This window comes from Lynx canadensis, chromosome B1 (assembly GCF_007474595.2).
Source record: "Lynx canadensis isolate LIC74 chromosome B1, mLynCan4.pri.v2, whole genome shotgun sequence".
NCBI classification, from domain to species: domain Eukaryota; kingdom Metazoa; phylum Chordata; class Mammalia; order Carnivora; family Felidae; genus Lynx; species Lynx canadensis.
In genome coordinates this window covers 58958612-59246969 of record NC_044306.2, presented here as the reverse complement: position 1 = coordinate 59246969, position 288358 = coordinate 58958612, and the positions used below count along the sequence as shown (strand labels likewise).

General features: G+C 36.5%; 2 protein-coding genes and 1 non-coding gene across 11 annotated transcripts; 1 reads left to right on the top strand and 2 right to left on the bottom strand.

Moving 5' to 3' along the window:
- Positions 1-59788: 59788 nt before the first annotated feature.
- Positions 59789-285461, bottom strand: NEK1 (NIMA related kinase 1). Of its 9 annotated transcripts, XM_030312772.1 has the most exons (36): positions 285355-285461; positions 284918-285041; positions 274652-274801; positions 274125-274221; positions 257711-257808; positions 249646-249729; positions 246693-246760; positions 246490-246576; positions 242884-242938; positions 240101-240301; positions 233582-233642; positions 231155-231306; positions 215512-215571; positions 215200-215259; positions 215058-215105; positions 214817-214891; positions 209328-209491; positions 208580-208711; positions 189383-189485; positions 159950-160033; positions 159438-159521; positions 158895-158972; positions 158227-158322; positions 144152-144283; positions 142120-142185; positions 141812-142040; positions 126101-126253; positions 111155-111331; positions 107764-107884; positions 100681-100769; positions 99528-99775; positions 91446-91597; positions 87781-87989; positions 85705-85835; positions 85295-85427; positions 59789-60957 (listed from the first exon to the last, which is right to left on the bottom strand). In XM_030312772.1, the coding sequence occupies exons 3-36, from the start codon at positions 274766-274768 to the stop codon at positions 60944-60946; spliced, it is 3858 nt and encodes a 1285-aa protein (XP_030168632.1). In that variant the 5' UTR covers positions 274769-274801; positions 284918-285041; positions 285355-285461; the 3' UTR covers positions 59789-60943. The 9 variants fall into 9 exon arrangements, 8 of the variants coding, with proteins under 8 accessions (XP_030168632.1, XP_030168624.1, XP_030168625.1 ...); XM_030312764.1 differs by lacking the exon at positions 208580-208711 and having other exon boundaries at positions 111143-111331; XM_030312765.1 differs by lacking the exon at positions 208580-208711.
- Positions 177189-177273, top strand: TRNAQ-UUG. The gene has a single exon. It is a non-coding gene; the product is annotated as a tRNA-Gln (tRNA).
- On the bottom strand, positions 223892-226551 carry LOC115511666 (cytochrome c oxidase subunit 5A, mitochondrial-like). The gene is given in 4 exon segments (XM_030311974.1): positions 223892-224166; positions 224169-224399; positions 224455-224533; positions 226546-226551. Coding segments are annotated over 4 exon segments (477 nt in total). The 3' UTR covers positions 223892-224005.
- Positions 285462-288358: the final 2897 nt, after the last annotated feature.

Genomic DNA, 288358 nt, shown 5'->3' with positions numbered 1-288358 from the left:
GACTTCTAGCCTCCAGAACTGTGAGAGAATAAATTTCTGTTTTTCTACAGCTCATGATTCTTTGTTATGGCAGGTCTAGGGAACTAATACATTCTCCCAAACCTCCTTCAACCCCATCCGAGGCAACCACTAATCACTTTCTATTTCTATAGATTAATCTACTCTGGACATTTTATATAAATACAATAATACAATATATAATCTTTTGTTGCAGCTGTCTTTCATTGTAATGTGTGTGTGTGTGTTTTAAGATTTTATTTTATTTTTTAAACATTTATCTATTTTGAGAGAGTGCAAGTAGGAGAGGGACAGAGAGAGAGAGGGAGAGAGAGAATCCCAAACAGGTTCCAAACTCAGCATGGAGTCCGACGTGGGGCTCCATCCCACAACCATGTGATGATGACCTGAGCTGAAGTCAAGAGTTGGATGCTTACCTGACTGAGCCACCCAGGCACCCCAAGATTTTTAAGTAATCTCTACAACCAATGTGGGGCTCAAATTCACAACCTCGAGATCAAGAGTCTCATGCTGCACTTTCTGACCAGCCAGGCAGCCCTCATGTTAATGTTTTCAAGGCTTGTCCATATTATACCAAGTATCAGTGCTTCATTTTTATTGGTAAATAATATTCCATTATATGGGTATACCACATGTGGTTTATCCACCCATCAGGTGATGGACATTTGGGTTGTATCCACTTTGGGGTCTTTTGAATAAGGCCACTATGGAGATTCAAGTACAAGCTTTTGTGTGGACATGTTTTAGTTTTTCTTGGGTATAAACCTAGGAGTGGAATTGTTGAATCATATGGTAACTATATGTTTACACTTTTGAGGAAATGCCAAGCTGTTTTCCAAAGTAGCTGTACCATTTTACATTCCCATCAGCCGTGTATGAGCATACCAATTTATCTACATCCCTTCTAACACTTGACATTATCTGTTCTTTTAGTTATAATCATCCTAGTAGATGTGAAGTGGTAACACACCGTGATTATGATTTGCATTTCCTTAATGGCCAGTGAAGTTGAGCATCTTTTCTTTTGCTAATTAGTTGTCTTCTTCTAAGAAATGTCTAATCAGATCTCTTGCTCATTTTTTAATTGGATTGTTTGTCTTTTTGTTGTTGGGTTATAGGTGTTCTTTATATATTCTGGATGATTGGGTTGTCTTTTGATTATTGAGGCTTAAGTGTTATTTTTATATTTTATAGTTTTTAAATATTCCACAGTGCATCTAACAATAGTGAGCACATGATGGGGATTGTGTTTGTATGCTTGTACATTTCTGGTGTTCAAAAAGGATCTTTTGGTTGAATGGGCTGGAATAACATTTTCCAGAGCTGTCCGTTCAAAACCGAGGGTAAGCAAAAGAAACTAATATTTGCTGATGGCACATGATAGGCCAAGCATTGTTACTGGGAGAACCTCACAACAACCTAAGGAAAATCTGTGTTCTTATCCCCTAATAAACTGGTGAGCACAAAGGAATTACTTACCAGACATCTCACAGTTGATAAGCAGTAGAGCTGCTTTTGTCTCTAAAGCCTGTGCTTTTAAACCTCCTGCCCCTCTGTTCCTTCATGATGTGGTAAAACAAAGAGATATCCAAACCAGAGGACTCACTCCTCAGGCCCCTGATGCATGTAAAATGTCACCTTTTGACTTCATGTCTCACCCAAGGAACTATAAACAGTTTATATGGTTTTTCAGCTCATAAATTAATGAAATCCACGCAAATACTTCTCTTGCAGTGAAGTATAGGAATAAAGGAATTGTGCCAATTCTTCTGTTAAAAACTACAGCACAGAAATGAGAATATGCCTAAGTTCACTGAATAGGAAGAAAAAGAACATGTGATTCTAGACTTCAAGCAGAAAGTATCTGAGTCCTACAGAGGTTACCTGTATATGCATGCTTCAACATCCAGCGGCACTTTCCAGGCAGTCCAAAGCGCAAATGGTTTCCACAGCTCATGATTCTGGCTCCAGGCCAGTGACATGCTCACTTGAACTGCAGCCAAACACCCTCGGACTCGCTGCCTGAACATGTGACTGGCCTGCTTACGCTCTACAGAGTGTACTCTCCTGGAGACCCGCTGCCATCTAATTCTCTTGGATCCCATTTCAGTTTTTATAGACAAGTGTCTTTACCCTTCAAACCCTAAAAATAGAGGAGAGATGAAGACATAGTTTGGAGGGTCTTAAAAGCTCTAAATAACGTCCCTAAAACATTTAAAATCCTGAGATTCATCTCTGGGAAATAGTGCATCTGATTATCTTAATTTACAGCCTATCCTGAAAATTTCTCTTCTGGGAAAAAAAAGCCATCTGCAAGCGATTCCTGTTTGTAAATAATTTTTTTTTTTTTATGTCAGAGGAGGACATCAGAAAGTAGAAAAAGAAATTAAAAGTGAAAGAGTTTCTTGACATGACCCAAGTAGATCATGGGCAAGGCAACCTATAAGAATACAATTAATATGGCCATATCAATAGTTGAACTTGACTTATTTTCGCAGGGCTGCCCAAGCAGAGATAGAAAAAGGAATTATAGACGTAGTTAAATCACGCCTGGGAAAGAAAATCCAAAGGAACATTTCTGCTTATGCAGGAAAGATCAGGTCTGTGCTGATCGATTCCCTGGGGGTTTCCTTACATCGCATGTGCCTGTGTGGTTCTGTCCTGTTTATGGACCCGCTTCCTGGTTGAAAGTCCCCACAAGGCAGGCTGCATGAACACCTGCAGGACGCTGTTGCTTGCCAGAATTGTAGGAACAACAGTCAATGGAATTTTGCCTTTCTGGTCTTAGAAAAGGGCAAATCCCCCAAAGGCCAGTAGACTAATATCACATTGTCCCAGAAGACCAGCCCTGGACCTTCCCCACTGCTACAAGTCAACTGGCACCTCCAGGTCCTTGGTTTCCCTCGGTGACTGACTGGTGCAGGGTGAGGCATCCCTGGGCCTTAGTTCAGCCCAGCCCTGGACAGCTGCTGCTATTGACACTTTCTTACCCAAGGGAGGAAGTAGCTTCAGAAGATTCTGAGACCCAGCTCATAGTCTGGATGTTTGAAAGGGTGAAACTTAATTTTAATAGAAGTTTAAAGAAGGAATTTGTATTTATTTATATAACGCATGCTTCTTTTTTATTCTTTATTTCCCGGGCAACAAGTTAATTGAAAGTGTATGTCATCCTAGGTCAGAACGTGATGAAGTTTGATGGATAAATTTTCTTCTGGCTCCTTCCCCCCAGCTTCACTGAGTTTTATCCACCACATTTGAAAACCTAGTATGAACCACAAAATGGGTTGAGAGGATTAATTAGATGAAAGGATGAGGTTTTCCTTCGGATAACAGTCCGTGGGTGCCAAAGATCCAGGGACTTCTTGTGTTGATTGAATAGTTGGCCTTTACTTGGGTTAATCCAGTGAATTTATGAAAGAATTACGTAGAATGGGCACAGAAAATTTTACATTACGTGAAAATACGTAAAACACTATTTTAGATATAAATCCATATTCCTCCTTCACCAAAAAGCTGTCAGATTGATGAACATATGGATTTGTGCTTATTTTCCAAAACATAAAAAATTGCCAGATTAATTACTATAGTACCTCTGGAATAATAGTACAGATTTATTGAGTACCTACTATGTGCCAGTCACTTCATGAATATGATTCCCAATCACTACAAGGTGGATATTCTTACTCCCAATTTACAGATGAGTAAACTAAAGTTCAGAGAGAAATCATTTGTTCAAGGACTGAGCCCCATGGGATCAAATCCCAAGTCCACCAGGATTTAGCAGATCCAGTAGGTCTGAAGTTGCTAAAGTGAAGCACAGTAAAAGACATAGTTATTCAAGATAAATGTAAAATACAGGAGATGCCAGGACAACAGGCAAACCAGGACATACGAATACTTAAACTATAAGGCATCATCTTGAAAATACACGCACTGCTACCTCACTCTTTGCAAATTCTTAATGTACAAGGAGCCGAGAAAGTGAGTATAGAGTGAATATAGCAGAGAGTTATGGGAGTACTTAACAGAAGAATGAAGTTGTGAGGAGATAGAAACAGAGGGTTAATTTCAGGAAAGTTGTTCAAGGCTCAACATGCCAGGAAAGGTTTTTGAACCTTACCTGTAGGCAAGAACCTACACCTGTTCAAACCTACAGTTTGAACCTGTACCTGTAGTACAGATGCCACATAACTGTTGACATCTGTATGGTGTCTGAGAAGTGCTTTCACACACATTATCACGCTTGACAGTGAAAGCGTGATGGGTGGTATTTCTAGAGACATTGGGTGACTTTCCCGAGACTACTAAGCTGGTAAACAGCAGAGGTCCATGTTTCTGCAAAGCTTGGCTTTTCCCACTTTTTTCATATTAATTGCCACCTTCCAAACCAGACAGTCCTTCAGAATTGCAAGCTGCCATCAGAAGTCACCAATAAAAAGCAAAATACTTTATATGGGAGAATGGCACATGGCCAATCCATTATTCTGTCAGCATGTATGATAATAGTTTTCCTAGAAGAGAGCTCAGTCCTAAGGATTAGATGTTAGGTATAAGAACATAGTTATTCATAATCTTCTCTTGATTATGAAAGGAATAAATACTTTCTAAAAAACTTGGAAGTAAAGAATATAAAGAAGAACACAAAAATTATTCACAAGTTGGGGCACCTGGGTAGCTCACTCGGTTAAGCATCCAACTCTTGGTTTTACCTCAGGTCATGATCTCATGGTTCATTAGTTTGAACACCACGTCAGGCTCTGTCCTGACAGCACAGAGACTGCTTGGGATTCTCTCTCTCTCTCTCTCTCTCTCCTCCTCCTCCTCCTCCTCCTCTCTCTCTGCCCACCCCCCCACTCACTCTCTGTCTCTCCCAAAATAAATAAATAAAAACTTTAAAAAAACTATCCATAAGTTTCCATCTAATAGACCATTTGAACATTTGGGTGCATTTGTTTCCTGTCTTTGGTGCACCCTAGCAAGATACTGGAATGTCATTCCTCCCTCACACATTGCATCCAACCAGTCTCCTAGTCCCACGACCCTGTCTTCTGAATATATCCCAAACCTATTCAGTTCCTGTCAGCCTATATCTTGGCATAGGCTACCATCGTCTCTTGCCTAGATTACTGCAATTTCCTCCAAACCAGTCTCCTTAGCTTCAGTCTGGCACCTCCTCTCCCCGTTCATTTGCCACACTGCAGCCAGAGTTGTTTTTCTAAAATGATAACTGCTTGAAATCTTTGGATGGCATCCACTGCCCTTAGGATAATGCTCACACTACTTACCATGGCTTCCAAGGCACTTCATCTGACTGCCCCCACCTTACCTCTGTCTCCCCACATCCAGCTGTGCAGACCTTCTTTACCACCCTCTGCTAGCTACACCTCTGAACAGCACTCTGTCTGGGATGCTCTTCCCAGGCTCTTTTCCTAAGTACTTTCCAGCTTTCATTTCAGTTCCAGCTCATACGTCAGTTCTTTTGGGAGGATTTATTTGACACCCTTCCTCTCTTCACACAGGATTAGAGGCTGTTACAATTCTCCCCCTATCGTAACATTTATTTCATTGTATTATTATCCTTTTTGTTTAACTACCTGTCTCCTTCACTGGTTGTGAGCTGTGAAACCAGGGTCCCTTACCTCTTTCATTCACCACTCCACATGCCACATGTGACACCATTCTGGGCAGGGTGTAGGCATTTGATACCCACTGGACACACATGGGCATACTGATACACGACATAAAACATGTTTAATAAATTTTAATAATGTTTCTATAGATTCTCTTGAATTTTTGATGTAGAAACTAATGTTATCTGTGTATAATGATGGTTTGGCTTCTTCCTCTCTAGGCCTTATCCCTTCTATTGTTTTGCTTGTCTTATTGTGCAGCTAAGATCTCTAACTCGATGCTGAATAGATGTTGATATTTGGCATTTTTGTACCTTGGTTTTCAAAGGAAAGGTTTAGGGGCATGTGGGTGGCTCAGTTGGTTGAGCGTCTGACTTTTGATTTTGGCTCGGGTCATAATCCCAGGGTTGTGGGATCAACCCCTGTGTCAGACTCCGTGCTGAGCATGGAGCCTGCTTGGGATTCTCTCTCTCTCTCTCTCTCTCTCTCTCTCTCTCTCTCGATCTGCCCCTCTCCCCCATTGTGCTCTCTCACTGAAATAAAATTTAAAAAAATAATTTTAAGAAGTTAGTGTTTTCTTGTAATTGTTTGAGATCAAAAGAAGCTGCTTTCCAAGGTTGGCTTCCATTTTTTTGTCATAAATCTTCTTTAAAGTCTGAATTTGCTTTGCATCTTCAGGGCCATGTTCTTCCTACTTTTTTGTTGGTGTTGTTTCAGTTTGTTCATCCTCAAATAAGGAAATTTGGAAAGATCATATATATCTGACTGCTGGAAAATATTGAGATGTCTCTTGGATATCTATTAGCTTGAATAACACTGTTGTGCCTGAAAGGTTATGTATCATTCCAGTATGCATTTTTCACCAAGCCCTTCATGAGAGAGGCTTTTTCCCAATGCTCAGCACTATCTGGTGTAGTCTATATGCAATTTTACTGCTGGAAATTTCACATATGGCCAAGACATAGCCAACACAGGGCATCAGTTAATCGGCTCATGACAGCATGGTACAGGGATAACAAATAGGTCTCATCTCAATTCCAACTCACATACCAACAGTGACTTCCTGGACAACTTTGTTGAAAACTATTCTGAGGTGCTTTCTGGCTCAGCAGGAAAGAGTGCTTTGATTTGTTAGTTATACCTGTTGGAAGTATGGGAGTGGGGAGTGGGGAGTGGCAGAATGAATGCCACTATTTGCTGAGCCATCCTAATGACTGTCCACAGGTGTGGCATAAGATATAGAAAACAATTGTTAGTGAGGCTTAAAGGCACCTGGCCTTCTTTTTTGTTAATTTTTTCAATGTTTATTTATTTTTAAGAGAGAGAGAGAGAGACAGAGTGCGAGTGAGGGAGGGGCAGAGAGAGAGGGAGACACAGAATCTGAAGCAGGCTCCAGGCTCTGAGCTGTCAGTACAGAGCCCGATGTGGGGCTAGAACCCTTGGACCACGAGATCATGACCTGAGCCATGCTTAACTGATTGAACCACCCAGATGCCCCCGGGACCCTGGCCACCTTGAAGCTGATAAGGAACACAGTTCCGCATGACCTGGCATTATCTGACATTGGGTCTGTCTTCTACAGTGCTTTCCTGAGACACTAGTGATCAGAAAGTGGCCCAAACTTCAGAGATTGGCAGACTAAACCCAGGCCAGCTGTGTGAATGATTAAGGGGTGAACTTCCCAAGCCCTCACATGCCTAGATGTAGAAGCACTCAGCTGCTTCACAGCCATATCAGAACTGTGTCTGCATAATCCTTTGGATTATAGAATCCTTTGGAAGTGGGCATCTATTGTTAGATCCAGCTAAGATCTCCACCCCCACCTTTTCACCTTCCCCCTACCCAAAGGAACCGGCCATCCTGGCCACAGGATTAGGCCTTTGGCCCAGTCTCCCCAGTTCAGAATGTGCCCCCAAATGGGTATGTGACCTAAGCTGGAACTGAGAGTCCTTGTCTTAGAGATTATATAGGAGCATTTCAAAGAAACCACTCTTTCCTCCTCTAGAACTGCTGAGCAGGGATGATACTTTCCTTGAAGCAAAAGGCAGAGTGTACCCAACATAGAGGTTTCTTTCTCAACTCAATCCATCAAAGATGTGGTTTCCCAGGTTTGGGCACACAGCTTTCAGTCGACAATGCTGCCTGCCTGGGTCTCCCGGGGCTCTCTGCGAGCAACTGAATTGCAAAGCAAGGAAGGATGAATGGGGTGCTGTTCGTTGGCAATAGGGACAATGTGGAAACTTCTAGACAGGTACGTTTGACGGTGTGTTGGGGACTGGGGGCGGACCAGAGCCTTGGCACGGAGGACGGTGGCCGGAGGCAGCTGGGAGGCAGCCAAAGATCCCAGTGAAGGGCGCTAAACCGAGGAAAGGAGTGGGTGGTAGCAGGGACGAGCTTCAACAGCCTGATGACTTTGCCTCCAGCCTGCCCCGACCAGCTTAGGCTTGTTAACTAAAACATTCTCCCTGTTCCCTTCTCGGCCCAGTTTTGAATGATGACAGGATTGTTGATAGGATGCATTTACAACATTTAGCCACAAATGGCACCAATTAGTCATTTCATAAAGTTCAACATGCAGCGATACAGTTGCTTATCTCCGCTCTCTGGGGCTGGGGGTGGGGGGTGGGGGGAGCCAGGAGTGGAATACGCTGCCTCTTGCCTGAAGAAAAGTTGTCAACAAATCAGCTCTTCATCTAATTTGAGGTGACAAGGACGGATGATACATTCTAACTAAAGCACTCTTGACTCTGTATGACTTTGTAAAGATAATAAAACTGGCTCCTGTTCATCTGTTCGTCAACATCTCCTCTCCTTGACTCAGCAGATTTTTGAAAGCAAAAATTTCCCTCTTCTTCACTCCTCTTTACTAACTGATGAAAATATAAAATGTTATACTAAATCAATCTCTTTAAAGATCATCTGCTTCTTTGACAAATAACGTGCACATAGCACATAGTTTTAGAGAACTGTCGGGGGAGCGGAGAGAATTAAATTAGGCATTTATTGAGGGTGGGGACAGAGCTAATGTGGCACTCACAGCCTAGTTACAGAAGATCTAAGAATAATATCTATCAATAACTGTGAAGATGCTGAGAATTAACCTATACCCAAACTAACAAATTAACCTGCCAGTTTCCTGGATGCTGACAGAACATATGAAACGCCGGGACTGGGGACAGCTGACAATTTATTCCTCACAGTAACAGCAGTAACCAAAGTATCAGCATCTTGCTCCAGCCCCCAGACTCCAACTCCCACAGGTGACGTGAAGCAGCCAGGTGACACCTGAACACACAGTGGATTGCATCACGGGGGAGAAAGCCTGAGTTTAGGAACCCACGTTTTTCTATAAGGGCCAAATCACACCTGCCCTGTGCACTGAAGGGAGACACTAACTCTTTCTTCCAAGGCTATTCCTTAAGAAGAGAATCCAGAACAAAGAGCAGTCAGTGCCTTCCTTGCAAGATATACAGAAAAAAGAGATACTTACAGAAAAGTTTCTTCCAACAATATCCAACCCTCATTTCAACACAGCTGTATTAGTTTCCTGAGAGTACCCTAACAAATTGCCACAAAATGGGTGACTTAAAACAACATAAATGTATTCTCGTGCAGAGGCCAAAATCAAGCTGTTCGCACAGCCAGATTTCCTCCAAAGGCTCAAATCCTTCCTAGCCTCTTCCAGCTTCTGGTGGCCCCAGGTATACCTTAGCTGTAGATGTGTCACTCCAACATTGGCTTCCATCTTTACACAGCCTCCTCCTTTTAATCTCCTGTGTCTCTCCTCTGTGTGTCTCTTTTAAGGACACTTGGCATTGTATTTCGAGCCTGTCTGGACAATCCAGGATGATTTCACCTCAAGATCCTTAACCTAGTTAATCTGCAAAGACCCTTTTTCTAAAAAAGGTCACATCTACAGGTTCTAGGGGTTAAGACATAAAGATACTTTTTGGGGGGCCACAATTCAACCCAATTATCTGAATTTCTGGTACGTTTTTCCATGAATACGCCACTCCGTCAGCTATACTCATCAATCTGACAGAGAATAAGACCAAATCCATTCAAGTTGGCTCATACAACATTTAGTTAAAGTTACTATTAACAGGACTCCAAGCACCAGGATGAGGCCAATTTAAAGTATCAATCTCAAGCACATTCCCCCAAAATCCCAGGCCCAAGTTGAACAAATCCTATAAACCATCAGGGTCTACCTTGGAAACGCAGGTGGCTTGCTCTTTCTGTTTTCCTTTCCACCTGGCTGAAGGCACTACTCCAAGTACAGCAGTATGTATTACCACTTGCAAAAGAGGAAGTCTTGGACAATTCTGTGATCCATAACAATCGTGGCCAGTGAGTTGACATGAACTAAATATCTTCAGGATTTTAGTTTTCTGTAAACACTTGAAGACCTTTCATGACTACTTCTGATGTGCAAGTCAGTATATTTCCAGGAGGGAGACAAGTTAATGCCTGGGTTCCACATAAGAATTACAGTCTTTGGAATTCACATGATGGCCTAGAAAGAATTTATAATTATTGGTGCCACTCAAATGGGATCTACATCAGCTGGGGACCATGGTCGACCATGCCTCAAACACGATCTCCTGGCCGGAGAGGCTTTTCTGGGCAGTAGACTAATTTAATCTAATCCTTTTTTTTTTTTTTTTTTTTGAGGGACTGCCTTATAGCAGCCAGTTCAACCTGTCCTTTTGTCCACACCACCAGTTGAGTGGCAATGTTTGCTCCATGGAATAATTGAGTAACGCCTATGAGTGTGTGAAGACATCCAGAAGTGTTGACCAGTATGTTGCAAGAACTGGGGCTACCCCCTTACTGTTTCTGTTCAACTTTTTGGTAGGGTTAAAAAGGAGTGAGGTCAAATCCTGGTCTGAGTTGTCTGCAAGGGGATAGCAGACCCAGCAGCCAGTTAAAAGAAAGACAGTTAATGTGCTAGGGCACTTTTCTTTTGTGGGGAAGCTTCTGGGTGATTCTGAAAGATAAAGATCGCTAGTGTCCTTCCCTCCTTCATATTTTTACTTTTCAGGGTCTACAGTATTCATTTCCCAGTTTCCACCAACACAAAATCAGTGTATCCATTCTGGTAGTTATAACTTTTTTCTAATCATCTCCTACATGCACCCAGACTTTTTTGCTTAGAAAGGTTGGGTACAAGAGGAACACATGCATTTTTATAAAACTTACAGAGACCCACTATATCCTCTGCTTTGGCCCATGTGAGCTACTGTAGGAAGATTCAATGAGCAGTGTACTTAACTGAGTAGTCATTATCCTGATGATCTAGGTCATGTCCATCCAACAAGAGAACCCAGGTATCTGAACAAGAATTAAGTTGGAATTCCCAAGGCCTCATTTTGGATAGGCTATCACCCAGAGAATGTACAAATCAGGCCAGCCTAGGGTTTCTGTTAGGGGAGAGAAAGATGTACCATACCCAAGAATTGTCAGAGCAGAATCCTGAATTTCCAAAAAAGATCTCTCCACCATTTTTATCATGAAAGCAGCCAAGAGAAGAAGATCACTTTCTGGAGACAGACAATTCAGTTACCAAACTACTTAGACAAGTGTAGGAACTTGGATGAGTTAAGACAGGTTGATGGGGCGCCTGGGTGGCGCAGTCGGTTAAGCGTCCGACTTCAGCCAGGTCACGATCTCGCGGTCCGTGAATTCGAGCCCCGCGTCCGGCTCTGGGCTGATGGCTCGGAGCCTGGAGCCTGTTTCTGATTCTGTGTGTCTCCCTCTCTTTCTGCCCCTCCCCCGTTCATGCTCTGTCTCTCTCTGTCCCAAAAATAAATAAACGTTGAAAAAAAAATTAAAAAAAAAGACAGGTTGAGTCAGAAATCTTTTTGAGTTACGTGTTGAGGAGGCCATTCCAGTGGTCAGTAATATCAGATGCCTGTGGGTTGTAGGGAGCATGGAAGGTCCATTTAATATCTTGACTATTATTACTCTACTGAACAGTTTTTGTGATAGAAAGTGCATTATCATCAGACTTTAATCATCCAGAAAGCCAAATGTTGCCACAGATAAATTCCAAGGGCCACAGTGGTGTGGGCAGAATCAGCTGTTCAGACTATAAGAGCAATACTATTACCTAAAAAAGTGTCAGTAATGCTGAGGCATCACCAATAGCCCTTAGAAGGATCAACAGTTCAACTTCTTCTATCTGCCAGGAGTTTACAGAGGTGATGCAGAGTGGCCTTCCTCAACATAAGATAAATGGATCAACTTAGGGCAGAAATTCCAGGCCTGGCATGTAATGGTGGCCCCTGCATCAGGCACAGAATCCTCTGCTTTGTACCAAATGGTGGATGGGCTGCCATGTCCAATATGATGATGGATCCAGCAGCAATGGTGGCAGTCTGGGGAGTGTAGGCTAACTCAGCAGCTTGATTCCAGCTAGTCTCATCAGAGAATGGGCCCCTAGTGTTAGTACCTATGTGACTGACCCACACAGTTTAGTCAAGAGCCATAATTTGTTTCCACAGTTCACAGCCACAAAGACAGGTGTCTTTAATCTGACAGGCTGTAGTTTTTAAAGCGGTATCCAGCCCAAGAGTCAGTAAAAATATAACTAGCTTCATCAAGATGAGTACTGGCCTAAGTTAGGAAAATGCTCTTGATTTCTGCCCACCTAGTAGAACAACCACATCTGCCTCCGTTTCTGTAAAGCTGATGTGCTAAAATCGAACACACGCAGCAACCCAGTGGACACTATCAGGTATTGGCTTGGCTAAACCATCAGCGAGCCAGGCCCAGGCACTTAAAGGAAACCCTGTGAGTGAAAGACACCACTGAGCCAGCAGCTGGCTTCAGGTGGTAGGATGAGGATAAAGTTTCCCCCAAAGAAATAGCTGCCACTCTTTCATGTAAAGCCAACATGTCATGTGAGCTGGGCCAGCTTGCCTTTGTATGTACCACTGCCACTTGACCACTGAGGCGCATTGGACCCTTCCCACCTTGTTAGACATTGGGTCAAAGTTGATCCAACCCAAAATAGGAATACAGGATGGAGAGTCACAAGGCCTCCATGGGCCAGGCGTTCAGTTTCCAACAAGAACCCAGTAGCAAGCTAAGAGCTATTTTTCAAAATGGGTGTACCTGATCATCACGTCATGCAGATGACAAGTCTAAAACCCCAATGACTGACAGGATAAAGCCTTCTTCCCTTTGCCAGAGGCTGTGATCAGCATAATAACCAGTCGCAGGGACTTATAGCTCAAAGACTTATATCCCAAAGTAGAGAGTGTGTCAGTTTGCTGGGTAGCTTCTAATGCAGTCTGTTCGTTGGGGCCCCCAAAGTATCCTGATACAAAGGAACAAGTTGAGGGACACCTGGGTGGCTCAGTTAGTTAAGTGTTGGACTATTGATTGCAGGTCAGGTTACGATCTCACAGGTTGTGGGATTGAGCCCCACATCCAGCGCTGCACTGACAGCATGGGGCCTGCTTGGGAGTCTGTCTCTCCCTCTCTGTCTCTCTTTCTCTGCCCCTCTCCCACTTGCTCTCTCTCTCTCTCTCTCAATATAAATAAATAAACATTAAATAATCAAATAAATGGAACACTTTGAATTCCCAGTGAAGCACATACTTTCTCCAGTACTTACAGAGTCCATGAAGGATCTGGGCATCTTTCGATGGTGGTGGTGGGAGAGCTGAAGACAGCCGTTTTTCCCTAACTGCCGGGGTGGCTGAGCATTGCAAATCTGCCCACATAGTCTTAAGGCACTTGGTGAGCTGGCTCCTGAATTTTGTCAAGGTTTATCAGCTTCACCTGCTGCCAGAGATATACTAATACCACAGGTAAAGCCATTGCGACTGACGCGTCTTACTTGCCAACCGATAGGACATCATCCATGTAATGAAAACTCTGGACACCCTGGTGGAAACAATTGCACTAAACTCTGACACACCCACTAGTGGAAAGTGGCAGGGAAATTTAGGTACTGCTGAAGGAATACTGCAAATGTATACTGGAGGCCCTGCAATGGGAATGGGAACTATTCTTGATTCGGAGGTGCCAGTGGTATGGCAAAGAAGGCACTAGCAACGTCCAAGACTGTGTGCCAAGTGCCACTGGTCTGTGCAATGGATTCAGTTACAGTCACAATGTTTGGAACAGCTGGGGCTATGGGATCAACAACTGAATTCAGTTGGCAGTAATCTATTGTAAGCCTCCAGCTCCTGATAGTTTTTCTCAGTGGCAGCACTATTACATTGAGATACTGCGTCTTTTATAATCACCGTTGCCTTTAAATTCTTTAATCATGGCTGTTGTCTCCTGGAATTTTACACTCTTTCTGCTGAACTACCCAGGAGGGCCAGGGAGGTGGAGTGAGAAGCAATGTATATGCTCCACTAGTACTTCTGTAAATGTGGCTCTTTTCTATCAGTCGATTCCCCTCTGGACTTGATGAACATGTACAATACGAGTATGTAAAACATCAATAACAGGGATACATCTGGCAGTGGATCCACAGCAGTGCTACGCTGAATCGGCCCCAAGGACCCTAGCACAAGACCACTTTAGCTTCCCTTCCCCACTGCCCAAATTCCATCGGTTGAATTGGAGCCCCCTCCTGGCACAGGACCAGATAGGATATTAACTTGGACACCCATATCCAAGAGCCATAGCAATTTAAGTTCCTCCCTTTCCCCAAATCCCCAAATGGACTGGAGTGCATGGCTTCTTCTTTAATTTTATTAAAATATAGTTGACATACAATATTATATTAGTTTCAGGTGTACAACATAGTGATTCAACAATCTATACTCAGTGCTCATCACGATAAGCTACCATCTGTCACATACAATGTTATTACAATATCATTGACTAAGTTCCCTATGCTGCAGTTATCACCTATGTGACTTATTTCTTTCATAACTAGACGTCTGTACCTCTTTTTTTTTTTAGTTTATTTATTTTGAGAGAGACAGAGAGCGAGTTGGAGGGGGGCAGAGAGAGAATATCAAGCATGTTCTGCACTGCCAGTGCAAAGCCCAATGTGGGCCCGAACCCATGAAGCCATGAGATCGTGATCTGAGGTGAAATCAAGTCAGACGCCTAAGCAACTGAGCCCCCCAGGCACCCCTAGAAGTTTCTACCTCTTGATCCCCTTCACTTATTTTGCCCATCTTCCCCACTTCCCACTTACAACCACCAGTTCATTCTCTGAATTTATGAGTCTGCTTTTGTATTTTTATTCATTCGTTTGTTTTGGTTTTTAGATTCCACATAGAAGTGAAATATTTGTCTTTCTCTGTCTGACTTAATTCACTAAGCGTAATACCCTGTAGGCCCGTCCATGTTGTTATGAATGGCAAGATCTCATTCTTTTTTATGGCTGAGTAATATTCCATTATATGTAAATACAAGTGCCACCTCTAGTTGTTTCTCTTCTTAAGGTGATTGAAGTGAAGGTACAGGAGGAAAAATCAGAGGACATGCAGGTAGAGAGTGGCTATGATAGACTTAATGTTTGTGTCCCACCCACCCTGAAATTCTTAGCCCTAATTTCCAGCGTGAAGATATTTGGAAATAGGGCCTTTGGCAGGTGTTTAGATTTAGATGAAGTCATGAAGGAGGAGCCCCCATGACAGCATTAGTGTCCTGAGAAGAAGAGGAAGAGAAACCAGAGCTCTGTTTCTTTCTCTGCCATGTAAGGACACAGTGAAAAAGCAATCATCTGCAAGTCAAGAAGAGAGCTCTTACCAGGAACCAAATGAGCCTTCACCTTGATCTTGGACTTCCCAGCCTCTGGAATCGTGAGAAATAAAATTTCTGATGTTTAAGCCACCCAGTCTATGGCATTTTGTAATGCCAGCCCGAGCAGACTAATACAGTGGCTCCGTACATTAAACAAGGCTTTTCATTTACTTGTATTTTCAAACAATGTGGCAGTGTCTCATTGCTCAATTCAATGAACTTCATTGCTTTTGGCTTTCACAGTGCTCTATATTAGGTAGCGATACCCTCATGGCTGGTATCATTTATGACAGCCTTGGGAACCCTGGACTCTGTAGCCACAGCCACAACCACATTGCTTTCTGGATCATGGGGTTTGTATCCTCTTATTTTATTTTAATTTTATTTTGAGAAAGAGAGAGAGAGAGAGAGCAGCTGCTCAAGCAGGGGAGAGGAGCAGAGGGAGAGAGAGAAAATCCCAAGCAGACTCCACACTCAGCACAGAGCCTGAGGTAGGGCTTGATCCCATGACCCTGGGATCATGACCTGAGCTGAAATCAAGAGTTGGAGGCTCAAATAATTGAGCCACCCAGGCACTCCTCGTATCCTCTTTTGACTTGAGCATAGCTCAAGGTCACACAACTGTGACCTTCTTTAAGGAGCTCACCTTAATCTGGGACAACCATTACCCCATTACTAAGACCACATCTCATGTTCTCGTTTTGTACTATGCCTCATTGCCTGATTAGCAAGGGAATCCCCCATCTGGAGGAGACTTAGCAACAAACCGGGCACTATTTGGGCAGCTGTCTTTGAACCTCTTATCTATAAGCCCCTTCCCAATTTTCCCTCATTATCAGGAAATAAAGTGGAAGATCACTCATTATTTTGTTAACCATAAAATTTAATCAGCATGCTTCCTGTCAATTCCTATGGGCTTTCTTCAAATCCCATTAACTAGTTACAAGGCCCTTATCATTCTTATTCCAGAAAGTCACATCTCTCAGTATCCCATCCTCATCACCAAAACTGTCAAGAACTCTTAAGGGTCTGAAATTTTAGCCTATTTGCAATCTAACAAGTTAACCTGGTACAGTTTCGTGGGTGCTGGCAGAAGACATGAAACTCTTGGATCAGAGGCAAAGGACAATGTATTACTTAGAGTAACCAAACATCCTGAGTATTAGCATTTTTGCACTAGTTCCCTGAGCCCCAATTCCTACAGAGTGACACCAAGAGGCCCCCATGATACCCACTTACACAGTGGGCTGTGTACTGAGAGGAACTCTGAGCTTAAGGAACCTACATATTTTTTAAGGGGCAATAAGCATGCTTGTCCTTTGCACTGAAGGGAGACATTCTATCTTCCAAGGGTGTTCCCTAAGCAAACTTCCTTGAAGAAATCATCCAGAACAAAAACAATGAGTTCCTTGCTCATAAGGCATGCAGAAACACAAGAGACCCATGGAGAGCTGGCTCTCAATAATACATGTTCTCTTTTGACAGAATATTTTTCCAGTTGTTCACAGTTATTTGAAAATGTATTTCTGTGGCCTAAAGTATTAAAAGACAATGAAACAAAAAATTTTATCATGAAAATCATGAGGAGATAATATTAAATATTCACTTCCAGAATGACTCTGAGAAGGCTAATAATGATGAAGCTTTTTTGCCTTTAATGCATCTAAGATATAGCAGAGTAATACCTTTTAGGGACTTTTTAAAATTAAACTTTTAATTTTGAGATAGTTGTAGACTTACATGCAGCTGTAGCACATAATACAGACAGATCTTACATATCCTTATTCAATTTTCCTAATGATAACATCTTGCAAAACTATTGCTCAATATCACAACCGGGATATTGACATGGATACAGTGAAGACAGAACATTTCCATTATCACAAGATCCCCCATGTTGCCTATTTTATAGCCAGAAGTATCTTTTTACCCTTCTCAGTTTTCTTGAAATATACTTTCTTAAGTAATTAATTCCTTCATTTTATCTGCGAAAAAATAGGATTTTAACTAACCCATCTCCTTGGTTTTAAGGTAAATTAGTGCTTTATCTAATTAGACTGTTTGCCACAGACCAAAGGGATAAGATGGTTTTCACTTAGCAAGAAAATATATGTTTTTAAAATGTTTTCTAACATTTATTTATTTTTGAGAGACAGAGAGAGACAGAGAATGAGGGGGGAGGGGCAGGGAGAGAGAGAGAGAGAGGGAGACACAGAATCAGAAGCAGGCTCCAGGTTCCAAGCTGTCAGCACAGAGCCTGACGAGGGGCTTGAACACATGGACCGTGAGATCATGACCTGAGCTGAAGTCAGAAGTGTAACCAACTGAGTCACCCAGCCGCCCCAACGGGAAAATATTTCATAGTTTATTTTTGTAAATATAAATAAAATAGCTTATCATGGAACATTTAGAAAGCACAGTAACAAAGAAGTGGGAAAAAGTCATTTACTGCCCAGAGACAAAAAAGTGCTTACCAACTCACTGTATTTACTTTCAACCTTTTTTCGTTGTTGAGAGAGGGACAGACAGACACACACACAGTTGAGAGAGAGAGAGAGAGAGAGAGGACTATTGTTTATCTACATATTCATATATCTATGTATAAATACATTTTGTTATATTTGGAAATGAGTTATATCAGTGAAAGAGACAATTCTTATGCCCTTTTACTCTCACCTTTTCTACAGAAAGACAAGGAAGTGGGGCGGCTTCTTATGGGTAGTTTGTCAAATCTCCAAGACTAGGACCCACTACAGTTACCCTACACAGCAGGCCCAGGGACTGTCTATCAGCCAGGGGCTTCTGAAGGGGCTGGAAGAGGAAGAAGAAGCTTACTAGTTTTTGTGTTTGCCCAGAAATTGGAAGGGGACTGGAAAGCTGAGAAAGTGGTTGCCTGCCCAAAGTGGGCAATAATCATTAGGCTTATTTCAACAATCATTAGGCTTATGATTTTAGAAGATGTGAGGACAAATAGTGTGAAATATGTGACTGTCTCCTCCGAGATCAGGACAAGAGTCACCGTGAATTACACAGTCAAGGGTGGCCCTTTTTTGTGCACTCACTGCCCCCATCAACCAAGGGTATTGTTCCTTTGTACCCCTCCCCACTTCGATGAGGGCCCTGGCCAGGATGGAGTGGTGAAAGGGGAATTCTGCCAACAGGATTCCAAATGCCAATGGGCTGATAGGTCAATGCTGACTCAGACAAGCCTTCCCAGTGAAACTATAATTACCTCCCACTCTCAGAACAGGATTTACAAATGCAGTTATTTATGTATGATATTTTTACCCATGATCTCATGCATTTTACTCATGTAATCCAATATTTCCCATTAGATTTATGTGTCTTATGAGATTTTACTATAAGAAAAATCCTCTATGGATGTCATTACAAATAAATTATTGGCATTAAAAAAAAAAACCTTGTTAGCCACACATCATGAGGGTAAAAGTGTTTATCCCTTCATACAATAGTACATTTCTTTTTTTTAATTTTAAGAACGCTTTTTTTTTCACTTAATTCATGAGTGAGGCTGGGAATCAATTAAGTTTTAAGTACTGAGACAAGGGACATCATTTCTAATAATAAAATAAAGTGAATGTACTTTAGAGGTAATTATAATAGGATTTTATTCAAGAGCTCTCATAGAGCCTAATATAACTCTGTGGGCTTATGAACATCTATTTGAACACCAATTTCATCATCTATAAAATGGGGGTAATTCATGCCCACCTCATAGAGATCTTGATCCAATAATGGAGGCTTGTTGTGTGTGTCCTTCCAGGAGCCCCAAGGGCAAGAGACTTCCCAGTGTCCTGACAGTCTCAAGGAGCACTCCTGGTGAAAATCTCAGGCTCTCTCACTGGCTGTGCTTCTTAGTCAGGAACACAGGGCTAAATTGAAGTTGTAAACTAACCATCATAACCGGCTGCTGATGAGCAAGTCTTCAACTCTCCATGTCTCACTTTATCTACAAAATGAACTCAGAGCTGGGGAGTAGTCAGACTACATCAGAGGTTCTTGGCTCCCCCTGGTATATTAGGATCACCTGGGGATATTTTTCAACTCCTAAAGCCCAGGTCACACCTGGGACCAATCACATCAGAATCTGTGGGGTTGAAGAAGCATCAGAGATTTCTGAAGCTCCTCAGGTGATTCCACTATGTAGCCAAGATTGAGAATCACTAGCTAGTTGTCTAAGTCACCATTCAACTCAAAAGTTCAATAATTCTATTTTTTTAATGGTTATTTATGAGAGAGAGAGGGCATGAGCAGGGGAGGGGCAGAGAGAGAGGGAAAGAGAGAATCCCAAGCAGGTTCTGTGCTCTCAGCACAGAGCCTGATGCAGCGCTTAAACCCATGAACCGGGAGATCATGACCCAAGCTGAAACCAAGAGTCATCAAGAGTTGGACACTTAACCAACTGAGCCACCCAGGCATCCCAGAAATTTGATGATTCTAAATGAAATATTTGATAATATTCTGGAAAACAAGATACTATCATTGTTATTGTTGTGGGCCCATAAAATTTTAATCCAAGGACCACAGTATTCTCTATTGGGTGGGGATGCCAAAAATGGGGGCTAGAGCATCTATGAGAGGAAAAAATTCATTGTAGAGGGATTGTGCCTCACATAGTCCTCAAACCCGCTTCAACCATTATCGTCTCTGACAAAGATTTCAACTGGAATCTCTCATAAATTCTGTACATAATGATGTCGAAGGTAGAGTGTGACCTTGGGAAATGAATCTTATCTTATTTGCCCTCATTCTCTTCTGTTACAGGAGTGTGTTCAGATTATGTATCGCTGTGGTTTACTCCAGCTTTCACCTTTAAGGATTCCAGGGCACTGTTTATTCACAGTAAGGAACTGAATATCTGTGACAGTAATAGTGCTCTAGAAGAAGACATAAAAATGTGTCTGGTAATTCTGGTGTTTTAAAAGGAAGTCAGCCCTATGCTAGTCAATTCTGGAGAGAATTTTTAAGAAGAAACTTTACTTTGCATACTTAGAAAGGAACGTTGACTATTTTATTCCAAGTAGGCAGACACCCTGGAGATCGATGTCATATATGTGGCTTTTATACTTTAAGGGGCGCTTGGGTGGCGCAGTCGGTTAAGCGTCTGACTTCAGCCAGGTCACGATCTCGCAGTCCGTGAGTTCGAGCCCCGCGTCAGGCTCTGGGCTGATGGCTCAGAGCCTGGAGCCTGTTTCCGATTCTGTGTCTCCGGCTCTCTCTGCCCCTCCCCCGTTCATGCTCTGTCTCTCTCTGTCCCAAAAATAAATAAACGTTGAAAAAAAAAATTTATACTTTAAGCAGTTATTTATGGGATTTAGCCACAGCTTTTATGCTTCATTTTGAACCCCTGTGATGCTGGAAGTCCTGCTTTTTGAAATCTTGTATGCAAAATAAGCAACTATATAATTAAATCATCTACAAGAATAATGAACTCATAAATCCCAATAAACATAACATTTTAACAACAGCAAACTACAGCTCTGAATTATGTTTCTGTTGGTAAGTTATAACCATATTTGAGTTATTACTCAAATATTAAACAGGAAATGAACAGTTTTGAAGTCTGTTTTTATGTGTGTAAATTTTAACAGAATACAAATATTCTATATTGATTAAAATTTATCCAACTTCCTTGATAGTTTTTCTGTACAAAATGTACAGCAAATAGTACTACCTCTTTTTTTTTTACTAAATAAATATATTTATATTTTGTAGTTAAGTGGAAAGTTTATTTCTCCCTTTTCTACATTGTTTTATATAGTGTGTGCTATTATTAGTGAAACTTAAATAGTTTAGACTATTGGGACAAGGTTGTGCCCAAACTAGAGGAGAATGAAGCTTTTTGTAGCGACTGATAAGGCTTTGGATACATTTTTTTTTCTGTGTCTCTTATTCTTTTCCCAGGATTTAAAACAGCATATAAAAAAATATGTAATATACCAAGATCACATTAATTAAATGTAAGTAAAAATATGTTGCAAGGGAAAAAATTGATAGAGATATAAAATAGGAATGAAGTTAATGCAAGAATATACCCCCATGAATTTCTATATACTTGCTGAATCTAAGCAACAAATTGGATTCTAAGCTTTCTTCTAGCCCACAGAGAGAAATTTGATCAATTGCACAATTCATAGTCAAGAAAAACACAAACTAGTTGCTTGTGAGAAATGTATCTATTTCTAATATTAATACTGAACCAGAAATTTCTCCAAGGGTCTTTAACTAGTAGGGTATATTGTAATGAGCATAAATCTCAACAACAAGTGGCTGTAGGGTATTTTTATTTGATATTTTATTTTTAAGCGTATTTTTAGTACAGTAAGTAGCTATATTTGGAGTGCCTGAGTTAGTGTTCTATTCTGCAACCATGTCACATGCACAATGGGACTATTCAAGACGCAATTTGAAAGGAGAAAAAAGGAAACTTAAATATATTGGGTTCTCACTGTGGGCCAGACACATTTTATAAGTCATTTCTTTTAAACTCAACAAGGTAGAGCACCTGGGTGGCTCAGTTGTTTAAGGGTCTGACATTCAGTTCACATCATGAGCTCGTGGTTCATGGGTTTGAGCCCCGTGTCAGGCTCCGTGCTGACAGCTCAGAGCCTGGAGCCTGCTTCAGATTCTGTGTCTCTCTCTTTCTCTCTGCCCCTACCCGCCCCCCTCTCAAAAATAAATAAACATTACCAAAAAATTATAAACTAAACAAGGGATTTTACATGTTATTTCATTTAACCCCAGTAACACTTCAAGGCAGTCCTATTTTACAGATGTGGAAACTGAGAGGTAACTTGAACTGTGTTACCATGCTAGAAATCACTTCTTTTGGGAGTAAATTTCATCAAGTCTGAGTCACTTCCTCAGAGTATATTACTATTTTGTGTAAAAGTCTGTAACCTAAAAAGGCCTTTATTTGTATGAACTGCCTCAAGAATATTAATAAAACTTCAATTCAACAAATTTCTGAAGCTTCTTGTTGGACGCTCTTAGGCAAACCAGAGGGAACTTAATATAGTCCCTTTTCCAAATATGGAGCTCAACCTTAGTGAGTTATTCCTTGTGACATTTTGATTAGGTGAGTACATATTTCAAATAAATGTGAGAATTCTGTTACAAAGTTCTGTGCCCATAGTTCAAGGCTTTATTCTGTGTTTTATTCCTCACTTTAAAGACTGTATTGTATTGTGTAATAGCCTTTGGCTAAAATCATGAATTAGTTGACCCTTTTTAAATGTTAAATCTCCAAAATTAGAAGTTCTGCATTGTAAATTCCTTCCCAGAAAAAGGAATGCACGAGGAAATAAGATCTAAAATACTTATGCTGTGGGGCACCTGGGTGACTCAGTCGGTTTGGCATTCGACTCTTAGTTTCAGCTCAGATCATGATCTCACGGTCCATGAGTTCAAGCCCCATGTCTGGCTCGGTGCTGACAGTGTAGGGCCTGCTTGGGATTCTTTCTCACCCTCTCTCTCCACCCCTCCCTGCTTGCTCTCTCTCTCTTTCTCAAAATAAATAAATAAAATAATAAAATAAAATACTTATGCTATAATTCAGGGACCCCTTCTGAACAAATATCCCCTCTTCTATGATGCTTCCCTTCTAGTCTGCAGTAGGGCATAAAATCCACACAGAATTTCCTCTTTGAGCAATTTTATTTTTTTATTTTTATTTTTACTTTTTTCAAGTAGGCTCCACGCCCAATGTGGGGCTTGAATTCAGGACCCTGAGATCAAGAGTCAGGTGATCTACCAACTGAGCCAGCCAGGCGCCCCTTCTTTGAGCAATTTTAATCTGAAAAGATTAAAAGGTTGACCATTCAGAGATGTACATAGATATAAGTGACAGATTACAAGCTGACTAAATATTTCCTTGGGAAACAAAGGCATAGTCTCCAGAAATAGAAAACAGGACATGCAAGACCTGTGGATGGAGGGAGCAAGGGCTTGAGCAGGCAAGCAGCAGGGTGAATGTGCTGTCTATTCAGAGAAAAATGTTGAAGAGATGTGAGTCCAGGAGCCTAGAAGACAGATTCCAAGTCTGTGAGAAGAGGCAGTAAGTGATGTATGGAAGAATAGCAGATGTACGGTTGGCCCTTAAACAACATGGGTTTGAACTGTGCAAGTCCACTTACATGTGGATTTAAAAAAAATTTTTTTTCAATGTTTATTTTTTTGAGAGAGAGAGAGAGAGAGAGACAGAGCATGAGCGGGGGAGGGGCGCACACACACACACACACACACACACACACACAGAATGTGAAGCAGGCTCGAAGCTCTGAGCTGTCAGCACAGGGCCAGATGAGGGGCTCGAACCCATGGACTGTGATATCATGACCCGAGCCTAAGTTGGACACTCAAGTGACTGAGCCACCCAGGTGCCCCTTACATGTGGATTGTTAAAAATAAATAGAGGGGCGCCTGGGTGGCTCAGTCGGTTGAGTGGCTGACTTCGGCTCAGGTCATGATCTCGCGGTCCGTGAGTTTGAGCTCCGCGTCGGGCTCTGTGCTGACGGCTCGGAGCCTGGAGCCTGTTTCAGATTCTGTGTCTCCCTCTCTCTGACCCTCCCCTGTTCATGCTCTGTCTCTCCCTGTCTCAAAAATAAATAAAACGTTAAAAAAATTTTTTTTAAAAATAAAGACAGTAGAATACTGTAAGTATGTTTACTCTTGCTTATGATTTTATTAATAACATTCTCTTTTCTCTAGCTTACTTTATTGTGAGAATACAGTATATAATACATATAACATACAAATTATGTGTTAATCAACTGTTTCTGTTATTGGTAAGCTCCTAGTCAACAGCAGACCAGTAGTAGTTAAGTTTTGGGGTAATCAAAAGTTATACATAGATTTTTTAACTAGAGTTGATGTCCCTAACTCCTACGTCGTTCAGGGGTCAACGGTATTGTTGAAGGATGGGAGTTGACGAGGAAGAAGCTTAACTCTGAGAAACAGACATTTTTTTCCATGTCTGATCTGGAGAAAAATCCAAGAGTATTCATCCTATCCAACCAAATTTTTCTGCTCTCCTGAATATCTATAGGTCACCTTTAATCAGATACATTCCATTATAATTGTCCTAAGTTTCAGTGTTCTAAGAAGCATTTTTATGCTGTCAAGAAAAAAAAAATCAACTCGTTTTTTAAAAATCATTGTGATTCCATCAAACTACACTGCTCCGAGTTTGGAAGCAATAATGGCGACCAGCTTAGTCAGCTAATTAGCTGATGACCTCTTCCAGAGTGACGTCAAGGAAGGGCATGACCAGCTACAAATACCGCATTTGGCAGTGCAAGGAGCCGTGACTGCCAAAAGGTGCAATTTGTTGAAGCGTGAAACCAAACCAGGGCAAGATAAAAGAAGCTTAGTCCTTATAGAAATAGTATTGTTTTTCGTTAATGAGCTCTTTTTAATCAAGTGCTCTTAATCAAGAATGCTTTTCTCAACTGAAGTTTTAAGTTTCCATTTTCAGGTAAGAACCTTTCTGCACCAAATGTAAAAGTTATCTGATGAGGCTCAATAACTTTTATTGGCATGCTAGTGGTAGTTTATAATTTTAATTGCTTTTGTCTAATTAATACAAGATACAAACCTTATACTGAGGATAAAATTTATTTTCTAGAGTTTCCACAGGCTATAAAGGATTTCTTTATTCATCCACTCAGCAAACATTTACTGAATACCTACGGTAAGCCAGGCATGGAGCCAGACATTAGAAATGCAAAGACGAGTAAGACATAGTCATTGCTCTAAGAACCTCACAAAGTCTTTAGGGAAGGAATATTAAATCAATAGTTTTTGTGCAATATAGGAAGTGCAAAATTTTCTGGTACTCATAGCGTTGAGGCATTGACAGAGGTAAGGAGAATTAGCATTGTCTTAGGAAAGTAAGAGGGCATGGAAAAAGTCAGAGAAGACTGAAGTGGCCACCACTGAGTGGAAAGTCAACTCCTGAATGTATCATATAAGTGAAAACAGGCAAGCCAGCCTGTGCAACACTGCAGTCATCTTTATGCCGATCTAACAAATTTTAATTTATGTATCATTTATGCCACTATTTACTTGACATTATTCTTGCAAATGACTCACTTTGAAAAATTAAATTCAGAGGTGCCTGGGTGCCTCAGTTGGTTAAGCATCCAACTTCGGCTTACATCATGATCTCGTTATTATTGAGTTCAAGCCCTGCATCGGGCCCAATGCTGACAGTTCAAAGCCTAGAGCCTGCTTTGGATTCTGTGTCTCCCTCTTTCTCTGCCCTTCCCCTGCTTGTGCTCTGTCTCTGTCTCTCTCTCTCAAAAATAAAACAAAACATTTAAAAAAATTAAATTCAGTTTTTGGGGTGCCTGGCTGGCTCAGTCGGTGGAGCATGCAGCTCTTTTTTTTTAACAGAATTTTTTTTTAAATATAATTTATTGTCAAGTTAGCTAACATACAGTGTATACAGTATGCTCCTGCCTTCTGGAGCAGATTCCCATGATTCATTGCTTACATACAACACCCAGTGCTCATCCCAACAAGTGCCTTCCTCGATGCCAATCACCCATTTTACGCTCCTCCCTACCCCCCATCAACCCTCAGTTTGTTCTCTGTATTTAAGAGTCTCTTATGGTTTGACTCCCTCTCTGAAACTATTTTTTCCCCTTCCTTCCCCCACGGTCTTCTGTTAAGTTTCTCAAACTACACATATGAGTAAAAGATATGATATCTGTCTTTCTCTGACTGACTTATTTCACTTAGCATAATACCCTCCAGCACTATCAACAATAGCCAAATTATGGAAAGAGCCCAAATGTCCATCAACTGATGAATGGATAAAGATGTGGTTTATACATACAATGGAATACTATTTGGCAATGAGAAAGAATGAAATTTTGCCATTTGCAACAATGGGGATGGAACTGGAGGGTATTACAGAATTTTTAAAAAATTAGTTAATTTAATTTTTAAATTAAGTTAAAGCACAGAGCTGGACATGGGGCTCAAATCCATGAACTGTGAGATCCAGATCCACTTTTCCCACACGTGCAGAGCCCCACTACCAGGGAATTGCCATCCCAGAGGTGTCATTTAACCAATGCCTGAGAGGTATGGGAGTATGAATGCTCCGTTTCCTTCCCTTAGATCTGGCAGTTTGTCAGAGTTCCCTGGGAGATCAGGTTGAAGCCACCCTTTGCAAAACTGCCTTAAACTATACCCTTGCCTGTCCTAACCCACCTTCCTTAGTACTAGCCTCCCCCAGGGCCACTTCCTTAATAAATCTGTACACAAATCCTTGTCTCAGGATAATGCTTCTGACAAACTTGATTTAAGACAATATGAACTCCCCTTCCCACAAAAGGAAAAGTGTTCATCCTTGTACGTAGAAAACATCTTGTCTACCTATCTCAGTGACATACACACCTCTTGAAACACTAATCTGACACTGTTAACGTGTTAAATTCAGTTAAACAGAAAACTCAGGTAGTTGCATGGCAGCTACTTTATATCCTTCTCCAAGAACAGGCTATTTAATGACCCTGATTCTCTTATTAGAAAAGTCCGGCTTTTTAGCTTTCTAAACTCTATTCATTTGCATATCCTTCAACTACCTGTTTCTGCCTTCTGATAGCCCTCTGTCCAGAGGTCCCGTCTGCTTCAGGCCACATCTTTTTGATTCTCCACACCACACACTGAATCCCATTTGCACATATTGACTGTTCTTTAAATTGGAAAACGAATTCCCTTCTTAAAAATTCCCTTTCTCAAACTTTAATAATTCTTATGAATTATAATTTATTCCTTGTCCTTTTTAATAATATAGGTATCCCAAATCAGTAAAATACATATTTGTATCTGTTTGCTCATTCTCTGTTGCCCTGAGCTCTAAAGGGTGGACTTTGCTAACCTTAATAGTTCTATGTCCCAATACCTAAAACAGGGCCCAGCACTTTTAAAAAGTATTCAAATATTTGGTGAGTAAATCGTGTTGAATTTTTCAATGACATAATTCCAAATTAAATTCTCTGTTCTAAGTCCTTCTGTGTTCAGTGAATACACCAATATATGTCTATCATGTTTGTGTAGGCTCCTGTGACTCTTCCTTTAAATAAAAAATGTGAGGAGGTAGACCACTCCTAATCTATCTTGGTCATCTATGAGGATATAAAATTTTTGGCAAATCAGCATTATACTCAAAATAGTTACTATCAATAATAGATCAGACCGTAGAATCAAGCTTGTCTGTACTACTGGCACAGGTGATTTTTCTTTAGTGCATCGATATGAGTAGTCAGAGAGAGAAATAGAAAGTGCAGAGGATGACCTTACAAAAAAACTGAGTCTAGCTTTGCCTTGGTCTTGTGCACAGCACAGATGCACCGAGCATCACTTTCCTCTTTTATAAAATGAGGATAGTAATAAACTCCTTCAGTCTCATGGAATTGTTATAAACATTAAACCTGAAAATTTATGTAAAAACCAGTAGTGTAACTTGTTAGGTATTATGCAATTATAAATAATTATGGTTTTTCCCCCTAAAATTTCAAATACAACCTACACACAAACTCTCTACTCATAGTTCATACACATCCTTAAACTTCCAAACGTATTTGAAACTGAAACTAAAATTAAAAACTATTTGCAACAGGGACACCTGGGCGGCTCAGTTGGTTAAGCATCCAATTCTTCACTTTGGCTCAAGTGATGATCTCACAGCTTGTGGGTTCGATCCCTGCATCCGGCTCTGTGCTGACAGCCCAGAACTTGGAGCCTGCTTTGGATTCTCTGTCTCCCTTTCTCTCTGCCCCTCCCTGCTCACACTCTGTCTCTCTCTGTCCCTCAAAAATAAGAAACGTTAAAAAAAATTTTTTTTTAACTATTTGCCACCAAGATTTGGCAGGGATATGGATCAATTGGAATACATACAGTGATCTAGGAAATATGAATTGGTACAACCATTTTGGAAAACTGTTTATGCCTGTCTACTAAAACTGAACATATGCATATCTTATGACTCAAAATTTCCATTCCTAGGTATCTAGTCAACAGAAATTCATGTATATTTTACCAAAAGATACGTAGATAGATGGGTACTATAGTTCTATTCTAGTCCATCGCTTTAACCACTCGGCCACGACTATTTTATAGTTCTATTCTAAATATCCAAACAGAAGAACAAATACAAAAAAATGTGGACTATTTTAATAGCAGAATACACCAATGGGAATGAATAAAGTCAACATGTGCAACAACACGGATGAGTTTTACAAACATAATGTTGGGCAAAGGTAAGGCCCAGAAGAGTAGTATATACCATAAGGCTCCATTTATATACAGTTCAAAAACATATTTGTGATGTTGGAAGAAAAGATAGAGGTTACCTGTGAAGGATAATAATAGAATGGAAATTCTGGGGTACTAGAAATGTTCTTTCTTTATCCACATGCAGGCTACAAGAGTAGATTCTATTTTTGAAATGTGACTGGGAACATTTCTATATGTATGTTTATATTTCAATAACAAGTTTACTTAAAGGAGAACAAATTCAATTTTTTAATGTTTAATTATTTATTTTGAGAGAGAGGGAGAGAGAGCACACACACATGTGAGCAGGGGCAGGGCAGAGAGAGAGAGAGAGGGAGAGAGAGAATCCCAAGCAGGCTCTGTGATGTCAGTGCAGAGCCCGACACAGTACTAGAACTCACAAACTGTGAGATCATGACCTGAGCTGAAATCAAGGGTTGGACACTTAAATAACTGAGCCACCCAGGTGCCCCTTAATGGAAGTTTTAAAGAGTAGATTAGACTCAATGGTATACTAAAATACTGGCACATATAATTTGTCATATCTGCCTATTTTATGGTGTAAACACTCTTACCATGTTTGATTTCAGATTATCAATGTTTTAACAACCAGCTTATAAAGGTCCTAAGTATTTAACAATCAGATCTCACAAGTTGGAATAAGCCATTCTAACACACCAAGGAGATCACACTGATGAGAGAATTGACTCTAGGAATGCTTTCTACTTTACAGTTAACTAATGTTCTTTAACTCTAAGCATGCTTTTGCCTTATAAGTCCCCAAAAGAAAATTATTATATTATCATAAAAGATTTGATTTATAAGAATGATATGTGCTGAGAAGATCAAAGTATACAAAGCAAAATTAACAAGACTACAAGAAGAAATGCACAAAACCATCATCATAATAGGATATTTTAACACATCTTTCTCAGAAATTGATAGAAAATCAGTAAAAATCAATAGATAATAACAGATAAGTAAAACTAAATTAACAGTTCACCCACTGGGTATACGGAATGGATCTCACCTCTGCAGAATGCACATTCATTTAGGCAAAAGTACATCTCAACAAATTTCAACTAATTGGCATCATATAGGAAAAAACTCAGTAAACTATGCTCTGTCAGCCAAATCCAGCCCACAACCTGCTTTTGTAAATAAAGTTTTATTGGAACAAGTCATGCTCATTTGTTTATGTCTGGCTGTTTGTGCACTACAGTGTCATAGTTGAATTTTGCCAACTCCTGACAGACCACATATTCTCTGACCATAATACAACAAAATAAAATATGCAAAAAAGTTTAGAAATTTAAAAACACAATTCTAAATAACTCATGGGTCAAAAAATAACTCATAAGTGAAAATAATAGAAGTTGAACAATAGCAACAATAATATAAAAAGCAACTGAAGAAGTACTTGGAAATAAAAATAAAACAGGTTCATGAATGTGAGACAGGAAACCATCAAGACCCTAGAGGAGAAAGCAGGAAAAGACCTCTCTGACCTCAGCCACAGCAATTTCTTACTTGACACATCCCCGAAGGCAAGGGAATTAAAAGCAAAAATAAACTACTGGGACCTTATGAAGATAAAAAGCTTCTGCACAGCAAAGGAAACAACCAACAAAACTAAAAGGCAACCAATGGAATGGGAAAAGATATTTGCAAATGACATATCAGACAAAGGGCTAGTATCCAAAAATCTATAAAGAGCTCACCAAACTCCACACCCGAAAAACAAATAACCCAGTGAAGAAATGGGCAGAAAACATGAATAGACACTTCTCTAAAGAAGACATCCGGATGGCCAACAGGCACATGAAAAGATGCTCAACGTCGCTCCTCATCAGGGAAATACAAATCAAAACCACACTCAGATATCACCTGACGCCAGTCAGAGTGGCCAAAATGAACAAATCAGGAGACTATAGATGCTGGAGAGGATATGGAGAAATGGGAACCCTCTTGCACTGTTGGTGGGGATGCAAATTGGTGCAGCCACTCTGGAAAACAGTGTGGAGGTTCCTCAGAAAATTAAAAATAGACCTACCCTATGACCCAGCAATAGCACTGCTAGGAATTTACCCAAGGGATACAGGAGTACTGATGCATAGGGGCACTTGTACCCCAATGTTTATAGAAGCACTCTCAACAATAGCCAAATTATGGAAAGAGCCTAAATGTCCATCAACTGATGAATGGATAAAGAAATTGTGGTTTATATACACAATGGAGTACTACGTGGCAATGAGAAAGAATGAAATATGGCCCTTTGTAGCAACATGGATGGAACTGGAGAGTGTGATGCTAAGTGAAATAAGCCATACAGAGAAAGACAGATACCATATGTTTTCACTCTTATGTGGATCCTGAGAAACTTAACAGAAACCCATGGGGGAGGGGAAGGAAAAAAAAAAAAAGAGGTTAGAGTGGAAGAGAGCCAAAGCATAAGAGACTCTTAAAAACTGAGAACAAACTGAGGGTTGATGGGGGGTGGGAGGGAAGGGAGGTTGGGTGATGGGTATCGAGGAGGGCACCTTTTGGGATGAGCACTGGGTGTTGTATGGAAACCAATTTGACAGTAAACTTCATATATTGAAAAAAAAATAAAACAGGTTCATTTTATATTTTATGAAAAAGGGATCAAGTTATTAAGAGGATATAACAATCTTTAAATGTTTATGTACCTAACAATAGAACTTCAAGATACATGAAATTAAACCTGGTAAAACAACAGGGATAAACAGATGAATAGACAAATACTCAAATATGGTGTATTACCTTGTTATTGCTGCATAGCAAACTACTACAAATTTAGCAACTTGAAACGAAATCCATTTATTATCTCATAGATCTTCATGTCAGAAGTCTGGCATAGCATATCTGATTTTTCAGGTTAGGGTCTCCCAAGGCTGAAATCAAAGTGTTGGTACAACTGAGCTCCTATCTGGGGCCTCTGGGAAAGAACCCACTTCCAAGTTCATTCAGGTTGTGGGCAGAATTCAATTCTTTGTACTGGAAAGTACTTTGTACTTGTACTTGAGGGAATGAGGTCCCTATTTGCTTGTTGGCTGTCAGTTGGGCACCACTTTCAACTTCTGAAGCCCACCAATATTTCTCTTCACATGGCTCTTTTCATCTTCAAGCACATCAAATCCTTCTCAAGTGGGGCGCCTCAGTGGTTCACTCCTTTAAGGGTCCAACTTCAGCTCAGGTCATGATCTCACAGTTCATGAGTTCAAGCCCCACATCGGGCTCTGTGCTGTCATCTCAGAGCCTGGAGCCTGCTTTGGATTCTGTGTCTCTTTCTCACCATTCCCTGCTTGTTCTCTGTTTCTCTCTCTCAAAAATAAATAAACATTAAGGGTGCCTGGGTGGCTTAGTCAGTTAAGCGTCTGACTTTGGCTCAGGTCATGATCTCATGGTTTGTGGGTTTGGGCCCCACTTCGGGCTCTGTGCTGGCAGCTCAGAGCCTGGAGCCTGCTTCTGATTCTGTGTCTCCCTCTCTCTCTGCCCCTCCCCCGCGCATGTTCTGTCTCTCAAAAGTAAATAAGCATCAAAAAAAATTAAAATAAATAAATATTTAAAAAATCCTTCTCATGCTTTGAATCTCTGTGACTTCCTTTTCTGTGACCAAAGAAAACTGCTTTTAAAAGGCTCATACGATTAGATTAACCCCGCCTGGATAATCTCTCTTTTGCCATATAAGGTAAAATAACCATGAGAGTACTATTTCTTTATAGTCACAAGTTCTACCCATGCTCAAAGGGGAGGGGATTATATAAGGGTGAGATTTGTTCAGGGTCATTTTTAGAAGTCTGCCTACCATAGTCTGGCTCCCGATAATCCACCTCCATCCCACGTGTAAAATACACGAACTCCTATCGCAAGGTCCCCAAAATCCCATCCCATTATAGCAACAGCTCAAAAATCCAGTATCTTATCACCTAAATCATCTAAGTCAGATGTGGACAAAGCTCTGGGTATGTTCTGTTATGTATGATTCTTGGGACATAATTCCTCTCTCTGTGTGTGCACCCATGAAACTGAAGAGACAGGTTATCTGCTCCCAACACTCCCAACATGCAATGGTGTAACAAGCACAGGATATAGTTATAGACTTCCCAGTTTGAAAGGGGGAGATTTCAAGGTTAAAAGGAGTTACAGGTCAAATGTAGTTTTGAAATTCAGGTGGGTAAATTCCCCCTGGTATTCCCTGCTTAGGCTACAAAGACTAGGAATAATCTTCCATGTTGCTCAGCCCTGCCATCTGAGCTCTCAGCTCCCACCTCTGCACTCTTGGTCCCACTTTGAGTCTTTTTTTTATTCGCCAGATGAGTAGTTTTACAAGCCTGCTTTCCACCTGTAGAATTTTCAGGATCTACAGCCTTCTTTCATTTTGTACACATCTGCCTTTTCAGTACAAGCTGAAAGTGTTTCTGCTGATACAAAATCCTTTTTTTATTATTATTATTTTTTAGTCTTTATTTATTGTTGAGAGAGAGAGAGCAAGCAGAGGAGCAACAGAGAGAGAAGGAAACACAGGATCTGAGGCAGGCTCCAGGCTCTGAGCTGTTAGCACAGAGCCCAATGTAGGGCTCGAACTCACCATCCATGAGTTCATGACCTGGGCCGAAGTCAGATGCTCTACCGACTGAGCCACCCAGGCGCCCCTGCTGATACAAAATTCTTAAGAACCCTGTGGATCTTGAGTAGATTCACAACACTGACAGAACTACATTCACAGATTTTTTTTTTGAGATAATGCCTTCTCTGAAATTGGTTTCTATTAAGATGACTGAGAGACAATGCTCTTAAGCTTCCAAGAGGTACTCTGGCTTCACGGAGAAGACCTAGGAAGCACATCCTTAATCTCTTGTGAGTTAGTGCTCTGTACCTTTGATCATAATTTTTGTTGTTGTTGTTGTTGTTGTTATGCCACGCTTTCAGTAGCCATCTCTGAATTTTAGCATCCTTTGCCATCTAGATAGGATGAAAACTTCTTAAGCCAAGTCCTATACCCTTTTTCACTCAATGATTTTTACCTAATTTGGTCTCTTTTTTCTGACATTTTACTCTAAGCAGAAAGAAGAAGCCAGGAAACACCTTCAACACTTTGCTTGGAAATCTTCTCAGCTAAATACCCAAGTTCATTTCTCATGAGTTCTGTTTTTCACATCACTGTAAGACACAATTTTGCCAAATTTCGCTACTATGTTACACGGGCCTTTCTTTATCCAATTTCCAATAATATATACCTGGCCTTTTTGTCTGAACTGACACCAGCAACATTCTTAACGTCCATATTTCTATTGTTTGTTCATGGTGATTTAGGCTCTTTCTCTAAAGCAATTTAGGATTTCTCTGTAAAGCTCCTCATTTCCTTCTGAATTCTCAATAGTAGCATCTTTAACATCAATATTTCCATAAACAGTCTTTTCAAAGCATTGTAGCCTTTGCCACCATGCCCCTCAAAATTCTTTCAGCCTCTGTTCACTGCCTGATTTCAAATCACTCCCACATTTTTAGATATTTATTACGGTAGCACCCAACTTCCAGGTACTAAAATCTATACTAGGATTTCGGATTTTTTGTTTTTTGTTTGTTTGTTTGTTTGTTTTATGATGTAAAACATTACCACAAAATTAGTGGCCCAAAACAACACTCATTTCATATCTCACAGTCATGCAGGTGAGAGATCTGAAATGGACTGGTCAGGGTGGGGGTCACCTAGGTGGCTCAGTAATTTCAGGTCTTGATTTCAGGGTTGTGAGTTCAAGCCCTGAATTAGGTTCCACACTGGACATGAAGCCTACTTAAAAAAAATGGACTAGTAGGTCTGCACATAGGGGCCCTTTTATTGCCTTTTTCAACTTCTGGAAGTTGCCACATTCCTTAGCTTTTGGCTCTGAATTGAATTAGATAATCATCTGGCAAAAAACACCCTACTATAATAGACTTGTATATAGAAATGCAAATAAATATATAATATCTACAATAAAATAAAACAAAATCTTTAAAAAGTAAAATTAAGATAATCATCTGGCTTTTCTTTTCTTTATTGCTTTAAATTTTTTTATGTTTATTTATTTTTGAAAGAGAGAGAGGGAGAGACAGCATGAGCAGGGGAGGGGCAGAGAGAGAGGGAGACACAGAATTAGAAGCAGGCTCCAGGCTCTGAGCTGTCAGCACAGGGCCTGACGGCAGGGCTCAAACTCATGAACTGGGAGATCATAACCTGAGTAGACGTCAGATGCTTAACTGACTGAGCCACCCAGGTGCCCCCCCCCCCTTTTTTTGATTAAGATGGCTTATCATCATTTTTATATATTGCTGGATTTGATTTACAAAATAATATAAAAATAAAGTTTGTATTTCTATGGTGTCAGTTGTTACTTCTCTTTGATTTCTGATCCTGTTTATTTGAATTCTCTCTTTTTTCTTCATGAGGTCAGCTACATGTTTATCAATTTTACCTTTTCAAAGAAATAGCCTTTGGTTTCATTGATCTTTCCTATTGTTTGTCCATCTCTATTTCATTTATTCCCACTCTGTTCTTTCTTATTTCCTACTTTCTGCTAACTTTGGGCTGTTTTTCTTTTCTAGTTCCTTTAAGTGTAAGATTAGATTGTTCATTTGAGATTTTTTTTTGTTTCTTGACACAGGTCTGTATTGCTATAAACTTCCCTCATAGAACTGCTTTTGCTGCATCTCAAAGATTTTGGAGCATTGTGTTTTCATTTTTATTTGTCTCTGTGTATTTTTTATTTTCTCTTTGATTTCTTCATTGACCCATTGGTTGTTTAGGAGCATGTGGTTTTTGTGTTTTTTCCAGTTTTCTTCTTGTAGTTGGTTTCTAGTTTCATATTGTTGCGTTCATAAAAGATGCTTGAGATGATTTCAAGCTTTTTAAATTTTCTGAGACTTCTTTTGTGGCCTATTGTGATCTGTCCTGGAAAATGTTATATGTGTACTTGAAAATATGTGTATTCTACTGTTTTTGGATGGAATGTCTGAATATATTTAAGTCCATCTGGTCTAATGTATTATCCAAAGTCACTGTTTCCTTGGTGATTTTCTGTTGATGCCCTATCCATTGATATAAGTGAACTGTTAAAATCCCGTACTATCATTCTATTACTGTCAATTTTCCTCTTTATGTCTATTAATATTTATGTATGTAGGTGGCCCTATGTTGGTTGCATAGATATTTACAATTGTTACATTCTCTTGTTGGATTGATCCCTTTATTATAATGTAATGCCACTCTTTGTCTCTTGTTACAGTCTTTGTTTTATTCTTTTAAAGTTTTTATTTATTGAGGCGCCTGGGTGGCTCAGTCAGTTAAGCGTCCAACTTCGGTTCAGGTCATGATCTCACAGTTCGTGGGTTCAAGCCCCGCATTGGGCTCTGCTATTGATTCCCTCTAGTTGTATTTTTCATTTATGTTATTGTGTTCTTCAACTATGACTGGTTCTTTTTAAAATTTTCTCTCTTTGTTAAAGTTCTCACCGAGTTCATCTACTCTTCTTGTGAGTATGGTCAGTATCTTTATGCTTTACTCAAACTCTTTATTGTATAGATTGCTTGTGTTTCTTTCATTTAGTTCTTTTATTATTCTTTCATTTAGAGACTATTACTCTGTCTCATTTTATTTCATTTTCTGTGTTTGTTTTTTTGAGTTAGATACAACTGCTATCTGTCCCAGTCTTGGAGACTAGGAAAGTTCCATGTGTTCCATTGCATGTGCCTAACAGCTTTGGTTGGCTTGCTGGAGCTGTGGCAGGCATGAGAGTCCCAGAAAGACAGGAGATGGCAGGGAAAAAAGTGGTAGAAAAAAGAAACAATGGCCAAAAATTTCAGACTGGGTAGACTGACAATAGTAAGTATTGATCATGTGGTGCAATAGGAAGTCATACCACTGGTAAATGTATGAATTCATATGAATACTTTGGAATGCAATGTAAACATTACCTTGTAAGTGTGAATCATTCTGGGAACTCAGTAACTCTATTCCTATGGAACAGGAATTCTTGATACATGTATGTATCAGGAGACATGTATAAAAGCACCATTGCTTGTAATAGAAGGAAAAACTGGAAATATTCCAAATATCCATTGATAGAAAACTGAAAAATAAAATTGATATATTACATTTGGATACTTTTTAGCAGGTAAAATGGATCAACTTCAACCACTTTCATGAACATGGATGAATCTCATGAATACAATGTTAAAATTTAAAAGTAAATTATAGGGTAATATTACAATATGACATTATTTATATAACATTCAAAATAAGCAAAATTATACAATATATATTTTAGGTATTAGCATATAAGCAGCAAATCTGAAAGATGATAACACTCAGGAGGACGGTTATCTCTGGAGGAGAGATAGGCAATGTGAGGAGGGAAGGACAAAGTGGGTTTAATTATAATGACATAATTTGTTTCTGAAGCTGAGTATATAGGTGTTTATTTCATCTTTATGCTTTACAAATTATGTAAATTATATTTAGTCCATATTTTTGAGTTATTTCATAAATTTTTAAAAGTTGAAGAAGGAAGGAAAAAAAGAAATTGAAGGAGGAAAGAGGAGAAAGAAGTCAATCACAAGAAAAGAGAGAAGAAAATTGGGACCAATCAAAACATGAAATTAGGTTAAGAGTTGATCAGAGGAAATATATGTACCCTAGAAATCCCAGAAAGTGCATATTGGATTTCCCACAGTGCTTGGAATGAGGATTCAACCCATTTTTATTTAAGTATGAAAAGACAGGATTTATTGAGTACCTGTATATCTAAGTTCTATTCTCAATGTTAGCCTTTAAAAAAAGTTTTTTTAGGGGAGCCTGGGTGGCTCAGTCGGTTAAGCATCTGACTTCAGCTCAGGTCATGATGTCATGGCTTATGAGTTCAAGCCCCGCATCAGGCTCTGTGCTGACAGCTCAGAGCCTGGAGGCTGGAGACTGGAGGCTGGAGCCTGCTTCTGATTCTATCTCTCTGCTCCTTCCCTGTTCATGATCTGTCTCTCCCTCTCTCTCAGAAATAAACATTAAAAAAAATTAAAAAAAAATTTTTTTAATGTTTATTTGAGAGAGACAGACAGAGTGTGGGTGGGAAGGGGGACAGAAAGAGAGACTGACAGGGAGACACAGAATCTGAAACAGCCTCCAGGCTCTGAGCTGTCAGCACAGAGCCCGAGGGGTGCTGGAACTCAGGAATGGCAAGATCGTGACCTAGGCCAAAGGCGGATGCTTAACTGACTGAGCCACCCAGGTGCCCCTGTTTGCCTTTTTAAATATCAGTTCTACTTCAAAAATTATGTTACTGATTCCTATTAACTTATACATCCCTATTAATCTGTCTCTGATTTCACTTTAAAGACATGGTAATGATGAGAAGAGCAGAAACTTATCCTCTTGAAATACTGTGCCAGTGTGCAAATAGATGATGATACCATTCTGTGTAAAACCATTTTGGAGAGTACAGATTGGTAAAACACCAAATAGGAGAATTAACACCCATGAGAAGGTCCACATGTAACCTTAGAAAACAGGTTGTCCATCTCAGTTCTCTCCTGCCTGACATAAGTAAGAATGATAGGTAGTTTTATATTTACAGTTCACATCTCTTAAATGTGGAGTTCTACAAGTCTAATTTATTTGATATTGGTGTGGAGCCACAGATACCAGATATGTCCATATTAGCAAGAAAATTCAATTATTTATCTGAAAGTAATATTGGTAATGGTTGTGAAATTTGAATGTTTAAAGCCATCTGGAAAATGGAAGATGATCTCCCTTCTAAATGAAATAAACTATTCCATGAGGGTCCTGCATTCCTTTCAAATGAGAAAAAAAATTCTAGTGCTAATTGTGAGGCTTTGATAAATGAAAGACTGTGTTGCTTGCTCTACCTCTGTACATATTCAAGTTTAGAATTTCTACAAGAAACCAAGTGCAAAAGCAAATTTACCTTCAAAGCTAAGATATTCCATAATCTTGCCTAGAGTCATGATTTAGCACACAAAATCAACATTTTTTTGTTAATTCCCTAAAATGATTTCTTTTGAATAATTTACAAAATTACTATAATTATCAGAAAAAGCAACCCCATTATGCTAGATTTCCTTTCTAATTACTGGGGACCCTGATTTAAGTATAATTAAATAATTATAACTGAGTGTTTTTGACCCATTAAATATACATTTCAAAATCTTGATAGAATATCAGACACAATTTTAAGAAACTGTGTTTTGCACTAAATTTATTTTTACCAGGGAAATATAATCTATAATTTTTTCTTCTGGAGATAGAATTGTACATTTTTATTTTTTTTTAATTTTTTTTCAACGTTTATTTATTTTTGGGACAGAGAGAGACAGAGCATGAACGGGGGAGGGGCAGAGAGAGAGGGAGACACAGAATCGGAAACAGGCTCCAGGCTCTGAGCCATCAGCCCAGAGCCTGACGCGGGGCTCGAACTCACGGACCGCGAGATCGTGACCTGGCTGAAGTCGGACGCTTAACCGACTGCGCCACCCAGGTGCCCCAGAATCGTACATTTTTAAAACTCAGCACTTAAAAGGTGCAGTAAATGCTTCAATGTGTATGTCTTAATGTATTCTAACTAATACGTTAACTATTAGTGTCTTAACTAATTTCTAACAGAATGTTTTTTGAAAGACAGTATTCCTCATCGCTCCTGGCTGACGGTAATGTTTCTAAAACTTGGTTTTATACTTAGAAAACAAAAGTTCAAATGGGAACAAAGCAAAGGTCTTTAGTGAATTTAAACATTTTTTTAAATTTTTTAATGTTTATTTTGAGAGAGAGTACGTGCGCGCGCACACACACACACGCAAACACACATGCAAGTGGGGAAGGGGCAGAGAGAGGGAGAGAGAAAATCCCAAGCAGGCTTCACCCTGTCAGCCAGAGTCTGACACAGGGCTGTCTCATGAACTGTGAGATCATGACCCGAGGTGAAATCAAGAGCTGGATGCTTAACTGACTGAGCCACCCAGGCGCCCCTAAACAATTTTTTTTAAGAGAGAGAAATTTGTTTGCTAACATTTTCACTGAGCTATAGCTTATGAAACATTCCACAGTTATTTTCTCTTTTGATAAAATCATCCTGGGACTCATTTGGCAGTTGAGAACTCTGAATCCTAACCACTGGACCACCAGGGAGCATCTCAATTGGCACTTGAATAACAGAGTTAGGTCAACTGAGTTAATCAAGTGGCTGAAACAAGCCTGGGATTCAGGTCTTCTCACTACATGCCCAGCAAGAAAACATAATTAGCATATACAACCATTCATTTTCCATTTTGGTACATTATATTCCCAAGCATAAATATGTATACCCAAATCTGGTAGCCTGAACATGATTAATACTGTTGATTAAAGCAAGTTTTTGGTCCTAATTCTGTAATTTGCTTCTCTAGAGTCAGTTTATGTGATCATACACTTACATGTGGCTGTCCCTGTAATCCTTTGAAAAAACCCAAGACCTAGGCTCACATTCAAGGCAGATTCCTATATATCTAACCACCAATATGACAATTTCACCTGGCTTTTTCAAATTTAATAAGCCAAAAATTGAACTTATGAGCTTGTTTGTTTGGTTTTTTTTTTTTTTTTGAAAACCTGCTTTTACTAAAAATGTCTTTGTGAATCTGCTTTATCTCTTCTCTACTCACCCCTCTCCCCCAACCCTGTAATCCAACTGTCCCTGGCCATTGCCTCTGCAGATTATGTATGGCCATGTTATATTCCATATAATATAGCATTTCCTCATCATAGTTGCTTAGACAGGGATGGACACTATATCTAGGGCCACAGGATAGTATTCAACATCTTATACTTCTAGGCTCAAGGCCAATCTGATTCTTCCTGAGACAGAGTGAGTAGCAGTTGTTTGTGGGAAATAAAACTGAAGATCATGTAAAATTAGTCTAAGACAGCCTTTTTAGGGCCTATGAATTACATTTGATGCCAGGGTCTCAGAAGCACCCAGATCCATCTAGGAAAGTTCTCAATGACATTGGAAGTGAGGTGTTACATATCAGGAGATGCCAAGAGACCACAAGAAGATCACTAGATAAGACTTCTGAGGCCAGATATCTCTGAAATTGGCATGTTTACTTTTCTTGTTTTTCTGACACAAGAATGTGACTTTATTGTTTTTCAAGGGAAATGGGTTGTTACAACAATAGGCCTATGGGCAGAGAGTATGTAACATTTTAATGAAATGGAATTATAAAAATACTGCAAAATGAGGTATTTTTAAACTAGTATAAAATAGGGTCAAAAGTCCTTTTCAGAGTAGAGTTTAGGATATTGCATTGCTTGCAGGAAGTCAATCAAGTTTCCCTACTATTTTGCAAACCAAACTTCTCTACAGGACTCTGGCAGGCCCATGGAAAATATATCTGGCAGGGACTATAGTCCTGGACATGATAAGAAGTGTATAAAACTGCACTAATGTTGATAGGTACTGGCTTTTGTTAACATTCATGTAAACATCAGAATATTTATTTCAAGTTATCTTGAATTCTTTAGATATCTACTTATGTATACTAATTATCTAGGAGGATCATCTCAACAATCTTTATTGGTTAACAGTTTTTACCTTGTTTGGTTAGTGGGATATACTTGGGTCCAAAACATTTTCTAAAGGTCTTTTTATGACTCTCCCACTGTGAATGAATAATATTATAATATAAAATTGAGTAGAATTCTCTTTATAAAACGCTTTCTTCTAAAAAGTGCAGAAAACATATCTGTAAAACCGTATCTAATGGTTTTGAAGGAAATATCTGTCATCACCTCCTAGGCCACTTGCTTAGAACAGTTGAGGCAAGCAGGAGCTATCACTCCATCACCGGCTCTGTGTCTCCTAATTGCAACACCTCTCCCCTTTTATGATAATTTATTTTCTTATTTTTCTCTATGATTTTACCCTTTATGATTGCATCCTTAAGCCTGTTTAAAACTTTATTTTTTCAAGTTTTATTTATTTATTTTGAAAGAAAAAGAGAGAGAGAGAGCATGAGCCAGGGAGTGACAAAGAGAGGGAGAGAGAGAGAAAGAATCCCAAGCAGGCTCTGCACTGTCAGTGCAGAGCCCAATGTGGGGCTCGAACTCATGAACTGTGTGTGAGATCATGACCTGAGCCGAAATCAGTAGTCGGCCAACTGAGCCACCCAGGCACCCCTAAAACTTTAAAGAAATTAAATCCTATTGGGTACATTCTTTGTTACTTTGCTTAATTCACTCACAACTCTTGACATAAGATTCATTCACATTTTTTACTGTTGTGTAATATTGCTTCATATGAACACAGTATAATTAAGCCATCCATTTTAATGTTGATGGATATTTGGGCTGCTTCCAACTTGGGGCTCCTAAGAACAATGATGAAATGAACATCCTTGGGCATGAATCCCAGTAAAAGTGTGCACACATTTCTGTGGTTATATTACCTAGGACTGGAATACTGGTCGTAAGATATGCGTATCTTCAACATTCTTCAAGATAATGTCAAATTGTTTTTCAAAATGATTGTACCAATTTACATTCCTATCACAACATATAAGAATTTATTTTCCCCCCAAAATTGCCAAGAATTGTATTTATCTAATTTTTGCTAATCTTATGGGTGATAGCTTTGCAATGTGGTTAATTTGCATTTCTTTGTTTACCATGAGATTGACCATCTTCATATCTCTATTGGCTATAAAGGAGCTTTTTATGTATTCTAAATACCAGTCAAAAATCATTATGGCTTGTTTTTTCACTTCCATTATGGTATCTTTTGAAAAATAAAAATTCTCAATTTTGATATACTTGAATTTATCAATCTTTTCTTTATGATTAATGGTTTTGCACTTAAGAAATTCTGTACCCTGAGGTCCAGAAGATATTCACTTCTAAAAGCTTTAGTTTTAATCTAAATTAAATTAAGTCTAAATTAAATTAAATCTAAATTCAATTTAAATCTATACCTAAAACTAAAGCAAAATTTTTTAATTAAAAAAATAAAATCTTTATTTTTATTTGTTACATTAATTTTTACCTGGAATTAATCTTTGCATGGAGTCAGTCTAGTGTTTCCTTCCTTCCTTCCCTCTCACTTTTCCTCTTCTTGTCTTTCTTTTGTCTTTATAGATACTCCATTGTCCCAGCACCATTTAAGAGACTGTACTTCTCCACGGTCCAGAAGTGCTACTTCTGAGCCATATCAAGTATCTGTATATAGATTGAATCTGTTTCTGGGCTCTCTGCACTGTTCTATTGGTTGACTCATTTTCCTCTGCACTAATATCTCATATCTTTATCACTATAGTTTTATAATAATTCTTAATATCTGATACAGCAAACCCATCTACCCTTTTATTTCCAAAAGTGTCTTTGCTATATCTGGCCTTTTCTATTTTCATATAAATTTAAGAATGAGCTTAAGATTTAGATTGTGATTGCACTGAATCAATGTATCAATTTGGTAGAAACTGACATTTTTATAATGTTGAATCTTCTAATTCATGAATATGGTACTCCATTAACTTATGGTTTCTTTAATGGCTCAATAATATTTTACAATTTTCCTTTGTAGGTTTGAGTATATTTTGTTCCTTGATATTTTTGATGCTATTATAAATGGGACCATTCATTTTCTATGATCCTTGTTGATATACAAAAATACACTTGTTTATGCACTTGTGATGAGCACCAGGTATTGTATGGAAGTGTTGAATCACTATAAGGTACACCTGAAACTAATATTACACTATATTTTGTTTGTTTGTTTGTTTGTTTGTTTTTAAGTAAGCTTCACACCCAGCATGAAGCCCAACACAGAGCTTGAACTCAAAACCCTGAGATCAAGATCTGAGCTGAGATCAAGAATCGGATCCTCCACCAACTGAGCCACCCAGGTGCTCCTACACTGTATTTTAAATAAGGAATTTGAATAAAAACTTTATATGTAATTTGTTCTTGTATCCAGGAAACTGACTAAAATAATTTATTTATTCTAAAAATATATTTGAGATGTTCTGGGTTTTCTGTGCATAAGATGATTTTATCTGTGAATAATAATGATTTTATTCCTTTTCAAAACATAATTTTCTTACATTATTTCATCAAGACCTCCAGTATGATGTTGAGTAGAAATGAGAATAGTCTTCAGTGACATTTATATATTTGTTTAGGTCTTTTGAAATTTCTTTCAGCAACACTTTTTACTTTTCAGTGTATATTGTTGTTTCATATATCTTGTCAGACGTATCCTAAGTACTTCAAATAATTTATGCAATTTAAGTGGAAATTTGAAAAATTCATTTCTGATTGTTGCTATAATGTAGGAATAGAGTTGATTTTTATATATTACCTTTTATCCTGCAACATTTTTAAATTCATTCATTAATTCTAGGAACTATTCTGTAGATTCTGTCATGTTTTTTACATAAATAATCACGTTATCTTTTTTAAAAAATTTTTAACGTTTATTTATTTTTGAGAGAGAGAGAGAGACAGAGTGCAAGCAGGGGAGGGGCAGAGAGAGAGAGGGAGACAAAGAATCTGAAGCAGGCTCCAGGCTCTGAGCTGTCAGCATGGAGCCTGACATGGGGCTTGAACCCATGAACCACGAGATCATGACCCGAGCTGAAGTCAGACACAACCGGCTGAGCCACCCAGGCACCCTGATAATCATGTTATCTTAAATAAAGACAGTTTTAGTTCTTCCTTCCAAACGAGATGAGTTCTATTTTCTTTCCTTTCTTAACTGTACTAAGTAGAACCTCCAGTACAATGTCAAAAGGGAAGAAATATTGAAATTTTCGTCAAATATGGTATTAGCTGTCGGGTTTTTCATAGATGTCTTTTATCAAGTTGAGAAAATTCCCTTGTATTCTTATTTGCTTAGAGTTTTTATTAGGAATTGGTGATGTGTTTTCTCAAATGCTTTTTCTGTGATTATTCAATCATTTAATGTTTCTTTTTAGATTTTTGCCTTTATATGTGAGGAGCTTTCTTACAGGCAACATATAGTTGTTATTACTTTTTTTATCCAATCTGACAATCTCTGCTTTTAAATGGGGTATTTAGGGGCGCCTGGGTGGCGCAGTCGGTTAAGCGTCCGACTTCAGCCAGGTCACGATCTCGCGGTCCGTGAGTTCGAGCCCCGCGTCAGGCTCTGGGCTGATGGCTCGGAGCCTGGAGCCTGTTTCCGATTCTGTGTCTCCCTCTCTCTCTGCCCCTCCCCCGTTCATGCTCTGTCTCTCTCTGTCCCCAAAATAAATAAACGTTGAAAAAAAAAAAAATTTTAAAAAATAAATGGGGTATTTAGCTAATTTACCTTTAATGTTTTTTTAGTTTATTTATTTATTTATTTTGAGAGACAGAGAGAGAGAGAACAAGCAGGGGAGGTGCAGAGAGAGAGGGAGAGAGAAAATCCCAAGCAGGCTCCATGTGACAGGGCAGAGCCCAACACAGTGCTTGAACTCACAAATTGTGCGATCATGACCTGAACTGAAATCAAGAGTGAGATGCTTAACTGACTGAGTCACCCATGTGCCCCTTTGGTAATTTACATTTACTTTATTATTAGTATAGTTAGATTTAAAAATATCATCTTGTTATTAATTTCTATTTCTCTTATGTGTTCTTTGGTCCTTTTATTCCTTTTAAAAAATTTTTCTAACTTCTTGTGGATTGAATGCTTTTATGATTCCATTTACTGGCTGAGCAGCTAGAAATTACTTTGGTTATTTTAGTGGCTTCTCTAGAGTTTATATGTATATATTTAAATGTTTATTTACTTATTTTGAGAGAGAGAAAGAGAAAGAACAGGGGAGGAGCAGAGAGAGAGGGAGAGAATCCCAAGCAGGCTCCATGCTGTCAGCAAAGAGACAGATGCATGGCTCCATCTCAGCACCCATGAAATCATGGCCTGAGCTGAAATCAAGAATCAGACACCTAACCAACTGAGCCACCCCGGTGTCCCTAGAGTTTATATTACACACCATTAATTTATCATTGTCTACTTCAAGTGATATTCTCCCACTTGACATACAAGACGCTTACAGATCCTTATAATAGTTTACTTCCATTCTTCCCCTTCCAAACCTTTGTGTTATTGTGGGTTTTTTTTTTTTTTTTTGCAGTTTCAAATTTTTATTTAAATTGCAGTTAGTTAACATGCAGTGTAATATTAGTTTCAGACTAGCTTTGAGTGATTCATCACTTACAAACACCTAGTGCTCATCATAAGTGTCCTCCCTAATACCCATTACCCATTTAACTCATTCCCTCACCCTCCTCCCTGCCATCAGCCCTCAGTTTCTTCTCTATAGTTAAGAGTGTGTTTCATGGTTTGCCTCTTTCTTTTTTTTCCCTATGTTCATCTGTTAAATTTCTTAAATTACACATATGAGTAAAATCATAAGGTATTTGTCTTTCTCTGACTTATTTCACTTAGCATAATACTCTCTAGCTCCATCCATGTTGTTGCAAATGGCAAGATTTCATTCTTTTTCATCACTAAGCAATATCACATTGTATAAATATACTTTCTCTTTGTTACCCATTCATCAGTTGATGGACATTTGGGCTCTTTCCATAATTTGGCTATTGTTGATAATGCTGCTTTGATAGCATCAGGGTGCATGTATACTTTTGAATCAGTATTTTTGTACCCTTTGGGTAAATACCTAGTAGTACAATTGCTGGATCACGGGGTTGTTTTATTAACTTTCTAGGGAACCTCCATAATGCTTTCCACAGTGGCTGCACCAATTTGCATTCCCATCACCAGTATATGAGTGTTCCCTTTCTCCACATCCTTGTCAACATCCATTGTTTCCTGTACTGTTAATTTTAGCCATTCTGAAAATTGTGAGGTGATATCTCATTATAATTATGATTTGAATTTCCCTGATGATGAGTGATGTTGAGCATTCATCTGAATGTCTTCTTTGGAAAAACACCTATTCATGTCTTCTGCCCATTTCTTAATTGGATTATTTTGTTTTTTTGGTGTTGAGTTGTATAAAGACTTTTTTTTAAATTTTTTAAAAATGTTTATTTATTTTTGAGAGAGAGATAGAGTGAGCAGAGGAGGGGCATAGAGAGAAGGACACACAGAATCTGAAGGAGGCTTTAGGCTCTGAGCTGTCAGCACAGATCCCTATGTGGGGCTCCAACTCACAAATCGTGAGATCATGACCTGAGCTGAAGTCATATGCTTTACTGACTGAGCCACCCAGGTGCCCCTTTCTTTTCTTTTTGATAAGTCTGACTAGGAGTTTACCAATTTTATTAATTTTTTCAAAGAAACATCTCCTAGTTTCATTGATCTGTTCTACTGCAGGGTTTTTTTCTGTATCATTTATTTCTGCCCTAATTGTTACTATTTCCCTTCTTCTGCTGGCTTTAGCTTCATTGGTTGTTCTTTTTCTAGCTCCTTTAGGTGTAAGGTCAGGTTGCATATTTGAGATTTTTCTTGCTTCTTGAGTAGGCCTGTATTGCTTTATACTTCCTACTTATGATTTCTTTTGCTGCATCTCAAGGGTTTTGGACTGTTGTATTTTCATTTTCATTTGTCTCCATGTATTTTTTATTGCTTCTTTAATTTCTTGGTTGACCCAATCATTCTTTAGAAGGATATTCTTTAACCTCTATGTATTTGTGGTTTTGCCAAATTTTTTCTTGTGGTCGACGTCAAGTTTCATAGTGTTGTGGTCTGAAAATATGCATGGTATGATCTCAATCTTTTTGTACTGGTTGAGGGCTGATTTGTGACCCAGTATGTGATCTATTCTGGAGAATGTCACATGTGCAATTGAGAAGAATGCATACTCTACTGCTTTAGGATGAAACGTTCTGAATGTATCTGTTAAGTCCATCTGGTCCAGTGTGTCATTCAAAGCCATTGTTTCCTTGTTGATTTTCTGCTTAGATGATGTGTCCATTGTTGTAAGTGGGGTGTTAAGTCCTGTACTATTATTGTATTATTATCAATGGGTTCATGTTTGTGATTCATTGTTTTATGTATTTGGATGCTTTCAAGTTGGGGGCATAAATATTTATAATCGTTCGATTTTCTGGTTGGATAAACCCCTTTATTATGATATAGTGTCTTCATCTTTTGTTACAATCTTTGGTTTTAAATCTAGTTTGTCTTGGGTTCCTGGGTGGTTCAATCAGTTAAGCATCTGACTCTTGATTTCAGCTGTGATCCCAGGGTTGTGATCCCAGGGTCATGGAATTGAACTCTCTCTCCCCCTGCTCTTCTCCCCCACTGGCACATGCTCTCTTGCTCTCACTCTCTCTCCTCTCTCTCTAAAAGCAAACAAACAAAAATCAACCAGGCAGATTTTAAAAAATAAAATAAAATCCAGTTTGTCTGATATAAGTATTGCTACTCTGGCTTTCTTTCGATGTCCATTTGCATGAACCCCTCACGTTCAATGCAGGTGTCTTTAGGTCTAAAATGAGTCTCTTGTAGGGAACATATAGATGGGTCTTGATTTTTTAATCCATTCTGACACCTTATGTGTTTGATTGGAGCATTTAGTCCTTTTACATTCAGAGTACTTATTGATAGATATGAATTTAGTGCTATTTTGTTACTTGTCATTGTTTCTCAAGATTTTCTCCATTCCTTTCTAGGAATGTTGCATTTGTTGCTTTTGGTATTTATGTCCCACTCAAAGAATACCCTTTAATATTTCTTGCAAGGCTGGTTTAGTGGTCATGAACTCCTTTAGTTTTTTTTTTTTTTTCCTGGAAAGCTCTATGTCTATTCTAAATGATAGCCTTGCTGGATAGAGTATTCTTAGCTGCAGATTTTTGCCATTCAGCAAGTTGAATATATCTGACCCAGCAAATTTCTGTGGAGTGATTTGCTACTAACCTTATTGGTTTTCCCTTCTAAGTTAGGGACTTCTTTTGTCTTGCTTTTTAGGATTTTTTTTATCTCCATATTTTGCAAATTTAACTACAATATGTCTTAATGTTGGCCTGCTTTGGTTGGTTTTGATGGGAGTTCCCTGTGCTTCCTGGATTTGGATGACTGCTTCCTCCCAAATTAAGGAAGTTTTCAGCTATAATATTCTTGAGTAAACCTTCTGCCCTCTTTGCCCTCTCTTCTTCTTCTGGGACCCCTATGATAGGAAAGTCATTATGCCTTATTGAATAATTGAGTTCCCTAAGTCTACTTTCATGATCTAAGATTTTTCTTTCCCTCTTTTGTTCAGCTTCATTATTTTCCATAATTTTATCTTCTGTATCACTTATTCATTCCTCTGCTTGTTCCATTCTTGTGGTCACTACATCCAGTTAGTTTCAAATCTTGATTATTGCATTTTTCATTTCAGCCTGATTTTTAGCTCTTTTATCTCTATGGTAAGGGACTCCCTCATGTCTTCTATGCTTTTCTCAAGCCCAGCTAGTATCCTTATGAGTTTTACTTTAAATTCTAGATCAGGCATATTACTTATATCTGTTTTGATGAGATGCCTGGTTGTGACGTTTTCTTATTCTTTCTTTTGGGATGAATACCTCTGTCGTGGCATTTTGTCTAGGTCTCTGTCTAACTTCTGTGTGTTAGGAAATCCAGTTATGTTTCCTGCTCCTGAGAGTAACAGCTTTATGCAGAAGAGGTCATATACTGTCCAGGGTTTAGTGCTTCAGGAAGTATCTCTGGCATATGCTGAGTGCACTCTGCTGCTGTGTTATGGCTGCTCTATCCTTCAGATTAGGCCTCTTCAGAGTTTCTCCTTGCCTGTAGTGGAGAGTGTTTGGACTTTGGCCAGAGTGTGGGGAGTTTCAACTAGGTGTGCTCTGGTATGCTTAAGAGACTTGATACTATTTCCACTAGAGCTGAAGTGTTGCAGAACTCTGTGGCCAGAAGTGGCGTGTGCAGGATTTTATGCTGGTCTTCTTGGGGAGGGGCCCACTGCTCTGGTTCTCAGGCCTACTTGCCTGAGAAAAGCAGTACCAGCAAAGCACAGGGTGGTGGGACTTGGTGTAAGCAGTTTAGGTAGCCAGCGTTGGCACTGTGCTCTTTGGAGTTAGATTATGCTGAAGAGTAGGGGAGGAAAATGGTACCAGCCAGCTCCTTTGTGCCTAGAGAGGGGAGTTTGTATCAGTGCTGTCAGGGAAGCCCTCCCAGAAGAGCAAATCATTTCCCCTTGTGTGTCCTAGGTGATTTTCAGATTGCTATTTTCACAGTCTGTGTCTGGGTTGCTTGCTTGGAGCTGTGCAGGGCACTTTAGGTTCTATCCCAGCTAGGTCAGCTGAGTTTTAAAACTCCAAACTTTAGGGACATGGTGTGGCAGGGACCTGCACTGGTCTTCTGGGAAGGGTCTTGCTGCACTGGGATTGAGTCAGGTTTGACCTAGAAAGGCAGTTACACCAGAGTGCAGAAGTATGAGATTTGGGGCAAAGCACACTAAATGGCCAGTGTCTGGGTTAGCCATCCTCAGCAGGTGAATATGTGCCTATGCTGGAGGGGTAGAGGAGGGAAATTGTGCCTACTGGCTCCTTTGTGCCCAGAGAGACAATGCCACCTCTCTCAGATGTGCTCCAAGAAAAGGGAGCCATCTCTCCCAGTGTTTCGCAGGCGATCCACAGATCGCACTGTCTGCCTCTGGGTTACCTACTTGTCTTCTCTACAGGATCACTGCAGTGCCCTCTGGACTCCACACCTGCCATGCCACAAACCTTTAAAACCCTAGTCTTTGAGCCCCGAGGGTTGCAAAACTAACAAAAATCAGCCCCTCTCATTTTCTCAGTCAGTGGCTTTGGGGAAAGTGTTTTCCTTGTGTGATCCCGTATGCATTCTTCTCTCTCTTGCCTCTCTCTGTGACCAGAGCTCCCTCCCCTCCACAGCACTCATGATCCATTTCTTCCCCAAAATGTCTCTGCACCCCCTACCTTCCATGGTGTGATCTCTTCTTTCCCTCTAGTTGTGCAGTTTGTTCTGTCAGTGTTCAGATTTTCTTGGGTATTCTGAATGATTTGATATTTATCTAGCTGTGTTCAAGCGATGAGGCAAACCTAGGGTCCTCCTACTACACCACATGTTAACTACTCCCTGCTGTGTTATTTTTTTAATGTATTTTCCTTTTACATGTGTTACAAACACAACAGAACATTGCTATTATTTTTGTGTAAATAATGTCTTTTATGTGTGTGTGTGTATATATATATATATATATATACATATATATGTATGTATATGTATGTGTATATGTATATATGTATATATATATATATACACACACACACATCACTATATATATATATGTAGCGATGAATTTACCATATGTGGTGCTTTTTATTAATTTGTGCAGACCAATATTTCACTTTAGTATCCTTTTCATTCTTCCTAATGGAATTCCTTTAATGCTTCTTTTAATATGTCTTCTAGTGATGAATTCTTTTAGCTTTTGTGTGTCTTAAATATTTTCATTTCACTTTTGCTTTGAGTATATTTTCATTACATAGAGAATCTTGGTTGATAGTTTTTTTCAGTACTTCAAAAATGTTGCTTTACTATCTTCTTGCTAATTTATTTCCAATAAGAACTCCCCAGTTACCATTATCTTTGTTCCTTTAGGCTCTTTACAGCTTTTGGCTACTACAAATAAAGCTGCTATCAACATTTCCATACAGGTTTTTGTAACAATCTAAGTTTTGGGTGCACATGGATGGCTCAGTTGGTGAAGTGGGCCACACTGGGCTCTACCCTGCTGGCATGGACCCTGCTTGGGACTCTCTCTCTCCCTCTCTCTCTCTGCCTTTTCCCCACTCATGTGCCCTATCTTTCTCAAAAAATAAAAAAAAAATGTAAGTTTTAATGGCTTTCTTGATAAACACATGAGATATTTGGGTAATATGTTACGTTTTATAAGAATCTGACAAATTGTTTTCCAAAGTGTCTAACATTCTACATTCCCATCAACAATGTATGAGCAATCTAGTTTCTCTGAACCCTCATTAGTATTTGGTGTTCTTTTTTTAAATTTTAGCTATTCTGAAAGGTGTGTAGGGATATCTCATTACGGTTTTAATTTGCATTTCCCTGATGCCTAAAGATTTTAAACACATTTTAATGTGCATATTTGCTATCTGTACATTCTCTCTGGTGAAATATCTGTTCAGGTTTTTCACTAATTTCTAATTAGATTGACTTAATTTTTATAATGTTTATTTATTTTTGAGAAAGAGAGACACAGCATGAGTGGGGAAGGGCAGAGAGAGAGGGAGACAGAATTTGAAGCATGCACCAGGCTCTGAGCTGTCAGCACAGAGCCTGATGTAGGTTTTGAACTCATGAACCCTGAGACCATGACCCAAGCCAAAGTCAGCCACTTAACTGAGCCACCCAGGCACTTCACATTGACTTTTTTTTAATGTTTGTTTTGAGAGAGAGAGAGAGAGAGAGAACACCACACAGGAGTGGAGAAGGGGTAGATAGAGAGGGAGACAGAGGATCCAAAGCAGGTTGCGTGCTGACGGCAGACAGCCCAATGCAGGGCTCAAACCCATGAGCCGTGAGATGATGATCTGAGCTGAAGCTGGATGCTTAACCCACTGAGCTACCCAGGTGTCTCCAGATTGACTTTTATGTTGAGTTTGAGAGTTCTTTATATATTATAGGTATTAATCCATTGTTGGATATATGGTTTGTAAATATTTTCCCCATTCCCTGTCTTTTCATCCACTTCACATGGTATTTACAAAGCAAGATCAGTTTCAAGTCATTACATTTTTCTTTTATGGATCATTCTTTTGGAGTCAAGGCTAAGAACTATTTGCTTACACCTAAATTCCAAAGATTTTCTTTTGTTTTGTTCTAAAAATTCTATAGTTTCATGTTTTACATTTAAGTCCACAGTCCGTTTGAGTTAATTTTTTTTATAAGTTGTCAAGTTTAGGTTAAGTTTCATTATTTTCCCCTATAGATTTCCATTTTCTCCAGCTTTTGTTGAAAAGCTATCCTTCCCCTATTGAATTGCTGTTGCATCTTTGTCAAAAATCAGTTGGACATTACATGTGGCTCCAATCCTGGCTTCTCTATTCTGTTTCATTGATCTATGTGTCTATCCCTTCATCAATACTACATTGTCTTAATTACTGTAGCTATATAGTAAACCTTCACTTGGATAGACTTAATCCTCCCACTTTATTCTTGTCAAGATTGCATTAGCTATTCTAGGGCTGTGCTTTTCTATATAAACTTTATAATGAGCTCATCTGTCTCCAAAAATCCTTAGAGAGATTTTGATAAAAATCTCATTAAGCCTATAGATCCACTTAAGGAAGAATGACATAATTACCATTATATCTTTAAATCCACAAGATCAGTATGATTCTCCATTTATCCAAGTTTTCTTTGATTTCTATCATATACATTTTATAATTTTTATTATACAAATGTCAATCCTGTATGTGGTTTGGGAAGTATTTAATTCACATTGGAGTGATTATAAATGGAATTGTGCTTCTTCTACCTTTAGTTTCTGCAGGTTCATTGATCTATAGAAATGAGATTAATTTTTGTGTATTGATAGTGTATACTGCTTGTGTGCCAAACTCACTTATTAGTTACGGGAGTTTTGTTTCTGCATTTCTTCCTTTCCAATATACATGTCTTTATTTTTTATTGTCTTATTCTAGTGGCTAGAATTTTCAGTTCTATGTTAAATAAGATTACTGAGAGCCTTATTCCAGATCTTAGAATAAAACCTGTAGTGGCTCACCATTAAGCATGATGTTAGTTGTAGGATTTTTGTAGATGTAGATTTTTGTAGGTGTAGGATTTTTTTTTAGATTTTATCAAGATGAGGTAGTTCCTTTCTAACTTGCTAAGAGGTTTTGTCATGAATGGGTAGTTTTCTTAGCCTGTTGACATTGATTTTTGAATTGCTGAACCAGCTTTGCATACCTGGAATAAATCCCATCTGGTCACGGTGTATAACTTTTTATACAGTATTGGATTTGATATGCTAAAATCTTGTTAAGGATTTTTGCATCTAAGCTCATGAGACACATTGGTCTGTTGTTTTGTTTTCCTTTCTCCCTCCCTCCCTTCTTTTCAGTCTTTTTCTTTCTTCCTTTCCTCTCCACCTCTTTCCCACCCCACTGTTTGTCCGACTTTGGTGTCAGGGTAATATAGTCATAAAATAAGTTGGAAACTTACATCTGTAAAAATTTTATGCTTTTTCACTAATTCCAATTGAATTTTCCTTCAAACCCTTGAACATATGTGTAATAACTGCTTTAGAGCCCTTGTTTCCCAATTGCATTTATCTAAAAAAATTGTTTACCATGGCCTTTTAAGCATAAGTTGCATTTTTGTGTTTTTTAGGCATGTCAAATACATTTTAAAAAATCAACTTTTTTTAAATTTTTAAGTAGGCTCCATGCCCAATGCAGAGTCCAATGCAGAGCTTGAACTCATGACCCTGAAACCAAGACCTGAGCTGAGATCAAGAGATGGACACTTAACTGACTGAGCCACCCAGGCACCCAACTTGACAGAGGTTTATTTACATATAAGGGAATAAGCCCATATAAGAATATAGTATAATGAATTTTGACAAATGTAAACATTTGTGTAACCAAATTCACAACAAAAACATAGAACACACCCAATACCCCAAAAAAGTTCTATTTTATCTCTTCCCATTTATTCCTTACCCTACTTAGTCCCATGCAACCATCGGTCTGCTTCCTATCACTGAAGATCAGTCTTTTCTAATTTCAGGTCAATGGAATCATACAGTATGTGCTGTTTTTATTCTTTTACGCAGCCCATTTTTGTGACTCAAATATATTGTATCCATAGCTTATTCACTTTCATTGCCAAGTAGTATTCCATTTTGTAGACATGTCACAGTTTATACATTTATCGACTGTTGATTGGTATCTGGGTTTTTTACAGTTATTGATTATTATGAATAAATTTGGTATGAACATTCACATACTTGGTTTTTCCAAAGTGATTATATTTTATATACCCACAGCAGTGTATGAATTCTGCTGCATGACATTCTCAACAATCTTTAATTTTAATCATTTTAGAGCATAGGGTGGCATCACATTGTGGTTTTCATTTGTATTTCCCTAATGAATAATGGTAACATCTCTTCATGAGCTTGTCATCTATTTATCTTCTTTGATTGTGTCAAACTGGATTGTCTGTCTTATTGTTGAGTTGTATGTGTCATTTATATACTATAGATAGGATATTTTCAATAGATGTTTGGCAAACATCTCTGTGGCTAGACTTTTCATTTTCTTTTAATTTTTTTAAATATGAAATTTATTGTCAAATTGGTTTCCATACAACACCCAGTGCTCATCCCAACAGATGCCCTGCTCAATACCCATCACCCACCTTCCCCTCCCTCCCACCCCCCATCAACCCTCAGTTTGTTCTCAGATTTTAAGAGTCTCCTATGGTTTGGCTCCCTCCCTCTCTAACCTTTTTTTTTTTCCTTCCCCTCCCCCATGGTCTTCTGTTAAGTTTCTCAGGATCCACAAAAGAGAGAAAACATACGGTATCTGTCTTCCTCTGTATGACTTATTTCACTTAGTATAACACTCTCCAGTTCCATCCACATTGCTACAAAAGGCCATATTTCATTCTTTCTCATTGCCACGTAGTATTCCATTGTGTATATAAACCACAATTTCTGCCTTTTCATTTTCTTAACAATGTCCTTTGAAAAGTAAAAGTTCATAATTTTAATGAAGTCAAATTTATTTTTTATTTTATAGTTAATATTTTAAAAGTCTGTTTAATGAACTTTTGCTAAACCCAAAGTAACTAAGGTTTCTCCTGTTTTCCTCTCCTCAATAATATTGCATTTTTTGATCCATGAATATGTTATATTTGCCCACTTAGGTCATCTTTTTCTCAGCAGTGTTTTGTAGTTTCAGTGCACAGATCTTGCACATCTTTTTAGTCCAATTTATCCTAAGTACTTCATAATTTTTAATGCTATTAAAAATGGTATCTTAAAATTTTCTATTTCTGATTGTTCGTTAGTAAAAATAATTGATTTTTAATATTGACCCTTGTAGCTTGCAATCTTGCTTAACCTTTTAGTTCTTGTAGCATTTGTGTGGCTTTCTTAGGATTTTACAATCACATCATTTGTGAACAAAGGCAGTTTTTACTTCTTTCTTTTCAATCTGTAGACATGTTTTGACTGCATTACTGCAATGGCTAGAACCTCCAGCACGAAATAGAATAGAAGTGATGACAGCAGAAATACTTGCTCTTTTTCCATTTAGGGAGAAAATTTTGTTTTCACAAGTTTGTTTAAGATAACCTTGATCAGATTGAGGCATTTCCCTTTTATTTCTAGTTTGTTGAGAACTTTTATGACAAATGGATGTTGGATTTTCTCAAATATTTTTTCTGCATCTACTGAGGTGAACATATAATTATTCTTTTTTAGTGTGATAATAAAATGAGTTAACACTGAGTTTTCAATGTTAAACCAGTCTTGCATTTCTGGCATATACTCCTCTGGTTATGATGCATTGTCCTTTTTAGATATTGTTTGGTTTGACTTGATAAAAATTTTAAGAATTTTTCATCCGTGTTCTTGAGGTTTAGGAGTATGTAGTTTTCATGTAATATCTTTCCTATTTTGTTTTGAGATAAGGTAATGCTGTGCTCTTAGAATAAGTGGGACGTTATTCTACTCTATTGCTACATTTTGCAACAGCTTGTGTAGAACAAGTACTATTTCTTCCAGAAATGTCAGGTAGAATTCATCAATGAAGCCACCTAGGCCGGAAGTTCTGTTTGTGGGAAAATTTCAAGCTAAAATTAAATTTTATCATTAGATATAGTGCTATTCAGATTTTCGTCTCTGCTTTCGCCTCTCTAAATTCTCTCTCCTCAATTTAAGGAGAATACTGGGTTTTGTATGGGTTTCCTGGCTCGCATGTTATTTCTATGCAGTAAGTTGGGGCAATCACAGGGCTTACCTCATTGTTTCTCTTCTTTCATGGACCTTTGTTGTCTGTTGCCCACTCTCTGAAAAGTACTGGTCATTGTATGTTACCCAGTGTTTGAGCTGTTAAAAGTTGGAAGGCAAATCTCCTCTACTTCTTCATGGCCAGTTGTGGAAGTCAGAATTCATTTTTATTCATTCATGAAACATGTTTTTTGCTACATAATTCTGAATGATTATTATTTTCTCTGGCCAATGAAGATACTATCCCATTGTTCCATTACCTCTGTTGAAAAGACACTTGTTAAAATTTAACATTCCTTTGAAAGTAGTATGTTTTTAACTTCTAATTCTTTTAAGGTTTTCTTTTTCTTTGATTTCTACAGTTTTACTCTGAAGACACTAAAATAATTTCTTTTACTTTACCTTGCTTGAAATTCACTGGGCTTCTTCAATCTGTGGATTGGTATCTTCCAATAGGTCAGAAAAATTCTCACCCTTTATCTCTCCAATTAACTTTAGCCCACTCTTCCTTTTTCTCTAGGACTCCAATCAAAGATATATCAGACATTCTCATTGAATCTTACCTTCTTCTATATTTTCCACAATTTTTTTCTCTGTGCTGTATCATGGAAAATTTATTTTTTATTTCTTCCAAATTTTTATTTAAATTCTAGTTAGTTAACATATAGTACAATATTGGTTTCAGGAGTCGAATTTAGTGATTCATCACTTACATATAATACTCAGTGCTCATCATGACAAGTGCCCATTTTATCCCCATCAGCCATTCCCCCTCCCCACTACCTCTCCTCCCATAACCCTCAATTTGTTCTCTATAGTTAAGAGTTTCTTATGGTTTGCTTCTCTTTTTCCCCCTTCCCATATGTTCATCTGTTTTCTTTCCTAAATTCCACACAGGAGTGAAATCGCTTATCAAAGATAATTTCTTCCACTTCTTTCTCTTTTCTGCTATGCATAGTTAACTGCCAAACATGTCCACTGAGTTTTAAAACTTTGCTTACTGTATTTTTCATGTAACTCTATTTAGTTCTTCAAATCTGTACCACTTTTTAGTTTTTCTTTCCCTGCAGGTATTTTCAAGTTTGTTGATCATTTTTTAAACCCCATAAGTAGAGTGGTTTTTTTGAGTAATCTCTACACTCAATGTGGGACTAGAACTCACAACCTGAGATCAAGAGCCACATGCTCCACCAACTGAGCCAGCCAGGCACCCCCCAAACCCCAGTGTTTTCCTTTTTTTTTTAAAGTAGGTTCCACACTCAATGTGGGGCTTGAATGCATGACCCTGAGATAAAAAATCATATGCTCTACTGATTGAGCCAGCAAGGTGAACCTCTTAAACCCAGAAAGTATAAAAACACATCTCTGATAATTTTTTTAAGTTTATATATTTTGAGGGGGCAGAGGGCAGAGCGAGAGGGAGAGAAAGAATCCCAAGCAGGCTCCATGCTGGACACAGGGCCTGATCTCACAACCATGAGATAGGACCTGAGCTAAAATCAAGAGCTGGACACCTAACTGACTGAGCCACACAGACACCCCTGATAAATCTAAATCTAAAGTCTGTGCAAATTTTGTCCCTATCCCCCAATTTGTATTACCTTGTGTACTTTTTATCTTTGACTCTGTGTCCATGATTGCACTTCAAAATTTACTTTTGGTGCTTTTCAAGACCCAAAATAAATGTCTTCCTTCAGAGAAGTATTGGGATGGCTTCTGCATGGTTCATGGGGGGAACTTCCAGTTGGGAACCACCTCAAATTATATTTGAGTGTAAAGTTACCTGGCTCACTCAGATTCTAGTGCTTTAGGGGTACAAAATCAGTTTAAGTCCTGTTTGAGGTCACAACTTCCTAAAAATTTTTTTGTCCTTTTCTTTTTCTATAGTCCCTGAATTTGGGGCTGGGTTTAGTTCTACTTCTCTGTTACTGTGAAGATGTAAACTTTTGGAGTCCACCTTAATGTAGGATTTCCTATAAGATTCTCCAACCTGAATGGGCACTTGTCTTTGCCTTTTACCTCCTTTGCTCCATGAGCCACTGTATCAAAGTGGGAGGTGTCAGACACTTTCAGGTCAAAACTGCCTGTTTCTCTCCATAGTCGCTCAGCTCTGGGTTAAGGTTTTCCACAAAAGTTTGGCCTTGCAATTCATCTTCTGTATTTTCAGATGTATATTAAAGACATGCACATGTAATCTTTCAAGATCCATCGGCAATGCAGTGATAAAAGGTAGAGTATTTTTTAACTTATGAGAAAAAAAACTCTTTATTTAGCAGTAAAAAATTTTCAGCAGGGAGGTTAATTATAATGGTGTGTGATATTCCTAAGAAAGGAAATCTCTGCCAAATTCTTAATGCATTAATGCTAAATATACTTTTTCTAATTGAATCTGTTCTTTTTCACTCTCCAGAGGAAATAAATTTTTAAAAGCCCAATGTGCTGCTAATAGCACAGTTTTAGACCTGGAACTAATTTGACCCTGGCCTTTTATGCAAGTGACTTCATTCATGTTACAACTCAATGTCTTTGCCTGTTAAATGGAGATAATACTAAATTATCTTCATTGCTCTTTCTAGTTCTAAAATTTTTATGAATCTATAGGTGCTTCCACATTTCACCTCAACACCTATAATAGACCTTATGAAACAATAATAGTCCTCTTCCCACTGGCACAATCCTTCCATAATAACAACCCAGAGCCACTTGCTACCAATTGACTGGAGATGGCACAAATCCTATTTGTCATCTCTGTTCTTATCTTCTGAAATATGGTTAGACAACATTTCTACTGTGTTATATCCTTAGTAGCTTTTCTAATAGTTCTAATAGGCGAAGAATTAGAAAACAACTCCCTAAAAGATCATTCTCATTTTTCGGGATTGTAGAAAATTCAAGTGTAGAATTCAAATTCTTCTTTGGAAAAAAAAATAATGGAAATCATCAGGTAAACCAACACACAGAAGTATTCTCAGCTCATTATAAAAGCATTCTATTAAGTGCAAATAAGCATAAGACAACTGATAGTGTACTTCAGGTAGAGAATATAAATTTTAATAGTAATATCATAAAATAAACAAACATATAAAAATCAAGTATTTAGTTTTGGATGTTAGAAATAATATACATAATAAACTCAGCACAGTCCTGATAGTGCTGCAAGATAAGATTTTACTGTTCAAATTACAGATTATGCCAATCGGGCTGCTCTGTACTCTGGGTTTCAAAAATTATGCTTTTATTACTGAAAGCATCTGGACTTAAGACATCTCTAATGAAACCTGGCATATTGCAGTCGAAACTGTGTGACCATCATTTTAATGACCATAATGGAAATAAAACAGGCAAACATTTCCCCCCTTTGGAATATTAGTTACCCAAACTGTCACAATATCAAAATAAAAATGATTCCTTTCTCCTTTTTCTGTACTGCCTTGGAAGCATATACACGAGAGGAAGTTAAAGCAAAAAGGGCAACTTTATGATATATGCTATGTCAATGTTAAAATTCACAGACTGATTTTTAGATATAATATTCCTGATTCTGGTCCTTAAAAAGAAACAAGTAATTAACCAACTTTTTTCAATATCAGGAAATAAAATTTTGCTATTTTTCCATAATCAAATTTTTCAATGATTTCTAAGACCATTTCTATAGCCTGTTCCACTGAGCTAGTTCAGGAGACACACTGGTTGAAAAAGGACTGAGAATATAAACTTTAAGGCTAAAAATTCCATCTTTAAAATGTAAAAATTTAAATAGAGCCCTTGACAAGGTTATTATAATAACACCAAATTGCTGGCTATGAAAACATGTAGACAGAAAAAAAGGTCATGCTTAAATATTTAAATGAAAAACCAGAGGCAAGTCTTTCATAACTTAAGTAATTCTTTCAACCTAAACACACTTGCTGAAATTGAAAGTTACCTTACTGCACTGGTAAATCTTTTTCAAAACCATTAAGTCCAGTTCTGGATCAATGTCTCTTATGCTTTGGTTGGATAATTTAATAAATATTCTGTAAGAGGTAACTATAGAACTTAATGAACAAAATAAAATAGATAAAATACTAGAATCTTAATTGAAAAATGGCATGTTTCTCCATCTTTTTCATGCAGTCAGCATGCCCACCTTAAATCTGATATTTGTATAAAATTGCTATATTTCCCACTGCAGCTTGTTTTTCTGATGAGCCAAATGTAAATGCTTTCATACAGTTGAGGATTAAAGAATTTTCCAATAATTATTCATCATTATCTGTAGAAAAGAAAAAAAACTAGTTCACTTCATTGCAAATCAAACAGTATAAATCTTCTTAGCAAAAAACTCATTCTTTTTCGTGTTAAAAGAGCTTTAATGTTTAAATGTAGCTTTTATTTAATAACACTTAATATTACTTAATATCACATACTCAGTGTAAAATATGCAAACAATACAATGAAGAATAAAGTGGGAAATAAAAATCACCTATAAGACAGATAACCAATGTTAGTAATTCTATGTAAATCTTGTTATATTTCCTCCTTAAAGCACATAATGGATGGATGAATGGATAAGTAAGTGCTAAAGCAAGATTATAAAATGTTAATGGCAGAATTTAGGTGTTAGATATGTGGGTGATAAATGTAAACTTTCAACTTTTATATATGATGAAAATTTAAAATATGTTGAGAAGGAATAAATCATGGATATACTCCATGTCAGTTTCAGTGTGTGCATATTATTTTATTTTATGGATAAGGCATAATTAAATTAGCCATTTCTACTTATAAACACTTTGGTTGCTTCCAATTTTTCTTTATTCTAAAAAAACACTGTTGAATGAATTAAACAGACTGCTTGGTTTAATCCTACAAAATAATCACTATGTTCCACACTCTAGCAAAAGTGATCTTTTGTTAAAATCCAAGCATCAACTCAAATCACTGCACTGCTTAAAACCCTTCACCAACTCCCCACCACCCCAGCATAGAACCCATGTTCCTTACATGGATTGCAAAACCCTTCATGATATGACCTTTTAAATATTTCCAGCCTTATCTAGTTTCATCACCCATCTTGTCCAATTGTCCATAGAATATATACTTTAGTAACACTGACTTGGTAATAGTTCCCCTAATAAATTTTGCATGGCTCTATGTTTAAGTACACATACTGATTTGGGGGAAAATTCCCATTCATATTTCAAAATCCAAATCTGATGTCCTCTCCTCTAGGAGAACATTTATTCCAATGTTGCTGGATCATTACTTCAGGCAACACATATGTTATTGCTTCCAATGGTATACTTATCACTCTGTACTATAATTTACTTTTTACCCTTTCAAAAGGTTTCAAATAGAAAAGTACAGAGAGAAAATTAAGGAACACACATGTACATAATACCTAGAATTAATAAAATTTAATTTGGGGCCATATTGGTTTGGATTATTTATTAAGAAAAACAAATTACAGATAGAGAGTACCCTTTTCCAGTCTTCTTGACCTTTCTTCTTGGCCAAGGTCATTATCAGTATCCCCAAAGTGATGTGTATCTTTTTCCTCCCATGGTTTTTTACTTTTATTGCATATATGCACAGCTAAATAAAATTGCTTTTAAACATTAAATAAATGGTACCCTTTCCTACGTATTTCATTCATCACATTTGTGGGGTTTACCTATACTGATAAAAACTTATTTCATTTGTTTTAACTGATATATAGAGCTTCATTACATCAACACAGCACAATATTCTAGCTAAAATGAATGTGGAAGGAAGGTACGTGTTTCCTTTTTAAGAATTTATAAGCTTTGACTGCCAACATTGATATTCTACATGAGGAGCGGGTGGCCTCTGCCCTTCTATGGCTGGCCAGTTATACTCCTTTCCTTCTTACAGGAATTTTTTAGGAATAATATAAAATAGTTAACACATTTTACTAGTTCTATTTGACTTCTGACTCTGGATAGTACTTAGCTATGGCCTAAACAGCATTGATTTTACCAACAGTGGCAGATGTAGATGTTTACCAAACCTATACTCTAATAGTTTCAGGCAGCTGAAGACAGGCCATCTTTTGAGGACTCAGATCATTTCCAATGAAATAAAACAGAAATGTTTCAGACAATCTTCTTTTTAACTTATTTCTTAATGACACTGATACCACTTTTGGGTGAACTAGATATAATTTACCTATTCTCTCCCTTCATTAATCTCCCTCTCTCCTAAAACAGAAAATAAAAGTGTGTAGGCACCATTTGCAGATGACACAATTTAATTACTATTTTCAAACTTTTTTTAAATGTTTATTTATTTTTGAGACAGAAAGACAGAGCTTGAGTGGGGGAGGGGCAGAGAGAGAGAGGGAGACACAGAATCTGAAGCAGGCTCCAGGCTCTGAGCTGTCAGCACAGAGCCTGACACGGGGCTCGAACACACGAACTGTGAGATCATGACCAGAGCCGAAGTCAGATGCTTAACCGACTGAGCCACCCAGGCGCCCCTAATTATTGTTTCCTAATGTGGCCTAAAAGAATAACTACATCGAGGGTCTAAGTATTTCCAATAAGAATGACTCTGAAATAGTTATTCTAAATCCATTTACTGTCTTTTAACTATCTAATGACTAACAAAACAAAATAGCAAGTTAATTTATTCATATAGTTCCATATAATTTTATAACCAGCTTAGTGAGTTTATATATTAATAAGTTGTAATGTTTTAGGGGCTTCAGTAAGATATTTTTAGAAAGGTTTCCAGGGTAGGCATCTGACTTTATCTGCTTTATACTTTTTCTAAGCTAAAGGAATTACTGAGAGGCTTTATGATACAGAACTTCATGGTCCTCATTCCCTTTTCAACTGTATAATACAGAAATTCTGAAATTGTTTCTTTTTCTTAGATTGAAGACTAACTGATACACAATACTGTATTAATAGCAAGCGTACGACATACTGATTTGGTATTTATATATGCTGCAAAAGGGTCACCACAATAAGTCTAGTTACCATCTGTCACCATATAAAGATGCTATAGTATTATTAACTATATTCCCTATGCTGTACATTATATCCCTTGTCATCTTTAATAACCGGAAGACTGTCCCTCTTAATCTGTTCACTTATTCCATCCATCCTCGCATCTTCCCACTCCTCCGGCAACCATATGTTTGTTCTCTGTATCTATGAGTCTGTTTTTGCTAGGATTTGTTTCTTTTGTTTCTCAGATTCCACAGGTAAATAAAGTCATATGGTATTTGTCTTTCTCTGATTTATTTCATACAGCACAATATGCACCCATGTTGTTGCAAATGGCAATAATTCACTCTTTCTATGGCTGAGCAGTATTCTACTGTGTACACCTGCCACATCTTCTTTATCCATTTATCTATGGACATTTACATTGCTTCCATATTTGGGCTCCTGTAAATATCACTGCAAAAACATATGAATGCATGTCTTATTAAATTAGCATTTCCTTTTCTTTGGATAAATACCTGGAAATGGAATTGCTGGATTGTATGGTAGTTCAATTTTTAATATTTTGAGGAATGTCCTGATTTCCATAATGGCTGAACCAATTTATTCACACCAACAGTGCATGAAAGTTCCCTTTTCACTACTTCCTTGTCAACACTTGCTATTTCCTATCTTTTTGATAACAGCCATTCTGACAGGCATAAGGGGGTATCTTATTGTGGTTTTGATTTGTATTTCGCTGATGATTAGTGATGTGAAGCATCTTTATGGGTGCCTGTTGGCTATCTTTCCGTCTTCTTTGGAAAAGTGGCCGTACAGTTTCTCAGTCTTGTTTTAATCTATTTTTTTCCATACTGATTTTATGAAGAAAATATATAATTTAAAAAATATATAATTCTTTATATGTTTCAGATATTAATCCCTTATTGCATACATCCTTTGTGACTATCTTCTCCCATTCAGTAAGCTGCCTTTTCATTTTGTTGATTCATTTTGTTTTCTTCACTGTGCAAAAGCTTTTTAGTTTATGTGAAGCCACTTGTACATTTTTGCTTTTGTTGTCCTTGCCAGAGGAGACAGATCCAAAAACTACCTATGATTTATTATTGCAGTTTTATGGTTTGAGGTCTTATTTTGTCTTTAATCCATTTCTTAAAATTAAAAAAAAAATTTAATGCCCATGTGGGAGGGGCAGAGAGAGAGAGAGGGACACACAGCATCCGAAGCAGTCTCTGCACTGACAGCAGAGAGCCTGATGTGGGGCTTGAACTCATGAACCGAAAGATCATTAATGACACAGCCAAAGTTGGGGCTTAACCAAATGAGCCACCCAGGTGCCCCAGTCTTTAATCCATTTTAAGTATATTTTTATATATGGTATAAGAAAGTGGTCCATTCTCAATCTTTTACATGTACCTGTCCAGCCTTCCCAATTTCACTTATTTTTAAAAATTTTTTAAAAATGTTTATTTATTTTTGAGAGAGAGAGAGAGAGGATACAAGCAGGGGAGGAGCAGAGAAAGAGAGGGAGACACAGAATCCGAAGCAGTGTCCAGGCTCTGAGCTGTAGTACAGAGCCTGTCATGGTGCTTGAACCAATGCATCGTGAGATCATGACCTGAGCTGAAGTCAGATGCTCAACTGACTGAACCACCCAGGTGCCCTACCCAATTTCACTTATTGAAGAGATGGTCTTTGCCCTGTTAATTTCTTGCCTCTTTCGTTGTATGTTAATTGACGATACAAGCATATAAGCATGGGTTCATTTCTGGGCTCTCTATTCTGTTCCACTGATATTTGTGTCTGTTTTTGTGCAAGTTTTGGTTACTACTGCTCTGTAGAATAGTTTAACATCAGGCAGTTTGATATTTTCAGGTTTGTTCTTTTTTTTTTCCCCATTTGCAAGCAATATCTTTTATATCCCTTAACTTTCAGCCTGTGTGCATTTTAAGATCTGAAGTGAGTTTCTGGACTTTTTCCTCTTTTTATTTTGTTTATTTATTTATTGAGAGACAGAGCATGAACAGAGAAAGGGGAGAGAGAGAATTCCAAGCAGGCTCTGCACTGCCCCAATATGAGGCTCAAACTCATGAACCTGTGAGATCATGACCTCAGCTGAAATCAAGAGCTGGATGCTTAATTGAATGAGCCACCCAGGGATCCCACTTTTTCTTCTTTTTATATACATACCTATATATACATAGCCTATATATACATTATATATACATAGCCTACCTATGTCTTTTGATTGGAGCATTTAGGCTACTTACACTTAAAGCAATTATACGTAAGTATATATTTATTGTCATTTTGTTTTCTGGCTGTTTCTGTAGTTCTTCTCTGTTCCTTTTTCCTTGCTCTCTTCTTTATGATTTGATAATTTTCTTTAGAGTTAAGTTTGGATGCCTTTCTCTTTATTTTTTTGTGCATGCATCATCGGTTTTTGGTTTGTGGTCACTGTGAGGTTCATATATAACAACTCATTTTTACTTCCCCCACGTCATCTTGAAGTTTTTGATGTCATATTTTATTTCACATCTTTTTCTTTACTATCTCATAAGTAATTATTGTAAATTTAGTTGAGTGTTTTTGTCTTTAACCCTCATTTTAGCTTTCTAAGTCACTGATTCACTACCTTTTCTATATGTTTGCCTCAACTAGTAAGATTTTTTTTTTACATAATTTTTTATTCCTAGTTATGGCCTTTTTTTTTCCTGTTTAAATAAAGCCCTTTAATATTTCTCTTTGTAAAGCTGATTTAGTAGTGATGAATCCTTGTAGTTTTTGTCTGGGAAACTGTATCACCCCTTCAATTCTGAATGCTAACCTTGGCAGGGAGACTATTCCTGTTCGTTTGTTTGTTTGTTTTTGCCAACTCTCTTCTGGCCTTCGGAATTTCTGCTGAAAAATCAGCTGATAGTCTATAAGGGTTCCCTTACATGTAAGTTTTTCTCTTGATGCTTTTAAGATTTTATCTTTAATTTTTGACATTTTAATTGTTATGTGTCTTGCTGTGGATCTCTCTGGGTTCATCTTGTTTGGGACTCTCTGTGCTTCCTAGATCTGGATGTGTCTCCTTCTCTAGGCTACGGGAAGTTTTCAGCTATTATTTCTTCAAATAAATTTTTGACCCTTTCTCTCTCTCTTCTCCTATTGAGTCACCTATAATGGCCAATGTTAGTACACTTGATGTTATTGTAGAGGTTCCTTAAAGGATCCTAGTTTTCTTATTTCGTTCTGTTGTTCAGTTTGGGTGATTTCTAATATCTGTTTACAGTTCATTGATCTATTCTTCTGCATCATCTAATCTATTCTCTCTAGTGTGTTTAACATTTCTGTTAAAGTATTCTTCCTCTCTGATTGGTATTTTATTTTCTATCTCTGTTGAAATTCTCATTGTGTTCATCCATTCTCCTGAGTTTGGTCAGCATTTTCATGACCATTATGCTGTACTCTTTATCAGGTAGATTGCTTTTCTTCATTTTCTTTAGTTCTTTTTCTAGGGTTTTGCCTTGTTCTTTTGTTGGCACATATCCCTCCAAATTCTCATTTTGCCTAACTCTCTGTATCTGTTTCTATGTATTAGGTGGATCAGATACATCTCTTGGTCTTGAAGTAGGGCCTTATGTAGATGTCCTGTGGGGCCCAGAAGCATGATCTCACCCCCACCCCCGGCCACCAGAGCCAGGTGCTTCAGGGAGCACCTTTGAGGGCTGCATATGCCCTCCTGTTGTGGGATCTTCACTGCTGTGGATACACTGGTGGGTGGGGCTTGTCTCTGGTCCAGATGGCAGTGAAGCCCAGCCAAGAAACAGGGTTCTACAGAACTCTGAGTGGTGCATGACCCCTGGCATTAGCTGTCCACAGGAAGGATTCCATAATGGCTCCTGCCAGTGCTGGCATTAGCATGGCAGAATAAGTTAGTAAAAATGGCTGCTGTGCATGTGTCTGTTCCTGGAGAGAATCCAGCAATTGCTCTGAGATTAGTTAAGTATTCTCCTTCAATTGTGGTCTATGTGCTTTTTTATCTGGTGTTTTGTGTTGGTTTCCAGGTCTAATGAGTCTGCACTCAACACCTGTAAGACTGGGTTTTCCTTTCTGTATAGCTTTACATTGATTTCCAAAGGCAGATGTTTTGGGGGCTTGTCTCTCTTATGCAGAATCTAAGGGCTGAGGTGCCTGATGTTGAGAATCACTCCTCATGAAAAAGTTCTTTACCTGTGAGATCCCTCCTGACCATGGAGTCCTGCAACTAGAGTGTGGGTTTTTTTCTGTAGTGAGACCCTATCTCTCCCTCTTCTATACATCTCAGTGCTGCCTCTTGTTGTGGAGGCTCAATTCTTCCACTTTCTAAGTCCCCTTCATCAGAGGGAATTATTTCAGAGTTGTGGATTTGTTGTGCCTGTGGGAGGAGGTGAGTTCAGGATCCTCATATGCTGCCATGTTGAACTCTCTCCCTGATATCACTTCTTGAAAAGAGTATAACCCTATCCTGATTTCTGGTGTTTTGCAGGAGAGACAGCCTTCTGTGTAGGCATATATCCTTTTGAAGCGACTCAATTATCCAACAACAACAAAAAAAGTGTCAATTTTACCTTGTGGCTTAGTCCACAGTTATAGTTCTCCACTTAAGGAGCAATACAAATAGGGGTGCCTGAGTGGCTTAGTCGGTTGGGTTTCTGACACTTAATTTCAGCTCAGGTCATGATCTCATGGGATTGGGATTCTCTTTCTCCCTTTCCCTCTGCCCCTCTTGTGCACACACTGTCTCTCAAGATAAATACTAAAAAAAAAAAAAAAAAAAGAAAAGAATACCAAAGAAAAGTTTTCCAAATATTTATCAAGCAAAGTTGAACCCCAAGTACATTGTTGATTACCTAAAAAAAGCAGTACTGAAATAATACCTATGGAGAACTGACCAAAGGATAAACAGTCTGAATATAACTAGTTTGGTACTATTCACAGATTTGCATAAATGGAGTCATTCTCTGGCTTATCCATGTCCTACTAAGAGAAAGAGGCCCATGGGGGCGCCTGGGTGGCGCAGTCGGTTAAGCGTCCGACTTCAGCCAGGTCACGGTCTCGCGGTCCGTGAGTTCGAGCCCCGCGTCAGGCTCTGGGCTGATGGCTCAGAGCCTGGAGCCTGTTTCCGATTCTGTGTCTCCCTCTCTCTCTGCCCCTCCCCCGTTCATGCTCTGTCTCTCTCTGTCCCAAAAATAAACGTTGAAAAAAAAAGAGAAAGAGGCCCATGAAATCCAAACATTGTAAAAATTACTGAAGATAACTTTTAGTTTATTATAGTACTATTTTATAAAATAGGGTCCAAGATCTCAATAAAATCAGAAATCTTCAAGTTCCAGATGTTTAATTTTTATATGTTAATTTTGATAGCAAAAATATTATTTCAATATTTAGAGGAAAATCATATTTTACAGTAATAACTATCAACTGACACATATTTGAAAGACTAACACTTGAGTTTTTCACTGAGGTCTATGGACTTAGATTCTTGAAGAAATTTTCCCCTTTAAAGGAATTCACAAGTTATTAAACTTTGAGGAACACTATTGTTGTGCCTTTTTTTCAAGAATCATGGGAAAATTGTTACTTTAATACCAAAAATAGCTGTCCTCTGAGTGACATGTTTTGTCTCAAGAATACTGTGACTCATGTAATTAACTAGGTTTTCTGCTTTGCTAGAAAGATAAGCACCAAATTTATGACATAGTCTCCACTAAATGTGGAGAACCTCTGAACATTAAGTTTGTACTCTCACCTCATTCTTGGCTTAATATTCATTGCTTATGCTAATTTGCCTGATAGGCTTTCCCAAGCATTTTTTAAAATTAATTTTATCTTGTATATATTTTTAAGTGGAGTGTTAAATTTTTCGAGACAAGATAGAATACAAATAAAACTTAGGAAAATCTATATTGTTAAAAATTAAGCATGAACATTTTAAACATTCTTTAAATCCTCATATCATTTTAGCACATAAAAATACCTTTAAAATAACAGGATTAACAGTAACAGATATTCTAGAATGGAATTCTTATTCAGAATACTCAGAATCAGTTAACAAATTCACTTAAAATATCAGGCTCGTTACTTCCTGATGAGATACCTAAAAACCAAAGACCACAAATTATTTATCTTGATCACCCACTTCATTCACTAAACTTGGTTTCAGAAACTTTAAACTTTTTACAAAAAACGAATGTGCCCAGAATAAAGATTCATACAAAAAAGTCAAAAGAACCCAGTAGATAAGCTGTCAGTGAAATTCCAGAACTATCAAGATATTTTGTGTCATAGAGTATCTTCATTAGATAAGTCTATACCTCCACCTCTACTTTGACGAAACTATTATTTATTTGGCTATCTAAATTTGGACTCCCCCCCCCCCACACACACACTCAAGGAGGAGAAAAGAATCAACAGTAGATTAGCAGATGCAGAACCCAGTGGCAATCTGGAAGACAGGGTAATGGAAAGCACCCAGGCTAAATAGCAAAGAGAGGACATTTTAAAAATGTCCTCATTTTTAAAAATGAGGACAGGTTAAGGGATCTCTTGGACAACATCAAGTGAATAAACATTCATATTGTAGGGGTCCAAGAAGAAGAAGACAAAGGGGTAGAGAATTTATTTGAGGACGTAACAGCTGAAAAATTCCCTAACCTGGGGAAGGAAGTAGAGATCCAGGTCCAAGAAGCACAGGGAACTCCAAGGAGGCCTACACCAGGACACATAATAATTAAAATGTCAAAGGTTAAGGATGAAGAGAGAATATTAAAGGCAACAAGAGAGAAACAGTAAGTTACCTATATGGGAAAACCAATAAGGCTACTAGCTAATTTATCAGCAGAAAATTTGCAAGCCAGAAGGGAGTAGCATAATATATTCAAAGTGCTGAATGGAAAAAAAAAACCTATGAAAAAGAATACTCTACTTGGCAATATTATCGTTCATATTTGAAGGAAAGAGTTTCCCAGACAAACAAAAAATAAAGGAATTTATTACTACTAAACCAGCCTTACAAGAAATGTTAAAGGGAATTCATTAAGCTGAAAAGAAATAGCTATAATTAGACATAAGAAAATCATGAGGGAGAAAAAATAAGTTTTTTAAGAATGTATTTGGGGGCTTTTGGGTTGGTTAAGCATCCGACTCTTGCTTTTGGCTCAGGTCATGACCTCACAGTTTATGAGATCAAGCCACATATTTGACAGCACAGAGCCTGCTTGGGATTCTCTCTCTCACCTCTCTCTCTGCCTCTACTCTCACATGCACATTCTCTTTAAACAAACAAACAGGGGCACCTGGGTGGCGCAGTCGGTTAAACGTCCGACTTCAGCCAGGTCACGATCTCGCGGTCCGTGAGTTCGAGCCCCGCGTCAGGCTCTGGGCTGATGGCTCAGAGCCTGGAGCCTGTTTCCGATTCTGTGTCTCCCTCTCTCTCTGCCCCTCCCCCGTTCATGCTCTGTCTCTCTCTGTCCCAAAAATAAATAAACGTTGAAAAAAAAAATTTTTTTAAAAAAAACAAACAAACAAACATTATAAAAATACTGGCTCTGCTCCAATCACTTTTTAAAAGACTAGTATGTGGACGCTGAGTTTGTCTTGTCCCTGAACTGCAGCTAGATCAGCATCAAACCATTTCAGACACCTAGGAAATTGATCTGAGGACTAACACAACAATCTGCATCATTAGAGCCAGAGAACTTAGCAGGTATGCAGAGAGATGAACTGAGGGAGAGAAAAGCCACAGGGGTAGGGAGCTGTTTTGAGAGAGAGAGGACACAGAGAGAAAGAGAAAGGGGGAGAGTACAGCACATTGGGATTGTGCAGAAAAGCACTCCCCCAGAAAGTATCTGGAGAGAAAGAGTGAAAACACTTGCAGGGGACTAGACAAGAAACCTGTTTTCCAAAGCCATTGATGGGGAGAAAGGAGAGTTTTCAGTACCACCAGGATTCTATAAACGGTGGAGCAGAGTCTGAAGTTCCGGAGTTCAGTGTCTGGTGGTGTTCCAGTGAAGAAGCAGAGTGAATCCCTAGGAGCAGGCAGCAGGGTCTGAGGGATCCATGTGCCACATGGGGAGAAGCAGTTTCTCTGCTTGGAATGCATTTGGTAGAGGTCATATAGCTTCCTGCAGGCAAAAGTCCTGGCAGAATCCAGAGAGCTGCCATGTTTAGGGATACTGGAACAAAAATGCCAGAATGCAGCAAAATCTGGTACTGGCTATGTGTTGTGATTTACCATAAACTCTGAGCCTCTGCTGCTGCACGATCACATAAACGTTTTCTGGGACAAGCTGGCACCTGGCCATTACTCGGGGTCAGCAAACCCTCCCCCAGAGAAACAGTGTGTCCAAGCCAAGGGGGCCTCTAAAGTGTTGGGTTTTAAAACACAGTCCCTCCTGAGATAAAACTCTGGAGGCACCACCTGGAAGGCAGCTTGGAGACATACAGGGTAAAGGCAAGAAGTAGACAGAAGCCAGAGACAAAGAAGGGGTGCTTGACTGCATGTCTGTGAGAGAATATAATTACTGGGCCAGAAACTAGAGAGCCAGGTGAAGCCATGTTCACCTTCAGAGCAGGCCAACACAGATCAACCCCAGTGAACTAAACAGTGCCACCAAGTAGAGAACAGAGCTGTTACACCAAGCCCCACCCACCTGCACCCCTAGAAGACCAGCACAAATCCCTTCCACCCGCTTAGTCTATTGACTACAGTGTGCTACAAAGTTTCAGTTATAGGGGAAACTGAATGTAACTTCATTCAAGTTTCATTCTGTTTGCTGGTTTATTCATTTTCTTTGCTTCTGCTTTTGTTTGTGTTGTTTTCTTCTTCTCTTTGATACAAAAGAACAATTTTTTTTATTCTATTGTATTTTATTTTATTCAATTTCATTATTTAAAAAAAATTTTTTTTTAATTTTAACATTTATTTATTTTTGAGACAGAAAGAGACTGTGAGTGGGAAATCGGAAGAAAGAGAGGGAGGCACAGAATCGGAAGCAGGCTCCAGGCTCTGAGCTGTCAGCACAGAGGCTGATGTGGGGCTCAAACTCACAAACCATGAGATCATGACCTGAGCTGAAGTCGGATGCTTAACCAACTGAGCCACCCAGGTGCCCCTATTTAAACTTTTTTTAACTTTTTTTTTCCTTTCTTTTTTTTCTCTTTTATATCAAGCTTCTCCCAACAAGAAGACTGAAAAACACCTAGGATCTAGCTTCCTTTAACCGATATTTTTTGTTTTGTTTTTATGTTTTATATTTAATTATTTTATTAATTTTTTTTCTTCCCCCAAAATTACAAGATGGAGGAATTCACCCCAAAAGAAAGAATAGGAAGAAATGCTGGCCAGGGGTTTAATCAACAAATTTATAAGCAGGGTATCTGAACAAGAATTTAAACCACTATTACTCAGGGCCCCTGGGTGGCTTAGTCACAGTTAAGCATCCGACTCTTGGTTTCAGCTCAGGTCATGATCTCATGGTTCGTGGGTTTGAGCTCCACACCAGGCTCCATGCTGTCAGTTAGGAGCCTGTTTGGGATTTTCTCTCTCTCCTTCTCTCTCGGGTCCTCCCCTGCTTGTACTCTCTCTCTCAAAATAAGTAAATAAACTTTAAAACCATGATTACTAGAATACTAGCTGGGGTTGAAAAAAGCATAGAAGACACCAGAGAACCCCTTTGTACAGAAACAAAAGAAGTAAAATTTAGTCAGGATGAAATTAAAAATGCTATAACTGAGATGCAATTGCAAATGCATGCCGTGACAGCAAGGACAGATGAAGCAGAGCAGTGAATCAGTCAAATAGAAGATAAAATTATGGAAAATAATGTAGCACAAAAAAAGAGGGAAAGAAAGACAAAAGAGCATGATATAAGACTTAGAGAACTCAGTGACTTATTAAAGAGGAATAACATTTATATCATAGGAGTACCAGAAGATAAAGAGAGAGAAAAAGGCACAGAAAGTTTATGTGAGCAAATTACAGCTGAAAACTTTCCTAACCCAGGGAAGGAAACAGACATCAAAATCCAAGAAGCACAGAGAACTACCATTAGATTCAACAAAACCAACTATCATCAAGGCATATTATAGTCAAATTCACAAAATACACAGACAAGTAAACAGTTATGAAAGCAGCAAAGGGAAAAAAAAAAGTCCTTAACCTATAAGGGAAAACAGATCAGGTTTGCAGCAGATCTGTTCACAGAAACTTGGCAGGTGACAAAGAAGTGGCAGGACATATTCAACATGCTGAATTGGAAAAATATGCAGCCAAGAATGTTTTATCCAGCAAGGCCATCATTCAGAATAAAAAGAGAGATAAAGAGTTTCCCAGACAAACAAAAACTAAGGGAATTCATGACCACTAAACCAGCCCTGCAAGAAATTTTAAGGGGGACTCTTCAAGTGAAGAAAACAAAACAAAACAAAACAAAACAAAACAGAAAAGACCCACAGCAACAAAGACTAGAAAGGACCAGAGAACATCACCAGAAACATCAACTCTACAGAAAACACAAAGGCACTAAATTCCTATCTTTCAATAATCATTCTATATGTAAGTGGACTAAATGCTCCAATCAAAAGACATAGGTATGGATTAAAAAACAAGACCCACCTATATGCTGCCTACAAGAGACTCATTAAGACAAAAAGACACCTGAAGAATGAAAATAAGGGGATGGAGAACCATCGATCATGCTAATCAATGTCAAAAGAAAGCCAGAGGCACCCAGGTGGCTTAGTCTTTGAGCGTCTGATTTTGGCTCAGTTCATGACCTTGTGGTTCCCGAGTTAGAGCTCCACATCGGGCTTGCTGCTGTGAGCCCGTCAGCACAGAGCCCACTTTGGATTCTCTGTCTCTCTCTCTCTGCTCCACCCCCACTTGTGCTCTCCTCCCCAAAAAGAGAAAGCCAGAATAGCCATACTTATATCAGACAAATTAGACTTTAAAACAAAGACTGTAACAGGAGATGAAGGGAATTATATCATAATTAAGGGGTCTATCTACCAAGAAGACCTAACAATTATAAATATTTATGCCCCCAACTTGAAAGCACCCCAATATATAAAACAATTAATTACAAACATAAAGAAACTCATTCATAATAATACAATAATAGTAGGGGACTTTAACACCCCACTTACAACAATGGACAGATCTAAGCAGAAAATCAACAAGAAAACAATGGCTTTGAATGACACGCTGGACTGGATGGACTTAACAGATATAATCAGAACATTTCATCCTAAAGCAGCAGAGTACACATCTGTCTTGAGTGCGCATGGGACATTCTCCAGAATAGATCACAGTCTGGGTTACAAATCAGCCCTCAACACATACAAAAAGATTAAGATCATACCATGCACATTTTCAGACTACAACGCTATGAAACATGAAATCAACCACAAGAAAAAAATTTGGAAAGACCACAAATACTTGGAGATTAAAAAACATCCTACTAAAGAATGAATGGGTGAACCAAGAAATTAAAGAGGAAATTTAAAAGTATATGGAAATGAAAACAAGACAGTCCAAAACCTCTGGGATGCAGCAAAGGTGGTCATAAGAGGGAAGTATATCCAGGCCTTCTTAAAGAAGGAAGAAAGCTCTCAAATATACAACCCAACCTTACAACTAAAGAAGCTGGGAAAAGAACATCAAATGAAGCCTAAAACCAGCAGAGAAAGGGAAATAATAAAGATTAGAGCAGAAATTGGTAGAAACAGTAGAAACAGATCAATGAGACCAGGAGCTAGTTCTTTGAAAGAATTAACAAAATGGATAAACGCATAGCCAACGTTATTTAAAAGGAAAGGACCGAAATACATAAAATCACAAATGAGAAAGGAGAGATGACAACCAACACTGCAGAAACACCAATAACAATAAGAGGATATTATGAGCAATTATATACTAACAAATTGGGCAATCTGGAAGAAATGGGCAAATTCCTAGAAACATATAAACTATCCGAAATGAAACAGAGGAAACAGAAAATTTGAATAGACCCAAAACCAGTAAAGAAATTGAATCAGTAATAAAAAAATCTCCCAACAAGAGTCTAGGATCAGATGGCTTCCCAGGGGAATTCTACCAAACATTTAAAGAAGAGTTAATACCTATTCTTTTGAAGATGTTAATTTAAAAAAACCAAAACCCAAAAAACAAAAAACAGAAATGGAAGGAAAACTTCCAAACTCACTCTGTGAAGCCAGCATTACCTTGATTCCAAAACCAGATAAAGACTTCACTAAAAAGGAGAATTACAGACCAATTTACCTGATGAACATGGATGCAAAAATTCTCAGCAAGATACTAGAAAATCGAATCCAACAATACACTAAAAGAATTATTCCCCACAATCAAGTGTGATTTTTTTTCTGGGCTGCAGGAGTGGTTCAATGTCTGCAAATCAATCAACATGATACATCACATTAATAAAAGAAAGGATAAGAACCAAGATCCTCTCAACAAATGCAGAAAAAGCATTTGATGAAATACAGCATTCTTTCTTGACAAAAGCCCTCAAGAAAATAGGGATACAAGGATCACACTTCAAGACAATAAAGGCCATATACAAAAGACCCACAGCTAATATCACCCTGAATGGGGAAAAACTGAGAGCTTTCCCCCTAAGGTCAGGAACACAACAGGGATATGTACTTTTATTATTGTTGTTCAACACAGTACTGGAAGTCCAAGCCTCAACAATCAAACAACAAAAAGAAATAAAAGGCATCCAAATTGGCAAGGAAAAAGTCAAACTTTCGCTCTTCGCAAATGCCACGATACTATATGTGGAAAACCTGAAAGACTCCACCAAAAACTGCTAGAACTGGTACATGAATTCAGCAAAGTTGCAGGATATACAATCATGTACAGAAATCTGTGTCATTTCTATACACCAATAATGAAGCAGCAGAAAGAGAAATCAATGAAGTGATCCCATTTACAATTGCACCCAAAACCATAAAACACCTAGGAATAAACCCAACCAAAGAGGCAAAAGATCTGTATGCTGAAAACTATAGAAAGCTTATTGAAGAAGATGCAAGGAAATGGAAAAACACTCCATGCTCATGGACTGAAAGAACAAATCCTGTTAAAATGTCCACAGTACCTTTGGGGCACCTGGGTCGCTCAGTTAAGCATCTGACTTCAGCTCAGGTCATGATCTCACGGTTTGTGAGTTTGAGCCCCACCTCAGGCTCTGTGCTACAGCTCAGAGACTGGAGCCTGCTTGGGATTCTGTGCTTCCCTTTCTCTCTGCCCCTCCCCTGCTCATGCTCTGTCTCTTTCTCTCTCTCAAAAAAAAAAAAAAAAAAAAAAAAACTTTAACAAAAGTAAAAATAAATGTCTACACTACCCAAAACAGTCTACAAATTCAATGTAATCCCTATCAAAATAACACCAGCATTCTTCACAGAGCTAGAACAAACAATTCTAGAATTCGTATGGAACCAGAAAAGACTGAGAATAGCCAAAATAATCTTGAAAAAGCAAAGCAAAGCTGGAGGCATCACGATTCTGGATTTAAGCTGTATCACAAAGCTGTAATCAACAAGACAGCTTGGTACTGACATAAAAATAGACACAGACCAATGGAACAGAATAGAGAACCCAGAAATAAATCCACAAATGTATAGACAACTAACCTTTGACAAAGCAAGAAAGAACATCCAATAGGATATTCTTCAGCAAGTGGTGTTGGGAAAACTGGACAGCGACATGCACAAGAATGAACCTGGACCACTTTCTTACTCCATACACAAAAATAAATTCAAAAGGGATGAAAGACCTAAATGTAAGACAGGAAACCATCAAAATCCTAGAGGAGAACACAGGCAGCAACCTCTTTGACCTCAGCCACAGCAACTTCTTACTAGATGTGTATCCTGAGGCAAGGGAAACAAAACAAAAACGAAGCACCAGGATCTCATGAAGACAAGAAGCTTCTGCACAGAGAAGGTAACTGTCAACAAAACTAAAAGGTAACCAATGGAATGGGAGAAGATATTTACAATGACATATCAGACAGAAGGTTAGTATTCAAAATCTATACAAAAACTTATCAAACTGAATACCCAAAAAAACCCCAAAAAATAATACCCAAAAATAATGCAATGAAAAAATGGGCAGAAGACATGAACAGACAGTTTTCCATGCCTAATAGACACATGAAAAGATGCTCAGCATCACTCATTATCAGGGAAATACGTATCAAACATAACAGACACCACCTCACAGCTGTTGGAATGGTTAAAATTAACAGCTCAGGAAACAACAAATGTTGGCAAGGATGTAGAGAAAGGGAAACATTTTTGCACTGTTGGTGGGAACGCAAACTGGTGCAGCCACTCTGGAAAACAATATGGAGTTTCCTCCAAAAGTTAAAATAGAGTTACCCTATGACCCATCAATTACACTACTAAGTATTTAACCAAAGGATACAAAAATACAGATTCAAAGGGGTACATGCACCGCAATGTTTATAGTAATATTATTAACACTAGCCAAACTAAGGAAAGAACCCAGATGTCCATCAACTGAAGAATGGACAAAGAAGATGTGGTATACATATACAATGGAATATTACTCAGCAATCCAAAAGAATGAAAAATCTTGCCATTTGCAACAACATGGAAGGAACTAGAATGTATTATGCTAAGTGGAGTCAGTCATAGAAAGAGAAATATCATATAATTTCACTCATATGTGGAATTTAAGAAATACAACAGACGAACATAGGGGAAAAGAAAGAAAAATAAGATAAAAACAGAGTGAGGGAAACCAAAATGCACTCTTAAATACAGAGAAGAAACTGATGGTTGCTGGAGGAATGTTGGGTGGGGGGACAGACTAAATGGGTGATGGGCAAATGGAGGGCACTTATTGAGATGAGCACTCAGTGTTACATGTCAGTGATTAATCACTAAATTCTACTCCTAAAACCATTATTACACTATATGTTAACTAACTTGATTTAAATAAAAATAAAAAATAAAAGATGTAGTACCTTAAAAAATAAAAATAAAAGAATGTGTTTGAATTTAAATGATCATCAAATTAGTATAGACTGCTATACACTTAGATGTTATATATGATCCTCATATAACTACAAGCCCAAAACCTGTAACAGATTTACAAAAAATAAAGACAAAAAAAAAAGCCAAACATAATACTACAGAAACTCATCAATCACAAAGAAAGAGAGCAGGGGCACCTGGGTGGTTCAGTCGGTTAAGTGTCCAACTTTGGCTCAGGTCATGATCTCACAGTTGGTGAGTTCCAGCCCCACATGGGGCTTGCTGCTATCAGCACAGAGCCTGCTTCAAATCCTCTGTCCCCCTCTCTCTGCCCCTCTCCTGCTCACATTCTCTCTCAAAAATAAACATTAAAAAAATAAAAATAAAATAAAAAACAAAGAGAGCAAGAGAAGAAGAAAGTAACAGAGAACTACAAAAATAATCAGAAAACAACAGAATGGCAATAAGTATGTATCTGTCAATTGATTACTTTAAATGGTCCAAAGACATAAGGTGATGGAATGGATAAAAAACCAACGACCCATCTACATGCTGCTGACAAGAGATTCACTGCAGACATAAAGACACATATAGACTAAAATTGAAGGGATGGAAAATCACTTACCAAGCAAATGGAAGTGAAAAAAAAAAAAAAAAAAGGCCATGGTAGCAATACTTATATTAGACAAAACACACTTTAAAACAAAGACTGTTAACAAGAAACAAAAAGGGCATTACATAACGATAAAGGGATAAATCCAACAAGAGGCTATAACAATAGTAAACATCCATGCACCAACACTGGAGCACCCTAAATACATAAAGCAAAGATTAATGGAGAAATTAATGGTAATATAACAATGGTAAGAGACTTTAACACTCCACTTACATCAATAGCTAGATCACCCAGGCAGGAAACCAAAAGGAAAGAGCATCTTTGAAGGGCATTAAACCAGATGGACATAAAGATATATATAGAACATTTCATCCTAAAACAACAGAATACACATTCTTTTCAAATGCACATGGAACATTCTCCAGAATAGATTACATGTTTGGCCACAAAACAACACTTAATAAATTTAAGAAAACTGAAATTATACCATGCATTTTTTCTGACCACAACAGTATGAAACTAGAAATAAATCAAAGATAAAAACTGGAAAAAAACCCAAACATGTGAAGGCTAATCACCATGATAGTAAAGAAACCAATGGGTTAAGGAAACAAAGAAGAAACAAAAAAATACATGGAGACAAATGAAATGAAATGAAAATGAAAACACAATGGCCCAAAATCTCTGGGACACACAACCAAAGCAGTTCAAGGAAGAAAATAAACCAACAGAGGCCTACATCAAGAAACAAGAAAAAGCTTAAATAAACAATGTAGCCTTGCCCCTAAAGGAATCAGAAAAAGAACAAATCCCAAGGTGAGCAGACAGAATGAAGATAATAAATTCAGAGCAGAAATAAATGACATGGAGACTAAAAAAACAATAGAAAAAAAATCAATGAAACCAAGAGCTGGTTCTTTGAAAAGATAAAGGAAATTGATCAACTCTTAACAAGACTCAAGAAAAAAAAGAGAAAAGACCCAAATTCATAAAATCAGGTATGAGAGAGAAGTAACCCATGACACCATAGAAACACAAAGGATTATAAGAAAGCTACAAAAAATTATATGCCAACAAATTGGACAACTAGAAGAAATGGATACATTCCTAGAAACATACCATCTTCCAAAATTGAATAAGAAATAGAAAATCTGAAGACAGATCACTGTTAATAAACTGAATTGATAATCAAAAAAAATAGAAGTCCAGAATTAGATGGATTCACAGGTGAATTCTACCAAACATTTAAAGAAGAATTAATACCTATTCTCCTCAAACTATTCCAAAAATAGAAGGAGGAAAGCTTCCAAGTACATTCTTCAAAGCCAGCATTACTCTGACACCAAAACCAGACAAACACACCACAAAAAGAGAAAAGTACAGGTCAATATCCCTGATGAACACAGATGCAAAAATCATCAATAAAATATTAACAAACTGCATTCATCAATACATTGAAAGGATCATTTACCACAATCAAGTGGGATTTATCCTGGGGATGTAAGGATGGTTTGATATTCACAAGTCAATCAATGTGATATGCTACATTAACAAAACAAAGGATAAAAACCATATGATCATCAATAGATGGAGAAAATCATTTGATAAAATTCAATACCCATTTAAGATAAAAACTCCTAACAAAGTAGGTTTAGATGGAATATACCTCAACATAATAAAGAACATATATTAAAAACCCATAGCTACTATCATACTCAATGGTGAAAAACTGAGAGCCTTCTGTCTAATATCAGGAACAAGACAAGTTACGTCCATTCTTGCCTCTACTATTCAACATAATACTCAAAGTCCTAGCCACAACAATCAGATGAGAAAAGAAGTAATAGGCATCCAAACTGGTGAAGAAGTTAGACTGTCACTATTTGCAGATGACATGATAGTATACACGGAAAATCCACCAAACAACTACTAGATGAAATAAATAATTCAGTAAAGTTTCAGGATACAAAATTAATACCCAGAAACCAGTAGCATTTCTATACACTAAAAATGAGGTAGTAGAAAGGGAATTTAAGAAAATAACTTTCATTTACAATTGCACCAAAAATAATAAAATATCTAGGAATAAACCAAAGAAGTGAAAGACCTGTACTCTGAAAACTATAAAACAACAATGAAATAAATTGAAGATGACACAAATGGAAAGATATTCCATGCTCATGGATTAGAAGAATAATGCCAAAAGCTCTGTATTACCCAAAGCAATCTACATATTCAATGTAATCAATCCCTATCAAAATACCAACAGCATTTTCCATAAAACTAGAATACTCAAATTTGTATGCAAACACAAAAGACCCCTAATAGCCAAAACAATCTTAAGAAAGAAAAGCAGAGCTGAAGGTATCATAATTCCAGATTTTAAGATATATTATAAAGTGGTAGTAATCAGAACAGTATGGTATTGGCACAAAAATAGACATAAAGATTAATGGAAGAATATAGAAAGTCTACAAATAAACCTATAATTATATGGTCAATTAATCTATGACAAAGGAGGCAAGAATATACAGTGGGAAAAAGACAGTTTCTTCAATAAATGATGGAAAAATTGGAGAGCTACATATATGTAAATGAATGAAACTGGACCCATTCTAACATCATACACAAAAATAAATTCAAAATAGATTAAAGCCCTAACATGAGACCAGAAACCATAAAAATCCTTGAAGAGAACACCGAAAGGAATTACCCTGACATCAGCCATAGTAACATTTTTCTAGATGTGTCTCCTCAGGCAAGGGAAACAGAAGCAAAAATAAACTACTAGGACCACATCAAAATAACAAACTTTTGCATAGTAAACAACACAATCAACTAAACAAAAAGGCAACCTAATGAATAGAAGATATTTGCAAATGACATTTCTGTCATATGTTAACAACATATACAACCCTACATGAAAAAATCAAACAATCCAATTAAAAAATAGGCAAAGGACCTGAATAGACATTTTCTGAGGAAGACATACAGATGGCTGACAGGCACATGAAAAGATGCTCACCATCACTAGTCATCAGAGAAATGCAAATGAGAACCACAATGAGATATTACTTTACATACATCAGAATAGCTAGTATCAAAAAGAGAGGAAATAATAAGTGTTGGTGAGGGTATGGAGCAAAAGGAACCCTCATACATTGTTGGTGGAAAGTAAACTGGCATAGCTACTGTGGAAAACCATAATGGAGGTTCCTCAAAAACTCAAAAATAGAAATACCACACGATCCAATAACTTCACTAATAGGTTTTACCCAAAGAAAAAGAATACACTAATTTGAAAATATATATGCACCCCTATGTTTATTGCAGTGTTATTACCAATAGCCAAGATATGGAAGCAACCTAAGTGTCTTTTGATATATGAATAGATAAGGAAGATGTATGTATGCATGAGTGCACACACATACACACACACTGGAATATCACATTGTCATAAAAAAGGATGAGATTGTACCCTCTGTGACAACATAGATGGACCTACAGGTATTCTGCTAAGTAAAACAAGTTAGACTGAGAAAAAGGAATACCATATGATTTCACTCATATGTAGAATCTAAAAAAAAAGGAATAAACAAAAAGCAGAAGCAGATTTATAAATATAGACAACTGATCATTGCCAGAGAAGGGGGTGGGGTTGGGAGGATAGGCAAAAGGGTTAACGAGGAGTGGGAAATACAGGCTTCCAGTTATTAAATGAATAAATCATAGGAAGAAGGCACAGTATAAGGAATACAATCAATGATATTGCAGTAGTGTTGCCTGGTGACCAACGGTAGCTATACTTGAGGTAAGCACAGCATAAAGTATAAACTTGTCAAATAGTTATGTTGTACACCTGAAACTTATATGACCATGTGTGTCAACTATACTCAAGTAAAAAAAAAAAATTGAAAAGAAAGGAGCTCCTTTAAGTTTCTATTGATAGGTTTCATTGCACCACCATAAATAGGACACATTGCTTTGTTTTTGCCTGTTTGTGATTATTAAGGGGGCTAAAGGAAATCATATTGAATAATATATGCAGCACTATCTACTGGCTTATATTCAATCCATTACTTGTTGCTAATGGCCCTAATATTTTCTTGACAGTTATTATTTTGTTAAGAATACTAATGAAGACACAGTGGTTTCTGAAGCTATATGCTAAGAGTACTCACTGTACCTTAAGATTTTCTAGTTTTGATTTAACGATAACTATTCGAATTTTTAAAAGATTTTTATTTTAAAAAAAATTTTTTTAATGTTTATTTATTTTTGAGACAGAGAGAGATAGAGCATGAACGGGGAAGGGTCAGAGAGAGAGGGAGACACAGAATCGGAAGCAGGCTCCAGGCTCTGAGCTGTCAGCACAGAGCCCGATGTGGGGCTCTAACTCACAGACCATGAGATCATGACCTGAGCTGAAGTCGGACGCTTAACCGACTGAGCCACCCAGGCGCCCCTAAAAGATTTTTATTTTTATTAACAAATTTAAAAAAACATTTTTTTTTGGCTGAGCTTTTTGGTCAATATAAATAAGTTTATACCTTAAATAAGTGAACCTGCTCCCAAAATAAAAAAAAAGTTCTTGAGTTTGATTTTAGGAAACTTGATTAATAAAAATATTAAATATTTTTATTAAAAGCCTGATTCTGAAATATCTGAGCTGAATATTGATGCTCCATTCCTATGAACACTAAATCGAGGTATTCACCCTCCCATGTCCAAACACATCTACAGTTTCAAAAAAGATCTTATTTGCAATCTCAGTACACTCGAAGATATCCAGAATACTGCTGCTAGATTGAACTTTACAAAACATCTTCACTTTGTCAGTTTACAAATCTTCACTGATTTCCTCTATGTATTTTAAACATTTCATAGTATCTAATCACAAAGACTACTTTGGTTTTTTTTTTAGTTTTTATTTAAATTTTAGTTAATATGCAGTGTAATATTAGTTTCAGATGTACAATATAGTGATTCAACACTTCCCTACAACAAAGACTATTTACAACAAGAAGCTTCTGATAGGGTGATTTTAACTCTAATACACATCAATTAGTTTTCACTCTGTTTTTTGACAAGTACGGCTCTACGTTTCTTTCCATTTTTCACAATCCAAGCTTCCCTTCTCTAATTCCTACTGCACTGAAAAGTACTTTAGAATATGCATTTTTTACATATAGTTTTACACTTTCATATACTTAGGTTTCATCTCCCAAGGGAACTGTAAACAACATGTAAATAAAACACTATGTCGTTTAATGTCAATTAGTAATAAAGTGCTAGGTTACAAGAAGCACTCAATAAGTATTTTGAAAACAGTTCACAGTACATTAGAATAGTGATCAACCTTTTATAGCAATGGAAACTGAAATTTCAAATAAATTACTTAATGTCACATTACTAGCTTGTCACAGAGTTAGGACTATACCACTGGTCTTGTTCCATGTCTAAATTGACTAAATTTAAGGGGCAACACCATTTTTAACTTTAATAATTTTCCATAAAATTCAAATATATTTTGTGTCATTCTGTAGGTAAATATTTTCCAAATAGAAAAATGGTTTACATATAAGCCACTATAAATGAACTCCACTTACTGTGAATGGAAGAGATTACATTTGGTATTAGGAGAAACTGTACATACTGCTGAAGCATGTATGTCTAAAACTTTACTAAAGCATTCTGATTTCTAGAACTGACCAATAAGGGGTCTTTCTAAAAAATCTCATTCAAATGTTACTTATAAATTAAGTAAAAATATGGACCTAAAGGACTTAAGTCAATGAAAATATGGTAGAATCAGTAACAGTATATGACATGGTTAATTTTATAATTGCTCATAAGTACTGGATATGATTCCAATATAGATTTCACCAAAATGCATGTGATAAAAGCTCAGTAATTTACATCCTGTTTTTTGCACATTTACTTAAAATAGACTGAGGAAATCTTACCTTCTTGATAGGCTCCATCTGCCATGACTAAATGAAGAATCTTGGCATAAAGATGTTCATGTTCATTTCCTAAAATATTCTGAACTATTGTTGAACAAATCTCAATATTTTCATCTTCATCTTCATGAATAGCCTATACCAAATTTCCAAATATAAATTAATGCTTGAATATTAACTTTCTCTAATTGGAAGCTTTATTGTTTATGATAAATCTATTGACCTATAAATATCACTGACATTTCACTAGTAATCCAAAAAGAGCATATTTCAAAGTTAAATTTTTTCTTAAATAGGCTCCATGCTCAACATGGGGTTTGCACTCATGACCCTAAGGTCAAGAGTCAGATGCTCTATCAACTGAGCCAGCCAGGTGACCCAAAGTTAAATGTTTTAATTGACATTTTACTTACCTTTATCTTCTCATAAACCTCAAAGAATTTTTCAAAGCCTATTTCCTGCTCCAGGTGAAGTCTCAGTTCCTCTAAATGATTAAAGACGCTATCATATTCACATTCACTAGTAATCTCACCATCACTGTTATCTAAAATGCAGAAATAAAAAGATATTTTAAGACTAAAAAGAATGAATAAAATAATTCTTACCCTAACAGACTAAAATTCTTTTTCACAACTGAGTGAAGTCACTGAAACAGACTAGTTGTGCTTTCACTATAAAGATTTTATCATTATAATTATTGCCATTTATATAGGAAATCAGTGTATATGTAAATCTGTCTTTTTTTTTAATTTTTTTTTTAACATTTATTTATTTTTGAGACAGAGAGAGACAGAGCATGAACAGGGGAGGGTCAGAGAGAGAGGGAGACACAAAATGTGAAACAGGCTCCAGGCAGTCAGCACAGAGCCCGACGCGGGGCTCGAACTCACGGACCGCGAGATCGTGACCTGAGCCGAAGTCGGATGCTCAACCGGCTGAGCCACCCAGGCGCCCCTGTAAATCTGTCTTAACAAGAATGTTACTTTGGGATGGGGCACCTGGGTGGCTCAGTCAGTTAGAGTTCCACTCTTGATCTCGACTCAGGTCACGATCTCACAGTTGGTGCAATTGAGCCCTGCATGGAGCGTTGCACTGGGCTCTGTGCTGACAGCGTGGAGACTACTGGAGATTCCTTCTTTCCTTCTCTATCTCCCCCTCCCCTGCTGGTGTGCACACATGGTCTCTCTCTCTCTCAAAAACAAATAAAAACAAACTTAAAAAAAAAAAAAGAGGAATGTTACTTTGGGAATCTTTTATAGACATAAACAGTAAACTAGAATAAAAACATTCTGAGTAAAAAATGAAAAAAGCATACCCATATGTTCTGTACTGAGGCAACCAACCCTAACTACTGTTTTTAAAAAGTTGATATTAAACATGGGCCAAAGCAGGAAAAAGCACGCAGGAGGCAGATGACTTATGCTACATATCATAAAACTTTAGTAAAGCACTTAGAAAATACAAATACTATCTATGTTTTATGTCATGTATATGTCCAAGACACTTGGAAATAGTCTAGTAAAAGACAAAATTACTGAAGAATCGTTCCTTTTCACATTAGCTCTTCTTCCCAAATAAACATAATATAGTTCTTGATTACACAGATTTTCTATGTATCTTGGGGGTAATGCTATCAACAAACAACAATTTTAAAAAAAAGTGTCAACATTTAAAATTTTTTTTTCAACGTTTTTTATTTATTTTTGGGACAGAGAGAGACAGAGCATGAACGGGGGAGGGGCAGAGAGAGAGGGAGACACAGAATCGGAAACAGGCTCCAGGCTCTGAGCCATCAGCCCAGAGCCCGACGCGGGGCTCGAACTCACGGACCGCGAGATCGTGACCTGGCTGAAGTCGGACGCTTAACCGACTGCGCCACCCAGGCGCCCCAGTGTCAACATTTTAAAAACTGTTTTTAGTATTAACCTTGCTGGTTAACCACTGTATGTGGAAGCTCTTTGTAAAATATAAAGTGCTAGGAAAACTAGGCTATTATCTTTAGTACTAGAAAAATAAGTCAAGGAAGATAAGAAAACAATGAAAATGCTTCAAAAGCATTTCTTCTTTTTTAAAATTTATTTATTTTGAGAGAGACAAGAGAGTGCAAGCTGGGAAGAGGCAGAGAGAGGGAGAGACAAAATCCCAAGCAGGCTCTGCACCGTCAGCACAGAGCCCGATGTGGGGCTCGAACTCACGAACCCGTGAGATCATGACCTGAGCCTAGATCAAGAGTCAGACACTTAACCAACTGAGCCACCCAGGCACCCTGCTTCAAAAGCATTTCTAAAATTTAACGGGAAAGAAATGGAACAAATGTATATGGACATTTGTGTGAGAAGAAAAGGCATGAATAAAGTCAGAGACACAGAAGCATACTTCAGTTTTATTTAAAGTTGGAAATGGTTCGTATCAGATAACAGAAAAATATATTCTACTTGAAATAATTGTATACACTGAAAAAAGAAAGGTCCATGATCATGACCACGTACCCGAATGCCATTCTTCATTTAGGGCACTTTCACTGCTGGGATTGTCATCCTCATCTGCTACATCTGTCCCATTTGCAGTCTGCTCTATGTCACTGTTTTTTAAGATGGATTCTTCCTCCTCACTGTATTCTTCTCCAGGTTGTTCCCTAAGTAACTGTTCCATAGAGGCCTGAAGCTCTTGTAAATCTGTGTCAGTTTCTTCAAATACACTGAAATTTTGAAAGATTAAAGTAAACGTTACCAAAATGTTACCTTATTTTGAAATTTTACTTCAATATACATGTGCTCCTTTCTACTTAAAAGTACTAATAGTGGATAAAAAGAAATCTGAAAAAACCTACATAGGTAAAAGTAAATGAGGACTGATACAATTATAAAATACAGCACATGGTACATATTCTGGAATACATAAGCCCGAAGATGACTTGTGTGATCCTGAGTGCCGAAAGAGAATTATAAAACTATCAATGTTATTCACTGCTTAAATTTTGAAAGAATGTTTCAGTGTTTTAAAAGGCCAGACTAAAGAGATTTTTCACTTGCTTTCAAAAAAAATACTTAATATTCAAATATTTTTCTTCTATGTAATTTTGAAAATTCAGCAGAATATTCACGTGGATGTATAATGGTAGTATCCTATATGAAAGGCTTTTCATATAAACATTCATTGGACATTTGAACTTTTAGAAATGAAAATACTTATGGAATTTCACATTCAGGTTCACAGGATGATCTAGTGAATAAAAATAGTCACCAGAAATCTTATCTTTACATGTTTATCCTTGAAAACATTTCTAAAATACATAGCAAGTAAACTTTACCACATAATTAGAATATATTAACCATAATAATCTTTGCTAGATTATCTTATTTCCAAGGCATTGCTCAGGATATTAATTTTATTTTCATGGGATTAAAGATGCTGGAACTAATTAATTTAGGCCAATAATACCTTACTTTTATATAGTACTTTAGTTTATTCTATTTAGTTTATTTATTCAGTTTTATTCTATTACTAAAATTTTACCTACATATAACTCACTTTAGAGACATGGAAACTGAATCAAAGTGTTTATATGTCTTGCACAAGGCTATACACTCAATTGCACAGTCAATAAATAGCACAGAAAGGATTAAAATCTCACCACTTCTATAATACCCCCAAAACATACTCACTGACTTTATTTCTCTTATGATTTGCCTCTTAGATATATGAGATCTTCTGAAAGAGGTTATGTACCCACGCTGAGGATTTCATCCACTAGGAAAGCTGATTTAAGTTTAGATTCCAATCAAATAAACAAGTATTTACTAAAGAGCTAAAATATAAATGGTATTATGCAAGATCTTAAATAAATTTTCCATTAATGGAAAAAGAAAATAATCTTTTAATGTAGAAATATCTTTAGTTTTTATTTATGTGTACAAACTTCTACACTTTGTAGCAGGTATAGAAAAGCATAGCACCTCATTAGAACAAGAAAGAGAGCATATCTAATCTTTTGGCTCATCCTACTATTAGCATTTAACTTAGAATTTAATTAAAAGACTAACATAGCATGCACATCCACTATGTACCATTGTAACAATGAGTAAACATTAATCTGTTGATTAAATCTTCTAGTGGCCAGCCTGGAGGAATTAGTACCCTCCACAGATGGTATTAAAAGTCAGTGGGGCTGCTAAGTCTGCCATTATAAGAAAAGTATAAGACTAACATCTTTTTTGGAAGAAGCACTCAAAAATTTGTCTTATATATATTTTTAAATGTGGCTCTGAATTCACTTTTTAGATTTTCTTATTATATGACCTTGAGTGAAGTTTGAATAACAACAAAAAGAAATGTTTTTTTCCCAAGGAAAACATTAAGTGAAATTTCCTGGTATGCACTAACCTACTTTTAAATTTTTTTTTTCAGTGTTTTTTTATTTATTTTTGGGACAGAGAGAGACAGAGCATGAACGGGGGAGGGGCAGAGAGAGAGGGAGACACAGAATCGGAAACAGGCTCCAGGCTCCGAGCCATCAGCCCAGAGCCCGACGCGGGGCTCGAACTCACGGACCGTGAGATCGTGACCTGGCTGAAGTCGGACGCTTAACCGACTGCGCCACCCAGGCGCCCCCTAACCTACTTTTAAAAATAGCTTAGTTCAGCACTCTCAACAATAGTCAAATTATGGAAACAGCCTAAATGTCCATCAACTGATCAATGGATAAAGAAATTGTGGTTTATATACACAATGGAGTACTACGTGGCAATGAGAAAGAATGAAATACGGCCCTTTGTAGCAACATGGATGGAACTGGAGAGTGTTACACTAAGTGAAATAAGCCATACAGAGAAAGACAGATACCATATGGTTTCACTCTTAATGTGGATCCTGAGAAACTTAACAGAAACCCATGGGGGAGGGGAAGGAAAAAAAAAAAAAAGAGGTTAGAGTGGAAGAGAGCCAAAGCATAAGAGACTCTTAAAAACTGAGAACAAACTGAGGGTTGATGGGGGTGGGAGGGTGGGTGATGGGTATTGAGGAGGGCACCTTTTGGGATGAGCACTGGGTGTTGTATGGAAACCAATTTGACAATAAACTTCATATATTGAAAATAAATAAATAAATAAATAAATAAATAAATAAATAAATAAATATCTTAAAAAAATTAAAAAAATAAAAATAGCTTAGTTTTCAATTTTTTATTTTATTTTTTTAAGTTGGTTTTCAAAATTTTAAATTCATATTAAAAGCTTCTAACTTAAATTTTAAAATTCTGTCATCAACTAGTAGTTAAAAGAACACAAGTCACAAACAAGCTATTGTGGCAGTCAGATTAAAACAATGGTGATTTTAGAGACACCTAGGTGGTTCAGTTGGTTGGGCAACCGACTCTTGGTTTCTGCTCAGGTCATGATATCATTCATGGTTTTTGAGATCAAGTCCTGCATCAAGCTCTGCGCTGACAGTGCAGAGTAACATAGGAGGGCTTACTTGTTGCAAAGAGTGTGGAAAAAGATACTGTCTAAGGGGCTATCACTTCCCATAGTTCTCAGAAGTGTTGGTTAAATTTCTCTCGGATTCTAGATTCCCTGTGGATCATGAAGAAAGGAATTTTGGGAAAGCAATTAAATGTATGTGCACATACATATGCGAATAAAACAACTAGCCTACCTGCTAACTCTCCACTGCCATAGTTTTGAAATCATACATGGCAGGAGAGAGATATAGAGGCTTTCTGGTCTTTTCCCTGGTGAACTGTAGAATAGTACATATTTCACTATTTCCCACTTCAATCCCTGTATCATGTGGCATTAAACTGTTAAATAATCATCACCCTAATATTCATTCATTTAAGCAAAATTTATTACACATGTACCCCATGGCCAAGTCAAGGTCCTACATGTTCAGTAGTGAATAAGACAGAGAGCACACATAGAAATCATTTTCTTATATTCTTCAAAGTGAGAGTAAGTCATTATATTACTTAGAGGCAACTATACATGTCAAAACTTGCATGACTGTACTTTAAAAATGCTGTATAAAGGTAAAGAAGTAGTGAAAAAATCAGTTATAGATCATTTTTTAAAACTGCCTAGGTGAGTCACATCTCTAGAACTCCTATAAACTCAAAAATTCTGTTAGTGCTAGTATTTGTTAATGACATCATGCTCACATGTCTTCAGAATCAGAAGGTCCTTCTTTAATATGCTCATCTTCAATTTCATCTATTTCAAGATTGTCTTGACATACATCTCCTACAGTGGGAACATCCATCAGTGTTCTGAACAATTTTGAGAGATCTGGAAGTGAACATGTCCTCAACATCTAAAAAAGTTAACAGACTTCTTAGTAGGAGTGAGATCATTAGAAAATAAAAATGAGATAAAAAAATTAGAAAGTTAGAACTAATACTAATTTTTTATTTTTATATCATATATTTAGAGCTAGAAGCTCCAGAGGTGACTTGTCCAAGGTTAGAACCTAATTCTCTTGAATTTCAGCTCTGTATTTTTTTCAGTGAGGAAACTAAATTTTCAAGTTATGCCTGGGTTTCAACACACAAGGATTCACTTAAATCATCGTTCAAAAGCAGGGAGAGGTGCTTACTTGGGGTATGCCCAGGGAACGGAATTAGAAATTTGTCAGAAATCAGGCAGTGCCAGAAACTGCTAATTTGCTCCTTCTCATTCAGGACCTATACTGTCACTCTTTTACTGTATCTCTGCTAAGTCTTCCTCTCACACTTTCCTATGGCCAATCCTCCCATATATCTTTCCCAAATCCTGGACTGAGTTAGTCTGAAGCTTGGCAAAGCACCATCACACATAAATTGGTGGCCCTTTGTATCATTTATCCTAGGAGCTGTTGGCTGGGCCACATTGGTTAAACAAGGAACTTCATATTAGTGCAAAATAAACAAACAAACAAAAAACAAAACAAACAAAAACCTAACATGGCTTCCCTGAACAATGTACTGTAAATGGAGCCTTTCTTACAAGAAGGCAAGGCTAGAAAGACAGGTACTGGATGTTCATACTGAAAATCATGTGAGATCAGGTGAGAAGAAACTGACTTAAGAAAAAATGCACAGTTGAGGTATTTAAAATTTGAACTTGTTTGCATAAGACCAGAAATAATAGAAATAGCTTCTGGCCACTAACCTAACAGCAGTTAGAATATGATGGATAGACAGAGCAATGAAACAAATATCTAAATATATAAGTCTCAGAGTTGGGTTAATGACCCTAAAGGAGTCTGTGAGATTTGAAACATAACTCCTAAGGCCCTGGTAAGAATCTACAACAGATTGGAGGCTGTGAAGAAAACACAATGTTTAGCATATTAATGAAAATTTATATTCGTCGCCAATTTTATTGGTACAATCTGTTTTTGAGAATAAAAAAAGGATAGATTTCCATTACTTGAACATAATTTACATATTACAGCACTTGAAAAAAATGGTTATGAACTACAAGATGGTAAGATACGTTGCTTGTCAAAGCACTTAATAATGGTACTGAAAGTATTTCTTTTTCTGAATCTCTCACTGTCAGCAGAATTTATGCTTGACTTGTTTATTATTTTAATGGTTTGAACCCTATATATTATAAACCAGCGGTATGCAAAATATGCATACAGTAACAGTTTCTCTAGATAGATACAGCATATATGCATTATATACCTAAATTCAAGGGGACACGACATAAAGATGCAGTATTTTTTAGGCTGAGATAAATTTTAACTCTGGTAAAATAGTTTCAATTCTAGTTTATTCCTTTCACTAGTTAAAATAATTTTCCTAATATGGGAGCCTGGGCGGCTCAATTGGTTAAGTAAGCATCTGACTTCAGCTCAGGTCTTGATCTCCTGGTTCACAGGTTTGAGCCCTGCATCCAGCAACGTGCTGAAAGTTCAGAGCCCAGGGGCGCCTGGGTGGCTCAGTCGGTTAAGCGTCCGACTTCAGCTCAGGTCAGGATCTCACTGTCCGTGAGTTCGAGCCCCGCGTCGGGCTCTGGGCTGATGGCTCAGAGCCTGGAGCCTGCTTCCGATTCTGTGTCTCCCTCTCTCTCTCTGCCCCTCTCCCGTTCATGCTCTGTCTCTGTCTCAAAAATAAATAAACGTTAAAAAATTAAAAAAAAAAAAAGAAAATAAAGTTCAGAGACTGAAGCCTGCTTCGGATTCTGTGTCTCCTTCTCTCTGCCCCTCCCCCGTTCACACTGTCTCTCTCTCTCTCTCTCTCTCTCTCTCTCTCTCTCTCTCTCTCTCAAAAATAAACATTAAAAAAATAATTTTCCTAACTTAATGTAACATAATACAGTTAGAAAGAAATTTTAAGAGGTATGTAATTTCACAACTTTCCTCCTGGAATAGATCTATGTACCCTCGATCCAACAGCTTATCTATCCTATATTGAAAACCCTTTATGTTCACAGTCTTCTTTGACAGGATTTTTAGATGTTTTTGTTTGTTGGTTAAGTTCTTTTTCTCAAAAATGAAGAGAACCACATAAGATAGTGAATAAATTAAGTAGTAAGTATACTAATAATAGAACTCCACATAAAATTGTACTTAAAAGAATTCTGTCAACTCACAGTTTCATCTGTAGTATTTTTCAAATAAAATTATGAATTAGCAATACTCTGGTTATAGTACAGAATGGATTATAATGAACATATTTATTTAACTTCTGCTTACTAAAATTAAACTGTAACACTGTTTCTTAAAAATAGCTTCTACAAATATAGCCTCATTTCAACCCATAAACCAGGTGAAAAGTGGATCTAAAACATTAAAAAAATTATGAACATTTAGCAAAGGCAAAAATTATAGACATTATATAAGAATTGATATTTTAGCAAATTAAAACAAGACATTTAAGACATATACGCTACTGGTGAATTACACATCAATATTCCCCCCCACCCCCCCATTCTCCATTTGCTATAATGAGTAAAGAAATTCTTAATATTTTTATAGAGATTAGTTTTCCACTCCACTCCGCAGATCAGAAAACTATTGGTGGAACACATCTGGTCTCTCTCCACCCTGTATTCGCCATCCTCTAAAATGAGGGAGGTCTAAGGGGAAGGACAAATAACTATTTTGTTTGGTAACCTAGACTCTGTTCTTATATAAGTGATAGCATGAGAAGATCACCTCTTGAGATGATTTCATTTTGAACTATTACAAATTTACCTTACCTTACTTGATAAATCAAGTCACTCTATTACTACTACCTTATGAAAGCTACATTTACAGTGTTTGTTGTCAGAAATAATACAACCCAGAAGATAATATAATTCTAGACTTACTAGAAATAGCTTTTCAGAATGAAAGTGTAACAAAAAGGTTTTTAAATAAACAAAAGAAGAAAAAAAGTCATCACCAACAGGGCTGCACAAGAATGTTAAAGGAAGTTCTTAAAAGGTGCAGAAGTGATAGATACCAGATAGAAACCTGAATTCTACACAAAGTAATGAAGAATATCCGAAATGGTAAATATATAGACTCTCAATTTTTACTTTCTGTAAAAGATAATGTTTAAAGCAAAAATGATGAAAATTTATTGTGGTGTTTATAACATATGGACATAATATATACGACAACAATGCCAAAAGGACAGACAAGAGAGTGGAAATGGAAGTATATTGTTAAATAGGTTAAATAAATACTGTGGTATATTAAATATGTTAAATATGTTAAATAAATATAGTGGTATATTAAAGAAAGATTGTAAAAAGCTAAAACTGTATGTTGAAAACTGAGAATTACAACTAAATATTTGAAAAGGTCTATCTTTAAAAGCAAATAGTAGAGATTAAATAAAATGCTAAAAATAATCCAAAAGAAGGGAGAATTAAAGTAAATAGGAGAAGAAAAAGTGATGAGACAAATAGAAAACAAATAGCAAAATGGTAGGTTTAAAATTAATCATATCAATAATATATAAAAAATTACATAACAAGTAAATTGTCTAATCACTTTGAATAAAAGAGATTGTCAGGCTGGTTAAAAAGACTTGACTAGATGATAGCTACAAAAAATCCACTTTACATATAAAATCTGTGTGATTAAAAGTAAAGGATGTAAAATATATATACCTCATAGACATTAATCATCAGAAAGCTGGAATGGCTGTATTAAAATTGGACAAAACAGATTTCAGAACAAAGTGATATGACCAACAATAAAGAGAGTCATTTCATAACGATTAAAGAGGTCAATTTTTTAAGACTATATAAAGATTATTAACATGCATTAAATTGACTGGAAATTTTAACACTCCTTTCTCAGTAATTGATAAATAAGTAGAAAGACAATTAGCAAGGACACCACTATCAAACAAAAAGGGACACTTCATAGCAATAAACCTATCAATTCAATATCCAGAAGACAGCAATACTGAATTTTTATTCACTCAAGAGCAAAGTTTCAAAATACATGGAACAAAAATAGACACAAATGAAAAGACAATTATGCAAGTATAGTTTTTTCAATCTTTTCTCATCAAATGATACAACTAGACAAAATAGAAGATAAAGAAGACTTGAACAACACTAGCAACCAATTTGACTTAATTCTTGATATTTACAAAACATTCCACACAATGATAGAATACACATTCTTTTAAGGAGATCTGTTAGAGTAGAAGCCACCAGTAAAGGAGACTAAAGGGTGAGTCATGAGCGCCGAGGAAAATGTGATATAAAGCAAGCCAAGATATAAAAATGATTTTACAAATAAAGTGTATATCAACTCTGTTGGAAGAAAAAAATCAAGAAAGATGAGAGAAAAAGGTACAGGGAATTTGGCAATGTATTAGTAACTAATTTGACAAGAGCAGTTTTAATGGAGGAGTGGGATGAAAGTCATATTGGAATGTGTTTGGAAGTGGAGACTGCAAAGATACAACATATTGAAGATGTTTGGTTGTAAAGGGAACAGAGAAAAGGGGTGGTAGCTGGAGAAGGACATGTTGTCAAGAGAAGAGAAGTTTGCTAATTACGATGGGACTTACAAGAACATGTATGTTGAGGAAATGATCTACTATAGAGGAAAAAGTTGATACAAGTGTGACCAAAGTAAAGGAGTTATTCCTTGAGGTGAGAGAGGTTAGGATTCAAAGTACAAGGAGAATTTCCTTTAACAATAATAATAAAAAAAACCACAGGGTTGCCTGGGTAGCTCAGTCGATTAAGCATCCAACTTGATCTTGGTTCAGGTCATAATCTCGTGATCATCAGACTGAACCCAGGGTCAGGCTCTTTGCTGAGTGTGGAGCCTGCTTGGGATTCTCTCTCCCTCTCTCTCTCTCTCTCTCTCTCTCTCTCTCTCTCTGTCTCTCTCTCTCTCTCCTCTCTCTCTCTGTCTCTCCCTGCCTTGTACACACTCGTGCACGCACTCTCTCTCCCTCTCAAAAATAAACATTAAAAAAAAGGTAAGTAGCATAATTAACATTTTTAAAAAAGACGTTTAACAAAAATCCTTGTTAAGAGCTCAAATTATTCCACTTAGTAGACAGATTATCTATATGTTTCAAAATAAATTTTACTTTTTCTCCACATTTTAAGGTGACCATTATGAACACCAAGTATTTACTATTTGGGCCCAGTGATGAACTTTCATGACCTCAAAGATTTAAGGAATAGGGAGGTATGGCCTTCTGTCCTTGCCTTAAATGGCTACAAACTGCTTTGGCTTTCTAGGGTTCTTTCTTGCCCTTCCTCTTACAGTCATTCCCCTACATGAAATCTATTTTGTTGTGCTTACTTCCGAAGCAAGTACTTCTATAGAACTACTAAGGCTGAACTAAGGTCATGAAAGAAAATAAAAAATTAAAATGTATTATGCAAGGAATGTTAACATTTTTTCTTAAGTTTATTTCTTTATTTTGAGAGAGAGGCAGAGCATGCGAATTGGGGAGAGGCAGAGATATAAGGAAAGAGAGAGAATCCCAAGCAGGTTCTGCACTGTCAGCATAAAGCCCGACATGGGGCTTGAAACTACGAACCATGAGATCATTACCTGAGCCAAAGTCAAGAGTCAGATGCTTAACTGACTGAGCACCCAAGCTCTCCAGGAATGTTAACTTTATACACAGAAAAAATTATTAAAAATCTCTAGGCTAAAGACAATTAGCTACACACCTTTACTAGAAAGGAACAAGTGTATGAATTACATGATAATCCTTCTCTGTTCCACAAGTAGGCCTTATTCTCTAACTCTGAAGATCATAACATTTGTTTTCATAGTTTACATCTTTGAAAGTTTGAATGCTATTAGACAAGTAAGAGAATTTAGCAATCTCTACATTTAAAATAAGATTAAGACAACACTCCATAAAGTAAAAACATATCCAACTGGAAAACTAAATTGAAAATCAAAATGACATATTTAAAAAATAGCCAAGGATGAAAGAATTCAGGTAATGCATTCCTATACAGACCTAAACATATAAAAAATGTCCAACATCAGTGGCAAACATAGAAACACAAATTTTAAAAATACCATCACCCATTCATTAAATACACAATTTTTAAGTGAATGATAACAGTTGGTGCTCTTTAGAGTACAGACTCTCATATACTATTGAGGTATTATTAGCTACTTTTTAATCTTTATTTTATTTGTGTGTGTGTGTGTGTGTGTGTGTGAGAGAGAGAGAGAGAGAGAGAGTGAGAGAGAGAGAGAGAGAGAGAGAGAGAAAGTGAGCGAGCACAAGCGGCAGAGGGGTAGAAAGAAGAAGACAGAGGATCCCATGCAGGCTCTGCACTGGCAGCAGAAAGCCCAATGTGGGGCTCAAACTCACGAACTGTGAGATCATGACCTGAGTCAAAGTCAGAGGCTTAACCAACTGAGCCACCCAGGCGACCCCATAATAAGCTATTTCTTAAAGGGAAAACAGGCGGTATACAATATAACCTTTTGAACTCTACTTACAGAAATTTACTTTATGAAAATAACTGTGGCTATTGTCAAAGATACACATGTAGGTAGTTAAGGCCCAGCAATAAAAATAGATTAGTTTAAAAAATTATATATAGCATAGCAGCACAATGGAATTTATGGTCATTATAGATGATATGAGAGATTATTTGACAATATGGCAAAATGTTATTTTTAAAAAATGCTTATTAATTTATTTTGAGAAAGAGAAAGAGCACACATGAGAGGTGAAGGGACAGAGAGACAGAGAGAGGGAGAACCCCAACCAGGCTTTGCACTGTCAGTAAAGAGCCCAACATGGGGCTCAATCTCATGAACCTTGAGATCATGACCTGAGCCAAAATTAAGGGTTGGTCACTCAACAGACTGAGCAATTCAGGTGCCCATGACAAAATGCAATTTTTATAATAATATAGTTTTCAATAGTAACATTTGTAATAGTTTTATAATTATTATTAAACAGAAAAGCAGGTTACAAAAAATATGCCTAATAATTCATTTTGGCAAAAAGTTTTATCAATGTAAAAATTACACATATAAAACGTAATATAACAAAATATGTGATTCCTTTATATTTTAAAATGTTCTATAGAGATACTATTGCAATTTCAAAATAAGAAAAAGATAGCAAGTGAGAAAAGATAAGAGGTTTGAAAATCTTCTGCCAGAAAGTGCATATGAATATCTTATCTATTAGTCTTTCTACATACAAATTAGGCAAATAGTACTTCTGTCCATTTAAGATATATTGCTTGGGGTGCCTGGATGGCTTGGTCGGTTAAGTATCAACTCTTGATTATGGCTCAGGTCATGATCTCACTATCCAGCCCCACGTTGGGCTCTGGACTGACAGCGTGGAGCCTGCTCAGGATTCTCTCTCTTCCTCTCCCCCATGTGTACACTTGCTCTCTCTCTCTCAAAATAAATAAATAAACTTAAAAAAAGAAAGGATATATTACTTAAGTTTAGTCTCAGACTATAAATGGAGGTAGGGTTGAGTAGTGAAGAGAGGAGATAATGTAAGAGGGTGTAAGAGAGATCTTCTGCTTAAATAAAAGTAGACCCTATAAAAAGAATCCTGAACAAGGAACCAATGAAATAGGTTTCGTCCTAGTTGTACTCTCAATAGCAACTTCTTTTTAGAATCCCAGAAGAGAAGATGGAGGCCTTCTGTTGTGTGTGTGTGTGTGTGTGTGTGTGTGTGTGTGTGTGTGTGTAAGAGATTAAAACTCAACATTATGGTTTATCAAAGAAAATAAATAAGAAATGTTATTAAAATAGATATTTTCTATTTGAGGTGCATACTTGCCTTTGGGTTGTTTGCATCAAATAGACCAGTTGAAAGTCCAATCAGCAAGGAATTCTTGTTTTTATTTTTTGGTGGTGAATCAGAGCGAGATCGAAGTGGAAAGGATTCTTCTGGTGAACACAAAATTGATTGAATTTGAGAGACTACGTTCAAGTGTTTTGAAAGAACCACTCTTTGGAAAACTGGTTCTGGTTGCACAGATTTATCTACATCACATTTGGAGTGCTGAGAATCATCTATTTCAGTTCCTGTGGTATAAAGGAAAGATTCTGTGATAAGTCTATATAGTACTTAAATAGTTTTATGTGATATTGAAAAAGGCACAGTATTTAACACGGATTCTAGCAAAAACCTCCATGTCTATCAAGAAAACAAAACCAAAGTATTTATGTGATTATATTACCTTATAAATAATCTTTGGATATTAGGTTTTATTTTCAGAAAGCAGATTAATTTGCTATATACTTCCATTAAATGCAAAATATGTAGACACAAATGTAAGGAAATGTGAAAACACACTGTTTAGACACTCATATTTACCCCCAGTTTATCTTTGTTCCTATAGGTTAGATAGGAAAAATTATATTTCTCATATTTTAATTAATACTATTAAAAACAAGACAATTTACTTAATGTTCTTAGTATACTGGCTTAATTTTAGCAAGCAGTTCTTTTTGTTTTGAACATTCAATAAAATAATTGGCCAAAAAGTTATTTATTTATTTATTTATTTATTTATTTATTTATTTATTTATTTATTTATTTTTGAGACAGAGAGAGACAGAGCACAAGCAGTGGCAGGGCAGAGAAAGAGGGAGACACAAAATCCAAAGTAGACTCCAGGTTCTGAGCTGTCATCAGCACAGAGCCTGATGAGGGGCTCGAACTCACGAGTGGTGAGATCATGACCTAAGTTGAAGTTGAATGCTTAACCAACTGAGCCATTCAGATGCCCCTTGGCCAAAAAGTTTTACTGCCCATGTTGCCAAACAATCCAGGTTTATTAATGAGAACCTAATGCTCTATGACTACTACACTTTTTAAATGAATGAGGTAACTGACAAGAAATGCTGTCTACTAATATGTTGTCCAAATAAAAGATTCACATTAACAACCTTCCAGAAAGTATTTAGTCTAGCACAACAAGGCTTACTTATATCAACTTCACTAAGGTGGTCCACATTCCTTGGGATTTCATCTTCAGTAACTTCATCTTGCTGAACAATGATCCTATCTTCCAACCTGCCAAGATGGATACATCAGTAAAAATACAATTTACTAGAAATAAAAGCACTCGTAAATTAAAAAAGAAAAAAGAGTACAAGTTCACCAGAATTCTATGATCCCTCTTCCATAATATTTTCCTCATGTGTGTACAGATATACATATTTTTCTTTCATAAGCACATTGTATTTTTTACCCTATTAAAACCTTCACCAATCAGTCAGTCACAAAAGCCAGCCTCACCACTTCTTGTAACAGTGGTTCCCAAAATGTGGCCTCTAGACATTAGGAACACACAGAAACTTGTTCAAAATACAATTTCTCAGGGCCTAGACTGGACCTATAAATCAAACCTTTGGAGATAAGGCCCACCAATTGATTTTAATGAATACCAAAATAATTCTAATACTTGCTAATGTCTGAGAACCACTACTTTAAGCAATCAAAATGCCCCTTAAGAGTGGAGAATATAAAACAATCATGCTATACTAATACTGTAAAATATCATGCAGCTGTTAAAAAAAATGAAACAGAAATCTATGTGAAATGCTATATAGAATGATAGTTAATATATTATTAGCTAAGCAAAGTAATCTGCAAATCAATTAGTATTAAATGGTGTTAAGTTTCAAAAATGGTGTGTAGCACAGTACAAAAAAATAGAATGATATGCACAGAAATGTTTTAGTTCTTGAAGACAGTGAATTAATTAAGGGAAAAAAGGTAAAGAAGAACTAACAATTTTTATTTCAATATAGCTGGGAATTAAATTCATGTATTTTTTTAACAAAAATTTAAAGATTGGAATAATACGGTCCAAAGATTTGAAACAAATCCAGAAAAAGATGCTCGATATCACTAACCATCAGACATTGCAAATCAAAACCAAATAAGATATCATCTCATAACAAAGATAGATATTAGCTGTATCTATTGTAATCCTTTTACAATATATACAAATTAAACCATCATGCTGTATGCATTAAACTTACAGTGATACAAGTCAATTATTTCTCAATAAAAATGGAAAAAAGGAATCATTTCAATAAATATGAACTGGTAACCACCTCCAAAAAGATAACATCTTATATCTGTTACAACGGCTATTATCAAAAAGAACTAAGTGTTGGTAAGGATGTGGAAGAAAAGGAATCCTTGTGCACTGTTGGTAAGGATGCAAACGGTGCAGCCACTATGAAAAACAGTATGGAGATTCCTCAAAAAATTAAAAACAGAAATATAATACAATCCAGTAATTCCACTACTGAGTATCCAAAGAAAACAAAAACACTAATTCAAAAAGATCTATACTTCCCTATGTTTATTGTAGCATTATTAATTAACAACAGCCAAGATTTGGAAGCAACCTAAGTGTCCTTTGACAGATGAATGTGTACACGCATGCACATACTGGAATATTACTTGGCCATAAAAAGGAGTGAAATCTTGCCACCTGCATAACACAGGTAGACATGGAGGGTATTTATGTTCAGTGAAATAAGTAAGACAGAGAAACACAAGTACCATATGATTTCACTTATATGTGCAATCTAAAAAAAAAAAAAAAAAGAACACAGAAGGAAACATAAACCAGGAACAGACCTATAAATACAGAGAATAAACTGGTAGTTACCAGAGGGAAGGGAGGTGAGAAGATGGGAAAAAGGGATGAGGGTTAGTGGGAGGTCCAGCACTATTTACAACTGACAAAAGGTAGCAACAATCCTGGAAACGACCCACCATCATCTGCTGAATGCCCACCAATTGCTGAACGGATAAAAATATATGGTATATTCCACATAATGGATTTTCAGCCATAAAAAGGAATGAAGAAGTGTATATCCTACAAAATAAACTTTGAAAACATTATGTATGGTTAAGTGAAAGAAGCCAAATACAAAAAGCCACGTACTATATGATTCCATATGAAATATCCAGAATAGGCAAATCCATGGACAGAAAGGAAATTAGCAGTTGACAAAGGCTGGGGGAAGGGAAAAACTGAAAGTGGCTGCTTAATGGGAGTCAGGGTTTCCTTTTGGGGAAATGAAAATGTTCTGGAACCACATAGTGGTAATGGCTACACAACACTGTGAATGTACTAAATACTACTGAATTATACACATTAAAATGGCTAAAATGGTAATTTTATGTTATATGAATTTCACCTCAACCAAAAAAAAAGTAATATTCCTTTTAGAATTCCCCTAACTGCTCAAATCCTAGTTGACTTAGTACTGTTATCAGTTTGGTATATATCTTACCATATTTTTCCATTTTAAATTTTAAATTTCCATTTTTCCATTTTAAATTTACATAAAAATAATATAGTGTTAATATACAGAAATGCTTTTTTACCCAATATCATTTTATTTCATTAATTATTTGATATTTGGGGCATATTTACATATTAATACATGAAGTAACATTTTACTATTTAAAGTGCTGTATACAATACATAATGCAGCATACAGAAACTATTTTTGGCGACTTCCTTATTATTTAGACTCTTTCAGATTATTTGTTGACTTTCCTACAATAAACATTCTTGCATATGCCTCTTTGTACCCATGTGTGAGTAATCTTAGAGTAAATACCAAAAAATAAAACATATATTTTATACAAAATGTACATTTTAAATTAACAAAACTGGGAAATGGATCTCCAAATTGGCTCTCCCAATTAATATTCATATTCATAATGTTTCAAAGCACCTAATTCCCAATCCCTCACCAATATTTGATGCTACTACTTCCCTTCTTCCTGGCTTCATATTATTTTATGAAGAAACTTTCACTGGATACACCTAAACTCTGGTCTGCCTTTTATTTACTTCTCTCCTTTGAGGGAGAACAAGTATCTGACATTCATGCACCCATAGTTCTTCACTGAGTAAAGTTAGTCAGAACTTAGGAGTGTGATGTCTTTTTTTCCTCAGTAGTATTGACTCTCTATAATCCATAAAGTACCATACAATTGTATTTACTAACCATATAATATGGTTTTCTCCTTTGATAACAACTATATTCATATTATTTTCCCATTTTTTTCTCTTGGACTTTTTTGTCTTTTTTCTTATTAACTTACATGAATTCTTTATGAATTCTGGATATTAATTATTAGGTTGCCTCCCATTTTTTGACATTTAGGTCTTTAATAAATTTGATATTGTTTTGTTGAATGGTGTTAGAAACAAAACTAACATTTTTTTTCCAATCATGTTATTTTAAGTGCTGCATATGCTGTGTAGTATACAGAAACACAGTATTTTTAACAATTTCCTTATTAATGACTATTTAGACTATTTTATATTATTTGCTATGATAAGCATTCTTGCATACATTCCTTTTTGCCCATCTTCAAATCCAGCCCATCTCCTGTTTTTATATATAAAGTTGTCTTGAAACAGCCACACTCATTTGTTTATGTATCATCTATGGCTGCTTTTGCAATACCTAGGCAGAGCTGAATAGCTGCATCACAGACCAAATCATCTATCTGAGGCTAAAATATTTACTAACTGGTTCTTCTTTTTTTTTTTTTAATTTTTTATTTATTTTTGAGACAGAGAGAGAGCATGAGCAGGGGAGGGGCAGACAGAGAGGGAGACACAGAATCTGAAGCAGGCTGCAGGCTCCAGGCTCTGAGCTGTTAGCACAGAGTCTGACGTGGGGCTCGAACTCACAAACTGAGATCATGACCTGAGTTGAAGTCGGACGCTTAACCGACTGAGCCACCCAGGCGCCCCCTAACAGGTTCTTATAGAAAAAGATCGACTGTCCCTGCTATAGATCATGGCAAAGGAAGAAACTTCTAATTACTTTTTATGAAGGAAGCATAACAAGAATAACAAAATCTAACAAAGATTTCTCATAACAAAAGGAACTGCAGATGATTCTTTGCAAATATTAATATAAAAATCATAAAATACATAAGTGCATTAAATAATGTCATGACCAAGAAGAGTTTACTTAAGGTATGCAGAATGGTTTATATTAATATATTAATATAATTATACAGTTAACCCTTAAACAACATGGGGGATGGGGTACTGATTCCCCCATGCAATCAAAAATGTGCATATAAAATTTGACTTCCCTCCTGGGGCGCCTGGGTGGCTCAGTCGGTTAAGCATCCGACTTCAGCTCAGGTCATGATCTCACAGCTCTTGAGTTCGAGCCCCGCATTGGGCTCTGTGCTGACAGCTCAGAGCCTGGAGCCTGCTTCTGATTCTGTGATATTCTCTCTCTCTCTCTCTCTCTCTCTCTCTCTCCCCCTCCCCTGCTTATGTTCTCTCTCAGTCTGTCAAAAAATAAACGTTAAAAAATTTTTTAAAAAAATTTGACTTCCCCAAAACTGAATTATTACTAATAGACTACTGTTGACCAGTGTTAATGATAACATAAACAGTTGATAAATACATATTTTACATGTATTATATGTCATATTTTTAAAATAATACCTAACTTTTAATTATTTTTTCAGTATTTCAAGCTACACAGTTCACCTACAACTTCTTTCAAATTAGCATGAGTCTTCAAAAATTTTCCAATATATTTATTGAAAAAAATGTATATGAAGACCATGTATAAAAAGATCAATGCAGTTCAAAACAGTGTTGTTCAAAGGCTAACTGTACTAATAAATAAAGGAAAACATTTATATGAATGGTTCTATAGAAGCTGAAAAGTCATTCAATAAAATTCATTCCTGACTTTTTAAAAATCAATAAAATAGGGGAGCCTGGGTGGCTCAGTCGGTTGAGCGTCCGATTCACAGTCCGTGAGTTCGAGCCCCACATCAGGCTCTGTGCTGACAGCTCAGAGCCTGGAGCCTGCTTCTGATTCTGTGTCTCCCTCTCTCTCTGCTCCTCCCCTGCTCATACTCTGTCTCTGTCTCAAAAATAAATAAAAACATTAAAAAAAATTTTTTTAAATCAATAAAATATTGATACCTATCTCAGTTAAAAAGTATAGTTATGCCTAATGAGGATTCACAACAGAATCATCTTCACTAAAGTCAAGAAAAACACACAGATACCCCCTATTTCCAATATTTAACATTGTATAAAAGATACAAAGACAATTACAGAAAAAAAATAGTGTTAAAAAAATTGGAAAGACAAAATCATCACTTTTTTCATATGATTATATATCTGAGAAAAGCAAAAGATTCAACTGAAAATCTATCATGAACAATAGTGGGGTACAAAATCAATGTAAAGAAATCTACAACTTTCTAGTTACAAGATCTCATAGAAGAATAGGGACCATTTATAACACCAAACAAAAGATAATTTATCTAGTAACAAGCTTACCAATAAAAGCGTAAAACCTACATGAAGGAAACTATAAAAATACTCAAAACTTCTATCATGTTCTTCATGGACAGGAAGAAAACAACAGTTGATTTTCCCTACATTAATTTATGAATTTAACACCCCACTAAAATACCAAGTGGTATTTTTTCCTAGGGGAAAGTGGGTGAAATTTAGTAAATTCTAAATTCAAATGAAATATGACACAAGCAAGAATAGCCAAGAAAACCAAAAAAGAAAAACAATGAAAGGGAATTAGCCTTAAATGATCTTAAAATATATTTTACATTTTAACTGAAATAGTGTGTACCAGCACATTGTATAAAGACCAATGGAGAAAAAATAAAGACAGATCAATGGAATAGAGGGAAAAAGCATAAGAACAGCTCAAATAATTAAGATAGTTTAGTACATATTAAAAGTGGCATTTTTAATCTGTGCAGGAAAGATGGACTTTTTAATAAATGGAATTGGACAACTGGGTAGCCATCTGGAAGAAAAACTAAATCCATACACCAGGATAAATTCCAAATAGATCAAAGATTTAAATGTAAAAAGTGCCCATGTAAAAGTACTAGAAAAAAAGATTGAAAAATTTCTTGAGAACCTTAGAAAGAACAAAGTATTTCTGAATGATTATTAAAATCTAGGTAAACATGACAACTAAAACAAACAAACAAACAACAAACTTCTGCATGGCAAAAAAATATATATATAAATGGTCAACAGGGGGAAAAGTGTTGCAACTCACATAATAACCACAGCAAATATTTCTGATATTTAATGAGTTCTTACTAATTTATAAAAGACCAACAACCAAATTTTTAAAATGGGTTAAAGATATATACAGAGAACTCACGGAAAAGGAAATACACATGAAATTTAAACATTTGAAAAAATGTGCTCACTTTACCAATAATAAGAGATAAACTATTATTTCTTAACCTATCAGATTGGCAAAAATAAAAAACTTTGATACTAAGTTTGGCAAGGCTAGGGGAAATGGGAAATGGCAGGTTTCATACATTCTTTCTGAGGATGTAAATTGGTACAAACCCTGGGAAGAACAATAAGTGAATTACAAATGCAATTTATAAAAACACAACTGACCCAGCAATTACACTTCTATGTATCTATCCTACATGATATATACACGCAAAATGACCTATGTAAAAGGTTATTCATTGCAACATCATTTGCAAGATCAATTAGTGTAGAATAACAATTAATGTGGAAAACTTATTGAGTTGTGGTATATCCATACAAGGGAATACCAAGTAGCCATAAAATAAGAAAAAAAGATGAAATTTTCTACGTATTAATATGAAAAAATTCCCAGGTTACTGACTAAAAGTAAAAAAGGTGAAAGTACTGTATCCATTATACTAGCAACTTTATTTAAAAGGGAGGGAGACTATACACTTTTGCTTTGTATAGATTAAAAATATCTGGAAGGAGGAGACAATGGGAATTTGCTGGATGAGGACAGAGTAGGAAAACAGACTTTTTTCTCTATAACTTTATATACTTGATTTCTGAACCACTTGAGTGTAATACTTTTCCAAAAAATTAAATTATTTATAAGGTATTATAATAATAGGATACAAGGCAGTATTAGGTTATTACAGTATTTTAGATAAAGGTATTACAAAAGGGACCCACATTTTGAAATGTAAGGAAAAAGAGGTAACATACTCAGTTTCCTTTGTATCTTTTATCTCACTAATCCATACATCAATAATCGTGCATGGCAAGCTACCATTTTTTTTTGCTCCATCTGGCTCTTGTAGAACTTCTGTTTCCAAGCCATCAGGTTCTGAAAAGCAAAAACATAACAATAAACATGTCTCAAAGCAAAATCCATATATATATTTGAATAAATTTTCTACAAATGATCACTACCTAATTTTAGGCTAACATACTAATTATAACAAAAAATTAAATATTTTATCTGTAGATCTTTAATCTTGTTAACTCCTGGTTGATATTTTCTTACAGTGAATACTAATGAGAAAAGTTACTGTCTTCATTTGTTGATTTCTCTTTTTCCTCTCCAATTCAGATTCTCAATGCTCTTGTTTAAGCCACCATCACCCTCTCTTTTTCCCTGGAATCCCGGTAATCTTTCATTCTCTATTTTTAAAGTTTCCAAATAGCTTGTCCTAAAAGATATTTTTTTTTTTTTTTTTTTTTTTGCTTACTTGTACGAGGTAAGCAGTTGGGGAAAAAATCTTTTATTTTTCAGTGAATAATTAATAATTAGTACCTTAGGTCATACCAATATGACTTATTCTACAAACTAGATTTGTGATTGTATTGCCCTCAAAGTCTAAGGCTCTTTGTAGACAATGTTTGCCAACTTGCAGTAAGCTATATAGCCTCTATTATACGCCTAATAGGGTTTTGGTTGTTGTTTTTGTTTTTAATAAAAGGCATAAGGTACCTACTAACTATACTTCTATTAAGTAAAACTATTTAAGTTACTGTGGTGAGTTAAAGATGGTTACACATCTAGCAAGGTCTAACATTCCTCTCATCTAGAAGGGGCCTCTACCTCCCCTCCCCTTGAATCTGGTCTGGCACTGTGATTGTCTTAACCAATTGAGTATAGTTGAAATGTTGCTATGCCAGTTTCAGCTCTAGTCTTCAAGAAAACTGGCAGCTTCTGCACTGGACTCTGCAAGCCACCATGAAAGAAGTTTATTATGGGAAGACCACATGGCAAGTTCCTGAGACTAAAATAAGGAGAGGGAACCACCTAAACAGGCCCAGGTGAGCTCTGCCAAGACACCATGCATGGGAATGACACCATCTTGCCCCTTCCTGCATAAGTCCAGCTGACAGGTGAATAGCATTGAGTGGTAATGATGCCACGTGGGAAAGAACTTTCCCAATTCCTAACCCACTAAAGCATGAGATAAAATTAGTTATTTTAAGCCATTAAGCCTGGGGAATAATTTGTTTTGCAGGAACAGATAACTGAAACAGAATTTCATATCTGACAATAGGGTGCTAACACAACAAAAGCTTAAAACATGTGCACTGGTTTTGGGACTTGGCAGCAGGCAGAAGTTAAAAGTGCTTCAAGAGGAGACTGTTGATGAGAGACTAGACAGTGAAAAAAATTTCTGGATGCTAGAGAAAAGGAGATTCTTGTTATACAGTGGCAGAAAATTTGGTACTTATAATAACAATGATGATAGAAAATATACCAAAGAGATTTAATGATCCAGCTATGGTGCTATCTAAGCAGAATATTAAAAATGTCAACTAGCTTCTTTAGTAGCCTCTGATAAAGCTCAAGAAGACAGAGATTAATTGAAGAAAGAACTATTTAGTTTATGGCAACAATTTAGAAGAGAAAGCCTAAGTTAATTCCTTCCAGGCAACAGGAGCTTACGGGAAAACATGGCCTCAAAACAAATACTGAATTCAGGGCAGTAAAATGTGGTCTCAGGGCAAAGATGAAGTCAAGTGTATAGACGTAAGACCTTCTGTTATGGCACAGAAAGATTTAAAGGCATGCTTCCCAGACTCTCTTTGTTAGACAAAAGGATTTTTAAGAATCTCAACAGCACTGTCTCACAGCTTCCTATGGGCAACTGAAAGAAGAGAGGGGCCAAAGAAAAAGGAAAGAAGAAAAGAAAGGAAGGAAGAAGAAAATAAGGAAAGAAGGAAGAAAAAAAAAAAGAAGAGTGGTCAAATATAGTGAATGTCGATATCATTCATACAAAACCCACAAAATTACTAATTTTCAACTTGCAGAAACACCATCAGCTTGGATTGCAAAGGAAAGAAAGATAGTTTAGAAAAGCCCTTGAGGGCACCAACTTTGGTGCAAAGAAAGCAAGCTAAATTGCTACGCCTGGCTGCCTTTCAGAATTTCTATGGACCAATGATTGATATGTGTCCCCCATTTTCCTCATTTGTGAAAAATAGTCTCTATTTTTCTTTCAATACTGAATGTTAGATATATAAAAGGCAAGTAACTTCTCTTTTTTGCTTATAGGTCTTCAGATTAAGAGTAACTATACTCAAAGACTTATACCCAAGAAAACTCATCTCTATATAGGCCTGACTTGGATAACATCTTTAGGCTTTGAGCTCCCAACCTTTTTTTACAGTTTATTTCTTTATTTTGAGAAAAAGTGAGAGAGCAAGGGGTGGGAGGAAAGAGAGAGAGAGAGAGAGAGAGAGAAACAGGCTCTGCAGCATGGAGAATGACATCAGGCTCGATCTCACAAACTATGAGATCATGACCTGAGCCAAAATCCAGAGTTGGATGCTTAGTTGATTGAGCCACCCAGATGCCCCCTAGGCTTTAAGCCCTTTAAATAATAAGATGAGGCTTTAAGAAGGGGTGAGTGCATTGTGCATGTGAGGAAAATGTAAACAATTTTTGGCTAGTGGCAGACTATGGGATATTAACAGCTGCAAATTATTTAACACTCTTAATTTGGAGAGTGCTTCATCTCCGTGTGGCTTTAGGCTGGCCTTGTGACTGCTCTGACCAATGAAGTGGCAGAAGTGATACTGTGCCAGTTGAGATTAGCTTTTAAAAGTTCAAATAGCTTTTGCCTAGGATCCGTGAGCCCTGGCCCACCATATAAAAAGTCAGACTACCTTGCTGGAAAGAGCATATGGAAAAGGTATGGAGAATACATGAAGAGCGGAGGGGAGGCAGTCTTAACACAGCCTTCCAGCCATATTTGCAAAGACAACAGTGAAGCCATCTTGAACCCATCAGACCATGTTGCTGACTAAATACCACTAAGTGATACCAGAGATAAAAGTACATGAATTACAAAAATTAGGTTAGTCAAGCCTTGACTCAACTCCTGATACACAAAATAATGAGATATAATAAAATCATTGTTGTTTTAACACTAAGTTTTGGGGTGATTTATTATGCAGCATTTAAAAATCCAGACCAGTTATTAAACATAGAAAAACATGAACCTAATTTGGGATGAATCACCCAAACATATACACATGTTTTCATGATTTGTTTATAAAGACCTGTTTATATAGAAGAAATTAAGGTATTATTAAATTGAATACAGATCATTTTGACCTATTAAAATACCATCCACATTTCCTTCTGGTTTCAGTGACGTCTGTGGAGATGCCCCATTAAACTCTGGACTGTTTGTTTCAACAGAAGAATCAACAGTAGCTGATGGATTCATTTCAAGTGAAATATATTTTACTTTTTCTTCTCCAGTAATTAAAGGTTTGTACTTCTCCCTTTCAGGAGAAATCTCTGAAACAACAACAACAAAAAAGAAAAATCATGCTACATTCTCAAAATAACTTGAATTTTACCTGTAACAGCATTTACAGCAAAATTCAAAAATCTCATTCTTACAACAAATAATTACTGAGTAAACGGTTATGTATAAAAATTGATAAATGATTAGGCATGTGATAGCTAAATTTCATTTTAATTATACCTAATAATGTTTAGGGTGAGTAACATACAGTTTACTTTCTTTCTCCTTTTGGTGAAACTAATATTTATGGACCAAAATGTTGTATTTTAAATCATTAACGAATTGCTTTTATTTGTTTCTGGTAATTGCTAACTACTTCCAATTGCTCAGAAATTCCCCATACTTTTTTTTAAAACTTTTTTTAATGTTTTTATGTATTTTTGAGAAAGAAACAGTGCATAAGAGGGGGAGGAGCACAGAGAGAGGGAGATACAGAATCTGAAGCAGGCTAAAGGCTCTGAGCTGTCAGCACAGAGCCGAATGTGGGGCTCGGACTTGTAAACCGCAAGATCATGACCTGAGCTGAAGTCGAATACTTAACTGACTGAGCCACACAGGCGCCCCCCCCCCCCATACTTTTAATTGATGCCAGGAGAGAATGGATTTACCTCAGAACAACTTATTGCAATTATCTATAAGACAAACAGGTCACTCTCATTCATTCCTTGAAGACGTTACTTTCTAGCTCATAGTCAGGAGATCTCCCCAACACTAATTCTTTCTTAACTAATTTAGTTGATTGCTGGAGTTCCATCAATAATCCTTCCAATCTGGGCCTCTCAATTCCTCTCTAATGAGGAATTTTCAGTGTTAAATATTCTACCTTCTAACATCCTATTTTTCCATTTATCTCCTCAAAATTTTCAGTGTTAAATATTCCACCCTCTAACATCCTATTTTTCCATTTCTCTCCCTCTACTACCCCAACTTTAAAAATGTTACCCAACCGTACCTACAATGCCCTGATACTATAGAAACATATACAAATGTTTATATACATATATATATATTATATATATATAATATATATATATATATATTAGCATTTTAAGTTCTTTTCTTTTTTTTTTTTTAATATGCAATTTATTGTCAAACTGGTTTCCATACAACACCCAGGGCTCATCCCAACGGATGCCCTCCTCAATACCTATCACTCACCCTCCTCTCCCTCCCACCACACCCCCTCTCCCCATCAACCCTCAGTTTGTTCTCAGGTTTTAAGAGTCTCTTATGGTAAAACCCACTTTCTGACATGTATCTTCAACTCATTTTACCCACATGGAGAAATCCCAACCCCTTATATATTCAATTCTCTGTGTATTATGTTTGCACATACATGGCTGAAATAAGTGGGGGAAAAAAGAGTCTGGCTTACTGTTCTCAATTTCAAATCATTATCACTAAAGTTAAGTGGACACTTTGTGTTGCTGGTAGTCCTACCATAACACCAGAATACCAGGAACTGTGCCTATTTCGGTTAACTTCCTTAGGAAAACAAGTTGTGTATGAGTGTATTTTAGTTATTTTACCTTGTATTTCTTCCTAGTCAATCAAGAACAAAACTATAGTGTTGCTTATGTTTTGAATATCTTCCCTATACCAATGCCTCATCAACAAATTGTGATAGAGGTCACATCTGTGTTTTTGCTCATTCAGCTACTGTTCTGTTATAAAATCATGTCTACTAAAATCAGGAACAAGGATGCCAGTTAGCACCATTATTAAAGATTGCTTTAGAATGCCTAATGAATGTAGTAAGAAGGAAAAGAAATAGAATATTGGATAAAAAACACTAGTTCTTATCAATGATGATATTACCCACACATTTGGAAGATCTAAAATGTCAAAGGAAATAACTTAATGTATTTAAAAAAATAATTCAGTGAGGTGTCTGCATATAAAATTTTACATTGATAGACACAGAGAAAGAAAGAATCGCTTTATTTAAAATAGGGGCTCCTGGGTGGCTCAGTCGATTAAGCATCTGACTTCGGCTCAGGTCAAAATCTCATAGTTCATGGGTTTGAGTCCCCCTACCTCGGGCTCTGTGCTGACAGCTCAGAGCCTGGAGTCTGCTTTGGATTCTGTATCTCCCTCACTATTGGCCCCTCCCCAGTTCACACTCTGTCTCTGTCTCTCTCTCTCTCTCTCAAAAATAAACAAACATTTAAAAAATTTAAAAAGATAAACTAGAAATAAAAACTTAGAAAGGGAAATAGGAAAAATGTCATCCATAATAAAGACAAAAATACACACATTGCACAAGAATCAATTTACTGAAAAAGCTGTAAGAACTTAAATGAAGAAAACAAAATGTTACTGACAAACACAAAACAAGATGGCACAAAGATTAAGACATACTTAAATTCTTGAATAGCATAAAAATAACATTCCAAAAATCAATATATAGATTTAATATGATTCTTTTTTTTATTTTTTTATTTTTTTTATTTTTTCAATATATAAAATTTATTGTCAAATTGGTTTCCATACAACACCCAGTGCTCATCCCAAAAGGTGCCCTCTTCAATACCCATCACCCACCCTCCCCTCCCTCCCACCCCCCATCAACCCTCAGTTTGTTCTCAGTTTTTAACAGTCTCTTATGCTTTGGCTCTCTCCCACTCTAACCTCTTTTTTTTTTTTTTTTTAATGTTTATTTATTTATTTTGAAAGGGAGCACAAGCAGGGGAGGGGCAGAGAGAGAGAGAGAGAGAGAGAGAGAGGGAGAGAGAATCCTAAGCAGGCTCCGTGCTGTCAGCACAGAGCCTGACATGGTGCTTGAACTCACGAACCATGAAGTCATGACCAGAGCCAAAACCAACAGTCAGAGACTCAACTGACTGAGCCACCGAGGTGCCCCAAATTTAATTCTAATTAAAATACCCAATAAAATAAAATTCGTTTGAATAGTAACTATCAAAAAAATAATCCAGAAAAATGTTAGATTTCCAATTAGATTAAATGTCATGCATGTGTGTGAGTGCCAATGCATACTCACATGCATGCGTTGTCTATCTAAAGGATTTAAAAATTTGGAAACCTTTTGACCCATTAAAGAAAATTCAGATGATATAAAGAAAAAGACATATTTGCATGAAAATTAAAAAAAAATCCTTATGGCCAAAAAAAGCATAAGTTAATTAGCAGCATGTGGGAAAAACCTCTGTTGATATACTAGATATAGATTATCTATCCCAGATAAAAATTCACACACAAAAAAACATGGGCAATGCCATATAAAAAGGGCAAAGAATATAAATACAATTTATAAAGAAGCAAATCAAAATGGCCAGAAGAATATGACAAGGGAATTAACTACAATCAGAAAATTACAATGAAATCCATTTATAAGACTGGTAACAATAAAAAAAGTGATTAATACTGACAAAACCTGTTTGACAATCAACGGTGTTTTCCACGTTAATATAATAAAGAAGAAAAATCAATCATCTCAATTGATTCAGAAAAAGAGTTTAAGTTTAATGCTCTTCATAAAACAAGCCTAGAAGAGAATTCCTTAATCTTATAATGGATTTTTTTAATTTTTTTAATGTTTATTCATTTTTTGAGAGACAGAGAATGAGTGGGGGAAGAGCAGAGAGAGAGGGAGACACAGAGTCTGAAGCAGGCTCCAGGCTCTGAGCTGTCAGCACAGAGCCTGACGTGGGGCTCGAACTCACGAACCACAAGATCATGACCTCGCCAAAGTCAGACGCTCAACCAACTGAGTTACCCAGGTACCCCAATACAATGGATATTTAAATAAAAGACTTGAGCTAATATGATATATTTACCTCCTTGAGTCAAGAACATGGCACTTCTCTATTCAGCATTCTATTGAAAGTCTTAGCATAAGAAGTGTAAGAATTGTAAAATATAAAATAACTGTTTTTTAAAATGTTTATTTACTTTTCAGAGAGAGAGACATGAGCAGGGGAGGGGCAGAGAGAGAGGGAGACACAGAATCTGAAGCAGACTCCCGGCTCCAAGCTGTCAGCACAGAGCCTAATGTGGGGCTCAAACTCAAGAGGTCATACAAGATCATGACCTGAGACCAAGTTGGGACACGTGACCGACTGATCCACCTAGGTGCCCCAAATAAAACATAATATTACGGGTTTACAAAAATAATAACAAGAGAATCTACCAATACATTATTAGAATTAATGAAGGAACTTAAGCAAAGTTGCTGAATATAAAGTCATATACAAAAGTAAATTATATTTCCGCTTTTACACATGAGCCACAGTTATAAAGTAAAATTTCAAAACAGATGAATAAAACAATGGCATCAAAAATTATATAATTTTTGGAATTATCTAACAAGATATATAAAATACCTCTTTGGAGAAAACTATAACCTACTGTTGAGAGAAATAAAAGATTTAGATATATAGGAGGATATAAATAGTCATGGACTGGAAAAGTGAATATAGTAAAGATATCAATTTCCTCCAATGTGTATATTCAATATAATCCTAAAGAAACCAACATGATAAGCCTATGCATATGTTCAAGAAAACAGAGGAAGAAATGGGCCAAATGGCTAAATCTATGGGTATTTTCAACAGAGAACTGAAATCTATAAAAGAATATTAAATGGAAATTCTAACATTGAGAAATGCAATATATGGGGCACTGGGTGGCTCAGTCGGTTGAACATCTGACTTCAGCTCAGGTCATGCATGATTTTGTGGTTCGTGGCTTCAAGTCCCACACCGGCTCTGTGCTTACAGCTCAGAGCCCGGAGACTGCTTTGGATTCTGTGTCTCTCTCTCTGCCCCTCCCCTGCTCAGGATTGGTCTCTCTCTCAATCTCTCAAAAATAAATAAACATTAAAAATTTTAAAAAGAAAGAAAAATGCAATATCTGATATTACAAACTCACTGGATTTACTGAGAAGACAGCAGAAGATTAGAGAACACAGAAGACAGATTTAGTGAAATGACAGATCAGTAGAAATACTGGCATAGCTTGTTTTACTGCACTTTGCAGATAACTGTATTTTCTTATAAACGGAAGATTTATGGCAACCCTGCATGAGCAAGTCTGTCAGCGCCACTTTTCCAATAGCAAGTGCTCACTTTGTGTCTTTGCTGCATTTTGGTAATGGCAATATTTCAAACTTTTTCATTATTATTATATTTGTTACAGTGATCTGTGATCAGTGATACCTCACTGAAAGCTCAGATGATAGCATTTTTTAGCAATAAAACACTATTAAATTAAGGTATGTACATTGCTTTTCTAGAATATGCTATTATGCACTTAATGGACCATAGAATAGTGTAAACATGACTTCTACATGCATCAGGAAACCAAAAAACTCATCAGACTCGCTTTATTGTGTTATTTGCTTTTACTGTGGTTGTCTTGAATTGAACCCACAATATCTCAGAGGTATACCTGTATTCATACTAAAGCAAAAAGGAAGAAAATGTGTAAAACCAGAACAGAGCAATAACAAACATGATGAATTCAAAAGGTCTAATATTTGTGTAACTAAAGTCCAAAAAGGAAAAGAAAAAGAATTGGGAAGAAGCAATATAGAAAGATCTAATGCATACAGTCTCCCCCAAATTGAAATAACCCAAAGCATGTTAAAAACAAAGGACACTACATCTACACATATCATGGTAAAACTGTTGAAAATCAAAGACATAATATTTAAAAAGCTTGAAGAAAAACATAGGAACAAAATAAGGAACAAAAGTAAGACACACAAATGACATATATTTATGGATGCCAAAAGAAAATATATTAACATCTTTAAAATGCAAAGAACAAAATAAAGCAAAAGCAATCCCCTTGCCCACCCTCCCCCTCCCCACAAAAAAAACAAAACCAACTAACGAAACAAAAAAACCTTACCTACTTAGCATTTAGTACACACTGAAAATGATCCTTAAAGATAGAGGTGAAATAAAGATCTTTTCAGATAAACAAAAGCTGAGAGAATTTATACAGGGCATATCTGCACTACAGGAAATACTAAAGGCAGTTCAAAGGAAAAAGATATCAAATGGAAGTGTGTAACTTCAGGAAGGAATAAAGAACCCTGTAAAGAATAAAACATGGGTAAATGTAAATGAATATTGATTTCTTAGCATAATAATATTGCTTTATGAGCTATATAAGATTATTAAAGTATATGGTGACAATAAGCAAAAGGGTTAGAAGGGATAAATAGAGTGATATTGTTAAAAGGCTCATACATGGTTTGAGAAACAATATAAATGCTAAATTAAGGTACATGTGAATTAGCATTACGGTAGAATTAAGGATAGAATTTGTCATCTAGGATTACAACAAAAGAGTAAATGAAAAATATATAATTAAAAACAGAAGAGAAAAATGAAATGTTTGGTTAGTCCAAAAAGGGGAATAAAAAATGAAATACAAGAATAAAGAAACAAAGTACAAATGAGACATATAAAAAACATTGTGAGATTGTTACACAGACTAAAAAGCAAACCATATCAGTAATTACATTATGCATGAATAAGTTAAACAATCAAGATTAAAAGACAAAGATGGGCAGCCTGGATTTGAGATACAAGACACAGAAAAACATAAGGAATCAGAGAAATTAGAAGAAGATACAGAAAAAACATAATGAGCAAACATTAACCAAAAAAATGCTGTAGCTATATAACGTGAGGTAGACTTTAAAAGAAGTAATGTTACTAGAGATAAAAAGAGAAGTCATAATAATAAAAATGGTCAATACAACAGAAGATGTATAAAAGAGTCAATGCAATCACCTAAACAATATAATGCAACAATCTAAACAATCACTGCAACAATTTAAATTGATATGCACTAAATAACAAGTAGCAAAAATGTATAGAATTAAAAGGAGAAAACAACAAATCCACAAATACACTTGGAGATTTTCACATTCTTCTCTAAGTAGCTGATACAACAACCAGATGAAAATAATCAGTAAAAATATAGAAGACTTTCATATAACAAATAAACAAGTTGACAAAGAACATACATACATACAACTATACTGAATAACTTTTCAAGTATATATGAAACATCAAAACAGATTGTCATTGGGTGATAAAGCAAGTCTCAAAAACTTCAAGATGAAAATTATGCACAGTATGATGTTCTGTAATCACAATGCAATGAAACTAGAAAGCAATAACAAAAAGATAACTAGAAAGACTCCAAAATGTCAGCAAATTAAATGCAAAATATTTGCAAATAATCTAAATATTCAAAAGAAATTACGACATAAATTAAATCCATAATTGAAATCTTTTCACAGAGATAACTCCACAGTCTTATGGCTTCATAGTTGAATTCTTCCAAATACTCAAGGAAAAAGTAATAATTTTTTACAAAGTTTTCCAGAAAACAGGGAAAAAGGGAATATTCCCCAACTTGTTTTGTAAGGTCAGAAAAAACCTTGATACCCAAACATTACAAGCACCTTACCAAAAAGGGAAAATCATAAGTGAGAATCTCTTATGAATTATTTTCCCTGGCAGTGGTTGTAGGAAGGAACAGTCAAATGGGAGAAAAAGTTTTACAGCAACATCATACATGGATCAAGTATTTAAAGACAAATGCAGAAATCTGGGAAGAGAGCAAAGAATGCTGTTTTGTTTTATTTCCCCGAATTCCTGCACAAAACAGAAAAAATCAGGATAGCAAAACCATATATCCATGAATAACATCTAAACCAAATCTAGGCGACAAGGTATCCTCACAAACCCCCAAGTACATATGAATGGGGACAAATCACTGACAGCCTCCAGACTCAGTAAAAGCATCTGTTCAAAAGAGGAAAACAGTAGGCACTTAACAGGCCCCAAGTCAGAAGAACCCCCAAAAGAGACAGCAGGTATTTACAAGCAAGCATGATGGGTCATTTTAAGAAAAGCAGCTGAAATGGGAATAATTTTTACAGATTTTAATTTGCAAGTAAATGGAAAGGGTCAATGGGGAGGTCAGAAAGGGTGGGAGAAGTCTGGGTCCTAAGAATTCTGAAAACTAACCAACTAAAGCTCCCTCCTAGAACAAAGCCTCAGACTCTGAAGAAATTGCTGGAAGGAGAATCCAAATTGATCTGTGCAGGTATAAGAGAAACAAAGGAAAGAGAAAAGTGGGGGGAAAGGAACAAAGACAGAAGAGCTCAGAAACTACAAGGCAATAATTTTTATTTTAATTTTTAAAATTTATTTATTTATTCTGAGAGAGAGAGAGCATGCAGAAGGGGCAAAGAAAGGGAGAAAGGGAGAGAGAGAGAGAGAGAGGGGGAGAGAGAGAGAGAGAGAGAGAGAGAGAGAGAGAGAGAGAATCCCAAGCAGGCTCCAAACTGTAAGCACAGAGTCCAATGTGGGGCTCAAACTCATAAAATGTGAGATCATGACTTGAGCTGAAACCAAGAGTCAGAACACTTACCCAACTGAGCCACCCAGGAACCCCTAGGCTTTAATTTTTAAACACTACATGAAAATAACCGAAAAGGAAGCCCTAATAGGCTATGAAGTTAGAAAAGCTATTTTGATTTCATGTGCCTAAAAGTTTAATAAATCTAATTTCACATAAAAATAAGTAACAGAGGATCATTGTTGAATTCTGTACAAGTTATCAGAAAAAAAAAAAGAGTATGAAGTAGAATAATGTCCTCAAAGACTGGTGTTTCCCAACTTTGGCATTACTGGATCAGATAATTATTTGTTTTGGAAAGCACCTGTTATAGTATGCACTGTAGAAGATTTACCAGCTTCCTTGGCCTCTACCCACTAGATATATAGTGCCCTTCCCAGTTAACAACCAAAAATGTCTCCCAACAATGCCAAATGTCTTCTGTGTGCAGAATCACCCTCATTTGAGAACCACTGCTATAGAAAATTAAAACCTACCAAAAAACTAAAATTATAACATAGTAAAAAATTTGTTAGTAAAATTAAGAACATCATGGAAGACATTAGAGAATATAAATTATAATGAGAAAGTAATCAGAAATGAGGCAGTTGATAGAGTTAGAGAAAAACTAGGGGAAAAAAAGAAAAAATCTTAAAAATAAATATCTTAGAATAAACACAAAATCATATAAACAAAACACATAATGTTGTAAGAGATATAAAAGGAGAACAGGAGAGAAAAATTTCAATTGAAAAAAGTGATAGAAAGGATTTAAGAGAAAGTGGCAGATATTAGAGAAAGATGAAAAATATCAAAAATACAAACAGAAGTTCCTGAAATAGACTTAAGGAAGAGAAAACTAGAAAAACTATAATTCAATAACACTTTCCTAAAATTGGGGTGGGGGAAGGATTGGAAACCACATATTATAAAGATACACTACAATGAAAAAAACTATAAAATTCTCATAAAAAAAATCAAAGAAAAATTAAGTAAAGGGATATTCCATGTTCATGAATAGGAAGACTGAATATTGTCACAACGTCAGTCCTTCCCATTTTGATCTATGGATTCAATGCAATCCCAGTCAAAATCCTAGAAAGTTATTTTGCGGATATCAACACTGATATCTAAAAGTTGATTCAACATGATTCTAAAAGTTTATGTAGAGAGGCAAAAGATCCAGAGAAGCCAACATGATATTGAAGGAGAACATAGTTCAAGGAATGATACTACCCAGCTCCAAGACTCAGTATAAAGTTACAGTAATCAAGACAGTATGGTAATGCATAGATAAATGAAATACAACATAGCTCAGAAAGAGATCCATATAAATACAGTCATCTGATCTTCAATGAAAAAGCAAAGGCAATTCAATGGAGAAGGGATACACTCTATAATAAAGGGCACGGGAACATCTGGAGATCCCATTTCCCCTCTCCCCCAAAAAGTATCTAGATACAGACCTTACACTATTCACAAAAATGAACTCAAAACTGATCACAGTCCTAAATGTAAAATGCAAAATTATAAAACCCTTAGAAGATAACAGAGAAGAAAATCCAGATGACTTCAAGTTTGGCAATGACATTTTAGATACACTACCAAAGGCACGATCCATGAAAAAGAGAATTAATAAGGTGGACTTCACTAAAATTTATTTTTCTTCTAAATGTTTATTTATTTATTTAGAGAGAAAAAGCATGTGCAAGTGTGTCAGGGGGGTGGCAAAGGGCGGGGGGAAGAATCCCAAGCAGGCTCAGCACTGTCAGCACAGAGCCCAATGCAAGGCTCAATCCCATGAATGGTAAGATCATTACTTGAGCTGAAATCATGAGTTGGATGTTCAACTGACTGAGCCACTCAGGCGACTCTGGACTTCACTAAAATTTAAAACTTTTTAAAACTCTACAAAAGACACTGTCAAGAAAATGAGAAGACAAGCCACAGAGTGGATGAAAATATTCGCACAAGACATAAAGACTTAAAACCCTGTTAACCAAAACATACAAGGAACTCTTAAAACTCAACAATTAAAAAAAAAACAACACTAAACAGCCCAACTTAAAAATGGACTAAAGATCTGAACGGACACCTCAGCAAAGACATACATGGATGGCAAACAGGCATCTGAAAAAATGTGCCACATCACATGCCATTTGGGAATTGCAAATCAAAACAATGTGATACCACTACACGTCTACTACAATGGCTACAATCCAAATCACCGACCACACTAAATGCTGCTGAGGAGGTGGAGCAATAAGAGCTCTCATTCGTGTCTCATGGGGGTGCAAGATGGTACAGCCACTTTGGAAGACAGCTTGGCAGAGTGCTGTAAAACTAAACAAACTGTTAACACATGAACCAGCATTCACATTGCTTGGTATTTACTCAAGAAGTAAAATCTTTTGTCTTAATAGAAACCTGCACATAGATATTTATAGCAGTTTTATTCATAACTGCCAAAACTTGCAATCAATCAAAATGTCTTTCAATAGGTGAATAACCTACTGAATAACCTATATAAACAAACTGTGGCATATCCCTACAATGCAATATTATTTAGCACTAAAAAGAAATAAGGTATCATACCAGGAAAAAACAGGGAGAAAATTTCAATGCCTATTACTAAAGAAGCCAGTATGAAAAGGCTACATATGGTATGATTCCAGCCATGACATTCTAGAAAAGGCAAAACTAATGAGACACTATAAAGACCAGTGGTTGCTAGGAGTTTGAGAGGAGGGGGGAATAAATAGGTAGAACACAGGGATTTTTTAGAGCAATAAAATATTTTGTATGATATTATAGTGTATGTGTATCACTTTATATTTGTCAAAATCCATGAATGGTATAAAACCAAGAGTGGACTTTATACTACGGATTTGGGGTGATCATAAGGTGTCAATGCTGGTTTGTCAATTTTAACAAATGCACCACTCTGGAGAGAGGATGTTGTTGGTTGGAAAGGCCATGCATAGGTCAAAGAAGGGGATATACTGAAACTGTACTTTCTATTCAATATTGCCATGAACCCCAAATTACTCTAAAACAAAAGTAACTATTAAAAAAACACAGAACCTGGGGCGCCTGGGTGGCGCAGTCGGTTAAGCGTCCGACTTCAGCCAGGTCACGATCTCGCGGTCCGTGAGTTCGAGCCCCGCGTCAGGCTCTGGGCTGATGGCTCAGAGCCTGGAGCCTGTTTCTGATTCTGTGTCTCCCTCTCTCTCTGCCCCTCCCCCATTCATGCTCTGTCTCTCTCTGTCCCAAAAATAAAATAAACGTTGAAAAAAAAAATTTTAAAAAAAAAAAAAAAAAAAAAAAAAAAAAAAAAAAAAACACAGAACCTACTGGAAAATAATGATAACACCAAATGTATTTTTTAAAAACTACTGGACTTTAAGGAAAAAGAAAGATATCCTTTGAGTATCCAAGCAAAATGACCAAATCATTTATAAGAGAAAATAAGATTGTCATCAGATTCTTGATAGCTTTGCTTTATGGCAGAAAACAATGGAGTTTCATATAGTAAAGAAATTCAAGGAATGGAAATATAAACCAAAGATTTACATTCAGCCAAACTGACTTTCAAGAATAAAATCTTAAACTGCTATGAACATACAAAATCTCTCATATTGTTCACATGCCTTCTATTACAAAAAGGGCTTAAGACAATCATATTGATGAGACACTTACATAAAGATTGGGAGCCTAGAGAACACTGCAGGTCCTTTATGTTTGTCATTAAATCCACAAAACAATCCTTAATAACAGTGTTTCCATTCTACACATAGAGAAATTGAATGTCAAAGTCAGAGCAACTTGCCCATGGCTGCGGGGCAAGTGATTGGAACCAGAATTGGAACCAAAGCCCATTATCCTTCCACAGCATGAAGGTGCTCCCACACACATATTAAATAAACTTTTTTTGTCCTTGCATATACTGGGATTGTGTATTGCATGGAACTTCATTCTTCCCCCCCTTATTTACCGAATGAGCTCTTTTTTTATTTTTTGGCCTAGCTCAAGATCACTTCCTCTCTCTGTGGCTTTCTCTAACCCAAAAGGGCCTTACCATACTTAATGAAACTATACGATATTGACAACATAAAGCCTCCTAATCTGTGGCTCCATACCATTACACATACACTTCCAACAAAGATTTTGCCACATGGGATTTCCTAATGGTAAGAAACTGTGACTTCTTTGTGTTAAAATCCTAGCACAGAGCATTAGGGAAAAATTAAAAAGAGGGCAGAGGACAACTCTGAGAAGTCTTTTTTTTAACTATCCAAGATACGGTTAGTTACTTAAACATGTCTGCACTACCTCTTTACTTTGTGCCTACTTTTATCCTTGCCCTTTTCATGCAATATTATCATGTATTTTTTTTCATTTGTGTCTGTCCTCTGAGAGTAAGGATGATCTTTTTACTCTTTGTAGCTTTCCTGCCTAACACATAGTAGTAGGAACAGCTAATTAGTGTTCCATAAATAGTTGGTAAATTGAAGTTAAAAAAAAGGAAGACAAATCATAAATGACTTTTCAGTTCCAGTTCTCCGAAGATGGATTATTTGAATATGGAGAAGACCTGCTTCCACATTACCTAAGTATTATTGTACACCAAATTGCACACATTTAAGCAATAATGATCTTACATAAAAAGAATCTGAATCTGATGTTTTTAAAGTAATGGTTCTAATATAAACACATAAAGGATTTTTAGCTTACAAAATAATATAAAATTTTTATCGTTATTTTTGAAAAGATTTTGGCCTGGAGACTTTTTTTTTCCCTTAATAAAGCCTGAGGTATTCTGACAACAGGATCAGACTAACATGTAAGAATACTAAATTACTAGGGGCACCTGGGTGGCTCAGTCGGTTGAGCGTCCGACTTCGGCCAGGTCACGATCTCGCGGTCCGGGAGTTCGAGCCCCGCGTCGGGCTCTGGGCTGATGGCTCGGAGCCTGGAGCCTGTTTCCGATCCTGTGTCTCCCTCTCTCTCTGCCCCTCCCCCGTTCATGCTCTGTCTCTCTCTGTCCCAAAAATAAATAAACGTTGAAAAAAAAAATTAAAAAAAAAAAAAAAGAATACTAAATTACTAGCATTTTGTTTTTGATTAGTGTCTGGCATACAATTATACAATTTTCAGATACAAGAATGGGAACAAATTAATTACAAATACATGCAGTTTGTATACCCTTTTTTCAAACAAGTAATTGCATATACTTCTCTCTTGAAATTGCTCTTTCTTTTAATATTAAAGAAAATGCTAGAATGATTAATGGCTAGGTGATTCACCCTTAAAAAGAAAATAATCTACTTTTTACACTTTAATAACGTGTATAGGTTCATCTCACTGGCAAAATAGCATCTGGCTAATTTCTTTATACACACTTCGAATAACTTTACCACCTATGTTTTGTTTTGTTTTTTGTCAGTTTCAAATATGAGCATCACTATAATTCAAATAATTCTCTAAATTCAATATTCTCCATACTCAATCCATCTTCAGAGAACTGGAACTGAAAAGTCATTTATGATTTGTCTTACTTTTTTTTTAACTTCAATTTACCAACTATTTATGGAACACTAATTAGCTGTTCCTACTACTATGTGTTAGGCAGGAAAGCTACAAAGAGTAAAAAGATCATCCTTGCTCTCAGAGGACAGACACAAATGAAAAAAAGTAAATGATGATATTGCATGAAAAAGGCAAGGATAAAAGTATGCACAAAGTTGTCAGAGACAAACTTAAGGAGAGACAGGGAAAAAAGAGATAGATTGAGAGAGAACACAATAGTGACATACATTCATGTCTAGACACAGATTCTGAAAAAAGAAAAACCATATTCAGCCTCTCATTTGAATAAGCTTTTAAATGTGAAAACACCTGTTTTATACATGGACACTCTTCATATGCATAGCTGTAATACCAAGATGCACAATACTCATGGAACATAAGTGTTTTCCTCTTGCCTCACAATTCACCCTCCCCAGTCCTAAAATAATGTTGTCATAACTACTACAGATATCTTTATTCAACCTAATTCCAGAATCCACATGCATTGTTCCTATCTCTCTCTTCATGTAAAACAACATTTTGACTGTTCTACTTTTCTGGCTCACCCTATGAACATTTCCTTTTCCTTTTCTTTTAAGATCCCATCCAGGTTATGTCAGGTCAAAATTCAAGACTATAATGTTGAGACAACTCTTCAGAAAATACGACTAATGTCCATCTAACTAGAACAAAAAGATAACCTATTATAAACAATTCACTTAAAATAGATATATCTTTAAAAATACAATTTAATTCTTAATAACGTTACTTCTAGTATGGAAAAACAATCTGTTTCTGCTTACCATGTCTAACGGTTGTGTTTTCTAGTAGTCCTGTCTGAAGCTGTAGTTCAGCTTCTCCAAGTATCTTCAGAACTGAATCTGTAGGGCTTCTCCCCCAGACTTTTCTTGGAGACCCACCAGGATCTAATTTGATAACCTCTCCCACTGTATGTTCTATAAGAAAAGACACAAAAAAACAAATCTCACTGATAGAACATAACACTATTACTGTTTTATAAGGCAGATTTAAGATCTATCCAACTGCACACATCAAAGGGAAAAAAGGTTGTATCACAAGGAACGTAAGCTGATACTTTAAAAGACTTTCAGAGAATGAATGATGAACAGAAAGAATGGATGATGAGTGGTATTACTAACAGTAGTAATAAAACTATAGATCTACTAAAATACTTTTAAAATACTTAAGGGGGGCAGGATCAAGATGGCAGAATGGGAAGATCAAGAACTCATCTCCTCTTAGGGACACACCAAAATCTATAACTACATGTAGAACAACTATCTCTGAGAATGAACTGAAGACTAGCTGAACAGATCACAAAGAACTAAAAATACAAAGAAAGAGACAATTGAGATGGGCAGAGGGGTGGAGATGCAATTTAGTCAGGACTCGCATCCCTGGCATGGTGACCCACAGTGAGTGATATCACAGCTGCAGAGGCCCTCCCTGGGGACTAAGGGGTCTGAGTTCCACATGAGGTTCCAGACCCCAGGGGATCTGTACCAGAAAGACAAGCACCCATAATGTATGGCTTTGAAAACCAAGGCGGCTTGCTTATGTTTGGGAGAGCTAGAGAGCAGCAGGAAACTGCAACTCCACTCTTAAAGGGAGTATGCACAATGCCACTGACTCTAAGTCCCAGGACAGTGTAGCAGTTTGAAAACTCCCTGAAGGAAATCCACTAACTTCAGATATGTGCCCAAAGGGCAGGGCTCTTTTGGAAAGTTTTCCAGGGATGAAAGTGCTGGGGTATAGTTTTTCTTATCCTCTTTCTACCTAGCTGACCCAGCTCCGGTGGGTGCCATTTCTGACACTTTCCACCTACTGTGCTAGCACCACTAGCTCCACCCTGGCATTCCCCTGGGGACTTGCCCTACCCAACATGCCCACCCGGGCCCAGAGTCCCTACCTTAGTATACCCTGCAAGCAGCATAGGTTGGTCAGGAGCCCTTTCCAAGCAATTCTCTGTTCCACCACTCCTGGAGGGGACCCTCAGCCAGCACCAGAGCCCTTCCTAAGTTAACCTGGTTGGGGGGGGGGGGCTAGTCCCAAATACTAAAACACCTACAAAAGTTGCAGCCAGCTATCACAACAAGCCACACTGAGGGCCAGCCTCATTCAACAGTACACCTGTAGTAGTGAAAGTCAGACCTCACAGGCAGCTGTGTACACCAGCAAGTCTGCAAAATGTTGACCCAGCCACAACAGGACGGTTCAGGCAGCCCACTCATGAGAACCTGGCTTAGGTGACTAGTAGGCCCCTTCGGCATAAAGCCACTCCTTCAAGACTTGAAGACATAACTGATCTACCTAATACACAGAAACACAGTGAGGCAAAATGAGAAGACAGAGAAATATGTTCCAAGTAAAAGAATAAGACAAAACCTTAGAAAAAGAACTAAACAAAATGGAGAAAAGCAGTCCACCAGATAAAGAGTCCAAAGTAGTAATGGTCATAAAGATGCTTACTAAACTCAGAAGAAGAGAACAGAATGAGAACTTCAACAAAGAGATAGAACATATAAAACAATAACCAATCAGAGCTAAAGAATACAATAACTGATATGAAAAATACACTAGAGGGAATCAACAGCAGATCAGATGATGCAAAAGAAAGAATCAATAATCTGGAAGGCAGGGTAGTGGAAATTACTCACTCAAAACAATAATCAGAAAAAAGAAGTTTTAAAAATGAGAATAGTTTAAGGGACCTTTGGGACAACATTAAGTGTACTAACATTAGCATTATACGGTCAAAGAAGGAAAAGAGAGAAAGGGATAGAAAACTTATTTGAAGAAACAACGGCTGAAAATATCCTAACCTGGCAAAGATAGTATACATCTAAGTCCAGTAAGCACAGAGTCCCAAATAAGATGAACTCAAAGAGACCCACACCAAAACATTACAATCAAAGTATCAGCAGTTAAAGATAGAGAGTCTTGGGGTGCCTGGGTGGCTTAGCCAGTTGAGTGTCTGACTCTTGATTTCGGCTCAGGTCATGACCTCACAGTTCACGGGATTGAGCCCTGCATCAGCCTCTGGGCTGCTTGGGGTTCTCTCTCTGCCCCTCCGCTGCTTGCACTTACTCTGTCTTCAAAATAAATAACTAAAACAAAAGAAAAAGAAAAAAGAAAAAGAAAAATAAATAAAACAAAAGAAAAAGAAAAAAGAGTCTTAAAAGCAGCAAGAGAAAAACAACTAGTTACTTACAAGGAACCCCCAAAACCTATCAGCTTTCAGCAGAACGTTGACAGGCCAGAAGGGTGTGGCATGATGTATTCCAAGTAATGAAAGGAAAAAAAACAACAACTTATAAACAAGAATACTCTATCTGGCAAAGTTATCACTCAGAGTTGTTCCACCACTCCTGGAGGGCACCCTCAGCAAGCACCACAGCCCCTCCTAAGTTAACCGGCACTGGGGTGGGAGGGCTAGTCCCAAACACTAAAACACCTACAACAGTTGCAGCCAGATATCACAACAAGACACACTGAGGGCCAGGCATAACCAAGTTTCCCAGACAAGCAAAAACTAAAGGAGTTCATCAATACCAAACTGGCCCTCCAAGAAATGTTGAAAGGATTTCATTAAACAAAAAAAGAAAAGATCAAAACCAAAAATGAGAAAATTAAGAATGAAAAAATCTTACTGGTAAAAGTAAGCATAAAACCAAAGCTGTGGATCAACTGCCCTCACATCTAACATGATGAAAATATTACAAGATAACAAGATAAAAATATTAAAATCATCTAGGCCTACAATAATTAGTCAAGAGATACACAAAATAGTAAGATGTAAAACATGATATCAAAAACATAAAATGTTTGGGGGATGGTAAAAATGTAGTGCTTTTAGAAAGTGCTTGAACTTAGGGGGCGCCTGGGTGGCTCAGTCGGTTGGGTACCTGACTTCGGCTCAGGTCATGACCTCACAGCTCATGAGTTCAAGCCTCGCATTGGGCTCTGTGCTGACAGTTCGGAGCTCAGAGCCTGCTTTGGATCCTGTGTCTCCCTCTTTCTCTGCCCCTGCCCCACTCGCATTCTGTCTCAGTCTCTCTCAAAAATAAATAAACATTAAAAAATTTTTTTTTAAATAAAAAGAAAGTGCTTGAACTTAAATGGCCTTCAACTTAAAACAGACCACTAGATACATAGGATGTTATATGTGAACCTTATGGTAACCACATACCAAATACCTTTATTTACATGTATAAGTGAAGGTTTATGTAAATAAACTAAATGCTTCAATCAAAAGACATAGGGTCCCTGAATAGATTTTATTTTTTTTATTATTTTTTTTTTTAATATATGAAATTTATTGTCAAATTGGTTTCCATACAACACCCAGTGCTCATTCCAAAAGGTGCCCTCCTCAATACCCATCACCCACCCTCCCCTCCCTCCCACCCCCCATCAACCCTCAGTTTGTTCTCAGTTTTTAACTCTGAATAGATTTTTTTAAAAAAGGCCATATATATGTTGCCTACAAGAGACTCACTTCAGATCTAAAGACACACACAGACTAAAAGTGAAGGGTTAGAATAAGCTATTCTATGCAAATGGAAACATAAAGAAAGTTGAGGTAGCAATACTTACAGCAGGAGAAATATATTTAAGTTTATTTATTTTTGAGACAGAGAGAGACAGAGCATGAATGGGGGAGGGGCAGAGAGCGAGGGAAACACAGAATCGGAAGCAGGCTCCAGGCTCTGAGCTGTCAGCACAGAGCCCAATGTGGGGCCCGTACTCAAAGATTGCAAGATCATGACCTGAGCCGAAGTCAGACACTCAACCAACTGAGCCACCCAGGTGTCCCAGAAAAAATAGATTTTAAAAGAAAGACTGTAACAAGAGACAATGAAGGGCACTACACAATGAATACATACATCAAACAAGAGGACAGAACATCTATAAATATCAATGCATCCAACATAGGGGCACCTAAATACATAAAGCAAATATTAACAAACATAAAGAGAGAAACTGATGGTAATACAATAATAGTAGAGGACTTTAATATTTCATTTACATTGATGAATAGATCATGATGGATTTAACAGGTATATACAAAACATTACACCCAAAAATAGCAGAATAGACATTCTTTTCAAGTGTACGTGGGACATTCGCCATGACAGATTACATATTAAGTCACAAAACAAATCTCAATTAATTTAAGAAAACTGAGATATCAAGCATCTTTTACAAAACACAACAAAAGAGTATGAAACTAAAACTGAAGAAAACTGTAAAACACAAATATGTGAAGGCTAACAAAACCAATGGGTCAAAGAAGAAATCAAAGAGGAAATCAAAAAATACCTTGAGACAAAAGAAAATAAAAATACAATGCTCCAAAATCTATGGGATACAGCAAAGACAATTCTAAGAAGGAAGTTTATAGTGATGCAAGCCCATCTCAAGAAACAAGAAAAATCTCACATAAACAATCTAATCCTACACCTAAAGGAGCTACTAAGAACAAACAAAGCCCAAAATTAATATTATGCATCCTTATGTTCACTGGAGCATTATTTGTAATAGCCAAGATATGGAGGAAACCTAAGTGTCCACCAATAGATGAATGGGTAAAGAGGATGTGGTATACATTTGACCCTTGAACAACACAGGTTTGAACAGCCTTGGGTCCACTTATGTGTTGATTTTTTTTTTCAATAAATGCAGTATAGTACTGTAGGTATGTTTTCCATTCTTTATGATTTTTCAAATAACATTGTCTTTTCTCTAGCTTACTTTACTGTAAGAATTCATTACCTAAAACATATAAACACAAAATATGTGTTAATCAACTACTTATGCTATTGGTAAGGCTTCCAGTCAACAGTAGGCTATTAGCAGTTAAATGTCTGGGGAATCAAAAGTAATATGCAGATTTCAGACCACACAGGGGTGGTCAGGGCCCCTAACACCTGAATTGTTCAGGATCAACTATATATATATATATATATATATATATATATATATACACACACACACACACACACACACACACACACACACACACACACACAAAGGAAATTACTCAGCCACAAAAAAAGAATGAAATCTTGCCATTTCCAACAACATGGATGCACACAGAGGGTATTATGCTAAATGAAGTAAGTCAGAGAAAGAAAAACAAATACTGTATGACTTCATTTATATGTGGAATCCAAAAAACTAAACAAATGAATAAAGCAAAACAGAAACAGGCTCATGGATACAGAGAATAATCTGCTGGTTGCTAGAGTGGAGGGAGTAGGGAAGATAGGGAAAATAGGGGAAGGGGATTGAAAGGTACAAACTTTTGGTTATAAAATAAATAAAACAAGGGGATACAATGGATAGCAAAGAAAATACAGTCAATTATATGTAACAACTTTTTATGGTGACAGATGGTAAGCTAGATAGATCTTGGTGGTTACTTCATAATTTATATAAATTTGAATCACCATGCTGCACACCTGAAAGTAATATATTTCATGTCAACTATGTTTCAATAAAAAAAAGTAAATAAAATAGTTACAAATTAAACTCTATAGTTTGAAGGAAAATAAAAACAGAGGGGCACCTGGGTGGCTCAGTTGGTTAAGCATCCAACTTCAGCTCAGGTCATGATCTGATGGTTCATAGGTTTGAACCCCCCTTCAGGCTCTGTGCTGACAGCTCAGAGCCTAGAGCCTGCTTCAGATTCTGTCTCCCTCTCTCTCTGCTCCTCCCCTGCTTGTACTCTGTCTCTCTCTCTCTCAAAAATAAATAAACATTAAAAATTTTTTAAATAAAATTTAGCAGAGAAAAAAAATGGGAAATTAGCTATTGATGTTTGATTCTTAGAAGCCTTTTGTAAGAATGCTCAAAGCATTAATAGACAAGATGCAATCTCACATATTACAGTATATATAATTCATTTAAATTTTAATGGTAACCAAATACAAAGTGTTGATACAAATTTGTATGTACTAGTTCCTTGAAAGAATCTACAAATTAGCAGGTAATAATCAGTTTTAGAAAGCAAAAATGATTCCCAGTAGGGAACTAACTTTTAAAAGGATAGTTATAAAGTAGAAAACCCATAAATAGGCCCATTACCTACAGCCATGTGCTATTTGACAGAGGTGCCAAAACAATATGGAGAAAGTAATAAACAAAATTGGACAAACGAAATGTCCACATGAAACAATATGAACTTTGTTCCCTTTGATGCAGGAAGGGAAAACCAGGTGGAGTTGATGGTCTGAGCTGAGGTAACAGAATTGTAAGTCTAGGAGGCAAAAGTGGCTCATGTTGGAAGGATAGAGTACTAAGGAATAGAAAGCTACACAAAGAGAACACAGAACTATAAAGAGCTCCCTGGAATTAGCACACACATGGTAAATTACTGTAGTCGAGGGAAAAGATCATCCAAATGGAGTATAGGGAATAATACTTGCAGTTCAAACAGGGTCAAAAATAGTCCCTCTTCCCACCAGTCAGAAAAAAATGTCTTCTTAATTCACAAGTCATCAGGTAGATTATTCAGAAAGGTTTCAGACTCAGTAAAAGGAGATAGATTAGCTATAGATATTGCTCTAGTTCTACCTAATAAAGATTAAAACCACAACCTAAAACGGTCAATCTATTTATACATAACTGAACTGTATCCCAGAACAAAAGTCAAGAATATTTATAGGAATATAAAAATATACAGCCACCCATCTAGGTAAAATTCATGCTTTAGCTACCAAACAAAAAATGACCAAGCCATGCACAGAAGCAAAAGAATTCAACCTTTAATAAAGAGGAAAAAATTTCAACCAATTAATATCAACCTAAAAATTATAGATGACCTAATCAGTAGAGAGGATGTTTATAATTTTCATAAATAAATTCTGTATGTTCATTAAACTACAGAGACAAATGATAAAAACTAGAGAAAAAGAAAACATTAACAAGTTCCATATGAACTTCTAGAAAAGACAAAAAAACACTAGAAAAAATAATGGCCAAAATTATCCAAATTTGATGAAAATCACTCACAAATCCAAGAAGCTCAACAAAACCCAAGCAAAAGAAACATGAAGAAAATGACATCAAGGCACATAATTATCAAATTTACTAAAACCAAGGCTTAGGGAAAAAAACTAAAAACACCAAGGAGAAAAAAGACATATTACATACAGAGGAATAACAAGGATGATAGAAGATTCTCATCACAAGAAATGCAAACTGGATGACACTGGAGCAAAATCATGAAGTACTAAAAGAAAAAAAATATCAAGGTAGAATTCTATCCCACCAAAAAAATCTTTGCAAAAGAAAGGCAAAATAAACACTTTTACAGACATACAAGAGCTGAAAGAACTCATCATCACCAGCAGGACTACATAACAAGAAAGGTTAAAGTCCTTCAGGCAGAAGAAAAATGGTAACACATGGAAATCTCATTTATACAAATATTATGAAGACTGTTGGAAACAGTAACTACATGGGTAGATACAAAAGACTGTTTCTATTATTATTTAAAATTCCTTCAAGGATAAATGACCATAATGTATTGTGGGGTTTATCACATAAGGTAAACAAACAAAGACACAGCATAAAGACTGGGAGGAAACAAATCTAAGTATACTGTTGGAAGGTTCTTATGCTATATGAGAAATGTAATCAATCTCTGGAAGATAGACTGTAACTTAAAGATGTGTGCTATAATGTCTAAAGCAAACACTAAAATAACAGTAAACTGAACAATAATAGAGATAAAATGAAATCATAAAAATACTCAATCCAAAAGAAAAACAAAAGGGCAAAGGAAACAAAGAATGGATAAGACAAACAAAAAAACAAATGGCAAAATGTGATTTTTAGATCCAACCATCTTAACATCCACATTGAGTATAAATGGTCTGAACAACCGAGTTAAAGATTTTAAGAATGGATTTAAAAAGCAAACCTAACAACATGCTGGCTGCAAGAAACCTACTTTAGATATATAGACACAAAAAGACTAAAAGGGGAAGGGGGGACTGGATAAAGATATACCAGCTAACATTGAGTAAAAAAAAGTAAAAGTGACTTTATTAATAACAAAGTAAATTAAAAAAAAATAATTTTCTAAAAACTGAACTATTGATAATCACAATGCAGATTAATCTCAAAAAGCATTATGCTGAATTTAACAAGCTAAACACAAAAGAATACAAACCGTTACAGTGTGTAAATGAAACTCTAGAATAGAGAAAGTTAGGGGCGCCTCAGTGGCTTAGTTGGTTGAGTGTCTGATTTTGGTTCAGGTCATGAACTCACATTTTATGGGTTCAAGCGCTGCATCAGGCTCTGTGCTGACAGCTCAGAGCCTGGAGCCTGCTTCAGATTCTGTGTCTCCCTCTGTCTCTGCCCCTCCCCTGCTAACACTCTGTCTCTCTCTTTCTCAAAAAAAAAAAAATAAATAAAAATAATAATAATAATAATTATATATATATATATATAATAAAGAATATATATATTTAGAATAAAGAAAATTAATCTAAGAAAAAATTCAGAAAAATTCTCCTCTGGGACTTCTGCTAGAAGCAGAAACTGACCAGGAAGAGGTATGAAACTTTTTGTTTGGGAAGATGGTGATGTTCTAGAGGTTTGGGTTACATAGATATAGGCTTGTGTTAAAACTCAGCAAATGTTCATTTAAAATATTTGCATTTCACTGTATTTAAATTTAACATTAAAAAGAAACAAACTTCTAAAAAAAATATTGAACTCTGTTTAATGATATGTATGTTATGAAGTACTTAGGACAAAGTGTACCAATATCTGCAATGAACTTTAAATTGCATCAAAAAATAGGGGTGCCTGGGTGGCTCAGTCAGTTAAGCATCCGATTCCTTCTGGCTCAGGTCATGATCTCATGGTTGTGAGATTGAGCCTTACAGCGGGTTCCACATGGAGCCTGCTTAAGATTCTCTACCACTGCTGATGGCAATGCAAACTGGTATAGTCACTCTGGAAAACAATATGGAATTTCCTCAAAAAATTACAAATAGAACTGCTCTACAACCCAGCAATAGCACTACTACTTTATCCAAAGGATACAAAAGTGCTGATTTGAAGGGGCACATGCCCCCCAATGTTTATAGCAGCACTATCAACAAGAACCAAATTATGGAAAGAGCCCAAATGTCCATCGACTGATGAACAGGTAAAGAAGATATAGTATGTATGTATGTATGTATGTATGTATGTATGTATATATGTGTCTACACACACACACACACACACACACACACAACGCTCACCCACACACATGCACATATGAAGGAGCTCAGAGGGATAAACAATAAACTGTATCTGTGGTTACCTGGTAACAGGGATGGAAATGGAGTATATGTTGAGGTGAAGAATAATTTTATACACTGTTTATACTATGTAAAAACTTACCACATTAAATACTTTGCCTACTCAAGTTAAACATGATTTTTGAACTCATGAGACAAAGTATTATTTATGTTACAGTATTCTCAATCTCATGCTATTTTCCATATAAAAGTGCTTTTAATAAGGTAATAAGGTATCTCATATGTCCTCATATATTTTTCTGAGATAGGGCTATCTGATCATTCAAGATTACTCAATTGTTGTATGGTCTGCATATGACCTTTTTTCCTACTTTTTAAGAAAACATGGCAGAGATTTCTTTTATCGTGTATAAGACTTGCTTGCATTCCTCTACCTTTGCCTCTATCTCATCCTGTCATACTGGTGATAGTTTATTGCCTCAGAAGTGCTCTAAATTATTTATAGCCTCATCACCTGAGAGATCTCACAACATCAGTTGTGTTTAACATCATATATATGTAATTAATGACCACTCTTCATTCATAAAGTCTGTGCTACATGATAGGAAACATAAAACATGCAATACAAGTCAGACAAACTTATTTTAAAAGTTTATATTACAAAAAGGAACATAGGTAAAATATATTAAACAAATGAAGAAGATAATTACAGCATGTAATTATTTCCTTAAAAATAATAATATTCTATGATTTAGAAAATAATCTTAGAAGAGGTCTACTTTTAATAGAGTGCTGAAAATTGAACAAATGGGATAGAGAGAGTGGACAATAATCCAGTACATCAAATGCTGCAGGTACATAAAATAAGGATAGCTAACTACCAACATGAGCATCTTTGGAAACACTTAGAAGGGTTTTGATGCATGCAGTAGAGAGGGAAAGTTCAGGGAGAATGGAAAAAAAGGAACTGGAGTTGTAAAAAGGCAATGCTTTGAGGAGCTCTGCTATAAAGAGGACTTCAGAAATGGGGTGAAAGTTGAACAACAGGGACAGAAAAAAAAAAAGAAAAAGAAAGAGGCAGTCACGCAAAGAACTTAGAAGAGAGACAAGGGGAAGAGGATTGTGAAAAAGAAAGAGTTTGGCGTGTTTTAAGAAGTGAAAAGTAAGAAGTGAGTATAGGTAGAAAAAAAATGGACAGAGTGAGGATACAGAGGGAACCACAGGAGAGCCTTATAAATTATGAAAAGGGCTTCAGATTTTTATTCTAAGTGCAACAAAATCAATTAGATTTAAAAATTTTGCCCTTCTAATTAGCATAATTTTCAGGTCTCTAAGGTTACCGTGATTCTATATCCCAAGTAATAACACTTTACATCTTTCTTCTCCTTTACAGCTCAGCTTCCTTAAAAGGTTGTAAACTCTCCCCCTCCCTCTCTCTCTCTGTTATACTTCCTCACCTTCCACTCATTTCTTAACTCCTGGATTCTATTGCTGTCCCTAACACTCTAATGACACTACTTTTATCAAGATCACAATGCCTCTTTCCAGACAAATCCAGGGTAAATTTTTTAGCCCTAAACTTATCATTTCTCTTCCTGAAGTACTCTTCTTCCTTTTAAACCCATCAACTTTCCTAACTCTGATTGTTTCTCATTTTCTTTTCAAAGTTCTCCTTTCTCTGACAAACTCTTAGAAGAGTTTCACAGGAAGCCCTTACAAGTCTGTCCCCTAGTATCTCTTAAATATGCCCTCTTCTCTTTATTACCTTTCAGTAACTTAGTTATGTTCATCAATGATTTTTGCCTAGACCTCTAAAAAATGGTCTGAAGGACTTCCACTTCTGAGTGAGATGGACTAAGGTAACTAGTTATGCTATTGCCTAAATATCCAAACCAATTGGACAAAATACACAACAGATTTAAGACACTGGACAAAATGTAATAAAGAACACAGACCACTGAGTAAAAAGAAACAAACAAGGTGGTCCCTATGAGTATGCAAGCTTGCTGCCTTCAGAGTTTCTAAACTGCAGGTCAGAAAGGGGAACCCAGACAAGAGGCTACCTCAAGTTTGGAAGACAGGAATGAGATTTTTGGAAGACCAAGGAAAGTAGAAAGAGGATTATAGAGGTTTATGAGGGTAGCCCTTACGTATCAGCAGAGCTGTGAGACAAGCAAATATGTGAGAAAACCACCCAAGGTAGGAATAGAACCACCCAAAAAGATTATAGAGAAAATAGGACATGAAATATTCCCTGTTTCCAGAAGCCAGATTGGAAAATGTCATAATTCATGGTGCACTGGGTACACAGAAGGGTTTTATCTCTGTAGAGGAAAAGAAATTAGCACTAGACTAACCATGGCTCTGATTTCACCTAGCAAATCTCAAAAACAAGACATGAATGGATAAAACTGAGCCCACCTAACTTAACTACCTTCAGAACAAAGCTCCAGAATAATTATAGAAACACAAAAATATCTATCACTCAACAAGCAATATTCACAATGTCTGGTCTCCAATCAAAAAATGCCTATGATGCAAAGAAGAAGAATATGACCCATAACAAGGGGAAAAATAGATCAGCCAGAACTGAGAGAGATACTAGAATTAGCAAACAAGGACATTAATAAAGTTTTTACAACTGTACTCCATATGGCCAAAAAGATAAGTAGAGATATGGTAGATAAAAAAAACAAAATGTGAACCTCTAGAGATGAAAACTACATTATTTGAGATGAAAAATATATTGGATGGAATTAATAGCTTAGGCAATGCAGAAAAGAAAAATAAGTGAGTCTGAAGATAGAATAATAGAAACTATCTAGAACAAAACACACCGAAAAAAGAATCTAAAAAATGAAAAAGAGCATCACTGAGCTATAAGACTGACAGCTTTGAGCTGCTTAATAAACACGAAATTATAGTACCCAAAGGAGGGGAGAGGAGGCCCAAAAAAACATTTGAAGAAATAATAACAAAGAAACTTCCAATTTGATGAAAACTATATATCAATAGACCAAAGAGCTCAATGAACCCCAGGGAAAAGAACAAGAAGAAAGTACAATAAGGCTCTTCACAAATTGCTCTAAATCAATAATAATGATAAATCTTAAAAGCAGTCAGAGAAAAACGCTGTGCTATGCAGAAGGAACTAAGGATCAGATTTCTTGTCAGAAATAATGCAAGTGAGAAGACAATGGTGCAACATCTTTAAAGCACTGGAAGACAATACTGCCAATCTAGAACTCTATACTTGGAGAAAATACCTTTTAAAAATCCAGGTGAAATACTTTTCAGTGTACAAAAGTTGAAATAATCTATCACCTGCATCACAAGAAATGTTAAAAGAAATCCTTTCAAACAAAGAAGTTAAGAACATCAGAAATGGTAACTACATAGATAAATACAAAAAGACTTTCTTTCTTTAAAAGGTATTTAAATCTCTTTAAAGGATAATTAAATGAGTTCAGTTCCTGGGAAGATGGAGTAAGCACATATTACCCTGTGTCTCCTACTGAATACAGCTATGAAAACCAGAACAAAAGATATGAAGTGGCTATTTGAGAACTCTTAGAAAGAATAGCAGATGGATTACGGAAGGAGACATTCCCCTGTCAGGATTCAGCATGTCAGATATCCATAAATGGCACCGGGTTTGAGAGAGAGTTCTAGGACAGGCCTTCCACTTCCAGCTCGAGGAATGGGGAAGGGAAATCCTACTACTTGGCGTGAGTAAATCCTTCAGTGCTTTTCTTTTCTTTCTTTACTTTGTCATCTCCTTTCTCCTCCCCAAAAACCCCATGGTGACAAGAGCAGTAGTTGGTAATCAGAACACACAGAGGATCAAACTGAGGACGAGGAAGCTTCCTTTCTGTTTGGTAGAGATGTGGTACCTAGAAGATGCAGCTAAGTTCCCATTGCTATTTTTCTCTGTCTTCTAGCCACGTGGCTCTGAGTATACAATAGAACAAAGTAAGTAAAGCCTCCGTTTTCTGACCAGATAACCAAAGAGAGAAGCCCTGGGCAATGAGAAAATCCCAGGAAGATAATAAAGACAAAGGAACTCAAGAAAGCAACCCCATAAAGTTGTTTATTATCATCTGGGCTCACCTGCCATATGCACACCCATGGATTTGATCCTATTCAATACTGAATTTCCAAAACTTTGAAAATTGAATTAACAAAAAGATAACTGCCAAGGTCCCCAGCCCAGTCACTGGATGATACACATGCTAGTAGACCAAAACAGCATTGACAGGCTTTGAAAAATGAACTGATATTAGAACCACAGGCCACGGGAGGCAGATAGAAACTTGTGACCTAACTGGGTCAGCTGCCTGCTAAAGCAAAAATATGAACATTCTCCACAGGATTTAAATAAGGCCTAGAGTCTCATAAGGGAATATTCAAAATGTCCAGGACATATTTCAAAGTTACTCAGAAAAAGAAGAACCGGGAAAATTTTAACTCTCATGAAAGATGGCTAATGATTAATAATCAGCACAGCTATAACACAGATATTGGAATTATCTAACAAAGATTTTAAAAGTTATTATAAAAATGTTCCAGGAAATAATCATGATATGAATGTACTTTACGGCAATGAAAAAATAGCAAGTCTGAGAATAGAAATAGAAGGTTTAAAGAAAATTTTAATCAATTCAAATTTCAGTGTGCCTAAACAAAATTTTATTGGAAACAGCCATGCTAATACCTTTGCATATTGTCTCTTGCTGGGTTTACACAACAGTGACAGAATAGAGAAGTTGCAACAGAGCTCCTATGGCCTGCAAAGTCTAAAATATTCACTATCTGGCCATTTACAGAAAACATTTGCTAATCCCTGCTTCAAAAACTGTTCTCTGCATTCAGAATAAGTTCATAATGTTTGAGAGAGCCAATGTACAGTACCCTTCATGATTTTCCCTGCTTACTTCTTCCATGGCTTTTTACTTGCCACTCTTTGTCTTGACTTCTGAAAGTTAGTCATCCATGCTGAACTATACCAAGTTCCCTGAATTACACACCCTCTCTCACCTGGGTCCTGGCTATTCTATGCCTAAAATATTTGGTTCAGCTTTTGGTTTAGCTAACTACTTATCCCTCAGCTCATCCCTTTTTTCAGAAATCATTTCCTTGGCTTCCCCAAGATAGACTTATGTCCTGACACATTCTGACAGTAGCCAGGATTATTTATAGTATATTCCTTGTGAACTATAATTGCCTCTATATTTGTCTCCCTTTCCACTAGACCCTAAGCTCCTTAAGGGGAGGGACTATGTCTCAACCATTATAGTATTTTCATTGCTGAGGAGTGTACGGCATTTAATAAGACTCCATGAAGAACTACTGAATAAGTAAACAAAATAACAGACACCACAGGTTGGATTCTTTGAACTTTTCTCCAGTCTCTCTACCCTTCTCTTTGCTCTCTCTCTCTCTCTCTTAAAGATAAATAAGCATTAAAATTTTTTTAAAAAAATATTTAGTTGGTTGATAATCAGACTTGCCCTTTTAGTATGTAAGCTCCACAAGAGCACAGGTTTCTATTTATTATTGTATCTCCCTCTGGTGCATAGGACAATGCAAGAAAATGGTAGCTGCTCAATAATTATTGCTGAATAAATGAATCATTAAGTGAGATATTTTCAATACTCCTGGCTAAATACTTAAAGGACCTTTCTGAGAGTCTGTCAAAGGCTGCCATTTTGGTTCTCATCAAGAATTATTCCTGGTAAAAGATTAATATAACATAGTAGAAAGAGTTAAAGTAATACAATTTACATATGTATCATTAGTTCCTTCTCTCATACCATACACTTTTGTAATAAAGATCCTTGCTATTCTTTTTTTTTTTTTTTTAATGTTTATTTATTTTGAAGGTGAGAGAGAGACAGAGCATAAACAGGGGAGGGGCAGACAGAGAGGGAGACAGAGAATCCAAAGTGGGCTCCAGGCTCTGAGCTGTCAGCACAGAGCCCGACGTGGGGCTCAAACCCAGAAGCCATGAGATCATGACCTGAGCTGAAGTGAAATGCTCAACCAACTAAGCCACCCTGGCGCCCCCAAATCCTTGCTATTCGTAAGGTTGAATAGTTTTCTCCATTTTTCACATACAAAGAAATTTTCCAGCCTCTCTCAATCCCTCTAAGTGTTTGTTCTTTCAGAGTATTCAAGTTTACATGTGTGCTAAACCAAAACAGATTATTAAGATTTTATACATACTTTCAGTTGCAGAGAAGGATGTGTCCAATGTTAACTCATCCAGGGGAATCACAAGTTGCCCTCCCGCCTCCCATTTCTTGCGATCAGATGAAACCGATTTTTCCTTTTCGGGCTCTTTGGCATCTTCACTAACGACCACTTCACATGTATCAGAGTGACATTGCTTTCCTTTTTCATCTTCTTGAGCTTTAAGATTTTGATTTAATCTACGGAGTATTTCTCGCTTACTCTGAAACAGTTAAAATGTTATACTTTAATATGTATACAATTAAGTAAAATGACTGAGAAAGTTTGAAAATTGTACCTACTGAAATAGCATTGTTAGTCTTCTGCATGTCTTCTGAGGTTTCCTGGGTATCAGTTAAACTACTGTCCTATAAACACAGACAGTTACAGAGTAAGAAATAATGTTATTTTAAATGCCTACCTTAAAAACTTTCATATTTTTGTTACTTTTTGTTTTTTATTAAATTGTTCCTTGTGAATTTTTTATTCCTGTAAAATGTTAACACAGATTCCTTCATTATACTTAATAGCAGAAGGGCCAATTCTCAATTATTTGTCTTATTTTTAGATTACTGATCACATATTTAACTAAATCCTCTTCCTTTTTGGCATCTGATTTTTGGTAATTTTATGTCAATGGTAGAAATAAAAAGAAAATTAACTGATGTACTCTCTTAATTGGAGCTAGGGAGTTTAGTGGATAGAGTAACTCAGGATAGGCTGTATTATTTTGAAATTGTCTTCATGTTTCATGTACATATATTCCTGCTCAGCCATACTACTAAACATAATTGAGAACTGGTTTCTCTCAGTAAACAAAGAGAGTAACAGTAATGAGTTCTGAGTCCTTTATACCAACAATAATATAAATTCTGTCTTTGATTAGTATAATCATAGTGATCTAGACCAACTCGAATTTTTAAACACTCGCAAAGACGAAATTAGTAGTTATGAATGCTACGAAAGCAAAAATAATCTGAAAAATGCAGAGTAAGAAACAGCAGTTTTCAAAGTTTTAAGTAGCAATATTTACCAAGACAACACATAAAGAAAAACCATTTCATTACATAGATTACCTCAAATTTTGTAAGATTTGAGGAAAATACAAAAGAGTATAGTGGTCAGTTTTAAAGTAATACATGTAAATGAGACAAAGAGCATTTTACCCCATAAAGTAGTCAGGAATTAGCAGTTGCTATAACCAGAGAGATGAACAGCTACTTGAGATGTGAGACTGGGTACCAGGAAGGAAACCACACAGTGGTATCTAAAGTTGAAGTGAACAACGCAGCACACGCAAAGTCGTTATCAGAAAGAAAAAGAGACTAAACCTACTTAAAGAACAGTAATTTCTTACACGAAGTTCTTGAGAGTTACCAAGAAACTTATATTTTCCTACTCAGTCTTATTTTCAAGATAAACACAAAGGCTATAAAAAAAAATGGTGTATCAGTAACATTAGCGTTGTCTGCAAAAACTCAATGAAATTCAGCCAGCAATTAAAAGGCAGAGACATTAATTAATGAGATAGGAGAGAATCAGGTTAATGTGTTACATGATTCAGTAGACTTCTCCCTTCTCTGTGTTGAATTCTGGGCTGAAATCCCATACCATGAGCCTATTTCCTTTACTCCAGAACAGAGTTTTCACATTTTAGACGAATACCTGACACATACATGAGCCTATTTCCTTTACTCCAGAACAGAGTTTTCACATTTTAGACGAATACCTGACACATACTTCCAAGTTTAAGCTTTTTATTTGCCCATATTTCTTTGTTTCATTATCCATTTGGCATGACAGAGATTTATAAGTAGAAGGGAAAAGAAATAATTGATGGAGTAAGTGTAATTATACTGAATCTTCCAACATTTGTTATGCTAAAGATTTTCAAATAAATGTAAACATGCCTTGGATTTTATTCTTAGAGTTAATTTAAGTACCAAAGAGACATTATTTTTTTAAAAAATGAACCTTTCTTAAAAAAAATGAAACTGTTAATTGTGAGAGTGTTTGTTAATGTTTGTTCCATTACAAATGTTTGTTGCACTATTTTCTGTACATTTTTATATATAATTTATTTGTTCAATATTCTTTTAAAGTAAAAATGAGAGACAATCACTTAAATCTATTTTCATGTATTAAGTGGTCCTAGATATAAACCTATCAGCAATGAGGCTCCAATACTCAGAGTAAACTATACACAAAAATCTTAACAAGTAATTTGTTTTTAGAGAAAATTTAATGAAACACTAGGAATTAATGTAATTTCATTAAATTTAATCCTTCTAATAACTTTTTGCTTTGAGGAGTTCTAAATTTTAGGGAACTTACCATACCCACTTCTTTCAAAGCTGAAGTCACAGAAATAACAGATTTCATCTGTTGCTTTGATGGAGAGCCACCTGCTTCAGGTTGTCCCAGTGGCGGAGACATATCAGAACTCTTTACTCCTTTAGCCACCAACTATAATAAAACATGTAAATACATTTGCAAATTTATATTTGTATGAAGAATAAAATGGTATTTATCAAATCACTGTTTATCTACTCTATCCAAAGGTACAGTTTCTTCATTTCTCAATTTTTATTGTGTAAGACAATGTGCTAGGTCTGAGGAAAGATCAGAAAAGACAGAACATCTCTGGCCTGAGATGTAAACATAATCAAGTCTCATGTAGTACTAAATAACTCCTTTCCATTGCATTAACAATGTTTAATAATTTTTTTAAAAAAAACCTGATTTCTAAAAGATTATGACATCAGTCCCTCCACTTTAATTTTAATTCATTACAACATCTGATGGGAAGAAAAAAATATTTTACTTATTAACCTTGAACTTGAAAAAGAAATGCTTGCGTAATCTCTAAAAGTTTGAACATCAATCACCCAACATAAGAGCCCTCATTATAAAAATGTCAACATAATGGAAGAATGAAAGAATGGGAGAATGGAAGAAATGAAGGTACAGGTAATAAGATTTAATGTCATTAAAAATATCACAAGTTATATTCAAACATGTGTCTTTTTTTATCTTGCTGTTTAGACTTTAAACGATATGAAATAAGACATGTTGAACCATTGAACCATTTATCAATATAAGGAAATGGCATTTACAGGTATGCTCATGGTAACATGGCAGCAAATCTGTTCCCTACTTTGTTCTCCTTCAAACCAGTAAACAAATATTTCTGGTGAGTATACATTTCTGGTGAGTATACATTTCAAATGCAACACTTACTGAGCACTTGTAAATATAAGGTAGCAATTCAATTATATTATCTAGTCTTCTGAACTCTCATTTAACATAATACCTATGTTATTCAAAAGAAGATGGAAACAGCCATCACAATACTGAAGAACAAAGTTCAAGGAATGATAATATGTAATTTCTTCAAGTCTTACTATAAAACCACAGTAATTAAGACAGTGTAATACTGGTGAAAGAATAGACAAATAAATCAATGGAATAGAACATAACTCAGACCCAAACGAATAGAGCCCAATGAACTTTAACAAAGGAGCAAAGGCAACTCAATGGACAGGAGTTGCCAGGAGAAAGGACAAATGATACTAGAACATCTGGACAACCCAGTTGTTCCCCCCGCCCCCAGAAAAAGGATCTAAACAAACATTGACGATACACCCTTCACAAAAATTCACTCATTACAGACCCAAACATAAAATGCAAAGTTATAAAACTCCTGGAAGGTAACATAGGAGAAAATCCATATGATTTGGGGTTTGACAAGACTTTTTAGATACAACACCAAAGGCAAAGCCGGGAAAGACAGAATTGATAAGCAGGCTCAATAAGAGGCTTCAATAAGAATTGAAAGACAGAATCGGAAGCAGGCTCCAGGCCCTGAGCTGTCAGCATAGAGCCCGACGTGGGGCCCAAACTCTCGAACCATGAAATAATGACCTGAGCCGAAGTCAGATGCTCAACCAACTGAACCACCCAGGCACCCCTGGGAATTGCAATTAAAACAATAATGTGATACCACTACACATCTACAACATTGGTTAAAATCCAAACCACTGACCACACCAAATGCTGCTGAGGAGGTGGATCAACAATTCTCATTCATTTCTGATGGGAATTCAAAATGGTACAATGGTTTGGAAAACACTTTGGCAATTTCCAACAAAACTAAACATACTCTTACCATGTGACCAAGGATTACAATCCTTGGTATTTACCTAAAGGGGTTTAAGACAGATGTCCACACAAAAACCTGTATGCAGATGTTTACAGCAGTTTTATTCATAACTGCCAAAACTTGAAAGCAACCAAGATGTCCTTTAGTAAGTAAATAGATTTTTTTTAAAAAAAGCAAAAAACTGGTACATAATGGATTATTATTTAGTGCTAAAAAGAAATGAGCTATCAAGCCATGCAAAGTCATAGAGGAAACTTAAATGCATATTATTAAATGAAAGAAGTCAATCTGAAAGGCTACATACTGTATGATTCCAACCATATGACATTCTGGAAAAGGCAAGACCATGGAGACAATACAAAGATGCATGGTCACCAGAGGTTCGCAGGGGAGTGGCAGGAGGAATGAATAGGCAGAGCACAGAGAACTTTTAGGGCAGTGAAAATACTCTGTATGATACTGTAATGATGGTTATATGTCATTATACATTTGTCCAAACCCACAGAATGTACAGTACCAAGAGGGAACTGTAATATAAACCACAGACCTTGGGTGATGATACATAAATGCAGGTTTATCAATTGTAACAATGTACAACTCTGGAGGAGGATGTTGATTAATGGGAGAGGCTATACATGTGAGGGGACAGGGGATACACTGGAAATACGTATCTTCCTATCAATTTTCCTGTGAACCTAAAACTACTCTAAAAAAATTAAGTCTTTATTAAAAAAGGGCAGAAACATTGCTCTAATCCATAGTTCAGCACCGTTGAAAAGTATACTGATATTTAAGATGTTATAAATAATTTTAAAAATCTAAAGCTAACACAGCTGGGTATTATCTGGGTGTCATCTTGAAAGATGACATAGAAATATTTTGAAACTTTACCATGGTCTTCCTTCCATATGGTATATTCAAAAAAGGTTAACAAATTCTGAGGAAAGAGAAACAAGTTCCAATTGGTTCTGAAACACTAGCAGCATTTTTAGAGAAGTATATTATTTCTCTAGATGATTATTTTGAAGGAAACACATTAATCTGGATGTACAAATTCTATCATATTTATTTAAATCAGTAATTACTTCTCTAATCACATATCATATTTATCCACTGTATAATCTTGTGAATGTTTAAATTCACTTAAAGAAATGATTTCTGCTATTTTAAATTTTTTTTTTTTCAACGTTTATTTATTTTTGGGACAGAGAAAGACAGAGCATGAACGGGGGAGGGGCAGAGAGAGAGGGAGACACAGAATCGGAAACAGGCTCCAGGCTCCGAGCAGTCAGCACAGAGCCCGACGCGGGGCTCGAACTCACGGACCGCGAGATCGTGACCTGGCTGAAGTCGGACGCTTAACCGACTGCGCCACCCAGGCGCCCCTATTTCTGCTATTTTAATAAATAAACTTGATGTGATTTTTGTGAGAAAACAAATATATAATATTTTATAAAATTTAATCAACATATTCAAAAATGTATTAAGTGTCAGGGTGCCTTGGTGGCCCAGTCCGTTAAGCATCCGACTCTTGATTTTAGCTCAGGTCATGATCTCACAGTTCAGTGGATTGAGCCCTGCATTGTGGGACTCTGCACTGACAGCATGGAGCCTACTTGGGATTCTCTCCCCCACTCTCTCTCTGCCCCTCCCTCACGTGCATGTGCATGTGCACACTCTCTCTCTCAAAATAAACAAAACAAAAAAATATTTTAAAAAATATGTATTAAGTGCCAAGCACAGTGCCAGATAATGGATATCCAAACTGAAAGACACATGGTAACTATGTGAAGTGATTTGTTAACTAACCTTATTGTAGTAATCATTTCATAGTATATACCTATGTCAAATCATCACATTGTGTATTGCATACTTAACACAATGTCACACAACTATATCTCAGAAAGTTGGGGAAAAAACCCAGTGTGTTGTAGACCAGAACTAGCTGCAATAATTTTCAAACAAAAGACAAAAACAAAACGAAATTGATCATTTCTCTCAAAGGATTATAAACTATAAAAGAAAGGGAAACACATAAATCTATCAGTATGTTACAGAGAAATAAAATGAGAGAGATGTGTGCTAAATGGTCTGGGAGAAAAACAAACAAAATAAAACCAGAGAAGGAACTAACTAACTCCTGGGAGGGGAGAAGGTGAGAGTGACCTTCGTAGAGTAGCCAGTTTGAACAGCCATTCATTGTTTAAGAAGGTCATAAAATACAGTTGAAGTAGGACAGTTCTACACTCAAATCCCCAAATCTCACTGACTGGGGACCTGTGATTTTTCATTGTTTCTAATCCTCTCTCAACTTCAAACTTTTTCTCACTAAAATGGGAATGGTGTGTACTCATTGTCTCCTTACTGCAGGGATTAAATGTGATAATTTATGTAAAGTGCACAGTTGTGTGCCTAATAAATGGTAGTAATTATAGTTCAGCAAACATTTATTTAGTTTCTACTAAGTAACGTTATTTGGCTTAAACACTGAAACTATGATTTTAGACCCTAACAAAATGAAGAAACTGGCTTTGCCCAGAGCTAGTTTTTAATCTCCAGAATGCAGAATAAAAACAATAACTGCCCATCTATGCATAATCAGAGTTTAAAATTTTTGCATTGCATAAGGTTTTGTTTTTTTTTTTTTTAATTTACTGGTTTTGAGAGACAGAGAGAGTGCACGTGAGAGAGTGTGCATGCACATGTGTGCACAATCAGGGGAGGGACGGAGAGAGAGAGAGAGAGAGAGAGAGAGAGAGAGAGAGTCAGTCATAAGCAGGCTCTGCGCTGAGCACAGAGCCCATCATGGGGTTCTATCTTACAATGGTAAGATCATTACCTGAGTAGAAATCAAGAGTCAGATGCTTAACCAACTGAGCTACCCAAGTGCTCCAATACTGCATAAAGTTTTATGACACAGAAGTTGGTAAGAAGCAAAACCTGAGGGGTGCCTGTGTGGCTCAGTTGGTTAAGCCTCTGACTCCTGGTTTCAGCTCAGATCATGATCTCATGGTTTGTGAGCTTGAGCCCCACATCAGGCTCTGCACTGATGGTGCAAAGCCTGCTTGGGATTCCTTCTCTCTCTGCCTTGTCCCCACTCATATTCATTCTCTCTCATTCTCTCTCTCTCAAAAATAAGTAAATAAACTTTTAAAAATGTTTTAAAAAAAAGCAGAAATCTGAAAGACAAATAGTTGCCATCATAAATTCAAAAAAGCCTACGATTTTTAAAGAATGATCAAAAGAGAATTTAATTGTATAAACAGGAGAAATAACATGTATTTAACTAATTTTGCTAAAGAATAAAACCAACTGCCTTTCTCAGCCTATGACATAATTTTCATTTATGCTTTTAAAGATTATTGCAAAGTTATTTCCAAAATTACTATGCAGATGCTTAGACCTTAAGGAAACTCATAATAAAATTAAAAAGTCACCCATACCCTATAGCTCCAACTTACTGTATTTCATTTTTTATACTTTTTTAATGCTTATGCACATACACACATGATTCATATACAATTTAAACAGGGTACTGGCATAACTCTCTAAAACTGTAGACATGTGGCCAAAGAAAAATTTTGCAACCTCTAGGGAATACTTAGCAGATTTATCTTTAGTTAAGAATGGCAAAAGCCACATAAGAGAATTGAAACCCCTTTATCTTGACTTTCTATTCTTAAATTGTGAATGTTCTTAAATATATTCTTAAATTTTTTATATGAAATAGAGATATTTCTGTATTAATCTCAACCTTAAGAGAAATCTAAAGTAACAGAGACAAAAGTGTTTACTGATAAAGTGCTATGAGTGAAACTGGTATGAGACCAAAAATAATCAAATTCAGTACAGTAGGGATTATGCTAAAACATGGAAAATCTCTACTAAATTCTCTTCACGCTGTTCATTTTTGTACCTACGTAAGCACATCTTTTAATCAAGAGAATATATTTTTAATGAAGAGAATGACACATATTACTATTAAAAATGTGTTTTGTATTATATTAAAATGTGTCTGGCTGCCATATATATGGTTAATGACTGGTATATAGTCTATTACCTAAGATACCTGATTCAATGTGTAAGACAAACTTATTGGCACCTTTATAATAATGATCTTCACCAGCCTTCAGTAAATGGTTATTTTCCATAACCAAATATATACTAACCTCTCCCCTGGGCCAACTAAACTAAACAGATCATAAGAACTTGAAATAAAAAACACACAAAGAAACCCAGACATAATGAAATCTAAACCAAAGAATACAGACAAAAAGACTGCCCTACTAACTCATCCAATTACTTAGTAACAAAACTATATCAGTTAACAAAAATGTAAAGGTAATTCTAGTAACTAGTGAGATGTCATTATAAGCCCAGGTAACACACACCACTAACTGATCAGTACAACAGGAGCAGGGCCTTCTATGTAAGTAAACATCATGGATATATTTTTTATAACCTGGATGTTAAGGCTTTCAATGTGAACCAGATCCCAAGATTTAAAAAAAAATAACATATTTTTAAATTGTTAAAAGAGAAAACACTAGACTGAGTTAATTCAGAAAGTTGATCCAATATGATAAACACTAAAATTAAAAAGAAAACAAAACAAAGTTTTACATAAGATAAAAAATTAAAACCTAAAAAAAAAATCCAAACAATTTTGTTAAAATTGATCACCCAGTTACATGTAGTATATATATTTCATTCTAAACAGTTTTTCAAAATCCAAACTTAAAAAAATACTGCAACAGAAATAGAACAATGAGCTGAAAGTTTCATTGTGAAGTTAAAAAAATAAACTGCTTTAGGAGCTATTTTTCCTAGCCATTTTCTCACTAAGTTCATAAATTCAAGACTTTTCTACATTGCTTATATCTCCAAAAAATGTTTTTAACTATCACTGTAAAATTGCTTCTATTATATCTGCTAATTGTATCTGTTTAATTTTGCTAAAAAATTAATCAGCAGTGCCACCAAATGACAAAAGCAAAATTTTACCAAATAGTGAGGCCAGGTTTATAAACACATGAAACTGTTAACCTATTCTTGAAACACATATAAATACAAATACTATTTCATCTCTATATGCTGAATGATTTAAGGATTTAACATATGTTAGGAAAATATTAAAAGGCCTGACTACATACATATTTTGACTATAGAGCAATTTCATACATAATTCTATATAGCTTGAAAATAAATGGTCAAATTTTATCAAATTTACATTTAGGTTCTCAAAATCTTACCTTTGAAGAACTAAAAATATATTTTTATCTGAATAATTTTTCTGAGCTAGTATTGCTATACTCTATTTATAGGAATGTCTAAGAATAAGAACATTCCAATGTGGCCACCAGGAGGAAGTATGTCTCCACCCTTAAAGAAGCTATATAGAACTGTATGGCAGGTCCAAAGAAAAGAACAAAGACATAAACAGAAATGAAATACACAAGAGCTAAACACAATGAAAAAGGAATTCCTCACACTCAAAAAGAGTCTCTCACCAAGACAGAATTTCCCTAATTCTACTTTTCATTTAATTTTAATTATTAAATGCACTGCTACTCTTAAAAAACTCAATCTATCTTTTTTATATTTCACTCGCAATATGAGTCTATATGGTTGACTGAAAAAGGCAATACTGTATTATTTGGGGGAAAAAAACCTTATTACCACACATGAAAATTATTCTTCATATTAAAGTACTATGTTTTATTATAATTTTTACAATGAAATGTGTCAAAGACAAAATTTTTAAAAATGGGTCTTACATACTGAAGAATCAGAATAATTAAGGCAGTGATTTTTACCATTTGTTAGATCAAAGATACTTTGATAATCCAATGAAAGACATTTGGTCTTACTTTAGAAAAACGCATCAACATATATGCAATCAAACTAAATTAACATTTCAGGAAGTTAATAATGCTAATTCTAACTGTGAATAACATGTTAACCACTCCGGAGTTAGAGTAACACTCAATAGGGAGGCCTAGGTGGCTCAGTCAGTTAAGCATTTGACTCTTAATTTTGGCTCAGGTCATGATGTCACGTTTGGTGAGTTCGAGCCCTGCACTGGACTCTATGCTGATCTGTGCGCAGACCACATGGAGCCTGCTTGGGATTCTCTCTCTCTCTCTCTCTCTCTCTCTCTCTCTGCCCATCCCTGCTTGCACTCTCTCTCAAAATAAATAAAACAAACATTAAGAGTAACAGTCAATAAACAAATACAGATATATGAAGTCCCCATACTGCATCTAGATTATGTTAAATTAGAACTTCTTTTAAAATAATTACTGGGTAAAATAACTTTAACTCATTTTCTAGAGATTAAACTGAACTTAAGTACTTATATTATGAAGACTTTTTCTAAGCAATTTAGATAGAACAATATTAGAGATCATGCCTTTCATTTAGGAGATAAGGAAATAAAGGCCCACAAACAGAAGTCAGCTCCCCAAGAAGGCAAATTCGTTGGCAGAGTTGAGACTAAAAATCCAAGTATTTGGATTCCCAGACTCATTTTTTTTTCTCACTACACAACGATGCATTCAGTAAACCAATATTTGAACATTCCTCCATACATAATTCTGAAATGTCATGAGCCACAGATGTCCCAATGCATTTATTTGTGTTACTATTCGCCAGATACCATGCTAGCATTTTACAAGGTGAATCACGGTTCTTTGGTTGAAAGCAACAGAAACTAATTCTGGGGGAAAGGAGGAGGTGGGTAGGGGAAAGGAGAAAAGAGAACAGAATGGTAAGTAAGATTATAAAAGCAAAGGGAAGCCCTCTAAAAAGAACAGGAACCAGAGTAGCTGCATGGATCTAGGTAGCAGAAATGAATTCATTGTTTCATCAGGTTCTCTTACTGGATTAAGTAAACTTCAAATCCTGTGATATTCTGCTCAAGCTTCAAGCTCTGGGAGATAATTCAACTGATCTACATTCGATGACCTGCCTATCCTTCAGCTAGAAGAAGCCAGAATACCTTGTTTGACAGTCTTACTGAAACAGCAAACAATAAAATAATTCCCCCAAATGAAAATGGGTTGCTTGCCTATTGGACCTCAAAAGTCAGACTCACTACCACAGTTTAATGCTGCCACCATAAAAATACTTCTGAAAGAACCTGAGGAAATACAAAGTTGTACAATACTAGAAACTAGTATTCTCTATCATTAATAGAATCATAAAAGCTGTCATTTGTGTACACTTTAGAACTGTCTAAGACAGATCTACCATTAAAAAACAAAATACAGAGAAAAAACTGGGTATTTGTACTGGTTTACATGCCTTAAAAGAACAAGGACTCTTTGGGTTTTCTGGGACTGTATTTCATTTATATGAATGCTACTGAAAGTGTGTTGGATGGGTTTATGAGGTCTAATCAGCCTTCTGGAAGTAGAGAAACCTGGCTCCAGTTGGTTATCTGTGGAAACAGAACTATGCTATTATACAGCTGCCTAGTAATGAAAGCATTATATGAGAATGTAGAGCTCAAAGCTGAATCACTGTTGGACATAATTTGTAAAATGTACTTGTTAACATATAAAACCTAACATGCTTCCAGAGATGCTCCCTGCTCCCCTCCCTCTGCCTCTTCTACCACCATTACCACTACCACCTGTGAAACTTCTGCTCCTTCTGCTTAGGGAAAGTTAGCTTAATGCTAGGAAGGTCATCAGAGGAGCAGCTTTGAAATAGGGGCTCTCAACCTAAGAGGCATCCTGATTCTCTTTGAATCATATCCTGCAGACCACTCTGAAACACTGTTTCAGTGTCTGGGACACTTCCAACAGGGAGCATGATTCCACATTGATCTCATGATGTGTCTATTTAAATGGATGAGATTGTGTGGCAAGACTAAGAATAACAACATTCTGAGGTAGGCAGAGATGGGAAGTGTGTTCACCAGAAGGCATATAGGTCTATATGGCAGGTCCAAAGAATGAGACAATGAAAGAAATGAAATACACAACAAAGAGTGAAATGCAAAGCAGGAGGAACACATGATATGCAAACTATAGTCTCTTACCTAATCAAAGAACAGACTTCCACAGGTACGATGCCTGAATTGATGCTAAGAAATATGCAGATTGAGGACGCTGCTATGATAATTTAGATAAAAAATAAGGTAAAACAGATCCATTTACAACTGTAGGACTGTAATTCAGAGACGTCAATGAAGTATCGAGCACCAATGAGAATAAGAAGGCAAAGAAATAAATGAAACAGTCAACCAATAGGTAGATTTTATACACTGATGCTGAGTGATCAAGCAAATATTTATACTGACTCTTGGACAGTGGTTATGACCTTGATGAATGAGCAGGACATTTAAGAAATAATGCTATAAAGAGAAACTGGGCTTTTGAAAACCATTACACAAGATGTACTTAAGACCACATTGAAATTTTTTCAAATTTACTTGTTTTGAGACAGAGACAGAATGAGTGGCAAAGGGGCAGAGAGGGAGAGGGAAAGAGAGAATCCCAAGCAGGCCCTGTGCTGCCTGTGCAGAGCCCGATGCAGGGCTTCAACTCTCGAAACATGAGATCATGACCTGAGCTGAAATCAACAGACACTTAACTGACTGAGCCACCCAGATGCCCCAAGACCACATTTTAAAGGTGTTTGTGGGCCGTTTTCAGCCCACCAAAAGCAGATTTCAGGAAAGAAATGTAATTACAAAGCTCATGCTATGTTTTCTCTGAGATATACTAACTTGAGCTGTTGGAAGTATAATATTCTGAATCACTAAAATGAGCAGTCCCTACATGACTGGGAGAAAAAGAAACATTTCCCATTGATAAATGTACTACTTGTATATCCCACATGCCAATCACAACGAGTTAAGACACAGCCATTCACTTTACCTTGGGGGAAAAACACAAGGTTATACATAGTTGGAACAGTGGCAGGTGGCTATATAAGCCTGCTGCCAAGATAGGCCTATGCATGCATACTGACAGCAGTGGATATGGAGTAGCTGACTCATCTCTAAGACTAAAGGGAAATCACATAATCGAAGCCATGCAGACTGCTATTATAAAATACTCTGATGCCCCCATGTAATTTTGCATAATGGATCACATTTTAAAAATAAGGCTGATTTGCACTAAGCATAAGCTTATCATATTTAATGGATATATTACTATGCCAATCACCTTCGGGTGCTATGTAGACTGCTAGAATAGACTATTAAAGACTAAACTAAAAACTCTTAAGGCCAATTGCAACTGTGGTATCGTAGCTGAACACAAGGATGATAGCAGCAGGTGTATCATGAGGAAAGCTGACTGAAAAAAGAACACACAGGGAGTTTCATACCAATTCATCTTGATATAATCTCTGCCCTACTGTGCAAATCAGCACAGGATGAAACGTCCCTGTTCCTTGTGTTGAAGATACAAACCCAAGAGAAGAAAAGCAGATTGTTCCCAATTGTTATATATGTATGTCACCAAAAGTAGGCTCGTACTATTTTCCAGATGCGGGTAAGCTTGAAAGAGATTTGGGTAATAGAAGAAATCATTGGCTCTGACTATGAAGATGAGTTATTTCTACTTCTGACAAATTTGGCTGCCAATAAGTTAGCATGGTAATTATTTCATACTCTTGCCCTATTAATTCTATATCTATAATAAAGGAAAGAAAAGAGGGAATTAAGGAACACCAGACATAAAACATTTAAAAAGCACTGCAATCTAAAGCCAGGTAAATTTTGTCAATGGTCCAGGAGATAATTACTAGATACTCTTGAGGAAGATGGAATACATTACCACAGTTACTGTTTCACACTCAAGCCTTGTCCAGGCTATGTCTATAGTCAGGGAAAAAAAGGGGGAATAAGATAAGATTTCCTGACTGGTGGATTTTTAAAACACATTTCTGATAAAAACTGTACAACCTAGAGATACAATTATATTCCTTATTATTTTTCCACACATAACAGAGAAAGGATTAAACTATTTCCATTAAAAACAGGAACAAAATATTATCCACATTGTTATTTAATGTTGTCCTAGAAGATCTGGCCAATTTAATTAAAGTAAATAATAATATAAGGTACAACTTAAAGAAAGCAGGGGAAATTAAGGTGTCGTGCATAAGAATAACGACTTCAACACTGGGCGGACCCAGGTTCAAATCCCTGTTCCATACTTACTGGAATTATGACCTCATCTAATTGTTTTATCCTTCCTACATCTGCTTCAGAAAGTTGTAAAGATTAAGCAAAGCAAAACATGTGCAGTGCTTATAATGTGCATGGCATACAATAAACTGTAAGGGGGCACGTGGATGGCTCAGTCAGTTAAGCATCCAACTTTGGCTCAGGTCATGATCTTGCGGTTTGTGAGTTTGAGACTGGCATTGGGATCTGTACTGACAGCTCAGAGCGTGGAGCCTGCTTTGAATTCTGTGTCTCCCTCTCTCTCTGCCCCTCCCCCAATCATGCACATGTGAGTGCTTTGTCCCTCTCTCTCTCTCTCAAAAACAGACATGAAAAAAATAATAAAATGTAGGAATAATTGTTATGATGTATATATCATGACTACCTGCAAATGACACAGCTGCATACTAAAAACCCAGAAAACTAACTGAGAATTGGTGGAACAGGTAAACTCATTCTATAGCAAAAACCAATGATTTCTCCAAATATCAGCAATATTGTTAGAAAAAAAATAAAAACCTGTAAAACAGAAATTTACAATTATGTACTATCAAGAAATCACCTTTACAAGAAATGTAACAAGTTTGAGCTTAAAATGATCAAAATCGTGTAAGAGATATAAAAGAAGTAAATGTAGAAAATGAGTAAATGTAGATGCCCCGGGATAAGTTAATTTGTAGGTTTAAGGTAATATTGATAAATGGGAATGCAAGCTGGTGCAGCCACTCTGGAACACAGTATGGAGGTTCCTCAAAAAAACTAAAAATAGAACTACCCTACGACCCAGCAATTGCACTACTAGGTATTTATCCAAGGGATACAGGTGTGCTGTTTCGAAGGGACACATGAACGCCCATGTTTACAGCAGCACTATCAACAACAGCCAAAGTATGGACAGAGCCCAAATGTCCATCGATGGATGAATGGATAAAGAAGATGTGGTGTATATATATACACACACACATACATACACAATAGAGTATTACTCGGCAATCAAATACACATATATACACATACATACACAATAGAGTATTACTCGGCAATCAAAAAGAATGAAATCTTGCCATTTGCAACTATGTGGATGGAACTGGAGGGTATTATGCTAAGTGAAATTACTCAGAGAAAGACAAAAATCATATGACTTCACTCAAATGAGGACTTTAAGAGACAAAACAGATGAACATAAGGGAAGGAAAACAAAAATAATATAAAAACACAGAGGGGGACAAAACAGAAGAGACTCATAAATATGGAGAACAAACTGAGGGTTACTGGAGGGATTGTGGGAGGGGGGATGGGCTAAATGGGCAAGGGGCACTAAGGAATCTACTCCTGAAATCATTGTTGCACTATATGCTAACTAACTTGGATGTAAATTTTAAAAAATTAAAAATAAAATTAAAAAAAATGTAATATTGATAAAAATTCCAATAGAATTTAAAAAGAAAGAAAAAAGAACAAAAATTACCCAAAAATGTGTCTGGTAAGGAAAAAGAGAGCACGTAACTAAGGCAAACACTGTAAAAAGAAGAGTAAAAAGGAAATGAGGAAAGAACTCTATCAGAAATTTAAATATATTCTAAATCCATAATTATTAATATAATGAGGTACTGGCAGGCAGAGTAATGGAGCAGAAGAGAGAGCCTGATGCATGTATACTATAGATTCATTCTCTAGCATATATAAGAATTTAATATATATAGGTATTTATATTAATATATAAAAGTAGCTTTATAAATCAGTGGCAGAAGGAAAGTGTAGCCATTAAATGATGCTGGGTCTTTGATTAGGTACTTGGCAATAATAAAAACTAAAATGAATAAGTAAATTAGGTTTTCACCACAAATCAAATCCCAAAATAACTTCCATACTGATCATCCATAAATATGAGAGAGAGCGCAATAGTGAGGGAAAGTGGGGGAGGAGAGAAGAGAGGGAGAACGAATGAGAATAAAAAATGGGAAAAAATAGAATTACCAAGTTATAATGGTGATATACTATCCAGTAGGAGATATAAGAACATTAACATGAGTAGGATCAAGAATATGAGTTAAATCTTACATGCTCTTCCCATACTTTCTTTTCTCTCTCATATGCTTCCTTTCTCTTTCGTTCTAATTGTTCTTTTAGTACAGCAGCACGTGCACTTGCTTGGGCCTGAAAATAAAACCAATCAACAAAGTTAATTACCAGAAAGAAGGGCATAGGTTTTTGTTTTTGTTTCCCCCCACCAAGTCTATAAAGATACTTATTAGCCAAAAAAGAAAAGTTTGGTGGGAGGGAGAATTTCCAGAGTAAAAATATAAGCTCACTTTATATCCCCAGCACCTAAACCAGGGCTCAACACACAGCAGCTCAATGAAAATAAATGCAGGCACATTCTAATGGAAATACAAATGTAAAAGTTTTAAACTATGGTTATTATGTACAGACTTTATTTATCTTCAGAGAAATGGACAATTATATTTTTCATTTTTAAGGTTATCATTTATTCTTTTTAAGGTTACTTGTGTAATAGCTTCATACACTTATGTTATGATTTAATCAAATTGTTCTCCATAAATATAAGATATGAAGAGAAGAAGACACTTATTTTTCAGAAACCAAAGAGTGAGGGATAAATAGGAATGTAAAATTAAGGCAAGAGAATAACTATTCAAGATTTAACACAATTGTCTACCCCAGGTTCCAATTTTCTCAAAGAAAATCTGTTTATTTCTAGTCTATACCTTAAGTGCTTCAACTTTTTTACGCCTCACGTCAGCCTCCTCACTTCCATCTTGTCCTTCAGAACAATCAGCTTCTTTCTACAAAGCAAGTAGATAAGCAAACCACTTAGGACAGAGCCTCGAATTGAGGGCAGAGCTCAGAAGATAATATGAACAGACTAACACTAAAAATATAATATGGTAAATTGTTCAACACTATTAATTTTCTCTCACAGCTGCAAGTGAACTCTCTACAACTATCAACTCTTACGGACAATGAATGGGAAAAAAAAAGACAAAAATAGAATGATATAAAATGTCCATGGGTACTACCTATGTTTTCCTCTCAGAATTCCTCTGGAACAAATGGTCTTATCGATTGTAAATCCAACATATAAAATTTATTTTTTCTCTATGTATAGTTTTCTGATCTTTGACTTTCACTCTCTTCATCAAACTTTGTGTTAGTGTCATAGCATTTTTAATCTTCCTCGATTATAATGTCATTCAATTACTTTTTTTTTTCCATTCAACTACTTTTTAAAAAGTTATTTTTCAACCTGCCTTTTCACCACGAAGTTTGGCTCTAATCTGCTGGCGCTCATTGAAATTCTGCAGTCTTATTTGTCTCAGTCTTGCCAGATAAACCTACAAGGAGAGAAAAAGAACACACAATATTTTAATTTAAAAAAAAATAAACATTTTTATTGCTAAAAATTTTTTTGTAATTTAAAGAAAAGTGTTAATCTGAATACAAGAAATAAAAGTTTTGAAATCTGGTTAATGGAAATGTAATATTAGCTTTCAAGTGTTTAATTTAGATCAACTTATTTCTGAAAAGAAATACATTATAAATTTTTAATTTTATCAAAAGAAAAGAAATTGAACTCAGAATACTGAATATCAGTTATGGGACAAAATTATGACACAGCAGGTCAGTCAAATTATATTAACAGGTCCCTCTAGACCTACAAAATCCTTAAATAATTGTTAAGAATTTAAACCATGCAAGAAAGGAAGGCAATAAACTCAAAAATGGCTATGTGACGGAGGTAGCGAACATGCGGGAAGCATACCTCTTCCTCTTTGTTTCTTGGCTTCCCTCCTCTTGAAGAGCTGGACCTGCCTCCATACATAGCTGCCAGGTTTTGCAGGATTCCCTGTTCATCATTTAATGTACTAAGTTTAAAGAATGACTAAGGCTACATCAGCATCTTACCTAGGAATATCCAGGTGCCACTTTATTTCTTTTGGCAAATACTGATCATTTCTAGCTGATAAACTTAGATAAACCCTGGCATTTTCCTCTACCGATTTAACCAATACATTCAGTGACAACATTGAAGGAATCAATTAAACCCCAAACATAATTATTCAAAACAGAGATCAGGTATGTTTTTATTAGCCATTTAAGTGATCAGGTTTTTAAAACTACTTTGGAGGTTAGCTAAACCCCAAATCAAAGTTTTGTTCTGTAAAAGTCCAATCATTTCTACAAATTTGTTTACATACTAAATATATAGTATTTACATAATATTAAATATTTGAACTCAAACTCTATACTCAGGAATGTCCTATTACTATACTGCAAATGATTATACTCAATCACAAACTGACATCATTTTTAAACATAGTTTATCATAAACATGGAATTATGTTCTTATCAGAAATTATTAGTATCCTTTAAAAAAGTATCAGATTGCCAAACTATCCATGTTCTCTTCCTTCAGCACACAACCACGCTATAAGATTTTTCCTTAAAAAAAATCCTCAGTGTCTCACTTCCCTATCTAATGTCTTTTTATCAGCTTGCTGAAAGCATACTTTCTACATACATGACCATTCATGACTTCTATTTTCCTGCTTCCTACTTAGTTTTTTTTTTCCTATTTACTTTTTAACACACTACAATCTGGTTTCCAATCCCACCATGACTCTGAAAATTTTCTAGGGTTACCACTGACTTCCTAGTTAACATTTCAAATGGACTCTTTTGAGCAAATTTTGCAATTAACATTTCCATTGGAAATTAGTTTGAATCCACAGAAGTATTTTTTGTCTCATAAAAACATATATGTTCGCTGTAGAAAACTTATAAAATATAAATCACAGTTCTACCATCTGAAACACCTAAAGTCTGTTATTCCCTTCCAAATTTCTGTGCATATGTACAAATACTTAAGCATCTTATCTTTATAACACTTGAATCTTACTATAGTTTTTCTGATTTAACCTTAATATTAATTAGCATATTAATTTTAATATTCTGAGTCCCTCCTCATATTCAATATCCTTAAAAACATTATTAACTGACTATATGATATTCATAATACACCACCAAATAGTGTTCTCTAAATAACACACACAAAAAAAAATCTCTCTTCTCTTTCATATTTATATTAGCATTCTCTCTTGGGTTCTTCCAATCAATCTTCACTATTTTTCACAGGCTTTTCTTTTCCTAGGCTCATCACTAATGTCAATATTTTGTCAAGACGCATTCTCTGGTCTTCTTTTCTACTCATTCCCAGGCTGTAACATATGTTGCCAATTCCCGAATCTAAATCAACGTCGCAGCCCTCTTCTCTTGAACTACTTGAACTGACGTCTGGACAACGCCACTCTTTATGTAGCAAAGCTACTTCAAACAATTTACAAACCTGACCTCATCATTCTTTTTACTATATGATCTTATTCCCATTTCAGTTACTGATCACAGTCAACCACCCAAGTCAGTGAGATGGGAGTTATCATTACTTCTTTCTCTTCTCTGCCAAATACAAATGACTGTCAAATTACCAATCTACCTCATCCTAATTCTCTAATTATCCCCTTAGTTTCTGCCTTAGCTCATGCTCTTTTCTCTTGACTCCTGGATTTCCAAGACCTTTCTAATTTATCATTATGCCTCTTAATCTATTCTATACCCCAGTCTACTCGCTACACTGCAGAGTAACCTTTTTAACAGTCTCTTTCACATCAAAGCCCACCTAAATCTTTCAATGATTCCCATTATCTTCATAATATAATCCACATTCTGTTCTGATGCATAACAAATAAGGCTGTTTGTGACCTACCATATCTATTCTCATCTCTGCCATGATCTAATCATAAAGCCTACATTCTAGCCACGACAACTATTTGTGGTTTGCAGACTATGCCATGATTTCACTCATCTTCTTAAAATGGCTAACTCTACTCCTCTTCCGAAATGCAAATCAAACATCTCACCCATGGAAAGCCTTGCTCATACCTCTTCCAGTCAATTAAGTGTGACGTGCCATGCCATTTTTATATATACCTTCTGCAGCAGTACTCATCATTGTATTATAATACAATATAATGGAGGACAGGCAGTCTCAATGTAATGGTGGACAGGCAGTATACTCTGATGGTTAAGAACATGGACTATGGTAGACTCCAAATTCTGTCAGTTCACACATTTGTCAATGTCACCTACCATTGCTGACCTTCACCAAAATTACTTGCTGTAAGCTCAGACATAATAATACTGCCGACTCTGTGCATGTACTAGAACAAAAAGTATTATTATATGAATGTGCTCTTTCTCCTCTTCCAGTCTGACAAAAGACTACTGCCCCTCTTCAAAGCAATCTTGGCATTAGCTTATCAGATACTTGAGCTTTTGAGATATAAGTAAGAGACTAGGAAGGTGAAAGAAAACAAGAAATAGGCAGGGCTGGGAAAATATGTGAAGTGAACTCTGAAAAGATGAATGAAATATCTACAGAGTTACAGGAGAGTGGGTGGAGAACTGAGTACTGCTATAGACTCTTATCTTCCTTTCATGGTATTTAAGAACTTTAAGTAAAAAAACCTGAGTTACTTTGAAGCAATTTTTTTTAACATTTTACTTTGAAATATTATAGATTCACAGAAAGGTAAAATATACAGGGAGCTTTCATGGACCCTTCATCCAGCCTCTCCCAATTTTATCATCTTGATAAGGACAGTACACTATCAAAGCCAGGAAATTGATTTCAGTAGTTATACATGCATAATTGTGTATCTGTGTCAATGTAATTTTATTATACATATAGATTTATGTAATCATCACCATAATCAAGATACTCAATTGTACCATTACTTTAACACTTCACAGACACATTCACTATTCCCATACCTAACACCCATTAACTAATACAAACAAAATTTACATATTAGAATCATACAGTACATATCTGTTTGAGATTCACTGTTTATAACAGTATTATTTTCTTGCAGTCCATTCAAGGTATTGGATGCATAAATCAATAGTTTGTTACACTTTACTGCTAAGTAGAATTCAATAGTATGAATATACCATAATTTGTTCATTCATTCACCCACTGAAGGACATTTGGGTAGTTTCAAGTTTTGGACTATTAGGAGTTAAAGTTGCTGAGAACATTCATGTACAAGTTTCTGAGTGAAAATATGTTCTTTTCTCTGGGACATACATGCAAGAATAGAATTACTTGTTCTTGGTATGGTAAATCCATTTTTAGTTTTAAAGGGCACTACCAAGCTATTTTGCAGAGTGGCTTTAAGTTCTTACTAGGAATGATTGATCCAGTTTCTCCACATCATCACCGGCATTTGGTTTTGACCACTTTTTAAAAAAAAATATTTATTTATATTTGAGAGAGAAGGGGTGAGAGAGAGATAGTGCAGGAGCAAGGGAAGGGAGAAGGAGAGAGACAGAGACAGAATCTGAAGCAGGCTTCAGGCTCTAAGCTGTCAGTACAGAGCCTGACGTGGGGCTCAAACTTACGAGCCGTGAGATCATGCCCAGAGACGAAGTCAGATGCTCAACTGACTGAGCCACCCAGGCGCCCCTGGTTTTTATCACCTTTTAATTTCAGTCATTCTGATAGGTGTGGGTAGTGATACATTAATGTGGTTTTAATTTGCATTTCTCACATAGCTAATGATGATGAACTGTCTTTCAACAGTTTATATGCTATCTGTGTACTCTCTTCAATGAAATCTTTGGCTACTCTTTTGCATGTTTTCTAATTGGATACTCTGTGTTTTTAATGTTGAGTTTTGGTAATTCTTCATGTGTTCTAGATACAAGTCCTTTGTTGAATATGGGGTTTACACATATTTTCTCCCAATCTGTAATTTGTATTTTCTTCCTCTCAACAAGGTCTTTTGCAGAACCAAAGTTTTTAATTCTGATGAAGTCCAGTTTATCAAGTTTTCTTTTTATGGACTGTGCTTTTGATGCCAAGTCTAAGAATTCTTTGTCTAGTCTGAGGTCTGAAATTTTCTCCTTCTTCTAAAAGCTTTATAATTGTATGTTTTCCCTTAGAGTGCACGATCTCTTTTAATAAGAGGTGAGGTTTAGGTCAAGGTTCATTTTTTGCCTATGGGTGGAAGTCCAATTTCTCCAGCACTAATACTAAAAAGGCAAACCCTCCTCCATGAATTGCTTTTGCTTCATTTTCAAGAATCAGTTGGGCATATTTGTATGGGTCTATTAGGGTGTTCTCCATACCGTTCCATGAATCTACCTATGTGTCTATCCCTCCGCTAGTACTATACTGCTTTGATTCCCATAGCTGTAAGTTAAGCCTTTTTAAAAAAAATTTTTTTTTAATGTTTGTTTATTTTTGAGAGAGCAAGAGACAGAGAGAGAGAGCAAGCATAAGCATGAGCAGGGGAGGAGTACAGAGAGGGAGACACAGAATCTGAAGCGGGCTCCAGGCTCCAAGCTGTCAGCACAAATCCTGTGCAGGGCTCCAACTCACAAACAGTGAGATCATGACCTAAGCCAAAGCCCGATGCTTAACTGACTGCGCCACCCAGGCGCCCCAGTAAGCCTTTTTTTTTTTAAGGTTTTTTTTTTTTTTTTTTTGAGAGAGAGCACACATATGAGCAGGGGAGGGGCAGAGAGAGAGAATCCACACCGGCAGTGTGGAGTCCAAAGCGGGGGACTCAAACTCACAAACCTCTAGATCATGACATAAGCTGAAGTCAAGAGCCGCTGCTCAACCAACTGAGCCAGCCAGGAGCCCCTGTAAGTAAGCCTTAATAAATGGAAGAGTATTTCTTCCCACTTAATTCTTCTCAAAACTGTTTTGGCTATTTTGGGGTGCCTGACTGCATCATTGGGAAGAGCATGTGACTCCTGATCTCAGGGTCATAAGTTCAAGCACCATGTTGGGTGTAGAAATCACTTAGATAAAACAAACAAAAAACTATTTTGGCTGTTTTAAGATCCTTTTCTTTCCATATACATTTTATTTTTTAAATTTTTTTATTAAAACAATTTGTTTAATGTTTATTTATTTTTGAAGGAGAGAGATGTAGAGTGTGAGTGGGTGAGGGGCAGAAGAGAGGGAGACACAGAATCTGAAGCAGGCTCCAGGTTCTTAGCTGTCAGCACAGAGGCCGAGGCGGGGCTGAACTCACGAGCTGGGAGATCATGTCCTGAGCCAAAATCAGATGCTTAACTGACTGAGCCACCCGAATGCCCCTTTCCATACACATTTTAAAACAAGTCTGTCTACATCTATAAAAAAAAAATATTCCTGAGATTTTACTAGTAATTGCACTAAACATAGATCAATTTAGAACAACTTGCCATTTTTATTACATTGAGTCTTCCGATTCATGAACATGGTATGATTCTCCAAGTATTTAGGTCTTCTTTAATTTCAACAACATTTTGTCATTTTAAACACATAAATTAGCCTGCATATTTTATTAATTTTTTTCATTTTTATGGAGCAATTGTAAATGGTATTATATTTTTTTGTATTGGTTTCCACTTTTTCACTGTCAATTTATAGAAATTCAGGGGCACCTCAGTGGCTCAGTTGGTTAAGCATCCAATTCTTGATCCGACTCTTGATCTTGGCTCAGGTCATGATCTCACAGTTCAAGCCCCATGTTCGGCTCTACACTGATGGCATGGAGACTGCTTGGGATTCTCTCTTCCTGTCTCTTCCCCTCCCCTGCTTGTGATCTCTCTCTCTCTCTCTCTCTCTCTCTCTCAAAATAAATAAACTTTAAAAAACTTCAGTTGAGGGGCACCTGGGTGGCTCAGTTTCAGTTTCTGTTTCAGTTTCAGTTCAGGTCATGGTCTCACAGTTTGTGGGATCGAGCCCTATATTGGGCTCCATGCTGATAGTGCAGAGCTTGTTTAGGATTCTCTCTCCCTCTCTCTGCTCCTCCCCTGCTCTCTTCCAATAAATAAACGTTAGAAAAAATTCAGTTGATTTTTATGTATTGAATCTTGTATCCTGTTAACTATAATGAACTCATTTTTTTTTAGTTTGAGGAGAGTTTTTGTAGAGTCCTTGGGATTTTCTAAGCAAATTAATCATGTCAACTGGAAATAGCAATCATTTTACTCCTTCCTTCTTTTCAAATCTATATACCTTTTCTTTTTCTTGCCTTACTGCAGTAACTGGAACATCCCGTACTATGTTGATTAGACTGGTGAGAGCAAACATTGTTCCCTTTTTTCCAACTGTAGAGGGAGAGCATTTAGTCTTCTATCCCATATGAAGTTAGATGTAGATTTTTTGGAGCTGAGGATGTTCCCCTCTATTTCTACTATACTGATATTTCTTATTGTGCATGTTGAACTTAGTCAAAAGACTTTCTGCATCAATTGATATGATTATATTATTTTTCTTCTTTAACCTATTGATATGGTAGATCACACTCATTTTCTAATACTGAAACAAGACTAAATTCCAGTTGGTCATGGTTGGGTTAGATTTCCTAAAATTTTGTTTTCCATCTAGGTTCATGAGATACATTAGTCTGTACTTTTCTTCTTTTGTGCTTTTCTAGCTTGAGTATCAAGGTAATACAGGCCTCAAAATGAGTTGGGAAATATTCCTTCTGTTACTAATTCCTGCAAGAGATTGTATCATTGTATCAAATTGATGTTAATTCTTTGAATGTTTGGTAAAATTCTCCAGTGAAACAATCCAGGCCTAGAGATTTCTTTTTTTGACAGCTTTTAAATCACAAATTCCATTTTTAAAAGTTGTTGAATTTATGAGTGTTAAGTTGCTTATTATCTTTTTACTCACTATAAGATCTGTATATCCCTTGTTCCATTCCTGACACTCGTGATTTGTGTTATTCTTTTTATTCTTTTCAATCTAGAGATTATCAATTTCATTCATTATTTTCTAAGAACCAGCTTTTCACTTCATTAACTTTCTCAATAGTTTTCCCTTTTTCAATTTCATTGATTTCTACTTTAATGATTTCCCTCATTCTGTTTGCTTTGGGTTTATTTTGCTCTTCTTCTTTTTCTTTTTTCTTTTTTTTTTTTTTGGGATTGAGATAGGAACTTAGAGTGCTGATTTGAGACCTTTTTCTTTTCCAATTTATAAGCATCTAGTACTATAAATTTCCTTTATAGGAATAAATACAAATATATGTGCTTTAGTTGCATCTCACAAATGTTAATATGTTGTATGTCTATTTTCATTCAGTTCTATAAATTTTTTTTAAGTTTATTTATTTATTTTGAGAAACAGAGGGAGAATCTGAGCAAGCATGAGTACAGAAGGGCAGAGAAGAAGGAGAGAGAGGAGTTCAGCAACGTGGGGGCTCAAACTCACAAAACCATGAGACTGTGACTTGAGGCAAAATCAAAAGTCAGACACTTAACCAACTAAACCTCTCAGGTGCCCCTGGTTCTATGTATTTTTAAGTTTTCTTTTATATCTTCTATTTGATACCATATTAGTTAGAAGTGTTTTAATTTTCAATTGTAGATTTTCTTGTCATCTTTCTATTATAGATTTCTAGTTTGATTCCATGATGTTCAAAAATTATACTCTGTAATTCCGAGTCTTCTGAATATAAGGTTTGTTTTATGATCTAGCATATAGTCTTTCTTGGTGAATGTATTATTGCATGTTAACTCAATTCCACTTGAAAAAAAAAGTGTATTGTGCTACTGTTGGGTAGAATGCTCTGTAAGTGTAAATTAGAACTTGTTAGCTTGTGATGGTGTTTAGCTATTCTGTATCATTGCTAATTTCTGTCTAGCAGTTCTATCAATCACTGAGAATGGAGTGCTAAAGTCCCCAACTATACTTGTGAATTTATCCTTTTAGCTGTTAGTTTCTGCTTTATATATTTTGAAACTCCACTGTTTGTTGTACAGCCATTTACAACTGCAATAGTATTTTTAAAATATATATATTTTTTTTAATTTTGAGAGAGAGAGTGCACTCATATGTATGAGCAAGGTAAGGGCAGAAAGAGAGGGGGAGAGAGAAAATCCCAAGCAGGCTCCATGCTGTCAGTACGGAGCTCAACGAGGAGCTCAAACTCACAACTGTGAGATCATGACCTGAGCCAAAATCAAGAGTTGGCCACTTAACTGACTGAGCCACCCAGGTGTTCCTGAAATGACTTATTGAACTGATCTTATTATATAATGTCTCTCTCTATCTCTCTCTTTGTCCTAAGCAATCTTATTTGCTCTGTTAACAGATTCTTTTAGCTTACTTTAAGAATATTTTTATTTCCCCTTCATTCCTGAAGGACAGTTTCATCAGATAAAGGATTCCGCATCGAGAGTTCTTTTCCTTTAGCACTTGAAAAATGTTACGTCATTTCCTCCTATACTCCACAGTTTCAGATGAAAGATCTGATGTCATTCAATTTGGTGCTGCTTTATAGGTAATATAATATGTCATCTCTCTGTGTATATTTAAAGATTTGTTTCATCTTTTAATTTCAGAAATTTAATAATACTGCTTGATGAAGATTTCTTTGTTTATCCTAGCTGGGGATTTGCTCAGCTTCTTACATCTGTAGGTTATGTCCTTTGCCAAATGTAGAAAGTTTTCAAATACTTTTTTCAATCTCACACTCTTTCTCTTGTCCTTTGGGCTCCAATGATAAAAATGTTAAATCTTTTCTTATTGTTCCACAGATACTTAAGACTGAAATACTTTTTTCAGTCTTTTCTCTCTCTGTTGTACAAACTGAGTAAATTAAGTTGATCTTCAAGTTTAGTAATTCTATCTTCTGTCATCTCCACACTATCACTGGATCTATCCAGTGAATTTTCAACTTTGGTTATTATATTTTCCAATTGTATAATTTCTATTTGCTTATTTTTTATAACTTCTCTTTCTTCACTGGGATTTTCCTTTTTTTATTAACTCAAGAGAGTTTTATCTCATTGAAGCATTTGTTTGAAGCAGCTTTAAAATCTTTGTCTGAGAATTCCAGTATGTAATTCATCTTGATATGAGTGGCAGCTCAGTGGCCTTACTCATTCAGGTTGTGGTTTTCCTGGTTCTTGGTATGACAAGTGATTTTTTATTATGTTCTGAATATTTTAGTTATTACAGTAGAAGACTCTTAATGTCTTCAATTTTAGCAGGCAGTAGGCCCATTTAGGATTAGCATTTCAGTTCTGGCCTACTTTCGTGGGCTTTAGTACTGATAACAGTTTGCCTCTCTGAATCCTTGTAATTATTCTAACCAGCTTCATTGTTCTGGTGCTGATGGCTCTCCTGCTCAATCCCTCCGGGTGCTATCTTGTGATGATGAAAGTTGTCTCCCTGATCCATGTGCTGTTACTGGAAGATCTCCTGAGGGTGGGAGGCAGGTGACACTGGGTCTGGGTCTTCTTACATCACTAGACAGAAGGTATGGAGACACAGGTCTTCACGGCTACTACTGCTGTGGTCAGATAAAATCACCTGCTAGTGCCCTAGATGTTGAGTAGAACCGGGAAGGTGCAAGGCTTTGCTGCCAATGGGGGTCAAAATGCTCTCCAAGTTACCTGCCCATGCTCTAGTTGTGGAATGAGGTTGGGGCAGCCTGAAACTTCATTGCTGCCCACAGCTTACAACAGGATCCTGCTGATATTCCTCTTTTCCATTAATTTAGCAAGTGAGATCAGGCTTTTGGTTTTTGTTTTTGCTTTTTTTCATCTACAGTGGATCTGGGATGCAGGCCCAGCCCACAAAAATGGGAAATAAAAAGAAACACCAGGGAGGATTGCCTGGGTGGTTCAGTTGGTTACATGTCCGACTCTTGATTTTGGCTCAAGTCATGATCTCATGGCTCTTAGGATTCTCTCTCTCCCTCTCTGTCCCTTGCCTGCTTGTGTGTGCATGTGTACGCTCTCTGTCTCTCTGTCTCTCAAATAAACTTAAAAAAAAAAAAAAACAAAAAACAAACAGGGAACCACATACCACACTGTTATTCCTAAGTCCTGAAGTCCCTAGTTAGCTCATCTTCTTCCTTCCAGCATATAGAATTCTACCATAATTGTATGTTAACTAGTTTCCAGAGTATTTAACTATATTTAGAGGGGAGGAGCCAGGAAAAGTGGGTTTATGCCATCTTGTTCTGGAACTGTGTATAAGTTACTTTTTAGTATCTAGGGTTTTTATAATGTAATATACTTTGTGATGGGACTACTATCATTAAGGTTCTAAAGAGTTACCTGGGACTGTTGTAAAGTTTAAAAGAGACTGTTATGGGCTGAACTTTGATCTTCCAAAATCCGTATGCTGAAGTACTAATGCCTACTACCCTACTATTTGGAAATAGCATCTTCATCAAGTTAAAATGAGATTGTTAGAGTAGGCCCTAATCCAATATGACTGGTGACCTTATAAAAAGGGAATGTGGAGCAGATGCACATACAGGGAGAAAACTATATGAAGTGAAGGCAGAGATTAGGGTGATGATTCTAATGTCAAGGAAGGCTAAAGACTGCCAGCCAACCACCACAAGATAGAGAAGAGGCATGGGTGATTCTTCCTCACATTCCTCAGAAGGAACCTACCCTGTAGACGTGTGGGTCCTGGACTTTTACCCTCCAGGACTGTGAGACAATAAATTCCTGTTGGTAAGCCACTTATTTTGTGACACTCTGTTACAGCAGCCCTAGTGGCCTAACACAGAAGCGGTGCATATAAAAGATCTAACATAAGGCCTGGCATAGTAAGCTTTCAATAAACACCCACTCTTATTATTAAACTGCTGGTTTAACTATTTATCTACTTTATTGCTTATCTTACATTCTCTTGCTGGCACAAAACCCAACATACTATAGTCAATAAATGTTTGTATAATACTAAATAAATGAATGAAAGAATAAATGAAATGTTTAACACTTAACTGAACATTTTCAAGGCAGTTTTCCATTAGTATAAATATACAGAATTATTTAAGATCAATTAATAAGAAAGTAACATTTCTCAAGGGAAATAATTCAGAAGTTTTTCTAAGTAATTCAACAGAGGAAAATTGATAACCAAGAAAAATTTTGCACACGTGTACCAGGAAACATGTTCAAGAATGTTCAAAGCAGGAATCAAACCAAACTAAATAAATACTGTCAGGAGAATAATTGTGGCATATACACACTACTATCCAGTTATACTCAACTACTGAATGAATTTTAAAAAATAATGTTGAATGAAAAAAACAAGTCCTAGTCTATATATAGTATAATTTTCATAATGCTCAAAAACAAAAAAGAATAATATATTGTGTAGGTACGTATACATAAGTGGAAAAAATTATTTTAAAACAACCACAGTAATGATAAATCCACAATTCAGGATAATGGCAACCTCTAGGAGAAGGCAGAAAAAAAAAAGGTTAGGACAGAGGTTGACAAACAACTGCTCACAGGCTAAATCCAACCTACTACCTATTTCTGTATGGTCCATAACCTAAGAATGGTTTTTCATATTATTAAATGGTGGGAAAAAATGAAAAGAAGAATATTTCATGACCACACATAAATTACAAGAAATTCAAATTTCACTGTTCATAAATGAAGTTTTACTGGAGTTCAGCCACACTCATTCATTTACACAGTGTTGACAGTTACTTTTGTGCTACGATGAAGAGTTTGTAGTTATGACAGAGACCTTATGGCTAATAAAGCCTAAAGTATTTATTATCTGGCCCTTTATAGAAAAACATTTGCCAATACCTAGATTAGAAAGCAGCATATGGACTGAAATTAGTAGTGCTGTACCTCCTAAGCATAGTATTTTGCTTCATAATTTACACATCTATTCTTTCCTATGTACCAAACATTATATTTTAGAAGGATAAAAAGAGAATAATTTTTAAAGAACTGAAAAAAATATTTTAAAATCAACAACTTAGTACTGAAGAACTAACCTGCTATTAGGATAGTGTTTAACAAGAATCAACAAACTCTAATACCCAGGTTACATCTAAGTTGCTGCCTGATTTTGTAAATATAGTTTTACTAAAACAGCACCACACTCGTTTGTTTTGTAGGACACCATATGCACTGCAAAGCCCGAAGTATCTACTACCTGCCCTTTTACAGAAAAGGTTTGCCTACCCTTGCTCTACAAAATTACCATGTCTAAAAGTTTACCTAAATTAAAGCAAATATCAATATGAGATTTTAAAAAGGAGCAAAAAGCATAGTCAAAGAGCTGAAAGCACAATCTCCAAAGTCACAAGCACTGGGCTTGTATCCTGCCTGTGAACATACTACATGATGTTAGGCAGAGTACTAAGGACTGCGAGCTGGTTTCAAAACCTGTAACTTGGTAGTGATAATTCCTACTCCAAAGAATTATTGTCAGAATTAGATTCTCAGTTACTTTACTTTTTATTCATACTGTTTACATACAGGAAAACAAACTATTTGGCTGAAAGTCTTCCTTGTTAGTTTCCCTAACCTTTGAAAATTTCAGTTTTTGAAAATTTCAGTGACCTAAACAGGGAAAACTTTGAATACATACACAAGCATATAAAATTATTTTTAAATCCAGTTTCTTTAAATTTCAATTCAACCTAAAACTAATTTGCGTTCCAAAGGCTTATTCATAAGTCAGGAGACTTTAATTTCATTTTGCCATAGAAACAATGTTATAATTCATTATGATTTCCCAAAGCACTTAATGAAATATACTCAGCAAATAATTTACAGTTTCCCAATTACAAAAGATTAATTTTTAAGACTCAGAACTTAATCCTGTTTAGATTTGTCTATTTATAATGTGATTTGTAAATGTATTACCTAATACATATCAGGTTTGAGACCTAAATCTGTTACAACCTCTTTAAAATTGCTTCTCTTCATCAGCAAAATGGGGAGTTTTATGAGTGATTTTAAGGATAAACTACAATGTAAATGTATATACATTTTCAAACTATACAAATAATGAGTATTAATACTTATTAATAAATAATACTGCCTTAAATCACTGGTTAATTTTTTTTCCTGAAGAGTCAGTGTAAATATTCATTTTTGTACTATGTTCTAGGTATAGTTATATAAAGATGTCAGCAGTTACAATGTTGAATTGAGAAACAAAATGTTTCACCGTCCCAAAATATGCATTAATGACCACTATAAAGTTAGTCCCCACATATTATTCCATCCTCACCTAACACCAGTTCCTATTCACATTCATCACATTAAGGTCCTTGCTGATCAATCTCTCCCTGACTGTTGGATGGTATACAAAGTGAATGACAAAGGAAATTGCAAATTTTGCCAAATATAAAGGATTTCATAAAGATGATGATAGTAATATTATAAAATTATTCAAATCAGATGCAAAATCATCTATAAATATGACAGGATTAGATAAGTTAAGTGAATAAAAGAAAACAAAGAATTATAATGTTGATTCCTCAAAATATTTTGGGTATTAAAAAATTAAGAAATCATCTTTAGAAAACTGCCAGTCTCTGCCATTTCTGAAAAAATGGTTCTTTTTTATATTACAGTTATAAAAGTAGAACATGTAAAATTATGAAGTGAAGGTGTACCATCTTTCATCAATTCTAATATGAATATTTTTAACATTCTAACATTTTTTAAATGGGGGTCATCTCACAGTCCATGGCATCTTACAATCTGTTATAAACTTACCAACTTTCGGCCAGACATCAGTTGTAACATAAATGTTATATCTGAGTGATGTCTAAATTTTGTTAGTTCTTTCTTGGCGTCATAATCGGACAACTATAATTCCTTGAAGTTTAGATATAAAATATCACTTATGAGCTTGCTCAAGAGGAAACATGACCCCCACTAGTTGTTGAAAACCTCTCATTGATTCCTTTCGATAAGAGCAAGAAAATGCTAGCAATAAAACTGGTAGACTGGCATTGACTTGTTGAGAGAAAATCCAAGAGATAAAACTGAAGTACGCTTTTAAGAAATGCTGAAGTTTCAATGCACTTGGTGTTACAGAGAATAATATTATTTGAGAAAATATGAACATCAATGGCCCTGATTTAAGAAAGTAATGACTGGAAAGGTAAATTATGAATGTGAAGTAGATTTAGGAATGAATGTCTTTATCAATTTATTTCATTCATATTTTCCTTTTTATGGATTCACAAGAATGATATAATCAAAAATGTAAATTCAAAAGTTAATTCAGCAAATATAAAATAAAAAATGAAGTGACAAAAAAGCAATGTATCAGTTAAATTGGCAACAGTTTTTCTCTTTGAGTCAGATGTAAAATAACAATATGACTTACAGTTGTATCTTGGATTTGATAAAATGCATACTGTATTCATTACACAATTCTGTCAAATATTATAATCCTCCTCAAATTAATTACTTTCAAATTAATACAGACTTGCAAATATAACCAAAATTCTGACAAAAATATAAAACAAAATAATTTTTAAACTGCATTTTTCAAAGTAAAACCCCCCATCAAACCTCTTTTTCACTCTTTACTACAAAATGTGGATCTCTATATTAGTTAGGTCTACTTTAAAGTGATCTTTTTCAATACCAACAATGCTGGGCTAAGGAGAGTCTCCTACAGGAGACAGGGTTGCTCAGAGACAGCACGTAACATTATGAATGAGTGTTCCCAAAGACTTTTGATTGTGTTTTCAGAGTAGACTCTGAACTCCTTGAGTTATCTACCATACTCCTCTCCCACTCTTCTTCTCAATCCTAATTATTAGAGCTGATAAACTCTTCCCTATGGTGACAATACAATGTCTGTACTCTGAAGTTCCTATGAAGATAAACGAAGGTCAAAAAATCAGCAAGTTTTTTGTAAGCTACATAACACGCTGTATATAATAATTATTATGTCTATAGTTAATCACCATTCCCCTCACAGTAGGAAACCAATGTACTCTTCCCCACTGAATCTCTCCTTCATCCTCTGCAGTAGTGCCCAAGCAAACAAGGCAAAAAAAAAAAAAAAAAAAAAAAAGTACCATGAACTCTCTTGTCAAGAAGATAAGGGAAATGCGATTTCAGGCAAAAACTAGAGACAGCACTTTCTGAGAACTGCAAATAGTGCAGTATTGCTGAAGTTTAAGGGATGAAGAAAGTAACAGAGAGAGGAAAATCAAGAACAGTAAGAAAGCCTAAGGATGGAAGCTTTCAGCTAAGCTAAAGAGGTTTTAATCTACCCTCCAAGCAATAAAGAACCACTGAATAACTTCAAGCAAATGAGCAATGCATTCAGTTTTGCTTTAGAAAGATTACTGGCAGCTCAAGTAAAAGATGCATTAGAAAGATCCAAGATTAGAAGTAAAGAGATGGAAAGAATAGCAAGTGACAAGAATTTCAACAAGGGCAGAAATAATAAAAATAGAAAAGAAGAGAACACAAGATATTCAGAAGGTAGAAAACATGGGATTTGGTCACTGACTGGATATGAGCTAGATGGGTAGTGACAGAGAGAAGATTCTGAAAGAGCACTTGAATTCCCAGCAATTCAAATCAAAACCTCAAAGTCAAACCATCTTTGATGGTGATTCTTTACAGTAAGATGGGTAATACAGAAAGGGACATACATGTGACGATAATTAAACAAGTTTAGTTTTGAAAATGTTAAGAAAGAAGGAATGGAAAGCCCAGTTCTGGGTAAGATGTTATAAACACATGCTACCCCTCTTCTCCCACTGAAAAGAACTATAAAATCTGGACACAACATTTGAGGACTCTGAAAAGTAAATAGAAGGAAGTAAATTAGAGAACACCAGAACTCAAAGTACCACCAAGCACATGGTGAGTTATCATTTTTTAAAAACAATCTTTCTTCTGGCTTAAATCTAACTTGGCCAAAAACCTGGAATTAAGCACTCTGGTAATGACAGGTAGAGAAGAAAATTTCTAGGTCTAGCTAACTGCAGAGGGAACTCTTTGGAAAACTTGAGAAGGGAGGAAATCTCCCACTTTTTTTTTTCTTTATCTCTCCTTTTTTAACTTTCTCATGTGCTGTAGCTCTCAGGAAAGCTCACCACTGTGGTGGCAGCTGAGACAGCAAAAGGAGCTTACAAGAAGCAAAACTCTAAGGGAGGGGAACCTTTGTCTCCTAAGACACTGACGTGCCAAAAAGGTAGAGCCTAGATAGGAAGGTTATACCAGGAAGACTGAAAAGTGGAGCCCCAGGGAAAGGAAAACATCAAGTTGATGGCAAACTGGGTGGAACTCAGGAAAATGACCTCATAAGTTGTTTATAAAATCCTGGGCTCACTGGTAACCTGTGTATGTATGCATATAATCCTGTTCTTTTTTTTTTTTCAACGTTTATTTATTTTTGGGACAGAGAGAGACAGAGCATGAATGGGGGAGGGGCAGAGAGAGAGGGAGACACAGAATCGGAAACAGGCTCCAGGCTCTGAGCCATCAGCCCAGAGCCCGACGCGGGGCTCGAACTCACGGACCGCGAGATCGTGACCTGGCTGAAGTCGGACGCTTAACCGACTGCGCCACCCAGGCGCCCCCATATAATCCTGTTCTATACACCAAAGACTGAAAATAGAGCTAACAGCTAGACCTCTATGCAGATCTCAGACAGACCACACTGGGCAGTATACATGCAGGACACATCTGAAGGGCACTATAAGACATTGAGAAAAAAAAGTCTAACTAGAACTGCAGAAAAGTAGGTAGTTGTAGCCTGGGCCTTATAGGTCAACTGTCTGCTAAACCAAAGGCAATCAACAATCTCTGTATGATTTAAACAAAATTCAAAATCTAATACTATGACATCCCAAATGTTCAGATATAGTCCAAAATTAATCAGCGCATGAAGAACCACAAAAAAAAATTTCAATTTACTTGGGAATATGCAATTAACATATTATTTAAATGACATTAAACATTAATTATTATTATAATTATATCACTACTATGTTACATAATATAATTATATTATAATATTAATATAATTATCTGACAAAAACTTTAAAGACACTATTATAAAAGTGCTTGAAAAGTAATCATGAACAGTGGTGAAAAAAGGTTAAAATAGGAAGTGTTAGTGAAGAATAAAATGATATAAAGAAATAAAGGAAACCAGGGGTGCCTGGGTGGCTCAGTTGGTTGAGCATCTGACTTTGGTTCAGGTCATGATCTTACAGTTCATGGGTTCAAGTCCCACTTCGGGCTTGCTGCTGTCACAGAGCCCACTTCGGATCCTTGTCTCCCTCTTTCTCTGCTCCTTCCCCGCTCATTTTCTCTCTCTCTCTCTCTCTCTCTCTCAAAAATAAACATTAAAAAAAAGTTATAAAGAAAATCAAATGGAAACACAAGAAATGAAACATACAATCACCAAAATAAAACATTCAGTAGATGGATCAAATAAGCATAATGATGATGAAAGGGGCAAGAGTAAGAAAACCTGACAAGGGAATAGAAATTATCCAATCTAAATAAAAGAAAAGAAACTGGAGGGGCCCCTGGGTAGCTCAGCTGGTTGAGGGCCCAAGTCTTGATTTCAGCTGAAGTCATGATCTCACAGTCATGATATCAAGCCCCATATAGGGCTCTCTGCTGAGCAAAGAGCCTGCTTGGGATTCACTCTCTCCTTCTCCCTCTGCTCCCCACTCGCTAAAAAGAAAAAAAAAAAAAAAAGAAACTGAAAAAATTGAACAGAGCTTCACAAACCCATGGAACCAGAACAAAGATCTAACATTCATGTGATCAGAGAACCAGAGAAGAGAAAGATTCAGTACTAAAAAAAATATCTGAAGAAATAATGGCTCCAAAATGGCATAAAGCATGAATCTACAAGTCCAAGAAACCAAGCAAACTAACAACAGAATAAACCTAAAGAAATCCATGCCAGAGACAACTTAACTACACTGCTAAAACTAAAGACAAGCAAAAACAAAACAAAAACAAAAAACAAACAAACAAAAAACCACAAAATTTTGAAGCATCCAGAGAAAAACAAGACATTACTTACAGGAGGAAAATAATTTGAGTAGGTGAGGATTTCTCATTAAAAACTATGGAGGACCAAAAGAAGACAGGTGACATTTTTTTAAATGATAAAAAAATGAAATGTCAACCCAAAATACTACATCCAGTGAAAATATTGCTTCCAAATAAAGATGAAATAGAAATGAGGATTTATAGCTAACAGGCCTGATCTAAAAGAACTGCTAAAGGAATTTCTAGAGACAAATGACTTAAGAAAAGCTGGAACATTACGAATGAAGGAACAGCAAAAGAAACAGTAAATATTTGTGTAAATGTAACAAAGTATTCCTGTCTGCTTGAGTTCTGAAATATATTTAAAGTTGCAAGCAAATATTATAACGTTGCTTGGTAGGGATGTAAATGCACCTAAATATAACAGATAAGACAACTATAGCATAAAATGCAAAAGCGTAAAGGGACCTTTATGGTGGAAGGATCTCTACATTCCAAGTAATAGTAAAATGCTGTTTATTATGAAAAGTAAAGTATGCTTTTAATTCCCTTTAGCAACCACTGAAAGGATAAATGAAAAATACAGCCAAAATCAGAAGAGATTAACTGAAATGAAGTAATAAAAAGTGTTCAAATAACCTAAAGTTGGCAAGAATTTGGAAAGAGAAACAAAAAGAGAGAACAAACAGAAAATTAATAAAGTGTGGGGCACCTGGCTGGCTCAGTCGGATGAATGTCCGACTTTGGCTCAGGTGATGATCTCGCAGTTCGTGAATTCAAGTCCCCCACTGGGCTTGCTCTTCTCAGCATATAGCCTACTTTGGATCTTCTGTCCCCTTCCCTCTGTCCCTTCCCCACTTGTGCTCTCTGTCTCAAAAATCAATAAAACATTTTTAAAAATTACAAAAAAAAGTCATGCATAAATCTAAACATATCAATAATTATATTAAATGCCATTAAACATAATAATATAATTCAATTACATTAAACACACTGATTAAAAATAGGAATTGTTAGAATGGACTTAAAAAAGTTCACAAACCAACTACAGATTCACTACAAAAATCTTACCAAATCAGTCATTACAGGTAGTTTAAAAAGATGAAACTAGATGTACGATGCAAACGCTAATCAAAAGAAACTAGAATGGTTATACTAATATCAAAGAAAGTAAACTTCAGAGCAAAAATAATTAACAAGAATGTGGCACATGGACTCTAAGGTAGCCTCCATAAACCTTGCTTCATGAAGTTGACACCCCTGTGTAATCCCCTCCCTCTGAGCGTGGGGAGAATCTGTGATTTGCTTCCAACCAATAAAATATGACAAAAATGGTCATAATTACCAAAAACTAGAAACGACCCAAATGCTCAATGGGTGAACAGACAAACAAATGTAGCACATCCATATGATGGAATCTTACCAACAAAAAAGATAAAGCTAGATATAGGCAAAAACTTGGATGAATATCATTAAAATAAATGAAGCCAACTGCAAAGGCTATACACATCCATACAAAATAAGATATTCTTAAAAAGACAAAACTATAGTAATGGAGAATAGATCAGTGGCTGCCAAGATGGGGGGTGCAGACTATATTAAGAAATAACACGAGAATTTCTGGGGTGAAAGAGTTGTTCTATGTTCTGTGGTGGTAGTTACATGAATTTATACATGTAACATATATATTTATACATGTGTTATATATATATATAATATATATATTACATATATATAAAATATATATAAAATATATAAAAAATACATAAACTATATATATAAAACATACATATTTATACATGTAACATATATATATACATGTGTTAAAATTCAAACTAGTGGAAAAGAAAAATAAAGTTAATCTTACTGTAAGATAATTTTTAAAATAAAATAAGTTCTTAAAAACAGGATGCTGATGCAACACCGAGGAAATGATTCCAGAGGCAGCTAGAGAGAAGTTAGGAGAGGTGTCTGAATAACTGGTACAGATATTGAAATCATCAGCCTCTGATTAAATAATATGTGGGAGCACCCCGGGATATTATTTACAGAAAGAAAATAACCAAGGAGAGAACCCTAGAGAATATCAGCATTTAAAGATTGAGAAGAATCCTATAGAAGATATTTAGAAATAGTAATCAGAGAAGTAACGGATAAATAAAGAGAATATGGTATCACAGAAGCCAAGGAGCAAATACCGAAGTAGTCATGAGATCAAACATCGCAGAATGGTCAAGTTTCAAGATGATTTTGTCATAATAAGCTGTGGACTTGAATGGAAAATTGAATAGTAGGTAAGCAGTAAGAGACAACAGGTTCTTCATTAATTTGAAGTGCCTGGCTATAAAGAGGAAGAGGAGGACAGGATGATGACTACGTAGAAATGTGAGGAACACAAATATATTTGTAGGCTAGGGAGGGTTACCAGTAAAGAAGGAACATTCAGAAAAGAGAGTCTGAAATAACTGATGGTTAGATAAGGAAGGTCCTTAAGTAAACAGATGGAAGTATGAGCTCTAAAGTCAGACTACAGAAACTTAAATACTTATTCTATCATTTCGTAGCTATAAAACCTGAGCTAGTTAATTTTTCTTTATGCCTCAATAGGATATAAACTGGCAATGTAACAGGATCTACCCCAGAGCACTGTTGTGAGATTAGAGTTAATATAAGAACGTAGAACCACACCTAACATAAAGTACCCAATAAATGAGATATTAATAATTATTAGAATTAAAATTATCAAATAGGATGGAATGGGAAAGATGACTTTTGAACAGAGGAAATTCTATCCTTTCCTGAGACTAGAGAAAACAAAGAAAGATTTGGTACAATTACAAATAAATTTATAAGTTTGGAGGCAGAAAATATGAGGAAATGTGGGACTCTTAAGCCTAATTTTCTCTATGAAATAATGATTATCCTCATAGAAAGATAGATAAGGGACAAAAATATAGAGGAAAATTTCCACTGTGGACAATGGGAGAGGCTGCTGACCATGAAGATATAAAAGGATGCTAGCAGGATTCAGCAGCTTGGCTGAAACCAGAGACCAAAAATTGACCTGACATTAGTCACTGTAGCTTTAATTTCCTCCAGCAACGTTCAGAAGCTTGAATGTAAAATAGTCACTAGCTAAGTAACACATAATAAGGAGGGATATGTCAACTCAGAAAGGAGGGCTCCCTAAGGACAGGCTAGTCAATTATACAGGTATGCATATAAGTCTGTGAACTTAATTTTCACATTATTCCAACAAGTTTAAAGGCATCTTTTTTGGAAACTACACAAATGTCCATCAACTGAGGTATAAATAAACAAATTATGGTACATCCACACAATGGAATATGATTCAACATGGAATAAAAAAAGAACAAACTACTGATACACATCAGCCTCAAAAAAAAATATATATATATATATAACTGATAATTTTGTATACAAGTTTTATTTTTTTTATTTTTTTTTTTTAATTTTTTTTCGAACGTTTATTTATTTTTGGGACAGAGAGAGACAGAGCATGAACGGGGGAGGGGCAGAGAGAGAGGGAGACACAGAATCGGAAACAGGCTCCAGGCTCCGAGCCATCAGCCCAGAGCCTGACGCGGGGCTCGAACTCACGGACCGCGAGATCGTGACCTGGCTGAAGTCGGACGCTCAACCGACTGCGCCACCCAGGCGCCCCTACAAGTTTTATTTTTAAAACTTTTTATTTAAGTAATCTCTACACCCAATGTAGAGCTCAAACTCCTGACCCTGAGATTAAGAGTGATATACTCTTGCCACTGAGCTAGCCAAGTGCCCCCTACATAAAATTTTTAAAAAGACAAAAGTATAGTGACAGGAGGTCCATCAGTGGTTTCCTATAGCTTCTGGTAGACTGACTGCAAAGGGACACAAAAAAACCCTCTCCCAAGTTTTATTGAGATATAAGTGCCAATTAATATTGTACTAATTTAAGGTGTACAACATGACTTGATACATATACATACATACATATGAAAAATAATTATTACAGTAAGTTTAGTTAACGTGAATCGTCTTACACAGTTACAAATTTTGTTTTTCTTATGGTGAGATGATAAAACTTAAGTGATGCTGGAATAGTGCTATACCATGATTGTGGCAGTAGTAATATGACTATATGCATTTCCCAATACTCACTGTGATATACATTCAACAGTGGTGAATTTCATTGTATTTAAATTATATCTTAATAAAAACCTAGTTTTAAAAAGTTCTTTATTTGAAGACCTGAGTATAAAGTTCTATCAAGCATGTTGATAAAGACAGCATTTAAAAGGAGCTTCCTTCACCTAGCCTAGTCTACTGTCCCAAGATGTAATCTCTAAAATAACAGGCAAAGAAGAGCATGGTAGGCAGAATTTTAAAAGCTCTAAAGTTTTTCTTTTCTTTTTTTTTTTTTTAATTAAGCTTTTATTATTTTTCAGGAAGGAAGGCAGGGAGGGAGGGAGAGAGAGAGAGAGAGAAGCTCCAAGGTTTCTTATTAATTCCTTGCTGCTCCACCAGACTCACAAATGCTACATAATCCCCAGGACTTTATATAGGATGGGTTTTATCTCCATGATTGGGTTATGTTAAATGAGATGACTGACATTAAAATAGAGACATTACTTTAAAAAAAAAAATTTTTTTTAAAGTGGGGCGCCTGGTGGCTCAGTCGGTTAAGCTCAGGTCACGACCTCACAGTCAGTGAGTTCGAGCCCTTCACTGGGCTCTGTACTGACAGCTCAGAGTCAGGAGCCTACTTCAGATTTTGTGTCTCCTCCTCTCTCTGCCTGTCCCTCACTCATGCTTTGTCTCTCAAAAATGAATAAACGTTATAAATAAATGAATAAATAAATAAATAAATGACATTATGACATTATGCAGTGAGCCTGACCAAATCACATGAGCCATTTATTTATTTATTTGTTTACATATTTATTCACTGACAGGAGATACTCGTGAGCTATCTATTTCTTTAAAATTCAACTATAGTTGACACACAATATTATATTAGTTTCATGTGTATACAGAGTGATTCAGCATTTATGTACATTACAAAATGATCCCACAGTAAGTCTAGTTATCATCTGTCACTATACAACTTATTACAACATAACTGACTATATTCCCTATGCTATACTTTATATCCCCATCATTTCTTTAAGTCTATACCACTTAATCCCCTTCACCTATTTTGCCCATTCTCTCACTCTTTGCCCCTCTGGCAATCACCAATTTGTTTTCTGTATTTATGAGTCTGTTTCTATTTTGTTTTGTTTGTTCATGTATTTTGTTTTTTAGATTTCATAAGTGAAATCATACAGTATATTGTCGTTCTCTGACTTATTTCACTTAGCATAACATCTTCTAGGTTCACCCATGTTGTCCCATATGGGAAGATTCATTCTTTTTCATGGCTGAGTAATATTCTTGTGTGTGTGTGTGTGTGTGTGTGTGCGCGCGTGTGTGTGTGTACACACTATATCAATGGGCACTTAGGTTGCTTCAATATCTTGGGTATTGTAAATAATGCTGCAATGAACATAGGGGCATATATCTTCTTGAATTACTCTTTTTGTTTGTTTTGGGTAAATAACTAGAAATGGAATTGCTAAGCCAGCTGGTATTTATATTTTTAATTTTATGAGGAACTTCCATACTATTTTCCACAGTGGCTGCACCAATTCACATTACAACAGTGCACAAGGGGCCCCTTTCCTCCACATCCTCACCAACACTTGCTATTTCATATCTTTTTGGTACTAGGCATTTTTCTTGACAGGTGTGAGGTGATATCACATGAGCTCTTTAAAATCAGAATTTTCTCAAGCTGGCTGCAGAAGTGGCAGTCAGGAATTTGAAACATGAGAGGGGTTTGATGCACAAGAAGTCATCTGTTGCTGAGATGAAGGGGGCCACATGGCAAAGACCTGACAGTGGTCTCTTAGAATTATTGATCCCTTGTCAAAAGCTAGTCAAACAATGAAGATCTCAGTACTATAGCAGCAAGAAAGTGAATTCTACCAACACTCTAAGCAGTGAAGAAGGTCTTACCCTACTTGAGCCTCAGATGAGGACACAGCTGGCAGACACCATGATTTTAGCTTTACGAGACCATAAGCAGAGGATCCAGTTAAAACATGCCAGATTTTTTACCCACAGAAACTGTAATAAATCTGTGTTGCTTTAAGCCACTAAGTTTATGATAATTTCTTACACAGCAACAGAAAACTAACACAGAGAGACCAATTTTATTTTTTTAAAAAAAATTTTTTTTTCAACGTTTATTTATTTTTGGGACAGAGACAGAGCATGAACGGGGGAGGGGCAGAGAGAGAGGGAGACACAGAATCGGAAACAGGCTCCAGGCTCCGAGCCATCAGCCCAGAGCCTGACGCGGGGCTCGAACTCACGGACCGCGAGATCGTGACCTGGCTGAAGTCGGACGCTTAACCGACTGCGCCACCCAGGCGCCCCTAGAGAGACCAATTTTAAATAGTATCTCTATCTCATCATAAAAAAGTTCCAATTTCAAACTTAACATTTATGAAGACTCCCCACAGTTAATTTCAGCACTCACTTCTACACACTGCCTCACATTACTAGTGTATGTATTCTTATTCAATATTAAGATTATAAATTACTCTAGAGACAAACTATGTCTGATGAAGCTTTAATTAAGCAACGTTTAATTAATTAACCTACTACCTCCAAAGTGTTTAACAAATTGCCTTGTTGTTAAATTAGCAGATAGAAAAAAAACAATATATAATGCACACACCCAACTAAAAAAACAAAACAAAACATTTTTTACTCTTATCTGCATCTTTCTTTTTTTTTTTTTATTTTTTTTTCAACGTTTTTTTATTTATTTTTGGGACAGAGACAGAGCATGAACGGGGGAGGGGCAGAGAGAGAGGGAGACACAGAATCGGAAACAGGCTCCAGGCTCCGAGCCATCAGCCCAGAGCCTGACGCGGGGCTCGAACTCACGTACCGAGAGATCGTGACCTGGCTGAAGTCGGACGCTTAACCGACTGCGCCACCCAGGCGCCCCTTATCTGCATCTTTCTAAGGTAAAGTTTTATGTATACATCTGGCCATCAAGGGAATGAAGAAATTCTATATAGAGTAACAAAGTGAATCTTGAAAGATCATATAAAAATCCCTGTCAAAATGCACTGCTGATCTCTAAGTTTTTTTTAAGTTTTTTAAAAATTAAAACAAAAATACTAAATTCTGATTGCAAGATGGCAAAATGACTCTATAGCTTCCCTTCTTGCAAAATCCTACAATAAAGTTGTTAAGTGAATAGACATCAGTGCTCAAAAACCAGCAAAACTCTTAGTAGTCCCAAGAACAGAAGGAATCCAGAGATAAAGAAAAGTCCAGAAAATCAGTTTTAAGTGAGAAACTTCATTAGCAAAAGCATGTCAGAAAGAATACTACCACAGAAGGTGTGAGCAACATGAAGCATGCCCTAAGACTTTCTGGAAGCTAAGAATACAAAAAGGTCTAGGAAAAGACAGTGGTTACAGTAAGAGTATTACTTCCATCGTATTATTCATCTCCAAAAGCCAGAAAGCACAGTTAGTTACCTTCAGATAGGAGTGATCAGAGAGGGCTTAGAGGTAAAGGTCAGGCCAATCCTCTGGGTGGCTGGTTATAACGAAGAAGAATGAGAGTCTCCTAAGCCCAGAAAATAAACGGCCAAGGTATTTGTCTGCAGAATATCAGTATGTCCCATCCATTCTCTACTCTCACTGAAAACTGCACAGAAGACAGTAGCACTCTCCCATCTCACCAGGGGGCCACTCAGGTAAGGAGCAATAAAAGATACTCCCAAATATGAACACAGTGTCGTGAACACCAAACATCTGATGAATGCTGACACTGTGAAATAGAGAAGTTAAAAACAGAAGAAACCAAGGTAAGGCCAATAGCACACTAAAAAAAAAAAAAAAACAAACAAACAAAAAACTAATCAATGACTATAGTATTATCAGAAAAATGAGAATATAATTAACGAGATTTAGGGGAAAACAAATTAGAATTCATGGACATGAAAACATAAGTTTCTAAATGAAAAGAAATTCATTAGATGGGCTGAACAGCAGAGTAGACAAAACAAAAGAATATGTTAGTGAGCTGAAATTTAAGCCTAGGAATACTTCTAAAACACAATAATAAGAGAGAAAGGGATAAAAAGGATAAAAAAGAAACACAGAAAAAGGGACCTTTGATGAAAGTTCCATGCTAACCATCTAATATGAGTTCTCTTAAAGAGAAAAAGGAGAAGAAGCAGTATTTGAAGAAATGGGGCCAAATTAATTCTAGACTTAAGGCTGTTGTGGACCTGCCTAGCAGATTTTATTTTTTATTTTTTTTTTTTATTTTTTTTTTATATGAAATTTATTGACAAATTGGTTTCCATACAACACCCAGTGCTCATCCCAAAAGGTGCCCTCTTCAATACCCATCACCCACCCTCCCCTCCCTCCCACCCCCCATCAACCCTCAGTTTGTTCTCAGTTTTTAACAGTCTCTTATGCTTTGGCTCTCTCCCACTCTAACGTCCTTTTTTTTTTTTTTTTTTTTTTTTTTTCCTTCCCCTCCCCCATGGGTTCCTGATAAGTTTCTCAGGATCCACATAAGAGTGAAACCATATGGTATCTGTCTTTCTCTGTATGGCTTATTTCACTTAGCATCACACTCTCCAGTTCCATCCACATTGCTACAAAAGGCCATATTTCATTTTTTCTCATTTAGCAGATTTTAAAAGCAAGCCTTGAAAGACTCAAATTGTTTCTAAGTAGCTTAACTGCATCCTAGAATAAAGCCCCAACATATTTAAATACAAAGAAATCCAAGATAAAATACACAATGCTGGGCATCTAATCACAAATTACCAGGTGTATGAAAAAGCAGGAAAAGAAGATTCCAATGAGGATAAAAATCAATCAAAAATGACAAAAATAACAGAATTATTACAAAAGGTCATTAAAACATCTATTATAACTGTGTTCAAATTTTTATTTTTAATGTTTATTTTGAGAGAGAGAGCACAAGAGGGGAAGGAACAGAGAGAGAGGGAGATGCAGGAACCAAAGCAGGCTCCAGGCTCCAAGCTGTCATGAACTCATGAACTGTCGTGAACAGGTTCATGAACTCATGAACCTCGAGATCATGACTTGAGCCAAACTCGGACGCTCAACCAACTGAGTTACCCAGGCGCCTCTAACTATGTTCAAATTTAAGAATGTAGAGAAAAGCATAAATACTATAGGGAGAGATGCAGAAAGTATAGAAATGACCCAAATAAACTGTAAATTAAAAAATACAAGATGAAAAAAATTTCTGAGATGAAAAAAATACAATGTCTGGATGGGATTAATAGATTAGACAAAGCAGAAGGCTTTGTCTAATGAACCTGAAGGCTGAAGGTATAGAAATAAAAACTATCCAAAATGAAAAGTAGAAAAAAGAGTGAAAAAAAATGAACAGAGGGATGTGGAGAGAACATCACACAGTCTAGTGGATGGGTAATGAGAATCCTGGAATCAAAGAGAGGGAACAGAAAAAAAGTTTTGAATAAATAATACATAAAATTTTTCCAAATTTGATGAAAATTATAAATTTGCAGATCCAAGAAGCTCAAAGAATCCCAACAAAATAAACATGAAGAAAACTACACCAAACTACATTGTAATCAAAGTGCTTCTAGTGGGGATGCCTGGGTGGCTCAGTCGGTTAAGGGTCCTACTTTAGTTCAGGTCATGATCTTGTAGTTCCTTGAGTTCAAGTCCCGCATTGGGCTCTCTGCTCTGAGCACAGAGCCCACTTCAGATCCTCTGTCCCTCTCCTTCTGCCCTTTCCCCACTCATGCTGTGTCTCTCAAAAATAAAAAAATAAACATTAAAAAAAATTGCTTCCAGTGATAAAATGTTAAAAGTCAATGGAGAAAAAAGATACATTACATATACAGGAAAAAGATAAGAATGACAGCAAACTTCTTGTCAGAAACAGGCATGCCAGAAGATAACTGAGAATCATCTTTAAAGTACTGAAAGAAAAAATTTTCAACCTATATTATACTCGCCAAAAATATTTCTCAAAAATGAAGGCAAAATATTTTTTTCAGACATGCAAATGGTAATCAAATTCACCAAATAACCACCACTACAAATTATTCAAGCAAAAGGACAAAATAAAGACATTTCCCAACAAATCTTGGGAAGTTTCTGTCCAAGAGAATTGCCAGAGAATATTCTCTACCATAAAGACAAACAAAGTGAGAGCAGAATAGAATATAAGGAACAGTGATGAGGAAAGAAATACATAAATCTTGATAGGTCTAATAATTGTTTTAAAATATTTCAAATTAAAATCTGTAACTATAATTCCAGATGCTATTAACTTTGGAGATATGGGGTAAGAGAAAACACAGGAGGTTCTCTTCTACTATCTACAGGAAGGATACAAGCACAAATTAATTCCAAAATCAAAAAACAAACTCATGTGTTAAAAATATAAAGGGTAACCATTAAAACATCTAAGTATCTTTCAATGACATTGCAAAGAAAAAAACTGCTAAAATTTGAAATAACTACATTAATTAACTCACATCGATACCAGTTAGGATGTACTCTAAGTTATAAATCTAATCAAAATATACTACCATATCACTGACTTATTTCCTAGGTTAGCAGGATGCCTCATGGTGTGGTGAGCTGATAGAAACAATCATCAGTTATTCTATGGACAAAAGGTCAAAAGGCATTTGTATACCTCTACAAGTCAAAACTATTAAGTTTTAAGTACTAAAATGATTATCTAAAAACCATTAATATCTTCTTGGATATGTGATTTAATTTAGTTAGCTGGAATAATTGGAGGTTTTAATATACTTTTGCTTCTAATGTGCTTTTGAAAAAATATGTAGTTATATTTATCTGAAGGTTTCCCATTTTTCTTCTACAATTCTTTGCTACCTAAAAGTATTTAAAACCAAAAGCATGTATGAAAAAACAAAGGCAACAATGTAAAAACTCATTTGTTTTAATATAAATATCTGGGTTGCTATGTCTACTTCTACCCTTTTTAAAGCAAAGATAGAGCTGTAAACTTACTCCTAATTAAGCAAACCATCAACAGAATTTCACCTTGGTATAAAAGACAAGGCCGAAGAGAAGTTAAGATACGTCACAACTTTTTATTCAGTAAATGTTTAAATGTTTGTAAAGAAATATAATTCATTTATACCTACCTTGTTCCAGAACTTCACTCTGAATATTAATATGCTCAAAATCTCAAAAAAAAAGAAAAATCATACCATATGCCCTTCGGCTCGAGCTTTATTTTGCCGTGCTTCCCGTTTTCGCTGTAGGAACTCTTCCACTTGTTTAGCTCTTTCCACAGCTAGTTGCCCTTTTTGCCTAAGTAATTCGGACAAATAGCAAAATCAGAAATTCTGAACATTAAATATTTCAAAAAGTTAAAAATTAGATTTATTCAAAATGTTTTCTTTGTTGCAGAATATGAAGACTGATGTGAAATAAAACCTTCTTAATGAAGAAATAGCTACATATATATTAGTATTCACTACCTAAATCACGTTCTTTACTATTCTTTTATTTGTTTTGTTTTTGAGAGAGAGAATACATGCACGCATGACTGCGAATAAGTAAGGGGCAGAGAGAGAGGCAAAGAGAATCTTAAGTAGACTCCATGCCCACACAGAGCCTGACACGGGGCTCCATCTCACAACTGTAAGATCATGACCTGAGTGGAAATCAAAAGTGGGATACTAAACCAACGGAGCAACCCAGGTGCCCCTTTCTTTACTACTTATTTTAAAATTGTTTTTTAAGATCATTTGAGAGAGAGTGCAAGTTGGGGAGGGGCAGAGAGGCAGGGGAAAGAGAATCCCAAAGAGGCTCCATGCTGCCAACACAGAGTCCAATGTGGGACTCGAACTCACAAAACTGTGAAATCATGACCTGAGCAGAAACCAGGAGCAGCCAACTGAATGAGCCACCCAGGTGCCCTGTTCTTTACTATTTTAAATAAAAGTAAAATCTATTCTACTACTCCAAATCTTACCAAGGTTTCTCTTATATTTATTTATTCTACATATAAAATTATTTTAGATTATACTTCATTATAGAAGAATCTCAATATTTTCCAGTAGTTAAGCTTTTTTCAGAATTCTGTATCAAATATACCTAAAAACCTTCTTTCAACAATATTGAAGTAAAATTAAAGCAGCATAGCAGCAATTTCAAAAATGAAAGGAATAAAAAGTTTGTGTGAGCTTTCAAAGACAAAAAGCAATGTCTGAATTCCTTGAATATTAAAAAGTAAAATGGATAGGTTATATTACTGTATCTTTCTCTGACAATTATTAAAGAATGTAAACGTGTTAAGCTTAGGCTACAAATAAAAACTACAAGTAACAACCATTTATTGAACATCTAATATACGTTGTGCCTGTTATTCTGTACCTAATATATACAGTGCCTTTTACATATTATGCCTGTTGTATATTTTGAGAGATAGAAAAATGAATAAAACCCAGCTCCAATAATCAGAGAACTCATAGCATAGTATCAACTGCAGTTAATTTTGGAGGTGAGTCAGAAAGATGAGCAAGTGGACTGGCTGTGCCTCTACTCAAATTTTGGCTACTAAGGCACACAAACTTCCTACAGCCTTTCTTCAAGACCATAACTAAGTTATGCTCTGAAAAATACAGGAAATAATGCACTTTCTGTCTTCCAATAGGTTTAAACACTTTCTGATTCCCATCACTGGAATTTTATAGGATTAGATAATCTCCATAGCTGGTTAAGAGCCTTTTATTATGACTGTCAGGTATGTGTAGGTAGCTAACTCTTAATCTAGTGTCACATCATCAAATTCAGAAATGTACTTTACATAACCCCTGGTAGATTGAGTAGATTAAGAATAATGAATGAGAGAAGGGGGCCAAAATGGTGGAACAAAATGGAAGGGTTTTTTTTGCATCTCTCTTCCCTGAAATGCAGCCAGACCAACACTAAACTATCCTGCACACCTAGAAAACTGATTGAGGATTAACACAACAAGCTGCACAACTTGAACCACAGAACTCAGCAGGTATGCAGCATGGAGACGTGAACTGGGGGAGAGAGAAGCTGTGGAGGGCAGGGAGCTGTCTTTGCTTGTGGAGAGGACAGAGACGGGGGGAAGAGTACGGGAAAAGCATCCCCCCAACAAAAGCAGTTGGAGAGAAAGAGGAAGAGTGGAAACAGCTGCAAGGGACTGAACAAAACAGGGAGAAAGGAGAAAGGAGAAAGGAGAGAGGAGAGGGTTTAAATTCCATTAACACTCTCTAAACAGGGGAGCACAGAGTCTAAAACACCACAGCTCGATACCTGGCAGTGCTCTGGTAGGAAGGGTGAATCCCCAGGAGCAAAGAGAGAAGTCCCAGGGGTCCTCAGGTAACACGGGGAGAGGTGGTTCCCCTGATGAAACAACATTTGGTAGAGGCTGTGTGGACATCCGACAGGAAAGAGTCCCAACAGACCCCAGAGATCAGCCACATTCACTGATTTTGGAACAAGGACGTTGGGGGTGAAGCCTGGCACCAGATGTGTGTTGTGATTTGCCATAATCCCTGAAATGGTGCTGCCACATGATCACAGGAACTTTTTCTGGGGCAGGCTAGTGCCCGGCTTCAGTCTCTGAATATTGGCAGTAGCACGGCTGCACGAATGTTCCTTGGTGCAGCTGGCATCTGGCCATTGCTGGGCAAGACCCACCCCCAGAGGGTCTGAGCAGGTCAAGGCCGCAGTCCCTCAGAAGTAAAGTGTTGGTAAACACAGCCGCATCTGAGATAAAACTCAGGAGGGAGGTGCTACCTGGCAGCCTGATGGTTTGGTCACGGACAGTGTAGAAATGGGGAGTGGACAGAAGCCAGAGACAAAGGAGGGGTGCTGGTTGAGGGCAGCACAGACTTCTGAAACTAGAGACTGGGTACCTGGGTGACACCATTTTCACTCCTCCCACGCATGAACATACACACCTACATGCGCCACAACAATCCACCCCAGTAAGCTAAGCAGTGCCATCTAGTGGAGAATGGAGCCATTAAACTAAGCCTCCCCACAACCAGAACTGGGCCAACCACAAGTCTTGAAGAACACCATAAGTCTCTCCACCTGCTTAGTTTATGGACTGTAAAGTGCTTCATAGTTTGACTCCTAGGGGAAACTGTATGTAATTTCAATCGTATCTCATTCTGTTCACCGGTCCATCTATTCAATTTTTGTTTCCTTTTTCTTTCTTTATTCTTGAATAAAGACAGAAAAAAAATTAATTCTTTTTTCCATTTTTACATAAAAAGATTGTTCTTTAAATATTTTCTGCTGTATTTTTCACTTTTTTGTAAATTTTTAAAACTATTTTGTCATCATCTCCTTTTATTCTATTTTACTGTATTCATTTTCTCAAATTTTCTAAATGTTTTCCTTTTTTCTCCTTTTTTTTCTTTTCATTCCCTTTTTTCTCTATTCTATCAAGCTTCTTTCAACAACCAGACCAAAACACACCTAGGATCTGGCATCCTTTATTTGATTTTTTGTGTGTTGTTTTTAATTTTTTAATTTTTATTTTTTTTACTTTATTAATTCCTTTTCTTCCTTCAAAACGACAAAACAAAGGAATTCACCCCAAAAGAAAGAACAGGAAGAAATAACAGCCAGGTACTTAGTCAACACAGACACAAGCAAGACAGAATTTAGAATTTAGAATCTGAACAAGAATTTAGAATCACAATCGTAAGAATACTAGCTGGGGTTGAATATAGATTAGAATCCCTTTCTGTGGAGGTAAAAGAAGTAAAAGCTAGTCGGGATGAAAGCAAAAATGCTATAACTGAGCTGTTCTCGAATGTATGCAGTGGTGGCAATAACGGAGGAAGCAGAGCAGCAAATCAGCAATATAAAGGACAAACTTATGGAGAATAATGAAGCAGAAAAAAAGAGGGAGACTAAGGCAAAAGAGCAGGATATAAGAATTAGATAACTTAGTGACTCACTAAAAAGGAATTAACATCAGAATCATAGGGGTCTCAAACCTTATGTGAGCAAATCAGAGCAGAAAATTTTCCTAACCTGGGAAAAGACACAGACATCAAAATCCAAGAAGCACAGAGGATTCCCAATAGATTCAACAAAAACCAACCATCAACAAGGCGTATCATAGTCAAATTCACCAAATACTCAGGCAAGGAAAGATTCATGAAAACAGCAAGGGAAAAAAAAAGTCCTTAACCTACAAGGGAAGACAGATCAGGTTTGCAGCAGACCTATCCATAGAAACTTGGCAGCCCAGAAAGGAGTGGCAGGATATATTCAGTGTGCTGAATTGGAAAAATAAGCAGCCAAGAATTCTTTATCCAGCAAGACTGTCATTAAAAATAGGAGAGATAAAAAGTTTCCCAGACAAACAAAAACTAAAGGAGTTCGTGACCACTAAACCAGCCCTGCAAGAAATTTTAAGGGGGACTCTCTGAGGGAAGAAAAGATTAAAAAACAAAAAAAATAGACCAAAAGCGACAAAGACGAGAAAGGACCAGAGAACAACAACAGAAACTCCAACTCTACAGGCAATATAATGGCAATAAATTTATATTTTTCAATGCTCACTCAAAACATCAATGGACTAACCACTCCAATCAAAAGACACAGAGTAATAGAAATGGATAAGAAAACAAGATCCATCTAAATGCTGTTTACAAGAGACCCATTTTAAACTTAAAGACACCTTCAGATTAAAAGTAAGGGGATGGAGAACCATCCATCATGTTAATGGACGTCAAGAGAAAGCTGGAGTAGCCATACTTATATCAGACAATATAGATTTTAAAATAAACACTATAACAAGAGATGAAGAAGGGCCGTATATCATAATTAAGGGGTCTATTCACCAAGAAGATCTAATAATTATAAACAATTATGCTCCAAACATGAGAGCACCCAAATATATAAATCATTTAATCACAAACATAAAGAAACTCATTGATAACACCATAATAGTAGGGGACTTCAACACCCCACTTACAACAATGGACAGATCATCTAAACAGAAAATCAACAAGGAAACAATAGCTTTGAATGACACACTGGACCAGATGGACTTAACAGATATATTCAGAACATTTCATCCTAAAGCAGCAGAATACACATTCTTCTCGAGTGCACATGGAACATTCTCCAGAATAGATCATATACTGGGAAAAAAATTAGCCCTCAACAAGAAAAAAAGATCAAGATCATACCGCGCATATTTTCAGACCACAACACCATGAAACTCAAAATCAACCATAAAAAATATTTGGAAAAATAACAAATACTTGGAGACTAAAGAACATCCTATTCAAGAATGAATGGGCTAACCAAGAAGTTAAAAAGGAAATTAAAAAGTACAAGGAAGCCAATGAAAATGATAAGACCGCAGCCCAAAACCTCTGGGATGCAGCAAAGGAGTCATAAGAGGGAAGAATATAGCAATCCGGGCCTTACTGAAGAAGGAAGAAAGGTCTCAGATACACAACCCAACCTTCCACCTTACAGAGATGGAAAAAAGAAAAAATAAATTACAAAACCAGCAGAAGACAGGAAATAATAAATATCAGAGAAGAAATCAATGCTACTGAACCTCCCCCCCAAAAAAAACCCCAGTAAAACAGATCAATGAAACCAGGAGCTGTTTCTTTGAAAGAATTAACAAAATTGATAAACCCCTCACCAGTTTTATCAAAAAGAAAAAGGAAAGGACCCAAATACATAAAATCAAGAATGAAACAGGAGAGATCACAACCAACACAGCAGAAATACAAATAATAAGAGAATATTATAAGCAATTATATGCCAATAAAATAGGCAATCTGGAAGAAATGGACAAATTCCTAGAAACATATACACTAGTGAAACAGAACATCTGAACAGACCCATAACCAGTAAAGAAACAGAATTAGTAATCAAAAATCTCCCAAAAAACAAGAGTCCAAGGTCAGATGGCTTTCCAGGGGAATTCTACCAAACATTTAAGGAAGAGTTAACACCTATTCTCTTGAAGCTGTTCCAAAAAATAGAAATGGAAGGAAAACTTCCAAACTCTTTCCATGAAGTCAGCATTACCTTTATTCCAAAACCAGACGAAGACCCCACCCCACTAAAAAGGAGAACTACGGACAAATTTCCCTGATGAACACGGATGCAAAAAATCCTCAACAAGATACTAGTCAACTGATCCAACAATACATTAAAAAAATTATTTACCATGACCAAGTGGGATTTATACCTGGGATGCAGGAATGGCTCAATATCTGCAAAACAATCAATGTGACACATCATATCAATAAAAGAAACGACAAGAACCACATGATCCTCTCAACAGATCAGAGACAGCATTTGACAAAATACAGCATCCTTTCTTGATAAAAACCCTCAAGAAAATAGGGACACAAGGATCATACCTCAAGATCATAAAAGCCATATATGAAAGACCCAACACTAATATCATCCTCAATGGAGAAAAACTAAGAGCTTACCCCCTACAGTCAGGAACACAACAGGGATGTCCACTCTTACCACTGTTATTCAACATAGTATTGGAAGTCTTAGCCTCAGCAGTCAGACAACACAAAGGAATTAAAGGCACCCAGATCGGCCAGGAAGAAGTCAAACTTTCACACTTTGCAGAGGACATGATAGTCTATATGGAAAACCCAAAAGATACTACCAAAAAACTGCTAGAACTGATCCATGAATTCAGCAAAGTCACAGGATATAAAATCAATTCACAGAAATCAGTTGCATTCCTATATACCAATAATGAAGCAACAGAAAGAGAAATCAAGGAATCAATCCCATTTACAATTGCACCAAAACCCATAAAATACCTAGGAATAAGCATAACCAAAGAGGTGAAAAATCTATTAAAAGCTTATGAAAGAATTTAAAGAACACAGAAAAAACTGGAAAAATATTCCATGCTCCTGGATTGGAAGAACAAACATTGTTAAAATGCCAATACTACCCAAAGGAATCTATTAATTCAATGCAATCCCTATCAAAATAACACTAGCATTCTTCACAGAGCAGAACAAACAACGCTAAAATTTGTATGGACCCAGAAAAGACCCCGAATAGCCAAAGCAATACTGAAAAAGAAAACCAAAGCTGGAGACATCATAGACTCGGACTTCAAGATGTATTACTAAGGTTTAATCATCAAGACAGTATGGTGCTGGCAAAAAACAAACACTCGGATCAGTGGAACAGAATAGAGAACCCAGAAACAAACCCACAAACTTATGGCCAACTAATCTTTGACAAAGCAGGAAAGAGTACCCAATGGAATAAAGACAGTCTCTTCAGCAAATGGTGCTGGGAAAACTAGACAGCAACATGCAGAAGAATGAACTTGGACCACTTTCTTACACCATACACAAAAATAAACTCAAAATGGATGAAAGACCTAAATGTAAGACAGAAAGCCACCAATATCCTAGAAAAGAAAGCAAGCAAAAACGTCTCTGACCTCGGCCACAGTAACACTTGACATGTCTGTAGAGGCAAGGGAAACAAAAGCAAAAATGAACTATCGGGACCTCATCAAAATAAAAACCTTCTGCACAGTGAAGGAAACAATCAGCAAAACTAAAAGGCAACCAACGGAATGGGAGAAGATATTTGCAAATGACATACCAGATAAAAGGTTGGTATCCAAAATCTATAAGGAACTTATCAAACTCAACATCCAAAAAACAAATGATCCAGTGAAGAAATGGACAATAGACATGAATAAACACTTCTCCAAAGAAGACATCCAGGTGGCTAATAGACAAATGAAAAAATGCTCAACGTCACTCATCATCAAGGAAGTATAAATCAAAACCACCATGAAATACCACCTCACACCTGTCAGATTGGCCAACATTAACAACTCAGGCAATGACAGATGTTGGCGAGGATGCGAAGAAAGAGGATCCCTTTTGCACTGCCGATGGGAATGCAAACAGGTGCAGCCACTCTGGAAAACAGTATGGAGGTTCCTCAAAAAATTAAAAATAGAACTATCCTATGACCCAGCAACTGCACTACGAGGTATTTATCCAAGGGATACAGGTATGCTGTTTCGATGGGACACATGCACCCCAATATTTATAGTAGTGCTATCAACAATAGCCAAAGTATGGAAAGAGTCCAAATGTCCATTGATGGATGAAAGGATAAAAAGAAGATGTGGTGTATATATACAATGGAGTATTACTCGGCAATCAAAAAGAATGAAATCTTGCCATTTGCAACTATGTGGATAGAACTGGAGGATATTATGCTAAGCAAAATTTATCAGAGAAACACAAATATCATATGACTTCACTCATATAAGGAACTTAAGATACAAAACAGATGAACATAAGGGAAGGGAAGCAAAAAATAATATAAAAACAGGGAGGGGACAAAACATAAAAGACTCTTAAATATAGAGAACAAACAGAGGGTTCCTGGAGGGGTTTTGGGAGGGGGAATGAGCTAAATGGATAAGGGGCATTAAGAAAGACACTTGCTGGAATGAGCACTGATCCCCTATACATAGGGGATCAATCACTGGAATCTACTCCTGAAATCATTATTGCAGTGTATGCTAATTTGGATGTAAATTTAAAAATAAAAATAAAAAATACTAAAAAAAAAGAATAATGAATGAGAAATTTGTATATGCCTCTGTAGTACACATGTGCTATACTCTAGCCATCATATTATACACTGTATAATTATAAGATTATTATCTAGTCTGGATGCAACATATCTCCTACATATGTCCAGGCAAGGCTTGATTCTAGTCGGCTATAGGCCCATTATACAAGGCTGGGTCCAACAAGGGAGGATAAACTTTAAGAGAATATGATACTCGGATGTGTGATATGAAACTGTATGTCTTCCAGGCTCTTTTGGGGAGTCCTAGACGCTTACACAACCACTTGCAATTAAGTAAAATGCTGATCTCACTGCTATGTATCCTGACCACATCTCAAATCTTTGTAGAAGTAAAACATGTTTGATTTCCCATCCTAAGATACCATGTTCAATGTGTGTCAATCTAAACCTGCAAATGACATATATTAATACTTAGAATTATTTTACTAAAACCTGATCGTATGTATAACAGTTTTGATTTACAGATTTTCATAGTACATATATAAAGTACTATCTGTTGTATTTATTTATATCATTTATAGGTTTTGCTTCTCGAATAATCTTTTCCTGAGCTGGTTTAAATAAGCAGGTTTACGTTACTCATTGCTTCCATCACAAACTTACAACGTGCAGTAATTTTTAACATTATTTCTTTTTCCCTCTCATTTATTAAACAAATACTTATTGTCAACTATTTGCCAATATTATGTCGATCTTTGAAGATGTAAAGCTATATAAAACAGAATTCCAGAAATGCGAGGTTGATTGGATATATACAAATCAGAGCAATAAACCTTATTAAAAGAATAACAAAAGACAAAAATTAGTTTAATTGATTCTATAGCCCCTCATAATGCTTAAAAACCTACAAACTGTCTTAATTTTTCACATGCATTTCTGTTAACTACTTCATATACACCAAAAGAAAAATCCATACTCATATTCATATTCCTCTCTAAAATAATAAAACTACACTAAACTATGGACACAAACTGTGCTAGACTCATGGAGATAAGTCAGAAATAGTCAATTTATTTAATAGTGATTTTCTTCATTAAACATTATTAAGAATTCAGAGACACTTACTGTTCTAGACAAATTAAACACTCTATCTTTTGAGTTCCAAAATTATACTGCCTAAAATAAGTAAAACAGTATTCTAGATTCATAGTATAGCAATGATAATATAAATACTGTATAAACCACAATTATATAGTAATAAACTAGGAATTTGGGAAAATGCAGAGACATTAAAATGGGTTAAAAGGAAGTAATTATTCTAAGACAAACTCATTTTTTCCATCTTGAAAAGAGGGGAGGGGAAAAAAGGAGTAAGTTTTTTCGTTTCCTTTTCTTACACATTCTTTTACATCCTTTTCTTATTCATACAAAGGCATGAATAAGTGCCAAGGTTACTTCACATCCACAGCTCAAATCTTTTACAGGTAAGAGGTATTTAAAATTTTTGAAGGATGATTATGAGTGACTATTTTAAGAGGCAATAATAACACAAAAACATGTAACAATCTAGGTAGAAGAAATAATCAGAGAAATAAAAAATGAGTCAGTGTGGTTTAAGGTAGAAGAGCTAGGATGGCACAGAGTTAATGAGATAGGAAAAGGATATATGGGGTTTATTCATTAAGTTTCCTCCTCTGTTCCGTGGCATAACGTCTATCTGATGAACGGAATCGGTGTGAGCTTTACTCAAATTAAATGATACAATACAGAGAAAAAGACTTGGAAAAGTAAAAGCATCTATAAAACACAAATGTTAAGAGGCGCTCAATAGTTTTATAAAATGGTCTTACATGACTGAAGCTAATTGAATGGAAGGTCATCCTTTGCAACAAATGTACCACTCTGGTGGGGGATGGTGATAAGGGGGAAGGCTATGCATATGGGGGGACAGGGATAATATATAGGAAATCTCTGTACCTTCTCCCTCAGTTTTGCTGTGAACCTAAAATTGCTCTAAAATAAGAAAGTCTTTTTTAAAAAATCTAATTGAAGATGTATGTTAAGACATAAGACACAGATAGAAGCAAAGTCAGACTGGCCAGAGTTGCTGATAAGAAGGGAAGAGGAAAGATAAGTGAAGTCATAAAGGAGCAGGCAAATGTGGGCATTGCAAAATATAAGAAAAAGAGAATGTGAAAGAGTTAGTTGTGTATAAATTTCGTTTGCTGATTCAGTTTGAATTAGGGAAAAGAACTGACCAGGAGCAACAATGACATACAAATTTTAATAAAACCAGATGCTTTGACAATGTTCTTTAATGCCAATGACCACTAAAAAGTACAAGGCAAAAGAATCATAATATTTAAATTGGAGGAGACCTTAAGTATTAACTAGTCTAACTTCTTGCTGAATAAACCATTCCTCTAGTCCCACCTGGATATACCTGGCACATGGCCATTCAAAGCTCTAGTTTAATAGTTTCAGCTTGAGGACATTCACCAAACCGCATGATGGTCCACCCATTGAACAGCCCTCATAATTAGCTAAAATCTGTTTGTCTACTTCTCCTAGTCATAGTAATTCTACACTGTGGAAATATATAAATAAGTCTGATTCTTCTTCTACGTGAAAAGCCATCCAATTCTTCCAAGCTTCCTCCTTTAAGTATATTTTCTTTAATGGTGGCTGGATTCTCCCAGCTCCTTTAACTTTCCTAATAAATAATCCTCACTAAAGTCAACATGGCACAACAGTTAAATGAGTGAACTCTGGAAACAAACTGTCCACTTTCAAATGCTAGTTTTACTAATAAACAGTTATGTGGCCTCCAACATATTATTTGTTTATGCAGTGTCTCAATTTCTCCCATCTGTAAAATAGGGAGAATAATAATACCTGCTCCATAGCACTGGTGATAAATAAATAAGTAAATACCATAGGCACTTGCCATTATTCATAGTAGTTATGTTCTAAAAAGTCACCATGAGTACTGAATTAGAGAATACTGAATCATTATCCCCTAGGAGAAATACAGGGTTATGTTCCTGCTAGCCTCTTATTACAACATCTTTGACAATGGATTGATATATAATTTTTTTTTCAACGTTTTTTATTTATTTTTGGGACAGAGAGAGACAGAGCATGAACGGGGGAGGGGCAGAGAGAGAGGGAGACACAGAATCAGAAACAGGCTCCAGGCTCTGAGCCATCAGCCCAGAGCCTGACGCGGGGCTCGAACTCACGGACCGCGAGATCATGACCTGGCTGAAGTCGGACGCTCAGCCGACTGCGCCACCCAGGCGCCCCGACAATGGATTGATATATAACATTGTTTTATGTGTGTTTCTATTTAAAGATACTTTATTCAATGTATACAGCCTGAATTCTCAGCCAATAACACCATAACTCACATTGGAGCAAAGCTCATTTGACACAAATAATTCCTCCACAAGGCACATCATAACCTTTCTGGACATAGGAACACCAGACAACACTTCAACACTGTGTTTGAGGGCCATTTTAAACAGTGAAATCACCAAGAATATGCACACAAGTGTAAAAAAAAAAATGTGAATACAACACAAAAAACACATTTGTGTATGAGTGCTGAAACAAGAAAGCAGAACATTGTCTTTTCAACCTCAGCTTGGAATATGTGCATTGGGTGCCCCAAATTTTTTGCTGCTCTGTGCGTGTCCATGAATGACCATGAAAGCACTGGGAGTATTGATTGTGGGGTTATGCATAAATTTTAGCAAGTAGTCAAATTCACAAACACGCAATCCATAAGTAATAAGAATTCACTATATATGTAAATTACTTGAAAGTGGTCCTGGAAGGAAGTGTCCAATTAAATATTAGCTCCTATTTTTATTATCGTTATCCTTACAAATCACTATTTTTATAGGTATCTAGTGTGTCAATACCCTTTTGTGTAACCAGTATAGAATACAGTGAAAACTTCAACTCCTCTGCTACTTTAATTTTATATATTTTAAAAACTTCTTGGCATGCCTGGGTGGCTCAGTCAGTTGAGCGTCTGACTTTGTCTCAGGTCATGATCTCACAATTTGTGAGTTTGAGCCCAGCGTCGGGCTCTCTGCTGTCAGCACAGAGTGTGCTTCTGATCCTCTGTCCCTCTCTCTCTCTGTCCCTCCTCTCTTTGTGCTCTCTCTCTCTCTCAAAAGTAAACATTTATTTTTTTTTAATTTTTTTTTAACATTTATTTATTTTTGAGACAGAGAGAGAGCATGAACAGGGGAGGGTCAGAGAAAGAGGGAGACACAGAATCCGAAACAGGCTCCAGGCTCCGAGCTGTCAGCACAGAGCCCGATGTGGGGCTCAAACCCACTGACCGCGAGATCATGACCAGAGCCGACATCGGACGCCCAACCGACTGAGCCACCTAGGTGCCCCAAAAGTAAACATTTAAAAAAGAAAACTTCTTGGGGCACCTGGGTGGCTCAGTTGGTTAAGCATCCGACTCTTGGTTTCGGCTCAGGTCATAATCTCACAGTTCTTGAGTTCGAGCCCTGTGTCGGGCTCTGTGCTGCCAGCACAGAACCTGCTTGGGATTCTCTCTCTCCCTCTCGCTCTCTGCCCCTCCCCCACTGGCTCACTGGTGCTCCTCTTTCTTTCTTCCTCTCTCTAAAATAAATAAATAAACATTAAAAAACAAAACAAAAAAACACTTCAGCTCTTAAAAAGCTACTGGTACTGGAAGGGGCACTATCATATACTGTTAGAATGAACATAAATTGGTAGTTTTTCCAGCCAGAAATTTAATAATATTTAGTTAATAAACGCATTTAGTTAAATAAATTTGATAAATGTATTAATGTTTATTTCTAGGATCTTTACCAAGAACATAACTGACCAACTCCTTTAACCCACTAACTGCCCTTCTAAGATTCTATTATACAGAAATGAGAAACATAAAGTTTGGCAAAAAATATTCCAAAAAAGTGAAAAATTACAAATGATGGATAAATTATGGTAATTCAGGCACTGGAATCTTACAGACATCAAAATTCCCTTGCAAATGATTTCAGCATGGGAAAATGCTATAGTAAAAAATGTTAGATTACAAAAAAACCCCACCAGATACAAATTTGTATACATGACTTGATCTCCAGTGACTAAGGAAAAATATATGAAGAAAAAGTGCAAGAAAAAAAGATCAAAGTCTTCACAGTAACTGCCTCTGTAGACAGCAGTAGTGATTTCCATTCCTGCTTCCTAAAACCCTCCTATACTTCACAGTTTTTCCAAAACACCTGTATCACTTCGGCAAGCAGAAAGGCTAGACAAAAAAGCCACTTGTGACTTTCCTTTTCCCATGAGCAAACAGGGGAGAAAAGAGGGATGAATGTTTGGTTAAGAATCCTATAAAAGGGATGTGACAAGATAGTTAGCTTCTAGTATTTTTAAAACAGGAAATATGTGAGCAGCTCTGAACTAAGCAAAGGAAGCAATATTAAAGGGGGACTTGAGGATAACAAGGAAAAAAAGGAGTAAATGCCTTTGAGTAAAGCAAAACATTGAGGGGCAAAGACAACAGCTTAAGTATGAGGGAGGAGTAAAAGTTGTTGATCCATTTAATAGGATATATATGTAAATATGAGACACTGGGTATTAGTAAGCATGGAATTAGGAGAATATCACACACACAGTAGTTAAATCTTCTCCTTACCAATGATGACTAGGTATAAAAGATAAGGGCAAAGACAAGAAAAGAAAAGAAGAAAGAAAGAAAAAGAAAAAGAAAAAAGATAAGGGCCTTTGTTTTTTTAAGTTTATTTATTTTGAAAGAGAGAGCACATGAGCAGGGGAGGGGAGAAAGAAAGGGAGAATCCCTAGTTCGATGCAAGCCTTGATCTCACAAACTACAAGATCATGACCTGAGCTGAAATCAAGAGCCAGCCACTCAACCAACTGAGCCACCCAGGTGTCCCCAAAAATAAGGGCATTTAAATTCTTATAGCACAATTATACCAGCTTGAAGGCTTTTCTATTATTTTTCTTTTTCATTTACAAGGAGTTTGCAAGAGAGAAGCAAATCTTTGAAACATGTTTAAACTTGCTTCTTTTCCCCTAATTTAACCTATTGTGAATATATCCTCTACAGGATCCGAAATTAAAAGAAATAAATTGGACAACTCAGTATTAAACTGTAAAATCAACACACTAAAAAAAGGGGGGGGGAGCTGTAAAGCTACCCTATTGGGAGACAAAGGCAAGGTTTTGTTGAGACCCGATTGCATTAATATGTACAAAAAAAAAAACAAAAACAACTTGAGATGATAGTATTAGATGCAAAAGTAATGGTGAGAGAGATGAAGGATGCCCAAAAAGCTCCCCCTGCAACCATCCAAGCAATGACCAAGGGAGGAGATGCTCAACTCAGCCTCGAGACCTCTTCATACAGGCCTATTTCTACTATACAGACTCATATGTCAAGATGTGAGAGCACCCCAAAGGACCAACTAATTCAGGCTCAGAACAGCAGTTGTGACTAGCGAGTGTTCATTCTCTGAGCAGTGGTATTCTATCACTAATTTTTAATAGTTGTCAACAATAGAAAGAAATGACTACATATTTTCTACAAATCCAAATTTATTTAATCCAAAAGGATAATCTATATTCTAAAATGGCATCAATCTACATTTTTCACATCAAAATGTCCATTCTTTTATCAAAGGATGGAATTAGGGCTGATAAATTTTTTAAAATGAACTTGGCAAAATTAAAAGGTAGTAGAATTCCTCAAGCAGGTCCTCTATTTATTTTATTTTATTTTATTTAGCTAGTAAATAAATGCCAATCTAAACGAAAGCCAGAATAATGAATAGGTATTAGCCAGGCAAAATGGGCAGAGGCAAAGTCATGCTAGGCAGAGGGAGCAGGAGATGCAAAGGAACAAGGATGAGAAAACACATGTCTTTTACTTCTCCACTCCCAGAAGTACAGAAAGAGGGAGCACAAAAATAAGGAGTATACAGGCCTCTCTGAGACCTTGTAGGCCATTTAAAGGCTATTATTTGATCCAGGGGCCAAGGGTCATTAGCTCAATTTCTCTCAATGTGTGCTATTTATAAACCTTTTCTAGGTATAAATTTTTTTCTAGGTATAAATTTTTTGGTCAGATAATTTTTCAGACTCAAAAGTTCATCAAATTTATTCCTGTTAAATTATATCTAATTCAGGTTCATAGTAGCTCTGGTCTACTGAGATTATTTTGTTTCCTGATCAATCATACCACACATTTACTATTTCTTTCCACTTTACATCTTCTGGAAATGTGATGACTGTATCCTTTAAATGTTTTTTAATGCACCCCTTAAAAATGAAGATTAGTTTGAGGAGGACAAGCCTCTACATATTTTTATTTGGATGACATGAAAATACCGACCAGCAGCCTCTGCATATAATTCTTTAACCAGTTACTAATCCACCTAACAATCTTTATTTATATTTCTTCACCTTATCTACATTGAGACACCCTGGCAACAATAAATTGCTTTGGTTTACCTACTCTACGAGGTATCTAATTTTTTCACAATGCTTCTAGACCAACAGAAATACCTAGTAGTTCCATTTACTAATTAATTACTACCAAACTGTTTGAGTAGTGGTCTGTGCTTTGTCCAACAGATGTAGTTGTGTTTCCCTTCAAAATTATAAAATATCCATGGCACTATGATGCTCCAGTTTGCCTCACCACACAGTTTGAGAACTAAAGTTCTAGCCTATAATCCTAAAAAACAAAACAAAACAAAACAATTTGACATAATATATTCTGTGTGAATTTATACTTTGTCCAAGTGATTGCTACTTCCTCCTAAGATGTTTGCAGGCATCACTTTTAACCTTGCCAGGGATCAATATGAAGAAAACTGGTCTAGTTTATAGACTATGTTTTTTGAAAATTATATGACACTTGATGATCTTTGGTTGTCTGCCAATTCTTCTGTTTTCCATATCCTCAAACAAAACCAAAATAAATTCACTGAGTATATATGAAACTTCATGCAATCCTTGGCATCATCTTTAATGTTAACCCAATATTTTAAAATTTTATAACCAACCAAAGCAATAACTTTTTACCTTATTCACTAGTAGTATCTTGAGTAGTATCTTCATAAGAGTGTTTAAGAAGAATTCTACAGTCAGATGGATTTAGTTTAAATCCGAACTCTTGATTTCTTACTAGCTGCCTGACCATGCATAAGTTTTAAATCTCTATAAATTCTAATTTCTTCATTTTTACTAAAAGAATAATAACTAATTCATAGGGTTGCTGTAATGAATAAATATAACTTGATGTACAATAAGAGTTCAATAATACCTACCATCAATAATAACAATAAATTCATGCAACATAAGAAAATGCATACTATATATCTGAATACCACTAAGCCAACAGAGTTGACACAAATGAAATAAAAATGATCTTATAACCACAAATGATTTAAAAACTGAAAATTAAAATAGTGAAAATATATCTAATGCAAAACAAAGATTGAATGGAAGATGTGGTATATTGGAAGAGGCAACTGAGAAACAGAGCCATTTAAGACAATTTGAAACTCAAATATATGCAAACATTTCAAGGTTATAATAGGAATTTGATGCAAATGGCCCAACCTAGTGCAGTTTGTCATTCCAAGTGTGCAGAATCAAGAAACATTGTGGAAGATGAACAGTGTGAAGAAACATAACACAGTTTTCTCTATTTTCTTTATACTATCATGTGGGAAACAAAGGCAAATGAAAAATTAAATTTCCTTACAGCTTACAGCCCATTGACAAGTCCTTGAAACAGGCAGAGTAACATTCCTCTAGGAACTCAGCTGCCTTGATGATGACACTTTGCTAAGGGTGAAAGGCAATCTTAGCTTAACATTATCCTGACCTCCAAGATCCTATAAGTCTACTTTAAGATATAAAAATTCCCTTGGGAACTTTTTATCTCAACCACCCTCCCAACATATATGTTGGCAATCATACTCTAAGCTTATGGCCCCCTGATATCTGAAATCTGAAAGGTCTCATGACTGAGTTTTTACTAAACAGTAATAAATGACCTTTTCCTAACATCAGCTATCCCCCTCAAGGTCCTAGAAACCTTGTTTCCAAAATACCTTAGATTTACACTATTCCTAAGCCCACCTGTCACAACCCCAGTGCAGATCTTTCTGCTCACAGGTCTTATTTCCGTATTTTAATAAAACCACCTTTTTACACTGAAGATGTCTCAAGAATTCTTTCTTAGCCATCAGCTCAGAACCCCAACATTTTCTACATCATACTATACATATTTATTTTAGATTTGATTAATATAAAACTAAATAAAGCCAAATTTTATACTATAAAGATAAATAACACCACAGGATAAAAGCCATGAACAAAATTTGCTTTCTCATTTCATAAAAAAAAAATGCATATTTGTGAGTAAGTAGCCTTCCTCTCTCAAAAACAGAATCTACAATTAGCTTAATACTTCAGGCTAGTGTATATAATTCATAAAATTAATTTATATTCACCTCAATTATTTACCTCTGCTCACCTACATTTAAATCATCTTCTATAACTGGGGGGGATCATAAAGATTTTTATTACATTTGAAAGGATTCTCCTTAAAATGACAAGAAGAAGGCAATATAACTAAATTTTCACAAAATGGTATCTGCTCTTTTTTATATACATGTTCTATTTTTTTTTTACATTTTTTAAAGTTTATTTATTTATTTTGAGAGACAGAGCGAGCACAAGCTGGGGAGGGGCAGAGAGAGGGAGAGACAAAATCACAAGCAGGCTCCACAGCATTAGCACAAAACCTGATGCAGCGCTCGAGTTCACAAACCGTGAGATCATGACCTGAGTCGAGCCGAAGAGCAGATGCTTAACTGACTATGCCACCCAAGTGCCCCAGTATCTGCTCCTTTTTAACCAGACATTTTATAGAAGAAATGGGAATATCTAAGGAAACACATATGCATCTTTTTAAGTTTATTTATTTATTTTGGGGGAGAGAGAGAGAGAGAGAGAGAGAGATCCTTTGTGTATAAGCATGTGAGGGGAAAAGCAGAGAGAGAGGGAGAGAGAGAGAATCCAAAATAGGCTCCATGCTGTCAGCACAGAGCCCAATATGGGACTTGAACTCACAAACTGCGAGATCGTGACCTGACCCAAAACCAAGGGCCAGATGCTTAACTGAGTGAACCACCAAGATGCCCCATAAACATGTGTGCATTCTTAAGACAAAAGGAAGCATGCAAATTAAAATTACTGACTGCTATCACATTAAGTTAATTCAATGGATGAAAAAGAAAAATCTGATGAACAGGATCACACAGAGCCATAAATCAGAGATGAATATAAAGAGAAAACAAGCACAAACAACAAAGAGAAAAAAGTGGGATTCTAAGTGATATGGGAAAAAAAAGACAAAAAAAGCATACTTTGAAATTTTGCATAAAGTATGATTCCATTTAAATATATTCAGATTTATTTAAAGCAAGTGGGTGAAATTATTACAACCATATGTTGGCTCAAAGTTATCACATGTTCTTTTACATATGCTCAGACTATAACATATAAATAAGCTACAAAAATTAGGCTGAAATGAAAAAGCTGCATGTTTGCCACATGCAGTCAAAGGCCAAATTTGTACCTAAGAAAATTACTGCATCTAAAAGGCAAAGACATATTCTGTGTAATCAATACAGAAAACATCTGAAAAGTATAAGTACTAAGCTATACATGACATAAAACAAAATTACACGTGAGGATGAATTTATGGATCATCATAGTTCAGCCTGTTTGTATTGGCTTGTTTAGATACAATCTTCAATCTTTTCAAAGATTTTCTAATAGCATCAGGATTTGGGAAATGGCGATGACCTATAGCCCCATTAGGAAATCCTAGATGTAGTCCAGGTGAAATTCCTCTGTAGATAAACATGCACAGTTGGTGTGGGAAACAGAGGCAGAAGGAAATGATAGATAAAATTAAATTTCCTTATAACCTGCAGCCCACTGACAAATACTTGAGACAGGCAGAGTAGGACATTCCTCCATGAACTCCCAACTGACTTTTTTTTTATATGAAATTTATTGTCAAATTGGTTTCCATACAACACCCAGTGCTCATCCCAACAAGTGCCCTCCTCAATGCCCATCACCCACTTTCCCCTCTCTCCCACCCCCCATTAATGTTAATGGTTTGCTAGAGGGGAAAACAACTTTAGCTTCACAATAGCTAGGCCTCCAGTATTCTATAAGTCTTCCTTAACGTATGAAAATCCTTTTGGAAACCTCCCCTTGCCTTTACCTCCTCCAACTTCCAGGTATGTAATCAATCTCTCCTCACAATCCCAAGGGAGCTTTTTCTGCCCAGGGGTCCTATTCGCGTGCTTTAATAAAACCAACTCTTTTCACCGAAGACTTCTCAAGAATTCTTTCTTGGCCTTTGTCTCCAAACCCCAACAATTTTCCACATCACAATGACTTTTATTATTTTCTCGGAAGCAAAGCATAAGCAACTTCTGCAGAACATAGCCATACCTTTCTGGATGTCTTCGGCCATATATTTCTCCTTTCCATTTAGTTTGATTATCTTCTGCTCTTTGCTGTTGCATTTGATCAAAAATAGCATGATAATGTTCATACTGTCCTCTAGAAGAAAAAGGTGATGGAGCCACAGCCCCTCCACTGCCAAAAAAGGGAGCCTAGGAATTAAACAAATAGCTCTCACATGTTTATCTCATAAGACCCAAAAGATCTGTACTACCTTCAAAAGAAAAAAATTATTTCAACACTTGACTTTTAAAAAGCAATTACCTAATTTGAACATATTAATAAACATACAGCTTAAAGCAAAATGTTTTCCTACTGTGTTATAACCATGAACAATCAAAAAGTAGCATACCTTGTTACTAAGAACAAAGCATAATTTAACAAACAAAAATATAAAAAGTCATTAAAGTTACATAAATATTGAAAAGTCTGGTCTTAATAAGTTTTGAAACAAGTTTCTAGTACACATTTTATGGTACCATTCTATTGAGTTTAAAATATGTATAGCTCATATGTAAGGTAGAGCCTACCTTTATAACACTCAAAAGTATACTTAACAAAAACATTTACATCTGGCATTTAATAGATCTTAAATCCCTCAACAAACAGTAAAGACATAAACACCACTGAAACATAGTCTAGATGTAAAATACAGCAAAACATTTTATCTATCCTTAATCAGTTTATAAACACGTTGGGAAACAAAGCACAAAACTAGAAAACGATTTCCTGCCTGTGGTAAATGAATGGTAGCAGGCACACTTTAAAGTAGTTAAGTACTGAAGCTGACTTTCACAAAACAGAAAAAGCTTATCAGAAGTAAAAATTCCTCAAAAAAAAAAAAAATGGCACTGGAGAAAGATACTGTTCAATCCAGCCTTGAAAGCAATACAACAGAGAGATTAAATGATTCAATATGAGCCAGGGTACTAAAGTAAAAATGAGCTATGTATGTATAATATTTGAGTGTTGACAGCAGGAGGAGGAAGGAAGTATGCAAACAAATAGGATTAGAAAGCAGGCATCAGTCACAAGAGGCTGGTATCTCTAACTGCTATCAAGCCTGGGTGTTTGAGTTCATATAATAAACAACAACAGAAAGCATTTATAAATTTTCTGACAGGTGTAGAATACGAAAACTGTTTTTAAGAAGGTGAGTCATATTATGCATGATAAAGAGGAATGGGAGAGAGAAGAAGGTAGAGGAACTAATCAGAAGGCTTACTACACTGACACCAAGCCACAAACCTAGGAGCAAAGAAAGGCAATTAGTGAAAAAGGGGAGGGACTTGTGGATTCTCTACGGGAATAACACAGGGTAAGGGCAGATTTATAAGGCCACAACCACTGAGACATAAGAACTTAAGCATGTGGAAAACTCAGAAAACAGATGTCAGACAAGGATAAGAGTTAAAAGTAAATGTGTAATGCTGCATAAGTCATGGTGAAAAAATTTCACTACCAAGAGGAAATGCAGACGTCAACAATACTGAAAATAAAACTCAAAGGACTAAAGTTGAGTGGTTGCATTTAAAAACCCATTTTGGGGGTGCCTGGGTGGCTCAGTCAGTTGAGCGTCCGACTTCAGCTCAGGTCATGATCTGATGGCTCGTGAGTTCAAGCCCCACATCGGGCTCTGTGCTGACAGCTCAGAGCCTGGAGCCTGCTTCGGATTCTGTGTCTCCCTCTCTCTCTGCCCCTGACCCACCCGCATTCTGTCTCTCTTAAAAATAAATAAACATTAAAAAAATATTTTTTTAAATAAATAAAAACCTGTTTTGGGGGCGCCTGGATGGCTCGCTCAGTCGGTTGAGTGACAGACTCTTGATTTCAGCTCAGGTCATGATCCCAGGGTCATGGGATGGAGCCCCACACTGGTTAAGATTAAGATTCTCTCTCCCTCTCACCCTTCCCCGCTCAGGCGTGAGTGTGAGTGTACACATTCTCTCGCATTGGAAAAAAAAAAAAAAAAACAGTTAAAAAAATAAAAACCTTTCTTGTGTGTGAAATGAGAATAGAAGTCAGAACACTGACAAGTAAAGTAAAAGAAGAACTTCTAAGCGATAATTTCTGAAGGAAGAAATCTGGCAAAGAAATGATGCAAAGAAAACTACTGGAATCAAATAACAAAAAATTTCAGTGTACCCACTGAGATAAAATTTGTGTCAACATTTTGACACGGTAAGTTGCATACATTATGAGAAAGCATGAGTTTTTTAAAAACCAGCCTAAGATGACTACAGATAAGATGTTTGAGTAGCAAGAGATGAAAGTTGTCAGAAATAGGAAGATAACTAATTAGGCAGGAAACTCCATTAAAGCAGTCCTTACACATATCTTCAAAAGTGCATCCCAAGGCAAGAATCAGAATCAGAATTCTGATAAAAGGCAGTTGTATCTCCTATGAGATTGGCTACTCTCTGAGTTTAGTCTAGTGCTAATATCACCTTGACCTGAATTTGAGTCTTCTAATGTTTCTCTTTAGCAAAAATGAAAAGTATGCTAACATCTCTGAAGATGTTTATATTGAAAACAATGCTGAAAATACTGTACTAGAATACTGATGCAATATTGTCTTTCAAAAATCACCTTCTTCCCTAATTATAAGCATATGTTAATGAGTTTTGACAAATATATACACTTGTATAACCACTACCACAATCAAAAGCATATCTGTCACCCTAAATGATCTTTGTTCCTTTGCAGTCAATGTCCCCTCATTCCAACAACCACTGATCTGCTCTCTGTTATAGACTAGACTGCCTTTTGTATAATTTCATATAAATGAAATCCTACAATATGTACTCTTCTGTCTGGCTTCTTTAACTCAGTATAATGTTTTTGATTGATCCATGTTGTTGCGTGTATTAACAGGCTATTCATTTTTATTGCTGAGTAGTATTCCAATGTGTTTTTCCTGCAATATAGTTTCAAACCACTGATATGCCTCTTACACATTATGATTACCATATGATGTAATTATGTATGTGGAACATTTCCTAATTAAAAAAAAAACACATTCATAAGAAATAAATCAGATATGGATGATATCCATATCATCTATTACTGGAAGCAGTAAGTCCCAGATTTTACAGATAGTAAATAATCAAAGACAACTGATTATACTGTGAATAACGCCTTATTATTTAGCAGTTTATAATAATAGTATTAATTTTGAAATATACCCTTTAGTTTCTGTTTTATCTTTATTTAAGGGATCTCTTTAAGTTGACTGACATTATACTGAGCCTCCAGGTCCTTATCACCTGCGCAGAAATCAAACAGCCTAAGAAGTTAAATATTTCAAACCCCATGGGAATAAGTACAGAAACTAACAGAATTTGCTTTATGTCACGGGAAATAATTTTATTAATCCTTAACGAAAGCATCATAGAAATTTATAAAGTAAAGCAGAAACCTATTAAATACATACTATCTAATACTGTTGAAAAACTGTCTCAATCAGTTATCAAACAACATTGATAGGACTTTAGGATTAAATATTAAACATCACAGGAAAAAAGATATTTTATTGCATATCAGCAGATATATTCAAAAGGAAAAGAAAAAATAATCAAATTCTCAACACTAGTCATGGACTTGATATAAAATGCTTGACAAAATGTGAGGGCCCACACTTCAACTGTTAAGTTTTGCTTTCCAACTGGGTAAGATACAGAGTTAGTCATTTTAGAATAGGCTGAATTCGGAGTCATTCCTTATCATTCAGAAGTTCTACTTCAGAGTAGAGTAGATAGTGAAGTACAAAAATGGTAAAGTATAATTTTAAAGATAAAATTATATTACTACAACCTGTAATATATTAATACAGAATTAGAAAAACTTATTGAATTATTAATACGTAATATGAAAAATCAAGAAAACCAGGACAGAACACACATATCTACATAAAACTTTTATTCAAATCATAACTTTTGAAGAAAAGAAGTAAAAATGGTAATCAAGTCAATTTGATAACTCTATTGGGCACCTAAATAACATCGTTAACTAAAAGTTGACTGGGTAACATATGTTAAAATTATAATACTGAGGAAAAAAAGTTTATTCATTTTTCATTGCTGTGTAACAAATCACTACAAACTTAGTAGTTTCAGACAATACCCATTTATTATCTCACTGTTTCCCTGGCTCACGAGTCTGGACTTAGTTAGCTGGGTCCCCTGCTCAGGATCTCACAAGGAAGCAATCAAGGTGTCAGCCAGGACAATTCTCATCTGAAGCTCAGGATCCTCTTCCAAGTTCACTAGTTCCTGGCAGAATTCTCTTCCTTGTGGCTGTAATAGCTAAGGTCACCACTTTCTTGCTAGCTGTTAGCCAGAGGCCACTATCAACTCCTAAAGGCCACCTATACTTCCCTGCCATGTGAATGCTTTTTTTTCAAGGCCAGCAGAAGCATGTCTCTCAGACTTTCTTCTCCTCTCTAGTCTTCTATGAAGGAATCTCATCAAATGTCAATGGTAATCACAGGAGTGACTATCCTATTACCATTTACCATGTAACATAACCTAATCAATGGAGCTATAACACCACAATATTCACAGGTTCCACCCACACGTAAGGGGAGGGAATACAAGGTATCTACACTAGGAATCAGAAATTTGGAGGGCCATCTTAGAATTTGGCCTATCATAGATATGTAAAGAATGCTACAAGAGCAAAAGAGGAAATACAGGATTCAGATAAGCACAACAAAGAAAGAAACAAGAAGTTAACCTATGAATCCTTGCTAATCACACTCCAGGCATTATTCTTGAATTTTTTCTTTATTTTTAAATGAAGAAGTCTCAGAAAAGTAACTTGCCATTTGTTATATAGTATGGATCTACCCAAAAGAAATGTTTGAATTAACATACCTAGGTAACTGGCTAGCTAGGTAATTTGTTACCTAGGTAAATGGGTTGGATGTTGGAGTGAGAGTGAGGAGGCAGGGAGGCATGCTATCAAGTAAAAAGAAACACAGTACAAAGACAGAAATCAGGCAGACTACACAGAATAAGGAAACTACAAAATATGGTCTTTAGTTCAGCCTCACTTGAGCACACAGTGTGTGGTAGGGAAGGGATGGAGATGAGCTTGGAAAGACTGGCAGGGGCCAGAGTAACAAGGACCTTATGAAAACTTAATCCTTAAGGCTAGATGAAGCAACAGAAGGATTTAAGGCAGAGGTGTGACAAACTTTATTTGATTTAAAAAAGATTCTTCTGGAAAAAAAGGTATATCATAGCCTCCAACACCAAACTTTTTAAGCAATTTTAACTGTGCCAGATATTAGTTATCAATACAAGTTATATATGAAGTACATGCAGGAAAACTAAGAATTCATAATAGAAGAAGAATTTTAGGTATGAAGTTAATCCTTTCCCCACCAAAAAAGCCAATTATATACATTTCAAAGAGCATGGTGAAACTGGAGAAAACACTGCAATAGTGTAACCATACTGATATCAAATGCCTACCTTTACTTCACCACTTCCACCAGCACTTAGCACGTTTCTCCATCCTTGCTCCCTGGCCCTATTTATTCTCTCCAACTTTCGGGGAAAAGAAACAAACAAAACACAATTTCAAGTATTTAATATAAAGTACATGAAATACATTTACTAATACAATGGAAATCAGTGTATTTATTCCTTTGGGAAAAAAAGTAAGTGTGTGAGGAGGAGGTGGAACGTACCAAGAAAAATGGATTATTCTTACCCTTTCCTTTTCCTGTCTTTTCATCTGTTCAGCCCTCATTAAACTAATCTGTAACAATTTTAAAGACAAACTTCTTAGAGCTCTTAAAACTATTATCATCTACAACTTGGCAAGGGAAGAAAAATAAAAGCAAAAAAACTACCTGATCCTTTTGTTTCTTTTCTTTTTCAATAAATTCCAACCTTCTCTTTCTTGCTGCTTCCTTAAATAAAAAAAGAACAGTTTCATCAAAAATAATTGCTACTTTTTTCTGGTTTCATAAGGAAAGTTAGTGCACCAATAGTAGAGGTATGCCCAGAGAGATTAGGGAAAAAAAAAAAAAAAAGAATTAAAGTTAAAGGTTTCTGTTTGAAAGAAATAAGGAGGAAAGGTTTGGAGGTTTTATAAGATTTTGTTTCTTTTCTTATAATTGTTTTTGCAAAGCTTTAAAATAAGCAGACAGATGTCTTTATACCTCAAACATTTTCCTCCTTTCTTCTCCAGGATTCACTTTCTTCACTGGAATTTGATGGGCCTGGACAAAAAGTAAAACTACAAATTAGATAAGGATTTTGAGGTACTCATTTGAAAAAAATTCAAATTTAAGGAAATTCAAAATAAGAAAAAGGTAGTCAATACTGCCATGACTCTGTTTCAAAATATATTATCCCTATAGTAATACAACAGTAGGGAACTTCAACACTCATTTACATCAATGGATAGATAGATCATCCAGACAGAAAATCAACAAGGAAACAGTAGCTTTGAAAATCACATTAGACCAGATGGACCTAACAGATACACATAAAACATTCCAACCAACAACTTCAGAATACACACCCATATCAAGTGCACATGGAACATTCTCCAGAATGTTAGGCAACAAAACAAGTTTCAATAAATTCAAAAAGATTAAAACCATGTCATGCATCCTTTCCAACCATAATGATATGAAATTAGAAATCAATCACAAGAAAAAATCTGGAAAGAACACAAACACATGGAGGCTAAATAATAAGCTACTAAATAATGAAGGATCGACCAAGAATTCAAAGAGAAATTTAAAAATACATGGAAACAAATGAAAATGAAAACACAACAATCCAAAATCTTTGGGATAAAGCAAAAACTGTTCTAAAAGGGGGGTTTACAGCAATACAGGCCTACCTCAAGAAACAAGAAAAATCTCAAATAAACAACCTAACTTTATATATAAAGATGCTCTGTTGATTTTATTTTTATTTATTTATTTATTTATTTATTTATTTATTTATTTATTTAAATGTTTATTTATTTTTGAGAGAGAAGGCTAGCAAGCAGGGGAGGGGCAGAGAGAGAGGGAGATTCTCTCAAGCAGGCTCCACATTGTCAGCACGGAGCCCGATGTGGGGATCGATCTCACAAACTGTGACACCATGACCTGAGCTGAAAGCAAGAGCCAGACACTCAACTGACTGCGCCACCCAAGGCACCCCCACTAAAGATGCCCTGTTGATTTTAATTATAAAGGAAAGAAAATGTTATTTAAAAATTTTTTTTTTCAACGTTTATTTATTTTTGGGACAGAGAGAGACAGAGCATGAACGGGGGAGGGGCAGAGAGAGAGGGAGACACAGAATCGGAAACGGGCTCCAGGCTCTGAGCCATCAGCCCAGAGCCTGACGCGGGGCTCGAACTCCCGGACTGCGAGATCGTGACCTGGCTGAAGTCGGACGCTTAACCGACTGTGCCACCCAGGCGCCCCGAAAATGTTATTTTAAAAAATTACTTCAAAAAAAATTACTTCAGTGATCATTTACATTATCAAAATAATATTAAATTTTATTAATTTAACTTATTAAATCATGAAAAGTGTCTTTGGGTGGGGGCGCCTGGGTGATTCAGTCATTTAAGTATCCAACTCTTGATTTTGTCTCAGGTCATGATCTCAGTTTGTGGGATCAAGCCTTATGTCAGGCTCTGTGCTGATATCAAGGAGCCTGCTTGAGATTCTCTCTCTCTCTCCTTCTCTCTCTCTCTCTCTTTCCCTGCTCCTCTCCCCTCCCCTGCTCACACATGTGCTCTCACTCTCAAAAATAAATAAACTTTTTTTTAAAAAATGCTTTTGGTAACAATTCCATATCAATAGCAGCTGTCTTTTAGCAAAAGCCAATGTTATGAAATGACTTTTATATACCAATCATTATTTCAGTTTTCTAAATTTTATAAAATTATCCAGAGATAAGCACTAAAATTCTAAAAGGCAACTCAGAATAAAATAAATGATTGTGAATTAATATGAAGTTAATAAAATTAATAAAAAAGAACCAGGAAGACACAAACTTTATTTATAGTAAGATTTCAGAAGATACTTGATTTCTTCTTCAGAAAGCAACATGATATAGAATTTCTCCTTATGAAATGCAACTAATTTATTTTAATGGATACATTATTTAATATGAGCACAATAAAATAATGCTATTTAGTATATTACACTATCCAGCATATTGATAACCTGATAAAATATGAATGATTCTTTTTATAATGTGCTTTGCCAGTTTAATTCATGACCATCATAAACCAAATCCATTTTAATTTCTTCTTTTAAGTAAGCTCTATGCCCAATGTGGGGCATGAACTCACAACCCTGAGATCAAGAGTCACATGCTTACATACCATTGAGTCAGCTAGGTGCCCCTAAACCAAATCCATTTTACTGATACAGTCTAAGTTAGCTTAAAGCTGCAAAACATGCAGTAAGTGGTACTAAATCTCACACCATAAGTAACCAAACAGTGAGTTTACTACATGAGAAGACCCAAGTGGTAGATTCCCAGAATCATCCCACCCCCTCACCATATTATTAGGTCCTAACTCCTAACTGCCTATTTTGGCTAGTTACTTCAAGTTTCACTTAAGTTAACCATGTATCTCAGCACTTACCTCCAGAAATGGCACTAGGGTCAATGAAATGACAATAATAGTGAAATATCTAAAGAAAAGTAACTTTTGAATTTTTTCTGAAAGTAACCAAGAGTAAGAAATACAGTTCACATCCAGACCCTGTAAAGATACACAGTATGTATAGTTGGTTTTATTTCCATCTATTACTAAAAAAAGGACCCATTTTTTACCTCCAAAACAGACTTTTCCATCACTAAAAGCAACCCAAAATTTTAAAATAGTCAAGGGAGGGCACTGGAGCCACTGCTATTGACGTGTAAGAAAAAAATACAATTGGAGATAATGCTCTTCATAGTATTATAAACACGCAGTTAATATTTCAAAGCATGTTATGTATATAAAATTTAAACTAGTGGGGAATGTTACACAGAATTTTTGTAAAAATACATACTCCTTCCATTCCTTCCATAAGAAGGAATATTATTGGGCAATAAAGAGGAATGCAGTACTGATACATGCTACAACATGGATACATGCTACAACCTTGAAAACATTATGCTAAGTTAAAGAAGCCAGTAACAAAAGACCATGTGTTATATGATTTCATTTACATGAAATTTCCAGAATAAGAAAATCTACAGAGACAGAAGTAGATTAGTGGTTGCCTAGGGCAATGGGGTTAAGGGGAAGAATGGGCAGCGAAAGCTAATGGGAAAAGAATTTTTTTGATGATGAAAATGTTCTAAAACTGATTGTGGTGATAGCTGCACAACTCTGATCTCACTAAAACTATTTAATTCTAAACTTTAAATGTATGGATTGTACAGTATGTGAAATAAATCTCAGTAAAGCTATTTTAAAAATATACATAACCCTAAGAGTTGCAGAATCATAATTTCTGGACATAGAGCTCTGCATTATGTATTTTGAAAGGTTACACAGGTTAACTCAATCTATCAGGTCTAGCACTGGTTTCAACATCTGTGAACCACAACACCAAACAAACAATTTAAAAATATTAACAAAGGGTATGGGGCGCCTGGGTGGCGCAGTCGGTTAAGCGTCCGACTTCAGCCAGGTCACGATCTCGCAGTCCGGGAGTTCGAGCCCCGCGTCAGGCTCTGGGCTGATGGCTCAGAGCCTGGAGCCCGTTTCCGATTCTGTGTCTCCCTCTCTCTCTGCCCCTCCCCCGTTCATGCTCTGTCTCTCTCTGTCCCAAAAAGAAATAAACGTTGGAAAAAAAAAATTTTTTTTAAATAAAAATATTAACAAAGGGGACACCTGGGTGGATTAGCCGGGTAAGCATCTGACTCTTGATTTCAGTTCAGGTCATGATCTTATGGTGGTGAGATAGAGCCCTGCGTCAGGCTCTCTGCTGAGAGTGAAATCTGCTTGGGATTCACTCTCTCTCTCTCTCTCTCTCTCTCTCTGCCCCTCCCCCGCTCATGGTCTCTCTCTCTCTCTCTCTCTCTCTCTCTCTCTCTCTCAATATTAAAAAAGAAAACAACAACAAAACATTAAATGTATTAACACAAGTAACACAGATCTCACTATAAACAAACAGCTTTTAAACAGATTACCCAATAGTGAGGAGTAAGAAGAGAATGTTTAATTAACACACCTACATACTCTTAGGTAAGTTAAATGAAGACACCGATTATATTCATCTTTTAATGCTCCATTACCACATATACAAGATACTCAAATATTTGTGAAATAAAAATATGAAGCTGGGGTCCCTAGGTGGCTCAGTCGGTTAAGTTTCTGACTCTGGGTTTCAGCTCAGGTCATGATCTCACAGTTTGTGAATTTGAACACCGATTCAGGTTCTGTGCTAGCAGAGCCTGCTTGGGATTCTCTCTCTCCCTCTCTCTCTGCCCCTCCCCTGCTCTCATTCAAAATAAATAAGTAAACTTAAAAATATATATATCAAGCTGTTTCTTTGTCACACAGGTATTTTCAACTGTATCTATACAGAAGAGAAAAATATGGTAACATAAAACATCCATATTAAGACAAATGTTTTGTTCTGTGTTTCTTTTTAAAAATATGAACCAGGGGCGCCTGGGTGGCTCAGTCGGTTAAGCATCCGACTTCGGCTCAGGTCATGATCTTGCAGTCCATGAGTTTGAGCCCCGCATCGGGCTCTGTGCTGACAGCTCAGAGCCTGCAGCCTGTTTCAGATTCTGTGTCTCCCTCTCTCTCTGACCCTCCCCCATTCATGCTCTGTCTCAAAAATAAATAAACGTTAAAAAAAAAAAATTAAAAAAAAAAAATCTGAACCAGAACACTAAAACATATTCATAGAGCTCCCTCTGGTGGCACAATAACAGAATCTTTAAAAAAAAAATAACATTACAGGAACTGGAGCAAAGAAAGTTTCTATGAAAATATTCCCAAAATTTGTTGGGTAGTAATAACTTAATACATTATTAGTTTAAATTTTTACAACTGCAAATGATAGACAATATCATTAAGTGTTTATGGTTTTTCTTATAAACTTCTCATTATGAAGCTTTCACCTCCTCCATGAACGCACCAAATGTATACCTATTATGGAGCAATTCCTCCTGAAGAACTGAGGGCTGACTGAACAGCTTCTGCACAGCAAAAGACAGAACAGCAAAAGAGACAAAGACATGGTAAAAAACAAAAACAAAAACAGGGAATTCCCCACCCCAATGGTGAGAACTACAGTGGGGACGGATAGTACTGAGGAGCTAGGAGCAAATCGGTCTGCCCTGGAGTACAGACAAAAAGCCACACTTGCTTACTTGCCTCAGCATGCCCTGGGTCCCTACTCCACACCATCCCCCAGAGGCTTGGGGCTTCAGAAGAGCAACTAGCACGTAAAAGAGCCAGCCCTAAAACTCTACCAAGGGCAGGAGAGCTGCTCGTATCCTTTCTGGGCCAAGACAGAGGGGCTAGTGAGCAACACAGTTTACACTCCCCCTCCACTTTAGTAAGCTGGCCTGCCGCCTGAGTGGACCCTGGACCTCTAACCCACATCAACGCAGCCACCAGGCCGTGAACACGACACCCTTGGTCAGCACTTACTATAGCTCCAGCTTTTGTGTCAAGGTGACATAGGTGTGCAAAGCACCCTGGAACACTCCAGGCCCAGATCACTCTGGCTTCAGACAGCTTACTAGGGCACCCCTGGTGCACGGTATTATGGGACCTCCCAGATGATGCCTATTTCAACTCCAGCTGCCCCAAAACACCCCCAAGTGTACTGGTGCTGATGTGGCAAAATGGAAAAGAAAATGTAGATAAAATTAAATTTACTGCCCAATGGCAAAAACTTGAGGCAGGGAGAGTAAAACATTCCTCTAGGAACTCTCTACAGTGTTAATGTTAACGTTTTGCTAGAGGGAAAAACAACCTTAGCTTGACAATAGCTAGGCCTCCAATATCTTAAGAGTCTTCTTTAGCATATGAAATCCGTTTTGGAAACCTCCCTTTTGGCTTTTCCTCCCCAACTCCACAGTATATAACCAGTCACTCCTTATAACCCCAGAGCAGTTCTTTCTGGCCATGGGTCCTGTCCCCGTGTTTTAATAAAGGGATTTCTTTCAACTGAAATGGCAATAATTAATAACATGAAGACATCAAAAGTAAAAATCTCACTAGAAATGGCAAAGATAGGATTAATCACTTATAAAGATACTAAAAAGCTTGAAAGAAAAAAGTAAAATTAACTACAATAATTAGTTAAGGGATACATAAAATAAGAAAAACATAAGAGTGACTTAAAAATATAACATGTGGAGGGGAAAGAAAAATGTAGAGTTTTGGAAGGTGTTCAAATTTAAGTTGCTATCAACCTAAGCTCTCATACATGTCAAGATGATATAATGTGAATCTCACAATACCACAATGCAAGAGCTTATAGTAAATGCACAAAAGAAAATGAGGAAAAAAACTACACATGACATTAAAGAACCTCATCAAATAGGCACATGAAAAGATGCTTAACATCACTATCATCAGGGAAATACAAATCAAAACCACAATGAGCTATCACTTCACAGTAGTCAGAAAGGACAGTATCGAAAAGACAAGAAATAAGTGTTGACAAGGATGTGGAAAAAAGGGAACCAACTCTCAGAGCACTACTGGTGCAAATGTAAATTTGTGCAGCCACTACAGAAAACAGAATGGAGGTTCCTCAAAAAAACAGAACTAGAGCTACCATATGATCCCAGTAATTCTACTAGTAGGTATCTATCCAAAAGAAATGAAAACATTAATTGGAAATAATATATGTACTTCTATGTTCACTGCAGCATTATTTACAATGGTGAAGATATGGAAATGACCCAAGTGTCCATGAGTAAATGAATGGATAAAGAAGAGGTGGTGTATATATACAATGGCATACTACTCAGCCATAAAAAAGGAATAAAATCTTACCATATATGACAACACAGATGGACCTAGAGGGTATGATGCTAAGTTAAAAAGTCAGAGAAAAACAAATACTGCATGGTTTTACTTATATGTGGAATCTAAAAAACAAAAAACAAAACTCAGATTCATAGCTAGAGAGAACAAGCTGATGGTTACCAGAAGGGAAGGGGGGGGTGGTGGTAGGGGACAAACTAGGTGAAGAGAATTAAGAAGTACAAACTTCCAGTTATAAAATAATTAAATCATGGGTTGGTAATGTGAACAGGGGGAATACAGTCAATAAACACTGCATGAACTTAGTAAGGTGACAGACTGACTTATTATGGTAACCATTTCACAATGTACACAAATGTCAAATCAGTCTATGGTATACCTGACACCAATATAGTATTATATGTCAATTATATCTCATTAAATCAAAACAAAGGAGACGTTTATAAGAATGTAATCAATCTGGGGCGCCTGGGTGGCGCAGTCGGTTAAGCGTCCGACTTCAGCCAGGTCACGATCTCGCGGTCCGTGAGTTCGAGCCCCGCATCTGGCTCTGGGCTGATGGCTCAGAGCCTGGAGCCTGTTTCCGATTCTGTGTCTCCCTCTCTCTCTGCCCCTCCCCAATTCATGCTCTGTCTCTCTCTGTCCCAAAAATAAATAAAAACGTTGAAGAAAAAAAAATTAAAAAAAAAAAAAAAAAAAGAATGTAATCAATCTGACTGACTTCATATCAGTGAATTATAATACAACCACTGATGGTAATAACAAACATTTACATTAAGTATATATAATCTTAAATTAAAACATAACAAGTTATCTATAAACTATCAGATACACATGAAAAATACAGGTAACGTATATTTGAATACAAATGTGGAGGGGCCCACCACAAAATTAATTTAAATTAAATGCAGTGTTTGGATAATGGGAATGTTACTTTCCTTAACTCTCAAAACTATTCTAAAAGACTACAGCACATTTATTAGAATACATACTTTGTAGGAAAAAAAACCTGCAAATCAAAGTTATACTACTTAAATTACTTTGAAGAACCAAAAACTGTAACAGAAATGAAGTTTCCATCTCAAGAATTACACATGTATATAAAAAAATTGATTTCGAGGAACCTGGGTGGCTCAGTCAGTTAAGCGTCTGACTTTGGCTCAGGTGGTGATCTTGTGGTCCATGAGTTCAAGCCCCGCATCGGGCTCTGTGCTAAGAGCTCAGAGCCTGGAGCCTGTTTCAGATTCTGTGTCTCCCTCTCTCTGACCCTCCCCCCGTTCATGCTCTGTCTCTCTCGGTCTCAAAAATAAATAAACATTAATAAATAAATAAATAAATAAATAAATAAATAAATAAATAAATAAATTGATTTCAATGCTCTAAAGCTTTCTCTTCATGACCTCACACTGAAGTAGTCACCTTTAAGCACTGAGAATAAAAACTCAACAACACTGTTTGTACCTAAAAGCAGACTTGTTATCTGGCCTTTAACCCTATTAAGTACTGTTAAAATATTAAAGAATATTACTTTCCTGATTTGGAATTCATTTTTTTTTTCCTTTTCAGTACAAACTCATTTCCCTTTTATTAAAGTTCTAGTTACCATGACATCGTTTGGTACTCAATAGAGGAAAACTTGTTCAAATAAAGTAATATGTTATTATCAGTATTTTCTATAATCAGGCAGCATTATGAATAAATCCTTGAGAAGCCATCCATGGGGTGTACACTTTGTCAAGGCCCAGCTCCTCTGGAATGCAGATTTCCAGTTCATTTAAAGCTGGTCTAAGTTCCTGGATGACACAGAAGTAGATTTCCTTATGAGGTTCTGCTTTGTCCTAACCTCTAGGATGTGATATGCACTAGCAAAATCCTTTAGCTGTCTGAATGCCTGCAAAGCGGCATCAATGATTTTGGGTTCTGGAACCAGGTCACAGCCCACAAGCATGTTCATCCCTTTACTCAATTCGCAAGCATCAGTATCTGGCTTGTTGAAGTATGTTATCCAGTGGGCATCAAACTCCTCATTTGTCTCATGTGACTCAGGGGAGTAGCAGTGAACTGACTGGACAGTGGCCCACGACAGTGCAGCTGGGAACCAGGGCCCAGATCCAGGTACAGGAGGCCTCAAGGGCTGGCATAGGAGACTGTGGCTGTTGCAACAGAGTGGCCCTCAGCAAGACAGCAATGGTGGCACACAGCCTAAGCTGGCATTCATTTCATTTACTCATTTATTCACTGATTTTTTAAAAAGTCTTATTAAACACTCACTTTGTGCAAAATGTAAAACACAGCCCCTAACTTCAGAGAGATGACAGTCTAATAAAACAGCATTAAGAAGATACATATGAGGTACTAAAGGAGTTACTGTCCTGTTTCCTGTTTTTTAGAGGGTAAAAGGGACAACTGGGGAAGAAACAAGAAAAGCCTCTGGAAAAAAATTTATCCTAGTGTTCCCTAAGTCCCTTAGAACAATCGAGAACTATAAACATCAATTCACACTGCCAGCATAGTAGTGTTCCAGGAAATAATGCCAATATTACATTCTTTAACCTACAAGCTAACAGTGTGAACAGTTACCATACAAATTGCTCCTTTTGCCTTTTCTCAGGCCTACGACTCTAGTTAAACTGTAACATGTGAGGGCAAAAGAAATATAGTCTTTACTTTGTATTCTCCAAGTGCTCACATAATAATACAGTATCGATATCACATGTACCTACACAGGAAAGAGAGTCAAAGAAAAAAGAACATTTAAAAAGGAAGAAGGGATATGTAATGAATAACGAAAAGAAAGAAAAAAGTACATACTAGTCATTAACTAATGCCAAGTCCAATTTAGATCAGACTTGCAATTTTGGAGCATTATTGACATTGGTGGATTGAACGCAGGTTCTGGAAAGTGTTCAATACACAAACACAAAGTGAATATAACACTTATTTGGTAGGGCAGTACTTTGCCACTGAATGTTTGCTACATGAATATATTTTGTTTTTTTTATGTCAATAAGCCTGGGTCTAATGATGCTTAGATTTGAATTCTTGGGTAGGACAGGTAAAGGAATTATATTAATTGTTAGTATCCTTAGTGCTATTATTGATAATAATCTTAGCAGACTATTTATATAACTAAAGAAAACAGTTATTAAAACTTTTTTTTTTAATTTTTTTTTTCAACGTTTATTTATTTTTGGGACAGAGAGAGACAGAGCATGAACGGGGGAGGGGCAGAGAGAGAGGGAGACACAGAATCGGAAACAGGCTCCAGGCTCTGAGCAGTCAGCACAGAGCCCGACGTGGGGCTCGAACTCCCGGACCGCGAGATCGTGACCTGGCTGAAGTCGGACGCTTAACCGACTGCGCCACCCAGGCGCCCCAAAACTTTTTTTTTTCCAGTCTTCACCTCATGGAATAAAGACACACTCCAGTGTTCTCAAGAAAGTTGACCATTGTTTTCGTCTCTAGGTTTTATTTTTTTATTATTTATCAATTTGCTAAAAACAGTAACAAAAAGGCTTTTGTAAATAGTTTTACTACAATTTTTTGTTGTTATTCATTCTTTTAAAGAATTAACATTTGACTGACTTGACAAAATCTAAGTTCCTATTCATTAATCTATTCACTTATGCAGAAAGTATTTATTGAGTGCCTACTCCTTGCCAAGAATCATTTGCCAGGAACCAGTGAACATAACAACAAGCAAGAAATTCCTGCTTTCACGGAGCTTACACTGAAATAAAAAAGACTAGCGATAAACAAGTAAGAAATACACAGTGCATTAGATAGTTATCATGTGAAGAAAAATAAAGCACAATAAAGTAGATAAAACTGTGGGGGTAGGGTTGAGGGACAGTTAAATGACATAGAGTGATCAAGGATGAAAGCTCTATTCATAAATTGAGTTCTGAATACAAATCTGAAGGAAGTTAAGGAGAAAACTGCGCAGTCTTCTTAAGGGACAGTCCTTTAGGAAAGGAGAATAGGAAGTAAAAACACATTTTCAGATAAGTGCTTGAAATGTTTGAAGGCAACAAAGTTAATTAGAATGCAGGCTGGGGTTGGGGGTAGGTAGGTAGCAAATGGGGGAGTAGAAAACAAGGCTTGGAGAGGTAATAAGGGCATCAGAGGGCTCTGTAGACCACTATAAGGACTCTGGCTTTTATTGAGTAAAATGAAAAGCCAATGCAAAGTTTCAAGCAGTAAAGTGCAATGATCTGACCTTCATGGTAAAAGAAGTATTAGGCTGCTCAAGTGAGAACAGACTGAAGTAATTTTAGAAGGTGTGAGATCAGCCAAAACATTATAACCAAGGTGAAAGGTGAGGGTGGCTAGGACTAATTTGGTGACAGAAATAATGAGGAATAGTCAAGACCACTGCATATATTTTGAAGGCAGAGTCAACAGAACGTGATGTTGGAAGGGTAGTCAACGATAACTCCAGAAGTCTTTGATGAGAACAAATAGAAGGATGAAGTTAGCATTTACTAAATTCAGAAGGGATGTGTGGAGGATGTGCAATCAGCAGTTCAGTTTTACACATGTGAATTTTGAGATGCCTATTAGAAATTCAATTAAAGATGATAAGACAGATGTAAGTCTCAAGTTCAGGAAAGAAGTATTGGCTGCAGATAAAAATCTGGGTGTCAGTTTTCAGATGCTGTCAATTAGAAAGTGAGCATGGCACAAGAGGAAAGATACCCAAGGACTGAGTATTTAAGCATTTCAGCATGTAGAGAGGTCAGAAACATGAGGAGGAACTTACCAAGGAGGCTGAGAAAAGCAGTCAATCAGGTAGGAGGGGAATCAGAAAAGTGCAATACTTTGAACTCAAGTGAAGAAATATTTAAAGAAGGAGGGGGTAATCAAGTGAGTCAAAAACTGAGGCCAAGGAAGAAGAGAACTGACCCCTAGACTTAATAATACAAAGCTCACCAATGTCCTTGCCAAGAGCGGTTTTATAACAGCATGACAAAGCCCTGAGTGGATGGGTTCAAGACAAAATGAGAAGAGAAGAACTGGAGACAGCATAAACAATGTTCTGGAAAAGTTATGCTGTTAAAGGAAGCAGAGATATAGGGAAGTAGCTGGAAAGAGATATGAGAGATAAGGAAAGGGTCTGGGGGTTTTTGTTGTTGTTGTTGCTTTAAAGAAGGAAGATACAACATATTTGATTGCTAACAGAAATGATTCAGTAATAGGAAAAATATGATGCAGAAAAGAGTATGAGTTCTTTAGTAGGCAAAGAAATAATAAAAAATAGTATACAAATGGCAAGGATGAATTTAAGAAACAAAACAAATGAGCAAAGGGAAAGAGAGACAAACTAACAGATTCTCTCTCTTTTATTTCAGAAACAGACTCTTCACTTTTAGAGAACTGATGGTTACTAGAGAGGAGGTGGGTAGAGGGATGAGTTAAATAGGTAATGGGGATTAAGGAGTATACTTGCTGTGATGAACACTGGGTGTTGTATGGAAGTGTTGAATCACTATATTGTACACCTGAAACTAATATGCATGTTAACTAACTGGAATTTAAATAAAAACCTTAAAAAAATGGAAGGTTTTGATGGGGGGTGGGAGAGAGGGGAGGGTGGGTGATGGGTATTGAGGCGGGCACCTCTTGGGATGAGCACTGGGTGTTGTATGGGAACCAATTTGACACTAAATTTCATATATTTAAAAAAAAAATGGAAGGTTTGACTCAGATCATACCAGAGACAGATCACTCAAAGTAACAGGATGAAAAGCAGATATTTATAAACAGATATGACTGACTGCAAGTAGTGGTAGTGAGAGCATGGGAAAATTTTCTTCCAATTGCTTCTATTTTCTCAGTAAAAGAGGAAGCAAGGTCATTTGCTTGAAGTGGAAAACAAGAAGGTAAGAAATAACCATCTAGAAAGTGGGGGAGTGATTAGACTGAGGAAATAGAATAGGATGGCCAGAAGGTGCTCACTTGACATTATTAGTTATAAGTCTAAAGTGAGACCAGTCAGAATAGTTGTATGCTGTCTCCAACCACATTCCACTGCCCGAGTTCAGGCACAAAAGAGATGGAGAGTTGGATTTCACAAAGTTAGTTTTTGCTAGGTAATTTGTGATAGTGAAAGACAAGGGCAAGAGAGGTGAGGCTTTGTAAATTATAATGAAAGAATATGGATTTTAAGCCAAAACAGGAAAATAAAAATGAAGAGAGGGACACTGAAAAAAAAAACAACTAGTAAAACCCATATATCCAAATAGGACAAAGAAGTTGTGGAGGTAGAGTCCTTGAGGAGTAAGCTGGAAAGACAGGAAGTAATGGTAAGTCATGGGATGCTTATAATTGAGACTATGGAAGAGTTGCTATTATCAACAATGATAAACGTGATGGTATGACTACAGGTGAGAGTTCTAAGGGTGGTGGACAAAATCACTGAAAGAGAACAAATAAAAGACTGTGTACTATTGGAAGGATCATTGTTTTGGACACTGAAATCACCAAGAATTAAGACAGTGTTGGGAAGAGTGACAGGGAGTCAAGTGTTAAACTTTTCAAAAAATGAGGGTCTACAGATGAACCTAACATAGAAGGTTAACAGGTGTATAGTCTGGCAGGAAAAGCCTCAGAAACCTTTGGGGGGTAGTTAGGGAGCAGGGGAGACTCTTGCAGTAAGAAGCAAGGAAAACACCTCCCTCATCCTAGTTCTAGACCCAGCGGTATTAAGGGATTAGAGAGAAAATAGTCACTATGTAAGAAAGTTGTACAATAGTGTGTGCAGGGACAAGCCAGGTTTTAGAGCAAAAAAGGTGAAGAAGTGTAGAACACAGGGATTTTGCTGATAATGTGCAACAAGAGGGCTTTCTGGAAGAGTTTAGGGAGGTATGCAGAGGGTGGGGGTCAGATTAGGTTATGACCAGAGGGAAAAGTCTGGAGTCCAGGGCTTCTGGTGATTATAGAAGAGGAATAAAAGATATGATGGAAATGGTCCATTAGGCCTAGATAAATGTTATACTGAAGGGCAGAAGGGAGGGAGGAAGGGAAGGAAGAGGGAAGGAAGAAGAAAAACTGGTATGCCACTTATATTGCCCCCCAGCCACAAATTCGCCCTCCATTGTCCTCCTTGTGAGAAGAAAGTGGACAATATAAACACGTCTTCTCTGCTTGCTATCATGATGTTAAGCTTTGTCAGCAGACAATGTTGGAAGGACAATGCAGAAGAAAACAGCCTCTATTCCTGATTAGCATGCTTCCTTTCTTCTTGTTCCTGCTGCATGTGGGACACACAGTGACATTTACCCTGTGGGCAGCTGCCAGGATTGTTCTGCTGGTGCCCCTGCCAGCTTCCCTGTGAACTTTAGCAGCAACCCCAAGGCCAGCTTCCCACCAAATTCTGCTGGTGACCCAACTGGCACCCCAGCCTACTACCCAAAGAGTTCAGCAACCTCTAGCAACTCCCACCCGCACTCCAAAAGGCTTCCCAGAAGATTCAACGATCCTTCAAGCAGCTCCCCAGTACATTTCACTGGCACTCTAGGCAGGTTCCCAGGAGCTTCATCAGCTCTACAGTGGACAGTTTCATGTTTGCCAGCCTCGGCCTATGGCACATCAGTGAACTCCACCATCCAGTGGTTTACAGCCATACCACAACCAATAAAATTTGAATCTCAGCCTTAAGGATGGGACTGGGGAGATCTTCCAAAGTGTATTCCTTCTTTGGGTACTCTGTCTCAGCCCTAGGAAGAGTGGCTGCTTCCTATGATCTGCTATTCCTATATTCTTTAGAGTTCTTTATCCCTTAAAGTTCATTCCCTAAAAATAGTTACTGATTATTTATATTAAACTTCCCTTGATAAAATTATTATGTGTTTTTTCTCCTGACTGGATGCTGACTTACACAAGTTATTTGAAGACTAACTTACAATAATCATTTGAACTACCTTATGACAGATTTTAACCAAAGTGACTGATGATTCCTACCATGAAGTTTATCTTACAGCAATGTGTTCACATGTGCCTAAACACATATATATGTATGTATGCATACAGGTACATATGTAGTCCAAAACAAAACAGGTTTCATATGCCAAAGCATGCAGCTATTGACATGAAGAAAAATGACAAATTCTTGCAACTAACACTGTGTTCTTAGGCATGTCACCTAAATGCTATAGGCCTTAATTTTTTCAGATGAAATATTACCAAGTAGGGATGCCTGGTGGCTCAGTTGGTTAAGTGCCAACTCTTGATTTTGGTTCAGGTCATGATCTTACAGTCATGAGATCGAGCCTACTTAAGATTCTCTTTCCCTTTCCCTCTGCCTCTCTCCCATGCACGTGGCGGGGGGAGGGAGGGGGCAGCACGTGCGTGGGAGGACACACATGTGCTCTCTCTTGCTCTCTCCCCCAGAAAAAAAAATATATATATAATTAAATACTACAAAGCAGACTATACAGTAACATTCCTTCCAGCTCTATGATTTTGATTTATTTATCTGATTGTGAATTCTCAAATACAAATTTTTCCCACATTTTCAACAAGTGTATTACATTTACTTGTTTTAGGCACAAAAACAAACGCTCTGCTCAGGTTGTTCAAAAGTGATTTCACAGATAACATCACTTTCTCTTTATTGCACCAACTACTTAATATATCTACTTCATGTTTCCTTGTGATTTTGTTAAGTCTTCCCGGTTTTAGAAGACTCATGAAGCAGGGAATAGCAATGTTCTTTAGTAACTTAATGAAAACAATCTTATAAGTATCAAGATAACTGAATTGAGCTGCAATAAAAAAAAAAGATCAAATTTAATTTGTTACTAACACAGTTTGTAATATGATCATACCTGTTTATGTTTTTGAAGTGGTTTCTTTTCATGTAATTTTTTATCTCCAAATTTCTTATATGTTAAAGGTACTCCGTATTTAGCGGCAGGCTTTGTAATTTTCTGAGCAGACACAACAGAAGCCAAGCTTTGTCCTGAAGCTGGTCTTTTAGCTACATGGAAAGATACAAAAAGAGTTTTTTCTAGAGTTGTTTATATCAAATCTTTACTTTCAAAATTCTTCAAGATAGCACTTTTTCATTTTTACCATCATTGACAACATTTGAGACTTTTCGTTAAACATCTTATTCATGCCTTAGCACATGTCAATGCCTTCATTATAAACTATTTGATTCTAAAGCCACTTTTTGGAAAAAAAAAAATCAAAAGGCCACACATCTCTAAGATATTGAAAATTTCATATTAAAAAAAAGCATATCCCTAAAATTGACTGTGAGTGATGACTGTATAAATCTGTGAATATACTAAAAAAAACACTGAATTATATACTGTAAATAGGTAATTGAAAGGTATAGAATAATTAACAAAGCTGTTAAAAATGTTTGTAAAAGAACACTTACTGTTTTAGAAATTACTTTCAAAATTAGCACATAAACTTTAAGAGTAACTATTAAACACTAACACAATCATTTTGAGCAACATTAACACTTTCTTCATCTATATAATCTGAACGATACAGACCTACAGAAGAACAAAGACTTTAAAACAATTATTATAGCTCAGGGTCTAATGGAATGGGTACCTTTATACACTAATGGTAGGAATATAAAATGGTCAAACTTTTTGGAGCGGAATCTGTATCAAGAATAAGGTTTATGGACTACTTTTAAAGAAATAATCAGAAGAGATATATAAAAAGGGTAAGTACTACAGCAATAATGAATTCAATTACTACTGAAACCTAGACAAGGTGAAGTCAATCTTAGAACAATAATAAACTCAAGAAAAACGTTTAAATTGAAGAAATTTAGAGGAAAGTCTACTATTTATGTCTCTCAGAGACATTAACTAGGAACTAAGAAAAGTGAAAGAAACAATTTCCCTCTGAAAGTTCAACTGTAAGATCAAATCAGAACACATATATACAACATCACAACACTGTAACTTGGCTAAATGTATTAACATAACCAAAGAAATACTATGTATACCAGTACACATACTGGCATACATACTGGAAAAGGAGATAAAGTCACAAAAGTGTAAAAATGGAGATTCCCAAGAGAAAAATATTGAATAGTTCCCATTCACACCCAGAAAAGAGGGAGAATTACGTCACTGATTTGGTGGTACTTTTCAGGCTCAGTGACAAGGCTACCAGCAGGATAAAGCTTAATATGGGGAGTTGGAGCCCACAAAGTATCTACAGGCCCATCAGCAATACAACTCCTATTTGAGCCTCATGATATTAAACATTTCATTCATCCAACTGCTCTTACAACAAATTAACTTTCTAATTCCTATGTAGGCTTATCTACATGGAAAGAATGTGCTGACATGGAATATTTTGGTCTTTGTGACAATGAAGCTTTTTGATCAAGATGTGACTTCTCATGAGGCGTGAGCTCCAGGAGAGACATGCTGATTCTGCTGTTTGTCTGTCTCTTGTGAATTTTGTTTAGAGTGAATTGATTTCCCAGGGACTGACAGTCTCTGCACCCTGAGAAGATGAGTCTAAGTGTCTTTAGGAAGAGGCAAATATTGCTGGCCTTCCTAAGAACACACTGCCATCCCACTTCCAGCTTCCATGGGCTCAGTTTCATAATAGGGTATTTTTTTCTAGTAACTGACTCAAACTCAAAATGGAGACACACAAAGCATTATGTTTGAAAAACAATATACTCTTCAAATCTTACATAACTTCCACTGACTTTAGAAATCCATTCCGGTATCATTCTATGAAGAAGAAATACAGTGTCCTTTGCATACAAATATACATACACATAGTACATAACCATACCCACTTATAAATATTCTTATAAATATTCTGCTGCTGTTGGCCACATTTAAAAGAAAATTATCGCTGGTAAGGTACCCAACTTCATATTAACTTACTTTTTAAAAATTTTAGAATATGAAGTATTTCTCAAAGAAAAATATATTACATAAAGATGTACACCTAAGACATTTTACAGCATTCTACAACAATCTTAGAACAGCAGCTAAGAAGGACAATTTCAAGATAGATTTCATTAAATAAGGCAGACAAGAAATGGAAATTTTGTTATTAATTCATCAGAAAGTGTTATATATTGTCGTCTCTCAAAAATAATTTAAAGATGCATTTCCCCTGAATTAAAGTTATCTACAATTATCCCAACTTATTATACCTACGTATATCTCTAATACAATTAGAGAGAATTACTAATTAGCATCAGTGTATTAATTACTGCAAACATACCTGTTTGGATTCACATTAATTTCACTTACCTGGTATAGGCTGCACTCCAAACTTGGAAAATGTTTTTAGACAAAATTCTTCTGCTATAAGCTTAGATTGAAAGAGGACAAAGAAAAAGTTAGAAAAGATGTTAAGTTGCCAAAACAAGAAACCTATCCATTAATCAGATTACATTTTCTCCCTTTTTCAGTCACAAATATGCTATCAGATAAACTATACTTACTAAACTTAAGTAACCCATTCACCAAATTCATCTCATGCTAATTCCCTTCCACTCTTACAAAATTCTTACATAATTCAACATATATGTCTTTTTACTATTACTAAAATACTCTAATACTTTATTCCCTAGCATTCATAAGCATATTTTGAGAACCAAAAATCACATTTCCTGAAGTCATTTTCTCTCACTAATTTTTTTTCCCTCTTTAAGTGCAAAACGATGATGTCAACAAAGATTTAACTCAATTTTCAGTCTGTTTTGTTTCTTACTGGGTGGGGTAGGGGAGAGCAAGTGAATTTTCTCTTTAAGAGAAATGAGGCCTCCTGGAGAAAACAGTTCCACAGTAGCAGTGGAACAGAAGCTCCAACAGGCAAAAAAACCATGACTGAGATGGTCATCTGTCCCATTAAGGATTCCCATATAGCAGTTTTCAATCTCATACTGGCAGAAATGGCACCACTGGGGACGTATTCAATAGTGGAAATCCTCAGGCTCTCCCACCTCAGAATCACTAAAATAGAAATTATAGCAATGGGACCTACCAATGTCTTCCAAATGATTTTTTATGTATGCTGAACCTTGAGAACCACTTCACCAAAAGATAAATTAAATTAAGTGAAGGTCTGGTTCATAGGCAATTCAGAGCAACTGTGTAAATATATATTCTCTTCTGAACATTTGCATTTTGTCCCTTCCTTTTTCGTAGAAAAAAAATGGGTGACTTACGAACTCCAACTTGCCCCAAACCAGGCAAGTTTCTTTCACTGCTTGAATGTGAGTTTTACCTTTTTGTGTGAATGCAATATGAACTAAGAGATGTGGCATATACAACCCGAGAAGATTCTGAAATCTCTATGCTGTGCTATCCAACATAGTTGCCACCCATATGTATTTATTTAGATTAACAATTTAAATAAATACAACTTAAAATTCAACCCATTGGTCACACTAGGCACATCCTAACTGTTCAATAACCACATATGGCTGGTGGCTACAATAATGGACAATGCATATATAAAATACTCCCATCACAGAAAGCACTATTGGACAGCACCTATACTCCTAATGAAGTAGAGTTTAACCATGATTTGTCAAGCTTCTTCCAGGGTGTGCAAGATTGAGAATTAAGTCCTATTAAACCTTGGCTGATGGTAGATAGAGAAGTAAGAAGAGATTAAAAAAAAAAAACCCTACAGAATATTATTGTAGTTCATATAAAAAAGCTCATAAATTGTTTCAAAGTTTAAGCCATAAAACATGTATTATAAACTTTCTCACTAGAATACTGAACTAGTGATATATAGCAGAAAAGAGACCTTAGGAATCAAAGAAGAGCTTTCATGAAAAATGAAATCTAAGTGATATCTAAATAGCAACAAGAAGCTATACATATACTAAACACATACTATCCAATATTCTACTTGTTAATAATCATAATCTGCTTTTTTTTTTCTTTCCATATTATAAATCTTGACATACTAGGCTTGAATATTTTCTTTCATTGCTGGCTAGTTGAATTCTAGTGCTTGACACTGCATGTCCTAACCACTGGTTTTGGGATGGGGTGGGGTGGGGGTGGGGGGAAACTGCAGCAAGATTCAATGAAGTAGGTGCAAAAAGCAAATAGTATATTGCATCATAAATCATCCTTGAAAATGTTATTTATAACAAAGGAGTATTATAAGACACCTACATTTCAGAGATTCTTGCTATATCCTATATAAGTAACCTTCAATCTACACATTTTAACTGGCTTTCTTGATTACTAATGTATTCTCCTTGTAGGAATAGTTAAATCCACACCTGTTTTCTGAAAATTATTTGTTCACACAGATGTTCTATTAAGTCAGAGAATATGGATAGTTATCTCATGAGTACATAAAAGTAATAAAACTAGGGGTGCCTGGGTGGCTCAGTCGGTTAAGCATCCGACTCTTGGTTTTGGCTGGGGTCATAATCTCATGGTTTGTGAGTCTGAGCCCCACCATCAGCCTCGTGTTCACAGTGTGGAGGCTGCTTGGGATTCTCTCTCTCCCTCTTTCTCTGCCCCTCTCTCGCTCTGTCTCAAAATAAATAAATAAACTTATTAAAAAAAAAAAGGCAATAAGGGGTGCCTGGGTGGTTCAGCTGGTTGAGCATCTGACTTCTGCTCAGGTCATGATCTCACAGCTTATGGGTTCAAGCCCCACATCAGGCCTTGCGCTAACAATGCAGGGCCTGCTTCAGATTCTCTGTCTCCCTCTCTCTCTTCTCCTCCCTTTCTCAGGCACACACACACTCTCTCTCTCTCTAAAATAAACACTTAAAAAATTTTTTAATTAAAAAAATGTAATAAAACTATGACTTTGCTAGGTATGTGATTTACAGAAGATTTTAACAGGCACCTGGGTGGCTCAGTCAGTTAAGCATCTCACTCAATTCAGCTCAGGTCATCTCACAGTTCATGACATCTAGCCCCAGCATCTGGTTCTGCCCTGAAAGTGTGGAGCCTGCTTGGGATTCTCTCTGCCACTCCCTCAGTTATGCACCCCCCCCCAAACAAATAAATAAGCATTAAAAAAAAAGAGTTTAACAGTGGTCATTTAAATTAACATAGGCCATACGAATACTTAATATAAAATAATTGCAGTTTCAGGAAATTATATCAATAACCTGTGCTAATTGATTTGATATAAATATTTAACAAATCCCATCAAATTAAAATTTTAGTTCAACTCAATAAGTATTTATTACGCATCTATATGTGAGTAATAGAGAAAAAAAATCATGAGTCCACAATCTATTATACATACAAATGCCCACAGAACGGTTTCCAAGAATTATTAAATAGAATATAATCATATAACTTGATATTAATATATTTACATTAGTATAATAAAACAATATATTGATATTTTATATTGAATATATTGAGCACTTACTACATGCTAGACAGTAAGCAGTTTACAAACATTATCATTTTTTTAATTCTTTAAAAAAATTAAGATTTTTTTAAAATAACCACCTCATGATGCAGATATGTTTATAATCCGATTGTTTACAGGTCAGTAAAGTAAGGCACAGAAAGGTTTAATAATTTTACAGTTAGAGACGGTTACCAGAAGGGAGGTAGGTGGGGGTGGGTGAAATAGGTGAAGTGATTAAGAGTACACCCATCTTGATGAGCACTATTGTACAGAATCATTGAATTGCTATATCATACACATAAAATTAATAATAACACTGTGTGTGTTAACTATACTGGATTTAAATTTTTTTTTAATAATAAGTTTACAGCTAGAAACCCAAGAAGACAGAGAGTAGACAGGCAGCTGCCAGGAGTTGTGGAAGAGGGGAACAGGAGTTATTGGGCAATGAGTTTGTTCTACAAGGTGAAGAGCTGTGAAGATGAATGGTGGCACTAAATCAAAGTGAAAGTCTATTTAATACCACTAAACAGGGCATCCAATGATGCATTTTATGTTATGCACATTGTACCATGATAAAATAATTGGAAAATACAATAACAGAAACCTGAGACAGAGGGATAATTTTGTGATATGGTGATTTATATTAAGAAATAAATATTCGGTGTCCAGTTCCTGGCACACAGCTCCTAAAACTCTTAAAGTACCTAAGTGGTTAAGAATAAAGGTATCAAAATCCAAAAACGATAAAGGTGTCTTTTGTTATGCCTAACAAGCCCCTTTCTTTTATTTTTAATATTGTACTGCATTTTTTTTTAATTTTTTTAAATTTACTAAATCCAAATTAGTTAGCATATAATGCAACAATCATGTCAGGAGTAGATTCCTTAGTGCCCCTTACCCATTTAGCCCATCCCCCCTCCCACAACCTCTCCAGTAGCCCTCAGTTTGGTCTCCATATTTATGAGTCTCTTCTGTTTAAATTGCAATTTAATTTTTTTAAATTTACTAAATCCAAATTAGTTAGCATATAATGCAACAATCATGTCAGGAGTAGATTCCTTAGTGCCCCTTACCCATTTAGCCCATCCCCCCTCCCACAACCTCTCCAGTAGCCCTCAGTTTGGTCTCCATATTTATGAGTCTCTTCTGTTTTGTCCTCCTCCCTGTTTTTATATTATTTTTGTTTCCCTTCCCTATGTTCACCTATTTTGTCTCTTGAAGTCCTCATACGAGTGAAGTCATATGATTTTTGTCTTTCTCTGACTAATTTCACTTAGCATAATACCTCCCAGTTCCATCCACGTAGTTGCAAATGGCAAGATTTCATTCTTTTTGATTGCCGAGTAATACTCCATTGTATATATATACCACATCTTATTTATCCATTCATCCATCGATGGACATTTGGGCTCTGTCCATACTTTGGTTATTGTTGATAGTGCTGCTATAAACATGGGGGTGCATGTGTCCCTTCAAAACAGCACACCTTGGATAAATGCCTAGTAGTGCAATTGCTAGGTCACAGGGTAGTTCTTTTTTTTTTTTTTTCCTCATCACACTGCCACAAACACAAGAGACATTTATTTTATGCCACACTGGGGATTTTATGTTAACAAGGCATGTAGGATCCTACAGCGCAAACAGCATGGTAGAACATCATGAATGTGAAAGTACATGGAATGTTCACAGAACTTAAACATTGAATGGCTCATGAGTTTAATATAATACAGTTTCCTTTTTTTTTTTTTGCTGAAGCATAGGCTTCTGGTTTACAAATATAAATGTCACTGATCATATTACTTCAAGAAAATATCCTAAGTTTTCAATGAGGAGAAAGGGTAGTTCTATTTTTAGTCTATTTTTTGAGGAACCTCCATACTGTTTTCCAGAGTGGCTGCACCAGCTTGCATTCCCACTAACAAGCCCCTTTCTTTCTTTTTTTTTTTTTTTAAATGTATGAAATTTATTGTCAAATTGGTTTCCATACAACACCCAGTGCTCATCCCAAAAGATGCCCTCCTCAATACCCATCACCACCCTTCCCTCCCTCCCACCCCCCATCAACCCTCAGTTTGTTCTCATTTTTTAAGAATCTCTTATGCTTTGGCTCTCTCCCACTCTAACCTCTCTTTTTTCTTTCTTTTTCCTTCCCCTCCCCCATGGGTTCCTGTTAAGTTTCTCAGGATCCACATAAGAGTGAAAACATATGTTATCTGTCTTTCTCTGTATGGCTTATTTCACTTAGCATCACACTCTCCAGTTCCGTCCACATTGCTACAAAGGGCCATATTTCATTCTTTCTCATTGCCATATAGTACTCCATTGTGTATCTAAACCACAATTTCTTTATCCATTCATCAGTTGATGGACATTTAGGCCCTTTCCGTAATTTGGCTATTGTTGAGAGTGCTACTATAAACATTGGGGTACAAGTGCCCCTATGCATCAGTACTCCTATATCCCTTAACAAGCCCCTTTCAAGTACACTTCAGAATTTATGTTAACGAGGTGCCATCTAGAAAGCCCCTCAGAATGGAAGCTGATTGCCAGGGAAATCTGCCTCGTGATTAGAGTGTTGGAACTCTCATTCCTACTCCTCTCCGGGGGAGGAAAGGGACTAGAGGTTGAATCAAACACTAAGGGGCAATGATTTAATCAATCATGTCTACATAATAAAGCCTCCATAAAAAATCTAAACGACAGGATTCAGATAGCTTCTGTGTTGGTGACTATGCCAGCAGGGTGACACATCTGTTTCACTGAAGAGAAGCTCCTGCACTCAGGACACTTTCAGACCTTTCCCTATGTATCCCTTCACCTGGCTGTTCATCTGTATCCTTTATAGTTAGTACTCCTTTACAATAAACTGGTAAACTTAAGTAAATATTTCTCTGAATTCTGTGAACCACTCTAGTAACCAAACCAGAGGAGGGGGTTGTGGGAACCTCTGATTTATAGCTGGTCAGTCAAAAGCACAGGTGACAACGTGAACTTGCCATTGGCTTCAGAAGCAGGGCAGTCTTGGGGAACTGAGCCCTTAATCTGTGGGATATGATGATATACATCTCCAAGTAGACAGCACCAGACTGAACTAAATTTCAGGACACCCAGCTATGTTGCAGAATTGCTTGGTGTGGGAGAAACAACCACACATTTGGTGACTGGAAGTGTAAAAATTAACTGGTAAGAGGAACACAGGAGGAATGTTTTCTCTACCACAGATTCACAACTAGAAAACAAATACAAAGGGGAAGAACTGTATGAAAATGGAAAGAAAGGTGACTCCAGGATAATTTGAAAAAGCTACTTCGATCTTCCATAATTGTGCTGTGCTCTCCACAAAACATAGGCCATGTCCTAATTAAGCACCATAATCTTACTATTTTAAAGTAAAAACAAAAACAAAAAACACATACCTGAGGTGAGAGAAACTTTTCAATGCGTTTGGCTATAAAACCTTTCTCCAATATGGAGTTGACTGATGGTCTATCCCTAGGATTTCTTTTAAATAACTGAGAGAGTAAATTGCGGAGATCATAAGAATAATGTAAAGACACAGGTGGAAAAGATCCAGATATTATCTTCAGTACCAGGTTTTTCATACTGCCAGCTTCAAACTAAAATCCAGAAAATAAATAAACATGTATGAAACATACATACATAAACATACATACATAAACATAAATTGAAAATAGGAATAAACAATGAGAAATAGTTCTTTTCCTAAAGAACAGAACTATATTACAAATATTTTAATCAGAATATATATGTACATATATGTATATATTAGCATATGTTATTCAGAACAAAGTTCACTTGGTTATTTATAAACATACTTAAAAGAGACTAATAGTCCTCATAAAACATCATAACTTGTTAAAAGATTAATTTTTACTTATTCAACACACTGAAAGATGGAATAAAGGTATTAAAGATTTTATAAAAACATAAGAATAATAATAAAGACAAAAACAAACAAACCTTGTAGTCTTCATTTAAGACCTGCCTATCTGTGTCTTGTTGCAGTAACTGGGAAAGGAAATTAACTACGAAATGACAATATCTGAGAAAAATATAATAAATAAAAATACTAATTACTTTCCTTTTAAACACTGCTCATTATTATGAACTGTGTGATACTTCCAAAAGCCATGTAAGGAGCAATGTGGCAAATATTCCAAAGAGGAATATAAGCCATATCAATGGGAATAGTATATATCTTAAGAGTAAACACAATAGGGGCCCCTGGGTGGGTCAGTCAGTTAAGCATCTGACTCTTGGTTTTGGCTCAGGTCATGATCTGGTAGTTTCATGGGTTCAGGCCCCACATCAGGTTCTGCACTGGCAGCATGCTTGGGACTGTCTCTCTCCATCTCTCTGCCCTTCCCCATCTGCACTGTCTCTGTCTCTCTCTAAATAAATAACTAAACTAAAAAAAAAAGAGTAAACAGGATTGCCTGGGTGGCTCAGTCAGTTAAGCATCTCACTTCAGCTCAGGTCATGATCTCACAGTTTGTGAGTTTGAGCCCCACGTCAGGCTCTTGTGCTGACAGCTCAGAGCCTGGAGCCTGCTTCGGATTCTGTGTCTTCTCCTGTCTCTGCCCCTCCTATGCTCTATCTCTCAATAATAAACATTAAAAACAAAAAATTAAAAAAAAAGAGTAAACACACTATAAACTCTAACTGAAATTTAAAAAAAAAAAAAAAGAGGGCAGTTTAAAATCTAAAGATTTAATTTTCATTTTCAAAGTAAAATTAAGCTTTTGATATCTCTGCTAAAATAGTATAGAATAGTTACACACTGTAACATGTTCTTAACGTACACGTTAACAAAACAAAACTTGCTATAAATTAGGTATTGATAATTATACCAAGTATAAAAACGTTCTGTTAAATGTTGAATTCTCCTAGACAATTACAATATGATATTCAGGTTATTAAAATTTGAGTACAATTCAAATAGAAATTTAGAAATATCTAGAAATATCTATGTACCTAAGAAGGAATTCTAAATGCAGAATGATAAATTATTCCTTCCCTACAATCAATTTTCATTTATCTCTTAACTGACAAGCTTTTTTCATAAAGGTGAGTGAATTACTTAACTTCATGTGTCTACTTAAGTGTAAATAGCTCCAAAATACAGAAGCAACGGTGACAGAACAATGTAGATGAAAAATGAAAGAAAATGCACTGAGTTAGACCTAAAATGACTGTTATGTCAGAAAAACTGACCAATTCTTTCAAATACAGATCTGATAACTACCATTCCACATCACTTTGGCAGCCTATGCTTTTTTACCTTGAGAAAGAAAAATAACAGCTAAGACAATACAGTAGAAGAGTGTGCAATCATTAAAAAACACAACAACAAAAAACCCCCCAAATAATATCAGGAAATACAAACAAGGCTATAAAACTGCTTATACAATATAATCACACTTTAGACAGAGAGAAAAAAATCCTTTTAAAAATTAATGTAGAAGAAAGCCTGGAAGGAAACAACAAAATATTACAAGTACTTATTACCAATTAGAGGAACTGCTTTTGATATTCATTCACTTCTTTCTATTTTTATCTATTTTCTTAAGTTTTCTGTAATGAAAATACATTACTGTTTAATGGGGGGAGCATTTTTAAAGAGCAAAATTTTGAAATGGAAAGTGGCTAAAACTCAACTTATTTAAGACAAAAACTCCCCCTTTTGGGAGTATTATGTGCCATCTCAACAAAGTCTAAAAAATAAAAATTTTAATTAAAGAGCATTTGAATTGATAAAATCCCTCAATGAATATGGTAAAAAATTGTTCTTCAATTTCAATTCCAAACTCAAATAATTTGGGTGTTTTGAGAGAAATCACCAAGATGAAATAAATAAGCTAAAATACCAAATTCATATATGAATGTAACATTAAAAAGACAGCAAATTTGTTTTTCTCATTAGGAATAATTTCCTGTAAAAAAGTATGATATACCTATTATAATAATAAATATATAACATACATATGTAATATATGTATATATTAAAGGAAAATCTATTTAAATTTACACTTGAAAGATGAGAAATTTAAAAACTGACAGAGAAGAATTTCCAGTACAAGTGGGCCCCCTGAAAGATGGCATATGATTTTTAAAATATAGAAATATTATAGGTACGTCAGGACATAATTTTTAAAATATTTCAGAAACTTCTACTTACTGCATGTTTAAGTGTGCACATTTCGTACAGGACACACCCCAGAGCCCAAATGTCACTAGAAAAGGGAAAAATGAGAAATTTTCTCTAAGTATCAGAGTTTAAATTTTTTTTTATTTAAAGGAAACAAAAGCAAAATGAAAATGCTTTCCAAAAATATATGTTCCATAAAATATATCCTTTAAAACTCAAAATTTCAACCATATCCAAATGATAAAAGCAGCTATCCCAGATTAGAAGAAGTAGTTGCCCAAGCAATTACTTTAAAGTTTTATTAAAGAAATGTAATATTTAAAAGAACAAAATCAGTAAATTTCATGAATATTCTAGTTACTTTATTCAATTATTTATGAATACCATGATTTAAAAAAATATAAGGGGCACCTGGGAGGCTCAGTTGGGCATCCGACTCTTGATTTCATCCCAAGTCATGATTTCGAGGTTCATGAGATCGGGCCCCACCCCACATCAGGATAACGCTGACAATACAGGACCTACTCGGGATTCTCTTTTTCCCTCTCTCCTGCCCTACCTCCAGATGCACGTGTGTGCTCTTTCTCAAAATAAACATGTTTTAAAAATAATAAAATTAAAAATCTATATCTTATAAAAGCAAAATACTGTTTTCATGATAAACAAGAAAATATTAACTTACTCAAATTTATCTGAAACATAGGACAGCCAACTGAAATATTATATAAGGTAAATATATTTATTTAATCTTAACTTAAGGACTTAGTTATAATGTCTCCTTTATAGTTTCTTCCTCTCTTTTATACATATTTTTATAATTAAATAAATGCTACCTTCCATTTTTAAAAAGAAAAAATAAAAATCTCATAGTTCAGAGCAACAGTTGCCCTTAGTAGTCAATAAAAACAAAAACCACTACTCCTGAAAGCTGAACTTATTGGAAAAAAAGAAAACCCAATACTGAAATCCCGAAGTTACCTTTAACTAAACTCACAAAAAGCTACAAATATAAATCTGTAACCCCCAAAATTTATTTAGTTTCAAAATCAACTAGCAAAAAAATGTGAATAGTAATTAAGCCATTTAGTAACTTGTACATGTTAGTACATGTAACATGTATAATCAAAACCATTACACTAATGATCCTATTTTAAAAATGCTTTAAAACATATTTAGAAAAATATGAATTTTAAAGTATACTGACAATGCTCATCCATGACATTTTTAAACTATTTTCCCCACAAAATTAGTTTTATAGAAAATACTCAGGGGTGCCTGGGTGGCTTAGTCGGTTAAGTGTCCAACTTCAGGGGCGCCTGGGTGGCGCAGTCGGTTAAGCGTCCGACTTCAGCCAGGTCACGATCTCGCGGTCCGTGAGTTCGAGCCCCGCGTCAGGCTCTGGGCTGATGGCTCGGAGCCTGGAGCCTGTTTCCGATTCTGTGTCTCCCTCTCTCTCTGCCCCTCCCCCGTTCATGCTCTGTCTCTCTCTGTCCCAAAAATAAATAAAAAACGTTGAAAAAAAAAATTTAAAAAAAAAAGTGTCCAACTTCAGCTCAAGTCATGATCTCACGGTACCCTGAGTTGGAGCCTGCGTCGGGCTCTGTGCTGCAGCTGGGAGTCTGAAGCCTGCTTCAGATTCTCCCTCTTGCCCCTCCCCTGCTCACACTCGGTCACTCTCTCTCTCTCAAAAATAAAAATAAACATTAAAATAAAAAATTCTCAGGCGCCTGGGTGGCTCAGTCGGTTAAGCATCCGACTTCAGCTCAGGTCATGATCTCACACTCCATGAGTTCAAGCCCCCGCGGCACGCTCTGTGCTAACAGCTCAGAACCTGGAGCCTACTTCAGATTCTGTGTCTCCCTCTCTCTCTGCCCCTCCCCTGCTCATGCTCTGCCTCTCTCTGTCTCAAAAATAAATAAAATAAAAAATTCTCAGGGCGCCCGGGTGGCTCAGTCGGTTAAGCCTCTGACTTCAGCTCGGGTCATGATCTCATGGTTGGTGGGTTCAAGCCCAGTGTCGGGCTCTGTGCTGACAGTGCTCTGTGCTCAGAGCCTGGAGCCTGCTTCAGATTCTGTGTCTCTGTCTCTCTCTCTCCCATTCCCACGCTCACACTCTGTCTCTCAAAAATAAATAAAGTGTTTAAAAAAAATTTTTTTTTAATTCACCAAAGGATTAAATACATTCCTAATTTAAAGATAAAGACTGATATTTTTCACAGTTGACTTATTCATAAGATACAGAAATAGCATTAAAGTCTAAAATCACTTCAGTTCAGGGCACATGCGTGGGTCAGCTGGTTAAGTATCCAGCTTCTCATTTTGGCTCAGGTCATGATGTCACAGTTCATGAGTTCAAGCCCTGCTTTGGGCTCCATGCTGAGAGCAGAGGAGCCTGCTTGGGATTCTCTCTCTCCCCTACTCTCTGCCCCTCCCTCACTCCCTCTCTCTCAAAATAAATACATAAACTTAAAAAAATTACTTTAGCTCAAAGAAAATGCTAGTATCATTAAGAATATACACTAAATAATACTTTCCATGAACTAGACTGATTATTGTAATTTCATTTAAAAAATACATTAATGTTCTCAGTCTCAAGTGCTCAGGTTTCAAACATAGCTTCCTTCCCACTCAAAAAAAGGAGCTATCGCTTTCTTCCTTTTAACTTCTGTGAGTGCTTTCAAAGTTTTTTTTAGTTTATTTACTTATTATTTTGAGAGAGAAAGAGCATGCATGCACACAAACAAGCATGGAACTCAAAGCAGGACCTGAACTCACGAACTGTGACATCGTGACCTGAGCCAAAATCAGAAGTTGGATGCTTAACCAACTGAGCCGTGCCCTGAGCTTAAGTAATTTTAGATTTTAATGCTATTTCTGTCAGTGCAGAGCCCGAACCCAGGCTCAAACTCATGAACCACGAAATCATGTCCTGAGCCAAAGTCAGTCACTTAAGTGACTGAGCCACCCAAGTACCCCTGCTTTCAAATTTAAGACCAATATTTCTTGGCTAGTATATTTCAGTTAGAAAGAAAATAAATGGTAAATAGAATTCAGCAGCAGAATTCTTCATCCCAGTCACATGTTCTACAATCTGTTAGCCATAGTACAACTCAATGATTAGGGATTTGGGCTTGGGAGCCAGATGCCTGGGACTTGCAAGTTGCTTTCCCTCTCTCTCTCTGCATTTGGCTTCCTTACAAGGAAAAGGAGGAATAATTAATGCTTACAACTCACTAGATTATTGTGAAGAGTAAAGGAGTCAATACATAGAAAGCATTCAAACCAGTGCCGGGCATATAATTTGTTCAATAAATATTAACTATTAGATATTTCAATAGGAAGTGCTATTACAAAGACCAAAGTAAATACTCTATTTCCAATTATAACTTAAACAATAAGGTGACACTTTCTATAGTTCCTTTAGAAAGACAGTGAAATAACTTATTTGCAATCCCCCCTCATTGTATAGTAAAAAAATGGGTGTACGCGTGTGTGTGTGTATGTATATACATATATACTTACATATATATTTTTATAAGCATTAATGATTTTGCAATAATATCCTGAGGTCAGTAAATACAGCACAAGAGAAAGATTTAAAGGGAATATATCATGTAATGAATATCATTTTAAATACCTTTTATTATTGTAAGGTTTGTTTTCACAGATTTCAGGTGACAAGTAGTATGGGGTCCCTATGCAAGTTCGAGCCAGTTCCACAGTACTACAACAAAAAAAAAAATATTGGAGAAGGTTAAGATACTAAAATATATTATAAATGAAAACATATACACCACCATGGACATTTTATCAAAACAAAGTTTAAAATTAGTATGTTACCTATTAAGTACTCTAGCGATTCCAAAATCTCCAAGTTGTATTGTCCCATCTTTGGTTAAAAATATGTTCTGTTTAAGAGATATAAAAAACCAGAAATATTGTTACAGTCCAGTCCTGACAACTCTTTACACAAAAACAAATCTAGTTTAAAAAAAGCTGGGAGGTGCCTGGGTGGCTCAGTCGGTTAAGCATCCAAATTCAGCTCACGTCATGATCTCATGGTTTGTGAGTTTGAGCCCCACAATGGGCTCTCTGCTATCAGCATGGAAGCCCACTCAGATCCTCTATCTCCCTCTCTCTGCCCCTCCCCTGCGCTCACATGCTCGCTCTCTCTCTCAAAAATAAACATTTTTTTGAATTTTTTTAGTGTTTATTTTTGAAGGAGAGAGAGACACACACAGAATCCGAAACAGGCTCCAGGCTCTGAGCTGTCAGCACAAAGCCCAACGCAGGGCTTGAACTCATGAACCGTGAGATCATGATCTGAGCCGAAGTCGGACACAACCAACTGAGCCACCAACCAGGCGCCCCATAAAGAAACGTTTTTTAAAAAGCTGGAATAACTGGATATCCACATACAAAAGAATGAATGTAGGTCCTTATACCATACACAAAAATTAACTCAAAATGGATTCCTAAATATAAGAACTGAAACTATACGACTGCTAGAGGAATATATGGGAGTATGTCTTTGTGTTATTGGGTTGGGCAATGGTTTCTTAAATATAACACCAAAAGCACAAGCAAAGAAGAGAATATAAAGTGGACTTCACCAAAATTAAAAACTTTTGTTCAAAGAACACTATATCAAAAATGAACAGACAACCCACACAACTGGAGAAAATATTTGCAAATCATGTATCCAGAATAAAGAACTCTTACAATTCATTAGCAACAAAAGACAACCCACTTACAATACACAAAGTCACATATTATGATTCCATTTATATAAAATGTCCAGAAACAGGCAAATCCATTGAGAAAGAAAGTAAATTAGTGGTTTCCAGAGTCTAGGTAGAGAGGGAATGGAAAGTGATTGCTAATGGTACAGGGTTTATTTTTGAAGTTATAAAAAAATGTTCTAGAATTAGAGAATGGTAATGGTTTCAAAAACTCTGTGAATATACTAAAAATCACTGAACAATACATTTCCAGTGGGTGAATATTAAGGTATTTGAAATATATCTCAATATAACTTCAAATAAATGAACCCAGACTCCCCCACTAAAAAAAAAAATGCCTAAAAATTCCAATTAGCCTAAATATAACAAAAGAATCTTAAAATTTTCCAATAATTTACCCAATTAATTTGGGTAATATATAACCCCATAAATATATAACCCCAATGCTCTATCAAACCGTAAAGGCAGGAGTTTGTGGCACATAAATTAAACTCCACATCATTTAGGAGACTTGACTCAGACACATGTTCACAGTCAAAGATGACACAAAGCAGGGATGAGGGGGATGGAGTAAAATGGGGTGAAATTGGGATTAGGTGGCAGAGAGTTGGGGGACAGGAAGGATGAGGTATGAAGCTCCCATCACAGATCCTTCTCTTCCTACTACACATCCGGAGGCAATCAGGCTATACGAGAGGCTACAGGTGTAAGAAGGTAAGACAAACACATGGCCTTGACACCAGGAGACAAATACCCTCTGATCTACCTAGTCTGAGGACTGAGAAAGCCCAGTGGGGCATCCATGAAAGAAACTCTATGCACAGATGAGTGAGCTATGGGGACAAAACATCTCTCACAAAGAGTTTCCAAAAAAAAAAAGCCAATAAAATAATCAGAACAAGAATTCACTCCAGACAGAATTAATTCTATAAAAGTGACAAAAACTTTAAAATAAGTATGTTTAGCTAAGAGAGGGGTGCCTGGATGGCTCAGTCATTAGGGCACGTGACTCTTGATCTTAGGGTTGTAAGTTTGAGCCCCGTGTTGGGTATAGAGATTACTTAAAAATAAAATCTTTAAAAAACAAAAAGAAAGAAAATTGCAAAGAGATAAATGAAAGAAATCCGTTTAAAAAGAACAAGACATTATGAAATAAAAACCAATCAGATTAAGAACAGAGGTATATGAAAAACCATTTAGAAATCTTGGAGAAAAAAAAATAGTCACTATAAAAAGTAAATAGATATGTATCAGTTTACACAAAATTAAAAAAGGATTTGGGTAACTTGAAAGTAGGCTGAGAAATTCACCTAGAAGGCAACTGAGAGACAAAGAAATAAAATGTGAAAGAACAAATAAGGTACTTGGAAGGGCTAGATTAAGAAGCTACAACATAGGTCTAGAAACATAATTCAGAAGACCATGAAGGTAATGATAGAGAAATAATATCTGAAAAAATTCTGCTAAACATTTTGCAGAACATTTCTAGGTGAATATACATTCTCAACTACACAACATAATAAAAACTGAATTTCACTAATGCACAACCCTATGAAATTTCAGAACAATGGGGACATACAGAATATCGTATAGTCATCCAAAGAGAAAAAACAGGGTAAGAAACCACTGACTAAATTCCTAAATAGCAACACTAGAGACCAAGAGACAAATGAGCAATATCTTCAAAGTTCTTTAGGAAAACAAATTTCCAGCCTAGAAGTTTATATCCAAATTATCATTAAAGTAAGAGAATGGAAAAAAGTCTTCAGGCATAAAATATCCCCCCAAAATATACCTTCCACATATTTATTTTTTGGTTTTTTTCCCATCATTATGAGAGTAAACCCAGAAGGAGGATATAGGAAGGAGGCAGGAGCTATAAAACAGAAGGCATATAAGGAGGATATCTAGTATTATAGTGAAGGGAGAACAGTGAAGAGAGAACCGATAATCCGATGCAGACTGGATCAGTTTCAAAAATTTTAGCCTATGACAACACTGGCTCCAAGTCCATATCCATTTAGAAGTTATTAGTGACAGAATAATCATACCTGTGACTTTATGTCTCGATGAAGAATTTTTCGATCATGTACATGTTTCAAGGCCAAACATATCTGCACAAACCAATCCAGAATCTAAGAGGGAAAATCAGATTTGTCATTTCTTTTAAAATTTACATCTCACAGTATTCTTTTCTTAACCAAAAAAAAAGCATTCAGGAATATCTGGGGTTGAAGGGAACTAAGTCCTTAAAAAAAGAAATTTAGTCTACAATTTTTAACTTTACTGTAATTAATGTCACTAACATTAAGTAGATATTCAAGCTGATATATTATGTGCAAGGGTCCACACTGACTTTAAAATGTAAGAGACTGCTACTGAAGCATCTCTTATAAATCAGAATATAGAAAGAAACTTCCAGAAAAGAGTGAAAAATGAAAATACTATGAGGGTAAATGACTTAATATTTAAATACATCTTTTTTCTCCATAAATAAAAATCACGAGGGGAAAAATATCAGGCTACAAATTTGGAAGACATAGCTGAGTTTTATCTCTTTCCACATTCACCATATATAAACATACTCTCTGAAGTTGGCTACTTAAAAGTACAAGGGCTTAATTTCTATCTCGTTCCTAACACCAAAAGAATTCCAAGTAGATGGCTTTTTTAAACAGGCAAAAATTAAACTATAAGATGGTAAAAGAAAATAGAGGTTGATTTTCTATAATCTTTGACTGAAGGACTTTCAAAACTGACTTAAAACCCATAAGTTACAAGAATAAAGACTGACCATGTTCACTATATAAAATTTAAAACATCTGCAGGGCAAAATATATAATCGAGTATAATAATTATTTAAGAAAATACTTGCAACATAATTGATAGATTGCTAATTCTGTAATATGCAAAAGTTCATCCAAATCACTAAGAAAAATACTGACAGTCAAAATAAGAAGTGGAGAAAAGACTAGAAAAGCAAATGATGGAGAAAAAATAAGCCAATAAATGTACACACAAAATACTAATAAAAAATTTTTTTAATAATAATACTAAATAAAACAAGACACTTTTGTAACTTGAGAAAAATAAAATAACACACAAGGTTGGCCAGAATGTGAGGAAATAAGTCTTTGCATACCTTGTTTTTGAGAAAGTTAATTATAGTCATTTGGGAAAGTATGTAAAAATTTTAAATTCACATACCATTTGAAAGAGCAATTGGAATTTCAAATTTGTCCTACAGATACAGTATCACAAATACAAAAGGATGTGTAAAAGGATGTTTATCCCAGCAATGTTCATCAAAGCAAAAAAATATAAACACCTAAATACACATTTAAATATATTGTGATATCACTGTACTAGATACACAGCCATTGAAAAGAATTAAGTACTTCCATGTTTCCTTAAAGGGGAAAAAAGAGAAATGAAGATGGGAAAAAGGGGGTGGGGACACCAGCCCTTTAAATACTATGGAAGTCACGTCAGCATGAAAGAGTGGGGCTTTCGATCAGGGGGGAGGTACAACAATGGCTGTCCACCTCCTTGTCTGCACCTCCAAGATCAGAAATTGCAAATAACAATCAGAGAACAGGGGTGCCTGGGTAGCTCAGTCAGCTGAGTGTCCAACTTTTGATTTAGGCTCTGGTCATGATCCAGGGTCATGGGACTGAACCCCACGTCAGGCTATGCACTGAGTATGGAACCTGCTTAAGATTCTTTCTCTGTCTCCCTCCGCCTCTTTCCCCGCTTGTGCAGTCTCTCTCTCTCTCTCTCTCATTAAAATAAAATAATAATGATAATAATAATAAATAATCAGAGCACAGATCCCTGACATTTGGAGGACATGGACCTTTTGCTCACCCTGGTTCCCACAAGGTGTATTCACACTGCTTCTGGAAAGTATGCAGGGCTGAATGCCTGAGTGCTGAGAGGTGCGAAATGGGTGGCAGCCACTGTTACCTAGCTAAGACCTAAAATTAACTGAAAATAAACAAAATTTATTATTTAAGCTTTCACCTAGAGGTTGCATGCCTACAATAGACTCCAGAGATCCAAAATAGTTTCGCAGGATAGATTCTGCCACTGTAATTGTTGTGTAGGTGGGGAGAGAGATTCCTCCTGCTTCCTACTCCACCATCTTCCCAGAATCCTCCCCATCTATATTTACTTTAAAATATTTTGTCCTTTGATTAAATAGGTAACCATATATTATTTTTCAGGTGCATACACTACTATTAGTAAATACACTATCAATATATTAATTAGCTCAACATTGTTGTAAGAGCAGCATGGTAAGACTTGCCAAATCAAAAAGAAGCTCAGCCTTTCCTGGGTTACATTTGTATAGGAAATTATTATTAAACAAATATTTCAGAAAATGGGAAAGTTCTAGACATTTGCCAATGACTTTGCTATCCAGATTTACACTTAAGGAAAATATTCATCAAGCCCTTATTAAATATCCCTATAGAAAATTTTATTCTAGTATTGGTTACTATAATTAATTAATCAGACTTCCAGTCTAAATCATTTTGTTAGACAGGCCTTTCTCTTCCTACTTCCAATCTAGAAATGAACAAAACCATCTCAGACTCAAGCCACCCTGCAGTCTAAAACAAAACATGAACTCTGGCCCCTATGTTTTTATGCTTCAAGGCCCAGGGCGTGGCAGGATGTAGTAGGAGTAAGATGTTTCCGTTTAACTAATTCCCATTTCAAACAGGCTAAAATATATAATGTTCTTATTTGTGCTAACAAAACATCATTCTGAAGGGTAGAAAAATGCTATTAATTAAAAAAAAAGACTTGCAAAATTCTTATTATGTAATAATTTCAGAGATGGACAAAAATACATAGAGTAGACCTCCATAATAATTTCTAGGATGACAAGATGCATAATATATAGTACACACACATACATCATTATGTACTAAGAACATTTATCCAAGTCCAGAACCAAATCCACAGACTATCAATGTATTTTATAGAATGTTACAAAACATAATAGCAAGCATTTTAAAGTTCAGTAAAGACAAATGAATAAAAATGAGCACAAGCAATGGAATGTATTAGGTACAATTCTAATAAAAAAAAATAGCATTCTATACATTAACATACATTACTATTTGACTTCACCACAACAGTGAAGTTGGCTATGTGGAATGAACATCCCTATTAATGAATGAGGAAATAAACTCAAAACAGTTAAGTCATTTGTTAACATAACAATTACCAAGCTGGTAAGTAGAACAATGACTGAAACCCAAGTTTTCTTACTCCAAGTTCTGTGCCCTATTTAGTACACTTAACTGTGGAAACAGGAGATAAGTAAAGTAAGAAACAGGACATTACCTTATTTAATAGTACTTAAATAAAATACAACCCAAGATCTCACCTGATCATATTTTCAAGTTACTGCCAACAAACCATAAGTTCCCATCTACATGGTATTATCAAACAAATGATTAGTTGTGCCAATTTATAGACACAGCTTTCCTAAGTACCCTGAGAGGACATTAGTGAAAACTGTGATCTCTGTTTTACAGTAAATTACAACCTTGTTGAAGAAATAATTCTAATGTGAAATTATTCCGACTACATTAATTAAGGGTGCATGATGCAGTAAAAATACGTGTAGAGTTGAGCGAATACCATGGAGCATTACACAGCAGGTAGAAGCAACAAATGCACAGATAGCAAAACAAATGGATCAGAAACAGTACTAGGGGAAAAACAGAACTAAATGAGGTATCACACAACAGGTACGCATTTAAAAATACAAGACAACGTGCAGAGAAAGCATTTGACAAAATACAGCATCCTTTCTTGATAAAAACCCTCAAGGAGGTAGGGATAGAAGGATCATACCTCAAGATCATAAAAGCCATGTATGAAAGACCCACTGCTAATATCATCCTCAATGGGGAAAAACTGAGAGCTTACCCCCCAAGGTCAGGAACATGACAGGGATGTCCACTCTCACCACTGTTATTCAACATGGTATTGGAAGCCTTAGCCTCAGCAATCAGACAACACAAAGGAATTAAAGGCATCCAAATCGGCCAGGAGGAAAACTTTCACTCTTTGCAGATGAAATGATACTCTATATGGAAAACCCCAAATATTCTACCAAAAATCTGTTAGAACTGATCCATGAATTCAGCAAAGTCGCAGGATATAAAATCAATTCAAAGAAATTAGTTGCATTCTTATACACCAATAATGAAAAAACAGAAAGAGAAATCAAGAAATCAATCCCATTTACAATTGCACCAAAAACCATAAAATACCTAGGAATAAACATAACCAAAGAGGTGAAAAATCTATACACTGAAAACTACAGAAAGCTAATGAAAGAAACTGAAAAAGACACACACACACAAAAATGGAAAAACATTCCATGCTCCTAGATTGGAAGAATATTGTTAAAATGTCGACACTAACCAAAGCAATCTATGAATTCAATGCAATCCCTATCAAAGTAACACTAGCATTTTTCACAGAGCCAGAACAAACAATCCTAAATTTGTATGGAACTGGAAAAGACCCTGAATAGCCAAAGCAATCTTGAAAAAGAAAACCAAAGCAGGAGGCATCACAATCCCAGACTTCAAGACATATTACAAAACTGTAATCATCAAGACAGTATGGTACTGGCACAAGAACAGACACTCGGATCAATGGAACAGAATACAGAACCCAGAAATGGACCCACAAACATATGGCCAACTAATCTTTGACAAAGCAGGAAAGAATATCCAATGGAATAAAGACAGTCTCTTCAGCAAGTGGTCCTGGGAAAACTGGACAGTGACATGCAGAAGAATGAACCTGGACCTCTTTCTTACACCATACACAAAAAGACACTCAAAATGGATGAAAGACCTAAATGTAAGATAGGAAGCCATCAAAATTCTCGACGAGAAAGCAGGCAAAAACTTCTTTGATCTTGGCCACAGCAACATCTTACTCAACACATATCCGGAGGCAAGGGAAACAGAAGCAAAAATGAACCATTGGGACCTCATCAAAATAAAAAGCTTCTGCATAGTGAAGGAAACAGTCAGCAAAACTAAAAGGCAACCAACAGAATGGGAGAAGATATCTGCAAATGACATATGAGATAATGGGTTAGTACCCAAAATGTAAAAGAACTTATCAAAGTCAACACCCAAAAAACAAATAATTCAGTGTAGATATGGGCAAAGGATATGAATAGACACTTCTCTAAAGAAGACATCTAGATGGCCAAGAGATGCATGAAAAAATGCTCAGCATCATTCATCATCAGGGAAATACTAATCAAAACCACAATGAGATCCCACCTTACACCTGTCAGAATGGCTAACATTAACAACTCAGGCAACAACAGATGTTGGTGAGGATGCAGAGAAAGAGGATCTCTTTTGCACTGCTGGTGAGAATGCAAACTGGTGCAGTCACTCTGGAGAACAGTATGGAGGCTCCTCAAAAAACTAAAAATAGAACCACCCTACGACTCAGAAACTACACTACTAGGTATTAACCCAAGGGATACAGGTGTGCTGTTTCAAAGGGGCACATGCATCCCAATGTTTATAGCAGCGCTATCAACAATAGCCAAAGTATGGAAAGAGCCCAAATGTCCATCGACAGATGAATGGATAAAGATTATATGGTGTACACACACACACACACACACACACACACACACACACACACACACAATGGAGTATTACACAGCAATCAAAAAGAATGGAATCTTGCCACTTGCAACTACGTGGATGGAACTAGAGGGTACTAGGATGGAACTAGGGGCTAAGTGAAGGCAAAGAAAGACAAATAAATGACTTCAGTCATATGAGGAATTTAAGATACTAAACAGATGAACATAAGGGAAGGGAAGTAAAAATAATACAGAAACACAGAGGGGGACAAAACATAAGAGACTCTTAAATATACAGAACAGAGGGTTGCTGGAGGGCTTGTGGGAGGGAGAGATGGGCTAAATGGATAAGGGGCTTAAGGAATCTACTCCTGAAATCATTGTTGCACTATATGCTAACTAATGTGGACGTAAATTAAACAATAAATAAATTTTTAAAAATTAAAATTAAAGAATTAAAAATATAAGACCATGATATCCACTTTGAAAAAATACAGAGAGACATTCATTACAGATACTGAAATAGCTGCCTAAAGAAACAAAAAAGCATAGGCTTTGCTGGAATGGGATATAATGTAGCTATTAAAACAAATATAATTGATCAACATGGACAAACATGTGACAATAATCAAGATAATTTTTTAACACAGCCTGTATTTTTTCCCTTGTATTATAAGTAACATTTCCCTTGCTTTCTAAATATTTTTTTAATTTGAGTATAGTTGATACACACTGTTGCATTAGCTTCAGGTGTACAACATAGTGATTTGATAAGTTTGTATGTTTACAAACGTAGCTATCATCTATCTCTATACATTGCTATTACAATATCACTGACTCTATTCCTCATGCTGTGCCTTTTATTGCAGTAACTTATTCATTCTACAACTGGAAGCCCCTATCACCCACTGCTCTTTACCCATCTTGCCAAACATCCCTCCCCTTGCCACTCCTGCCACTGCTGGCAACCAGCAGTTTGTTCTATTTATAAGTTTATAAGTTGGGTACTCAAGGTAATTGTTAAGTGACAAAAGCAAGATAGAGTATGCAATGTATAATATTCCATGTCTGAATATCTGTGTCTTGATGTATATATGTACATGTGCAAGTATGAAAAAGAAAATTTGGAAAAAGACACCTAAAAACGTAGTAATCTTCAGGGATGGAACAGTGGGCAAAGAATTATTTCCATTTCTGAACCTTTTAATAATTTTACAATTTAAGCCTGTAAACAAATATTTAATAAACTAGTTAGATACTAGTAAGTTCAAACACTAACTATACAATTTGGGACAAGCTACTTAACGTGTTAGATTTCTTATCTATTAAATAAACTACACTAATTCATGGGGGATTATAAAGTTTAAAAGAGACAAAAAATATAACATTCCTAGCACATGGCTCTCCCCATTCCCTTTTGTAAAAGCACATAATAAAAATTAAGAATGGGTGATAATGAGAACTGCAATAGAAATTTAGAGAAGGAAAAGATCACAGATTAGAGTGCTTGTGGAAAATCAAAGGAAAGGCTGGGACTTAAGCTGAACTGTAATTAAAAAAAAAGGTAGAATATTAATAATAGAGAGTTGGCAAGAAAGTATTACCAAAATAAAAGAAATAATAAATACACAGGAAAAATGAGATGTATAAACATGTGTCCTTAACACAAATAGTGCCAAACAGGGAATAAATGATCAATAAATATTTGTTAAATGAGAAGGGGTGCATATTAGAGAATACTAGAAAAAAAAATTAGATGGGGTGCCTGGATGGCTCAGTCAGTTAAGCGTCTGATTTCCCCTCAGGTCATGATCTCACAGTTTGTGAATTTGAGCCCGTCAGGCTCTGTGCTGACAGCTCAGAACCTGGAGCCTGCTTCCAATTCTGTGTCTCCCTCTCTCTCTGCTCCTTACCCACTTACGCTTTGTCTCTCAAAAATGAATAAACATTAGGAAAAAAAAAAAAAAAGACTGCTCAGGTAGGATAGGGTCATATTTTAGAGATCTCTAAGGTCAAAACAGATACTAGATTTAATGTAGTTGCCAATGCAAGGCCTCCAGAGCTAGAATTACCTGGGAAAGCCACATTGTAGGAAAATATGGTCTGGCAGCAGTAAGCCAAATTGACAGAATATAAAATAATTAGTCATAATGAATAATTAAGTTGTATACATAAATATATGCATTTATACACACACACGCAAAGGATATAAATATATTACAAATATAATAATAATATTATAGACAAGAAATGAGATGGGGAACTAATAGAAACTAATTAGAACAGATAGGGAACTAATAGAAACTAGAACAGAAATGTGACTGAGATATTAGAATTTCGATACAAAACTGTCCTAATAATTACAATTAAGCATTTGTACTTACAAATAAATACACATATAAATAAACTTCGAATTGCTTCTCAATAATCAGGAGTAAGAATCAATCTCCTACATGCTAACTCACCTGATCCTCTTGAAACAAAATGCCTTTCTGAGCATTAATTCGTTTAAACAGATCGCCTCCTTCACAGTAATCCATCACTATGTAGAGAGAACCATTTTCTACAAAATATAAACATTACATTTCATTTTTTAAAATGTATGTCAAAAGTATAGCTAAAGGTACTCAAGGGTTTACTAAAATGCAGCAATTAATTATGTTCTACTAAAAACCAGAACCATCTTCAAAAGAACTGCAGTGCAAAATCCAGTTATACAGATTGTATAATAACCTGGGTTAACCGGCAGCTCCATCATTAAAGATTTTCTACTAAGAATACAGCATCTTACTGAACAGCAGTATCCACGTTGGTCTAAACATCTCTGGAACACAGACAAAATGCAGGCAAACATACTTGCTTTCATTTAATAGATATATTTTCTTAAACATCATCTATAAAAACATGTTTTTCTACCAATTTGTCAAAGATGGATTATAACTTAGTTTCTAATTGACCATTACTTTTCAGCTTTGTTTCATCCACTTAATCAATTACTTACTAAATATCAGATGTTGCAATGAATTCTGAGGATGCAACAGTGAGTAAGATTGTACACTCTTGGAGCTTTCTTTGATTTTATTGCTCTTTTTAAAAATTGTATATAATGTGTCAACATGAAAATAGGGAATTATCTTATTCCCCTTTATGACTCAGTCCACAGGAAAAGAAATTTCTGTGATTCTACCTACGTCTAGTCTAGACAGGACTAGAGAACACTTCTCATCCTTCCCTCCATCTTTAGTCTTATGTAAGAGTATCACTATGCTTATTCTGCCCAGATTAGAGAGTAGCTGATATCACTTGTAACATTTACTAAGCTACTACTTACTAGTGAGACTACTGCAACTCAAAGAACAGTTTTCATTTCTTTTACTCTTCTGTGCTTATAGTCTTATTTCCATCAGTACTTGCATCTTGCACCTTGTGGTAGTGTTGTTACCATACCTCCTTTTGATAAACTGTTTTTAACGTGCCATGGATTGGGAACCTATATGACTGAGCTAATTAAGAATCTGTAGGGGCGCCTGGGTGGCTCAGTTGGTTAAGCGTCCGACTTCAGCTCAGGTCACAATCTCGCGGTCCATGAGTTCAAGCCCCGCATCGGGCTCTGTACTGACTGCTCAGAGCCTGGAGCCTGTTTCAGATTCTGTGTTTCCCTCTCTCTCTGACCCTCCCCCGTTCATGCTCTGTCTCAAAAATAAATAAATGTTAAAAAAAAATAATTAAAAAAAAAAAGAATCTGTATAATTCATGGGGACTTCTAAGAAATCCTGGCCTCACCTCTTCCCACGGATAGAAGTAGGTAACAGCCACATAAATGTAAATAATACAGAAAATGACTGGAAGACTGGCAGGACAGACTCTCCACAGCTAAATGTAGGGAAGAGGCCACATAGGAAGGTGAAGACGTGGTCAGGAGCTAAAAGGACCTGTGGGACTGACTAATGTGGGGAGTGGTGGGAGGATACCCATGGTTTGGAGACGGGGAAGAAACAGACCCTTACACCAGGCACAGGGAACCCTCACGGGGAAGATGAATCCCCCATAACATTTGGCACTGAAAACAATAGGGGCATAATTTCACACAATCTTACAATCAGTGGGGCTTAACACCGGAACATTAAAAATCAGCATGCTGAGCTCTAGGAAAGCAAGACAGCAACAGGATACTGTCACCACCCTTAAACAGAGACCACAACAAATAGCCCAGCAGAGATGCAAAACAGATGCAGCACTTTGAAAAATGTCTGGGGCATAAAGAAGAGTGGTTTATTAATCTCAGAGTTGTGCAAGCAGGGCAAGGATGTTGGGAGACTTCTCCAGGAGCAGAAGAATTGGCAGGCACCAGAATACTGCCCTGTCCAGCAGTGTAGGCACATGGATACTTATAAGAAACCAGTATAGTGCCAATACTCTCCACCTAGCCTGCTAATGGTGCAACCTGCCCCACATTCCACAGGCATATCCTCTCCAGCCAGGCATTATTCCAGTTATCCTCCAACAGCAGACCCATGCACACCTTGCTAACACCCTACACCCTGTACCCACATTCTCCTGTGGACCTTTACCTTTCAATATGCCTCTGGGAGAGCCCATCCAAAGAGATGCCATAAGACTGGCAGGCTGAAAGGAGCCCCAAAAGGAGCTAGCACCCCTCCAAAGTGACTCATGCTTGAGGGGCAGACAGCCAGTCCGACTGCACCCCAGCAGTGGGCTGGGAGCAGACACCTGGTCTGACTATAGGCCCTGCCCACCAATGAAAGCTTCTCAGGAGAAAACAAAGGGACAGCGCCTTGCATTTTGGTGTTACTGCATTGCTAGTAACTGCCTGGTCTGACTCAACCCAAGTCCAAGACAGCCCCAGACCAGCCCACCAACAACACAGAGTCCAAACCCTGCCTACGAGAGGCAAAGAGAGCCACTGCAGACAACTGAATTAAAGGTAAATGCCACTCAGCCACAATAGCAGAGCATATATATCACACATAGGAGACACCCCTGAAGTGCCATGTTCTGGAGAACAGGGGACATTGAATTACAGGGCACTATAAGACCTCTTTTTCATAAAGCCACTACTTTCAAGAGCCAAAAATGCAGCTGACTTTCCTAAAAAAGAAATAGACACAGAATTAGAACATATGAGGAGACAGAGGAATATGTCTCAAATGAAAGAACAGGATGAAAATCATAGCAAGAGAACTAAGAGGCATGGAAATAAGTAATATACCTAACAGAGAATTTAAAGTAATGATCATAAGGATGGGGGCGCCTGGGTGGCTCAATTGGTTGAGCATCTGACTCTTGATTTCAGATCAGGTCATGATCCCAGGGTTGTAGGATCGAGCCCTGCATCAGGCTCCACACAGAGCGTACAGCGTGCTTAAGATTCTCTCTCTCTCAATGCCCCTCTCCCCAACTTGCACGTGCATGCTCTCTAAAATATAAATTAACAAGTAAATAATAACCATAAGGATATTATTCACTGGACTTGAGAAAACAGTGGACCTCAGTGAGACTCCTAACATCGAGATAAAAAACATAAAAAAAGAATGAATCAGAGATTAAGGACTCTATAACTGAAATAAAAAATGTACTCAATGTTATAAATAGTAGACTAAAGGAAGCAGAGGAATGGATCAGCAACCAGGACAGAGGAATGGAAAGCAATCAAGCCGAAGGGGAGAGAGGAAAAATAATAAAAAATTGACTTCAGGGCACCTGGGTGGCTCAGCTGGTTAAGCATCCAACTTCAGCTCAGGTAATGATCTCATGGCTTGTGGGTTCAACCCCACGGTCAGGCTCTGTGCCAACAGCTCAGAGCCTGAAGCCCAGTTCAGATTCTTAACTCTGTCTCTCTCTGCCCCTCCCCCTGCTCACACTCTCTCTCAAAAATAAATAAACATAAAAAAAATTTTTTTTAAATAGACTTGGGAACTCAGTGACACCATCAAGGATAATTAATAATTCACATCATAGCGATCCCAGAAGAGAGAGAAAAGGAGTCAGAAAATGTATTTGAAGATAAAATAGCTGCAAACTTCCCTAATCTGGGAAAGGAAACAGAAATCCACATCCAGGAGACACAGCCCCCAACAAAATCAATGTAAGAAGGTCCACACCAAGGGGTGCCTGGGTGGCTCAGTCAGTTAAGCATCTGACTTCAGCTCAGGTCATGATCTCGTAGTTCATGAGTTCGAGCTCCACATCAGGCTCTGGGCTGACAGCTCAGAGCCTGGAGCCTGCTTTGGATTCTGTTTCCCTCTCTTCCTGCCCTTCTCTTACTGATGCTTGCGCTCTCTCCCTCTCTCTCAAAAATAAATAAACATTAAAAAAAAAGGTCCACACCAAGACAGATAGTAATTAAAACAGCAAAAAGTAGTGATAAGAAGAGAATTTTAAAAACAGCAAGAGAAGATACTTAAGTACATAAGAAACCTCATAAGGCTATCAGTTCATTTTTTCAACAGAAACTTTGCAGGCCAAAGGGAGTGGCATAATATATTCAAAGTACTGAAAGAAAAATACCCGCAGCCAAGAATACTCCATGCAGTAAGGCTATCATCAGAATAGAAGGACAGGTGAAGAGTTTCTGAGACAAACAAAAATTAAAGAAAGTCTTAACCACTAAACCAGCTCTACAAAAAATGTTAGAGGGGACTCTTTGAGTAGAAAGAAAAGACCTTAACTATGAGTAAGAAAAATGGACACGAAAAAGCAGCAAAATAAGTATATGTGTAAAAATCAGTGAAAGGTTTCACAAAATAAAAGGATGTAAAATATGACACCATATACCTAAAACGTGGGGGAGAGGGAGAGTAAAGAATGTGTTCAAACTGAAGCAACCATCAAGTTAATATAGACTGCTATATGAACAGGATTTTATATACAAACATAATAGTAACCACAAATCAAAAACCAGTAGCAGATAAGCAAAATATAAAGAGAAAGGAATCCAAGTATATTACTAAGAAAGCCAACAAACCATGAGAGAAGAGAGCAACAGAAGCAAGAAACACAGAAGAACTACAAAAACTATCATAAAACAAGTAACAAGATGGCAATAATTATATCCCTATCAATAATTATTCTGAATGTAAATGGGCTAAACACTCCAATCAAAAACACAGAGTCATGGAATGGATAAAAAAGTAAGAACCATCTATATGGTGCCTACAAGAGACTCATTTAAGACCTAAATGCACAAGCAGATTGAAAGTGAAAGGATGGAAAGCATTTATCATGCAAATGGAACTGAACAGAAAGCTGGGGTAGCAATACTTCTAATCAGACAAACTAGATTTTTAAAACAAAGAGTATAACAAGAGACAAAGAAGGACACTACATAATCATAAAGGAAATAATCCAACAAGAAAACATAACAATTGTAAATATTTATGCACTCAACATGAAAGCAACCAAACACAGAAAGCAGCTATAAAATATAAAACATAAAGGAAGTAATCAATAGTAATATAAAAATGGTAGGGGACTTTAACACTGCACTTAAATCAATGGACAGATCATCCAAAGAGAAAATAAAAATGGAAACAGTGGCTTTGAATGACACACTGGACCAGATGGATCTAATAGATATATTCAAAATATCCCATCCAAACAGCAGAATACACGTTCAAGTGCCCATAGAACACACTCCAGAAAAGATCACATATTAGGTCACAAAACATGTCTCAACAAATTCAGAAAAATCAAAATCATACGATTCATATATTCTGACTACAAACCTAAGAAACAAGAAATCAACCACAAAGAAAATATCCGGCAAGAACACAACTACATGGAGATTAAATAACAAGCTACTAAACAACGAATGGGTTAACCAAGAAATCAAAGAGGAAATCAAAAAATACATAAAGACAAATGAAATTTAGTACACAATGGTCCAATATCTTTGGGATGCAGCAAAAAACTGCTCTAAGAGGGAAGTTCAAACCAATATAGACCTACATCAAAAAGCAAAAATAATCTCAAATAAGCAACCTCACCCTACACCCAAAGGAGCTAGAAAAAAAAGGAACAAAACCTAAATACAGTAGAATGAAAGAAATAATAAAGATTAGAGCAGAAATAAATGAAATAGAAACTAAAAAAAAAAAAAAAAACAGAACAGACTAATGAAACCAGATGTTGGTATTTTGAAAGTACCAACAAAATTGATAAACCTTTAGCCAGACTCATCGAAAAAAGAGAGGGCTCAAGTAGGCAAAATCAGAAATGAAAGAAGAGAAATTAACAACCAACACCACAGAAATACAAAGGATTGTAAAAGAATATTATGAAAAATTACATGCCAACATATGGACAATCCAGAAGAAACAGAAAAATTCCTAAAACCATATAACCTCCCAAAACTGAATCAGGAAGAAACAGAAAGTTTGAACAGACCAATTACCAGTAATGAAATTGAATCAGCAATTAAAAAAAAAAACAAAAAAACAAACAAAAAAAAAAACTCCCAGCAAACAAAAGTCCAGGACCAGACAGCTTCACAGGTGAATTCTACCAAACATTTAAGGAAGAGGGAATACCTATGCTTCCAAACTATTCCAAAAATAGAAGAGGAAGGAAAACCCAGATTCATTCTATGAGGCCAGCATTACCCTGACACCAAAACCAGATAAAGACACTACAGAGGCACCTGCATGGCTCAACTGGTTGAGCTTAGGCCATGACCCCATGCTTTGGGGGTTCGAGCCCTGCATTGGGCTTTCTGACATCAGGGTGAAGCCTGCTTCAGATCCTCTGGCCCCCCCCCCCGTCTCCGCACCTCCCCTGCTCACTCTCTCAAAAATAAACCTCTTTAGAAAAAAAAAAAGAGGGGCGCCTGGGTGGCTTGGTCGGTTGGGCGTCCGACTTCGGCTCAGGTCATGATCTCATGGTCCGTGGGTTCGAGCCCCGCGTCGGGCTCTGTGCTGACAGCTCAGAGCCTGGAGCCTGTTTCAGATTCTGTGACTCCCTCTCTCTCTGCCCCTCCCCTGTTCATACTCTGTCTCTCTCTGTCTCAAAAATAAATAATAAAACATTAAAAAAAAAAAAAAAAAGACACCAAGGGGCGCCTGGGTGGCTCAGTCGGTTAAGCGGCCGACTTCGGCTCAGGTCATGATCTCGCGGTTCATGAGTTCAAGCCCCGCGTCAGGCTCTGTGCTGACAGCTCAGAGCCTGGATCCTGCTTCGGATTCTGTGTCTCCCTCTCTCTGACCCTCCCCATTCATGCTCTGTCTCAAAAATAAATAAACGTTAAAAAAATTAAAAAAAAAAACACTACAAAAAGAGAAAACTACAGGCCACTATCTCTGATGAACAAAGATACAAAAGTCCTCAACAAATATTAGCAAACTGAATCCAACAATACACTGAAAAATTATTCACCATGATCAAGTGGAATTTATACCTAGGATGCAAGAGTGGTTCGACATTTGCAAATCAAGTACTATGATATATCAACAAAGGAAAGTATAAAAACCATACAATTATTTCAATAGGTGCAGAAAAAGCATTTCACAAAGTACATCATCAATTTATGATAAAACCCTCAACAAAGCAGGTCTAGAGGGAACATACTGCAACGTAATAAAGGCCATATATGAAAGACCCACAGCTAATATAATACTCAGTGGTGAAAAATAGAGCTTTTCCCCCAAGGTCAAGAAGAAGACAAGGATGTCTACTCTCACCACTTTTATTCAACATAGTACTGGAAGTCCTAGCTACAGCAATCACACAAGATAAAGGAATAAAAGGCATCCAAATTGGTAAGGAAAACTCACTACTTGTAGACAGCAGGATCCTATACATAGAAAACCTAAAAGACCACCAAAAAACTACTAGAACTAATAAATGAATTCAAGAAGGTCATGGGATACAAAATCAATGTAGAGAAATCCATTGCATTTCTATACACTGATAATGAAATAGCAGAAAGAGAACTTAAGAAAACCATTCCATTTACAAATGCACCCAAAACAATAAAGTACCTAGGAATAAACTTAACCAAGAGGGTGAAAGACCTATACTCTGATAATTATAAAGCACTGATGAAAAAAACTTGAAGACACAAAAAAATGGAAAGATATTCCATGTTCAAGGACTGGAAGAACAAAAATTGTTAAAATGTACATACTACCCAAAACAATCTACAGATTTAATGCAATCCCTATCAAAATACCAACAGCATTTTTCACAGAATTAGAACAATCCTAAAATTTTGTATGAAACCTCAAAACATGCCAAAGGGCAAAAGCAATCTTGAAAAGAACAAAACTGGAAGTATCACAATGTCAGATTTCGAGATATACTACAAAGATGTAGCAATCAAAACAGTATGGTACTGGCACAAAAACAGACACATACATTAGTAGAAAAGAAGAGAGGGGCGCCTGGGTGGCTCAGTCAGTTAAGCGTCCGACTTCAGCTCAGGTCACGATCTCACGGTCCGTGAGTTCCAGCCCCGCGTCGGGCTCTGTGCTGACAGCTCAGAGCCTGGAGCCTGCTTCCGGTTCTGTGTCTCCCTCTCTCTCTGCCCCTCCCCTGTTCATGCTCTGTCTCTCTCTGTCTCAAAAATAAATAAACGTTAAAAAAAAATTAAAAAAAAAAAAAAAGAAAAGAAGAGAGAGCCCAGAAATAAATCCATCATTACATGGTCAATTTGTCTTTGACAAAAGAGGCAAGAATATGCAATTGGCAAAAGTCTCTTCAACAAAAGATGATGGGAAAACTGGACAGCTACATGAAAATGAATAAAACTGAACCACTTTCTTACATCATACACAAAAATACACTCAAAATGGCTTAAGGAACTAAATGTGAAACCTGAAACCATAAAAACCTTAGAAGAGAGCACAGACAGTAATTTCTCTGATACCAGCTGTAGCAACATATTTCCAGATCTGTGTCCTGATCCAAGGGAAACAAAAGCAAAAATTAATGACTGGGACTACATCAAAATTGTATTTAATGTTGCAATAAACATAGGGGTGCACAGCAAAGGAAACAATCAACAAAACTAAAAGGCAACCTTCAGAATGGGAGAAGATATTTGCAAATGACATATCTGATAAACATTATCCAAATATATATAAAGAACTTACATAACTCACCACCAAAAAAACCAAATAATCCAATTCAAAATGGCAGAACACATGAACAGGCCTTTCTTCAAAGAAGACATACAGATTGCCAACAGACACATGAAAAGATGCTCAACATCACTCATCATCAGAGAAATGAAAATCAAAACCACAATGAGATACCGCCTCACACCTGTCAGAATGGCTAGAATCAAAAACACAGGAACATCTGGGTGTCTCAGTCGGTTGAGCATCCGACTTCGGCTCAGGTCACAATCTCACGGCTCACGAGTTTGAGCCCCACATTGGGCTCTGTGCTGACTGCTCAGAGCCAGGAGCCTGCTTCAGATTCAGTGTCTCCTTCTCTCTCTGCCCCTCCTCTGTTCACGCTCTCTCTCTCCTTGAAAAATATAAAAAAAAAAATTTTTTTAAACACAATAAACAAGTGTTGGTGAGGATATAGAGAAAAGGGAACCCTCATGCACTGTTGGTGGGAATGAAAACTGGTACAGCCACTCTGGAAAACAGTATAGAAGTGCCTCAAAAAATTAAAATAGAACTACCATATGATTCAGTAAGTCCCCTACTGAGTATTTACCCAAAAAATACAAAAACACTAATTTAAAAAGATGCATACACCCCTATGTTTATTGCAGCATTAAGTACAATAGGCCAAATTATGGAAGCAGTCCAAGTGTCCATCAATAGATGAATGGATAAAAAAGATGTGTGTATAAATATATATATATATATACACACACACACACACATATACACACATATACATACATCTATACACATATGTATGTATATCTGTATACATACATATACATGCATACATATACATACACAAACATATATATATGTATATACATACACAAACATATAAACCTCTATATACATACACAAATGTGTGTGTATACACACACACACACACACACACACACACACACACACACATTCCATGTGATGGAATATTACTTAGGCATAAAAAAGAATAAGATTTTTGGGACGCCTGGGTGGTTCAGTCAGTTAAGCATCCAACTCTTGATTTCAGCTCAGGTGTGATCTCAGGGTTCATGAGATCGAGCCCTGCATTGGGCTCTGCACTGGCAGCATGGAATCTGTTTGGGATTCTCTCTCTCCTTCTCTCTCTGCCCCTTCCCCACTTGCACACGTGAACTCTTTCTCTCAAAATAAATAAACTTAAAAAAAAAAAAAGAATAAGACCTTGCAATTCGCAACAATGTGGATGGATCTAGAAAGTATAATGCTAGTGAAATAAGTCACAGAAAAACAAATACCATATTTTCACTCATATGTGAAATTTAAGAAACAAAACAAAGAAAAGAAGGAGACAAACCAAAATACAGACTCTTAACTAGAGAACAAATTGATGGTTACCAGAAGGGAGGTGGGTGGGGTGATGGGTGAAACAGGTGAAGGGGAGCAAGAGTACATTTATCTTGATGAGCACTGAGTAATGTAGAGAATTGTTGAATCACTATACTGCACTCCTGAAACTAATACAACACTATATTAAACACTATATATACAGCAATTAAAATTAAAACTAAATAAATAAAAGAATCTGTATAACTCTTTATGAATGATATCAAATAAACATATAAGATACCACAATGTGAATAAAAAAACAAAAGCCCCCAAAAATGTGCAATCCATTATTTGTAAAGAGATATGTATAGGATGTTAACATTTATATAGCATAAAAAAAGCAAAAAATCATGTACAGTATGCTATCACTTGTATATGCTTTATATTAATACTTCAAATATTTCTGAAATACAAGATAGTGGTAACAATGGTTAAACCCAAAGAAGTAAAACAGGTGGCTCAAATACAGGAATAGAGGGCAAACTTTTTATTGTTACAGAACATGGGAATTTTGTGCCAGATGCATGTATCAAAAACCAAACTATCAACAAGGAAAAAAAAAGGTGAAAATGTGTATATATGTGTGTGAGAGACAGAGAAGGTTAAACAGGCCCTGAGAAAGGGATGGAGGAGAAGCGATTCTAAAATAAAATGTTTAGGGTGACCTGCGTGGCTCAGTCAGTTAAGCTTCTGACTTCGGCTCAGGTGGTGATCTCAGTTTGTGAGCTTGAGCCCTGCATCGGGCTCTGCACCGTCCAGAGCCTGCCTAGGATTCTCTCTCGCCCCCTCTCTGCCCCTCCTCCACTTTCCTTCTCTGTCTCTCTCTCCCCCCCCCCCACTTCAAATAAATAAATAAATAAACTTAAAAGATACTTGTGAAGTAAAATGTTTAAGCTCTAGGACATAAACTGTAATATTTTCTGCTGCTTATAATACATCTATTATTAATTTTGGGATAAATACTACTTAAAATGTAAGGTCAACAGAAAAGCCTTTTTTCCACAAGGGACGTACTGATGTGTTTTGTATTTCTTCAAACATTCAACCATCCAAGTGTCCACTATGTGCCAGGCACTTCGCACAAGATGCTAGGGATACAGAAATATAATTCCCACCATTATCGCCAATGGGCTCACACAATAATGGAGAAACACACTCTGAAACTCATAAAAACTACCAACACATAAAATGCTTGAAGTTGGGGCAAAAAGACTATAAGACAAGTGACTAAGCCTCAATGCATGTTAGAAAATGACTAAGAGTTTAACAAAAACATAGTAATGAGGATACAAACCAACGAGCAAAGCATGCACTTAGCTGACTAACTCAACAGCTAATTATAACCCTCTTCTCCTTCATTACTCCTCAACTGAGAAGCTGAAAAAAAATCCCAGATTTTCTCATTTCGAGTATCCCCTACAGCTAGAGTGGTCACTGACCCAGTTTTGGCCAATAAGACGTAAGAGGAAATCTGAACAATGGCTTCTAAAAAAGCATTTGTTTACCTTATTAAATGAACAGATTTAAGAAGACCTGCTGGTACTGCCTCCCTCTTTCAGCCTTAGATGAAAACATCTGCCTAAATTCCAAGAGCCATCTTGGGACAAGGTGAAAAGCATTAGGCTGAAAAACTTAGACTAAGAATGCAGAAGAGAAGAGCCTGAATCATGGTAACACTCCTAAGCTACCAGACATGCCCTGTTATAGGACTGCTTATGTTTGAGACTTCGTGTTAGGTGAGTTAATTAAATATCTTTTCCACTTAAACCAATACTGGTTAGATTCTCTATTACCTGCAGCAAAAAGTAATCCAAATTTAGCCTCAAAGAAAAGCTTTTTTCAAGTAGACACAGAAGTTAGATTTTGGCAGCACCAATGAGGAACAAACTGAATGCTAACACCTATAACCAAGTATGATATTGAAAAGCTGCCATTAAAGATATAAAAATTACTTCAGAAACAGTAAGACATAAAACTTGAGGATAAAAATCACAGAATGTAGGAAAATAAAAATAACAAAATTAAAAGGTGATAGCTACAGACAAGCAAAAACACAGAGCAGTACATAAATACCTGAGTAAAATGTATAATCCAGATACCCAAATATACAGTAATACAAAATAATCCCTTTCTCAATGATTAAAATTTTACTTTATAAATTTAGGGATGTAAAGTGTATACTTATGATATGTAGTATTATAATCCAGTTATATATTTATATGCCTGGAAATACTATTTTCTCCCCACTCACATGTCTTACAGAATAATTTTATCCAAACATTTCACATCTGTCTTCAATACAGGCGTCTTTTATTGATTCTTCTATAAGTTTTTTCAATACACATGGCCTTCATTTTTCCTTTTAAGTTAAATTGAAGACAGCACTTTTTTTTTAAGTTTATTTATTTTGAGAGAAAGAGAGAGCAGGGGAGGGGTAGAGAGGGAGGGAGAGAGAGAATCTCAAGCAGGCTCCACATTCTCAGCACAGAGTCTGACTCTGGGCTAGATCTCAAGAACCATGAGATCATAACCTGAGCCAAAATGAAAGGTCAGACGCTTAACTGACTGAGCCACGCAGGCACCCCAAAGACAGCAATTTTTAAAATCTGTTTATGTTGTCAATGCAATTTTTTCTATGCCCTAAATTCCCATATGCATAATGTTGGGACTTAAAAAAAAAAAGAAAATCACACTGGTGGTCTTATTTGTATGATTGTCACAACAGAACCATACTGCCTTTTAAGTGACTTCATAAGATTTACTTACAATGGTATCTAACAATGACATCAATATTTCATTTCTTTGATGCCTCTTTTGTTTTTAACATTTTTTATTTATTTTTGAGACAGAGAGACAGAGAGAGAGAGAGAGAGAGAGAGAGCGCGCGCGCGCAAGTGAGGGAGGGGCAGAGAGAGAGGGAGACACAGAATCCAAAGCAGACTCCAGGCTCTGAGCTTGTCAGCACAGAGCCCGATGCAGGGCCCAAACCTACCAACTGTGAGATGACCTGAGCCAAAGTCAGACGCTTAACTGACTGAGCCACCCGGGCGCCCCTAAAATTGACAGATTTTAAATGTTTGCATATATAAGTTATTTTTAATCATTTTAGAGAACAACATTTGTATTTTAGAGCTTCTAAAAGCTCTTACTGAAACTACAGAGGTTCAAAGAACTACATGGATTACAATGAGATCATTCAGGTAAGGTAGAAATATATATGAATCACCAGATAAAACTGTATCATATAAATTATAGAATGAATTATAAGCCAAGGTTGGAAAGTGAGAGAGACACAGGAACTCTTACTTCCTTTAGTCTAACAATTCCACTCCTACAGAAATACTATGATAGTACACAGACACCTGTACAAGGATATTCAGTGCAACATTATCTGCAATAGTGAAAAACTAAAAACAACCTAAGTGTCCCTAACAGAAAACTGGCTAAATAAACTGTGATAGAACCATACAATGCACACAATGGGATATGCTGCCGTTGTTATAAGAAAATTATAAAGAATGTGGTGCATCAATACATAATGACATGGAAAGAAATCCATGAGATATAAAGTGAAAAGAGCAAGATGCAGAAATAGATAATATCATCCCACTTGTTTCTAAATGTTAAAAACTGTATGTATATGTTTGTTCCAGAAACTACAATAAAGAAACACTGAATTCATAACACTGACTATTTACCCCTAGGGGAATGGGAAAGAAGACGGAGTGAGAGGAACAGAGAATTTAGGCTCGTGCCAGCTGTACTTTTTGAATGTTTACCATGAGCATGTATTCCTTTAAAATTAAATAGCAGTATTAGGGATGTGTGGATGGCTCAGTCAGTAGAGCATCTGACTTCAGCTCAGGTCATGAATTCGCAGATGGTGAGTTCAAGTCCCACGTCAGGCTCTGTGCTAACAGCTCAGAGCCTGGAGCCTGCCTCAGATCCTGTGTTTCCTTCTCTCTCTGTTGCTCCTCTGCTTGCTCTCTCTCTCTCAAAAATAAATAAAGATTAACAAATAATAATAAATAAAATTAAATAGTATTAGAAGAAAACAACCTTATTTAAAGAATGTGCTACCTCTTGACTCATTTAGATGTTTCTATGTGAAGCATTCTATATAACTACAAAACACCCACTAGAATATTTGTTGACATATATTCAAACCTTTTATTTGAAATATTAAAATCATGGTAATGAAAGAGAAATTAAACTAAAGGAGAAGCAAGGATAAAGATAAAGGAAATTCAGGTTCATGGGAAGGAGAAGATGGTTAACACTGTACCCTTTCACTTGTATAAATCCTCACTTCACTGCCATCATAAATAAATGAACTGAGTACCTTATGATATGTGTTAATTGATCCCTATCTTTTTAAGTATGTTCTCCTTTAGTACGTACCATGTTAATTTGGGAACAAGGATACTTTTGCTCTAATTCAGACTCTGAAACTGGTATGCAATTTGACCCTGAAACAAACATTTAAACTATCTACTACTTTCGATCTAAATTATCTTTCTGTTAAGAATCACTGTGCTGGCTGAAGTGCTGAATTGTGATTAGGGGAAACTGTGTTTCTGAAACACAATAAAGGCAAGGAAGGCTATTACTGGAACCCAATGGATTTGTTAAGGTTCCTCTTTTCCTCTCTTGCCAAATAGCCATATTTAATGAAAAACTGCAAAAAATATAGGAATTTCAAACACTTAGATCCTGCAGTGATCATGGTTTGAGTTATTCCACTTGGCAAAACAGACCACACCCAGCCAAGATGCTGCAGAGGGCAAAGGAGGACAAGGAATTGGTTGAGGAAGGAGAAAAAAACTATGATTATAAATTTAGGACTCAAGCAACAGAAAATCAGGAGCTGAAGTAGCTTTTTTTGGTTTCTTTTTTTTTTCGTCTTTTCAACCCATTTCCTTAAATAAACAGTAGTGTTGTTAACTAAAAAATAAATACATACATATATACACAAATAATCTTTGTTTTATAATTTATAGGGATTTATGATAACAATGGGAAAGACTTCCAAAGGACTCCAACAAACCATCTTCACCTGCCTTTAGAGAAGCTTTGCTTTATCTTAGCTCCTGCACTACCAAATATATATTTCCAAAAACAGCATTATAGCTATGACATTTCAAGAACCTGAGAACACGGTCAACATACCTCAGTATCACAATAATGAGGTATACTAGAACACAAGTGATTAGGATACTTTCTAAAGACCACAACATTTTCTTAGTGGCAGTAGTGGTAGTAGTTAAAGGAAGCTTTGTTTAAAATGACATGTTACTGGGGCGCCTGGGTGGCTCAGTCGGTTAAGCGGCCAACTTCGGCTCAGGTCATGATTTCGCAGCCCGTGAGTTCAAGCCCCGTGTGGGGCTCTGTGCTGACAGCTCAGAGCCTGGAGCCTGTTTCAGATTCTGTGTCTCCCTCTCTCTGACCCTCCCCCGTTCATGCTCTGTCTCTCTCTGTCTCAAAAATAAATGTTAAAAAAAAATTTTTTTAATAAAAAATAAAATGACATGTTACTGTTTTTGCTTTGTCCAAATTCTTAAATTTAACCACATTGCTTCTTTTTAAGCAATCACAGTACCAGTGAGGCAATATAAAATTACACACAGACAATGTGGTGTTAGTGTTAGGTAGAAGAGACAGGAGCAGTGGAAGTAATGCCCTGAGACAGAGTCCCAAGTCCTTAAAGGAGAAAGACAAGGACAAGAGCTAGAGGCAAGGACAGTGACAGATAAGCCACACATTAAAAGCCCTGGGGCACAACAACCTCACCTTCAGGCTTCCAAGACCTTGGGGTGTTCTCCTCCTTTCCTCTACCACCTCGGCCCAGGGTAACCCCTAGAGTTATTACAATGCATTTGCATTGATGTACTGCCCTGCCCTGGAGAAGGGCTGCCTTGAGTTTCAGGTACAAATCCCAGTAGGCTCAAAAACTACCCCTCTCAATCCGTGGGAGGAGTTTCCTATTAGAGACCACCCCACTGTTAAGTCACTGCACCTCCCAAACCAGAGAGACCCAATAACATCCAATCCCAAAACAACCTATGGTAGATTCTACCAGCTCTCCCACCTGGTAGAGTGTACTTTTGCTTTAATAAACTGCTTTGTGCTTGTTACTTCCCTCCTGGCTGTCTTTATTCTAGCAAGTATCGCACGTAAATCTCCTTGTGGGGAATCCAAGGACCAAGACCTCCATTCACACAATGCAGACCCTCCCACTGGTAACATTAGTATTATCCTAGAATCAAGCTGATACTCATATACATATGTATGGAAGCAAAAATTATATGCTTTTCTTCCTGAAAATATGTTAGAAGGAAAATATCCAAAAGTTGTCACGTGGCTTAGTTCTTTTGAACTCTTGCAAAATTTATCTGACCTTCAAATGATTCTCTATACTGGACAATATTTGGATGCTTCATGTTTGCCAACACTGCAACTTCTCTCCTTGACTCTTCCCTTTCTTTATTGGACATCTTAAATGGGAGAGAAAAAGAAAACATTAAATTAAACCATCAATAAACAATCTAAAAGTCCATCAGTAAGAGAGTGGTTAAAATATAACAGTACCAATAAAGCACAGTCCAAATAACAAAATAAAGACAGAAGTTAAAGAGAATGAGTTGAATCCACAAGTAAAAACATTTTAAGATGTTCAAACTAGGATAAGTTACACAACAGCAGGTGTTGTATTTCTTTAAACACTTACACACATAAACACAAGCACACATCACAGAAAAAAATATGAAAGGATATACAGACTATTCTGAAATTAGTGGTTCTCTTTGGGATTATGGCAGCCTTTCACTTTGGGTTATGCACTGCCATGTTTGTTTTTGTTCTCTAATGGTGAGCCCTACTGAAACCAGACTATTAGTTGAATAACCAAAGAAAAAAAATACTTACTCTTGAGATGTTAATTTCCTTGATAACATATTGTCTGTCATCTTCTGTAGATTTAACAAGAATAGCTTTTCCAAATGAACCTTCTCCAATCTTCTGTAGTCTAATATACTTCTCCATGGTTCTTTTTCTAAGGCATCTTAACAGATAATACTAGACATTAAAGAAAAGTAACAGTTAACAGAGATAAAGCATGTCTTCCATAACAATTATGTCAAATTCAATTCTAATTCCTTAGTGACTTGCTTACTTTAAAAAAAGATACTTAAAATCTTAAAATTAAATTAACTTTATCTCAATTTTACTCATACAACCTAGTTATAGTTCAAAAGAGAAAAACAGTGACATTTCAATGTTATAAGAATGCTTTGCAAAGTCAAATACTGTATATACTTAACGTACAGAGACAAAATTTTTCCTATGAGTTAATTAGCAGCATTATTTTATTATCTCCAATAAGAATGCATTTCCCAAAATTATTTCATTCTCTCTTATTAGACATTAAATTATTTACATTGTTTGTTATTATAGAAAAACTTTAAAATTTCTGTACATACATTTTTATGTACTTATTATAAGGACTTCCTTGGGATAAATTATTAGTTCAAAGAATATGCACATGTTAAAATTTTGAAACATAGAGCTTAAATGTTTTACAGAAATGTTATTTTTTTTTCCTAAGAAATAGAGAGCACACAAGTGCAGGAGATGGGTGGAAAGGGAGAGAGAATCTCAAGCAAGCTCCATGCCCAGCACAGAGTATGACAGGGGACTTGATACCACAATCCTGAAGGCATGACTGGAGCCAAAACCAACAGCCGGATGTTCAAGACTGAGCCACTCAGGCACCCCTACTAATATTTTAACCAGCAGTGTACAAAAGTACCTCTTCCTAGATACCCTTTTAACACCGGTTATTATTTATTAAAATCTCTGAGAAGCCATAAAGGATAGTAGTTAATGAGCACTAAAACTTTAAGTTGGGGAGCCTGAATTTACATCCTGACTTTATCACTTTTTTATTATGTGACATTGGACAAGTTACTCAGCTTTATGTGTCTCAGTTTGCTCATCTGTAAAATGTGGATAACAATTGTACATACTTACAGAACTACTGGGAGGATTAGTTAATTTCAGTATTCTATTGTAGAATAATGCCTGACACATAGTGAGCACTGTCACTGTTGTTACTGTTACTCATTACATTTAACAGGGAAATGGTGTCTCATTTTTATTTGAATTTCTGCTGCTTATCAGTTAATTTGAAAAATTCTTCCACATTTATTGAACACTTGTATTTCTTCTTTTTTGAACTACTCATTCATGTTTTTTGTTCGTTTTCTACTGGAATAGTCTTTTTATTAATTTGTAAAAGTCTCTTTTTAATGAAGATGTTAGCCCTCTCCATCATAAATATTTTTCCTTATATGCTATCTGCCTATTTTATTTACATATAAAAATTTATTTTGATATTATTTTGATATTAATTAAACATGTTATTAATCTTCGTATTTCTGCCTTTGGTATCATAATTAGACCCTTACCATACCAAGGTACCTGACTAGGGTCATTAGTAACTTTAGTAATAGTAATTTCAGGAAAGTGATGGGTGGGACGGAAGCCAGAGTCCAATCCTAGTTGGCGAAAGCTTAAAAAAAGTCAAAGGGAAGGAGGAGGGAAAGAGAGTGAAATGGTCACAATCATTAGCACAGTCTATTGGCAAGATTACCCCAAATTATAGTAAATTAATTCACTGTATTAATTTAAAACTAATAAATACTTAATTTATCTAACTTGTTCTTTTCTATGTCTATTCACATCAAGCAGGCCTTCAATGTAGGATTCCCTTCTAGGAGAAATGGCCTTGTCATGAAGACCACATAAATATTTCTGTGACAGTTTACCATATTTCTCATGATAAATTAACAAATCCATGTTCTCATTTCATCCATCAATATTAAATTTGTTTAATTTTACTTCGCCTCTAAAATATGATCCAATCTCCTTAAATGACAAAATTTATATTCAGGACCTGTAAGACTAAAGTCCAGAACCCAGCCTCTGGTAAAATCAATGGGATAATTATGCCTGAGGAACTTCTGTGGGAAAGAGCCTTCTTCTATCGTAGAAAACACTACAACCACATAACATTTCAAAATTTCTGTAAGATATGACAAGGCTTTTAGCAACTTTAAGAAAAATAGGAAATTAACTATTACAATAACTATATAGTATCATCAGTGAGTTAAAGAAGTCACTCCAAACATACTCTCAAGTCCAAGATGGTCAACTGGCATAATATAATGGCTATCTGGGCACCAGCCAGAATTTAATGATTTCTCCCAGACATGAATATATTATATTACCATGCTATTTAGGAAAAAATAGCAAGATAAACTCATCTTAGAAAACTAAGTTTCACAAATCAAATTACATTAAATAATAACCATATAATGAGATTATTTCACAACCATCATTATTCTGTGACTGCTGCCAAGAAAGAGAAACAAAATTAGTCAATTTGGCTCTGCCTCAAAATTCAGTTGCCAATTCCTTTCCAGGGACCACACTGATGAGACAGAAGTTCCAAGAGTCCCTAGTACCACACCCTACTGCCTACCACATTCCTGAGCACTGTGGTTCTGACAACTCAGTGTAGGAGAATCTGCTGCTCCTGGTAGTGAAGAACGATGATTCTAATTGCCAGCAAATACTGTCAAGTGCAGAAAGCTTTCTGAACGATAAAAGGCTTGTGGTCAATGGATTTCAGAGCAACTCACAACTCCTTCTTTTCTGCAGAGTCTACACTAAACTACTGTTGTACACTGGAGGAAGGGGAAAACATGAAAAGATAGAGTACTTTCGGTGCCTTACAACATATTTAACCAAGCTACTTATTTCCTAGTCATGAGACTTCTTGGCTGCATTAAAATCCTAAAAGATTTTTCAAACTAAACGAAAAAGAATTAAAAAATGTACAATAGGCTTACACATCCAAAATCATCATAATGTATAACTGAAGGACCATCATAATCGTGTTCTAATTTCATATTTGTAATACACCGAAATTACAAATGTTTGTCCTTTCTGTGCTTCAGCTTCCAACATCAAATGAAAATCACAATACCAACTTGACACTATTCTTAAAGTCTCTAACAATTATATCAATGTAATCTCTATAATATATACCTGATATTAAAGATATTCAAAGCATAAAATCAAAGATGTTTTTGATATTTGAGCTTTCCAAAGAGTTATGTGATATAACAAATAAAATGATGAATCTGGAAAAACTATGTGACCAAAAGCAAACCACCTGATTTCTCTGCAACTTGTGTCCTTCATCTAAAAACACTAACAATTTAGGGCACCTGGGGTGGCTCAGTCAGTTGTATGTCCAACTTTGGTTCAGGTCATGATCTCACGGCTCATGAGTTCAAGCCCTGCGTCAGGCTCTGTGCTGACACCTCAGAGCCTGGAGCCTGTTTCAGATTCTGTGCCTCCCTCTCTCTCTGCCCCTCCCCATCCCCCTCTCTCTCTCAAAAATAAATAAACATTTTTAAAAACTAAAAAAAGATAAATAAAAACACTAACAATTTAAAGATAATACTACCTTAAGGGCCCTACCAACTTTACTAGTCTATAATTCAAAGAAAATTAAAAAGTAGGTCACAAAATAGTACACTTCAACATTGTTTAGAATTGTACCATTAGCCACAAACAGTAGGAATGACAGAGAAATGCAGCCAAAGTCTTTCCTTCAGAGAAATCAAAAAACACAAGAGTAATTTCTTCAGCCTGTATCTTTAAAAAGTCAAAAAATAAATTACAATTTGGAGTTAAACATATTAAACTGAACATACATATTTACCTCTACTTCTTTCCCAGACCTAACACAACTTTAAAGGGATCAAAATGGCAGAACAGGAGAGAAAATAACAGCAATAAATTTCTGGCAGCTGACAAACACATGAACAAGCAGCAACCAACTTAGGAAACTAGAGAAAGTTGTACTGTAACACAGCAGGGGGAAATAAGTCAATTTCCACTACAGATTAGCTCAATAACAGGAAGAAAAAGGTGCCTCTGTGAGGGAGGATAATACCAGAACTAAAACAGGATTGGTTGAAAGGCTGTGTAATAGCATGAGACACACAGTTTGCCTCCTCCACCTCACCTAATCAGGTGACCACCCCTCTCTCATGCCGGCAAAAGACTATAGATGTCTCTAGATTAGGGATACCAACACAGCTGAGAATGGTACCATCCATGATGTGGGAGATTAAGTGAAGGTCTACATAATAAATGGTACCAGCCATGATTCTGTAGCTTGTATCAGACCATCCTACCTCCAAAAACAACCAAAATACTGAGTAAAATATATAAAACAACAGACAGGAATCGAGGGGCTATAATCATTGAGAGGTGGGCAAATGCTAACAAGTTCCACATTCACCCCAGCCTTCTCCCTAGAGACATTTTCCAAACTGTGACGTAGTACCATGGAGCTTAAGTAGAAAGCACCAATCCTATTGAGCTAAGGAGAAGAGAGGTCAGAGTTTAAGGCTGCCAAAATCCTGGAGAGAAGGAAAAAGAATAGAAAAAGCCCCAAATTCTGCACATAAATTCCTCTCCTGTCAGTTAGCTCATTCCCAAGTTGTGCATACTCAGAGCAAGATTAAAACAGACTAGTCCTAACAAAGCCTAACACCAATTTTGATAGGATAAAAGACAGTAATCTGCTAATACTCCCATCAGCCTGTCAGAAAACATAACAAATTTTTTGGAAGATACATGTTCCAGAGCTTCTATGACTTTTCATTCACAACATCCAGTACCCAGTCAAAAATTATGAGGCGTGGGGCACCTATGTGGCTTAGTGGGTTGAACAGCTGACTCTTGATTTCAGTTCAGCTCATGATCCCAGGGTTGTGGGATGGAGCTCCGCATCAGGCTCCATGCTTATGCAGAGCATGGAGCCTGCTTACGACTCTCTCTCTCTCTCTCTCTCTCTCTCTCTCTCTCTCTCTCTCTCTCCCCCCCCCCTCTCCTCCACTTGTGTTCTAGAAAGAAAGAAAGAAAGAAAGAAAGAAAGAAAGAAAGAAAGAAAGAAAGAACGAACGAACGAGCCTGGGTGGCTCAGTGGGGTTAAGTATCCAACTCTTGATTTCGGCTCAGGCCATGATTTCACACTCTTGGTATACAGTCCTGAGTTGGGCTCTGCGCTGACAGTGTGGAGCCTGCTTGGGATTCTCTCTCTCCCTCTCTCTCTCTGTACCCCCTCCCCACTCTCACTCCTGTTCTCTCCCTCTCAAACAAATATTTTTAAAAACTTATGAGGCCTACATAAAAAAAAAAAAGAACCAAATAACCAAAACCAAAAGAAACAAACAATAGAAATAGAATTACAAATGACTCAAATATGGACATATCATAGAGGATTTTAAATAACCATGAATAGTATGTTCAAGAAAATAAGAGGAAAAGATGAACAAAAGTGATTTTTTTTAAAGATGGAGAATTTCAACAAAGAACTAAAATTTATTTTTTAAAAGTAAATGAACATTCCAGAACCAAAATAGAAGATATCTGAAATTAAGAAGGCATCACATGGTTTTTACACAGGATAGGATATAATAGAAGACAGGTTTTTAACCTGGAAAATGAATCAACAGAAAATATTCAAGGGGCACCTGGGTAGCTCAGTTGATTAAGTGTCTGACTCTTTATTTCGGCTCAGGTCATGAACTCACAGTTTGTGATTTCTGAGCCCCACGTCAGGCTCTGTGCTAACTGCAAGGAGCATGCTTGGAATCCTCTCTCTCCCTTTTTCTCCCTCTCTCTCAGCGCTGCACCCCCCTCCCCACTTACTGGATCTCTCTCCCTCAAAATAAATGAATAAAACTAAAAAAAAAAAAAAAAAGGAAAATAGAAAGAAAACACAAGCACACAAAAGAAAAATAGGGGGGAAGACTTAATATTAAAAGATTTGTTTTTTAATTTTTAAAGTTTGAGAGAGAGAGAGAGAGAGAGAGAGAATATGAATGGGGGAGGGGCAGAAAGAGAGGGGGGACAGAGGATCCAAAGCAAGCTCTGCATTAACAGCAGAGAGCCTCATGCAGGGCTTGAACTCATGAAATGTGAGATCATGACCTGAGCTGAAGTTGGATGTTTAACCAACTGAACTACTCAGGCACCCCAAATCAGAAAACTTTTAATTCTTAGTCCCTACATTTAATTCTGCCCTAATAAAAACACAAGCTTTATGGGTCACAGTGATTAGATAAGCTGATTTGAAGTCAATATGAGAAAAAAGCAAGAATAGCCAGAGAAATACTGAAAACAAAACAAAACAAAAAACACCAATGAAGGAAGACTTTTCTACTTGATATCAAGACACATTTTTAGGGGCATCTGAGTCGCTCAGTAGGTTAAGCGTCCAACTCTTGATTTTGGCTCAGGTCATGATCTCACAGTTAATGAGATCAAGCCCTGGGTGAGGTTATGCACTGACAGTGCATATCCTGCTTGGGATTCTCTCTCCCCCACCTCTCTCTCTGCTCTTCACCCCACTCTCTCTCTCTCTCTCTCTCTCTCTCTCAAAAAAAAAAAAAAAACAAACTTTTTTTAAAAAAAAGGACACATTATATTACAATAACACACACATATATTACAGTAACTATGAAATTGACAGGCAAATCATAGAAAGTCCAGAAACCTATCAAAAACATTTTTTTTTTAACTTGATGGATGAGCATGGTGACATTTCAACTCGGTGGTGAAAAATTAAATTTTGAAATAAATAATATTTAGACAATTAGGTAGTAATGTGTGGAAAACACAAAGCTTACATTCATTTTCTTCATTTTACATCAATGCAAATTCCAGACGATAAACTACTTAAATGTTAAAAAAAAAAAATAGGATGACTTTTGATTGTTTTTTTAATTTTTTTAATATTTATTTATTTTTGAGAGAGAGAGATAGAGCATGAGTAGGGGAGGAACAGAGAGAGAAGGAGACACAGAATCTGAAGCAGGCTCCAGGCTCTGAGCTGTCAGCAGAGAGCCTGATGCGGGGCTCGAACTCACGAACTGCGAGATCGTGACCTGAGCCAAAGTCGGACGCTTAACCGACTGAGTCACCCAGGCACCCCTTTGTCTGTTTTTAAAGAGAGAACATGCAAGTACACACGGTGAGGAGCAGAGGAAGAAGGAGAAAGAGAATCTTAAGCAGCTCCAAACCCAGCATGGGAGCCTGAGGGGAGGCTCTATCCCAGGTAGGGTGAGATCATGACCTGGGCTGACTGAGCCACCCAGGTTCCCCATGTATCTGACTCTTTTTTTTTTTTTTTTTTTTAATTTTTTTTTTCAACGTTTATTTATTTTTGGGACAGAGAGAGACAGAGCATGAACGGGGGAGGGGCAGAGAGAGAGGGAGACACAGAATCGGAAACAGGCTCCAGGCTCTGAGCCATCAGCCCAGAGCCAGATGCGGGGCTCGAACTCACGGACCGCGAGATCGTGACCTGGCTGAAGTCGGACGCTCAACCGACTGCGCCACCCAGGCGCCCCCCCATGTATCTGACTCTTGATCTCAGCTTAGGTCTAGATCTCAGGGTCATGAGTACAAGCCCCACCCTGGGCTCCATGCCCAGTGTGGAGCCTACCTAAAATAATAATAATAATAATAATAATAATAATAATAATAATAATACAAGAGATAAATTTTGTTATGTATATTTTAATTTAAAAAAGTATAAGACTTAGCATTTTTCACCCATCAGAATGGCAAAATTCAGGAAGTTTATTACCGTACTATGTTGGAGGGGAATATAAAAAAACAGAATATGGTGTGAATACAAATTGATACAAATACTAAGGAATATAAAATTCCACAATATCGCAGTGCCTGGGTGGCTCAGTCAGTTAAGTGTCCGACTTTGGCTCAGGTCACGATCTCACGGTTTGTGAGTTTGAGCCCGGCATCGGGCTCTGGGCTGACAGCTCACAGCCTGGAGCCTGCTTGGGATGTCTCCCTCTCTCTCTGCCTCTCCCCTGCTCACGCTCTCTCTCTCTCAAAAATAAATAAAACATTAAAAAATTAATAAAGAAAAATAAAATCCCACAATATCTACCACTTTGATCCAGAAATTCCATTTTTAGGAATCTACCCTACAAGTATTTCCAAATGTATGAAAATGACACATACACAAACTTATCCTCTGCAACACTGTTTGAAATGACAAAATGTAAATACCCACAAGCAAATCAAAAAGAAGCAAGGGGGCTCAATCTCAGGACCATGAGATCATGACCTGAGCCGAAATCAAGAGTCGTACATTTAACTGACTGAGCCACCCACATGCCCCAATAAGAATTAATTTCTAGGTACCAGAATTATAAATTATAAATATGGCATACTACCATTTGTGTATTAAAAGGAAATATATGTATGTATGTTTATACTTACTTACTTATATATGTGAGTATACATATATATATAAAATCCTTACATGTATTCACACACATAATTCCTTGCATGTGTAATACCTCCGAAGGGATACACAATGAACTGGTATACTGTTGGCTGCCTTTAGGGACAGGAACTGAGTAATTAAGAGGAAGATTTTTTTCAGTCTTTTGTACCTTCTAAATTTTAACCATATGAATATATTATTTATTCAAAACAATAAAATTTAAAAACAATAATAAATGCCGACAGAAAGAAGAATGCTAGCTAAATCAATTTCTCCAGTTAAAATCCTTAGTACCCATTTCCAAACATTTAACGTTGACATTCAAAGTTCTCCTACATGGCATACTTTTCAAGTATGTCAACCATGTTCCAAAAAAACATCTTAGCCTCTAGTCAAATTAGACACCTTTTCTCACATTTAACTAAGACTTTTTTAAGCCACAATAGGGAGTGTTTAACAAAATAAAATTTGTGCACCAAATATGAAAAATGCCAGAGTACATGAACGAAAACTATATCTTCACCAATCTGGAACTTTTAAATCTCTTCAGCTCTTTTTTAGCTATCTGATGGACAAATTTTCACTAAGAGAAACACTGGTAGAGGAATGTCAACAGAGTTCATGAAGTCCTTATGGTTCTGTCTGCAGCTACAATCCATACATATGGTTTTCCAAATATTAAATAACATTTTGAATGGTGGGAGAAGGACAATTTACCTTCTCAGTGAGTCAAGTCCCTGATCTATTTCCTATTAGTCAAAAAAGCAGACAGCAAAAATGGGATTCCATTAGACTTCTTTCAAAACATTTTTCTTCTCTGTAAGTCTATACAGACAACAATTACTGGCTTCCCTAATGGAAACCACCAACACGTAAGTAAAGAATTTATATTCATGAAATGGTGTCATGTCCACAACTTAGAGGGTAGAGATTGGAGTAAAATGTACTAGGAATACAATGTCACCATATTAAAATTACCTCAACAGAACTTCTGTGGCCAAGTTCCATAACCCTTACTAAACTCCTACTGCTGACTCTTATTGTGCAAAAACCTGTTTTCCCACAAAAGATGCTCCTTACCTTTCACCTAGAACAAAGAGCAATTTGAGATGAAATAGATCTGTGGACTCTCTAATACCAAACAAATCTAAACTAGAAACAAAACACTACTTCTCTCCATATTTGGCTCCCCTCCATCATCTCTACAATACTGCTGCATCACATGAAAAGACTATTATTATATTGGATATTACTTTTAATCCTTCATAAATATTTCTATTACTCATCATGGCAAAAAAAAATTTCTGCTTCTTGTGGGTGGAGCTTAGAGAATAAAAATTAGGCCTGTATAAAAAAAGTTATGATGAACTCCGAAAGTAGTATAACTTTTAATGCCTTACATAGGAGATTGTTTCAAATTACATAAAATTGAAATAGAAAACTATAAGCTACCAGTTAATTCTCACTCATTTTTTATTAAAATATATAGGTGCTTTAAAATCGGAGGCAACATATACACAATGTAAATGACTGTTTACCCATACCAAGATTTCTATTATTATTTTAACTCCGTTATCACTATAACTGTTTAACTAATGTCTGAGGACTGCTTTGTATTACATACTGTTCTTGAGAGAATTAAAATTTTAATGAAATGAAGGTATTATTTTCCATGTACTTAAAGTTAGTATCCCTGCAAGCTCTACATAAGCAAGCCGAAGCAAGATCTCCTCATTCCCAATACGATTTTACTATTTTGCATATCATTGCTTCCCCCAAGTGCAACTCACCTCAATGACACAGGGCGTTAGCCGAAATAACGGTGATGATCGACAAGCATCGGTCTAGGTGTAGCAACCTTCCTTTGGCAATTAATGAGGCAGAGGCATCATCCCGCATTTTGAAAATGACATCCTGAAAGAGAAACCAAGTCTGTCTAACCTGCAGCAGCTCACAGACCACTTGAAAGGGGTGCACTGAGACTCCTACACCCGACACCAGACTTTGGCTGACCCCTCAGGCTTGCCTCCTTGCCGCCTCCGGCAACGCCCCATGAGACAGGTCCACACTACTCAGAGCAAACGGATTGGTTTCTGAGCCCCCTTGGAAACGGCGGGCGGCGGCAGGGGGAGTGCCCGGGTTACCGCCCCTGCAACTTCACAGAGGTGGTTGCTAGTGGCCTCGGCGGGATGGGGGTGGGGGATGGCATCTGGGACAGGGAGGCTACCTGCCTGCCACGTCCTTCTGTTTCGCGACGCTTGTTCTGGACTCGGGGATACGCGGACAACTGCTTAGGACTCCGAGCGGACGACTATGCACCCTAGCGCCCCCAACCCCTAGCGCGAATGCAGAGGAAGGGGGAGCGGCCAGCGCGTCACTGGCGCTGGCGTGTGACGTCAGCACGCGGAAGCTGGCGCGCATTGGGGGTGGGGGGGAAGGAGTGGCGCGGCGTGGCGGGGCGGGGCAAAGGCACAGCAGGTGAGAGAGGATGAGAAAAGGAGGCAAAGGAGATGAAAGGGAAAGAAAAGAGTGAGCCAGAGATGAGGGCTAGAACTCACAAATAGAAGCTGATTTTGATTAAAGCATATTATAAATTTTTCCCACATATACTACACAGAGAATGGCACTTTTTTTTGTTGTTAACGTGAAGGTTGTTCCTTAGGGATACCGCATGTTTTAAAGTAATTTTGCTTTGGAAAGCAAGCTTGTTTCTAGTATATCTTGGATGATTACAGCAAGAAAGTATTTTTAAGCCTTGACTTTTTTTTTTTAAGGCTATAATGTAGTTTTCTACACATTTACATCTAATGTGTGTATAAATTACTTGCCGGTATATTCAAAGGTGGTTGAAGTACCCTTCTTTATGGCAGGACTTTCAAAGACAGGAAGAGATTTTCTTGTAATAAGGGATCAAGTCTATCATCGTCATGAGTAGCTCTATGGCTAAGTTGCCTTATCTAGAGTATTCCTGAGATGCTGGAGAATCCAAACTTGAAGCCGAAGGAGGACGGTGGCTTGTCTACTACGTTAGCTACATTCCAGGTTGTATCTGTTGGACATGTGATGTATATAGCCTGGTGGAAAGTTTACAGATTTTGCCAGAGACCACAGAGGTCAAAGATTCGGATCAGTGCTTCAAAGAAATAGCCTTCCTTCTCTCTCATACTCTAATACATCAACACCCAAGACCCCTGTGAGTTTTCCCAATCTGTGGTTTAGCCAGGCTTATAAGAAATACTAAAAGGAAGAAAAGAAAAGACAAGACAAGACAAGACAAGACTATTACTGGCAAGGAAATTGAAAGTTTTTGGCTTCTTTGCCAGAAGATGGCACTGCAAGTCATCCAAGCTGGCAAATTGGAGAGACTCTGCTTTGGTTTATCTCCTCTTCAGTCTCCATCCATTCAAAAGACTTGTTTTCCTCATTTTCTCATTTCTCGGCTAACCTCCTTTGGCCCCTCCCACCCTCAGTTAGCAGGCATTTTGGTGTCTGAATGCACAATAACGACAGTTCTACCCACGTACCTTTCTACAGCAAAGCAGCATAAGAATGTTGCCAATTGCTAATCTAAGTAAATTCTCTTTTGCTGCATTCATGAAGAATGGCTAGTCGGATACCTCCTTAGATAACTCTTCAGGCTCTTATCATAAACTGTTGGAATATAAACTGCTACTGTCTTTGTAGAAGCCATGCTAGCAATATGCATATCCTTTTGACTTATTTTGTCAAGTGTGTAAAATAACACCATACAACATGCCCCCCCCCCCCAGAATGGTAGAATTGCTGGCAGAAGGAAATGGTTTACACAACCTCCACTCGCTGATAAGCTCTACAATTTGTTTCTCTGTATCTGCCAGGGTAGCAGTTCTAGATCTGCTTTGAATAGATAAACTCTTACCACTGTGAGTAATTATATTTTCCCCTTTCCTGAGGGCTTAAAGATTTTATTGGCTGCTTACTGAGGAGGAAATAAAGCTAATTTGAGTGTTGGTAGAGTTTTTGTTACTAATGCATCAACTCAGTTTTAATCAAAAGAAAATATGATTTCCAGTACAAGAAACTGATTTTACTGACATAACTTATTCTGCTATACCTCCTAATATTTCCTATATACTGAGGGCTTCTTATTAATTTTTGTTTGGGTTTTTTTTCCAGTTTTATTAAGATATAAGTGACATACAGTACTATATAAATTTAAGGTGTACAGTCTAAACATTTAACTTATAAACTGATTATCCTTAATAATTATTAGTTTAGCTGATACTCATTATCTCATATAAAGAAGAAAGAGAAAAAGTTGTTTTTCTCTTGTAAGAACTTTTATGGAAAAAATAAAAAAATAACAAGAACTTCTAAGATTTATTCTTTTACCAACTTTCAAATATACTATATAGCACTGTTATTATAGACATCATGTTGTACATTACATCCTCAGTACTTAATTATAACTGAAAGTTTGTAGCTTTTGACACCTTATCAAATCCCCCCCCCCACACACACACACACACTCCACCCTACTAAGGGCTTTTAAAAATGGATACTAAGACCTGTAGTCAAAAGATAAATTAAACAACCTATAGTAGGCAGAATAAAGGCCACCCAGTGACTTCCCTGCCCCCCCAATCCCTGGAATCTGTGAATATATTAGGTTACATGGCAAGGGGGAATTAAAGGTGCAGATGGAATTAAAATTACTAATCAGCTGACCTTAAAATAGGGAGATGAGCCTAGATTATCCAGGTGGACCCAATGTAATCACAAGAGTCCTTAAAAGTGAAAGAGGAAGGCAAGAGAGTCAGAATCAGAAGGAAATGTTACTTTAGAGGAAGTTCAGAATGAGAACTTCTCTTTAGAGGAAGAACAGAATAAGAAAGATTCAAACCACTGCTGCTGGATTTTAACATGGAGGAGGGGGCAATTCAAGTGGTCTCTAGAAGCTGCAAAAGGCACAGAAATGGATTCTCCCCTAGAGCTTCTAGAAGTAAACACAACACTGCTACCATCTTAATTTTAGCCGGTGAGATTTGTATTGGACTTCTAAGCTACAGAACTCTAAGATAATAAACCTGTGTTGTTTCAAGACACTAAATTTGTGGGAATCTGTTGTAATAGCATACTAATACAGACTCATATTCTTTTAAGGTTCCAGGAGCAGAGTAGATCAGGCTGACTGGTAAATTCTTTTTATTGCGTACGAAAAGCCCACAGCTTCATAAAGTATCTGGTAAGAA

What these genes read in the sequence shown, in the direction of transcription:
- NEK1 (XM_030312772.1), bottom strand. Translation starts at nt 274,768, where the DNA reads ATGGAGAAGTATATTAGACTACAGAAGATTGGAGAAGGTTCATTTGGA. An exon ending in CCAAACTTCGTGGTGAAAAG is followed by an intron (nt 158,973 to 159,437) that starts GCAGGTTGAAAA and finishes CTTGCTTTGTAG; the next exon opens with AAAGAAGCTGATTGTTCTGA. An exon ending in CCTTCTGATTCTGAAGACAT is followed by an intron (nt 87,990 to 91,445) that starts GTGAGCATGATG and finishes TCAAAATTTCAG; the next exon opens with TGTATTTGAAGAAACTGACA.